The sequence below is a fragment of the Sceloporus occidentalis genome, unplaced genomic scaffold, assembly GCF_023333645.1.
Source record: "Sceloporus occidentalis isolate IW3139 unplaced genomic scaffold, rSceOcc1.0.p SCAF_4, whole genome shotgun sequence".
Taxonomy (NCBI): domain Eukaryota; kingdom Metazoa; phylum Chordata; class Lepidosauria; order Squamata; family Phrynosomatidae; genus Sceloporus; species Sceloporus occidentalis.
Window position 1 is genome coordinate 163,377,959 of NW_028316984.1, and position 288,358 is coordinate 163,666,316.

Below are 288,358 nucleotides of genomic sequence, written 5' to 3' on the forward strand. Positions count from 1 at the left end.
AAATTTATTGTTGAGAGATCTTCCATTTTTCTGTTCTAAATTGTGGAGACATTTCCCCTAAGAGTTAATCAATACTGTTAGAATAGCATATCTAGTGCTGTATATTACACACACACACACACACACACACACAGAGAGAGAGAGAGAGAGAGAGAGAGAGAGAGAGAGAGAGAAAACAAACTAGGGACTCCAGAGAAAACTAGTTTGCTTTTTACCCTGAAATATAATGGTCCAAATGCTGCAATAACAACATAACATTCTCACTACATCCTTTTTTCCTTCAACAGTTCACATACAGTACAAAGGGTTTGGATGTGAACTTTCTTATTTGGGGTAGATTTTTCATTTTTATCAGCTTGCCACAAGGTAAAGAGAATTATAGCATATCTTGTGCTGATGTGTAATACAACATGCAGAAAACCTCTGCATGGGCTTTCATTCTTTCTTATTCAAAGAAATACAAGAACCAACATAATGAGGTCTGTGACATTTAATTAATTTGTCTCATTTTGAGAAAGGATGTAGTTCAAAATAAAACTGCCTTTTACACTTCGCATCATTTCTCTCATTTAGTTATTTAATACAATAAGTAATAAAAATGCGAGGGTAGCCATTTTGACCAAAACACAAATTTTAAAATCCATGTGGTGGTAATACATTTTGGCTGGCCTAATAAGTGACACAATATGAGCTTTGGTACCATAGGAACATTCTTCCCTGTGACCTTCAAAAGTGATATGAGAGTCATGTCCCATCCTATCAAACTAGTGGTAGCATGCAAATAGATTTGTCCACATCAGCATCTCTCTATTTGCTCATCTCCTTTATGCAATTTTTAGCTGTTCTGGGTTCTCTGATTCCTGTTACCACTGCAGTGTAGGTGCCATTTAGAAAAGTAATCTCCTTGGCTTTTCCCCCCCTCCAATTCTGGCATTTCCGATTTGATTTATAAGTGGAGAGGAGAAGCTCTTACCTATACATTCTGTCTGTTAAGAGCCAACATAACTCTACAGTTCAGAAATTGATAAATGGATTGCAAACAAAAGAAACACACAGCACTCAGAATTAGAGTGCCAATAAGCCTGAGCTTTCTACCCTTCTTTCCAAGAGTTAGAGAGAATAGGCAAGAAATTATCCTAACACATTCACTCAAAACTGCATTAATTCCATCATATTTGAGAGCTTGGTGCATTTAATGGAAGAAACTTGTCCATATTTTTTTATGAAGCCAGAAAAGAATTGTATGTCCAATGACACTTCAAATGGTACTGTTGTCAGTTTCAAAGACATCAACATGATCCAGTCTGTGACATGCATGCATCTATGAGCATGTACAGAGGAGAAATTTTGTATGATATGAATTTCAGTGCTGTTTCTCTTTTAACCTTTGTAAACTGCCTTGAGTCCCAGACTGGGGGAATGGCAGGATATAAATAAATACAAAGATGGTTATGATGACTGTATATGAATAAATTCTCTACAAGCTGATCTAATATGCAACTGTTGTATATCATTATGCTATGTGTACAAACCACCTCCAGTTGGTATCTGCTGTGCAGGAAATATGTGCCAGCCAATTTATGTATGCCAAAACAATACAAGAAGATGGAGAAAAAGATTACTAAACTGGTAAACTGTTGTACCTTGTATCCTTTTCTGTCTCTGTGGACAACATTTCCATTCAACCAGTCCAGCAAGCCCACAGTCTTGGTTTTATCTTTGATTCTTCTCTGTCGTGTATCCCTCAGATCCAGATCACAGCCAAGGCTTGTAGATTCCTTTTGTACAATATTGCCAAAATCCGACCATTTCTCTCCGCCTCTACTGCCAAGATCCTGGTCCATGCCCTAGTGGTCTCACGACTTCATTACTGTAACGTCCTCCTGGCTGGGCTTCCTCTTTCTCACCTCCGTCCTTTAATTTCTGTCCAGCATTCAGCTGCATGCATTATCACTACTGCCCAGCGCTCTGACCATATCTCTCCTATCTTGGCATCCCTTCACTGGATCCTCCTCCCTTTCCATATTCAGTATAAGCCCCTGCTGTCGACATTTAAAGCCCTCCATGGACTGGCCCCTCCTTACTTATCAGACCTTATTTCTCCTCATCTTCCCATCAGGGCCCTCCGTTCTGGTAGTCAAGGTCTGCTGTCTCAGCCCAGGATTTCCTCTGCCCCATCCCGGATTCGCCCCTTTTCACTTGCTGCCCCTCACTCCTGGAACCTTCTTCCCCCACAAGCAAAAGCCATCACTTCTTTAACTAGCTTCAAAATGGAGTTGAAAACCATCCTGTTCAGAGAAGCCTTCCCAGGCATTGCATAATTGTCACTTACTATTTGATGTTCTTTTGGTGCCTGTTTATCGAACCATTTCCTGTATTGCTATGTACTGTATATGTATTATCCTACTTGAGAGTATGTATTTTCCCTGGAAGAAGATTAACCATCCATTATGAAGCCAAGCCCTCCCTCCAGTCCATCTGCCTTGGTCCAGGCCTCAGAGGTAGAGAGGAACTGCTGGACCTCTTACCCTTTCCCTCCACCACTCCCTTCTCCTTTTGTGTCATGTCTTTTTAGATTGTAAGCCCGAGGGCAGGGAACTGTCTAATTAAAAAGATTGTTTGTACAGCGCTGTGTAAATCTACAGCACTTCATAAATAAAGGTTAATAATAATAATAATAATAATAATAATAATAATATGACTCATTGGAAAAGACAATACCGTTGGCCCTCAGTATCCATGAACAGCAAGCCCACTTTGTCCCCAATGGCTCCGTGTGCATGGGGCTAAGCCATTAGGGACAACTCTTGTTGTCCCCAGTGGCTGAGTGTGCACATGGCTTACTTGAAGTCGTGTAGTCCCTAATGGCGGCACCATTGTCCTTAATGGCACTGTGGCCACATGCACACCACTGGGGACAATGGAAGTTGAACATGCACTGATTTTGGTATCTGCGGCGAGGGGGTCCAGAACAGATCTCCTGCGGATACCAAGGGCCGACTGTAATACTTGGTAAAGCAGCAGGAAATGAGGAAGACTGAACTACAGGTGGATTGTTTCAATCAAAGAAGCCACGGCCCTGAGTCTGCAAGAACTGAGAGGGACAGTTGAGGACCCTGTAGTCTCTCATTCTTACAATTGCCAGAAGTCAAATTGACTTGATAGCAGATAGTGTTCACAGGGAGAAAACTTGATATTTTAAGTAGCAGCCCCACATGAGTATAACTTCTAATTCCAATCACAGTGAAACTGGTGGCAACAATTCGACAGTGGAACACACTCCCTCAGAGTGTGGTGGTGTCTCCTTCCTTAGAGGTCTTTAAATAGAAGCTGGATGGTCATCTGTTGGGGATGCTTTGATTGAGAGTTCCTGCATGGCAGGGAGTTGGGCTGGATAGCCCTTGTGATCTCTTCCAACTCTGTGATTCTATTATTCTAATACCTTTCTTATAGCTCCTTCATCTATTAAATATAGTGACCTTTTCCAAAACAACTTCTCGGTTCACACTGAGTTTTTTTTTTTTTAAACCACACAATCAATACATCAAGCAAGCAAGCAAGCAAGCAGCAACAGCAGCTTAGGACCAGGATTCAATCCACTGGCAGAATTACTTTACTGTTGGGAGAGAAAGCTGCAGTGCAGCTCAGAAACTGGCAGGACACTTTTATCTTCTGACAGCAAGAGCTTTTCTGCCTTCCCCTTACTGCCACTAACCTCTTTTTTTTTTTAAAGGGTTACTTATTCTGTCATCAGTGTCCCTTACACTAGCATAGATCACCAGCAACATTTTAGCTACCAAGTCCTCTGCTTTTCCCACTATGGGCAACCTGACTTAGGGCTTATGATCAATCAGTGCATGCCCTGACCCTGTTTTATAAGACCTCCACAGCATGGTTATACAAGTACTCCATTGGACAAGATGTTACAGGGAATGTTTATGTAATGAAAGGATATCTTTCTTTAAAATAAGCTGCAAGGTTGCACATCTGAAAAATGAGACACCACTAGACATGACTTGTACAGAAGTAGGTAGTAAACACAGCAACTGACAGTTATGGATATGTACTTGTGCCCTTGTGTTTATTTACAGAGCAAAAGAGTGCTCCTCCAGCCAATAACTTTTTGAAGGTTATAAAACAGCACTGGTGGGGGCAGTGAGAGATTTGTGTTGCTAGTTATCATTCACACTTCAAGTATCGCTGGGGAATGAGGTGTAAGAAATACACTTACTCTTACTTTGAACTACAGACATCCCCACCGGCTATTATCTTTAATTTATGAATATAGCTCACAAAAAAAGGAAAAACCAAGATTTATAGATTAATGTTCACAGTGATAATGGGCTATGGACCCTTATGGTATTTCCTGCAGCTCTTAACTTTTTGGTGATCTTAAATGGGAGAGTGAACCCAAAGGTAGTCTAATGCTCTTGGAGTGAAAAGCGAAAAGAACAAACACCAAGACTATATGTCTGAAACTATAATTAGCCATGATAGCAAATTTAACATCTAGACCAAATGAGAGAGTAGGGGAGGAATTAAAGATAGAAAGTTGTTCTCTTCAAGATTCTTCCTGACCTAATTATGCCTTCTCCTCCGATCTTGATGGCCAAAATAAATGGACTGTGGTTTGATACAATTAAGGCACAGGTGGGTGACTTTGACAGATCCAAGGCCAATTTTCTATCCCTAGAGCACTCCAGGCCACACAGATGGGGGGTGGGGGGTGGACAAAAGTGTTTGTAAGTCCACTTCTGGTTTTGAAAAATTATTAATAAAGTATGTGTATTATTTAAGGAGATTATTATTTAGTAAAGTCTTGGGAGGAAACCCAGTTTTTCACCGAACTGCCCTTGTTCGTTTATTATATTTATTCCCAACCTTTCCACTAAAACATAGCCACCTTGAGTGCTAACAACTGCATTAAAAGAGCTAAAAACAAATTAGAAACAGATGAAACAGTAGAACAATTAAAATGACAATAGTCACAGCAATTAATTATCCACCTTGAATCCTATTTTGGCAGCAAGGCAGAATACACATCAAATAAATAATAAATAATCACAGTAATCAATAAAACAGTTCAGAAAGAACAGTTTGTTCGATCAACACTCAAAGTGTTGGCTCTTGGATCAGTGCAAGTCCACCAGCCATCAGCTCTCAGCCCACTAAGAATATCCAGAAAAGAAACAGTTCTAGATGATAAGCTACATGATATGGTACAAGTTTGTCACCTATTAGAAAAAATACTGCTAGTCATTCATATCAAATAGCCTGAGAATCATTGCCTTTGATAGCCAAGGTCAGGGTTTCCCAACCTTTTTGACTTGCAGAGCCCTTTTAAGAATCAGATTCTATGGTGGAGCCCCTAAGAGGCCTACCCTATCTCTTACAAGTTAATGGAGTTTGGGGGGGGGGGGGGGTATTAGGCTAGGGTTAGGGTTAGGTGGAAGTGCACACGCTTCTTGGAGTATAGATTGGGAACCACTGGCCAAGGTGATTAGGGCTTTAAAAAACTAAAACAAACACCTAGAATTAGCCCTGGAAAGCAGTTGGCAATCTAAGGTTCTCAGGCTTAATCCCATTTCCAAAAAACCCAGTACAAAGAAAAGTTCAAGTATAGGCAGCTAAATTAAAACACAATATGTCAGTCACAGTGCCCCAGAATGAGGTAAAGGGAAATTTTGGAATATTTGCCATATCTGAATGTGGCTTTATATAAATCCAAGTACATCTGATGGGCATTTCTGGATAATATAGAGCCCAACGGGCAATTCCATTCCTCTAAATTGTAAAGTGGTGAAACCTCTTCTACAATAATCACCTTCCCATAATTATTATTTGAACATTCCTTGAGAACATCTGTGGATGGCTTGCATCCAAGGTGTATTTTTAATGAGAATTTTGGGGGAAAGGAATGAATATGAACATATGAAGAGCTATGTTGGATCAAACTCCAACCTAGCTAGTAGGGTTGCTATGGATATCTGGCCATTATGTGAAAATAACATTGACCTAAATAGGGTTGTTGGGTCCTCTGGTTATGCAGAATGTTCACCCATTGATTGCTTCTACACAGCAATCAAATGTGAAAGAGCCCTATCCAATATTTCACTTGGCAAACCCTATCTGGTTTAACATTCTGTTCACACAGTGGCCACACAGATACCCATAGGAAGTAAGCCCCCAGAACTGTTTTTAAGGTGGGTAACTGGCTGACTGGCCATTATGAATATTACATACAGTACTTATTATGTATATTTACAGAGCAATAAAAACACATAATACAGTCAATACTAATACCAACTAAGTTAACAATGTGATTAGTTTGATGATAATGACAATATAATAAATGAAATATTTCACAATTATAAAACATAAAATTAATATATAAAGGAAAGGGGAAAACATATAATACCCTTTGAACTGAATGCAAAAATGGCGATAAACTAAGGACCTTATCGCACACATTTTGATAACCAGTCTCGGCACGTGAAGGAGACACTCGGGGACACATGTTGCTGAGGGACAATGGGTTTTTCCTGCACACCAAAGTGTCCTCAGGCCGGCCCCATTCCATCGGCCCACGCTGGGCCGGCCCCAATCAGTACTGAGGCGTGTCCTTTTGGTCTGACGGAAAGCTTCATGGAGGGAGAGATGCAGGCCCAGCTTCATCAGGCCTGGCCTAGATTAAGAAGCAGAGCCCTCCCTCCAGTCCATCTGCTTGGTCCAGGCCTCAGAGGGAGAAAAGAACTGCTGGACCTGATCCCCTTCCCCACCACCATTCCCTTCTCCTTTTGTGTCATGTCATTTTTAGATTGTAAGCCTGAGGGCAGGGAACCATCTAATTAAAAATAATAATAATTGTAAGCTACTCTGATAGCCTTTAGGCAGGGACGTAGCCAGGATTTTGGGAAAGGGGGTGGGTGGGTTCCAGACTAAGTGCCACCATTATAATGGGGCTTGGGCGCAGCAGCACGGCAGCACATACCATTCGTTGTATCTAACGGAAGGGAGGGGTCCGGATCCCACGGACCCCCCCCCTTGGCTACGTCCCTGCTTTAGGGCTGAAGGGCAGGGTATAAATACAATAAATAAATAAACAAACAAACAATCTTCACATTCTGGGGTGTATGTTCTCTGAAATGGGTTGGATTTTGGCCAGTGCCAAACTGCTACTGTGATCTTGATTTTTCCAAATAGTCAAGAATCTGAAACTTAGTACTCCTTCAGCAATCTCAGATTTCCTCTTTGAGATTGTCTAGGCTACAGATTTTCATGTAACATGTAGCAACTACCCTTATACCACCCTATCTGATAACTCAGAGGCCAAGTTGATGGCCCTAACATCCATGAACATCCTTTTAGAGCTTTGGCAGCCATAACTATATTTTGAGGCAGTTCATTCTGTTTTACTGTTAGCTGTGTGGAATAGTACTTCCTTTCATCTGTCCTGAACTCCTACCATTCCACTGTAGTAGATGAGCCTGGGTTCTAGTATTACAAGAGCACAAGGAGTGCATCCTCTTTCTTCTCATCCCTCTTTGCTAAGCAGTAGCAACAACATAAAAAGGAAGAGGTTATAGCTGCTAAGGTGAGGAGATTGCTAGAGACAGGCTCCCATTTTTTCTAAGAAATGAATGAAACAGAAAGGAAAATTACAAAATGAAGTAGAAAACTATTCCTGCATCATAGTAGGGGTAGATGTATCTGAGCATAGTCAATATCTGAGCATGTGTCCTAATTCCCTACACCGTCTTACCCATCTCCCTCCATTCCACCTTCCAATGTTCTGACCTCTGAGAAAGAGCAGCTAGAATCTACTGGTCTTAATCCTCTCCCCCACTGTCATCCCGTTTTCCTTGTGTGTCCTGTCTTTTTTAGATTGAAAATCTGAGGTCAGGGAACTGTCAAATTAATTTGTAAGCTGCTTTAGGAGACTTTTAAGGGGTATATATTCTCCAAAATAATAAACAAATAAAACTAATTACTTTCTATACTTGATCTTAGCCAAAAGGTTGAGAAGCACTAAAACTAATTACTTTCTCTTTTTTTGTAAAATAAGGGTTTGGGAGAGGATTAGAAAATGGTGGTGGTGAGAGGACTGGTAGAGGCAAGGAAGGATAAATCACAAAAGCTAGTCTCACTTTTCCAATTAATTATGACTGAAATATCCTCAAATATGAAGGTGCTTAGAAGCACATGTACCTACAAATCCCCTTTATGTGTTCAGAGTCACTTACTTGCAAGTAAGTTTGTCTATGATAGACTCCAGACAGACTTCTTATTTCTAAGAAGGCTCAGTCACAATTATAGTCTTATTTCTCAGTGCTTGATAATGTTATTTGTTTCTGATTGATAATGCCTAAGGAGGCTCAACTACATTGGAGTATTGACAGTCTAATTTTATTAGATCATTTGCAGGTGTTTTGGGGGGCATGAGCTTGTCCCCTAGATTAGTGGTTTTAAGGCAGTATTTCAGGTAGCAGTAGGATTCACTGGAAGCTTTTTCAACTCAACAACAACAACAAAAAGAAATATTGGCAGACAAGTTTGTCTGAAGCAGAGCTTTACTATAGCTACCAGTCTTTCCTAACAATATACAATAACTGAGGGACATAGAATGTGTTTCAGGATGTATTTTTCCATTTGGTTGAAGCAACCAGGTGGCTAGTGGTCCAGATGACATCAACATGCCAGAATGTACACCACAACCTTCAATGATACCCAAGGGTTCCACAGTAGACAAGTCAATGTGGAAAGGGTGTCTTGAAAGTACAAAAATAGGAAATGACTTCCTTAGATGAATTCCTCAAAGTCTCAGATAGGACCAAGAGCAAATAATGAGGTACATGTCTGTGGCTCATCTTTGTTCCTGAAAATGAATTTGTTAGGCCCTAATTTGTCTTCTCTGCATAACACCCAAGGCAAAGGAGATGTTGTTAACATAGAACTGTGAGCACAGATGCCGCAGAGGTTTGCAACATTAGTACAGCTTTTTGGGGAAGAAACTGAATTAATGTCATACAGTAATATTCTAACACATGGATGCTTAGCTCACTGCAAGCTTAAGCATTAACAGCCAAAACAAGCATACAAGTCTTGTCAATGCTATAGCCCAGCACAGGATGACAGCACTTTGTAGTATTCATGACCTCTCCAGACTCACCTAAAACTGTTTGTTTTGTCTGAAACTTGAATTTTCCAAAAGGAAACTGGCTCTTTACAGCCTTTACTACATCATACTGCTTGCCAGTTCTGGAGATCATATTGAGCAAAGTGTCCCAAGAGCTGTTTCCTCTGTATAAGAATCATAATGATTCATTGTACTCACAAAATATGTGAGCAGGAATGTGTTACCCAGGTTGTAGTTAGTTGGGTACAATGCCCTCAGCTGCTTCTGAGTCACTGAGCCCCACTTTAACAACAAAAAATCAAATTTACTCTTACCTGTCCTTCCACTCCTTCACCCCATTCTTTTCATCAATATTGATTTTAGGATGCACTTTCCCATTTTGTTCGTACAACTCTGCAGAGTGTGAGTTTAGTGACGTGGTATTGTTATTAATATTAATAATAATAAATATATTGTTTGCTTTTCAACCAACACAAATTCTCCTTTAGTTGGAATCAAATGAACTGATGCATTGTGGACCATTTACTATTTATTTGCATAAACAATTTTAACAAGAATGATTCAGATATATATTAAAAAATTGACAATTTTGTACAAGCATTTAAAGAAATGTGATATAATTTTATACATTTTAAATCAAGTTCTCTGAGCTGTTTACTAGGTTAAAAAATTAACTAAAACAGAATTTAATTAATTTTAGGGACTAAAATTGAAAATAGTCTCTGAAGAGGTGTACTGGGGTTCTCTTCACAGATACTACAGAAACAAGAGAAGGGAAATAATTAGCATTAAAAATTGTCACACCCACCCTTTGTTTTTGTTTTTTTGCGTGTGTTTTTTTTAAAACAGGAATAACTGTTTTAGTCTGTGCAAAAGCAGTGGAGTGTTTCAAGTAAACAATGCCAAAAAGAAGAAGAAGAAGAAGAAGAAGAAGAAGAAGAAGAAGAAGAAGAAGAAGAAGAAGAGAAGGAGCAAAAACATCCAGGCAAGCAGTTTCTATCTGCACCTAAATCCAGGGCTGCTGCTGGCTTTGCTGGGTAGGGGGAGAGGCCCCTTTCAAGCATGTTTGTGCCGTTTCTCCTAATGGGGTGTTGTGTAACTGTGCGGGAAGTGACTGCATCAAGGACCCCAGCTGAGAACAGAGACTTTAAGCCTGCAGCCCAGAGAGAACTTGGAAAAAATACCCGCATCTGTAATATTGAATTAGGCTTATGGCTCCAAGGCTGACAGCTGACCCTGGCTGCTAGCAATGCTGAGGTCCAGCCTGTGCCAAAACAGTGCCAGGGCAAATTACCCTGACTCACTGGAAAGGCAAGAACCATCCAGGGAGAATGAGGAGGAATGAACACGTACAGCTTAGGTCCTCAGAGAAAGCAAAATGACAAGTAGCCTTAGGACAATCAGCATACCTTTTGCAGGCTGTGTCCTGTCAAAGAGTTGGCCTTCTCCAGTGCTCAGGAGGGTCTAATCACCTTCCTTCTGCAATAAGAGGGGGGAAATCTATCAGAATGCAAGAGGACAAGAGAACAGGTAGCAAAGTGAAGGAAATGCCATCATAAGGTTCACAATAGCCCAAGCTGTTGTGGGGAACTTTTTGGCCCTCCAGATGTATTAGACCTCAACTCCCAGAAACTCAAGATGGCTTAGGGGCTGAACAGAAGGGCCAGGATAGCAAGGACTGAGCCTATGCTATTCTGTCTCCAGTACTCACCCGGGTTGGTCCCCAGGTTGGTGCAGGAACAGGCAGGTGTTGACATGCCATCTCCGTGCCAACCTGTGCGCACTCCTTACCTTGCTGCACTGTCACTCCTACTGAGAAGCTTTCCATCTGTGCATCTGATATTGATGTTTATTTATTTATTGGATTTATATCCCAGCTTTCTTTCAAAATGGGATTCAGGCAGTTTACAATAATTTAAAAAAGAAGAAACTAACATATTAATTACAAAAGTTAAAAAGTATTAATATTAAAACATTAGTTAAAAATAGAGCATAATTAAAACAATTTTAAAAAGTAAAAGAAAATAATGCATTAAAAACAGAACATGAATGACATTCACACACTACATAAGTAATATTCAAATACAAAAAGCCTGCCTAAATAATGTCTTCAGCTGCCAGTGAAAACAGAGCAGGGAGAGGGCTTTCACAATCTGGGAGCAGCCATGGAGATGGCTCTCTCCTGAGACCTCACCAACCATGCATGCGAATGTGGTGGGACTGAGAGAAAGCCCTCCCCTACCAAACTTAACACTCAGCCTGGCTTGTATAAGGAGAAATGGCTAATCCATAATGTCTGGTGGGATGAGAAACATACCCACACCCATACTCATAGAGTAAGCATGCTGTAGTGATTTGAATGTTGGACTATGACTTTGGGGATCAGGGTTTGAATTTCTGTTCCACCAAGGAAACCAAGTGGGCAACCTTGGGCAAATCCTACTCTCTAAGCCTTAGAGGAAGGTAAAGGCAACGGCAAACCCCCTATGAAAAATCTTGTCAAGAAAAGCCTGTGATACCTTAGGGTCACCATAAAAGAAATGACTTGAATGCACACACCAACAACAGCCAAGTTTTCTCAAAAATAGCCTAAGCAAATTCCCTAATTTTTTTTATCCGTGTTTATATTCATATACTGTATTTTAAATGGAAAAACTAAGCACATCCTTTCTGATAATTATTTTTTGCTTTTGCCCAACTGAATGATGCAGAAGCTTTTACATCTTGCCATTGGTCAAGCTGGCTGGAAGTGACGGGGTTATAGTTGATTACACCTGGTTGTGGAGGGCTGTTCCACATAGTTCTTGTGACCTTTTTAACACATAGCTGATCCAAGTAGATTTCGCCATAGTTTTGTGTCTCTGAAACAAAAACTAAATAAACAAACAAATAAAATATTTCTGAAACAATCAAATGTCAAATAATGGTACTGTATTTTAATATAAGGATAGCAATACTGGTAATAGATTAGTATGTAGAGAGATCTTGTAGCATCTTTGAGACTAACTAAAAGAAAGAGGTTGGCAGCATGAGCTTTCCTAGACTAAAGTCTACTTCCTCCGATGCATTTGGGGAAACAGACTTTAGTCTATTAAAACTAATGCTGCCAACTTCTTTTTTTTAGTTAGTCTCAAAGGTGCTACAAGATCTCTCTACATACTGATTCTATGGACTAACAAGGCTATATCTTTGAATTCTACCACTGATAATAGATTAATAAAGTAACGTTAATTTTACTTGTAAGGCAAGTAAAATGCCAGCAGAATAAACTGTGAAGACATTGAGAACTGTTCGTTAGTTACTGTTCATTTACTGGTTTTATAATTGTTCTGCATTTTGTACTTGATCTTAACCAAAAGGCCAAGAAGCTATAGTTCTTCTGAATTTTGATAGTGGGAAAGTCAAAAGAAAACTATAATGTTTTGTAGGAAGCTCTGGTAAGTAAGGGGTGCTGATGCGAGCCATTTGTACGAAAAGCAAATGTACAAAGGAAAGCAAACATGATGTAAGTACTCTTACATCAGTAATGTATTTACTGTAATCAGGAAAAGAGTTCACCATTCAGTTGTGGGTAGCTTGTTACTATCTGTCGTTGGTGCCAACAATTTATTTAATTAGGTGTTAGCATTGTGCTCCATTAACAGCATTTGATCTCCCATCAACATGGCTAAAAGTAGAAAATACTTGTGAAATAATTCTTAAAGATGTGTGTTTGGAAATTCCAGGCCATGGTTTGACTTCATTATAGGGATACACAGTGCTTATGTTAGAAACATAATACAAGCAAACAGTTTGGCCTCAGGCCAAATTGGTAGTCTCAACGAGAGTAGACAGGTTGAACCTCATTGAATAGGAACTTGGTAAATCAGCATTCAGGCAAATTCCATTGATTCCGTGGGTCTACTCCTGTTGGAGCTAGCAGCTGGATATTAGACCTTAGTTGAACAGGCAATTCCGACCTCTCTCGCCACTACACAGAAGGGTGACAGAGATCAGCACTAGCACTATTTTAGAGCTAATAAATAAAAATGTGTTGCTTTTCTCATCCAGAAAGGCCCAGAGAAATACTGTAACATCCCAGCTGACCAGACCTAAAATCAGGAAAGTTCAATGTAACGAAATAACTAATCAACTTGAGTTGCATCTGTCTTGTCCTCCCATATGGTTCTATACAATTTGGCCCTTAAAGGCCTTTGTTTGATATGGAGATATTTTTGGAAGATGCTTACCCTTCTCAGTCAGAAATTACAAATCCCAGAATTACATAGCATTGAGCCATGGAAGTTAAAGCGATGTCAAACTGCTTTATTTCTGCAGTGTGGCAGCAGCCTCAGCTGTCCCACTCTAAAAAGAAGGGTATATCAATTATGTAAGTTGGGGATCTGATAATTCAGACATTCCAAACACAACCATATAGTTTCATCACGCACCACCTTAAAAACATTAATCTTCCCTTATTCCAGGAACTAAGCAGGGCTGAGCCTGATTAATACCTGATTTGGAAACCACCAGGGAATGCTTAAGGATCACCAGCTAGGAAAAATCCTGTCTGAAACCCTGGAGAGTTGTTGACAAAACAGAAATGGATCAGGACTCTAAGGCAGCCTTCCATGTTCCTTTCCTGAACTCCTCTACCTCATACTTTTAGGACTATAACTTACATCATTCCCAGCCAGCAGCAATACCAGAGAGGGCTTTGGTTCTAGAAACAGCATTTTTCTCTGTCACATTGTAAGCTTATTTTGAAACAAAGAGGAGTTTGTAATACAGTTCACAATATAGCAGAAGAGGACAACTGTTCAAAAGGAGAGGAGGGCATTTTAAAAGGTTCTAGTGGGAAAGTATAAGGACCATGCTTGAGTATAAACAGTTCTCTGGATCCCATCCATAAAATAGTTCTGGTGGGCAAAGGAGAAAAGATTTGTTCCAGCTGGCCCAAGTAATTTGTAACAGATACATTGCCCAAGATGGTGAGAAAAAACTTAAGAGGCATTGGAGGATTTGTTGTTTCACTGGCAAGCTGCTTTTTATGATGAAGTTTGAGGTATATGTTTAATTGATCTGTTACTTTCCACAGAACTGGATCTTTACTGGGATTATCTTTAACCTTATATTGAATTGCAGAGCATACAGCACTTACTTTTAATTTATTTATATTCTTTGCTAGTTATACTTACCGCAGTATAACAAGACCTCATTTTATTTTTTGAAAGACATGAAACTAGTTATCTTTGGGGCAACTGAGAACCTTCTATTTTCAGAAAGATGTCATTAATTGTTGATAAGCAAGTCATCTTAATGGAACAGAGTTGCAAAATATACTTAGTCAAACAAATGCAATTTTAGGCATAGTTCAGACACTGTATGTTTAGCATTACAGGAATGTGTCCATACAAACTTCAGGCTCAAACATTTCCCCATGCCCCCAGTGCAATCATAAAAGCAGTAGTTTTGAGCTAGAGTAGCAACATACATACATATACATACACTGAAAGCCTAAAATATTATGCTGGACACCCAATACCACATCTTTTCACTGTGGCTTAAACCAGAATAGCTACTGCTCATTTACAAACTGCAGCAAGCTTTGCTTGAATCCGTACATGACCATAAATGTTAACTGAAATCAGAGGAGAAATAAACTTTTGCTCTTATTTCTTCTAGATTCAATAGGGAAAATGGCTTCTTATAGTGTGCTTACTACCCTGCCCCAGCTATCTTAAGCACACACTTCATCTCTGGAGGGTTAACTATAACTGATTATTACAAGTAAAGGACTGATCTGAAGCTGTTCTTGGTTACTCCACAGTAAAAGCAGGATTATCTTTTCTATATGCCCATGAGTAGACTGGTATCTACAGTATTACCAGGTTTCCCCCTAAACTGCAACATCATGAAGCAGACAAATTGTAAGTATAGCCTCCCCTCTAGTGGCCAAGAACCACCAACAAGCTTTTTCATTTAAATGCAAGCCCACTATCTAGCATTTTTGTGACTACTCACAAAGTAGGAGAAAGAGGGGGAAATGCTGACTGCAAATCATCTTATGGGTTGACACCATAAACTATCTGTGTATATGTTCTGGGTGGATAAAGCACTACTATATGAACTGATCCTCCCTTTCTTACAATACTCCACAGCCTTTTCATTCTCTGACCAGGGAAACCAATGTACAAATTTATACCTATAGTTTTGTGTCATCTATATGCTAGATGCTTTGGAAGAATTTTGGAAATGTCCCATGCATCCGGGTTATTGGTCCAAAAATGCTATTTGAGTGTATTCATGGATCCTTTGAAGAGAAGGATTTTATATATTCACACTTCAAATACCTAAAATGAGCACGAAAAAGCTCAAACACAGTATTAAAAACAAAGAACATTAGGCAACCCAGAGTTAATAACGGATTTAAGAGAATAGTGAAGAGCAGCATGGACAGACTTCAGGGACAGAGCAGGCAAGCCTGAGAGTCCCACCCAAGGGAACAGCCGCTGCTAAACCTCGTAGGAGGCGTGTGGTTGTAGTGGGGAACTCCATGCTGAGGGGCACAGAAGCAGTGATTTGTAGGCCTGACAAGATGTCTCGAGAGGTGTGTTGTCTCCCTGGGGCAAAGATCCGTGATGTGACAGAGAAGCTGACAAGACTGGTCAAGCCTACTGACCAATACCCCCTTCCTTTTGGTCCACGTGGGAACCAATGATACTGCAAGACACAGCCTGCAGAACATCAAAAAGGATTACGAGGCACTTGATAGGAAGCTGAAAGGAATGGATGCACAAGTTGTCATCTCGTCTCTTCTGCCAGTTGAAGGGCACGGTCCAGGAAGGGAGAGGAAAACAGCAGATGTGAACAACTGGCTTCGCAGATGGTGCCACTGAGAACGATTTGGATTCTTCGATCATGGGCTGCGGTTCCATGAGGAAGGACTTCTTGCAACAGCCAGGTTGCATCTCACACCAGTTGGAAGAAATGTTTTTGCCAACCGTCTCAAGAACTTGATCAGGAGGGCTTTAAACTGAGTTCCGTGGGGAAGGGAGACAATATTAAGGAAGGCAAAAGAGCTGGAGAAAATAGTCAAACTGGCATAGAGGAAACAAGAAAAAAAGTACAAGGACCCACCAGTAACAGGCAAAAAAACTTACACAAGCAGCAAGTAAAATGGACCCATGGTCTGTGATGTCTCTACACTAATGCACAGAGCATGGGAAATAAGCAAGATGAACTCGAACTCCTAGTACAACAAAGCAAATATGATAGAATAGGCATCACTGAAACCTGGTGGTATGAGTCTCATGATTGGAATGTGGAAATAGAGGGGAATAACCTTTTTAAGAGAAATAGGCCAAACAGGAAAGGAGGAGGAATAGCACTATATGTCAGAGATATTTACACCAGTGAAGAGATCCAGGACATCAATCATGGAAGCCAGATGGAGAGCATCTGGATGAAAATTAAAGGGGAGGGAAACAACAAGGATGTTGTTGTGAGAGTCTACTACAGACCCCCAAATCAGATGGAGGAATTGGATGATGCCTTTCTAGAACAGATGACCACACACTCAGAATAGAGAGATGTAGTAGTGATAATATTTGCTGGAAGTCAAACTCAGCAAAATCCTCAAGGTCTAGCAAATTCCTCACTTGCCTGGAAGACAATTTCATGGTCCAAAAGGTGGAAGAGGCAACAAGGGGGTCAGCTATTTTAGATCTGATTCTAACCAACAAGGATGACTTGGTTAATGGGGTGCAAGTGGTAGGATCATTAGGTGGAAGTGACCATGTTCTCCTGGAGTTTGTTATACAATGGAAAGAAGCCAGGCATAGTCAGACATGCATTGTAGACGTTAGGAGAGCGGATTTCAGTAAACTTCTCTAAGGCGGGTTACAGACCGCCTCTTTGAGGCGGGCTGCACCCGCCCCTTTCCCCGCCGGATCAGGGCCTCAGCTGCCAGAACGGCAGCCGGTGAGGCCCCGATCCGCTGCTTTTCAGGCTGCGGGGAAGCAGCAAAACGCCGCTTCCCCGCAGCCTGAAAAGGGGTGTCCTTGGGGCTTCAAGCCCCAAGGACACCCCGCGGCGGCGGGGAGGGGGAGAAAGGGGCCGCTTGGCCCCTTTCTCCCTTGCTTCGCTGGGCGCAGCCGTCTGAAGGCTGCGCCCAGCGAAGCAAAGCGGCGCCGCGGACCAGGAAGGAGCTCCGAAATGGAGCTCCTTCCTGGTCCGCGGAAAGGGCACCCTAGGCGCCCTGCCGTGGATTGAGGACGTCACGTCCACGCCGCCCCATGTAGAGGCGGCGCGGCCGTGATGTCCTCATGACGGCGGCCGTATGGAACAGCTGCCGTCATTTTTTACGCGCAGAGCGCATATTACAATGGCGGTCTGTAACCCGCCTAAGTATTGAGAGTGATCCCGTGGTCAGAAATACTAAAAGATAAGGGGGTTCAGGACAGATGGGAATTTCTCAAAAGGGAGATACTGAAGGCACAATTTCAAACAGTTCCAGTGAGAAAGAAAAACGGGAGGTGTCTCAAGAAACCAGGATGGATGACTAAGGAACTTTCAATTGAGCTGACTTTTAAACGGAATATGTATAAGAAATGGAAAAAGGGGGAAATCACCAAAGAGGAATTCAAAGAAATAGCAAGCACATGTAGGGATAAAGTCAGAAAAGCTAAAGCGCAAAATGAACTCAGGCTTGCTAGAGAGGTTAAAAACAATAAAAAGGGCTTTTTTGGATATGTCCGCAGCAAAAGGAAGAAGGAAATGGTAGGGCCACTGCGTGCAGAAGATAGCAAAATGCTAACAGAAGAAAGAGAAAAGGCAGAATTACTCAACACCTTCTTTGCATCAGTCTTCTCAGAAAAGGAAAAGGGTGCTCAATCTGAGGATAATGGAGCTGAGGACAGATTAGGGGAATTTCAGTACAGAATAACTAAAGAGATAGTAGAGGAATACCTTGTTAATCTAAATGAATTTAAGTCTCCAGGACCAGATGAACTACATCCAAGGGTATTAAAAGAACTGGCAAATGTAATATCCAAGCCATTGGCAATAATATTTGAAAACTCCTGGAAAACAGGAGAAATCCCAGCAGACTGGAGGAGGGCAAACGTTGTCCCCATCTTCAAAAAGGGGAAAAAAGAGGATCCCAACAATTATCATCCAGTTAGTCTGACATCAATACCAGGAAAGATTCTAGAGCAGATCATTAAACAGAGGGTCTGTGAACACCTAGAAGGCAATGCCATAATCACAAAAAGTCAACATGAGTTTCAAAGAAACAAGTCATGCCAGACAAATCTAATCTCTTTCTTTGATAAAATTACGAATTTGGTAGATGAGGGGAATGCTGTGGATGTAGTGTATCTTGATTTCAGTAAGGCCTTTGACAAAGTTTCCCATGACATTCTTGCAAACAAGCTTGTAAAAGGTGGGCTAGACAAGGTAACTGTTACATGGATTTGTAACCAGCTGACTGGCCAAACCCAAAGGGTGCTCAACAATGGCTCCTTTTCATCCTGGAGAGAAGTGACCAGTGGGGTCCCACAGGGCTCTGTCCTGGGCCAAGTGCTATTCAACATCTTTATCAATGACCTGGATGACAGGATTGGGAGCATACTTATCAAATTTGCAGATGACACCAAATTAGGAGGAATAGCTAATACTTCAGAGGACAGGATCAACATTCAAAATGACTTGAATAGACTAGAAAGCTGGGCCAAAGATAACAAAATGAAATTCAACACAGAGAAATGTAAGGTACTGCACTTAGGGCAGAAAAATAAAATGCACAGATATAGGATAGGGGACACCTGGCTGAATGAAACTACATGTGAAAGGGATCTTGGAGTCCAAGTAGATCACAAGTTGAACATGAGTGAACAGTGCGACGCAGCAGCTAAAAAGGCCAATGCAATTTTAGGCTGCATCAATAAAAGTATAGTGTCTAGATCAAGAGAAGTAATAGTGCCACTGTATTCTGCTTTGGTCAGGCCCCACCTCAAATATTGTGTCCAGTTCTGGGCACCACAATTTAAAAAGGACATTGAGAAACTGGAGCGTGTCCAAAGGAGGGCGACTAAAATGGTGAAAGGTCTGGAAACCATGCCCTATGAGGAACGACTCAGGGAGCTGGGGATGTTTAGCCTGGAGAAGAGAAGGTTAAGAGGTGATATGATAGCCCTGTTTAAATATTTGAAAGGAAGTCATATTGAGGAGGGAGCAAGCTTGTTTTCTGCTGCTCCAGAGAACAGGACCCAGAACAATGGATGCAAGCTGAAGGAAAAGAGATTCCACCTCAGCATTAGGAAGAACTGATAGTAAGCGCTGTTCGACAGTGGAACACACTCCCTTGGAGTGTAGTGGAGTCTCCTTCCCTGGAGGTCTTCAAACAGAGGCTGGATGGCCATCTGTCAGGGATGCTTTGATTTGGATTTCCTGCATGGCAGGGGGTTGGACTGGATGGCCTTTGCGTTCTCTTCCAACTCTATGATTCTATGATCATGAGTATGGGCCTGAGGTGGCTGTTACTATACTAAGCAGTCTCTTAAGCTGTTTACAATGTGTAAGCTTACTGCCCCCCAACAAGCTGGGTACTGATTTTAGTGACATCAGAAGGATGCCAGGCTGAGTTGACCTTTGAGCCCCTGGCTGGTATCTAACTCACAACCTTGTGACTGTGAGCAGCTGTAGTACCAACATTTAACCACTGCACCACCAGGGCTCCTTTAAAGAACTAGGCAGCCCAGAAAATTACCAAGATCATCACAATTATTTCTGTAAAGAGACCCTTCTAATTTGGAACCTAATGAAGATACTTCTGTAAGTAAGTGTGGTTCAGACTGTAGAGCATGAATGGTGACTTTAACCCAGAATTTTGGCTTTGAATGAACTTAAACCCAGAATTTCTGTCAAAGGTCTCTGTCAAACTACATACTTACAGCTTTTTGATACTAGTTTAACTGTCATGGCTGTATTATATGGAATCCAGGAATTTGCAGTTTGGTGAGACACTAGACTGCTCTGCTAGAGAATTCAAAATACAAATCTACAAATCCCATGATCCTGTAGAATGCAGTCATGGCACTTAAAGTGGTCCCAGGGTGCTGTAATAATATCTTGTAAAGGACACCACAGAAAACTTGAAATATCAAAATGTGGTAGTATTCCAAGTGTTTAATAATCTCTGTATGGGAAATAACATACACACAACATACTGTAAATTTTATTTATTATACAAACTATTTACAGAGTCATCTAGTAGAGGCTTACATAATTCTTGCTGAATCCTGTCTAGATCTGGCTAGCTAGAAATAGGCTCTAGCCAAGCTAAAATAATGGATCTTGGTTTCTAAAGCATGCAAGGTAGTTCTCAGATGCAGGCCAAGTTCTGTGGTATCCAGAGCAGCTCCAGATGACAAAGATGTACATGGAACTACACCATGGGCTTAACCTCTGTCTTTGAAACTGATGCATTTAGTATTAGATGGAACAAGTAGGGGCCAATTAATGGGAGAAATCTCTTCATAACATACACACACACACTATAGATGGCTAGAACACAGTCTATACCATGGCCCACACTTGGGAATCAGGGTGACATACAACATTAGGAATGAACAGTAAGTGAAAGTTAGGAAAATAATTGAGATTATAAAGCACTGGGAAGAATGGACCCAGCTACCAATGGGGGTGAAAAGGAGCATACACACAAGTGTATGAATAGCTAAGAACTAGCAGCACCCACCACTGCTTTGACTGTGCTTGTGTAAAAAGAAAATCCTTGGCATCTGCAGAGAGGCAAGAAGTGCCAAATACATATTATTAGGAGAGTGGTTTCAAGCAGAGGATGTCTGCTGAATGTCCAGCCACTCATTTCTCAATATAAAAACAGCTAAGCTTTAGAGAAGAAAGGAGAGGATTCCTGAGGAAGATGTAGCAAAACCAACCTTGAGCCATGGCTGGAAAAAACCTTCAGTAGGCCAGGGAACAAGACAAGGACTGGATCAGCACCAAGCAGCAACCCCCAACAATTCCCTGGCTGAGCTGCGCAGTATAATCTCCTTTTGGTCCCTGCAGAGAGCAGTGGGTAGTGACAAAAGGCATTCAGGAGCCTGAATCACACTGCTTGTAGAAGCCATCCTTAGTGCAATAAGATGGCACATATAAGCTTTTTTTTAAAAAGAGAGTAACTGCTTGAGGAGAAACAAAATATTTGCTATGAAGGTAAATACAGTGGTGGTCTCTAAAAATGCCCCAAATGGAAGGGATCCCTGAATTGTTCCAATACTCAGAGTTTAAATATTTTTGGCAAAACAATGGCTTTAAGTTCTGTACAAATGTGATATGTATTCAGGTAAAGGAAATGTCAAGTTAAAGTGTTCTATTCATGCAGGTTTGCAAACTGTCTTATTTTCTAATTGCAAGTGATTCAGCTTAAGTTGGAAAAGCACAGAACTATCATTAAAAAGTGTAAGACATAACCAGTTGTCTTCTCAATAAATCTATAACCTCAAGCTATAGCCAAATGATTGAACTGGAAGAGTTTGTACAATCTTGAATTGAAATTTTTGAAGGTTTGTTTTTACGAGCTATTCAACTAAGATTCTAATTGAGGGCAGGAGAGTGGAACACCATTAATCCAGACAGTCATAATGTAGGCTCCTCTCACTCTTTCACCAACAACTTCTATCTCTTGATCAGGAGAAACACATTTTAGATGCTGACAAAATAGTCAGTTCACCATCCAAACAGATTTTGGCTTTGATGATGAAATGATTACCAGCTGGAATCCCTGAATTCCCATTCCTTTATTGCAAAAGAAACAGGAGAGGTGAAAAGGATGGAATCAAGAGATGTTCATCTATTTATTATACACGGCAGCTCATACTGTTGCTTTCTTAATATGAAAAGTAAACAGAGCACTGTACTGCTCTGGGGACCCATTTCTTCATGGGAAAGTATAAACAGCTCTAATTTAATCCCCTCATGTCATGGAATGCTCAGGACACAGAATGCAAGATAACTGGAAATAAGGAGGGCACAAGTACCAAAAATCTTATTTAACATTTCTCTGCCTCAAACTACAGAAATAATACTGCTGCTGCCATATGGTAGAGGTAGATACCAGACCCTGTGGAATGGGAGAGAGACCAAGGTATTGGGCTGTACTCAATATTCACCACCTCCTTGTATTAGTATACAAACATACACTTGATGCACACAATATCAGTTGCCTTTTGGCCTACCACCTCTGCTTTCAAGTATCCAAAAAAGTCAGTACTAGGGTATTCATGAAACTTTAATGTGTATATCCATCCTCTCTGAGGATGAGTACTGTCAGAAACAGCTATTTGGAGAAGAAACTCCTCTTCCAGTTCAGTGGCATAGGCCAGTGGAAGCCACTGCCACTACAGAAATACATCCTGTTGCCAGCTCCTAGTGGAGGTAGAATGATGCCACTGGTGGGGTTAGCACTTGTGCTCCGGAAATGAAATGCTACCTGCCTGCCTGCCTTTCCCAGCAAGAGCAACTAGTGGGCAGCACCCAAGGCAAGGTAGCTGGGAGAAGTAAAAAGCCCTAAAGGACAAGGTACCAAAAGGAAGTGGGGTGGGATGGGGAGAATAATATACTCCTGCAAAATTCAAGAGCATTATTTATGTGAAAACCTGGGCCAAGGCATGGAAAGGTATTAAGGCTTCCCAAAATAGGGGAATTTAGAGCTCCATACTGGTCTACTCATCCCCAAAACAACCAGAATACTATAAATTACAGATCTTCTCCTGTATCAAAATATTAACATTTGCTTATGAGCTTCCTTCATTCAGAAAACCAGGCATATTATGCCCTATGAAATGCAAGTACCATATCACTCCAAAAGATAAACCCCATTTCATGTACCATACTATGAAGGGAAAGGGGCAAGAGGTGCTCCTAATAATAGGCTTCAGACACAGGGAGGCATCTATGTGACACTGCAGTTTGACATTTCTGTTTGCATGGCGTTTCTTCTCCATCCTCTTTTGCTCCCAGAGTTGCATGGGACTGGAGCAGGGACATCCAGATGGACCTTACCCTGAAGAGATCAGAAAGCTAAATGGACTCCTCCTGGGGGAGTCAGAGCATACCAAATCCCTCACAGCCCTCACTGATGGCCAACTGCAGCATCTTGTGCACCTCTTCATAAGAATCATACGTTGGGAGGCACAGCTGGTTAAAACTGAAAGAAAGAACAAACTAAGATATAATATGAAACATTGATACATAATGCTTTCAATATTTTCTAGACAAGAGAAAAAATATCTGCCTCACTGGTGACACTTATGGGCCAAGATTTTACATCTAAATAAAATAAATAGTCCTGTGTAGTATAACAATTCCACATGCAGAACTCAGTTATGTCTTCTCTGACAACAGTCTCAAAACTCATTGTGCCATTGTGATAGCCACTACTTCATTGTTGGTGGAAAGCTGGGGGCATCTGGCTATTCTCCCACAGCCAAATGCAATCAAGGAGATTTTCCACCAGGATCCACTGCATCCTCCAGAGGTCTCAGTAGATTATGTCAGCCTGTGTTTGGCTATGGAAACACAGCCAGACTGCTCTTCAAACCCCTCCATCATCCACCGGCAACAGAATGGCCACTGGTGGCAGCTATCACAGGGAATCATGAGGGAATTGTTGCTTTGCAGGGGAGGGAAAGGAATACCAACCTCCTCAATGATCAAAATAATTGCAAGAATAAGGTGAAATTATGCCTGCATATCTAACTAACAGGATATCAGCCATGAAGTTTGATCATCACATGTTTTCCTAGAGGAGCTAAATGGCCTTTAAAATTGCCTTCAAAAAGAAATTGACAATTCAATTTCACTAAAACAGATGAAAAAGCTGTGCACTCCTCCAGATGTTGCTGAACTGCAACTATGAGGAGCCTTAGGTATAGCTAAGTGGTGAGGAAAACGAGGAAGAACCCCATGTAAATGATACCATAATTTTCCCTCATGCACGACCAAGTAAGTGCAAAACCAACTGCTTGCTCCATTACAAGCTCATGCCAGATGACCAAGATGCTCCTGCAAGAGCACCCAACAAGTACTCACCAAGTATGGGCTGTTGGCAGTGTACTGTGCGTTGGAGCTGCAATGATCTGGAAAGATGGACAGAGTGCAGCAAATCCTCCAGGAGGCAGCTGAGAAGAGCCAGTGGTGAACTGCAACAGCCTTGCCAGCTCCTCCTGTGTGAAACTGGAGACCACTGTCCAAAACCACCGCATTACCTGCACAATGGAGTAACAAGTCAGGGAACTAAGGAAAATGGAAAATGATAGAGAGAAATACAGCTAAAAAGTTCTCACAAAACAAGCTGTACAGAGATGTCAATTTTGAGGTCAGACCAAAGAACGGATTAATCATGTCATTCACATCTCCTGAAGTGAACTGTTACCTCTCTCCAAGTCCACTTCCTAAAATGTTGCCTAATCCTAAAAATCTCGTAAGATTTCTTTTTCTATGTTTTTAACAACAGCAACAACAAAATGTTAAGTAATAAAACTACAGATTTGGTTTGTTATTAAAGTAACATACATCTGGCCCAAATAATATTTTTAAGAAAAGACAAAGTGCACATGTACAAAGAACATTCCTGGTGTTGTAAAAACCACAGCAATAAAAATTATCATGAGATTTACAGAATGTTCACTGATACAGATTTGATGTGAAAGTTTACTACCCAAGCTTTGTATTTCCGTTACACCACTCCTTTCCCAACCTGCACTGTTTAAAAAGACAGCCAATCTATTATTGAAGAGGAGGAAAGTCATACTATGTACCTTTTCTCGGAAGTGCCAAGAACCACCCACTACTACAGCATGTGCTTTGAAATCACAGACACTGATATCTCCAGTACCACACATCAGCAGCTGAAAAAAAGGAAAATATTTCACTAAAAAAGAGTTTTAAGCTGTTTTCCCCAGTTACTTAATATAGTCTGCTCTAGAACTTTAAATGCTCAAAATTTAACACTAAGGACATCACTCCTTCTAACATGCTCAGATGCTGAATTGAAAAAGGATTCCAGCCAATACAGAACAAACACTTGGGGGGACGGGGTATGAGTATGCTCAGAAAAACAACATTTGCAGAGAATCTTTCCAAGGAGACACACATTTTAATGATTAAATTTTGCTGTAGGTCTCATTTATATCTATATACACCTTGACAAAAGGTGCAAAGAAAGATAACACTCCCCTATTGTAGAGATAATACTAAGGAAAGGGAGAAACAGTATTTATTTCAGACTAAAGTGACTGGAGGCAGATTTTTTGTTCTTCAGAACAACATGGTCATTTCAAAATGTACGGCACTTCTACTGATTATCCCATATGCTGAATTTGGTGACAGAAGTCCAAGTACACCTACCAGAGTCCCAACTGGATATACAAAATACAGCAACTAACCATCATTTTTGGATAAAACACTACAGAACTATTCAGTTTTTCAGCCAAAATGCTTCTTAGAAGGCACAGATGTGCATATGTATCTTGGACCCAGATACTTCCCAAACGAACAGGATGTTCTACATTGGCTTTGAAGGTCCTCCTTAGAATTTGGTATATATAAACATTTTTTTAAAAAATATAGATCACTGGCTAGGATGGGTAGTAACCTAAAATGTTGTATCTCTAAGGTGGCATATACCCTAGGGTTGTAGTTTCTCCCTCACCACTTGATTTTAAGCATCATAAGCATGATGTATTATAGGCTCAAGAGTTTCCAACCGGGTTCCCTGGAAATGACAAAAGGACAGTTGGTGTTACACTGTGCCATTATCTGTATAGCACAGAAAGGAGACAGAGGCAATGGACAAGTAATCTGGTGCAGCAGTGCTGTTTAGGATGTGATTTCACAGTTAATGGGAGTTAGGAAACAGTCTATGTGTCCGTTGGTCCAGAACTGCTACAGTTTCTTCTTTATTAAGAAGGAGGAAGGGAAAAGCAGATGCATTGTGAAGGCATCCTAAATTGTTCAGTAGGCATGTCTTCTGAGCCCAGGTGAGCCATTATTACTTGTTGTTGTGAGCAGAACAGTTTCCCCTAGTTTAATTGGGTGGCCTCATGAAAGCTGGTTTGGCTAAGTAAGCACTCATGAATGGGGGCTCCCAACATCTCTCACTTCAGTATTTCACATCCAACTGCAAAATTACAGCAGTTTAAAGCAGTTCACATCAAACTAGGATGTGATGGAGCCACAATTTATTTTGTATCAATATGCCAGGGGCTTGCATCATACTTGTACCCAATGGCTACTGTTGCTTCTTGACAGCTAATGGCTCAAGGACCAGCACTGGTCCATGAGCTACATGCTCAGTAACATTGGCCTAAAGGACAACAGTACATAATCTCACCTCAAGTTCATTTTCATCAAAAATAGCTAGGAGGTTTTCAGGAACTAGCTCATTGAGACCTGGAAGAAGAGGAGGAAGAAGAAAGATTCACATGGACCATGGAAGGACATTAATAAAGCATCTCGCAATAATTCCGGGTTTGTTTGTTCAATTAAGTTAGTCATTTTGAAAATCTTCAAACAAAACAAAAGCACAAAGCACCACATTCATCCGATTACCTTTTAAAAAGTGATCCACTTCCTCTCTAACCTGATTGGCTAGCCTGTACTGTGCAAGCAGATTCAGGTAGAAAATTTTATTCTCATTTGTGACTGGCACTTGAGCACCACCAGTTACTAGTTCAACCACCTAAAAACAAAACATAACAAAATTTTCATGTGCCGGTGAAAAGTTACATCTATTTCATCAATCTACACAGGAAGAAATCCTTTACATGAGAGATGGACAATGTGTGGCTTTCCAAGAGTATGTGTACATGTTTTCATGTGCAGGTTCAAACTGCCCATCAACTTATGGTGCTGCCATAAATTTTATAGCGTTTTCTTAGGCAAGGAATACTTCAAAATGGTTTTGCCAGTTTCTGGGCTCTAACTACAGTGATTCCACGCCATTGGCTAGAGCTGTTAGCCGTACAGCTGCCTTGAGTCCCAAGCCATAAGAAAGGTTGGATATTAAAATAAATAAATATTAGGAAGACCCCAAGCTGCCCACACCAACTTAATACCTTTTACTTTACTTTCTAGTGACACACTACTTTTTTCCTCATTGGGAACAAAAGAAACTGACGTTGTAATATCTCAACTAATGTCTTACCTTCTCCAATTGTCCCGATTTGCTGTACTTTTCCTCAGCAAAAACCAACTCCATCTCGCTCACATCATTATTTAGGATGAAACAAACTTTAGATTTATAGAACTCTGGGTCATCCGTCTCAAAATACTGTGGGGGGAAACCATGAAAGAGACGAAGGAAAGAAAATAAATTTAGTATGTACTGTGAAACCAGATTTGAGTCTACCAAATATTCTGAAGCATAATTCATTGCTCAAAGAAACATTACCTTATAATGCATCCGCAGTCCTATGATCTGAGCCAAGAAAGATCTGGTGAAACGAGCTCTCACCAGCTGTTTGTAAGCTCCTCCCAAAGATGATTCATAGAGACACTTTCCAACCAAGCGCCCTGCAAATTCATACACTTTCAGCCGCAGATATGAAGGCCTGTTGGGATTGGGGTGCACCTACAAACAAGGGAGCCCACAATTAGCATAGTAATGCCCACAATAATCAAAGCAAGTCCAACTAAGAGATATTCTATTCATTTTTTCTTGTATATTGTGGACAAAGGATTTTGCCTATCATTTCTGGTCTGATTGTAAATGCAGATATCTTTCTGACTAAAGCTGTATCCACACTACAAAAATAATCCAGACTGACACCACTTTGACTGGCATGGCTCAGTGCTATAGAATTCTGGGAACTATAGTTTGCTGTGGCGCCAGAGTTCTCTGACAGAGAAGGCTAAATGTCTCACAAAACTACAATGCCCAGAATTCCACAGCATTGAGCTTTCGCAGTTAAAGTGATATCAAACTGGATTATTTCTGCAACGTGGATGCACCCTGAAGGAATCATCTTCTGCTCTGAACCCATTAGCAATAGTATAGAATTAAATCACATGAAGACATCTCTGTGACATCAATTTGACATGAAATAATAAACCCTCAGCCAATATGTGGCTGGTGTCCATCACAAAGGGACCCTTATATGTGTGAAGGACAAAGTCTTTCAATGTGTGAAGGGCAAAGTCCCTCTAGACTATGCTATTCTGACACAAAAAAGAGTGTATTGTCTATCTTGGAAACCTCCAGGAGCTGCAATTCACCTTTTAAATTGCTTGCAAGTCTTCCCTCACTGTTTAACCTCAAAATACTTGTTTTTCAAACTAAAAGTAGACTTTGTGCAGTTGTTTGTGGTCTGGCATTTTTGGCAGTCCATATAACCCAGAGGGGTTTGGGGGTAGAAATGTGGCTCCCAGACCTACTGGTGTAGGATTTCCTCCATAGATACAGGAACCATCTATAGAAAGAGCAACCCCCTCCCCCCTGAGAAAACCCTACATGCAAAGAATACCTGCCACTCCAATTGTTGATCTCCATCAGCCATGATGACATGATACTCTTTTGTTTCCTTCTCTATACATTAGGTAATCATGGATATCTAATAGGACTTAGTTAAAGCAGTCAACAAACAACTTATACTGTCCTCCTTTAACACCAGTATTTCTTTTTATTTTCACCATCATTTCTTAGTATAAGTTCACACTAGCTACCGCCTTCATTCACATACTCATAACCCTGCCAAACAGAATAAACTTGAAAAAGCTGAGAAAGGGACATGAATATTTGATCATAAGCCTCTAAACTGAAGACATGAATAGATACACTGTCTCTCATTTTCACCAATTACTGGAGAAAGATACCCACCAAAGCTTGGTTGTTGTCACTGAAGCGGGTAAAAAGTTGATTGGTAGTATCAAACAGAACTTTACAGATCAATTCAAACCACTCTCTGCGAGGACCTCCCCAATCCAAGGCTGAAAGACAGAACAAATCCAAGACCAATCAGATCTTGCAAAAACAAACAAGAAAATAAGTATGGTATCTATATACTGTAGACATGTAATCTGACCTTTACATTTAAGAAGAAATAGACCTGTTTTCTATATTTTCTATACTTAGACAATACAAAAAAAGAATGTCAAGCAATTTAACTGTATTCAATGAGACCTGGATAACTGCCTTAGCTTTGCTACATCCTCAATTTATTATTTTAACCTGTGATGAGATATTTGCATAAATGAGGTGGGTTAATATACTGGAGAATAAATTTACCATAGCTTGCAAAATACTATGTAAGTTTTATTAAGTTTTGGTCATTAACAGTACAGAATAAAGCCAAACAGACCTCTTACTTGTCTCTGTTATGCACAAACACAGTAAAAAGGTAACTTACCTTCTTCATCCTGGAAAATCACTTCAAAGTTTTTGCTCCAGTCAGAAACAGAAAAGTTGCGTGTTGCTTTCAGGGACTAGGTATATAAAGAAAATGCAGTGTAAATTTATTTTTGCAGCCAAGAGACTAAGAATTTATTTTGTATGAACAGGTAACAAGTCTCTGATATGAATTACTTTGGTTTTTCTGCGTAAGTAGCTAACGAGGGAATCAAACAATGGGACTTTCTTGCTGACTTCTGTGAGTAATCAAACAGGCCTCCTATAACACAGATCAACTTCCCCTTAGTCATCTTAGAAAGGACTAATACAGTGGAACCTCGCTTTCTGCAGGGGATCCGTTCTGGACCCCCCTGCGTAAGGCGAATTCCACCTATGCTCGAGCCTCATTATAGTGAATGGGGCTCATGCATGTGGTGGCCACGTGCGCCATAGAGTGTATTACAGTGCAGCTTCCGCGTAAACTGGAAGCCGCGTTTAATACAAGCTACTTGCTTGATCTACATTTTCATGACCCTATGTATATGCAAATACATGACTTTAATACATACAAATAAGAACCACCCTGGCCCCTTCTCTCCTTTGCCCATGTGTAGTCCTTTGTCTGGTTTTGCAGCCAGTTTAAGTTTTACCACCTTCTGCAAAACAAGCAACAGACTTATGGCACTTCATCTTAATGAAAGCCATTTTAAATGTTACCCTGCTTTTAAATAAAGGGCACTGGAAGCACAAACTTTCTTGTGAAGAAAGCAAAAAAAGGAAAACTTTTCTGCATATCGTGTATGTGGCCCCTAGTGAATCCAGGGGAGGGCAATGTGGCCCCCTGAAATTACTCATCCCTGGTCTGCACAATCCCCTAAATTAGTGCTTTCCAATCTACATGATATGAGCGATTCCCCACTCCCCATTTGACATGAAGTGGTACCACATTTGTGCCCACTGGTTACCATTAATTGCTTTCCTTCCTGGAAACTCATTGGGGACCATGACCAGCTCACCACTCTGAGTTGTACTGCTCTTAAAAAGGCATACACTATCCAGTTCTGTAAAAGAAATACTCACTGATTCCAAAAGGTTGTGACGGCTGACTTTCAAAGTAACTTTGGAGTGAGGTCTCTTCATGTGCACCTGACGCAATTCCCTATGGAAGAAGTTGACTTTGTCTTGAAAAGTCTCTGAGCCTCCTAAAACCAACAAGTCCATGGTCATCTCTCATTTCTGAAACAACTCAAGCATCAATGGTATCCTCAACTTTTTTATTTTTATTTATTTATTTGTTTTTTGCAATGGGTATCAAAAATGCTAGATACCAAGACACCAGAGACAAGCCATCACACAGGTTCAAGAACAGCATCCAAAGGAGGCAACTAAAATGGTGAAGGGTCTGGAAACCATGCCCTATGAGGAATGCCTTAGGGAGCTGGGGATGTTTAGCCTGGAAAAAAAGAAGGTTAAGAGGTGATATGATAGCCCTGTTTAAATATTTGATGGGGTGTCACATTGAGGAGAGAGCAAGCTTGTTTTCTGCTGCTCCAGAGAACAGGACCAGGAACAATGGATCTAAGCTGCAGGAAAAGAGATTCCACCTCAACATTAGGAGGAACTTCCTGACAGTAAGGGCTGTTCGACAGTGGAACAAACTCCCTCGGAGTGTAGTGGAGTCTCCTTCCTTAGAAGTCTTCAAACAGAGGCTGGATGGCCATCTGTCTGGGATGCTTTGATTTAGATTTCCTGCATGGTAGGGGGTTGGACTGGATGGCCCTTGTGGTCTCTTCCAACTCTACGATTCTATGATTCTATGATCTGGATCATGGTAATTCAACAAAAAAAAATTCAGATGTATTATAATCTCAAAAGGATTAATAATCTCAGTATAAAAGACATAAGGAATCAAAGGAGGATAAATCATAATTTTAAAAAATACCTAAATATACTACTATTTCTGATGGCATGTGTGCACAAATAAAAATTTCACCAACTATCACTTCCTTGCTGTTGTTATTGTTGTTTTCTGTCTTCAAGTTGACTCCAAATTGATAACAGCTCTATCATAAAGTTTTATTGGCAAGATTTATTCAGAGGAGGTTTGCCACTGACTTCCTCTAAGGCTGACAGATTGTAACTTGCCTAAAGTCACCCAGTGTGTTGTGGACCCTGGTGTCCTACTCCAACACTCAAGCTACTATATCACAATGACTTCCTTGTATCTTGTTTCCCTGTGCCTACTATTTTTCTCTTTTCTCTGTATCTCTCCACCTAGTCTGACACCCCCACTCCATTTCACACTCAATCTTTAAAAGCATTATTTACCTTCTCCACTGTAGCAGCACAGAACAGATTTTTTAAAAAAAGATTGGAGATGAATAAGTCCCCCCTTCCCACATTCATCAACCTTCCCTTTCTAACTGCGTAAACTTCTTCGAAGAAATATCAGAAAAAAATCACTAAAATAAAACTTATCAGAATCTGGGGAAAGGTGTGTGATTGCTTACAAATAAAGGTGACTCTTATTCTATATTTTTAGGCAAAGGCTGCTTTAGGCAGCATAGAAAACCCAGGAATCATGCAACCTTTGATGAAAATGCTTGCAGACCATACCACAGAAGTTATAACATGATCAGCAGTTATATGTATTATTGTATGCAAGTTAGGTTACATTAGGCCACAGGCAGTTGATTGCAACAGGTCCTAAAGCCTAATTTATGACCCTGGGACCTTCCCAGCGGGGGGAGGGGGGAGGGTAAGGTGTCCACACAGATTGTCAAAAAATAAAACAAAAAAACAGAAAGTGGCAGAGGACCACTTCTAGGTCTTAACAAGAAAATTTTTTAAATGTCAAACAGTGCAGGGAGACTTTGCAACCTATTTAAAAGATGAATTGGTAGTCCTCTATATTTCCAAGGGACACAATTCACCCTCTACTATGGCCAAAAAGGTGTGATCCAGGCAGTGTGGAGGCATCAAGGGCCACAATACAGTCGCACTTTGCCCAACCCTACATCAGACACTGAGCAACAGAACTTCATGCCCCTGACTCTTTTTTACCTATATTTTTATGCAGAGAGCGTATGAAAGTGGCCGCCAATATGTTCCTCTCCTTGCAGCTGAGCTCCACAGGAGGCTGGATCCCATCATCCACCACCAGTGTCAGCAACTTGTGCACAGGGTCAGGCCCATGGTAAGAAAACTAGCAGCAAAGAGATGAAGGAAAGGGTTGAGGGAAACCATCATTCACCAGAAAGCTCAGCAGATGTAGTGAGACCATCCTCTGCATACATTCTCTTGCCCCCTCCACCTGCTCAGACTCAGTTTGCAGGAAAGGTACTGTCAAACATTCAGCTGAAGCAATGCTTTCATAAAATTCCTCTTCCCACAGAATATGCCTCAGTACTTCTCTTGTTAGGGGGTGGACAGGAATTTTACAAGAGGAAAGAAGCAGAGTAATCAGAACAGAGTGCAACATAAAGAGATGATCACAACAGACTCCCAAGCAAGACTGAAATTCTAAAATGGTGATGAAGAAATATTCTTTCAAGTATTTGTGATTTAGGCTGGCAAATGGAATAAACCTCTTCAAGTTTTTTCAGAACAACCAACACAAAAACAAATCATACTCCCCACAACCCAGTTTCCTCAACTCACCTTGGTGCCAGGGCATACTCTAAAAGTAAAGAGACGCCAAGGAATGATCTTCAAGTAGAACTCCTTTACTGAGAATTGCTTAAAAGAAAACAGAAGGCATAAATAACCATGTCTTCATGAACACAGTAATCTGAAAGAACCTGAAAACAAATGAGTCCATTCTTTTGGATCAACATAACAAAAGTAATATAAATTATACAGGTTGAGTATCCCTTATCCAGAATTCCAAAATCTAAAATATTCAAAACATTCAAAAATTCCAAACTTTTTGAGTTACATACTTCTACTGTATTTGCAAATCTTGAGAGAAGTGAGGATCTGTGAAATGGTGAGAGGAGTGGATTCATGCCAAGGACTACACTTGGATTCCCACCATTTCACATATCTTGACTCTCTCCAGCCTCATTACTTCTCATTATGTATATGCAAATACAGATATTTCAAAATCCAAAAAAATTCAAAAAGCAAAACACTTCTGGTTCCAAGCATTTTGGGTAAGGGACATGCAACCTGTACAATTTAACCACAGTTTAGATTACTGGTTAATATAGAAATGAACCAAGGAAGGACAATATTTTCTTGAAGTATTTCATGGTCCTTCATGGCACAGTACACACTCATCCACAACAGTGATAAAGGCTAACAGACAGAATGAAATAACTTCTGAAAGTTATTGATAACACCAGTCATACATAATAGCAAGAACAGGAATACCACAAAAATGGTTCTAATAACATTTGTAGGACAAAATCAGAAGCTGTTGTTACCTTGGGTGAAACGTAACAATACACTTTTTTTGGTTTCTTCACTTTCTCAGGAGTCTGGCTGTCAGAAGGAGAGTCTTCATCCTCATCTTCAGTAGCAGTGGAAGGTCGGCGTTGTGAGGAACCCAAATGCAAAGGAGGAAGATGCCACTGAGTGTTGGCATAGCTACTAGCATTGTAAAGGTAGGCCTCAAAGTAGATACTGACCCCTGAGGTGGAAACGTTTCGCTCTACAATGTTCTTCTCATTCTCTGTAAAATACAAGATAAACAGACATAAAGTCTTACACTGCCAAAACTTTATTGCACTGTTCTAGGTAAAACAGTAAGCCACTCTCCATTCAGGGTTTAGAATCTGTTTCTCAACTACCTTCTGTATGGATTGTTTCTTCAGGATTTATTATTGTTCCCTCAACAAAAACTCATAATATGTCAAAAGCAACAGTTCTCATTGCCCACACACTTTAATTCTTCAGGTGTTTTCTAAAGTAATTGTGTAAAGATATTAGAATGACAACTATCCAGATGCTACAACAAAATACCTTGAGTGTGGCTCTTCCATGAACCTGAGGAAAAATACAGTCGTCCCTTCTTATACACGGATTCCAGCATCCACAGTTTGAAAATGTTCAAAAAAAGTATAAATTTCAAACCTTGATTTTTCATTTTTTATAAGGGACACCATTTTTCTATGTCATTATATTTACTGGGACTTGAACATCCATGGATTTTGTTATCCACGGGGGATCTTGGAACCAAACCCCAGTGTATAACAATGGTCCACTGTACAATACACTGGCAGAAAATAGTAATATGTAGGCAGTAGATCTGAATATTCTTTATAATGTCATAAGATGGCAAGAGCTGCTTAAGCAACCGCCAACAACAACAACAACAATAATAATACTTTATTTCTATACCGCTTTTCCGAAACGATCAAAGCGGTTCACAGATCTGTAAAAATTATACATCATAAAAGTACACATCATAAAATAAAATAAGAGCTCTCTTTGGCTGGGAAGATGGTGTTGATAAAAGCTACTTTCGAGGAATTTATTTTAACTTTATAGATTTAGCATATTATACAGAATACTTCATCTACCTGTTGTTGATGTTGTGTGCCTTCAAGTTGTTTCCAACTTATGGTGACCCTAAGACCTATCATGGGGTTTTCTTGGCAAGCTTCTTCAGAAAGCATTTGCCACTGCCATCCTCTGAAGCTGAGAGAGTGTAATTTCTAAAATAAACATGCTCTGCTTGTATTAAAGGTCTTTTAAGCATTAACAGCCAACATTTATTGTTGTTGTTGATGTTAACATTTATTTATAGAGCACTGTAAAGTTTGCACAGTACATAATAAGAATCAAATAAAATAAGGGGTGGAAACGAATAAAAACCTGCCAAGCAGCGTACAATCTAAAACAACAACATTACATTATTAAATTATCTCTTAAAATTATACTAACATTTGGTAGTATAGCGTGACCCATAATGGGTTGAGGAGGGGCAAACTAGTTTGTGGACCTATGGGTTTGCTCAACCCTAGTGTAGACTAGTCATGCCAATGACAACTTTCATACCATTTCCCATAAAAATATTATTATAGCAGTTATCCTTTATTTACCAACAGTGTTAAGAGAGATGTAATCCATAAAACAAAGCAACTTTAAAAGAAAAAGCCATGTAATTCTGAAAAATCAGTATGCAAAGGTATCTTATAGCAACTTTGAGACTAACCGAAAGAAAAAAGCTGGTAGCATGAGCTTTCGTACACTTGAGCCTACTTCCTCAGGTGCAACTTTCTGAGAGCCTTTAGGGCTGAAGGGCGAGGTATAAATATCGTAAATAAATAAATAAATAATATAAATAAACTTTAAGTGTCTCCAGCTGGTAACAGAATTGTGCAGAAGAAATGAAATAGAAGTAAAGATACTGTATTTTAAACTTACCACTTAGAACAATTATATCAAACTCTCCATTGCTAATAGGCTGGTTTTGGTAGGAGATGCAGGCATGGAAACATCCTCTACAGAGTAAGGTGAGTCTCAGGAAAACTTGACAAGTTTGTTGATTGGACAACACAGACTTTTCAAACAAAACATCAGAAGGCTCTTCTTCTTGGGGACCAAGCTGGACAAAAAGAACCTGTGTTAGAATATACTGATGTGCTCTGGTCACATAAGAGATGAGACACAGAAGGATATATGTCACTTACCTCATGGATTGAGAGGCTATAATTGTGCTCATCTACCAGTGATAATGAGTTACTAGTAGGATTATCATATTCATCTCTGGGAACTATCTGCAGAGTGTGTGGCTGCCCACATGTCAGCACCAGAGTGGAGAAATGGCAAACAATTTTGGTTTTGGAGGGAACTACCATACCTGAAGGAAATAAAAAAATTTTTTGAATTTCATGCAATCTTACAAGGAACATATATAACTAGAGATATAAGATGTCATGGAAGTGAGATGGATTCTGAACTATCAAACCCTTGAGGGGAAAGTAGAAATCAACATTTTGAGACCGTGTGCTTGAGACCGTGTGCTCGTTGCTGAAGGGGCGGAGCTTCTGTGAGTCACATCTGTGAGTCACAAGGGGGCGGAGCTAGCAGACTAGCTTTATATACCACCTTCCAGAGCCTTCCAGAACAGTCCGGCCAGAGAGAGAAGGAGAGGAGCTGCTTGGCAGCCATTTTGAGACCGTGTGCTTGAGACCGTGTGCTCGTTGCTGAAGGGGCGGAGCTTCTGTGAGTCACATCTGTGAGTCACAAGGGGGCGGAGCTAGCAGACTAGCTTTATATACCACCTTCCAGAGCCTTCCAGAACAGTCCGGCCAGAGAGAGGAGAAGGAGAGGAGCTGCTTGGCAGCCATTTTGAGACCGTGTGCTTGAGACCGTGTGCTCATTTTCTTTAACTCAACAACTCTGCTCAAGTGGCATCAGGTTAGAATCAGATATTGAAATGGAACCTTCCCTTTAAGTGTAAGATAGCAGCCAGTACTTACCTTTAAAGAAGTATTCCCAGTAGATTACTGTTATATTTACTACTAAAGACTTTGCAGTATGGACAACGAGGGATCTGCCGCAGTCACCTGCAACTCTTGTGGGATGTTTCTCTTCTTGCCTACAGAAGTGGAGAACTTCACATGCACCAAGTGCAAGTTGGTAGCACTCTTGGAGGAGAAAGTGCAGCAGCTGGAGTCCAGAGTAGCTACACTTCAGCATATTAGGGAACAAGAGGATTTCCTGGACACAATAGAACTAACCATCTTGGATGAGTACCACGCAGAGGAAGATGCTAGGGTGGAAGAGGTCACTTGCCAAACAGAGGAGGCAGACAGCTGGAGGAATGTCACAAAGAGAAGTAAGCCAAGAAGGAATTGTTCGGGGAGCTTGCAGCTAGAGAATCGATTCGAAGCTCTTTCCCTTATCAAGGAGGATGAAGAAGAGCAGCATGGACAGACTTCAGGGACAGAGCAGGGGAGCCTAAGAGTCCCACCCGAGGGAACAGTCGCTGCTAAGCCTCGGAGGAGGCGTGTGGTCGTAGTGGGGGACTCCTTGCTGAGGGGTACAGAAGCAGTGATTTGTAGGCCTGACAAGATGTCTCGAGAGGTGTGTTGTCTTCCAGGTGCAAAGATCCGTGATGTGACAGAGAGGCTGACAAGACTGGTCAAGCCTACTGACCAATACCCCTTCCTTTTGGTCCACGTGGGAACTAATGATACGACAAGACACAGCATTCAGAACATCAAAAGGGATTATGAGGCGCTTGGTAGGAAGCTGAAAGGAATGGATGTACAGGTTGTCATCTCGTCTCTTCTGCCAGTTGAAGGGCATGGTCCAGGAAGGGAGAGGAAAATAGCAGATGTGAACAACTGGCTTCGCAGATGGTGCCGCCGAGAAGGATTTGGATTATTCGATCATGGGCTGCGGTTCCACGAGGAGGGACTTCTTGCAACAGCCAGGTTGCATCTCACACCAGTTGGAAGAAATGTTTTTGCCAACAGTCTCAAGAACTTGATCAGGAGAGCTTTAAACTGAGTTCCGAGGGGAAAGGAGACAATATTAAGGAAGGCGAAAGGGATGGCGAAAATAGTCAAACTGACATAGAGGAAACAAGGCAAACAGTGCAAGGACCCAACAGTGGGAGGCAAAAAAACTTGCACAGGCAGCAAGTAAAAGGGAACCATGGTCTGCGATGTCTCTACACTAATGCACAGAGCATGGGAAATAAGCAAGATGAACTCGAACTCCTAGTACAACAAAGCAAATATGATATAATAGGCATCACTGAAACCTTGTGGGATGAGTCTCATGATTGGAATGTGGAAATAGAGGGGAATAACCTTTTTAAGAGAAATAGGCCAAACAGGAAAGGAGGAGGAATAGCACTATATGTCAGAGATATTTACACCAGTGAAGAGATCCTGGACATCAATCATGGAAGCCAGGTGGAGAGCATCTGGATAAGAATCAAAGGGGAGGGAAACAACAAGGGTGTTACGGTGGGAATCTACTACAGACCCCCAAGTCAGACTGAGGAATTGGATGATATCTTTCTAGAACAGATGACCACACAGTCAGAAAAGAGAGATGTAGTAGTGATGGGCGACTTCAACTATCCTGATATTTGCTGGAAGTCAAACTCAGCAAAATCCTCAAGGTCTAGCAAATTCCTCACTTGCCTGGAAGACAATTTCATGGTCCAAAAGGTGGAAGAGGCAACAAGGGGGTCAGCTATTTTAGATCTGATCCTAACCAACAAGGATGACTTGGTTAATGGGGTGCAAGTGGTGGGATCCTTAGGTGGAAGTGACCATGTTCTCCTGGAGTTTGTAATACAGTGGAAAGGAGAAGCCAGGCAGAGTCAGACACGCATCCTAGACTTTAGGAGAGCGGATTTCAGTAAACTTAGAGAAGTATTAAGGGCGATTCCATGGTCAGAAATACTAAAAGATAAAGGAGTTCAGGACGGATGGGACTTTCTCAAAAGGGAGATACTGAAGGCACAATTTCAAACAGTTCCAGTGAGAAAGAAAAACGGGAGGTGTGTCAAGAAACCAGGATGGATGACTAAGGAACTTTCAACCGAGCTAAATTTGAAACGGAACATGTATAAGAAATGGAAAAAGGGGGAAATCACGAAAAAGGAATTCAAAGAAATAGCAGGCATGTGTAGGGGTAAAGTCAGAAAAGCTAAAGCGCAGAATGAACTCAGGCTTGCTACAGAGGTTAAGAACAATAAAAAGGGCTTTTTTGGATATGTCCGCAGCAAGAGGAAGAAGAAGGAAACGGTAGGGCCACTGCGTGGAGAAGATGGCAAAATGCTAACAGGAGATAGAGAAAAGGCAGAATTACTCAACACCTTCTTTGCCTCAGTCTTCTCAGAAAAGGCAAAGGGTGCTCAACCTGAGGATAATGGAGCAGAGGACAGAATAGGGGAATTTCAGTACAGAATAACTAAAGAGATAGTAGCGGAACACCTTGTTAATCTAAATGAATTTAAGTCTCCGGGACCAGATGAACTCCATCCAAGGGTATTAAAAGAACTGGCAAAAGTAATATCGGAGCCATTGGCAATCATATTTCAAAACTCCTGGAGAACAGGAGAGATCCCAGCAGACTGGTGAAGGGCAAACGTTGTCCCCATCTTCAAAAAGGGGAAAAAAGAGGATCCCAACAATTATCGTCCAGTTAGTCTGACATCAGTTCTAGGAAAGATTCTGGAGCAGATCATTAAACAGAGAGTCTGTGAACATCTAGAAGGCAATGCCATAATCACAAAAAGTCAACATGGGTTTCAGAGAAACAAGTCATGCCAGACAAATCTAATCTCTTTCTTTGATAAAATTACCAGCTTGGTAGATGAAGGGAATGCTGTGGATATAGTATATCTTGATTTCAGTAAGGCCTTTGACAAGGTTTCCCATGACATTCTTGCAAACAAGCTTGTAAAATGTGGGCTAGACAAAGGAACTGTTAAATGGATCTGTAATTGGTTGACCGGCCGAACCCAAAGGGTGCTCAACAATGGCTCCTTTTCATCCTGGAGAGAAGTGACCAGTGGGGTCCCACAGGGCTCTGTCCTGGGCCCAGTGCTATTCAACATCTTTATCAATGACCTGGATGACAGAATTGGGAGCATACTTATCAAATTTGCAGATGACACCAAATTAGGGGGAATAGCTAATACCCCAGAGGACAGGATCAAGATTCAAAATGACCTGAATAGACTAGAAAGCTGGGCCAAAGCTAACAAAATGAAATTCAACACAGAGAAATGTAAGGTATTGCACTTAGGGCGGAAAAATAAAATGCACAGATATAGGATGGGTGACACCTGGCTGAATGAAACTACGTGTGAAAGGGATCTAGGAGTCCAAGTAGACCACAAGTTGAACATGAGTGAACAGTGTGATGCGGCAGCTAAAAAGGCCAATGCTATTTTAGGCTGCATCAATAGAAGTATAGTGTCTAGATCAAGAGAAGTAATAGTGCCACTGTATTCTGCTTTGGTCAGGCCCCACCTAGAATATTGTGTCCAGTTCTGGGCGCCACAATTCAGAAAGGACATTGAGAAACTGGAGCATGTCCAAAGGAGGGCGACAAAAATGGTGAAGGGTCTGGAAACCATGCCCTATGAGGAACGACTTAGGGAGCTGGGGATGTTTAGCCTAAAGAAAAGAAGGTTAAGAGGTGATATGATAGCCCTGTTTAAATATTTGAAAGGATGTCATATTGAGGAGGGAGCAAGCTTGTTTTCTGCTGCTCCAGAGAACAGGACCCGGAACAATGGATGCAAGCTACAGGAAAAGAGATTCCACCTGAACATTAGGAGGAGCTTCCTGACAGTAAGGGCTGTTCGACAGTGGAATGCACTTCCTCGGAAGGTGATAGAGTCTCCTTCCTTGGAGGTCTTTAAACAGAGGCTGGATGGCCATCTGTCAGGGATGCTTTGATTTGGATTTCCTGCATGGCAGGGGGTTGGACTGGATGGCCCTAGTGGTCTCTTCCAACTCTACGATTCTATGATTCTATGAACACTATTGGACAATGAAATGTGTGCCACAGACAGTTCAGAACTGTAAAGCAGATCACATAGCAAGGGCGGCTAAGAACTTATGGCCATTACATAGACATCCAAAGATGTTGCAATTTTAAGTATTGCTATAGTGCACCAAAGGGTAATTAATAAGTGGACTGCATCATTAAATATGCCAAGAATTCTTGGTTTGGATCTATTCTTTGATCCAAAAAACAAATCCTTGAAGAGATAATTTTAGTGGTAGATGATACTCCCAAGCAAGCTCTCCCACTCGATGAATTCTCCTCCATGGTTTACCCAGGAATTAAGAGCAATGAAATAGATAAGCTTCCAGATGAAACAAAGGTGATGAAAAATTAAAATGCATTCAGCTGAGTGCCCTTTAAGAGCTTCCATTATGCTGATAATGGTAGATAAGAAAGGATTGTTTCTCTATCATTACTATATCTACTTAGTATCAAATAAGTAGAAAAATCAATCCAGTTAACCTTTTTTAAAAAAATTCTTCAATATCTTTCCAACTTGGTCAGGAAGGAATATTAATAATCCTTGGGACCCCAACATGACTTATTTGCTAAGCACTTTTTAGGTGAAATTGCTGATATCGAAAATTATCTGAAACTAATTTTGCTCACAGCATAATGGATAGGTCCAGAGAATAGACTATTCAGATTTCTCTGGATAAACCAAAGATATGGAGAAGGTGCTAGGACAGTGTAGCCAACCACCTGTTTATTCAAGTTCTTGTCAATCTTTACTTTAACATCTTAGGAGAAGCCTAATGAGTTGGGTCCAGAATATGACTAAGGTTTCGATGTCAGGTGATTCTAAACAATTAAAGGAAGTGGTTGTGCGACCACTCTTACAGGAGACCTTTTGCATCTCAAGGACTGCATCAACTATTGGTCAAGGTATTCAAGCATGAGGTTTCTGCACAACTCTGGACCAGTTTCAATTATGCTTCAGGCCAGGGTTTGACACTTAAAAAGCCATAATCACCCTTTAGAAAGTTTATTATTGTTTTAAATTCTAAATTAAAAAAAATCAAAGAGTTTATAATCTAGAGCAGAATATCAATTTTAATAAATTAATAAATAAAATAATAACTTGATGCTTTTTCTCAAACTTTGGACATCAAATGCAACCCAGAATACTCACACTAATACTGGTGATAAATAAATATTAAGTGATAAAGGTAGTAATAATGTATTGTATTTGTTTTCCCATCCATAGCTTGCCCTGTAGTTGCTTAAACTAGGACTTACCTGGCTGAAAGACTTTATAATAAGGACTGTATGCCACATTCAATCCTCCAAGCTTTACACTGATCTCATAGCGTCCAGCCTTACGTACAGTGAATGCTACCTTCACCACATTGGAACTGGGCTCCTGAAGTACTTCTTGGGTCACAGGAATATCCATTGCTAGCTCAACATGACAGATGTGAACTCGCAGTCCCACAGGACGATGAGCAGGGAAGGGCTGACCATTCTTATAGAACAGCTGCATAATCAAGAAGCTCAGGTGAATAATGAGCTACAGAGATGTCAGATAAGTTGCTTCAAGCTTTCTATTAATGATGCAGGTAGAGCAAAACAGTACATACAGTTTGCCCTTTCTTTATGCAGGGGATCCATTCCAGACTCCCACGCGTAAAACAAATACCGCCTATGCTCAAGCCCCATTTAAATGAATGGGGCTTGTGCATGCGGCGGTGCTTGCCTCATTCATCCCTATGGGACACGCTGCCCCTTCTCCCAGCGCGGTTTTCAGCGTATGCTGAAAGCAGCATAAAGCGTGCCTGCATATGACGCGGGCGCAATGTATTTCATATCATGCTCAACTATGACAATATGGAATTATCTCTGAGCTTCAGCACACTTGGCAGAAATGTTTAGACCATTAAAAAAGATCACATCCAACCATGCTTAAAGATAGATAACTTCCAGATTTATAAACAATGAAATCAATTGACTCAATAAAATAAATCATGCCTCTGAACTGATAAGACAGGAAACATTAACAGGATCTTTTGGAGGTCTCTCATTCATAGGGTCACAGTAAGTCAAAACTGACTACTTGGAACATAACAACAAAAATGAAGTGACAGAACAAAGCTCAGAAAGAAAAAGAATAAAACCATGCCATGAGATCATTAAATCATTTAAATCAGTGGTCCCGAAACTGTGCCCTTTTGGACTTCAGCTCCCAGAAGCCTCAGCCATGTTGGACAATAGTCTGGGATTCTGGGAGCTGTCCAAAATCCCTTTAAGTCCAAAATCCCTTAAAGAGTACAGTCTGGGGACCACTGATCTAACTCTAGAAGCCAGAACCCCACATGAAACTCATTGCAGAATTTTTTTTATAGGAGATACCCCCTATTATTGTCCAGGTCTACAGTGATGCTGTCCACCAACACAGAAACTTTTCAGCCCAAAAACAAAATTGAAACAAAGTTTCAAAAGGAATACTCTCATACTCGTTAAAAAAAGAGTTGTGCCCTGTACTGCTATGAGGTAAAACCTCGATCTCATATAAGAACTGTTATGGAAAAAGAAAAGCTCCCTTACATGCACTCGGAAGGCCATGCTGTGGCCCACCTCACAGGGGTCTTTCCAATCCCAGAACACTTTGCAAGAGCGGGGGTCCAAGTAGTTGCCTCGCACGTAGTCATAAATGGTCCGCTCTCCTCTGCGCTCCCGGTCCTCATGTTGGAGGAAGCTGACTACACGTGCGGCAAGCTCAAAGAGGAACTTAATGGTGAAAAAAAAAGCTACCACAGATACTGTGATCCCACCTGTAGCAAACAGAAAATAGAGACCACTTACTCATTCCATGAAAATGCTCAGCGTCTATCACCATGAAGGATTTGGAACTTCAGGCAGAATTATGTTGGATGAAAACAGAAATGAAAAATCCCAGGAAGAAAGAAAATCACCACACAGAGCCATTGGGAGGCATCGGGCAGCACAACTTAGGGTAGGATAAAAGGTAACAAATTATCCCTAATTTAGTCCACCATGACATGGAAGCACCATTTGGATTTTCTGCCTCTGACACTAAAATGTTTTCAGCAGTAGCTGAACCCACAGCAAGAGGAAAAGAAGGGAGCTGTAGCAGGTCTGAGGTCAAGATTATGCCAAGAGAAAATATGCAAGTTAATGCACTCAGTATTAGCACAACAACCTCTGAGATTCACTGAATTAAAAAGTAGACAATAAGGGTCTTTAAGGAGCCTCCTAGAACATTTTCTTTGCTTACCAATAACGTAAAACATTAGGTCCCTTCAATAAGACACACAGCCGAGGCTCACAGCTGCATCTGAAATGAAAAAAACAGACCCCAGTTCAATATCCTTTCTCATGGCAATCTCCTGATCAAACACCTGATTCCTACAAAACACAGCAGACATGCTCTAATTCATCCTCCCTCATATCTCTATCCTGCGCTTCAAGAAAAGAAAAATAAATGTATAATAGTTTCACAGCATGGAATTGTGAAGCCAAATCTGGTTAGTACCAAGATATTCTAAAATCCAAAACACATTGCAGAAATAACCCGCTTTAACTGCCTTGGCTCAGCGCTAGGGAATTTTGAGAATTGTCATTTATTGCGGCACCAGAGCTCCCTGACAGAAAAGGCTAAATGTCTCACAAAACTACAGTTCCCAGAATTCCTTAGCATTAAGACAAGGAAGTTAAAGCAGTCCCAAATTGGATTATTTCAGCAGTGCATTTTGGACCTAGGTGTTGCTTTGAGTGCCAGAAAACTGAGTATTAGCAATATTCACCGCAAACGTTGCAGTATGATTAACAGCAGCAAGCATAAAAAATACAAAAACCCAACATACACATATCATTTTGGCATTCAGTAACGTTCATATAATTTATTCATATCCTAATTCAAATTTTTGCTGTCAAATGCATTATTTGTTTTTGCGGCTTTTGGAAAGCTTAGATTTCCACTGACAAATTGTATTTTAGTCTAAGATTTACAAATTTGTTAAATCTGTTTAATATATTGGCACAGCAAATTTCTTACATACCCCTCTTCCTTATATAGAAAAAGAAAAGGAGCTATGCTTCCTTTTCAAGATCCAACATTGTGTAGGCTCGCTTGCTTCAAAGATCACGCTGTCTTTAGAGGGCTATGTACCAAAATTTATGGGGACAAGACACTGATGCCTTGTTATTAGAAGAACAGTGTTCAGACTGAATTAATGAAGCGTCAGCCAAATATGGCAATATATTTTACAATCGTGGTAGAACACAATTCGGAACACAGTTGGAAATCTATGCATTTCCTAGCTCTCAAAAATTTGAAAAACAAATTATCTAGAAGGAGCAGCAAATTCTATTATGCATCAAATCTGCATTTGGACCTTTCCCTGTCATGACTGGCAATATCCTATCAAGCTGCAATTTACAGTCAGCACTAGTATGCTTGCTGTTATATTCTACATGTGCTTCATTTATATTGCATTTTTATTAACTTTGATGGTTAAGATTTTTTTATTTGGTATATTATAGTTATATTCACTTTTTTTTATGTGATATGACTAATTCCCTTCCACCCAAAGAGTAGTAAATGCTTCTTATTCCTGCAGCCAAGTGAAAAACATACCTTTATACATGTTTCCATGCCACAAAAGATAATAAGGAAGTGGCCATTCCTCAGCTGTTTTGTTCACCATGCAGAAAACAGGGAAGTGTCAGCAAGAACAGATGACTTCCAAATCAACATTGAGACAAATAATCCTGGAACTCACAATACAGGTGAACATGCACAGCTACAAGTTGACTATTCCAAGAAGTGGCACTCTGCATTGTCACTTTACAACATGTAATCTCCCAAAAACTTGCTAGGTGATTTCCTGAAATGAAAATCAGTAGTCACAATCAAATCATCAATATTGTTATGTATTTAAAAATTTCAACAAAGAAAGCAGAATGGCTTGTGGGCTTGATACTTCAGGAGGTACCTTTTGCTATATAAACATGGAAGAGCACTGAGATTCACTGGAAAGTTTTGCCTATGTGCCCTTCCACTGAAAGCAACACATTACATGGAGACAAAAGAGAGGGCCTTCTCTGCAGTGTTGCCTTCTCCCTGGAGGTCTGATTAGGCCAGTGACAGTACTAATTTCAGCTCCAGGTTAAACTATGCCTCTTCAGCAAAGTTTTTGAGTCCAGTGACCATGGCTTGGCTCTGAGGTCCTGAGTTCTGGATTTTTGTCCATTGTGTTATCCTGCTGTATACACACACACACACACACACACACACACACGCACAAAATTGTTTGAGCTACTTTACTGCCTATATCTGACCCTTAGGTCTTTAGCTACTGGATACGTTATAACCATTTTAATTAATATATCAACAAACAAGAAATTCTGTATCATTTAATTTTTGAACTCACTCAGCCAAAGACTCACATTAGTGAGCAGCTGAGCAACACCACAAAGCAACATCATAAGCCGAGTTACATCACTTTTCTCTTGTTTAGATGTGCTGGACTTCTTTTCTGAGGCTTAGGGTCCCTTTGCACATTAAAATTTACCTACCGTATATACTCAACTATATGTTGAAAAATTTATACACAAAAATTGACCCTAGGTTGATTGATATACAGTAATACTGCTGAGATAGGTCCTGAAAAGAAGCACCTCCTCAATGTCCCACCTTGGAAGTGATTTCTCAAAGAGCTCCCGCAGGTAACGTAAGTGTGTGAAAGAGACAACTCCCTTCTCAATCCGATGTTAAAACCTTCCCTCCTCATCCCTTTCTGGATCTCCCTGGACCCCATTCCCTCCCCCATTTTCTTTCCCTTCCCAACTGGATGTTAAAAATTTCTCCCTCCCTAGATCTCTCCTGCCCACCAAACCCCATTGTCCTTCCCTTTTCAATCTGATGATAAAACCTACTTTCCTCCTCCTTCTCCTTCCTCTCTGACCACTAAACCCCACGCCCCTCCAGTTACTCCCCTTTTCAATCCCATGTTAAAACTTTCTCCTCCAGCATCAGGGAAATGGTGTTAGGTGGTCGGGAGAGGACCAGAGAAAGAGGGAACGAAGTAGCGTTTTCCCCTTTACATCCTTTATTATAAGCCCCTACGTTTTACCCTCAACTTATCTACAGATCACATCAAAATCTATAATTTTGGCCCTAAAATCTGCCGACTTATACATGAGGTCAACTTGAAAATGAGTATATACAGTATATAAATGCCATTATTGAAAACAGTGTTCTCCATGTTTCACAAGTTTACAGGTGCTTCTTTCAATGTAACTACAAATGGTAGGGAATTGCAGTTAGCAATAAGCTTCTGACACGTGAAGTTTGTATACCTTGCAGGATAAACATTATTCCTACATTGACACAATGGGCCTGTACAGACAGGCCAAAATAAAGCTGCTTCAGGTCACTTTGGAGGTATGCTGTTTAAATGATACATGCGTCCTAAGAAGCCAGAAGTTGTGCCAAAGCTGTGGTCCAGTCCTTAGGACTGGTGTTTAGCTTTGGCGTGGCTTCTGGCCTCTTAGGATGCATGCATCATTTAAACAGCATACTTCCAAAATGACCCAAAGCAGCTTTATTTTGGCCTGTCTGTATGGGCCCAATATAACCATATATTGAGATATAACCATATCTCAGTTAACAAAGCTGAAAGAGAGGCGACTTTTTACAAAGTTTTTTTATGCCTACCTGCCCCTTTTTCCTCTATCAAGTAAAAAAAGTGGGTTTTTTTATTTAGCATTTTATTTATTTAGATGGGGAGGGAAGGATGAAGAAACACAGACAATTGATGCTGGGTTGCAGCAGCATGTCTGTAGTAAACTATGGCACGTTACAGACTGCCGAAAAGCGGCGGCCTGCACCCGCCCCTGTATCGGGGCCTCAGCGGCCAGAGCGGGGGGAAGCAGCAAAAGGCTTCAAGCCCCAAGGACACCCCGCGGCGGCAGGGAGTCCCTTGTGTCGCTGGGCGCAGCCATCTAAAGGCTGCGCCCAGCGACACAAGACCAGGAAGGAGCTCCGTTTTGGAGCTCCTTCCTGCTCCGACGAAAGGGCACACTAAGCACTCGTTTGGAGGCGGCGCGTTTGTGACGCCATCATGTCGGCCCCCATGTAGATGGAGCGCCGCCATCTTGTACGTCCTCAGGACATATTAGGCTTGGGGGTGTCAAGAAGTGACGCCCCTTTTTAAACCTAGGACGTCCGTTTGTAATGCGCCAATGTTGGGAAAGCATCAGTGTGGAAAAAATGGCATTCTTCTCTAACCAATCCTATAGTTGTTGTTTGTGTCTACCAAAAACAAGCAAGGCAAACAGCAGCTGCCTCCAAGTTCCAAGTATGTGTGAAAAGTACAAAATAAGGGGAGAGCAGATAAACCTGGCCTTCCAGCTCCTGCCCACATATTACAAAAGCAGCCATCTACAAATCTGGGCACCAACATGGAAATCATAAAAAAAAATGGGGGCTGGTGAAAGAAAAATTAATCCCTGGATGCATTTTGGATGAATCCTCCAAGTAGTCTCTAGAAGGTTCAAAATGTTTTGTTCATTTATGCAAGGCTTAAATGAACTGGTCGCTTCATTTGACACATCCATATTGTTAGTTTTGAATAAAGTTTGTTGAAACATGTTAAATTGCTCTTATTTTTTGTAGCGTAAGAACCTGTCCCTATTCTTTCCATGCTATTTCCGTCTCTGGTAACAATTTTAACTATTAAACAACTAATGCCCAAGAATACATCCAGCAATAGCAGAATCTAGCACATCTAGTAGCAGAATTGCTTTGTATTAAGTTGCTTGGGTTGTCAAATGTTTGAGGTTTTTGGCAGCCCAAACATCTATAGGTAATAGCCTGAGAGACAAATGAAGGTGCGAGCATTTCAGCCATGGAGTCTCATAGTATCTGCCAGATTAGAACTCAAGGAATGAAAGACAGCTGGTATTCAAAATTAGACAAAATAATGTAGGCAAGCAAAAAAATAAAGTATTTTAAAGACTAGCCTTTGATTCTTCCTCCTTATTCCATGAGTTTGACTTCTTTTTTTAACAGACACCTGAGATTTTGAGAAATGGCAATATGATAAACCCTGAATAAATAAAATAGAGTCAAGACAGATGCTAGCAAGCTGACAGAATAACAAATGTCCAGGTAAGAGTGCACTGGACATCCAATTTGTTAGATGATTGGTGAGTATATGCTTCAACTACTCATCTGCTGATCTCACAAGCCCACATTCAAAGATGCGCACATCTTTCCACACAATGTCCAGTCTATACATAACTGCGCTGTGCTGTTTTGCACATCTTCCCCTCCTCCTCTCACACACACTATTGCCAGACAGCACAGGAGAGAACCCAACTTTTTACTGGTGCAGGGCACAGGGGGGAAAGACCTGTGTCAGAGATGCCCTCAGAGATGTCATTGAAACCATCCCACAAAATCCACAATAATCATGAGCATACTGAGGGTGAGAAGTCACATTCTCTGAATACATTGATCTGAACAATGGACAAAGTGGTATCTTTCCAACAGAGTCATTACCTCATGAGAAGACAGTTCTAGATTCTGTGTAACAAGTGAGCAACAACTGAGTACTGTAATACATACCAGAAACAAAAACAGTATTTCTATGGAAAAAAGCCCATTGACAGAACAGCCCATACTGTGTATTTGAAAAGCAAAAATTCTTGTCTATGACCAAGCTATTCAAAACAATAAGATAATGCATCTAAGCACAAGTATTATATAGCAATATTCTAGTGTAAAAATAAAACAATAAAGGGCATTGACATTCAGGAAAGGGAAACCCTAAACTAGGCAGTATTCAGAAATGTCTGGAGCATTTAGAAAGCCAAAGTTTCTTGTGAAATCCCTGAGGTGCACTCAATTATTCCCTAAAAAGAGATATAAAGGGGAAAAAGTGAAGGGCCAGGAATGAAATATGAAGGAGAACTAACAAATAATTTCCATAATTTTCCAGGGCAAAGAACCTATTATTCTTCCCTCTTCTAGTAGAAAGGAGATTTTTTCCAAATCCCTTTATTGTACTTCAACAAAAACTCAGTCTTCAAGTGCTTCTTCATTCTGCTCATACCAAAGAAAATCCCACCTGCCCAAGCTTGCCTATCTTTCCAGTTTTCTGTTGACAAGAAATTAGCTTAACTTTCCAAGCATTCTGTCATAAAAAATATATATCTTCCTAAGTATATAGAACTGTTTATTAGGCAAGCAGGCATGTCAGCAAACCAGCTCCAGCTCTCAAACTAAAGTTTCAGCACTAAACAAAATGAAGGTGCCACATCAACTCTACGATTGTATGATTCTATATCCAATAATGCTCTAGTGGTGAAGGATTTATTTATTTATTTATTTATTTATTTATTTATTAACATATTTCTATCATGCCCTCTATCAAAAGATCTCTGGTCAGGCCCCTTTCAACCCTATGATTGTATGACTCTATACAATTTAAAACATATTAAAATAAAATAGTTTAATAAGAATTTAAATAATTTATTGCAATTGTATTGTATCTATAAGAGTGGTTAAAAAACCTGGAGTGAAAGAAAGCAGGCAGATGGATACTGTCACATCCTTTCAAAGAGCCAGTTCAATCCTCATCACTGCTGGTGCCACCAATCTGACTAGGCTAGAAATGTCTCTACGCTAGAGAAAGTATGTCTTCTAGAGATCCCTTCCTGAGAGAGGGTCATGAAGCTTGCTTCACCCAATACAGATCACATGACGTCTGCTTCAAATTCTGCTTGATTGCTGCAGGGATTAACCAGGCAGGCTGAACTGGGTGATGTTGGACTGGATGGCCCTTGTGGTCTCTTCCAACTCTACGATTCTATGATTCTATGTGAGCAGTTAGTCTGAAGTGGGAATGGATGGAGAGAGGTGAGTAGTGTAAAGTCCATGCATCCTCATTTAATCTATACTATGTAATTCTCTACCCCAGCTGTCTCAATTGGTATTGAGATTCTGGAGAAAATCTGGTTTCAATATTGGAGGTATAAATTGCCCCCTCTCATTTTCTTTAAAAATGCCTATGGGGTCTCCTATCAACTAATAGATGAAATGCTCAATTTTGTACTCCTCAAAGTACTATTGCCAATTAATAGCAATACTGACAATTCATGTCAATGACTCTATATCTTTCAAATAGTTTAACTGATAAAGTAAAAGTAAGTCAAAACAAATTTCCCGTGCAAAGAGATGGAGTTGTCTCTATGAAGGTCACCTTATGCATTTATGAAAACAAGGCCTTTAGTCAATAGACACACTCTGCCACAGAACAGTCTTCACTTTTTATGTTCACATTTCTTTTAAAATGAACATTACTTAAGACTACATCCAGGGGTAGCTGTGTTGGCCATTTAGTAAATCCACTTTGGAACAATGGACGTTAAATTTCTTGGACTTTGAAAATCTCCCAGTTGCCATATGGCCAGAAGGAGGAGTCAGCCTGCAAGATATCCCCCTCCATACCATCTTAGCTAATAAGAGAAACAGCAAAATTTGGGCCTATGACTAACATCAACTTTTTTTCTCCTGTTTGGTTTGTAAGAAGAAGTCAGTGAAAACTTGCAACATGTACATTGTGTATTTTGGTTGGCCAATAAAAGCATCAGTGTTTGGTGGATATTTGATCAGATTATTTAAGACTATTCAGTGATAGGGAATTATGACTGATCTCAGAACAGACTTTGTTCGATATAAAAAAAAATCTAAATACAGTCTCAGATTTCTCCCTCCAATTAGGCAAGAAAAGTAACTGCCTGAGAGAATACTGGCATTCCAGCATGCCCTTCCATTAACATCCTCCATCTGTAATGAAATAACATGCTTCCTGCATAAATTTTGTCTTAAAACCTGACAACATCTTTCCTACTCTTTGGATTCAGCAATTCTGTTAGTGCTAGTAGGTATGTTACTTCAGAATTTTCTTTGCCTGAAAGCTGCCCTTACTCTGTTAGTAAATTTATCTCTGAGTCATTCGCTTTATATGAAGTGACAGGAAAAGCAGAAAGAAGAAAGCAAAAGAAATGACACATGCAGACCATACTCCTTTGCACTACATAACAAATATATTTAATGGACCAGAAGAAGCTGGTCTTCATAGTCAGCTAGTTTCCAGCATACAGTAACATGCTAGAGAGCTAATTTGTATCAAATCACTTCCAACAACTTGGTAATAAATAGAGGAACTGATAAATTATTCGGAAGATTCCTATTCAGATGTCTCTTCCTTAAAACATTTTAACTATGTTAAACATATTTTAAACGTGTTTACTTTTATCATGATGATTTTTAGATGTTGTTGTGTGTCTTCGAGTCATTTCCAGCTAAGGCAAACCTATCATGGGTTTTCTTGGCAAGATTTGTTCAGAGGAGGTTTGCCATTGCTTTCTCCATGTATTTTGTTTTAATGGCTGTTGAGAGAAAAGCAGGATACCAAACAAATAAATAAAATGTAGGCTATTACCAGATTCCCTGTAACTGTTTTCCACCCTAATAGCAAGACAAATGAATGATAATGTTTTTTTGTAACTAGATGAATCTGAAAGACTTACTCGAAACCAGACTCAAGGATATTCATGTGCAGCTGAAGACCATCCTTTAGAAAGGTTAAGTACTCTTGTATTAGGGTACACACTATTAAAAGTGGATACAAGGAGAGTACTGTATTCTGGTACTAATGATTTTAGAGGTAACTTTTTATGGAATTATACAGCATTTAGATCTGTTAATATTTTGTCCATAAAACTCTGTACCCTTCCATGTAATACTGAGAATAATATCATTTTGGCTGCTATGAAAATAAGGTAACACTCTTTCTTTTACACTTACCAGTACTTGAATACATCCACATTCAGGAAAATGTGTCCTTTGTGTTAGTAGTTTTCTGCATCACCAGTGGTTTGCATGGACAAGTGAAGCCCACCATGCTAAATGCGGCTCTCAGAGCTACTCTAACAAGATTTCTTATAATCTGTTTGCATGAACTCTGCATCTATTAAAACAGATTCAATACCCCGCAGTGGTACACACACCTTTCATCCATCAGAGCATAGAAACCTTTTATTCCCTTCATTCTTTGGATGTCCAATAGCAGTCTCCCCAAGGCTTTAAACTAAAACTACTCACAATAGCCTGACAAGCAAAATGTTTGCTATACAATGAGTGTGTTGCTGGGTTGATGCCATACTCAAAAACCAGGAGATAAAGGAAGGAGCCGGGTGCCACAGGGTTAAGTCTAATGGCCAATGTTATTCACCATCTTTACAAATAACATGAAACAATAGGTACAGAACATGCTCATCAAACACAAACATGGCACAGAACTGGGAAGGCTAGCCATTGCATTAAAAGACAGGAACAGGAACTAATATGACCTTGAGATAATGAAAAATGGGGCTAAAATTAACAAGAAAAACTCAAAGATAAATACAACATTCTGCACTTAGTAGGGAAAAGCAAAGGCCTTCAATTGAATTTCTTTCTAAAGAACCATATATAGGAGTACAAAATACAAAGTACAAAATAACAAAGTTTAGATCTCTGTACAACATTCTGATGTCACACCGCCATGCTATTTATCATGTCCCTTCAATTAAAAACCACAAGCTTCCTCAACTCTATCAAAAATTCTAAAAAGTTGTAACTGTACATGAAAAGTTTAACAATTAACTAAACTCACTGATTGTGCCATAATAGTCATAATCAAGCTAAAGACTATAAAAATAGTCATGGGTGGAACAGCCAACCCATTTCTTCCTGTACTCAGTTTCCAGAACATATCTTCTGTTAGAAACAGAATTTCTTTTAACCTTAAGCCCTCTTTCTTAAAGAACAACTCTTTAAGAAATCCCTACGTTAGAATTTGCCTCACTTTATTGCCTGTCACTAGCAGTTTTGCCCAGTAAAAAATCTTCCCACATAGAAGTCAGAAATGTACTTTATTACGTATGTTAAGATACACACATACTTGATTGGATGTGCAGTAAATTTACTGCTGATTGTGATTTTCTGCTGTACTTTCTACACATGAACTGGCATGCATTCATCAATTCAGTGTAATGCACAATGCTATATCTGTGCAGTTTCTGCACAAGGGAAGGAGATCTATAGCAGAAACATCTTTTAAGAAGCAGCTCACAGAAAAATAAGATTAGAACAAGCATCTCCAAGCCAACTTGAAACACATTATCTAAACAGAATATACTACCACAACAACCACTCCCTCTAACACAATAGGTAGATACACTGTAAGTACACATCAATTTGTATTAAGAGGATTTAAAAGGTTTTCCTGAGTACTTGAGAAAATTAACCAGTTTAAACACACAAGAATTAATAACTTCTTCATTACAAGGCAATGGAGAGCCAGCAGGGCGTAGTGGTTTGAGTGTTGGGGACTGGGAGATCAGGGTTTGAATCCCCCACTCAGCAATGCAAACTACTGTGTGACCTTGGGCAGGTCACACTCTCTCAGCTTTAGAGGAAGGCATGGGCAAACCCCCTTTGAACACATTCTGCCAAAAAAAAAGTTGTGATAGGTTCACCTTTGGGTCAACCTAACTCAGGAATGATGAGAATGCACACAACAACAACAACATGGCAATCCAAGTATATTAGCTTCAGAGGCCATAGGCAGCCACACAAAATACAGACAGCAGATATTATGAGAACAACTAGGCAACAACCAATCTGTAGAACTTTGAAAATAGGGCTACAACCTTATGATGGTCTTGCCTGTAGAAGTACTGTATTATACAACACAGTATTATGATATAACACAGAAAGAAATGGGATTCAAAATTATTTTAAATGAGCCACTAAACTGGAAGTAATCCAATGGTTTATCTACTTCCATATTTTGTTTGTAAAGATTTTCTTAAGAGACCTCTTATCATAAAAACAAGGTCAGTGTAGGGCAGAATTTCACAGCCTAACACATTAAATGACATTTCATATAACAGCTGAGAATATCCTATTGTGAGTTTAAAACTTCTGCAATTCTGTTTAATAGGAACAGAGGGGAACCCCACTTCCAGTAACAAGTCTATTCCTGTCACTGCTTTTAGTTCCTGGGCAAGTCAAAATGTCAAAATCAAATCATGACTGGCTTTACCTACAGGACAACTCTTACAGCACTGCAACCAAAACACAAACCACTGCTGTGAAAATCATAGGGAACCAAAAGACAGTTGAAAGAAAAAAATCCCAAATACCTGTTCTTCTAAAACAACAGCACAAGGAGAACGATACCTCACTGCAGCTGAATATGCGGGCAATAATGTAGAAATCGTTACAGGGCAGAAAGAAAGCTTTCAAAGTCAAGAGGGATCCCAGAGTGACACAACAGCTAACCCACCGTGAAAGAAGAAACTGCCAGAAAAGTGTCCCCTGTCATTCTTTGATTTCTTCAACTAATAAGAAACACTAATTTTCAAGACAAGTTTAAAATGGGAGGCTTTGGTGAAGAAAGCCAGAATGAGAAACTGAGCATGAATGTGAGTTTGCTTCTCCTGCAAAGTGAAGGTAGAATTCAAGGACATGGCTGCATTAGTGTGGAAAATCAGTCTGCAAAGGGATCTTGCAGCACCTTTGAGACCAATTAAAAGAAAGAAGTTGGCAGCATGAGCTTTTCTAGACTTGAGCCTACTTCCTAAGATGTGTCAGACAGACCATAGATCTGTCTCTGTACTCTCCACTTCAGACACATATCTGAGTAAACTCAAGTCTAGGAAAGCTCATGCTACCAACCTCTTTCTTTCAGGGGTCATTCAGACGTTGTTGCTTTTTAGCAGAATGATGCCACTAATCTCACTCACACATTCCATGTTTGTTATTCACACTATGGAACCACATTGCTGGGAGTCTGGTTCCTCACACATGCCAGTACTTGAATAACCATGCATTTGACAATGTGAATGTATTTGAAACACATTCAAGGCATGCAGAGTTTAATCCCAGGTCTATTCGCATCAGTTATCCACACTGGTGACGAAGTGAATCTTTTTTAAAAACTCACAGAGGGCAAAAAACAGTACTGATTATCCCAGGTTAAGTAGGGAGGTTTTGGCACACATCCCTCCCAAACTTAATTGGGCCCATTCAGAAGGCATGTGAATGACAGCGATTCAACCTGGATTCATCCTGGATTATTTTCACCATCTGAATAACCCCAGTTAGTCTGCAGACTAACAGTGCACTTTACAGACCGCCCAAAAAGGGCGGTCTGCCGGTGCCTCTGCTTCTGCCACCGGGAAGCCTCAGCCTCTAAACAGTGAGGCTTCCCGCCGGCTGAAAAAGAAGCAGAAATGACTCCATAAACCGCCAATGGCGCACTCATGGTGTCATTTGCGCCGCATGACGTGCGGACGCTAAACATCCGTGACGTCAAGATGGCGGCACCCATGTGTATAGGGCGTTGCCATCTTGTACGTGCTCAGCATGTACTGGGGTTGGGACATGCAGAAAGGACGCCCCTTTCTAACCCTAGTACGTGCTGAGCATGTACTTTCCGCCCGTGTGGAAAGGGCCTGAGATCCCTTTGCAGACACATGAAGATAAAGAGTGCAAGAGGCAGATGCCAAACACAGCAAACGCTTCTCCTCTGCTGGGATGGAGGAATAAATAAATACTGCAAGGGAAGGGAGGAAAGGAAGAAAGAGAGGAAACTCATATAACCAAAATTCAGAAGGGTCAATAATCTGAAAATTTGACCATATGTAAATGCTCCTTCCCTGAGACAGTGTGGTGAGTTGGTTTGAGCACTGGACTGAGGTCCAATACACACTGCAGAATAATCCGGTTTAATTGCCCTGGCTCAGTGCTGAGGAATCTTGGGAATTGCAGTTGATTGTGGCACCAGAGCTTTCTGACAGAGAAGGGCTAAATGTCTCACAAAACTCTAGCTCCTTGAATCCCCTAGCATTGAGCCAGGGCTGCTAAAGCAGTCTCAAACCGGATTATTCCTGCAGTGTGTTTTGGATCTAAGACTCTGGAGACCATGGTTTGAATCCCAGCTTGGCCACAGGAACCCAGTGTGGGTGACTCCAGCCAAGGCATACTCTCAGCCTCAGAGGAAAGCAAGGAGAACCTCCCTCTGAAGAAACTTGCCGAGGGTCCTCCTGTAAGTGGGAAACAAAATGGCTCCCTCTTTGTAGTCCTTCAAGACTTACCTGTTCAGACAGGCTTTTAAAACGAATACTTGTAAAGGAATTTAAAGTGTTTCATACAGTTTTATCTTTTAAACAACATATATTATTCTTTTAATAGCTATCTATTTTAACATTGTAATAGTTTACTTTCTTTTTAATGCACCTCTTTTCTATGTTTCTAATTGTATTGTTGTTGTTTTTAATACTGTGAAGCCACTCTGAGTCCCAGTTCTGAGAAAAAAAGCAGGATACAAATACATATACATATTATTATTATTTGCATCCTGCTCTTTCCCCAGAACTGGGACTCAGAGTGGCTTCACTATATATATATATATATATATATATATATATATGAAGCAATACAATTAAAACCATAGAAAAAGAGTGGGATACAAATAAATATAATAAGAATAAGAATGTATTACATTATTATATGTATATGTATTTGCATCCTGCTCTTTCCCAGAACTGGGACTCAGAGCGGCTTCACAATGTTAAAAAAAAAAGGAATGCGACTAAAAACACAGAAAAGAGGGGCCTTGAAGGACGCCACAAACAAACAAACAAACAAACGCCCCCCCCCCAAAAAAAACCCTATGCCCAACAAACTGCATCTCCCAGAATTCCACAGCCTGGAGCCAGAAAAGAGTTACAAAGCGGTGCCAAACCAGGTTCTTTCTCCAGTGTGGATGCAGCCTTCCCTCCCTCCCTCCCTCTCACACACCGGGCTTTAAATCCTCGGCGGACCCCGAGCCTGTCCTGCTCCTCGTCCCCTTCTCCTGAGGGGCAGGGAAGGCTTTCTAAGCCAAGGGAGACGCCCCCTTCCCTTCCCTCTTCGCCCTCTCTCTGCCCGCAAAGGTCCCAGGGAAAGCGACGCCGGAGGAGGAGGAGGAGAGGGAGGGATTGCGGGGAGGAAGAACACTGACCCTCGGCCGCTCTGCTTCGGTCCTGCTCTGTCAGAGCTGGCTCCTGCTAGCACTATCCCTCCCTCCCTCCCCTTTGGCCAAACTCCGGAAGTGACGCACAAAGCGGCCGCCGCGCAGAGAAACTGCGCCGGAAGTGGAGCTGCGGAGCGTGCGGCGACTCTAGCCAGGGCTTCGGAGATGGTGAGTGGCTTCCCCCTGCCTCCCAGCTGGGCCCCCTGCAGCCCTGAGCCTCCAGTAGGACTTCACTTCCCAGGAGCCTGAGTTGCCTTGGCCAGCAGTAGGGCATTCTGGGAGCTGGAGTCCGGAACATCTAGATAGGCCAAAGTTTGGGAATCCTTGCCCTACAGGAATCCACCGAACGGGGGTGATACCTTTATTGGCCAACCAAAATGCACAATATACTTGTTGCAAGCTTTCGAAGCTCCACTGGCTTCTCCATCAGTCAAGGAGTTACACACCAAACAGGAGAGAAATTGGAGATGTTAACTAAGATGTCTGCATTGTTGTTTCTGTCCTTAGTTAAGATGGCATGCTTTGATTGAGAGTTCCTGCATGGCAGAATGGGGTTGGTTGGACTGCATGGCCCTTGTGGCCTCTTCCAACTCTGAGTCTAGTCAGCCTCAACTAGATGTGGATGAGGCATCTCCAAGACCCCTGCCCTGCACTGCTCTGGTTAGGTTTTGTAAATCCAGGCCTCCGTCCTTCCTAATTGCGTTGAGCCATCTGACCTGTGCTTTCCACTCCTTCTACTGCCTTCTCCATTCCCTAGCATCACTGTCTTGTCCAATGAGTCCTTCCTTCTCATGCTGTGGTCAAAGTACGACAGCCGCAGTTGAATCATCTTGGCTTCCAGGGCCAGTTCAGGCTTGACCTGGTCAAGGACCCATTTGTGTTTCTGGCTGTCCACAGCATCCTTAGCGCTTTTCCCCAGCACCACATCTCAGATGAGTTCATTTTCTTCCAGTTTGCTTTCTTTACTGTCCAGCTCTGACATCCGTACGTGGCGATGGGGGATACAGTGGCTTGGAAGATTCTGACTTTAGTGCTCAGTGGTATATCTTTGTATTTTAGGATCTTTCCTAATTCTTTCATGGCCGCCGTTCCCATTCCTAGTCTTCTTATTTCTTGACTACAGTCCCCATTCTGGCCAGCGTTTGATCCTATGTACTGGAATTCATTAAACTGTTTCGGTTTCCTCATGGCCTGGGTTGAATGTGTGTAGGGCCCCTGTGGTCATTGTCTTTGTTTTCTGTATGTTCAGCATTAAGCCTGGCCTTGCACCTTTCTCTTTGAACTTCCTTAGTAACTGTTTCAAGTCCATGATGTTTTCTGCTAGTACAGTAGTATAGTGCCCTTCACATATCTTAGACTGTCTCGTCTTTACTCCTTTTTTCAGATCTAAGCCTGCTCTCCGTATGATATTTTCTCCATAGAAATTGAGCAAATAGCATGATAGAATGCAGCCTTTCCTGACCATTTTGCCAGTTGGGAATCCTTATGTTTCTCTGTAGTTTGTTCTAGCTGTAGCCTCTTGTCCTAAATACTGATTTCTCATTAGAACTATCAAATGTGGTGGCACTCCCATTTCTCTGAGAGCATTCCATAACTTAGTGATCTATACAGCCGAATGCTTTTCTATAGTTCATATAACTCATGTTTATGTCCCCTAGGTCCAAAATGTAGACAAAGTCATTAGCTTTGAGATGTCCTTTGTGTTTTGTTGCCTCTCCACCTATCCAGAGGCGTCAGGAGAGGGGTTCAGAAGTTCACACCAGGTGACACCCTAAGGGGGGTGTCATTACCGCCTTGCCCCCAAACACCTGCCTTTTGGCAGACACAGACTGTGTCGTTCCCCTGCATCCCTTTAAATCATTAAAGAGATGGTGTGAGTGGGGCAAGGCTCAGTGGGAGGAGAAAGGAGAGGCCCCAGGTTTTTTAAAATGAAAAGTAAAATACATAATAGAGTGCTTTACATTACCATAACTGACCATACAGAGCTGACATTATTGGACATTTTCTGGGTCAAATCCAATTCCTGTGTTTTGCCCTCATTTTTTTAGAATTTGATGTTGATTCAGATAGCTGTTCAGAACAAACTAGACATTTTCAGAGATAACAATACCTAATGAAAAGAAAAGAAAAATAGCCTTGTGACACCTTTAAGATTAACAGATTTATTTTAGTGTGTTATTTGCCAGTTATAATCTACTTCCTCAGATGCATGGGAAACAATACAGTATTCAGGCCTAAGGAATATGTACAATATGTGGGTGTGCGAGATACAGAAAATAACATTTGTATTACTAACAGTAGTCATAAACTTTTAGGTATATGGTACCCATATACTGTATCATGTATCATATACTGGAAATAAATAAGGCAGTTAACTCCCAATGAGCCTTTTAACCATTACTAAAGGTTGTTAGGCAGTTTATTGATATTGGCCCAAAACACGCAGGCTAGATAAAGTGCCTTCTGGTCACTTTGGGGCATGGCATTCAAACAACGCACACCCCCAAACCATCTGGAAGTTGTTCTGAAGCCGCCTAAGGCAGCCCAAAGCCATCCCTCTCCTGGTGACGGTCTATTCACAGCAGTCCCAGAAGAATCAGGGCCAGAGTGGCCTCTGGCCACTCCTTTTGCCCCACCTGCTTCATCCCATTGATACTAAAATAAGTCTTATTTTAGAGACTTGCCACGCTGCAGAAATAAGCAGTTTGACACCACTTTAACTGCCATGGCTATGTCCTGTGGGATTCTGGGATTTATAGTTTGGTGAGGCTTTCCAGCCTGGTCTGTCAAGAGCTCGGGTGCCTTAGGTGTTAGAAAGAACTAGAGAAGATGTTATATATGTCTTCACAACAATTATTTATTATTAACATGTTAGGGGAAACAGAAGAAAGCAAGGAAATATGCTACCATGAAGCGCATGATCAGCCTCCGTGACCAACGAATGTGAGTACTATTTAATAATGGCAGTGGTGAAGTATTTGTGTTGAACTCTAAGAGGTTTGTGTAATTAATAAATCTGAAATGTTTACAGTGCAGTCCTATGCACAGTAATGATGTCTGTTGGTCGATGCATTATTAAAATCTATTGATGTATAGTATTTTGATTAAAAACTTGTCTTGCCTCATTTGGTGTATGTTTTTTAAAAAGGTAAATATTTACAAAAAGAACAAAGTTCATTTTAAAGAACCATTCCAGTTCCTTTAAAGAAGGGATACCTTTTGCACATTGATGCCTGCTGTAGCATATTCCCTTTAGGACTACAATGTTCTCATTTACACTCACACATCAGATTCAATCAATCTGATACAATAGAGCAGTTCTGTGCACATCTTCTCAGAAGTTCACTTGAGCTTTCTGTCTGGTAAAGTTTGTATAGAATTGCAGTGCTAATTTTTTTCTTTAACTGATAGATGTAGTAATGAATGTTTGTAAACTGGCCAATAGTTCCCACTTAACTGAGGGAAGTTAGAATTATTATAAAGACAGAAGGGAGGAGAGCTCAACATGGAACTACTTACTTATTCATTGGCCTGTTACAGACTGTCAAAATAAAGCTGCTTCGGGTCTCTTTGGAGGTATGCTGTTTAAATGATGCATGGGTCCTAAGAGTCTGGAGGTTGCGCCAAAGCCACACTCCATTCCTAAGCACTGGAGTGCAGCTTTGGTGCAGCTTCCGGATTCTTAGGATGCATGCATCATTTAAACAGCATACCTCCAAAGAGACCCGAAGCAGCTTTATTTTGGCAGTCTGTAACAGGCCATTTGTGCTTAACATGCTACACATTAAACAAAAGTTTGGTGGCAAAACTCTTTATCTTACATTCAGAATTAAGTCATACAACAGGAGCCATTTTAATCTCCCTCCCCCCAAACCCTAGTGTTCGCCAGTAGCTGTAGTGAGCAAGATATCTTTTTGATTGTATTATGAAAAGAAATGAGATTTCTAGACAGCAAATAGAAGGCAGATTTTCTTCAGGTATTGTATTGGGTGAAAAATTGAAGAAATATTTTTATCTTTGTTGAATTGTTTGTGTCTTTAATTCGTACAGGGTTTATGAAAATGGCTATATAAAATTCTATAGCTGTTACTGTGTGTCAGAATAGAAGAGATCAGGTTACTCTTGTATTGCTGACGGCAGAAGTCTTGCAGTTTCATATATGTGTCCAATCCATTTCCAGGCACATTTCAAACTGCTGTCTATGAACTGTGCAGCTTGGGCCAGACTGTCCAAAAGACTGTTCTCTCCATGAGCCTTCCTTTTCCTTGAGATTTTTAGGGGAAGACTTTCACTTCCTTCCACCATCCTTACAGGTTCATTTGATTAGGACATAGCAGTAGCTGCTCTTAAACTGCAGCACTCCTTTCCACTGGAGGCTAGGCTGTCCTCTTTTCTGCTCTGTTCCACTTGCTGGCAAAGACCTTTTTGTTTAGAGAGGTTTTTGGACACTGACTGCCATGTTGTTGTAGAAGAATATTTCTAATAGTTAGTAGTTAGCCTAAAATTTGAGTGATAACTGCATTCTCCCTCCCCACCACCCACTTTTTGTTGTCTTAAATGCTTTTAAATTATTAAATTATTATTGTAATCATTTTAATTCAGTACCTAGCTTTAATGTGACAACTTACATATCCTTTTATATAAGGAGTTCAGGCTATTTTTTCCCATTGAATTTGTATCATGAGACTAAGTGGTAGAAAAGTTGCCAGATTTGGAGAGATGGCTTTCCAGTCTAGCTGGAATCAACAGAGACTGGTGGAGTTTGTGAAGTTGGAATATTCTATTCTAATCCTTTTTAGACCTTTTTAGAAAACATTAACCTACTGTTTGGAGAAGTGTCATAAACATTTGAACTATGCTTTCTTTCATTTTTATCATCTGATCCTATACTGAAGCATTTTCTCAACTTTGGCGGGGTACAGACGGGCAGGGGAAGACGTCTTGGAGGTGTCTTCCCCTGAATATGGAGCCTCCAGACCGCCCGCCCCGGGGGCGTGGCTCAGGTGTATGGGACTTCCACATGGGGGGCAGTGAAGACGCCTCACCTGGGCCGTTTCTGACCCGCAGTTTCCATACCGCCGCCTCGGAGGATGCTGCAAAGAGAGAGGCAGCTTCTGCACAGGCGGCCAAAAACGGGGCTTTTTTTTTTCTTTTGCCGGCTGGCGGATGCGCAGCTGCGCAGCTGCGGCGCTCAGCACCGGCGGCAGAAAGCCTATGTGCACATTTAAAGTGCCCAGGCCCCTTTAAACTTTTTCCCTCGCCCTGCCCAAGAACAATGGTGGTCTCCTGCCAGCTGGTGATCAGCTGGTGTTGGCATCCTTGTTCGCTTGCACGTTGGTAGTGTCACCAGCATCATGGATGCCTCCTCTCCTTTGGTCCCCAAGCTCTTGCTGAATCTGCAGTGCACAGCCACAGCTGTCGCCGCTGCCACCACTGTCCCCCGCCATCCCCCATCACCTCCCTTGTACATATGTAAATATTTAAAGTTTTAGGGTTTTTTTATTGTTAGGTGAAAATGGCACAGGAATGTGTGTAGGGCTTCACTTTAAATTCCAAACTTTCCCCAATTCTAGCAGCGCATGCGTACATGTTGCTCTAGGGTTAGGGTTAGGGTTACGAGCATTAAAGTAGAGTGCAGCTGTGCTGCAGCTTCCACATCTGCATGGCATCTGACGCTCTAATTAGAGCCTCGGTGCAAACTGTGCATGTTCCAGGACCCCGACTCATTATGCGACGCAGTAGACACGGAGCTTTTAAATGGGCAACTTAAATTAGCGGCGTAACAATTCTGGCGTACCAGTGCAGTAGCTTATAGACGGAGATGCGCAGCTGCGCAGTATATAGAAAAGAAGCGGGGAAAAGCAGCACCTTTTTAATGCCGCTTCTTCCCGCTTGGGGTGTGCGGGCGGCGTGTTCATGGTGGCATTCAGGTAAGGGCCGTCTGAAGGCTATACCTTCATGACGTCATGAACACACCCCTTTTTGCCCGTCTGTATCCCGCCAATGATGTAAAGATCCTAACTTACTTGTAGTGATTTACTGAAATGACAAGAGATGACACATGCAAATGTTTTTGCATTTCTTGTCATTTCTAGCAAAGAGGCCGACCGAGCAAAACCCAAAGAGAAAAAGAAGGAGGATCCCAGTGCAATCAAAGAGAGAGAGGTGTAAGTATTAAATTATTTATTGGCTTCTTGTCATAGGAATAGTGTGCAAATGACCAAGTATGAACACAAATCTCTGTGTTTGCAATCTGGGGAGTAGTGGCATGAAGATGATGAAAGGGCTGAAGTATTTTTGATGGATTGCTTAACTCCACTGTTACCTTCCTTACTTCACAGAACTGTGTGTTTGGAATGTTATCTAGTCCAGTGCCTCTTAAGCCATTTGATGTGAAGAACAAGCAGGATTTTTCTTGTAATGTGCTGTGGGCCATATTTGTGCCCATTGACTACAAATATTCCATGCTTTCCTGGAAATGTGCCAGAACATTAAGATTTCCATGGGAAGGCTTTCTTTTGGTACCAACACCATTACAGGCTCACTTGGTGAGGACATGAGAGAAAGCCTTCTCAGTGGCTGTTCCCACTCTCTGGAATTCCTTCCACGGGAAACTAAGTTGTCCTCCTCCCCACTTTTCTTTCATCGGCAGTCAAAGACATTTCTGTTCAGCAGGTTTTTAATTACAGTAGGCCCTCCATATCCACAAATTCAAGCATCCACTGCTTGAAAATATTTTAAATATATATATATAAATTTCAAACAGCAAAGCTTGATTTTGCTATTTTATATCAGGGCCATCATTTTACTAGGTTTTTGTATTTAATGGAACTTGAGTACCCACGGATTTTGGTATCAGCTGCTGGAAGTAAACCCCATCCCAGTGGATGCCAAGGGCTCACTGTAGTAAATAAGAAACGTTTTTATTGAGATGAATGTTTATTTCTTTAATCTTTTGTATGGCTTTTAAATTATTTTATATTGTATAATATGGGGATTTTTAATTGTATTTAAAATGTTATTAAAGTATTTTAACTTATTCTCTTTGGAAGCCACCTTAGGACTCATTCCAGGAGAAAGGTGGCATATTAAATAAATAAATAAATAAATACAGTTGGGAGAGGCAAACACATCTTGTAAATCACTTACTGATCAAGCAGGTGTTGGGATTCATTGTTTTCCAAGCAGCAGGTTTGTTACAGATTAGTGATGAGGAAGTACAAAAAGACACCTTTGTGTTTATTTTAAGGGCTGATACTTCCTCCTTATTTTCTTCTGTGCCTTCACGTTGTTTCGGACTTATGGTGACCCTAAGGTGAACCTGTCATGAGATTTTCTTGGCAAAATCTATGCAGAAGGTGTTTCCCTTTGCCTTTCTCTCAGGCAGAAAGTGTATGACTTGCCCAGGGCCACCCAATGGGTTTCCATGGCCAAGTGGGAATGTGAACCATGGTCTCCCAGAGTCTTAGTCCAACACAAAAAACTATACCACCCTGGCTATTTTGCTTCTTAATAACACATTTTAAAGATTCAGAACTAAATCTTGATTGGATGTACCCTAATATTTTAAATTCCAACTATCTTGCTATTCACATTGCTCACATTTTTCAACAGATTTTCTGAAAATTTTCTGGGGAAAATATTTACAGTATTCTTTGAACAATTAAAATTAACTAGAATTTATATACCAAGAAAAAAGCTCTATGCGCAATGTGTAGACAGTGTGTTTCATTTCATTGTTTTAATGTTACTTTTTCCTGGTGTGTTTGTTTTACAGCCCTAAATATCCCTCCTGTTTGTTTTTCCAATACAACACACAACTAGGGCCTCCTTACTATATCCTCGTTGATACCAACTTCATTAACTTTTCCATTAAAGCCAAACTGGATTTGGTGCAGTCAATGATGGATTGCCTTTATGCCAAGTGTAAGTATCTACATCTTTTGCAATTTCTTCTAGAGAGTAGCATTATGATAAGAGACAGGGACTGCATTAACACTGCAGGGTTAATCTGATTTGATACCTCTTTAATTGCAGCTGAAGCAGTGTCCAACTGGATTATTTCTGCACTGTGGATGGACTCTATGAGAAGCTCCAGTTACAAAATAATATTGCTGAGGCTGTTATAACAATGAGGCACTAGGCTGTAGGTTGTTGGGTTTTTAAAGTCTACTACTAAGTGCTTTACAATTAAGTGGGCAAATGTATCTGTGTTTATTTATAAAGCAAGCTTTTTCTTTTTTAAAAAGCTAGTCAGCTACAAATATATTACCAGCTTATTGCTAATTTTATTTAAAATCTGGTTATAATGTTGAGAGTAAAGATGTCTGTTAACAAACTTGGTCAGCTGATAAGTTATGTTCAAAGAGAACTTTATTCATAACATATTTTCTTTCTTATGTGAAGAAAACTAATTAGATCTATAGATAAACTAATCAACTAAAGAGTGTGCTTTTCAATTTTGATAATTTTCTATGAGCTTTCATGGAAACTGTCTTAAAAGGATTAATAGAGTAACTGCATATTCAGACGTTTGAAACGTAAGTATTTTTAGAATGCACCACTTGTAAGAGTTTATTGCTATGCTGGTTTGTAATGTTATGGTGATACTCTTTTCCAACAGGTATTCCCTGTATCACTGATTGTGTTATGGCTGAAATTGAGAAACTAGGGCAGAAATATCGTGTCGCCCTAAGGTAAGGGCATGTTCATTTTGTCCTGGGGTCACCATTATAATGCCCATGGACACCTCTGTTGGTGCCTACACATCTTCCTGTCCCCCATGATTCCACAGACACCCCCAGCAAAGATTTTTGTAACAAGCTGACACTGGCCTCTAACACCATCTTTATTTAAGAATGTTTATGGGCTCCAGATAAGTCCCAGAAGCATTAGTGGTAAATAAAAATAGTGGTTAACTAGTCTATGAAAGCCAGTGTGGTGTAGATGCTTCACCTCTGGAAACCAGGGTTCAGTTTCCAGCTCGGCCCTGAAACCCACTGGGTGACCTTGGGCAAGTCACACACTCTCAGCCTCAGGGGAAGACAATGGCAAAGCACATCTGAACAAATCTTGCCAAAAAAGAAAAAAAACACATGATAGGGTCGCCTTAGGATCACCATAAATCAGAAACGCCTTGAAGGCACATGCACACAAACTAGTCCATACTTTATTTTGAAGTTAAGGTACCATACAGAAAAAGGATAGCAGGGTGTGTTGTAGCACTCAGTCTTTGGGGTAGGGTAGGTAAGGAGCATGTGTGGTGTGTTTGTATTTTGCTTTGTTGTTGTTGTTTTGTTTTTTCTTTTCTATATGGTAATGTTATCTATTCCTCTTTTAATTGTTATTATCTTAGAATGTACGCCTTGGGCAGGCTTTTATTTACTCCTAATTTTACCGACTTTGTACAGCGCTGTGTATAATTACAGCGCTATAGAAATAAAGTTTAATAATAATAATAATAATAATTTTTTGCAGTGTTTTGTTACTTGATAGCTTGGGATGATGGGGGGTATTAGCTACTCTGGCATGTTGTGTATTTTGCCTAGTTAGTTTTATATTGTTGGAGGGTTTTGCCAGATGTTTGTTACCATCTGTGAAATAGAGCAGAAATGTTTGGTTCAAAAGAATGCTTTGTTTTATAGAGCTGAGACCCTGACCTCTGCCTTCCATTTAAGCAAGCTCTTGGGCAAGTGAGGTTCTGCCACACTGCAGAAGTAAAGCAGTTTGATGCTGCTTTAACTGTCATGGCTGCATCCTATGGAATCCTGGGATATGTAGTTTGTTGGGGAACCAGACTTCTCAGAAGGAAGGCTAAATATTTTGCAAAGCTACAAATTCCAGAATTCCATAGCATTGAGCCATGGCAGTTAAAGTGGTATCAAACTACATTAACTCTGCAATGCAAATGCAGTGCTTCTCCCCTTTCCCATTTTGCCTCATGGAAGATGGTAATTTTGTGACTGGCTATATTCAGTGTGGCAACCCTTTTACAAATGGGCAAGCTTCTCAATGACAGCCATTTTGTTAGAGGTCCCCAGTCAAAAACAGCTGAGATCCAGGCCTGTAGCATAAATATGTAGAACTGGGGCTCACCCTTGATTCAAGATCCAGTTTCTTTACTCAGTTTGAATAGCTGGCTAGCACCTAACTTTCATTTTAATTATTCCACAGGATAGCAAAAGACCCACGATTTGAACGCTTGCCATGCACTCACAAAGGAACATATGCAGATGACTGTTTGGTACAGAGGGTCACTCAGGTATCTCATGTTGTAGAAATTTTTGCACCTTACTATTGACATACAAATGTATCTGGAGCTACACAATTTTACTGTCAGTGACTTAAAAGAACCTGATATTCAGTAAAGGATCTTCCTTATTGTTAAGAGCCCTGCTGGTGCAGTGGTTAAATGCCTATACTGCAGCCACTCACACAAAACCATAAGGTTGTGAGTTCAAGACCAGCAAAAGGGCTCAAGCTCGACTCAGGCTTGCATCCTTCCGAGGTCGCTAAAATGAGTACCCAGATTGTTGGGGGCAAATTAGCTTACAGTTGTAAACCGCTTAGACACTGCTTAGGTGGTATGAACCGGTGTATAAAAGAAGCTTGTTTGTTTTGTTTGTTTAATACTGCAAAATTAAGAAAAAACATCTGATTCTGTTTCCTTACCTCTCTTATTTCCTGAATAAAGTATTTGTCCAAATTCCTGGTTTTTTGGAAATAGATATTCTCTGACACTCCCTGCTTCAAATGAATTAAAGCACCTGGGGTTTTTTTCACAATATAAGATTGCTCCCTTTTTTATGCAGCATAAATGCTACATAGTGGCTACCGTAGACAGAGACCTGAAACGGAGAATACGGAAAATACCAGGAGTCCCTATAATGTATATATCTAATCATAGGTAAGTGAAATCCCAAGTGGGAACCTGTTACTGATAACAAAATTAATTTACATTCTGTTTTCGTAATAGTTTGTTTTGAATCTTTGGAAGGAGATTTGCATATTTGCAGATGATTTCACTTGTCTGAAAGTGCCAGCGTGGTATAATGGCTTGAATGTTGGACTACGACTCTTGAGATCAGGATTCAATTTCTTGCTGAGCCACAGAAACCCACTGAGGGACCTTGGGCAAGTCACACACTCAGCCCCAGAAAACCCTATGATAGGTTCGCTTAGGGTCACCAAAAGTCAAAAATGACTTGAATGCACACATGAAGAACAACAAAGGAAATGCTCAGTACTGTAGTAATAAAAGCCGTTTTATTACTGCTGCTGAATTTGCAGTAGTTCCATTTAGAAACATGATGCTGGAATAAAACATCAACACAAATTCTACTTACTGATGGCTACATAAAATTAAAACAGAATCCTAAACACTTCTACTTAGATGTAAGTTCCAGCAGGGTTCTTTGGAGTTTATTCACAAATAAATGTGGATAGGATTGCAGCAAGCAGTCTTATACAGTGGACAATGTGATACAATGGACAATGAGACATTTATTGTATGCCTCTTGTATTTTATGGATGTTTTATTGTTAGCCACTTCGATCTTTTTGGAGACATGGATACGAATAAATATTATTATTATTATTATTATTATTATTATTATTATTATTATTATTATGTAGGAGACAAATGCAATCCAGTAAACTTGCTTTTTTGTATTCAAGCCTCATGACAGAACATACCCAAAATAAATGTTGTGGGATATAGTGAAATAGATTCTCTAGCTTCAAACAGCTGCCTGCATGTCTGTTTTTGTAATTAGAATTAACAAATGGGTAATTCAGTAGTAATGTAACGTATGTGAAAGTTATAGGTAAATATATTTAGCAAGTATGTATCTATTGTTTCATTCCCTATCTCCAACTAAAATGAACCTGAAAATATATATCCTACATTTGTCTATTCAGAAGTAATACCTGATGAGTGCAATGGAGCTTACTCTCAGGTAAATGCAGTATAGAATTGTAACCTAAATTCATGTAGGTGATTTGCTCACAATCATCTTGCACCTCTCATTTCTCTCTGTTATCACTGATGAAGCTGAGATGTGTAAGTTCCTTGAGGCAAATAACCTTCTGTATACATTACTCTTAAAATAATTGTTTACAGATGACACTATATAATGTACGGTATAACTTTCAGCAGTGTGTAGCCCTTACCACTTGCTGTATTCCCATTTAGGTGCCAAAATTTCACTTCCCTAGCTATGCAGTTCACGGATTGTTTTAGCACATGTGCTATTATATTCAGGGTTTAAAGGGATATATAATGCTAACAAATACCATACTTCCCTTACAGTGTGATTGCAGTGCACCATAGTGCAAAAACAATAAAACACTTCACAAAAGATTTCTCTTATTTTAGGTATAATATTGAGCGGATGCCTGATGACTATGGAGCTCCCCGATTTTAACCAGCTTCTGGAAAGGAAACAAGATATGCCTGCTATGTGCAGCTCCCCCCCCACCACACAATGAATCTGTTGTAAGATTCCATTGTTTCTAATTGGCTTCCTGTGGTGCTTGAAACTGGTTTGCTTTCTTAAATGTATTTCCCAGAAAAAACATGCAGTCTTTTTTTCTTGATTTATGGTCCAGAATAAATATTCTTCAATAAACACAAATATTCTTCAATAAACACAAGACTTCTTTCTTATTTTTCTCTGTTTACATGCATTCAAATTAAGCATGCACATGTTACTCCTGTGTGAGGTATTGGGATTAATTTTAAAATGTGCTTACTTTCTGGCCATTATAGAAATGTATAAAGGCTGGAAACTGAAATCTGTTACCAAAATATTTTTGGTTGCCATCAGATTGCAATTTGTTCCATTCAAACCCTTCTTAATCAGCAATCTGAAAAAATCAACTTAGCAGCACTGGGGGGAACTATCTGCTCTGGAAAATAACAGAGAATCTGGGTTTAAATTCAGTTTGAGTTGGATCACAGCTAAATATTTTAGTCCTATTATCAGTGGAACAAGTTGTACACTAAAACAGGGGTAAGGAATCAGTAGTGTTCCAGATATAGATAGATTTTGATTTCCATTACCTTTGACCATCTGGCTGAATCCAACACTGATTGGAGGACTACAGATTCCCCATTTCTATATTAGAACATAACTAACCCAATTTGGATCAAGCCTAATTCCCCCCCCTCCCCTTGATTATGTTTTGTTAGCTGCCCTCAAGTTAACTTCGACTTATGATGACCCTATGAATGAGAGTCCTTCAACTCACCCTATTATCAACAGCTCTGGTCTGGTCTTGCATATTCAGGTCAATGGGTCTTGGGCCTAAGCAGATAGGCAGGATAGCATAGGCCATGCATGCCCTTCCTATCTTGCCCCAGATTCTGACCTGAGTCAGGCCCCAGGCCGGTGTGCTGATAGATGAGTGTTTATACACCCACCCACAGCTGTCCATGGACCCGTTGCCGCCACATGCCCTATACCTGCCTTCACCATTATGTCTTCTCAGAAGACTGCTGTCTTGTCTCATTAAGGGCAGAAAAGACACAATACATGTGTCCTGACAGCCCCATGTGACAGTAGCTAAAGGGCATGCAGGGCCACCTGTTATGGCAGAGTTTCAAGCAATTTGCCCTGGGCCATGGCCTCTTTGAGCTGGGATCACTCTGGAACTGCAGGCTAATGGCCTGCATTGTCTGTACAGAATGATGTGAGGCCGGGCAATGACATGAGTCTTTTCCAGCGATGAAGGTGGAAACATCCTATATCATGGGTTGATTCCATCACGTTGCTCCAAATAGGCAGGAAAAACAGACTTGAAGGAGTCATCACCAGAGGGAACAACCCTCACCATCCCTGTCTTTTTCCTGCCTCAGCTCCCGAGTAGGCTGTGTTTTTCCTTTTCTCCTCCTTCCTTGACTTTGTCTTAAAGACTTTAATATTTCTTCTAATATTTCTTCTATTCTTATGATTATATTTATGATCTGTTCTCTCCTGCCTTGGCAACTACCTACAAAAACAACTATGTTTTCTTTAGTCTTTGCTGAAGCTAAGCCAGGCATGGAGGGACAGTTCAGAAGCTGCTATGCGACAACAGCCCAACTCCAGCATTAAAAAAGACAGCCCAGCCATGTCTAGCTGAAAAGGCTGAAAGGCCAGAGAGCCCAGGCGTGGCCGGAGAAGGGAGATCCCTCTGTCCTTGACCAGATGCACTCTGCTGCAAAATCCAACCCCACCAAGGGGGTTGGGCAGTGAGATAGAGAACCTAAAAGAAATTTGGCGTGGTGGAGAAGGGAGTTCCCACTGTCCTTAACCAAATGGCGCCACACTGCAGACACCAGCCCTAGATGGGGTTTGGGCGGTGAGATGGAGAACCGAACAGGACCTTGGCATGGCTGGAAGAGGGAAAACCATCTGTCCTTGGCCAGATTGTGCCCCACTGCAGACATCAAACCTGGCAAGAGGTTTGGGCAGTGAGAGAGAGGAGGCAGATTTGGAGAGGTGAGTAGTGAGTCCTAATCTTATGTTTGTGGGTTAAGCTTTACCCCAGAAGTTTGTTTCTGCCTTGCATTGCAAGTTTTGAAGGAGACTTCAGCGCATTACAGAGCGCCCAAAATGGGTGCTCTGCCGCCGCCGCCAGTTGCTGCGTCTGGGAACCGCAGCAGTAAAACCACGCGGTTCCCGGATGCAACGAAAAGAAGCCGCAAAAAGTGGCTTCTTTTTGTGCCCCGGAAGTGGCGCTGCAAGTGGCCAATGGCGCACTTGCGATGTCACTTCTGTTGTGGCACTTCTGTTGTGCGACGTCAAGATGGCAGCGCCCGTGTAGAGCAGGCGCCACCATTTTGTAACTCCCCAGGACATACTAGGGTTAGGGACGTGCTTTACGCACGCCCTTTCCTAACCCTAGTACGTCCTGGGGACATACTTTACGCCCGTGCAGAATGGGCCTTCAGTAGAAACCAGAGTATTCTACCTCAGAAGTGCAAGTGGAGAGTTTTCCACCAAAACCAACTGCCGCCTCCTCCTCCTCTCCTTCCTCCATGATCCACTCAGACTGAAGGGATCAGAGAGAGTTATCAGAAGGATTTTCCAGGTGCAGGGAGTCTTCTCCTTCTGCCCCATCATCCACTAGTTGGATGTTTCAGTCACCCCTTTGGGGGAATTTGTCTAAACAATTTATTTATTGTGCTTGCCTTTTTTAAAAGAAGGAGCAAAGCTGGAACTGAAGGTGTGGCAGCCATTTTGATTAAGCAAAGCAAAAGAGGGAAGGCCTGCTGCTTCTGCTAACCAATGTGCCTCTAATAAAACAAAAGAAAGTAGTAACTAGTTCATTCCTCAGAAGAGGAATGTAATCTGAAAAAGAAAGAGAAAAAGAAAGGGAAAAAAGTAAAGAAAGATGAGGACCTTTCAGTAGCATCTTCATCTGTTAGACTTTTGGGGTCTGATGCTCTTTTATTATTATTGTATAAGACAATTAATATATTGGAGTTTAATGGCACCTCCAATCAATAGAAGCTGGAGGATCCTGGTCTTCCTCAAGGGAAGTATTCACCTCTCTTCCCCCCCCCCCCACCCCACAAGCCTGGGCCTTCAGAATCAAATACTCAATTTCATGCAGATTTTATGAAGGTCATGGGAATCAACAGATCCCAATTGTGGTTGACAGAGTTTATACTCAATCAGACTTCTCTGCTATTTCCATTTTTTCTATAGCTATACACGTGTGGGCTAGAGCTCTTTTTAAAAAAAAACCCAACCAAATAAAAACACTTAAGGGCAAAATAAAGTTTTGCCAGAGCATTAACAAATGGTTGAAGGTAGTCACTAGTTTAAACGTGATTCGATGGAATCCAAGAACAGAACTGGTTCAGTTCCAGTTCAAAGGCAGATTTGACTAAAGAAGTGACACATAGATGCCCATTCCAAACAAAATCTGACATTTCCACCTATTACTGGGAGCAAATTGTTTGGAGGAAAGTCTCTTGGCTGAGACTAAGGATAAGAAGAAGGCCTTACCATCTTTTATTGAAAAAATAAAAAATAAAAAGAGAGCAAGAGAGAGGGAAAGGAAAGAAGCCTTCAGGAAAGAGTCTTCAAGACCATTAGGGGGGAAAGGTCTTTCCTACAATACATTCCTCAAATGAATAATGAAAACTGGGCCCTGACTTTCCTGTATTGTCTAAATATGACAATGGGGAGTCTTTGGGGAGGAAGATGCCTCTGATGCAGGGACTTCATCTTCTGACAGGCTTCTTCTGACTGAGCATTTTGTAGTGTTACTACACATTGCAGTTAAGATCTTGAAATAATATTCTTGAGGCCACCCCTCCACTCCAGTGAGTCTAGAAGAGACGATCTTGATTTGCCACAAGGCAAAGGTGACTTTTCTTATACCAGGCCTTCAATACTAAAGGCATTATTCAGAGATGACTTCATGAAGGTGTCAGGGAAGAGCGGGTTAAACCTGCCACAGTACACCTAAATTCTATATGTTAATAAGTTTTATCATTTACCTTGACAGGTAATGGCAAAACTACAAATCTAATAGATGGATGGTTCAGTATAAGCTCTAGTTTTCTCCCATTTATACTCAAGATGGAAAAGACACACGTTCCCTCTTTCACACATACACACACACATACATGTATACACACACACACACACACACACACACTGATGAAAGAGCAGATGTGGTGCTTAAAAGGGCATAAACAGCATCCTCCTTGGCAATTAGGGCTGCTTCAACTATATCAATATTCTCAAAGGCCAACTTTGTGTGGACTAAAGATCTTATCTATGAGGTCCCTCATAAACAGGTGAGCATTAAATTATGTCAGACAATCTATAAGTGACTCAAAGTAGCTGCTTTCTCAGTTGATGCCAGCCTGGATGTAATACAGTTCAGCAATAGGCCACAGGCAGCCTCTATATTAGTCAGGAGTCAGATTTTAAATAAAAACAAACAAGTAAACAAACCCACTGGCATGTGGATGCCTGTTCTAAACAAAAATTGATAATTTGATTGGTAACAAACTTTCTGAGGAGTCACTGGATCCAGTATTGGTAGAGATGTATGATAAGGTGAAAGCATTAGCTTTTTTCACATGAAAAAGGAAAAGAGGTCTTTTCATCAGGGATAGTCCTCCTTTCATCCCTATAGATACAATTATGGTACTTGTTGTACATGAGGCAATAGATTTGGCAGACAGTGGTCTGAGCTTAGTTACCAACCTCAGCATTAATCCGAAGCATGGCTTCACCAGAACCAACAAAATGTCAGTGGCAGTACCTATCTTGCCAAACAATGACAGAAATAGCCTCAGTCCTGACTGATTGGAGGTAAAAGGTGGGAGGAAGACTGCAGTCTTTCTTTCATCTTTGGGAAGAAATTCAACAGACGTATGGGTCTGAAAGAAGGTGCTCTGATATACTCTGTATATCATTCTCATGATTTTTTCATTGCCTCCCCAAGGTACAGGAAGGCAAAGAATCATTGGCTGATGCTAGAAGCCACAGAAAGTCTGATCGATATTGGGACCATAAAAACTATACTATCTTTGGAAAGAACAAAAGATGCTTATTTCAATATTCTTTAATTCTACATTTAAAACAAACAAACAAAAACAAATTGTAGAGTGTGGTGCTAGAGTTGAAATGGGTCAATTGGTTTGTGAAATAACAACAACAACAATAATAATATAATACAGGTTCAGACTTGAGACTCTCCAGACAATTTTGGACTCCAAGATTTTCATGTGTCTTGTTTGTAGTATACTTCTGCATCCCAATCCACCCACTTCATCACAAGTATCTACACATTCCTTACCAGGGGAAACGTTTTCCATACAAGGCCCTACCATTCAGTCTGTTGTTTTCTTCAATGGCACTCACTTCAGTGATAGGGACACATAACTTCCTGATGTCCTGATCAGTTCTGATTCTCTTCCATAGGGTATAATATATGTCAAATTGTGCTTTCCTGCCTATCCAGACATGGTTCTTTGCTAACTCATGGGAAGAACAACCTAGTTCGATTTCAGAACCTACAACACCTTGGAGTGGTTGTAGACACGTTGCTGAGGAGAGTCTACCTACCAAACAAAGGGCAAGATCCATGAAGAACACCCTCAAGCAGGTAGGTTGTTCCCAGTTATCAGACCTACTATTACTAGCTGACCTACAGTGCCTGATTTGCTTCAGTTAATAGTTTAGCATGAACATGATTTCATGTCAGGAGCCTGCAGTAGTTCCTCTTGCTATATCCTAAACAGATGGCACAGATGATTCACCCGCTCTGACAGGTAGCAAAATAAGTTCAAACCCCTTTGAATGGTGGTTGTTGCCACCAATCAAGAAGGGTTGTCTGATTTGGGCCCTGCTGGAGTTCCAAATAATGGTGGGTGCCAGCTTAGGAGGATGGGGAGCAGTTTGTGACTCCCTGTAAGCAAAAAGAAAAAGAAAAAAGTGATAGCAACAAAATCTACCCTCAGTATGAACTGGCTTGAGCTACAAGATAGTGTTTGTATTTGGACCTTTCACTCACAATAATGAACAGCTCAATTCTGTTTCAAATTGACAAGTTAACATAAAGGTGCATGTGAACCAAAGGACTGACCCAATCCAGGTCACTGATGACAAAAGCAACATTTCTAATACCTTGGTTCAAGACATTATTTCAGTATCTTTTTGTCACAATCAAAAGAAGGAGTTGGTAAAATTGTGGTATACCTTGGATGCATTTTAACATGCTACAAGAAGATTGGGATATCTCTGCTGGAAGCAGTTGTTGATCACTCCATTTACAGTGCAGCTACTTCCTCTGCACTAGCAACAATCACACCCATCTTAGATAAATGTAGGAAATGTGGCCTTCATCTTCCACATTTACATGCCACCACTGTTGGGTTGCCTTGAGTCAAAAGAGGTTTCCTTTAGAAGCCATATATCTTGTGGTTCTCACATAGGTGATATGCCTCAGTTCACCCACCCATTGGTCAGTGAGCTTTGGTAAGTCCCATGATATATGATGTTTCCACCTACATTGCTGGAAAAAGGAACATTGGTTCTTACCTGTGAGATGTTCATTTTCAGCGATGTAGATGGAAATATCCTCCCCACCCAGAACTGATGAGGCTGTTTCCCTTGACTCTGCAAGGCTAGTAGTCAGTTACTTTTAGCTTGAGTTCATGGTAGTTTCTATTTATTATACGTATATTTGCATTGAATGCTCTCTGAGTTTGCTTTGTATCCTCAGCTGTAATATTGACTGGGGGATGGCGGGGATTGCTCCCTCTGGTGGCGACTCCTTCAAGTCTATTTTTCCTGTCTATTTGGAGCAATGAGATGGAATCAACCCATGATATAGGATACTTCCCCCTACATTACTGAAAATGAACATCTCACAGGTAAGAACCAATTTCCTATTTGATAGACCTGAGGCGTAATCTGTACTCAAGATGAGGGTACTGTCAAGACAGAATATGGAGAAACGGAATAATTTCCAACTGGAAAAGGGATCAGACCAGGCTGTATTCTGTCACACTACCAATTTAATTTGTATACTGAGAACATTATACAAAAGGCAGGATTGCACTCACGGGAGAGAGGCATGAAAACTGGAGGAAGAAATATTGACAATTTAAAATATGCAGATGACACCATAATACCAGCAGAAAATAGTGATGTGGTAAGATTACTGAAGAAGGTCAAGGCAGGAAGTGTGAAGGCATGTTTACTACTGAATATCAAAATAAAAATTAAGACCACAGACAATCTACATAATTTCAAAATAGACATGAGATCAAAATAACTTAAGATTTTCCATTTGTTATTGTTGTTAGCTGCCTTTGAGGTGACCTCAACTCATGGCGACCTTATGAATGAGAGGTCTCCAACCGCCTATCATCCACTGCTCTTCTCAGGTCCTGTAGGCTCAGGCCTGTGGTCTCCCTGACTGAGTCTATCACCTGGCATGCGGCCTTCCTCTCTTTCTACTCCTATGTTTCCTAGCATTATTGTTTTTTTTCCAATGAGTTGTGCCTTCTCATTATGTGGCCAAAATATAACAGCCTCAGTTTAGTCATCTTGGCTTCTAGGGAGAGTTCAGTCTTCATTTAGTTAGGACCCATTTATTTGTCTTTTTAGCAGACCCTAGAACACTTTTCCAGGACCACATCTCAAATGAGTTTTCTTCCTGTCCACTTTCTTCAGCGCTCAGCTTTCACAACCATGTGTAGAAATATTGGAAATATGTTGGCATGGACAATTCTAATTTTAGTATTTAATGATATATCTTTACACTTCAGGATTTTGTTTAGTTCCTTCATAGCTGCCCTTCCAAGTCCTAGTCTTCTTCTGATCTTTTGACAGCAGTCTCTACTGTGATGGGTCATTGATGATGATGATTGATGTAAATTGTGATGGACAGTGAAGAAAGAGGACAAGAAGTAAATCAATTCATTTGAGATATGGTTGTGGTTGAGTGCTGAGGATACCAAGGGCAGCTAAAAAAGGCTAACAAATGGGTCCTGGAACAGATAAAGTCCAAACTCTCACTAGAAGCAATGATCAGTCGACTGAGGTTGTCCTATTTTGGCCATATCATGAGAAGAAAGGACTCACTAGAAAAGACAATAATGCTTGGAAAAGTGGAGGGCAACAGGGAAAAAAGGAAGACCATATTCCAGATGGATAGATTCCATCAGAGAAGCCACAGCCATGAATCTGTAAGAGCTGAGCAGGGCAGTTGAGGAGAAGGTGACTTGGAGGTCTCTCATTCTTCAGATCGCCATGGGTCAAAGTCAGGGTGACCAGGGTCCAAAAGACACTGCAGAATAATAATAATAATAATAATAATAATAATAATATGTTTTATTTATAGACCGCTATTCCGCAATGATCATAGCAGTGTACAGTAAAAATCGTAATGCGATACAAAATACAAGGTGACAAAGGAGGGAGAAGTCTCGTCCTTCAGGCAGTCCCTGATGTTGCTGGGTCTGCCTGATGACTCCCTCTGAGGCCGAGATGACAGTTGAGGAGGGAGGGGCCTCTTCCTTCAGGCAGTCCCTGATGTTGCTGGGTCTGCCTGATCGCTCCCTCTGAGGCCGAGATGACAGTTGAGGAGGGAGGGGCCTCTTCCTTCAGGCAGTCCCTGATGTTGCTGGGTCTGCCTGATGGCTCCCTCTGAGGCCGAGATGACAGTTGGGGAGGGAGGGGCCTCTTCCTTCAGGCAGTCCCTGATGTTGCTGGGTCTGCCTGATCGCTCCCTCTGAGGCCGAGATGACAGTTGAGGAGGGAGGGGCCTCTTCCTTCAGGCAGTCCCTGATGTTGCTGGGTCTGCCTGATGGCTCCCTCTGAGGCCAAGATGACAGTTGAGGAGGGAGGGGCCTCTTCCTTCAGGCAGTCCCTGATGTTGCTGGGTCTGCCTGATGGCTCCCTCTGAGGCCAAGATGACAGTTGAGGAGGGAGAAGTCTCGTCCTTCAGGCAGTCCCTGATGTTGCTGGGTCTGCTTGATCGCTCCCTCTGAGGCCGAGATGACAGTTGGGGAGGGAGGGGCCTCTTCCTTCAGGCAGTCCCTGATGTTGCTGGGTCTGCCTGATCGCTCCCTCTGAGGCCGAGATGACAGTTGAGGAGGGAGGGGCCTCTTCCTTCAGGCAGTCCCTGATGTTGCTGGGTCTGCCTGATGGCTCCCTCTGAGGCCGAGATGACAGTTGGGGAGGGAGGGGCCTCTTCCTTCAGGCAGTCCCTGATGTTGCTGGTCTGCCTGATGGCTCCCTCTGAGGCCAAGATGACAGTTGAGGAGGGAGAAGTCTCGTCCTTCAGGCAGTCCCTGATGTTGCTGGGTCTGCTTAATCGCTCCCTCTGAGGCCGAGATGACAGTTGGGGAGGGAGGGGCCTCTTCCTTCAGGCAGTCCCTGATGTTGCTGGGTCTGCCTGATGACTCCCTCTGAGGCCGAGATGACAGTTAAGGAGGGAGAAGTCTCGTCCTTCAGGCAGTCCCTGATGTTGCTGGGTCTGCCTGATGGCTCCCTCTGAGGCCGAGATGACAGTTGGGGAGGGAGGGGCCTCTTCCTTCAGGCAGTCCCTGATGTTGCTGGGTCTGCCTGATCGCTCCCTCTGAGGCCGAGATGACAGTTGAGGAGGGAGGGGCCTCTTCCTTCAGGCAGTCCCTGATGTTGCTGGGTCTGCCTGATGGCTCCCTCTGAGGCCGAGATGACAGTTGAGGAGGGAGGGGCCTCTTCCTTCAGGCAGTCCCTGATGTTGCTGGGTCTGCCTGATCGCTCCCTCTGAGGCCGAGATGACAGTTGAGGAGGGAGGGGCCTCTTCCTTCAGGCAGTCCCTGATGTTGCTGGGTCTGCCTGATGGCTCCCTCTGAGGCCGAGATGACAGTTGGGGAGGGAGGGGCCTCTTCCTTCAGGCAGTCCCTGATGTTGCTGGGTCTGCCTGATCGCTCCCTCTGAGGCCGAGATGACAGTTGAGGAGGGAGGGGCCTCTTCCTTCAGGCAGTCCCTGATGTTGCTGGGTCTGCCTGATGGCTCCCTCTGAGGCCAAGATGACAGTTGAGGAGGGAGGGGCCTCTTCCTTCAGGCAGTCCCTGATGTTGCTGGGTCTGCCTGATGGCTCCCTCTGAGGCCAAGATGACAGTTGAGGAGGGAGAAGTCTCGTCCTTCAGGCAGTCCCTGATGTTGCTGGGTCTGCTTGATCGCTCCCTCTGAGGCCGAGATGACAGTTGGGGAGGGAGGGGCCTCTTCCTTCAGGCAGTCCCTGATGTTGCTGGGTCTGCCTGATCGCTCCCTCTGAGGCCGAGATGACAGTTGAGGAGGGAGGGGCCTCTTCCTTCAGGCAGTCCCTGATGTTGCTGGGTCTGCCTGATGGCTCCCTCTGAGGCCGAGATGACAGTTGGGGAGGGAGGGGCCTCTTCCTTCAGGCAGTCCCTGATGTTGCTGGTCTGCCTGATGGCTCCCTCTGAGGCCAAGATGACAGTTGAGGAGGGAGAAGTCTCGTCCTTCAGGCAGTCCCTGATGTTGCTGGGTCTGCTTAATCGCTCCCTCTGAGGCCGAGATGACAGTTGGGGAGGGAGGGGCCTCTTCCTTCAGGCAGTCCCTGATGTTGCTGGGTCTGCCTGATGACTCCCTCTGAGGCCGAGATGACAGTTAAGGAGGGAGAAGTCTCGTCCTTCAGGCAGTCCCTGATGTTGCTGGGTCTGCCTGATGGCTCCCTCTGAGGCCGAGATGACAGTTGGGGAGGGAGGGGCCTCTTCCTTCAGGCAGTCCCTGATGTTGCTGGGTCTGCCTGATCGCTCCCTCTGAGGCCGAGATGACAGTTGAGGAGGGAGGGGCCTCTTCCTTCAGGCAGTCCCTGATGTTGCTGGGTCTGCCTGATGGCTCCCTCTGAGGCCGAGATGACAGTTGGGGAGGGAGGGACCTCTTCCTTCAGGCAGTCCCTGATGTTGCTGGTCTGCCTGATGGCTCCCTCTGAGGCCAAGATGACAGTTGAGAAGGGAGAAGTCTCGTCCTTCAGGCAGTCCCTGATGTTGCTGGGTCTGCTTGATCGCTCCCTCTGAGGCCGAGATGACAGTTGGGGAGGGAGGGGCCTCTTCCTTCAGGCAGTCCCTGATGTTGCTGGGTCTGCCTGATGACTCCCTCTGAGGCCGAGATGACAGTTGAGGAGGGAGGGGCCTCTTCCTTCAGGCAGTCCCTGATGTTGCTGGGTCTGCCTGATCGCTCCCTCTGAGGCCGAGATGACAGTTGAGGAGGGAGGGGCCTCTTCCTTCAGGCAGTCCCTGATGTTGCTGGGTCTGCCTGATGGCTCCCTCTGAGGCCGAGATGACAGTTGGGGAGGGAGGGGCCTCTTCCTTCAGGCAGTCCCTGATGTTGCTGGGTCTGCCTGATCGCTCCCTCTGAGGCCGAGATGACAGTTGAGGAGGGAGGGGCCTCTTCCTTCAGGCAGTCCCTGATGTTGCTGGGTCTGCCTGATGGCTCCCTCTGAGGCCAAGATGACAGTTGAGGAGGGAGGGGCCTCTTCCTTCAGGCAGTCCCTGATGTTGCTGGGTCTGCCTGATGGCTCCCTCTGAGGCCAAGATGACAGTTGAGGAGGGAGAAGTCTCGTCCTTCAGGCAGTCCCTGATGTTGCTGGGTCTGCTTGATCGCTCCCTCTGAGGCCGAGATGACAGTTGGGGAGGGAGGGGCCTCTTCCTTCAGGCAGTCCCTGATGTTGCTGGGTCTGCCTGATCGCTCCCTCTGAGGCCGAGATGACAGTTGAGGAGGGAGGGGCCTCTTCCTTCAGGCAGTCCCTGATGTTGCTGGGTCTGCCTGATGGCTCCCTCTGAGGCCGAGATGACAGTTGGGGAGGGAGGGGCCTCTTCCTTCAGGCAGTCCCTGATGTTGCTGGTCTGCCTGATGGCTCCCTCTGAGGCCAAGATGACAGTTGAGGAGGGAGAAGTCTCGTCCTTCAGGCAGTCCCTGATGTTGCTGGGTCTGCTTAATCGCTCCCTCTGAGGCCGAGATGACAGTTGGGGAGGGAGGGGCCTCTTCCTTCAGGCAGTCCCTGATGTTGCTGGGTCTGCCTGATGACTCCCTCTGAGGCCGAGATGACAGTTAAGGAGGGAGAAGTCTCGTCCTTCAGGCAGTCCCTGATGTTGCTGGGTCTGCCTGATGGCTCCCTCTGAGGCCGAGATGACAGTTGGGGAGGGAGGGGCCTCTTCCTTCAGGCAGTCCCTGATGTTGCTGGGTCTGCCTGATCGCTCCCTCTGAGGCCGAGATGACAGTTGAGGAGGGAGGGGCCTCTTCCTTCAGGCAGTCCCTGATGTTGCTGGGTCTGCCTGATGGCTCCCTCTGAGGCCGAGATGACAGTTGGGGAGGGAGGGGCCTCTTCCTTCAGGCAGTCCCTGATGTTGCTGGTCTGCCTGATGGCTCCCTCTGAGGCCAAGATGACAGTTGAGGAGGGAGAAGTCTCGTCCTTCAGGCAGTCCCTGATGTTGCTGGGTCTGCTTGATCGCTCCCTCTGAGGCCGAGATGACAGTTGGGGAGGGAGGGGCCTCTTCCTTCAGGCAGTCCCTGATGTTGCTGGGTCTGCCTGATGACTCCCTCTGAGGCCGAGATGACAGTTAAGGAGGGAGAAGTCTCGTCCTTCAGGCAGTCCCTGATGTTGCTGGGTCTGCCTGATGGCTCCCTCTGAGGCCGAGATGACAGTTGAGGAGGGGCCTCTTCCTTCAGGCAATCCCTGATGTTGCTGGGTCTGCCTGATGACTCCCTCTGAGGCCGAGATGACAGTTGAGGAGGGAGAAGTCTCGTCCTTCAGGCAGTCCCTGATGTTGCTGGGTCTGCCTGATCGCTCCCTCTGAGGCCGAGATGACAGTTGAGGAGGGAGAAGTCTCGTCCTTCAGGCAATCCCTGATGTTGCTGGGTCTGCCTGATGGCTCCCTCTGAGGCCGAGATGACAGTTGAGGAGGGAGGGGCCTCTTCCTTCAGGCAGTCCAAGATGTTGCTGGGTCTGCCTGATGACTCCCTCTGAGGCCGAGATGACAGTTAAGGAGGGAGAAGTCTCGTCCTTCAGGCAGTCCCTGATGTTGCTGGGTCTGCCTGATTGCTCCCTCTGAGGCCGAGATGACAGTTGGGGAGGGAGGGGCCTCTTCCTTCAGGCAGTCCAAGATGTTGCTGGGTCTGCCTGATGACTCCCTCTGAGGCCGAGATGACAGTTAAGGAGGGAGAAGTCTCGTCCTTCAGGCAGTCCCTGATGTTGCTGGGTCTGCCTGATCGCTCCCTCTGAGGCCGAGATGACAGTTGAGGAGGGAGAAGTCTCGTCCTTCAGGCAATCCCTGATGTTGCTGGGTCTGCCTGATGGCTCCCTCTGAGGCCGAGATGACAGTTGAGGAGGGAGGGGCCTCTTCCTTCAGGCAGTCCAAGATGTTGCTGGGTCTGCCTGATGACTCCCTCTGAGGCCGAGATGACAGTTAAGGAGGGAGAAGTCTCGTCCTTCAGGCAGTCCCTGATGTTGCTGGGTCTGCCTGATCGCTCCCTCTGAGGCCGAGATGACAGTTGAGGAGGGAGAAGTCTCGTCCTTCAGGCAATCCCTGATGTTGCTGGGTCTGCCTGATGGCTCCCTCTGAGGCCGAGATGACAGTTGAGGAGGGAGGGGCCTCTTCCTTCAGGCAGTCCAAGATGTTGCTGGGTCTGCCTGATGACTCCCTCTGAGGCCGAGATGACAGTTAAGGAGGGAGAAGTCTCGTCCTTCAGGCAGTCCCTGATGTTGCTGGGTCTGCCTGATTGCTCCCTCTGAGGCCGAGATGACAAAGCACACCACAGAAATAATCCAGTTTGAGACTGCTTTAACTGCCTTGGTTCAGTGCTAGGGAACCCTGGGAACTGTGGCTTATTATGGCGGCAGAGCTCTTTGACAGAGAAGGCTGAATGCTTCAGTAAGCTACAGTTCCTAGAATTCCTTAGCATTGAGCCAGGGCAGTTACAACAGTCTCAAAACTGGATTATTTCTGTGGTGTGCTTTGGACCCAGGTATCCTAAATACAGAGGGAGGGCCAAGGCACCAGGAGAAAAAAAATGCAGGACGCCCAAGGGAAAAAATGTAAGGCTTGACCAAATACACTTGTCTCTCCATATTCGCTAGGGTCAGGGGCACAAGACCCCCATGAATATGGAAAAATGCAAATAAGAAAACCCCCATGTTTTTACCTGAGAGGACACCTCTCTAGGGATCTCTAGGTCCTCCAGCGCAACCCTCTGGTCAACGTCCGACAGACACTGACCATAAAACCGCACTGGATGAGCTACAAATGCCTAGTACAGTATTCTCTCTGGGAATCTCTAGGTCCTTTTAGCGCAGCTTTTAGTTAAAGTCGACCATAGAGTTGCATGGAGGAGGGTCTAGATATTCCTAGAGAGGACATATTACTCAAATCTGTGAATAATCAAATCTGCAAAAGTCAAAGCTGCAAATATGGAGAGAAGATGTACATAAATAAAATACATAAATACACACATAAATACAATTGCATAATCCCTTTATCCACCAACTAAGAACGGCCATTCACCACCACCCACAGAATCAAGGAAGAGCTATCCATCTGTCAATCCCTTCTGCATCCGGGGGAGGTTTCCCGTGTTGAGTCAAGTTAAGCCTTAGGAACTTCCTGACAGCAAGGGCTGTTTGACAGTGGGACACACTCCCTGGGAGAGTAGTGGAGTCTCCCTCCTTGGAGGTCTTTAAGCAGAGGCTGGATGGCCATCTGTCAGGGATGCTTTGATTGCGATTTCCTGCATGGCAGAATGGGGTTGGACTGGATGGCCCTTGCGGTCTCTTCCAACTCTATGATCCCCTCCTTAAATGTAAATCCGTGCTTCTGGTTCATGCTCAAAGTGGATGGAAGGTGTTGAAATTCCTCCTGGGGCAGAGAGAGGGTTGGAAGCCTAGAGCGCATGCTGCCAAAGGAGAACGACAATAGCAAGCACCTTTCTATAGCGCTTATCAGGGCACATAAGCACTCTCTAAGCAGTTTGCAAAGTGTAAGCTCATTGCCCCAACCATCTGGCTCCTCATTTTGCAACCCTGAGTCGAGCTTGAGCCCTTTTGCTGGCATTGAACTGGCAGCCTTATGCTTTGTGACTGAGCGGCTGCAGTACAGGCATTTAACCATCGAGCCACCGCCGGCGCCCTTCTTTCCTGCCTCTCTCTCTCTCTCTCTCTCTCTCTCGTGTTGGAGGAGCAAAACCGGAAGCCGCTCTAGCCCTGATCAAGCCTCTGTCTATGGCGCTTCCGGGTCTCGGGCCTCGGTGCGCAGGCGCAGTGGCTCTAGTCACGCACCGCCGTTGCAGCCTAAGGAAGTCGGCGTCTCCCCTCAAGCCTGCGCCGCCTCCGCCGCCGCCTCCATGTTCCCGACGTGGGGCCTCTATGGGGCGGCCCCGGGGCCCTACCCGCCTCACCCGCCCGCCATGATGCCGCCTCCCGCCATGGCCGGGCCTCCCCCTCCGGCCGTGCTGCCGGGCGCCATGGCAGTGGCAGCGCCGCCGCCGCCGCCGCCGCCTCTGGGCAGCTACTCCTCAAGCTCCTCTTCGGGGGCTGCGTCCGGCGCGGGGGGCTTCCTGAGCCTCCAGGAGCAGCACCTGGTCCAGCTCCAGCAGCTCCAGCAGATGCACCAGAAGCAGCTGCAGTCGGTGCTGCCTCCGCCGAGCCTGCCGCCGCCTCCTCCGCCCTCGGCATGGACGCAGCAGCCGCCGCCCCCGGCCCCTCAGCCGCCTCCGGTGCGGAGCTACCAGAAGCAGTTCAAGCACAGGGAGCCTCTCCCGCCCTCCTCGCGGGAAGGCGGTTTCCGCCACGCGCCCGAGGAGCCCTCCGCGCCGCTGCCGCCGCCGCCGCTGCCTCCTCCGCAGCCTCCGGAGGAGTGGGAGCCCCGCCTCCCGCCAGGCAGCCCCCGCATGGACATGGACATGGACCTCTCCTCCTCCCCTCCGCCGCCCGAGACCGAGCCCAGCGGCGCCCCCAGCAGGACCCCGCCGCCCCCAGCCCCCTCCTCCGCCTCCTTCCAGTTGCCTCAAGCGGCTCCTTCCCAGGCTTACCTGCCTCCCCCGCAGCCTTCCCAGGGGACCCAGCCCCCTCCCGAAGCGAAGGAGGCAAAGCAGGGCCCAGAGCCCAGCGTCAGAGGGGAGCAGCACCAAAGCACCCCGGGAATGAGTCACCAGGTAAGCAGGACCGAGGTTGCCCTGGTTCCCCAGACTTTGCCCCTCCGGATGTCATACAGACCAGAGGTCCTGTCCCCAAACTGTGCCCTTGTAAGAAGTTATTCATTCATTCATTTGTGGGACTTCAGCTCCCAGGATGCCAGGCTAGAGAGGCTTCTGGGAGCCAGAGTCCAAAAGAGTTACCGAAAGAAAGAAGTCGGGCAGCATGAGCTCTCTTAGATGCATTTGAGGAATATAGGATGCAAAGAGATCTTATGTAGCCCCTCTGAGGCTCACTGAGAGAAAGGAATTAGCAGCAGGAGCTCCCCTAAATTTAAAGCTACTTCCTTGGGTGCATTTGAGGAATATAGTAGACAGAGAGATCTTACATAGCCCCTTTGAGACTCACTGAAAAAAAGAAGTCAGGCAGCATCAGCTTTCCTAGACTTCAGCCTCACTTCCTCAGGTGCATTTGGAAGGAAACAAATTTAAGTCCAGGAAAGCTCATGATGTCGACTTCTTTCTCTCAGTGAGTCTCAAAGGTGGTACAAGATCTCTCTGTGGTTCCCAAACTCTGCCCTTGTAAGAGATTTTAGACTTCAGCTCCCAGAAGCCTCGTTGGCCGATAGTCTGGGATTCTGGGAGATGAAGTCCAAAATTCCCTTAAAAGCCACACTTTGGGGACCATTGCTGTACATGCATTTATAAGAAGTTGACTGAAGTCTAGGAAAGCTCATGCTGCCCACTTCTTTCTCTCAGCGAATCTCAAAGGTGCAACACAAGATCCCTTTGGATACTGATTCTACAGACTAACAGGGCTATATCTTTGATTTATAAGTAAATTAGTACAAAATCATTGCTAAGAATTCTGTAAGAGTGTGGTATGGGGGGAAGTCGATGGAGGAAGTGAGCCCACCGCCTTCACCCCTAACGCCAATGAACATGGAATAGCCACTGTCAAGATTACCACACAGTACCCTCTTATGGCACTGCTATACCACCGATAATATATGTATGAAATTGTGAGTTGTGAAACTTATGCACTGTAACTCTGATTTTAGCTGTTGTGCTCCCACCTTAATCCACAAGGAGAAGCAGGAAATATAAATAAAGATATTATTATTATTATTTACTGCTCTGGCTGCCTCCTGTTGCATTCTGGGATTTGCAGTTTAGGGAGGGGCATTTATAATTCTCAGCAAGAAAGCTCTTGGGTTCACTGAACTACAAATCCCAGAATGCACAGTTTGGGGACCTCTTTTAGACTTTTCAGCTCCCAGAATTCCTCCTAACTGTTGGCCGAGTCAGCTAGGGCTTCTGGAAGTTGAAGTCTAAAACACCTGGAGAACCAAACTCTGGGAGTCGCTGATCTAAAGGGAAGGTGTGGAAGAGACCGCAAGGGCCATCCAGGCCAACCCCATTCCACCATGCAGAAACTTGCCATCATAGAATCAAAGAGACCTCAAGGGCCATCCAGTCCTAACCTCCTGCAGGAATGCACAATCAAAGCATCCCCAACACATGGCCATCCAGCCTCTGCTTAAAGACCTCCAAGGAAGGAGACTCCTCCAAACTCCAAGGGAGTGTGTTCCACTGTCAAACAGCTCTTACTGTCAGGAAGTTCTTCCTAATGTTTAGGTGGAATTTCTTTTTCTGTAATTTGAATCCATTACTCCATGTCTTATTCTCTGGTGCAGCAGAAAACAAGTTTGCTCCATCCTCAATGTGACACCCCTTCAAATACTTAAACAGGGCTATCAAATCACCCCTTAACCTTCTCTTCTCCAGGCTAAACATGCCCAGCTCCCTAAGTCTCTCCTCATAAGCCATGGTTTCCAGACCCTTCACCATTTTGGTTGCCCTTCTCTAGACACGCTCCAGCTTCTCAACATCTATTTTGAATTGTGGTGCCCAGAACTGGACACAGGATTACAGGTCGGGCCTGACCAAAGCAGAATAGAGTGGCACTATTATTTCCCTCGATCAAGATTAGACACGGTACTTCTATTGGTGTAGCTTAAAAAGTCAATGCAAGTCTGTGCTGCATCTATAGAAGTATATTGTCTAGAACAAAGATATAGCCATGTTAGTCTGTAGAATCAGTATGTAGAGAGATCTTGTAGCACCCTTGAGTCTCAAAGGTGCTACAAGATCTCTCTACGTGTAGTATCTAGATCAGTGATGGTGAACCTTTTAGGGACTAAATGCCCAAACTAAAAGGCATTCCAGCACTGGGTGTTACCTGGCAGGGGCAGGACTTCCGAGGGAAGGGACGTCCAGGACAGGACTTCTGCCCTCCAGGAGCAGAACGTCTTCCCACCACCTTCCTGGGCCTTCAGCTGCCTCTCCAGAGACAGCTGAAGGCCCAGGGGGCCGAGGTGGAAAGAAGAAGAATGGGCACGTGCCTGTTCCTCCTCTTCCCCACCCTCCATGTGCCATGAAATATGGCTTCACGTGCTACCACGGGTCTAGATCAAAGAAAGAAATACAGTGGACCCTTTTTACCCCCTGGGGTTTAGATCCAGGAACCCCCATGAATAACAAAATCTGTGTATGCTCAAGTCCCGGTAAATACAGTGGCATAGCAAAATGGTGTCGCTTATATAAAATGGAAAAATCAAGGTTTGATACTTGAAATTTATACTTTTTAAACAATATTTTCAAGCAGTGGATGCTTGAATCCATGTATAAAATATCCGTGGATAAGGAGGGCCAACTTTAGTACCACTCTGCTTTGGTCAGACCTCGAGATTTTATTTATTTGTTTGGTGAGCCACTTTTCCTCCCATTTATCATGTGAGCGGCCCTTGGAGCATTATCCTTTTCTTAAAAGAAAGCAGTTATGTGTAAAAAAATAAAGTGAAATCTACAGGCTGCCAGTGGTTCCCAAACTCTGTTTCTGTAGATTTTTTGTACTTCAGCTCCCAGAATCCCTGACCATTGGCCAAAGTGGCTGAGGCTTCTGGGAACTGAAGTCCAAAACACCTCGAGGACCAGAATCTGGGAACCACTGGGCTAGGCCCTATAGAGCATTAGCCTGCATACATAAGTGCATATATGCATATGTTTTTGCATGAGTTATACTTCTCTTTCCAGAAAAAGTTGCTTTAATTTTAAAATATGGTAAGACATGAATGTCCTTCTTTAAGGTAGTTCTGATATATTTGGGATGAAGGGAGGGCGTTTCCTGACAGACTTGTGTAATAGCATCTTTTCCTCCCAGATCTAAAGCATAATAATATGCAAGTACGATCAGCTAGTGGAGCTTATTTCCAGATAAGTGTTGTTAGGCGTACAGTTTAAAAGCGGAGTCTCTGAGTATCGTTAACAAGGGAAAGCATCAGTTGTAAAGTTCTGATTTAACAGCATCTGTAATACTTGACATATACATAGTTGTAACCACAGTGAGCTTAGAAGGACTCTGAGAGCACTGAGTCTCTGTATTTTAGTATGCAACAAGGGGTCAGAGAAGAGTTCATTTGAGCAGTTGTGTGCGTATGAGCACTTTTCCCATATGAGCAAACAGCTGTTACATTAATCAGAGACTCCCTTCAAGTAGCAGTGGTATGGAGGAGCTGAGCATTTTGCAGCTTAGAGCCAGTATCTTCTTGATAAGCTTCTACTATGCATCCGTCCAGTTTGGGATTGAGTATCTTCTTCCATTATGTGGCCAAAGTATGTCAGCGTCAGTTTCGTGATCTTGGCTTCTAAGGAGATTTCAGGCTTCATCTGGTCAAGGACCCATTTGTTTGCCTTTCTGGCTATCCATTGTATCCTCAGCACTCTTCTCCAGCACCACATCTCAAATGAGTTGATTTTCTTTTTATCCGTTTTCTTCACTGTTCAGCTCTCGCATCTGTACAAGATGATGTGGAATGACTTTAGTGCTCAGTTGTGTATCTTTACTTTTTAGGATTTTGTCTAGTTCTTTCATCACTGCTCTTCCCATTCCTAGTCGTCTTCTTATTTCTTGACTTCAGTCTCCATTCTGAACAATATTTGATTCAAGGTATGGGAAATCTTTAATGATTTTGATTTGCTCATTGTCTAGGACTCTAGGTTGAATTTATGTAGCTCCTCTTTGATCATTATTTTTGTCTACTTTATGTTCAAGCCTGCCTTTACACTTTCCTCCTTGATTGTCCATAGTAATTGTTCCAAGTCCATGATGTTTTCTGCTAGTAGTATGGTGTCATCTGCATAACTTAGACTATTGATGTTCCTGTTTCTTATCTTCACGTCTCCTCTTTCTGATTCTAAACCAGCTCTTTGTATGATATTTTCTACATACAGGTTGAACAGCTAGGGTGATGATATGTACCCTTGCCTGACCCCATGCCAATTAGGAACCATTCTGTTTTTCCATGTTCTGTTCTGACAGTATCCTCTTGTCTGAGTACAGATTCCTCATTAGGACTATCAGATGTGTTGGCACTCCCATGTCTTTAGGGGCATTCCATAACCTTTCATGATCTTTGCAGCCAAAGGCTTTGCTATAGACTATAAACCACATGCTGATTTTCTCTTGGAATGCCCTGGTGCGTTCCATTAACCAATATATGTTTGCTATGTGGCCCGTTGTGCCTCTGCCTTTTCTGAACCCTGCTTGCACCTCTGGGATTTCTCTCCCTGTATATGATTGGAGTCAGTGTTGCAGAATTTTAAGCATAATTTTGCTTGCATGGGAAATGCTATAATTCTCTAACTGCCGCATTGTTTTGTGTCTCTTTTTTGTGTATTGGGATGAATATTGAATGTTTCCAGTCTGTTGGCCACTGTTTTATTTTCCATATTTGTTGGCAGGCTTTAGAAATTGATACTTTCTGTGCGGGTTGTCTCAGTTCAATAGGAATATCATTTGCTCCTTGTGACTGATTCGTCCCAATTTCTCTCATTGCAGCTGCCACAGAAATTTCTAGAATTTGAGGTTCATCCTTGTATACTTCATTCCTTTTTTTATTATTATTAAATTTTTTATTATTTGTTAAAATATAGCATTTTTAATAATTTCCAAAGCTTCCATCTTCTCTTTCTTGTCCTTGAATACTCAAATTTCATTCAATGTTTTCGGAAAGAAAGAGTAAAAAGAATAATATTAATATTACATTCAGAAAAATGAAACTTAAATAACTATAGCAGTAGAAATTGGTTTCATCCTCCCCCAGGTTCCCCAGGCTTAATTGGAGTTTTATTCTTGGTACATTATTCTGTTTACATTTTCATATATATATATATATATATATATATATATATACACACACACACACACACACACACACCTACCTGCTAACTTTCGTTTCATTCACAGTTATCTTCATATTGGCGGGTTACAGACGGGCAGGGGAAGACGTCTTGAAGGTGTCTTCCCCTGAATACGGAGCTTCCAGACCGCCCGCCCCGGGGGCGTGGCTAAGGTGTATGGGGCTTCCACACTGGGGGTAGTGAAGACGCCTCACCTGGGGCCGTTTCTTACCCGCAGCTTCCATACCGCCGCATCGCAGGACACTGCAAAGAGAGAGGCAGCTTCCGCACGGGTGGCCAAAAACGCGGCTTTTTTTTTCTTTTGCCGGCTGGCGGATGCGCAGCTGCGCAGCTGCGGCACTCAGCACCAGCGGCAGAAAGCATATGTGCACATTTAAAGCGCCCAGACCCCTTTAAACTTTTTCCCCTGCCCTACCCAAGAACAAAGGTGGCCTCCTGCCAGCTGGTGATCAGCTGGTCTTGGCATCCTTGTCTGCTTGCACGTTGCCAGTGTCACCAGCATCATGGATGCCTCCTCTCCTTTGGTCCCCGCGCTCTTTCTGAATCTGCAGTGCACAGCCACAGCTGTTGCTGCTGCCACCGCTGCCACCGCTGTCCCCCTGCCATCCCCCATCACCTCCCTTGTACATATGTAAATATTTAAAGTTTTAGGGTTTTTTTATTGTTAGGTGAAAATGGCACAGGAATGTGTGTAGGGCTTCACTTTAAATTCCAAACTTTCCCCAATTCTAGCAGCGCATGCGTACATGTTGCTCTAGGGTTAGGGTTACGAGCATTAAAATAGAGTGCAGCTGTGCTGCAGCTTCCACATCTGCATGGCATCTGATGCTCTAATTAGAGTCTCGGTGCAAACCGCATGTTTCAGGACCCCGACTCATTATGCGATGCAGCTGACTCGGAGCCTTTAAATGGGCAACTTAAATTAGCGGCGTAAGAATTCTGGCGTACCGGTGCAGCAGCTTACAGACGGAGATGCGCAGCTGCGCAGTATACAGAAAAGAAGCGGAAAAAAGTGGCACCTTTTTAATGCCGCTTCTTCCCGCTTGGGGCGTGCAGGCGGTGTGTTCATGGCGGCATTCAGGTAAGGGCCGTCTAAAGGCTATACCTTCATGACGTCATGAACACACCCCTTTTTGCCCGTCTGTAACCCGCCATTGATGTTACTAACCATAATACATATTATTATATTTTCCCCTTCTTATAGTTAATTCCAAATTTTGGTAATTCTTTACCATTTTCTTTGAAATTGTTGCTCTGATTTGCCATTAATCATCATTGTTAGTTTATCCATTATCATTAGGTCATTTACTTTTAGTATCCAATCCTCAAACATTTGAGAGTTTCCTCCTTTCCAGTACCTTTCAACTTTAAAACGGGCTACGCTGATCATGTTTAATATAGTGCCTAACTGGTCTTGATTTATTTTCCTTTCTAATTCTTCCATTATATTTAACAAAAATAATTTAGGGGTTCTCTCAAAGTTTGTTTGTATTTTGGTGTGTACTGCTTTCCAAAACTCAGTTATCACATATGAAAGTAATTGGCATCGTTTTCCCCGCACCTCCAACATTTACTTCCGTTGATACCATCTTCCATCCTTGCCAGTTTTGCAAGTGTTAGATGTCACTTGTAGAGTAATTTATAATAGTTTTCTATCAAGTGAGCACTTTTAGAAAACTTTAAGTTTTTCCCCACACTTTCTCCCATGAGTTAAGGGGTATTTGTTCCCCTATATCCCTCATCCACTTTATCATGCAGACCTTTACCATTTCTTCATTTAACTCAATGTCTAATAGGATTTTGTAAATTCTTGAAACCATATGTTTTTCACCCCTAGACAGAGTCTTATGTATATCCTTCTATTCAATTTCAATTCCTGTCTGTTTAATATCTTTTTAAAATCTCTCTTTCAATTGGAAGAATGTTAACCATTGTATTCCTAAATCTTCCTTCTGAACTGTTTCCAGAGTTTTAAATTCAATTCCTTCTTTCATTTTAGGCAACAGATCTTTATATGTAATCCATTTTTCTTTTTCCCCTTGGGTTTTATAAAAGGCTTCCTGAGGGGAGGTCCAGCTTGGGATTTTCAAATAAAATGAATTCTTATATTTATGCCATATCTTTAATAAGGATTTCCTAATCGGATGTTTGTTAAAATTTTTCAAGTTCACCTCTTCTTTATAACATAAAAAAGCATGCCATCCTTTATCTAAATTTATGCCTTCCAAGGCAAGCAGTTTCTCATTTTTCAGATTAATCCATTCCTTTAACCATATAAAGGTGCATGCATTAAGATAGATTTGTAAATTTGGTAAGCCTAGACCTCCTTGCCTTTTGCTATCCTGCATGACAAATGTTTTAATTCTGGATTTTTTGCCTTGCCAAATGAATTCTCTAATGTCTTTTGTCCATTTCTTAAAAAGCTTGTCAGATGTAATAATAGGTATAGATTGGAAGAAAAAAAAATAATCTTGGGAAGTACGTACATTTGAATCACGGCTACCCTGCCCAATAATGAGAGTTGTAATGTCTTCCATTTTCTCAAATCCTCCTGTATATTACTCCACACTTTGATATAATCATTTCCTCACAGTTCGGAATTTTGATTTGTGATGGTGATCCCCAGATATTTGTTTTTTTATATTTTTAAATCAGAATTTTCTAGCAGAGATTTCTCATCTGCTTTTGAGAGATTCTTTGTCATTATACCACTTTTTGTTTTTTGATCTTAAATCCTGCCATCTCACCAGCTTCATCTAATGTTAGCCATAATTTTTTAATACTATTTGATGGATTTTCTAAGAAAATTACAATGTCATCAGTGAATGCCTTTAGTTTAAAGTGATCTGTTTATCGTTTCTAATTTTCTGTTTGTTGTTTCTAATTTTCCTTAACAGAATTTCTATCATCAAAAGGGGAGAGAGGGGACATCCCTGTCGAGTTCCTTTATTTATTTTACAACCTTGTGATCTTTCCCCATTAATAACTTTTTGGGCTGATTGTTTATTATATATGGCATTGACCCATTTTTGAAAGTTTGTTCCTATATCACTCTGTTTTAGTACCTCTTTAAGAAAGAACCGGTTTGCAGTATTGAGTGCTTTCTCTAGATCCAAAAATATTATTTCCATTTTTTTCTTTTTATGATGTTCAAAAAACTATTATATTTACCACCGTTCTTATGTTATTTTTAATTTGGCGTCTCAGTAAAAACCCAGCTTGATCTTCATGTATCCAATACAACAACACTTTTTTAACCTGTCTGCCAAGATTGAAGCATAAATTTTATAATCCAAGTTTAGAAGCAAGATTGGCCTATAATTCTCCATCAGTTCAGGCTCTCTTTATTCTTTGGGGATTAACACAATTGTTGCATTACACCAAGTTTCTGTGAACTTACCATTTTTAATTTCTTTTATCGTGTTGTAAATAGGTACTAATAATTCCTCTGCAAAGGTCTTAATAGTATTTTGCAATTAACACATCTGGCCCTGGAGCCTTATTGTCTTTCAAATTCCTTGTTACTCTATGTATTTCTTCCCCAATTATTGGAGCATTTAGCTCTTTTCTTTGTTTTTCTGTGAATTGTGGAATTTTTTCTTTTCTAATAAATTCTTGGATCTTAGACTTCTTTCTGTTAAATTCTCATTGGAGAATAATATTGAATAATAATCTGTAATAATTTGTTTAATTTTGTCTTGCTGTGTGTATTCTTTCCCTTTAACCTTTAATTTTATTATCATTTTCCTTTCTCTTTCTTTTTTTTAATTTGTATGCTAACCATTTCCTGTTTTGTTAGCATGTTCAAAGTGGTGTTGTCTTAAGTATTTTATTTTGTTGGCTATTTGTTGATTAATTTTCTGACTCAATTGATTCTTTATTATATGAGGAGCTTGCCTGGCTTTTTTATCTTGAGGGTTTTCTTTAAGCTTTTGTTCTTTCTTTTTCAGTGAGTCCATTAGTTCTTTTTCTTTTTGTTTCTCACATCTCTTTTTTCTGGCCTCTTGTTGGATGAAAAGCCCTCTTATAACTGCTTTACTAGCATACCAAATAATATGGGTTGGCATTTCACTGGTTTTGTTCTTTTGAAAATAAAATTTTAGTTCTTGCTTTTTTCTTTTGACAAATTCTTCATCTTGCAATAGGTAATCTTTTAATTTCCATGTCCATTCCCTTTTTAAAGTTTTAAAGACCATGCATAATGGTCTGAAAGTGTCTGGGGGGATATCTCAGTTTTTGCGATATTTTTACACAGTTGTTTAGATATACAAATTATATCACTTCTGGACCAACTACTAAATCTGTCAGAGTAAAACATATAATCTCTGCAAGTGCTATGTAAAGAGTGAAAGATCTTATTCTGGACATAAACCAAAATAAAAAATCTGAGATTGAAGGGAAAGAGATAAAAAAATTAAAGCAACTCCAACACAAGTGTTAAGGAAAAGGAGGGACTACACAATACTAACATAATACTTAAGACGCAATAATATAAGATACAAATGGGGAAAAAACAGAAGGCGTCTCCTTTGCATTTAAAAAAGAGAGAGTTGTCATCAACTCAGAAGAAAAGATGAAAGATGCTTTAACAACAAAAAGGATCAAAAATCTGAAAAGACAGGAGATGGGAAAAGGGGGAAAGGAGAATAGGACAACGAAGATGGAGACAAGAACTGGAAGAGTGTGGAGAACAGGGAATTCAGAGGAAAAGAAAGTTAGTTCAGGGGATTCAGAGAAATCAACATCAGAAGAAGAGAGTGAAACTGAGTCAGAGCCAGAGACAGAACAAAAGAAGGATGAGGAACATAATGAAAATAGAGAAGGAAAAAGCAATGGGAAGAAAGCAGAGCAGGCAGGAAACAAAAAGGGGGAAAGAAAAATAAGGAAATATAGAAGAACCAGATACTGTACTAATATAATTTGTGATAAAAAAAATAAACATTAATGACTACTAAACTATTGTCAGGGAACATCAATGGGGTAAATTCCAAATTTAAAAGGAGTAAAATATTTCATCTTCTCGAAAAACAAAAAGCAGACTATGGCCCATTACACGCGGGCTCTTGAGGCGCCCCCATCACTTGATAGGGGTTGGCCGGGGACCTAGCATCCACACCAGCTTCACCTCTATCACGTGACGGGGGCGTAATAATGGCGGCGCCCTATCCACACAGGCGCCGTCATTATTATATGTCAGATGCATAGCGTCCGCATGTCACGCGGCACTTATGACGTTGCGAGTGCGCGATTGACGCCTTGCAGCGTCATAACCGCGCCGCGGGAAGAAGCACCATTTTGGGGCTTCTTATTTGCTCCACGCGGGAGTCGCGTGGTTTGGCTGCTGCGGCTCCCTTGCGGAGCAACCAGCAGCGCCGGCAGACCACCGCTTTTAGGCGGTCTGTAATGGGCCTTTATTTGTCTCCAAGAAACTCATATTAAAGAGAAAGACAAAACTATTTTGGAAAATAATAGGTTAGGGGAGCTGTTCACGGCATATAATGGAAAACAGAGAAAGAAAGGCGTAGCAATTTATGTCAAGTCAAAAGGCCAAGCTAAAGAAATCTTTAAAGACAAAGTCGGTCAATATATTGCTATAGAAATAATGCATCGGGGGGGGGGGGGGGATACTATTAATAAATATTTATGCCCCACAAGAGAATAAAGCTCTAAGAGAAGTTGGATTATGAAAACATCATAATAGCGGGAGATTGGAATGGGGTCTGGGAACCTGATATAGATAAATCCAATTCCAAATCTAAAAAGAAAAGAAAAACAAGGGAAATTACCTGATTCAGCATTTAAACTAATAAAAACCCTAAACTTAATTGATATTTGGAGAAAAATATACTTCTTCATTCCATGTGTCATTCATTTTTCCATCTCTTTTATACAGCTATTCTGTGTATTACAACCAGTGTCTTTTTATTTCTTTTCAGTCTTGCAGCATGGCCATCTCCTTATCATAGAGCATCCCAGCCTTTGGTTTGAAGCTCCCTTATTTTTGATCGCTGAAAGTGTCTTCTTGTATTCTTCCTTGATTATGGGCCATAATTCTTCTGGCTCCTGGTCAATTATGTTGAACAGTGCAAATCTGTTTCTTATGTAAATTTTGTTCAGATATTGTTCAGATCATATTTTGGTATGATGGCTTTTTTTTTTTTTTTTGCTTTCTTCAACATTACTCTATTTTTTAAAAAAAATTGTTATAAATAATTTGTGGTCTGTACCACAGTCTGCACCTGGTCTAGTTTTGTCTGCAAAAAAATAGCTTCTCCATCTTCTGCTTCTAATTATACAGTATTTGTTGCTGTTTTTAGCTGTCTTCGAGTCAATCTCAGCTCATGGTAACCCTGTGAATGAGATGTCTCCCTTATAATATAATTTATTTATATTCTGCCTTTTCCCAAGGGAATCAAGGTGGATTATAACAAAAATATAACAATAAAATATCATAAGAATAAAAATTCACAATTATAAACAATCACATATCCCAACCCTCCCCCCATATGTTCAACAAGGCAATGCTTGTATGAAGCAGCACTATACATATTATAGGAATAGAATATATTATCTTCCACCTCCCTGCTCCAGTCCTGTAGGCTCAGACCTGTGGTCACCCTAATTGAGTCTATCCACCTGGCATGAGGTCTTACTCTTTTTCTACTGCTCTCTGCTCTTTTTCTACTGTTCTCTGTCTTTTCTAATGAGTTGTGCTTTCTCACGATGTGGCCAAAGTATGACAGTGTTAGTCATCTTGGCTTCCAGGGAGAATTTAGGCTTGATTTGTTCTAGGACCCAAATTGTTTGTCTTTTTGGCCATCCATAGTATCCCCAGCACTCTTCTCTAGAACCACATCTTGAATGAATTAATTCGAGGTCTCACAATAATAAAATACCGTGTAGCTATGTGAGTCAAAGGCCTGTTACAGACAGCCAAAATAAAGCTGCTTCGAGTCACAGTGGAGGTATGGTATTTCAATGATACATGCGTCCTAAGAGTCCATAAGCCGCACCAAAGCCACACTCCAGGCTGGAGCGTGGCTTTGGTGCGACTTCTGGACTCAGGACGCATGCATCATTGAAACACCATACCTCCACTGTGACTCGAAGCAGCTTTATTTTGGCTGTCTGTAACAGGCCAAAGTGATTCATTCCTGTCTATTTTAGCTCGCTCACCCCTAGTATTGCTATGTTTATGTGCCCCATTTCCTATTTTTTACTGTATGTAGCTTCCCCTGGCTCATGCTCCTTACATTCCACATTCCTATAATATGTGTAGTGCTGCTTCATACAAGCATTGCCTTGTGGAACATAAAATCATAGAATCATAGAGTTCGAAGAGACCACAAGGGCCATCCAGTCCTGCCGTGCAGGAACTCTCAATCAAAGCATACCTGACAGATGGCCATCCAGCCTCTGTTTAAAGACTTCAAAGTAGGGAGACTCCACCACACTCCAAGGGAGTGTGTTCCACTGTCAAACAGCTGTTACTGTCAGGACGTTCCTCCTATTGTTGAGGTGGAATCTCTTTTCCTGTAGCATGGATCCATTATTCCGGGTCCTGTTCTCTGGAGCAGCAGAAAGCAAGCTTGCTCCCTCCTCAATATAACATCCCTTCAAATATTTAAACAGGTCTATCATATCACCTCTTAACCTTCTCTTATCCAGGCTAAACATATCTGCTGCTGGGCTCTCCACCCTTCAGTTTCTCTGTGCCATTGATTAGCTGTCTGTTGTGATCTTCCAGTATTGCTCCTTTCTATCTCTGTTTGTGTACTAGTCCTTCCTTTTTTTATTGTTTCATCTGTGTTAGTTAACAATTCTAGCAAAGTTTATATTTTTGCCTTCTGTTGACACCTTGGCCAAATAATTTCTGAGGGTAATTTTCTATTGGTTGTTGATAAACTAATTCTAAGTTACAGTCTGTGCTGTAGAACCTTGAAGCATTATGGTTGTGGAGTTTAAAAATTAAAGCTGGAGGAAGGAGGATCAAGAGTGCTGAAATGACATTACTGGGTAGTATAGTAATCAGACCAGATCATTTGTTGGGCCCCCACATTCATCTGTCTGTGGTGGATCATATCTCACAAGTGATGAGGAAATACCATCATTGACTGTATTTTATGTATTTGGCGGGGTACAGACGGCAGAAGAGGGGCAGTCCACAACCGCCCCTTTTCTTGCCAGGTTGAAGGCAGGGCAACCTCACCGGCAGCACCTACAGCTCCAACCCAGCACTTTTACAAAACGCTGTTTCCCTTTGGCACAGAAAGCGGTGTCCATGGGGCTTCATGCCCCATGGGCACCCCGACAGGCACAGCCAGAGGAGAAAGGGGCCACTCGGCCCCTTTCTCCCTGGCTTCGTTCCTGCGGCAATCTAGTTGCCACAGGAACGAGGTGCCCTCCCAGAAGGAGCTCCGTTTCAGAGCTCCTTCTCGCACTGCAAATAGGGCATCCTAAGTGCCCTCCAGCGGCACGGTGATGTCAGGCACGCACCGGTCCATTTGGACATGGCACGCGAATGATGGCATCATCGCGTGCTGCATATGGACAGCGCCATGCCAAGATGGTGCCCTCCATACGTAGTAGGGCTGGGGAGCGTGCTTCCATGCTGTCTGTACTGGGCCTTAGCTACTTCTAAAGATATTTTAAAATGACACACAATTGTGGGGTTATTGTTTGGAATACCTTTTACTTGGAATACTCTTTTAATTTAAAAGACAAATTCTAGAGGATAAAATAAAGCCACAGATATTTGGCCCTACAGTTGGTACTATACTGTGAGCACTGTGCTGTGAGCACTGTGCTGCTCTTGCTACTAAAAATCATTGTACTTTATACTTATAATAGATGTCAATTAACAATGGATGTTGATGTATTTATTTATTTTATATCTCACCTTTCTCTCAGTATGGGGCTCAAAGCAGATTACTGTGTAACTTAAAGCAAAATAGCTAAGTAAGTAGATCTTTGTCGATAGCAAAAAGAGAGCAGGGAAGAGGCCAACTGAGCCTTCCTTGGGGGACAGAGACAGGTGGGATGAAGAGAAAGCCCACCATAGAATATTATAAGACTGAGGCAGGCTTATATGGGGAGATTCAAGGTTTCAGCTAGTGTGGACCTAACGATGCCCATGTTTGACAATGACTGTTGTAGACCAGTGATTCTCAATCCTTGATTGTGTAGATGTTTTGTTCTTAAATTTCCAGTAATGTTAACCATTGGTGAATCTGGCTGGGGCTTCTTGGATCTGAAGTTGAAAACATCTGGAGGACCAAGGTTTGAGAACCTCCATTATACAATAAAAAGGGTCAGGCATCTGTTTTTTAAAAAAAAAGTTAAGGTCTTTTTCAAATTTAAGGTACCGTATGTATTTTGCCATATGAGTGTTTTAAACTATGGAGGAATTTTTTAATATATATATATTTTCATCTAGTAGCCAGAGAAAAAGTTTGGCAGGATGTTGTGTTGTGTGTCATTTTCTGACTGAAAGTCTAAATGTGAACCCAAATCCTGATTTATAGTACATCATAGTAGGGTGGACATAAAACTTTGAGCATCTCTAAAAACCACAACTTAAGCTGTTTGTCAGTCCTGAGTCTCTGTGTGTTCTTCTTAGGTAAAGAGAAGCATGTTCCTAAAATGTCGCTCCTCTTCCAATAAAAATAGGTATTTGGAGAGTGATAGAAGCATAATGTATTGGAATGTAGGACACTGACAGAGGCAATAATGTATTTATCCCTGACAGACTCTCTAACTAGAATCCTGTTGATTACATACTAAGTTCACTTATACGAGAGGATGCACTTTTTAGGAATTTGCACCAGAGTCGTATCCTGATTATGGCTGCATAAGGAGAGCTCTGCCAGCATAACCCATTGCCCAAGTACTTGTGGCTTACAAGGTACTATGCAAGCATGTCTTCAATGTACTTTGACAAGGGCCTGTCTACCATTGTACAATGTAAGTGGGAATAAGTGTAATGCAGGTTTATATGATCAGTTGTACAGAGGTGTGACACAGTATGCTGGCAGCATAGTACACTCAGAGCTCAGATACCTTGGCATAGCTTTGTTCTGCACTGTTCCTCTGTTGAATCTTGGGCACTTCACGATCACCTATTTACTTACATTGACAATTATGATGAACTAGAAAACACTGAATAAGATTTCTGAAACCACATGAAATAGCCATTGAGGGTGACACCTTGTCTGTTTTGCTATAATTAGTTTTATGGGAATAGTTCTGACAAAGTTTCTTCAGTCTGCTACTTCAATTTGTTTTATTAACTAAATCCAGATTGTACATATGATTTGTACTAAAATATTTAAAATGAGGTTTTACTTAAATATCTTGTCTTCTGGATATACAGTTGCCCTTCTGTTTTTACGGACTTGGAATCCGTCCCTCGCCCATTTGCAAGCAGCAAATGGAGGGGGACTAAATGAGGAGCATGCTCATTATGTGCGCCCATGGGTTCCCCCGAGTGTGCACCATCATTCAAGCCAATGGCCCTTGAATATTAGTGATTTTTCAATTTCGCAGGGAGGTCTGAAAAGGATCCCTCACAAAAATGGAGGGGTGACTGTACAAGCACAAATATGAATATAGTTTTGTATGCAAGTTCATGTATTTGTTCTCTGATTCCTTGGTGTCATATTTTACAGGAAGCAATACGCCATGTAATGCTGGAGCCAATAGAAGGAAACCACATGCAAAAGAGGTCCCCATTCCCTTAGTTTTCCCCACAAAGTTTCAATTAAGGGGGCCTTAGCAACAATGTGCAATGAGACATGATGTGACAAGACACAAGGGATGCAGGAGACTCTAATAGGAAGACAGAGATGAGGAACCCACTTGTATCTGTTTTCCCTGATTGTGCTAACAACATTGGATGCAATTTATAGGTTCCCAGTACTGTGCTCCATTCATATTAACGTGTGGTGGGGATTTTCAGAAATAATTGATGAGTGACTGAGAACTTCCTTTTAAATATCCCACACAATCTTTTAATTTTTTTGCCCTCCAGTAAGGCCTAAAGGCTGAAGGAAGCCTGGCCTGCAGGGGAAAATAAACAGTATAGGAGCAGAGGATAATCTGCAAATGCAGTAAGTGTTAAACTCCTCCTTTATCCTGTTCATCCTCCCCTGCAAATATTCCTACCTCTTGTTTATGGTACCCAGAAGATATGTATACAGGAAACCTATATGCTAGTACAATGTGTAGTTATGACTTGAGTAGCTGGCAGATAATCCAGATAATCATATACATTTTATACTGTACATCCTTTGTTCATAATTCCTTGAAGTTTCTTCTAATTCTTCTGCTTTTTGTCACACATTTCTTTATATTCTGTCCTCTGTTTTCAGCAATGAAAATAAGCTTTCTGTACTCTGTTGTTGGGACTTTTGTCATATGCATTTGACATTAGTAGTTTGATTGTTGAATTATTCTTCCAGCTGTCAGTTGTTAATCTCTGTCAGTCTGTCTGGAGGATTAGTTATAAATCAAGAGCTGTAGTTTGCTTATACAGATTTAGTTGGAACTAAATTCTTTTTAAACTCACTAGACGTTAATTCTGCATAGACTAGGGCATAATTGCATTGTTAATGATTTAGTAGTCATATTCTCTAACAACAATGTTCTGCTGCTACCTTTTTTATCCAAGGTGATGCTGCATGCACACAACAGGGAACAGTATGCTGTATTCTCCAGACCTGTGGGCTGCAAAAATTATTGCTATTGATCTTAGGTTTTACACTGAAAATAGTAGAGTGGACCCTTGTTATACGCTGGGGTTTGGTTCCAAGATCCCCCATGGATAACAAAATCTATGGATGTCCCAGTACATATAATGACATAGCAAGATGGTGTCCCTTATAAAAAATGGAAAATCAGGGTTTGATATTTGGAAATTTTTTGAATATTTTCAAACCGTGGATACTTGAGTCCGTGTATAAAAAACCAGTGTTTAAGAAGGGCCGACTGTACTGGACTTGTTAGCTGTTCATTCTTTTGATTATGTTAGGATTTTTATTTATTTTAAGAAGCATGTGTTCCATTATCCCAAAAAACTAATAAACAGTAAGATAGTAAATAGACAGTAAATAGCCTAAAGCCTATTTTGGGAGAAAAGAAGGATATAAATCCATTAAATTTGAAAGTTTATGAATATTAATCAAAGAGATAGTAGAAACATCAGCCAATAAACACAGATAAAATATCAAATTAATCACATACATTTAAGACATTTACAGCACTTTTAAAATGTTTAGTTAATACTTGAAAGATATAGTGCATAGATCTTTCTTTAATTTCTGTTCTTTTTCACCCTTTAGATTATTTGTCTACAACTAGATTGACCAGGGAAAGGAAATAAGAATCCAACCCTTTGTACTGGCCTGTTTTCACTAGTATGTTGATGATGAAAGACCTGCTTTAAGACTATCTGTACAAAGGGAGTGGGACTAAAAGAAGCCTTTTAGCATTGAAGTGAATGCAAAAGCATGGCCAACCCATCACAAGTGAATGTTGGGTTGTTCTGAGAGCAGTAGTTCCAAGTAGTTCCAGCCTAAAGCCTATTTTGGGAGAAAGGAAGGATATAAATCCATTAAATTAAATTAAAAAGTAACTTTTCTAAGCTCTGTGTCAGACCATTGGCTTAACAGCTAGGTTCAGCCACATGAGGTTATTAACACTCAAATAAGAGATATCACACTGAACATTTTCTGTACATTCAAAATATTGCCTCAAGACTTTTCAAAACAAAGGCTTTCTTTGCTTACTATATACGTGATGACTTATCTGGAAAATATAAGCTATTTTATTACTTCATTTAAGTCTGGACTTTTAACTACTGTATATACTCATGTATATGTTTAGGAATTATCAAAAAATTGTCCCAAAAAACCTGGGTCAACTTACCCATAGGTACTGAACTCTTAGAAAAAAGAGGACCATCCCGGTTGAAAGGCAAGAGCATAGTTTTTTCTGGAAGCACTGACCCCTCCTCTACTCTTTCATCCATCCAGCCTTTATTGTGAGCATAAACAGTTATGCCTATTGGAATTTTGCAAGAGGTTTTTTTTTTTTTGGGGGGGGGGGGGCATTTTTTTCTTTACTTCATCCTTTAGATCCTGTGTTTAATGCCCCTGTCTTTTTTACCCTTGACATATCCATGGGTCATATCAATATTCATACTTTTGGTCCCCAAACTGCCCTCAAGCTATACATTGTGTCAACTTATAGCTGATTATATACAGTAAATGTAGCACTCAAAGCAACTAACAATAAAATTATAATAAAATTATAATAAAACATTATTTAAAATTTTAAAACTCATCAATTGAAATCATATCCAGTAAAATATTTCTAATAAGAGTGTTAAACACAATAAAGAAAAGCATCAGTAAGAAAAAGTAACAGCATTCTATGGTAGCTGGCATTTACAAATAATAAGAGCATTTATAAAAGGATATTAAAAGCTATGCATACTGACATACTGGCAGTTTGGGTCCCATATACTGTAGTAGAAGAGTGGGGTTAAATACATAAACATGGAAAAACACAGTCTTTGGATTTCCTAGACCCAAGGGCTTCTTGGGTTATAATTAGCACTTCAGTTTGTGCTTGGAAGAGGACTAATATTCAGGGATGTCATTGTTAGGTATTCCATATAACCAGCTTTAATCAGTATGGTCTGCAGCATTCTGGAACAGATGAATTTGCCAAAGATACACACAGAATATGTGAGAATAATCTAAACTTTTTTCAAATGTATATACAGTACCTCATTTTTTGCCACAGTAACATTGAAAGCAATGCATAAACATCATTTTTAAAAAGTCAAAATCACTATAAGTCACAACACTAAAATACTTCCTAAAAAAGCTTTATGCTGCCTTTTATTAAAAATGTAGTCGGTTCTAATAAAACAAACTAACATAAAACAAGCATAAAGAGTAAGGAAGCAAGGGTAGTGAAAAAATCACAAATTAAAATCCACATAACCCGAAAAACCCCACAAAAAACTGGATGCCGGCCATGAAAGCCTTCGACTTTACATTGGAAATCTCTACAGGGAGAAATTGTTCCAAGACACATGCAAATCACTCCTGCCTTTCCAGATCACACAGTATATATAGCCAAGTCCTTTCCAGGCAAACATTCTCTGAAGATGCCAGCCACAGATGCTGGCGAAACGTCAGAAAGAAACTCTGCTAGAACATGACCACATAACCCGAAAAACCCACAAAAAACTATAAAATCCAGTTGTGCAATTAAATCTTAATTAGACTTATGATCTGTATTTTCACTGGCTCTGTTGAAGTTTACTGTGGTAGGAAAAGTTGTCACAAGGGGGCTTGTCTGAGGTTTTTTTTTTTTAAGATAAATACAAATGCCCTTTAAAAACTAGGTTTCTTCTGTGTTTGTCAATGCCTGATGTTGGGGTATGATTCTAGGATATGATCTTTTCATTTAAAACTAGAAACTGTTATCCTTCTCATCTTTTCTGTTGTAGGAACAGCAGCACTATTGGTATCAACAGCATCTGCTTACTCTGCAGCAGAGGGCAAAAGCACATGCACTGGGACAACAGCTGCCATCAGTTTTGGGAGCTGTAAATGATGCCCCTGAGCAAAGGCAAGAAGAAAGGGAAATTCCCATTTCTGATGAACCTTCTGAACCTGCTTTGCCTTATGAACCTATATTACCACATCCCAAAAATGATGATCCTCCTTTGTCATCTGTTGAGGCAAAGGTATGCTGTGCACAGAGCTGTCACTATGTGTTATGTTTGTAGATTTTTGTTTCCTCTTCCTTGTTTTCAAATATATACTATAAATGGAGCTAGCTGTAAAATCTCTTGGCTGCTGGCATGGTTACTTTAGAATACAAGGATGGGGGGGATGAAAACCCTTTGCCAATTAGTTCAAATTTACAGTGCCTTAATGCCTGTTTGATGCGTTAATTTTAGGTTTCTGACATTCTCGTGCAGGTGTTCTTTTCATTTGTTGTGTACAGTGTACATGTCTGCCTTGACTCTTTGGTGTAGGGGAGGAGATAATTAGGAATAAGCCATGACTCTTCTTCTTAGGCAGGTTACACACCGCCAAAAAATACGTATTCCATACGTATTAGGGTTAGGAAGGGGCAGTGCTTCGGCACCCCCCTAACCCTAGTACGTATGGAATACGTACAATATGGCAGCGCCCCTTCCACATGGGGGCTACCATATTGACGTAACGGACGCTCTGCGTCCGCACGTGGTGCACCGGAAGTAACGCCGCGAGTGCACCCTTTGGCACTTGGGGCGCCTCTTCTGGGGCCCGAGAAGGAGCGCGATTTCCGCGCTCCTTCTCTGCAGCGTCTGGGAGTTGCGCCGTTTAAAGGCTGCATCTCCCGGACGCTGCAAACGGCGGCGGAGCCAGACCGCCGCTTTTCGGTGGTCTATAACCCGCCATTGTGTTTAGACATGGTGTTTGAGCTTCAGGTTCAGGATTTGTAGCTGTCAGGTATATGAAGTCATTTCAGTGTATGGAGAGGCTGTGTACATTGAGGTATGTATATCTGTAAAATAGAAAGTCTCAGTTTTGGTATCACTTTGCAGAGCTTGCCTTCAGTAATAGCTTCGCCTCTTGAGGCTGCCACAGACCAAACATAACATTGAGTTACACAAATCCAGATAGCATAGCCAAGAGTAGCTTTGTTGACCATAAAGCAAAGTATAATAACATCCAAAATCCAAAAACAGTGACACCTTTAGTGTGGTCAGGCAAAATGCACAAAATATATGATGCAAGCTTTTGAAACTCTACTGACTTCTTCATCAAGCAGAGGTGTTAAAAATCAAACCTGGATCTCAAAGGAGATTTCTTTTTGTGTTGCTAATGGAATTTAAAATGTATTTCCTGGACTTTACAACTCTTTATCTCCCAGAACCCACATGGCCAAAAAGGAAGAATGGCCTCTTCCTACTTGGCTATCCCTCTATTCCATCTTAACCGAGAACAACTATAACAACATCTTGACAAAATGTAGGCCTGTTACTCCAACACTGTCATTTCCCCCTTTCTCCTATTTGATTTTTAGCACTTTGCCTGATAAAGAAAGTAGTAAAACTTTGAAAGCTTGCATCATGTATTTTGCGCATTTTGTTTGGCCCAATAAATGTTTTTTTAGAATTTGGATTTTATAGTACTTTACTCTGTTACAAAGTATAGTTTTTGTGTGTTTTTTTAATTCATTTAGGTATTAGGAATAAATCACATTATTGTAGGTGATCTTATAATGCTGTAAAAAGAGAAATATTTCTATATTAAGATCAAAAATCAAGACTATAAAGCTTACCTTGGTGGATCAGAACATGACAGTTCAGTGGGATAAGTCTTAACATTTTGTTTCCAGTATTGACCATCCAGATTTGTCAGGTACCCAAAAGTATTTCTAATATATATGTATTTATTGCATTTATATCCTGTCTTTCTCCCAAAATGGGATTCAAGGCGGCTTCAGTACTATTGTCTAATAGTACTAGTAGACAATCTGTATCACAGTCACACATACACGTAATTCATACCCAGAGATACTTGCATTTACCTCCTAATTCAGGATTTCTCAAACAAGGTTCCTTGGAGTTTCATGAGAGTTCTGTAAGAGATCAAGATTGGGGGAGAATCAGATTTGAGCTGTATACAGTCATCCCTCCATATTTGCGGCTTTGATATTTGCGGATTTGATTATTCACGAATTTCATTAATATGTTCTCTCTAGGACTGTCTAAGTCCTCTAGTGCAACTCTGTGGTCAACTTTAACTAAAAAGTTGCACTGAAAGACCATTTGTAGCAACTCCAGTGCCATTCTATGGTCAGTGTATGTTGGACATTGACCACAGAGTTGCACTGGAGGACCTAGAGATTCCTAGAGAGGTTTCCTCTCAGGTAAAAACTGTTTTTGTTTTTCCATATTTTTTCCATATTCATGGGGGTCTTGTTCCCTAGCGAATATGGAGGGACAACTGTATATAGTTATGTTTATACAGGGGTTCCCTGAGGCCTGAAAAATGTTTCAAGGGTTCTTTCAGGGTAAAAAGTTTGAGAAAGACTGTCCAGGTGATTGTATTTAATTGTCAAGTCTGTTGTTGATTTGTTTGTCTAATTCATTTTAATAAGTTAACAAAATCCTCTTGACCTTTGCAATGAAAGAAAGCAGGAGTAAGTGCAGGTCCAACCTGCCAGCCAAGTCCCAGTTTAGGCAGGGTTCCAAATGTGAAAGTTGCTTTTTGTTGCTATTTCTCCCTCACTGCCACATGCTCTTAAATCCTCGTCCCCACCAAAGTCCTACAGCCCGCTGATTCCTCATGTCTTTCTTGTACACCAGTACTTCGCCTGAAGGCATCCCTTTTCCCTCACTGGTTCCCTGGACTTTCCCACCACCTTTGGGGATGGGGGCATACTGCCCATTTTGGGAATCATTGCTCTACATAGTGGCACTAGCTTTCTAACATGCCAGCTGTATTTATGTTCTTGACCCAATGTATTATTGTTTGTAGGAACACCCCATAAAATTGTCAGCAGGATTTGTTGTGTAACCTACAGTGTTATAAGCAAAGCCAGTTGTTAGATGGAGAAATTCTTGACCTTATCACTGAATTAGCCAGCTACCAAATAACGTGTTCCTACAGTGATGGATTTGTTCTTACTTTATGAATCCTGGCTAGTTTGGGAGCTGTAAATCTGAAGTCTGGATTTGGATAAAATATTAAATAAACTGTTTCTAGTTTGTTTATCCACTCAAGTTAGTGAGATGAGCAAAGTGGTAATGAATGGCCTGTGTCAGTCAGTTCATAGCAAGTATATGATAAGCCACATTTCATCAGCACCTTTACTTATCTTTACATGTACTTTAGGCCTGTATATGCATTTGTCTAATTTACTATATTAATAAAAGTGGCTATTTAGTTAGCCTAAATAATTCAAGTTCTGTTTATTGTACAGAGTTATGGTATGGTACATTACATAATTTTCGTACTTTCAAACAGCCTTGTTCTACAGTAGATTTATTTTATTTTGTTAGTTTGATTGTGTTGATTTACAACCTAGTATCTCAGCTGTATTGGCATTCAAAATTTAGTATGCCCAGAATTCTCTGAACTGAGTCTGTGATCTTTGTTGGGTATAGTCAGGGACTAGAGCAAATGTAACACAATTGGATAACCTATTTTTTACTAAGCTAAAAATAATCTATTATTAAAAAATATTATTATTAAATTATTAATAATATTAAAATAACCCATTGTTTACCAAGCTAAATAATAACTGTCGGGCCTGTGTACTTTTCCCAGTTTTCACTTAGCATTTCTAGCATGGTTAGTGCTGCCAGGACTATTTGAATCTCCCCCTGCATTTTCTTTCATGTTGGTTCAGGCCATAGAATATTTTAGTGTAAGAAAGTTCATTGTATTAGTTGTGGGAGGAGCTGTAGGATCCCCTGCATTTTCCCAGGTTTGGTTTGCCTTTTCCCAGCATGCTCTGCTTTTGCTAGAGGCTTTTAGTTTGAGGCAGTCTTTGCTGTGAGCAGGCAGAGAGCTGTCTTTTGGTGGCAAACAGGCCCAGACAGCCGGAAAGGGCATTTCTTACACGTTTGCCAATTTAGTTACCAAGAACAAGTTAGCCAAATCAGTTACGAGAAATTAGTTACCTACTTCAAGACAAAGAATTCAGGAGCTGAAAGACCCTGCACCAGCTCCATTGAGAGAGGAGATCAAACCAAGATCAGACCCAGAAAGATGACAACCTGAAGATTGCTGAAAGTCTGTAAAGTATCTTCTATTTCAAGTTATTTAGACCTGGGGAGGAGAAAACTCTTTATTTTTGTTCTTTAAATTAAACTTCCCCCTTTTTGAACTTTACACTCAGCGTCAGAGCCTTTTTGGGTAAAAGAGTTTGATTTCACCAGGGTACCGGCGTTGCACACCCAAACCTGCCACCACCTTTAGTTGGGTGTGTCTTCACAGTTAATGTAAACCATAGTTTCCCATTACACCTTCTTTGGGAAACTGTGGTTTAAATTAAGCATAAGGGCCTACATCCAATTTCTATGTCAATTAGAGAAGACTCATTAAATCAATGGACACTTGGTAGGTCAGCGTGTATCTTTATTCCATTGGTTCAGTGGTCTATTCTAGCTGGAATTTAAAATTGAATTTAGGCAAAAAGAAGCACGGGGGACTCAGTGTGAAAAGATAATAAAAGGAAAGCAGGTGGGCAGTACTCAGTTTGCTGAACTGATATTTCAATAACATGAAATTGTTAATTCTAAGTTACGTTGTGCTTCTAGATTTTACAGAAGTTGACATCCAAATAATGACATGAATTTCATGGCACAGGGTTGAATTGTGTCTTAAAATGTGATTACACAGGGGAATTTTAACTGGTTCACATTTGAATTTTCCATTCCTATTTTGGTTGTTTTATTTATTTATTTATTTATTTATTTATTTATTTATTTAAGTTATAGCCTGCCTTTGATAAGGACTCAAGGTGCCCCTGTTTTCCCTGGGTGTTCAAATTTTGTCACAATATCTTTAAGTGAAAAGAGAACTGAAATCCAAAGTTCTCTTTCTATCCCTGTTTAGACAACGTCCTGTAAAACATTTCACAGTTTTCCATCAGCTCTTGTTCAACAATTTGTGGAACAATGTAAGAATGTCCTCCAATAATACATTTCTAGTTATTATTTATGGTCTGTCTGCTTTCCTGCCCCACCCCATAGTCCTCTGCACTAGCCAAAAATCTGTTCCTAACTGTCAAGAGCAGGTTTTTAGGGCATGTGAAGGGAAAGGCTATACGGGAGGAAAATTGCCCCCTCTTGGTTACACTGACAGCAAAAGGAGGCCATTCAACAAAAACAAAAAGAGTAGTAATCTTGGAAAATAGCAATTGTTTTGTTGGAGATTTCCATTAAAGGAGAATTTTCTATTTGAAAAACTAAGGTTTTGTTCTGCTTTGTACTTTGAAACATGCTGTTTCATTATATTGCATCTGAACTATTCAATATATGTGAAGTCGAAGGCTTTCATGGCCGGCATCCATAGTTTTTTGTGGGTTTTTTGGGCTATGTGGCCCTGTTCTAGAAGAGTTTATTCCTGATGTTGCGCTGGCATCTTCAGAGAATACTCGCATAGAAGAGAGTTGGGTATACTGTGACCCTAGGTAGGGAGGAGTGATTTCCATGTTAATGTGTGTATTGTGCAAAGAGACATGTGAGACACTGCAGACTGGGTCAGCCAGAAAAATCAGCAGTAGCAGAACATGTTATAAACCATCCTGGGCATAAAATGCTGTTTGGAAACACTGAAATTCTGGTCTATGCCAACAACTATTATGTCAGAATGCACAGGAAAGCCATTGAAATCCACAGATAGTTGGGCAACTTCAACAGGAAAGAAGAAACCCTTAAAGTGAACAAAATTTGCCTACCAGTTCTGAAAAACAGCAAAATCAGGACTGAGCAAATGCAAATGGAAAATCACCCAGGTTAAGGGGTTTTCCCAGCAGATAATGATCACTAATTAAGCAGACACTAATCCTCTTTGCATATCCTCCCACCGTGAGGCCTTGCCATCAACACAGTACAATACACAGATTAACATGGAAATCACTCCTCCCTACCCAGGATCGCACTATACACACACACACACACACACACACACACACACACACCTCTTCCATGCCAGCATTCTCTGAAGATGCCAGCCACAGATGCAGGCGAAACATCAGGAATAAACTCTTCTAGAACATGGCCACATAGCCCGAAAAACCCACAAAAAACTATTCGATATATGTGTAAAACTCACGTGTGAAACACACAGCAGTATTTCCAGTAATCAGGATTATATAACTGATGCATCTTACAGTGCTGAAAAACTTTATTTTGTTTGATATATACTAGTGCCCTCAGCTAAACATTGAACCACCAGAGGATCCTGAGGAACGTTTGAGATTACAGCAGTTGCAAGCAGCAGCAACACAATGGCAGCAGCATCCACAACAGCGAGTGGGTTTCCAGTATCAGAGAATAATGCAAAAGCATGCACAGTTGCAACAAATTCTGCAGCGCTACCAGCAGATCATACAGCAGCCACCACACTTGCCAGTAAGTCATTAAAGAAATAGTATTTGATTCATACTTCCTTCTTTTTAAATAAAATTTGTATTTTACTTTAATGATGGGCATAGCTGTTAATTCTTTTTGATGGTCTCATTTGTCTGCATATATGGGAGTTGGTATCACACAGCCTTCCCCCTCAGGTCAATTTTGAAACTTCTAGATCTCCCCCTTCCACCCTTGGATTTTGTTTTGTGCAAAAATTGGGAGAAGCTTACTTCCATAGCTCCAGGGTATGATTCTATTCTAAAATACGGTGCCTCTCTGCTGATATTAGTTTCTTTTTCTTGTCTTCAGAAGTTACATTCCAGTTTTTAATGCAAAAGTGTTGATGTAAGAGCAGCCTCTGCATGACAGAAAACTAAAAATGTTTGTTGACTAACATGCTCATATGCATTAAGATGTGCAGAAAGAATTCTCATTAATTTCAATAGGTGTGGTCAAAATATATGTTTAGTATCAGAATATGGCTCATTTAAAATGAGTGGGAATAGATATGTTGCAAATATAATTTTAAAAAGGAATATGACATTTCAGGGCTCCAGTGCATGGCTGTGCATTCATTGTACAGTAACAATTTTACTGAAGCTGTATAGAGTGAACTTTTTCATTTATAAATCTGGGTTTTGTACACTGATATATGAGAAAAGGCTGCATTTATATAACATAGGATTACTATACAACAATTTCTAAATCTAATTGCTAGCTAGAGTAGACCCTCTGGATCACTTGCTGAATGAAGACAGCAAATATGTAAATCCCATTGAATGAGCAGATCAGCTCTAGTTGGGAGGGACTGTCAGTCAAATTTAGACCATGGTGAATATAGGTTGTGGCTTTAGAAGGAGTTAATTTAAAATGTGTTCATTATTGCTTTCTGTTTCTGGCAGACTTTGTCAGTGGAGATACAATTACAGCATTATGAGACTCAAAATAAACAATTCCAACCACTTTACAAAGAATGGGAACGTGAATTTCAGCAGTGGCAGGATCAGCTTCAGACTTACCCTCACAAAGACCAGCTTCATGAATGTGAGAAACAGTGGATGATGTGGCAGGGGCAGATGAAAGCTACTCATGCTCACCTTCAAGAAAAAGTGAAGTCACTTCGGAATATGAACAGTCAATATGCTGGTGGTGGGACTCTGCCACTTCCGTTTTCTCCATATTCTCAAACAATGCAGAGTAATATGCCCATGGTGTCATCTACTTTGTCCTCAACTGCACGCCCACTGTCATCTACTGGATTTTCGTCAGACCCACATACGTCTGATATACCTGTTCCAAAAGATTCTGGCCCTCAGTGCACTCAGTCCACTGAAACAAGGCCAACCATATTTCCTGCATCTGGTTCTTTCAAACCTAAAGTTACAGATCCACTTCCTCCTCCTCATCCCACAGACATAATGAGGCCAGCTCTGCTTCCTACTCCTACCTCTTCTTATGCATACAAAGCAGCTGAATTACCTGCCAGTTCCCATAACATGGAGGTAACTAGGCCAGTTCTCTTTCCTACTTCTAGTTCTTACATGACTAATACTAATGAGCCACTTCCCACATCCCAGACAACAGAAGTGGCCAGGCCAGGTCTGCTTCCTACCCCTACCTCTACTTCTTTTACATTTAAAGCAACTGAGACCCCTGTCAGCTCCCAGACCATGGAGTCGACCAGACCAGCTCTGCTTCCTACCCCTACATATACTTATAAAAATACTGATTCGTCTGTCACTTCACAGACCACTGAGACAAACAGACCAGCTCTGCTTCCTACCCCTACATCTATTTCATTTTCATTTAAAATTTCTGATTCAGTTGCCAACTCCCAGGCTACTGAAACAGCCAGACCAGCTCTTCTCCCTACTCCTTCCTCTGGTGCTGGTTTGTCTTATCGCTCAAATGTAACATCATCTGCTAGCTCTTCAGACCAAGGGAGTTCTTATGTTCCTCTTGGCAAACATACAGTGCCATTAGGTTCATCTGACCCAACTTCTGTTGAAGTGAAGCCCCATTCTGTAGCATCATCATCTGCATCTGTTACTAGTACTACTACTACTACTACTACCACCACCACAACCACCACCACCTATCAGAACAGACAAGTGAGAACAGCTGGGTTTTCTGATTCTCCAAGAGGATCATACTATGAAGGCCCAAGGGGCCCAAGGTAAGTTTTCTTTATCTCTCTTTTTTTATTAGTAATACTGGATTGTGTAACGTGCCACAGTCATCCCACAGCCACTGCGCAATTACAAGTTTCATCTTGTGGTTTACCATGCTTTAAATCTGTACACCTTAAACGTTCTTCCAGAACAATTCAGAAACTAGAGCCATCCATATCTGTTCATTACTTGGTGATTCCTGTGCGAATGCTTGAAGAGAAATTTGTAGATCACAAGTCAGAGTCAGAATTGTCCAATCCATTCATTGTGTTGAAGATTCATTGGACAGTTCTGACTGATTTGTGACCCACACATTTCTCTTTAGGCATTCAAGGGAGTCATCAAGTAAGGAACAGATACCAATGGCTCTGACAGTTTCTGAACTGTTCTGAAAGAACTTTTCAAGTGTACAGATTTGGGTCACCACCAAATAACTGTGAAGTGATTACATTGAAGGGCAGTTTGGAGAGAGAAGCAGTGGGCAGAGTATGTCTGCATTCACATTCCAACAGCTTCCTTAAACAAGCCACTTCACACAGCTGATTTACTGACATGATACGGCATGACATGATTTGGAGGGTAGTTAAGCTCACATTACTAGCCACTTCCTGCAGCAGTTCAGTGGAGATTGGTTCCCATCCTCAGGTCTGCTGCCAAATATGTAGTTATGGGTTAAGAACTTATACAAAAGTATTTCTTGGTTTTGTTCCTGTTCCTGTGTACAGTAAAGTTAACTTGACAACTGTTAAAAGTATCTAGCTAAAAACAGGAAATACTCTACCAAATCAAAATCCTGGAAAAACTTGTCTGAATAAAATTATTTTCACTTCCATCTAAAAGCAGCAAAGGTGTCCTGCAAATGTTTGTGTTTGCATGGAAAGAGATAAGAAGAAATTAAACTTTGTTATATTTTTAAGTTAAGACTTGATGATTTGTAGCATTGAAATTATCTTTCCATCTTTTCCTTTTATCGTTTCTCACAATTTTGAGCATACTGTATATGACATCTTAAAAATTGTTAGTCCCAATAAGCTAGTTTGATCCTTCTTTCAGCTTTCCATTGATATCTGAATCCAGCACCTAAATAAAGTATTAATTGTTGATTGCAGATTGAGGATGTATTCTGAGTGGCTTATTACCCCGCCTTGGCTATGGAATATGGCATTTTGACAAAGTGTGTTGATTTGGTTTCTGTCTCAAGCTTCTTAGTCCCAAAGATTTACATTTCTGGAGCAGATGAAATTCCAGTAAAATTTGGGGTGCTGCACCACAACATTTCATGTTTCTATTTTGTTTTTATAGGATGTACTTCATATAGATGCTAGGGTTTTTTGTTTTTTATTTTGATAAAACTTTATATCCTGCCTTTTCAATGTCTATTATGTACTTTTTATGTACTACCTGTGTACTTATATACTATACTACTACTTAGTACTATGTACTACTGAGGGAGGCAAACAACAATTAAAATCAATAATAACATACAATTAACATTCAGAAAAAGAAGATATTACATATAGATATATATTAAAGCAAATGCAAAAAGCAAATAAAACAAGAATTGGGTTTAAAAAAGTCATCTTTTAAAAAGGTCAGGTATTTCCCATATAGCAAACAAGATTTTTCGCATATATCAAGATTGTAAATATGAGTACAAACTGAGCCTGCAGAGCAAATAGTTCCACAGTTTGTTGTTGTCACAGGGAATGCCTTTTTCTTGTGTCTGTCAACTGTGTCTCCAGCATAGTTGAGATATAGATGAAGACCTCTCTATCAGATCTTAGAGCTTGAACAAATAGAAGTGGGAGGAGATGATCCCTAAAAGGATCTGGGATCTAAACTATTTAAGGGTTTAAAGATCATCATCAACATTTTGAATTGACCTGAAAACAAACAGATAAATACTCCAGCCTTTGCAGGACAAATGCTCTCACCCTACAGATCCATGTACATGTTAGTGTGGGGCACAAGGCTGAATTCTGAGGAATGGCCTTATATTTATATTATTTATATCCTTCTTTTCTCCTGATATGGAACCCAAAGTAGATTACAAAATTGAAAAGAAAGTTCAGCTAAAATTTTGTTTTACATAATTTAAAAAATAAATAAACAAATAATTATTCTATTTTAAATGCATATGGATAAAAGCAGGTTAAACACATATAAATTATAACTAAAAAGAAAAAGGTTACCACTTCCAAAACACAGGTATACCACATCAATGGCCTTTGCTTGCCAATGAAAAGAGAGCAGAGAGGGGGCCAACTGGACCTTCTGTAGAGGAGAATTCCACATCCTGGGATCTGCCACCAAAGAGGTTTTCTCCCAGCACCATCTCAGACTGGTTCATACTCATGGCCAAAAGAGTGAACAAACATGACTTTTTGTAAAACCAACTCTAACTGACTGGAGCCATTATAAGATGGTATGTCTCAAGTCCATCCTTTTCAGGTGATCGAGAAAGATCTCCTGGTTACTAATATTTAGAAATCAGTATCACTGACTTCTTGAAAGATCAGCATAACCAAAAGAACATAACTACCCCTGCCTTTGGTATTGTTCAGTTATCCGCGTGTTCAAAGCTGTCTCAATTCCCAAGCCAGACATGAAGCCAGATTAAACCAATTTCATCCAAACCAACAGGCTACCCTCACGTCATTTTCTCTTCGCTAAACTGACTAGTTGGACATTGGTTGGAATAGTGAAGTGCAGCTTAATAAAAGTTTTACAGTATCTACCTTAAGGCTGATAACATCTAAACAATGGCGGGTTACATACCACTGAGAAGCAGCGGTCTGGCTCCGCCTCCGCTTGCAGCGTCCGGGAACCTCAGCCTTTAAACTGCGCGGCTCCCGGACGCTCCGAGGAAGGATCGCGGAAATCGCGCTCCTTCCTGGGCCCCGGAAAAGACGCCGTGAGGCGCTAGTCACGCACTCGTGGCGTCACTTCCAGGGCGTGACGTGCGGACGCAGAGCGTCCGTTACGTCAAGATGGCAGCGGCCGTGTGGAACGGCCACCGCCATTTGTTACGGACTCAGTCCGTGCTAGGGTTAGGGGCCTAACAATTGAGGAAAAGCATAGAGAGCCTTTTTGAATATTGGAAGAACACTTTCTAACACACACACACCCCTATACTTGCCTCCCAATGTTACACGGCAGGGAGGGACAGGAAAGCCAGGAAAGGATCCTGGAAGCTACAACCATTCGCTGCTGCTTGCACCACCACTTATGCACACATCCATTGAAACAGCTGCGACTTGCCCTCTGTGGAAGCTCAAACTGTGGATGGAAAACCCACAGTTGGCACTGGCATGCTGTACTATTTGCTATTACTTAGATTTCTAGAGTTTCATGTGTCGCTCTTTGAAAAAGGGAAGTGTGTGTGGAATCAATCCTTATTCTGGTTGCATTCTGTATTGTATCATCACATCTATTTTTTCTAGTTAATTTTGACGATCGTTACTACTCCATGAGGCTTCAATTTGATACGCGACAAAAGGGATGGGCATTGTTCAATAGAGATGTCTGATCATATCCTGTTTGTTATGGAAAATTTCTCTATTTAAACATATAGGTTTGATGGACCACGAGGAAGAGGCTTTGAGAGATTTGAATCTCCAAGACAGAGAGGGCCTCATTTTCAGGGCCAACGTTTAGAAGGTCCACGGACAAGGCTTCAAAATCAACATATGGATGGATCTTCAGGCAAACAGGGGACTATCCCTCGGGGACCAGCAGCAGCATTTTATACTCCCTCGGGTGCACCACAAATGCAGACTTCTCAAGCAAGTGGACCACGGTGGAGAGGACCTAGACCTCCTCTGGGGCAACAGAATCATCAAGGAGAAAATAAAGAATCTATTACTGAAATGGGAAGTGGTCAGTCAGCAGCACATAAATCTAAATTTACGCCAGATACAAAAATCCCTGGCCCAGGTCAACCTGATAAGGACTTGTCTACAGCGCAACAAAATTTATCCAGAAAAGAGGGTGAAGTAATGTCAGAAGGGAAGAAGCAGAGTGCAGCTGAGTCTGAATTGCAATCAGAAGAATCAGAAACATCTTCTCATACTTCAGCTGCCCTGCATCAGCCACCAGTTTCCACACTTCCTCCAAAACCAGGAGGGAAGAAAACATTATTACCGTCACCACTAATAGGAAATAAAGAATTGAATTCTATGGAAGATAAACTGGCCTCAGAAAATAATCAGAACGAACAGTCCAAATTGGAGAACAGGGGGAGAGGGCAAATTAAACCAGGAGATAATCAGGCAAAAGGACCAGTTGGCAGAGGCAGGGGCCAGGGTAGAATGGAAGATACTAGAGGTAGGGGACGAGGCCGAAGGGAAGATGTCAGAGGAAGAGGAATGCCAAATAGAGGTAGAGGGCAGACTAGAGATGTATCAGGCAGAGATGTAAGCAGTGGACTAGGAAACCATGACAAACTGTCAGAGGGCAATTGGGAATCTGGGATGGGAGGACAGTCGGGCAACCAGGAAAGGGCATTGGGTAGGAGATCAAGCAGCCAGGAGAGAGGGTTACCACCTCGGATCAGCAACAGAGAGAGGGGCCGTGCAGGTAGTCGAGAAAGAGGCATAGTTAGGCCCCCCAGCAGCCAGGACAGAGCACTGGATCGACAGGTTGGGAGCAGGGAGAGGGGCCCAGTTCGTCGAGCTAATAGCCGGGAAAGAGACCTAGGCAGGAGACCTGGTAGCCGAGAGAGAGACCTGGGAAGGATGCCTAGTAGCCGGGAGAGGGATCTGCACAGGCATGATGAAGATAATATTGAAAATTTACCTCAATATTGTGAAGAACCAACTAGGCCTCCATGGACATATGGGGATGTTGGTATGGAAGAGGGACATCCGTTTGAATACAGAGATGGTCCTCCCCTAGAGCGCAGGCGATTGGATGAGTGGGATAGAGACAGATACTGGCATGAGCGTGACCAGCAGTATCATGATGATCCCTTTGATCCATATGAGAGAGATGACTTGTTACCACACCACCATCCATTGCCTCCACTTTCACCTCTGCCCCCTCTGCCTCCCTTACCTCCCTTGTCTGCTGATCTTGAGAGACGAGATCCATTTTGGGATGATTGGGAAAGGCCTGTGGGTAGAGACAGGGAGATAGACAGAGATCTGGACTGGATCAGAAGACCCTTGGATGTGTATGATCGTGAGTTAGAAAGGGACTGGGAAAGAGATTATGTAAGACCATTGGACAGAGGCACTTTGAGTCATGATCTGGACATACCTCCTCTCCCACCACTTCCTCCCCTTCCTCCTTTAGACAGATATCATGAGGATCGATGGCTGGATGAAAGAGAGAGAGATTTCTGTGACAGAGATCCTAGAGACAGGGGAGAACTTAGAATTCGAGAGTATCCAGAAAGACATGATATGTGGAGAGAACAGTCTGACTTCCCACCTGACAGAGGTGACTGGGAGAGGGAAAGGTTTCCAGATAGGTGGTACCAGAATGAAAGGGAAAGATACCCACCTTTAGAGGATCACATGGAACCACCACCACTGCCACCTCGGTCTGAACTGTTGGGAGAAGAGCCAAATGTAGCAGCTGAGCAGTCATTAGGAGGAGTAATGATCCTTAGCCAAAGGCAGCATGAAATAATCTTGAAGGCAGCCCAAGAGCTAAAAATGCTACGGTGAGTTGATGCTATGCTTGTTTAATTTGTTGGTTTTATGTGTCTTCAAGTGGACTTGACTTATGGCAACCCCATCACAGGGTTTTCTTAGCAAGATTTTTTCAGGGGAGGTTTAGCATTGCCTTCATCTAAGAGTGGGAGTGTAATTTACCCAAAGTCACCCAGTTGGTTTCTAAGGCTGACTGAGGATTCAAGCCATGATCTCCTTGAATCCGAGTCCAGCATTCAACAAACTACTACATCAAATTGGTTCTCACTGTTTCATTTACTTTAGAAATTTCTTCCTTTCCATATCCTTGTATGTGCACATCAAAGTGGCAGATAGCTGTACATAATTATGGCTTCTAAAATGCAAGTGCCAAGTTAGGTTTGTAAGGCTGATACTCCTATCAGTCATTGAGATAACTGTGCTTTAAATGTTAACTTTTATCAAATTAACACATTACAATATTTTGAAAGTGTCAGAGATTCTCCCATAGTGCCAAGAAAATGTGGGCAGAACATACCCATGTTAGAAAAATTGGAATAACATAGCTGATGGATATAATTCTTATCTTGAACCTGGGGAACAAAGTGGATTATGAATGGGTGATGAAGTCAAAGAAATCCTGCTAATGCACACCTGGATATTTTTATTAAAAAAATCCAAAGAGAGATTTGAGAAACAAAAAGATTTGTAAAACAGAAATGGGGGCTCATTAGCTTCTAAAACAAAACCATTTGCATGAAGGGTCATTTGCTACTGTACTTCCTGATCCTGTCAAAACTAAGCTGGGAGGGTTCAGAGAAAAGTAGTTGTCATGGCTAGCAGCTACCAATACCTCAAATGGATAATTAGCTCCCATTTGTGAATTAGCACACTAGATCAAGGACTCAAACTTAAAATCAGATTTCTCCACAGGGAGGACAGACTAAAGTCTCTTTTTGTGTGTATTCAGTTTTAAATTACTGTATATACTCAATTATAAGTTGACCTCATGTATACATTGAGGGAAGGTTTGGGGGCCAAAATTATGGATTTTGCCATGACCCGTAGATAAATCGAGGATAAAACTTGGAAGCACCTTCAATGTATGTATGTGTGCACAAGGCAAGAGGGACTCTAATTGAGGCTTTTTGCTTCAGCATTTTAGCCTTCATTTCAGCTTTTACCCCCCAGAAAGCGAAGATGCAGGCAGGAGATAATCACCCAGGACTCTTACTGCTTGGCTCAAGAAAGAGAAAAACTGCTCTCCCCACTGCATGGGGAAATCTGAAAGAGCTGCTATCACATTACCATACTGACCAATAAATAAATCGACCTGAGATTTTGGGGTCAATTTTTGGGCATACATTTTTCGACTTATAGACAGCTATATATGGTGTTGCAGAAAGCTACCTGCTGGGGTTTTTTTCCATGTAGTTCTATGGATGCATCAGATATTAGGTTCTTAGTCTGGTGTGATTCTTATAACCATGGGACAACTTAGGATACTTGCTTGCATACAAAAGTTTGCTTCCTAGAAAGACTTCTGTCCAAAGTACTGGAGAGCAACTGCCAGTCAGTGTAGATAGTAGTGAATTAGATAGAGCTTTGGCTAGACATTGCATAATACAGCTTCCTATGTGATTATAAAGAGGTTTATCACATGTCAGGTCCTTTGGACATGGGCTCCAAGTTCTCAGCCTTCCATCCTTTCATAGGTCATTTGGTTTTAATGAATACCCAGCTTGTTGGGGATAATTGTCTAACACATTATAAACCACTTAGAGAGTGCTTAGTTCACTACAAGCAGTATAGAAATGTAAAGTGCTATTGCTATTACTATTGCTTTGGTAAATTGTGATGAATTTTTTTACCTACTTAAGAAAGTAATGTGAAGCCATCATTTTGATGTGTATGATAAATTTGCCCTAAAGGTTTTGTAATCAAGAATTTGTAATCAAGAATCAGGATGTTTTTCTGAAATGACCTCTACAAATATCATAAACTTGATTAGAAAGAAATACCACTTGGCAGCTAAATGGTTTCTGCAACTTGATTATTGCCAGGTTTCGGTTCTGAGTAAAGTGCTACATTTGGTTGATAGTATTTATTCTTAAAAATATTACCCTTCTCCTTTTGACAAATGATAAAATGGCTGACAATACAAACTAACAAAATCCAAGCAGAACAAAATTAAAAAAAAAATACAGACAGAAACCGAAAGACTGCTGATACAAGCTCAGTCTAAAAAGTCTTACAAAGTAGCCAGGTTTTAGTCTGCTTCCAAATATTCCAGCCAAGTCTTCTTGAAAAAGGTGTAGTACTCATGTCATAATTTGAAATGTATACTCATTGCTCATTCTTGAAAACATTTTAAGAAAATAATATACTTTTTCATTCTACAGAGAACAGAAAGAACATATGCACCACCTGACAGAATATGTTCCTGAGCCCCAAATACCTGAGTTGCCACTACAGGAAATGCCTAGATCACAGAATACAGCTAGTAGGAAGGATAATTTCCAGGTAAATTAAGCACTGCCACGGACACAACTGGGCAAGTGTAACTTTGATATGATACATATGGTTTTTGGTATATATTTTTAAAATTGGGTTTTACTGCCAAGAAAAGTCCAAATGATCACAAAAATATTATTGTATAAGTGTCTTCCTATCAAATAATTTAAAAAAAATATCAGAATTGAAATAAATAATGATAAATACCTAGCTTAGCAAGCAAATTGTTTTGATTTTTTTCATTTGTTTTAAAGATTTCATTCTGGGGAAACTGCTAGGAAAGAATTTTGTTACCTCGTCCCAGCAGATTCACTTAAATTCACTTCCAACATTAGTTTTTCAGTAGAGACAGAAACATAGGCCCATCTTGTGTAAGGACAAGGCACATAAGCAGGAGGTATCTGATTAAGTGCCAATTCTTCACCACCAATCCTTACCTCAGTGGTCCAAAATACAGCAGAAATAATCCAGTTTAAAACTGCTTTAACAGCCCTGCTTTAATGCTAAGCAATTCTGGGTACTGTAGTTTTGTGAGACATTTAGCCTTCTCTGTCAGAGAGCTCTGGTGCCACAATAAACTACAATTCCCAGGATTCCTTAGCACTGAGCCATGGCAGTTAAAGTAGCCTCAAACTCGATTGGTTTCTACTGTGTGTTATGGACCAGTGATGTATTAAATGCTATTCGATTGCATCTCCCAGCCTTCATAAGCAGAGTTTCAAGGGGTTTCAGAAGGAACAAGTGTGAAAACCCTGCTCTAGATCCATAACAATCAGAGCCTAGCATTACTAATAGTAATATTTAATTTTTTAAAAAATCATATCTATTGAGTTTTATAACATTATCTAAAAAAAATACAACAAGGCAGAATAAGGTCAAAAAATAAAATAAAAAATAAATGTCATAACAACTAAAGCATGGTTCCATTTCGATATAATCATATAATATATTTATCAAATTGAAGTACTGCATCTCAGGTTTTGCTAATACCACGGTTTTCCAACCTTTTCCCATTTAGTCTCAAATTCTTGGTTTGTTTTCCCTGTGGGTGGTATTGTTAGCATCTCGTTGACTCTTAGTTTCCACTCTTCTATAGAGGGCATTAGTGTTGACTTCCAGTATCTGGCATAGACCATGTGTGCAGCTGTAATCATATATAGGATTACACTTATTTGATTATGAGTAATATTTAATTTGAAAGCAAGAAATATACTTTATTTTTATAATTTGTAGTCTCCCTTTCATTCAGAAAGGAAGTCTAAGATGCTTAAAAACAGCCCAAATAACAGTAATCCAGATCACAAAAATAAAATGTAATGGCATGAAGAATACTATAAAGTAGTAGACTCAGTAGTTATTCCATACATTTTTACCCAAAGAGAATTGATTCTATCTTTCTGTAAGATTACATGGCAGGTCCTTTGTCAGGTGCCTCTTGCTAAGCAACTACAAGCTGCCTAATGATAGCACCATTATAGAAAAAAAATATTTGATCTTCATAAGTGTCATGTTGCCCCAAAAGAACCTCAGATAAAGGGTTTCTTAAGAAGACATCAGTAACCAAGGGAGAGTGTGAGAAATTTCCTCCATAAGATACCCAGGCTCCAAGAGGTAAGGGCTTAAAAGATTATTGCAATAAACTTTAATAGATCTAGGAAACTATCCATAACCATTACAATTACTATACTGAGAGGAGGACCACTTCACTTAATACTGACCAATTTCTGAACTATATTGAATGATAATTCCATATAGTACAATAAGGGCAGGGAAACGTCTCTTAGGCCAAGGGCCAAAATCATTTTCAGATAAGTTTTTGGGGAGGTCACATTCCACAGATGGACAGGGTAAGAGCAAAAGGATGGGACTGAAAGTACTGGTCTGTTTTGACTCTTAATGCCAGTATGTCAGCTTTAGGGGAGGCATTTTAATCTTTCTGAATCATAAAAAACCTGAACAAAAGTCAAGAAATCACCAAATTTTGGCATCATGGGGAAGGGCATATGTCCATCTAGGGAATGCAGGGAGAGAGATTAAAATAGTAGGAGGGACCAGATTTGGCTCAGGGTCTGAGGTTCACTCTAGTTTTGACAGTGTATTAGAGTAACTAATCTATGAATTCATCATGGCATGAATAGTGGCTATTTAGATCCTTATAACAGAGGTGTCCAGTGACTCTGAAAACAAGGTTCTTCTGGATCAATTTGAGTTTGTAAATACCGAGGACGTGGACAAGCTCCTTGGTAGCATGAAAAGGATGACATGTTCTCTTGATCCTTGCCCTTCCTGGCTGACCGTTCAGGGAGGAGATGCTATAAAAATGTCTTTACATCGTATAGTTGATGCATCTCTCCGGGAGGGGATATTTCCATCAGCCTTGAAACAGGCAATAGTGAAACCACTTTTAAAGAAACCCTCCCTTGATCCCCTGCAGATGTTTAATTATAGACCAGTCTCTTTACTACCATTCTTGGGCAAGGTGATTGAAAGGACAGTAGCCTTTCAGCTCCAAGCTGTCTTGGATGAAACCAATTATCTAGACCCATTTCAAACTGGCTTTAGAGCGGGATACGGAGTTGAGACTGCCATGGTCGCCTTAGTCGATGATCTTTGTCTGGGCATCGACAGGGGAAGTGTGACCCTGCTGGTGCTCTTGGACATCTCAGTGGCCTTTGATACCATTGACCATGGTATCCTTCCGGAACGCCTGAGAGAGTTGGGTGTTGGGGGCACTGTGCTTCAGTGATTCCTGTCCTACCTCTCGGGTAGATTCCAGATGGTGAGGCTGGGGGACAGCTGCTCTCATAAAAGAGAGTTGACATCTGGTGTCCCCCAAGGCGCCATTCTGTTCCCCATGCTATTTAACATTTACATGAAGCCGCTGGGACAGATCATCCGGAAACATGGAGCGCGGTGTTATCAGTATGCTGATGACACCCAGATCTATCTCTCCATGTCTCCGACTGGTACAGTGACTAAGGATGGCGTCTCTCCTTTGGATGCCTGCCTGGAGTCAGTAATGGGATGGATGAGGCAAAACAAACTCAAGCTGAATCTGGAGAAAACAGAGGTACTCGTGATAGGTACCCCAGGCCCAGGCAGGGAAATTTGTCATCCAGTCCTGGACGGGGTCACACTTCCCCTAAAGGACAAAGTCCGCAGTTTGGGAGTACTCCTGGATTCATCGCTGCAGTTATCATCTCAAGTGGATGCGATGGCCAGGAGTGCTTGGTACCAGCTTCGGCTGATACACCAACTGCGTCCCTGTCTGGACTGAAAGGACCTTGAAACTGTAGTACATGCACTGGTAACTTCTCATTTGGACTTCTGTAATGCGCTCTACATGGGGCTACCTTTGTACTAGGTTCGGAAGCTTCAGCTAGTTCAAAATGCTGCAGCCAGACTGGTCACTGGAACTTCCAGGTCAGACCATATAACACCGGTACTAAGATCTCTACACTGGCTGCTTATTAGCTTCCAGGCTCAATACAAAGTGTTGGTTATTACCTATAAAGCCCTATATGGCTTGGACCCAAGTTACTTGAGGGAACTCCTCTCCCCATATAGTCTGCCCCGAACTCTCAGAACATCAGGAAAAAATGTATTAGTACACCCTAAGGTGAGACTAACAGCAACCCACCAGAGAGCATTTTCATCAGCAGCACCAATGTACTGGAATAAACTTTCAGAAGAGCTTTGTACGACTCCCACATTGGACGCCTTCAAAAAAGCTTTAAAGACCCACCTCTTCCGATTAGCATTTCCTTCGGACTCCTCATAGAGATTGACTACCCTGATACAAATGGTTAACTACAATTGATAGATTCCTTGCTTGTCTTATTGCTTGTTTTATTGATGTTTCGATTTTTATTGGTTTTTATTGATAGGTACATTGAGAGGTTGTTTTTATGATGTGTAAATTTTAAATGATTTTGTGAACCGCTTTGATCGCCTCGGAAGAGCGGTATATAACTAAAAAAAGCATATTATTATCTAAAGACCTCAGACCTGGAAATACAGTTAGCTAAACGAATTATGGTTAGTTTAAAATAAAATAGCTACATAGAGCATGATTTAAAATAGAGTTGTTTTTACACTTAATTTAATGCTGACTCTATTTTGTTGTTCCAGACAACAAACAGCAGTTAACAAAACTAAGAAACATCTAAACTCTCTTCTCTGAGTGGGAGAAAGAAGGATGGTCATTTAAGCCTGACACTTGCTTTGTCTACTTCCTCCTTAATACAAGTTGTGCTAAGTCATGGTTTAGCTTGACATGCTTACACATCCATGATCTGTTAGCATTGTTTATATGACATTTCTTTTGTTTACACATTTCCTTTTCTCTAGGCCCCTTCTGAAATGCAGTCTGAGGTCCCAGTAGAGGAGTCGCCTATTCAGCCTACTCCAGCTGTAATTATAAAGCCACCAATCATGTTTCAAAAGCCTGCTCCAAGCCAGCTACCAACAACCAAGTCAGCTGCTCCAGTGGCAAAGACTTCTACCCCAGCTATTCTAGCTGCAAATGCTCCTCAGGCAGCATCAAAGGTTCCTGCTCCACCAACACAGCCAAATGCTCCAATTCCCATTTCATCTGCAGCACCCACACATGTTGCAGCTCCTGTCGTAAAGTCATCACCTGGCATGAACCAAGAGCATTGGGATGAAGATTCTTTCCAGGGACTTTGGGACAGCAGTGAAGATAAAGGTTTTAAATCAGAGTATAACTCACCTACATCAGATCCCTCATTGTCTTCATCAGTAGTCCCAGCATCCATTGCTCCAGGCATAGCACATTTTTCCAAGCCACCACCAATTATTCATCAGACAGTTGATTATGGACATGGACACAGTCATGGACAAGGTGAAATGTGTTAAATGTTGTTAATGCTAGTTAACCCACTAATAATTCCTGCAGCATGAAAGAAGCTGTTGTCTTCAGAGTAGAACAGCAGATTTCATTATCTGCATTCTAAATGCGAAGTTTGTGCTGATGAAGGGAAATTAATGTTATGTATGATGCCCTTCTCCCATAAATCTTAGGCTGTATCTGCTCTGCAAAAATAATGCAGTTTGGCACCACATTAACTTTCATGGCTCAGTGTTATGGAATTCTGGGATTTGTAGTTTGGTGGGGCACCAGAGATCTCTGACAGAGAAGGCTGAATACCTTACAAAACTACAAATCCCAGAATTCCACAGCATTGAGCCATGGTAGTTAAAGTGGTGTCAAACTGCTTTATTTCTATAGAGCAGACAATACCCAGGTCATCTATTGAAGCGAGAAGAGTTCTTGTTTATACTTGTAGAGTAGGAGTGAGATGCTCCACATTGAAATCGCCTCCAAATTAACCAGCAGTTGCACTACTGAATTCAGTTGAGGGAAATGAGCTGGTGTTTCCCTATAAAGCATGCTAATCTGCTCTGCTGATAAACAAGGCACACATTGTCTGCATGTCTTGTTCAAAAGGAAGAGGCCTGCTTCCACACCCTCATTGTCTTACCATCAGAATTAAGCAGCACAGTACTGGCGAAGATGGGAAACTGCTAGTGCCTTTAAAACAAAGGACAAAGGCAATATGCACCTTGTTTCTAGCATTCCCTACTCTGTTGTAAATGATGTACCAGGTCCTGGTGGCTTCAGCATATCCTAAACATCTTGTAAATAATAAGTTGACTATTCTTCACACGCACACCTTATTTTAAAGGGACCCCCCCCCTTTTTTTTTTTTAATGTCAGTATCAGTGGCTGGGGCGAGTGGACAAGATGTTGGCCACCAGTGCCATAGAACATGTGGCTAACTTTAGACTCAATACTGGTAAACAACTGAATAAGCAGTTGGCAGTTTATCAACTGGTAGACTCAGTTGGCAGACTCAGCCTTCCATCCTTTCGTAGGTCAATAAAATGAATACCAAGCTTGTTGGGGGCAATTGGCTAACACACTGCAAATCACTTAGAGAGTGCTTAGCACTATAAAGTAGTATAGAAATTCTATTGCTATTGCTATACTATGGTGGAATCTGAAGCTGCTGTTTTACTGTAAGAGGATGATTAAGGGAATCCACCATGCATTGATTCACATGTAATGGTTTGTATATCATTTGTGCAATTAAACACTTCTATAACTCCAGCACTAATGTGGAGTACTTTTCTTGTTAAGAAAGGTTAAAGAATTACAAGTATTGTAATTTAGAGTACAAGTATTGCAATTTAGAGAAAAGATGCTGTAGAGGTTTATAAAATTAAGAATATCTTGGAGCAAGATGCTTCTTGGCTTGATTGATGCAAGATAGTGGTTAATGCTTTGCAAATCATTGCTTCCTCAACATTATTTTTTGATGCTTTTGTTGAAATTTATGGTTGTTTTGACAGCTTTCCACTGCATCACAATGACTTCCTATTTGTCTACCCACTCTGTTAACTCAAAGAAGTTGGGTTTGGGGCTCCTGGTCAAAACCGGAGCTTTATGCTCTGTGTAACTGCTCAGGAAGCCTTACTGGTGTTTTCTGCTTTGCTTTTGTAAACAGAAAAAAATATTGAAAGATGAATGAGTTGCAGTGTTGCTAAGGGATTTTTTTTCCCTACAGTATTTCCTCAAGAGCTTTAGCTGAATAATATCTGTTTTTTTAATTGAATTAAGTATTTGTGAGTAAGGCAAAACACAAAATCTTTATGCTGAGTTCCATTTGCGATTACTACAATTTATACATCCTCTGAAACCATTGCCTTTATTAAATATAGGATAAATGCATTGAGAGGAAGAGCTTGGAAGAACGTGTTTACTTACACTGTTGCCAATTTATATTTAACAGACATTAGTACAAGTAAAGGTGGGCAGATTCCTTATGGGGAACGAATAACTCTGCGTCCAGAACCACTTCATGAGAGGCAATCCTTTTCAAAAGGTGGGTGTATCTTGAATGTTTCTATGAAGAAGACAAGCATCACTTTGATATTTAGTAGCAATCTCTTGTTTTATAGCAAGGAGATTTAAATGATTCCCTAATGCTTTGAATTTATAAAAATATGTTCATTTGGGGGTGTCTTAGAGATATACCTGCAATGGTTGAATTAAAGGAGTCTGCTGCATTAGAGAGCAGGAGGAACTCTCATTTTCTGAATATCCCTGCATATTTTTAAAAGTCCTACAAATGTGAAACCTGATGCGACAAAGGGAGTTTAACATAGTTTTCTCTGTTATTAGATAGTTTTCCTGAAGAGAATGTTTAATATGTGGAAGCTTCTTCGCTCTTTTTCTCTGTTAGCTACAGAACAGTTCTTGACTTCCTTTTTTCAGAACATCCAAGCCAGCGGGATCGATATATGAAGGAAAGAGAAAATTACTTTGATCGGCAAAATAATACCACTTCTGAACACAGAGATTTCAGGAGAGAGCGAGATCCATATAGGGACCGTATTTCTGGTGACCATGAACGGGAAAGATTTGACAAAGAACGCTATCCACGAGAACGAGAAGACAGGTACATGATGTGGGATTAATAGGATAAGTAATTGTGTCTGTCCATAAATTGTCCTGGTTGAACATTTTTCTTTAAAAAAATTAATTTTGTTAAATTTTACATTTTTATTGTGTGCCTTCAAGTCATTTTTGACTTACAGTAACTCTAAGGAAAATCTATCATGGGAGTTTCTTGGCAAGATTTGTTCAGAGGACAATTTGCCTTTGCCTCCCTTTCAGGCTGACAGACTGTGACTTGTGCAAGGTCACCAATTAGGGTTCCATGGCTGAGTGTGGATTCGAACCCTGGTCTTCAGAATCATAGTTCAGGGCTCAAACGACTACACTGTGCTTGCTACCATTTACATGTTGGATCATACAAAATCAAATATAGTAACATAGGCTTACATGAAAATGAACTGACTTAATATAAAGAATGGGTTAAATAAATAAACAGTAAAAAAAGCCCTCCAAATCTCAATAATGTTCAGTTCACAGCAGTTCAGAAATGTTGGCTTGATAATCAGCCATTACTTCTAGTATCAGTTAAGGCTTGGCTTTCCTTCATCTTGTCTTGTAAAGGAAATTAAACTACTCTTCCACAAAGGAATCATGTTGAAGGGATGACAAATGAGTAGTTTGTGGGATTTGTAACCTCTTCTCTTCAAAATATGACATTATTTCTTTATCATAACATTATTTTGAAATAATGCTTCCCAGTGTTGCTTGTTCCTTTTTAGGGGACCTGTTTAGCAATGGCAAGTTGGTGGATTGAATTGTGTTTGTGCTGTTTTTTCTATTAAAGTTGTATTCTAAATTCAGAGGTTTTATTCAATGATTAAATTATTGATACTGTAATAAGCTCCCTTGAACACCTAGGAGATAAGGCAGGAATTAAATAGTATGTTTTATTTTTCAATAATTTCCTTTTGCCCTACCTTGATTTACCCCAGGGGTAGGCAACCTATAGCTTCCAGCTGTAGAAATCAGTAACGAACCCTACCACTAAATTAAACAGAAATATATTGGACTGCTGTAACAATGCATGCCAAATCATAGTTTGTGGGTTTTTGGGTTTGTTTGTTTGTTTGCTTGCTTGTTTGTTTTGGATTATATAGCAAACTGTTTTACAGTGGTAGAGTGGCTGCATGCTGCTTATTCTTGGAAACATGTTTGATCATATACAGTCTGCCCTCTGTATCCACTGACTTGTTATCTGCAGATTTGAGCATTGATGGATGGCAAGCCTGTGGAGGGGGGGGGGGTGGAGGAGGAGGAGGCAGGAAGAGGTGAAGGAGGAAGGAAAAGGAAGGTGAGCAACAGCAGCGGGGAGTAAGGAGGAGGAGAAAGAAGGAGGCAGGAGAAGGAAGAAGAGGAAGAAAAGGAGGAGAAAGGAGGGAGAGCTGTGGCTGCAGCAACAGGAGGGGGAAGAGGAGAAGAAAAGGAGAAGGCAGGGAAGAGGAGGAAGAAAAGGTAGCCCCCTGCTGCGATGAGAGCAACAAGGCTGGTTGTTTTTTTTTGGGGGGGGGGGGGGGGCAAAGGCACCATTGAGTACTATGGGACTTGAGCATACACGGATTTTGGTATCTACATGGAGATTCAGAACGAACCCCCACGCAGATACCGAGGGCTCACTGTATTTATAAAAACAGAGATAGGATGTGCCTCGGGATTCCAAGAGCCAACTAACATTTTCCTATTGAGTGTTTTCTTTAGGGTGTGCATATTAGAGAATATTAGTTACATCCAGTAGTAGCATATCAGTTGGCTAGGAATTAGACGATCCAAGAGTCTTTTATATGTCTTTGCAGAATATATGTAATGTCATAGGAATTCATGTTGTACATGTTAACAAAGTACTATCTCCATTGGCAGGCCATCTCCTTCAAGAATTCAGTCTTACCGTGACAAAGATCATTCAAACTCAAGGAGAGGAGGATTTGAAAGGCAGCCATATGAGAGGAAACCTGATCGTCCACCCTATGATCATGGACCTTCCATATTTGGAGGTATAATTCTTGAACCTGAAGACATGATAGATGGGTTAGAATGAAGATTTAGTCTTCAGCTTGATTAATCCATCATGATTCACTGGAAAAGATTATAGTGCTTGCTGAAGTTTATGGCAGTAGAAAAAGAGGAAGACCATGTTACAAATGATTAAAAGAAGCCATGGCCCTAAGCTTGTGATACCTGATTAGAGCTGTTGATGACTGGGGCTCATGGAGTTCTTTCATTCATAGGGTTGTTATAGGTCAAAGCCAGTTTGAAACCAGGAACAGATGGGCCATAAGAAGCAGCTTCCAACCACTTTAGAAGCATGGCATTCAAACAACATATCCCCCATGCTATTTAACATTTACATGAAGCCGCTGGGAGAGATCATCCGGAGACACGGGGCGCAGTGTTATCAGTATGCTGATGACACCCAAATATGTTTCTCTGTGTCTCCGACTGATGCAGTGACTAGAGATGGCATCTCTCCTCTAAATGCCTGCTTGGAGTCGGTAATGGGCTGGATGAGGGAAAACAGACTCAGCCTGAATCCAGAGAAAACGGAAGTGCTCGTGATAGGTTCCCATGGCCCGGGGAAGGAGGTTTGTCCACCTGTCCTGAACGGGGTCATGCTCCCCTTGAAGGACTCAGTTCGCAGTCTGGGGGTGTTTCTGGATTCGTCGCTCCACCTTACATCTCAGGTGGATGCGACGGTCAGGAGCACCTGTTACCAGCTTCAGCTGATATGCCAGCTGCGACCCTACTTGAGCCGGGGGGACCTTCAAACAGTGGTACATGCTCTGGTAACCTCTCGATTAGATTTCTGCAATGCACTCTACATGGGGCAACCCTTGTGCCAAACCCGGAAGCTTCAATTGGTACAGAATATGGCAGCAAGGCTGGTCACTGGATGCTCCAAGACCTGCCATATAACACCCATTTTGCAAGATCTACATTGGCTACCTATTTGCTTCCAGGCGCAATACAAGGTGTTGGTTTTAACCTATAAAGCCCTAAATGGCTTGGGCCCAGGGTACTTGGAGGACCACCTCTCCCCATATAGTCCGCCCCGCACTCTCAGATCAACCGGGCAGCATTTTTTGAGTGTTCCTAAGACAAGATATGTCTCGTCCGTGCAAAGGGCATTTTCTACCTCAGCCCCTCAGCCGCTCTGTCTCCTCTGTAGATCTATTCAGGAAAAATCTCAAGACCTTCCTTTTGCGACAAGCTTTCCCTCATGTGTCCTAATTCCATCTTGTTCTCCCCCCAATACACAACTGTTTCTATCCAGCTAATTTTGTTGTCTTGTAAATACTAATGTTTTTAACGATGTGCTGTATAGTATGGTTTTTTGGGGGGGATGGGGATATTTGTTGTTGGGGATATGTATTATGTTTTTTATTGTATTAATGTTGTTAACCGCTATGATCTAATGTTGGAATAGCGGTATACAAATTATTATTATTATACGCCTCCAACATGGACCAAAGCCACTGTAATACCACATTCCAGTCCTTTTGACTGGAGAAAAAATGAGCCAGGATAATCTGGCTCCTGGCAGCACAAGTTGGGGTCAGCAGCCGCAGCCTGCTTTGAGAGTGGGCCTTGCAGTTGGCAAGGTCCCAAACTGGTTCTGGCCAGAGCATACTCAAGATGTTACTTCTCTGTCCATCTGCTCTGACCTTAAATAACAATTTCAAGGCTTAGAGACAAGGCTTCAGACCTGTTCCAGTTAAATGGAGGAATGTGTGCTAATTATGCAGAAATAACACTCATGCACTCACCATTTTAACTGTCATGGCTCAGTGCTATGAAATTGTAGTTTTTTGAGACATTTAGCCTTTTCTGTCAAAAAGCTGTGGTGCTACAACAAACTACATTTCCCAAAACTCTATAGTATGGAACAATGGCAGTTGTGTCAAACTGGATTATTTCTGCTGTGCAGAAGCCAGGGTATAACCTAGTTTGCTCTGGAGTAAATGTTAAATGACCTTCCTAAGGGTCATGTAGATATGGCCTGCTGTCGCAGTCCCAAATAGACTGCCAGCAGGAGTGGCTTTCTGCCACTCCTTTTGTAGTTTGGTTTGGGCCACCTTAGGTGGCCTCAGCATGACTTCTGAGCAGTTGTATTGTTTGAACACCATGCCCCCAAAGCACCCAGAAGGCACTTTATTTGGTCCATCTGTTTAAGGACCTGGACTATTAAAAAAATTAATATAAAATTGTGGCTGAAAGGGAAATTTGTTTGTATCATACTATGCCATCATCTGCTGGCTTATTTTTGTTCCTTTGAAACATTATTCTAAAATGGATAAATAGAATTTCTCTAGTCAGAAAACTTAAACTTCCAGAGCAACATATTAGAAAGGGAGGAGAAAAGGAACCATCTGGAAAATTATGATCTTGTCTGTTATTCAATCTAATTTCCTTTTTCCTCTCTTGTGTAAACTTCATGTTAAGGTGACCGGAGAAATTACCCTGATGATAGAATGCCCATGCCTACTCCTTCAATACCTCGACAGCCACCACCCGCCCCTCGTGTAGAGAGAAAACCAGAATCTAAAAATGTGGATGATATACTGAAACCACCTGGCCGGGAAAGTAGACCAGAGAGAGTAAGTATTGGGAATCTGGCTTTCTAAACTTAAGCAACAAAATGACCAAGATGTTAACACTTTACTGACATATATCACCTAATTTCCTGAAAATAAATTCCCATGCCTTGCAGTCTTTGACAAACCTGTGAAAAAGTACATTAGAATTCAGCAAAGGTACTCAATAACTACAGATGCATTTCTTCTCTCCAGGTATAGAGAGTCTGCAGTCAGACTAATCCTCTATCCTCATTTGCCTCTTAGTTAAGGTGCTGTAATTATGAAAGTTACCCTCACATAAGGATCTCATGGGTTAAGTGACAAGCAAGGGGAATTGCCATGCAGTTGATCCTCCTCCTCCTCCTCCTCCTCCTAAGTTGCCAATGTGGTGTTTATTGAATTCTGTGGTTGTGAAATTTAATGTTGCCACAGAATTCTCTCAGCAGATGTCAAAAATTGCATGTCAAAAATTAAGAAGTTGGGTCTTAGATCCTTTGTCTTTTAAGTTGGCGTCTGTGATGGGGGGGAGCTTAAAAGAAGAGCAGCTTATAACTGTTATCTTCCCTCTTGTGTCAGTGTCTCTGTTGTTCCCATAGTACTTTTATTCCCAAAGATGTTCCTCTTCTGTGTGCTCTAATATTCCTACTTTCTCCAGTTTATGTCTGAATTACCTGTCTTTTGAAATTCTTCCTTAAAAGATAAAGTTTTGCAAGAAGTTCCAACCTACACATTGCAGAACATTATATGCATGTCTGGTAAAGGGCCTTCTTCTGTGGCTCTCCAGTGGGAGCAACATATTGTGTGAGGATGTGGGAGAAGGCCTTCTTAACTATGGCACACTGGTTATGGAATTCCCTTCTCATGGGAGACCTGTTTGGCACCAGCCTTGGTTTCATTCCAGCACCAAGGTGAAACTTAGCTTTTTAATTAAAACCTTTTCAACTTAATGATCTCCTTCAAATCCACATACATACATGCTTTTAGACTGTTTTAACTTCTAAATTATTCACTTGTTAAATATGATTTTAGAATGCTTTTGTTTTGAATTTTAATAAGTTGATTTTACTGTAAGCCACCCAGATAACTTATGCTGTAGAGTGGGGTATAAATATATAATAAATAATACATATAAATAAATAAATATTCAAATATCCCATGATTTATGTAAATAGTATTAGCATACCTGAGTTACTGATATCCCACTCCCTGTTTGTGGACTTTGGATTAATGCAGGAAGATTAGAGACATCAGTTTGAAATCTGGTTCACGGTTAGCTGAGATCTGGCAGCATGGAGATATAGTGTAAAGTTCTACCAGCTGGAATGACATTACACATTCTTCCTCAAACCCCCATCACCAAATAAAAAAACCTTTGGCCTATTGCAACACACACACACACACACACACTTTTACTGGCTGGTAGAGAGTAGGTAGGTGAGAAGGAAGTGTCTAGCTATGTTCCTGTATTTCAGAGGTGAGCAGCTGTGGGAGGCTAGGAGACATTATACCCCTGGGAGACCTTGTGGGTCAGCATCTCCACCACACACACCTATAAAAAAACTCAAAAGCAAAATAAATTGCCCACAAATATCCCCCAGTGTCTTCTAGGCCCTGGGGGGGGGGACATTTCACCATATTTGAGGGGGACATGCACACCTTCAAGTCACCTGTCAACTGCATGAATTTCATAGGATTTTCTTAGGCAAGGTATACTCAGACTGATTTTGCCAGTTCCTTCATCTGAAATATAGCCTACAGCACCCGACATTCATTGATGGCCTCCCATATAAGTACTAGCAGGGTTGATCCTGCTTAGCTCCCAAGATCAGCAGGGATCTGGTGTCTTTAGGGTCTGTTGGTATTTTAATCTCTTGGCATTTTAGGATGTCTGGATTTTGGTGGATAACTATTTTGTATATTGCATACTCATTATTCAAATAAGTAGGTGTCCAGTCTTTCACTTATGTGGTCTTTGTTTTAGATTGTCATTATCATGCGAGGATTGCCAGGCAGTGGAAAGACTCATGTTGCAAAGCTCATCAGGGTGAGTAGCTAACAAGCAACTTTCTTTATGTCATTAATCTTTCACTGAAGATTAGAACTTAATTATATCTTATTCTCAGCCCTCTGTGTGTGTAATTTCCTTTCTTTTTCTTTTTTCTTCTTCGTTTTGTCAGTTCAGAGTACAAACTGACATATTTTGAGTATTCTTTTCCCATTTTTTAAAGCATAGCAACTGGATTTATTGAAAAGTTGAAAACAACATTTTCTCTTACGAACTGGAACAGGTTCTAACTAGAGCTTTGAATGTCACAAGATGAAACACTTGCATGTGAAACTGGTTTTCTTTTCTGTTTTCTTTCCAGGATAAGGAAGTAGAATGTGGAGGAGCGGCACCCCGAGTGCTTAGCTTGGATGACTACTTTATTACTGAAGTAGAAAAAGAAGAAAGAGACCCTGATACAAAGAAAAGAATAAAAAAGAAGGTACTTTTTATGTACATTCCATTCATCAGTTAAGTTAATGGACTTCTCAGTAAGATACTACATGTACTGCAGTAGTATTCATGATTACCAAAACAGCCTTGGGGCAATCCTAAAATATTCTGAGCCCCAAACGTGTATGACATACACTTTATTTAGTTTTGTGGACTAGACGGAATTGTGACAGTCTGGGGGGAATTGTCAAGAGTATGATTCTCATGAAATGCTTATTACCTGTTAAGTTGGATGGCATTTTCCAGCCTTTACAGTGGTGAGGGAACCATTTGCTCCACCCTCTGTGTCAAATGGGAGCAGTAATCAAAAATCTCTAGAGTCTGAACTGTGACCTCCTTGAAAACCCATTTGCTTCTGATGGTGGTAATGGTGGCAAAAGCAGCTTACTTTTATGACACAGTCACATCCATGGAGTACCATTCAGAAAGTTCTTACAAGTCATAAGGACTCTTTGCCATAGGAAAATAGATATGTGGATTACTCTCTAAAATGTGAATTACATACCTCTAAGTAGATCACATAGCTAAGTGTTCTGTGTGTATCCTTGCTTATCTTGACTGATAATTTCTAAGCAACAGCGGAAACCTGCTTGGGCTTTGGAGGTGGTAAATGTTTTACTAAGGTCCAAAACGTACTGCAGAAATAATCCAGTTTGAGACCACTTTAACTACCCTGGCTCAGTGCTAGGGAATTCTGGGAACTGTAATTTATTGTGGCACCAGAGCTCTCTAACAGAGAAGGCTAAATGTCTCACAAAACTACAGTTCCCAGAATTCCCTAACATTGAGCCAGGGCAGTTAAAACAGTCCCAAACTGGATTATTTGTGCAGTGGGTTTTGGGCCAATGACAGTGATTCTCAAACCTGCCTTGAAAGAGTGAGTTTTGAGACCTCTGTTGAAGAAGTTCTAATATTTTGAACAACTGTTCGCTAGCATTGAATTTCCTTTTTTTTAAAAAAAAATCAATGTTGGAGTGGGCCTGGCTGACCTAGCTAATAATGATTTAGATTTGAGGAACTCCTGTGATACTTGTATTTTTGTGGGGAATTTAATTTTAGGGAATTTGAGACATGTATATTTTGATTGAATGCTTAAATTTTAAGTCTATGGACTGTAATGAATTATGACTGACTAACTGATTTCCTTTAACCCAGTTGTTCTCAAATGGTGGGATGGGACCCCTGGGGTGTGCGCCAGAGTTGATAGGGACAGGGGGTGAAATTTGCAGGCCCTGGTCTGTCCTCGTCCTCTTTTTCCTGAACTCTTTTATGTGTAAAATTTATACATGCATTGAGTGAAATATTGAATTTACTTAAATACAACTGTTCTAATTTCAACAATGTTATTTCCTTTAAAAATATTAAAATATAAATATAGATAAATAGCATCATAGAATCAGAGTTGGAAGAGACCACAATGGCCATCCAGTCCAACCCATGCAGGAACTCTCAATCAAGGCATACCTGACAGATGGCCATCCAGCCTCTGTTTAAAGACTTCCAAGGAGGAAGACTCCACCACTCTCCGATGGAGTATGTTCTACTGTCGAACAGCCCTTACTGTCAGGAAGTTCATCCTAATGTTGAAGTGGAATCTCTTTTCCTGTAGCTTGCGTCCATTGTTCTGGGTCCTGTTCTCTGGAGCAGCAGAAAACAAGCTTGCTCCCTCCTCAGTATGACATCCCTTCAATTATTTAAACAGGGCTATCATATCCCCTCTTAAAGTTCGTCAGACTAAACATCCCCAGCTCCCTGAGTTGTTCCTCATAGGGCATGGTTTCAAGATCCTTCACCATTTTAGTTGCCCTCCTTTGGACACGCTCGTTTCTCAACGTCCTTTTTGAATTGTGGTGACCAGAACTGGACACAGTCTTCCAGGTGGGGCCTGACCAAGGCAGAATAGAGTGGCACTATTATTTCCCTTGATCTGGTCACTATTTTTAGCTGCCGAATCAAACTGTTAACCCATGTTCAACTTGTGGTCTACTTGGACTCCTAGATCCCTTACGCATGTAGTCTCGTTCAGCCAGATGTCCCCCATCCTATATCTGTGCATTTCGTTTTTCCGCCCTAAGTGTAGTACCTTGCATTTCTCCGTATTGAATTTCATTTTGTTAGCTTTGACCCAGCTTTCTAGGTTATTTAGGTCATTTTGAATTTTGATCCTGTCCACTGGGGTATTAGCTACTCATCCTGATTTGGTGTCATCTGCAAAGTTGATAAGTATACCCCCAATTTTGTCATCCAAGTCATTATTATTGATAAAGATGTTGAATAGCACTGGGCCCAGGACAGAACCCTGTCAAACCCCACTGGTCACTTCTCTCCAGGATGAAAAGGAGCCATTGCTGAGCACCCTTTGGCTTCAGCTGGTCAACCAGTTACAAATCCATGCAACAGTTAATTTGTCTAGCCCACCAGCTTGTTTTCAAGAATATCATGGGGAACCTTGTCAAAGGCCTTACTGAAATCAAGATATGCTATATCCACGGCATTCCTTTTATCTACCAAGCTGCTAATTTTACATTAAAAAAAAAGAGATCAGATTTGTCTGTCATGACTTGTTTCTCTGAAACCCATGTTGACTTTTTGTGATTATGGAATTGCCTTCTAGTTGTTCACAGACTCTCTGTTTAATGATCTGCTCTAGAATCTTTCCTGGCATTGATGTCAGGCTAACTGGACGATAATTGTTGGGTTCCTCTTTTTTCCCTTTTTGAAGATGGAGACAATGTTTGCCCTCCTCCAGTCTGTTGGGATTTCTCCTGTTCTCCAGGAGTTCTCAAATGTGCAAACGAAAATATGCATACCAAATACAATATATGCATACTATAAATAGTGTAATATACAGTGGCCCCTCCTTATATGCGGATTTGCCATGCGTGGACTTGAGCATCCGCAGATGGCAAACCCATTGGGGACAAAACTCCCTATCCTCCCCTCCTCTTTCCCTCCCTCCCTTCTTCCTTCCTTCCTTCCTTCCTTCCTTCCTTCCTTCCTTCCTTCCCTGCCTCCCTCCCTTGTTCCTTCCCTCCCTGCTTACATCCTCCTTGCCGCCTTCACCGTGGGAAAGGCCGGGTGGTGGTGTTGGAGGCCAAGAAGTCTCCAGGTCGCCACCTGGCCCTTGCGTGGCGGTTCAAGCAGTGGTGAGGAAGACGAGGCTTGGCCTCCAGCACTGCCACCTGGCCTTCTCGCCGCCTTAGGTTCCTCGCCGCCACCACTGCGGAAGGGCCTCTTAGCCTCCAACACCACCACCTAGCCTTTACTGTAGTGGTGGCGGTGGCAAGGAGGCCGAGACAGGGAGGGAAGGAATGAGGGAGGGAGGGATGGAAGGAAGGAAGAAGGGAGGGAAAGAGGAGGGGAGGAGAGGAACTTATGTCCCCAATGGCAGCACGCATGGACGTGCACCATCATTGGGGACAATGAGACTTGAGCATACGCAGATTTGGGTATGCAAAGGGAGGGGGTCCGGAACGGATCCCCTGCATATACCAAGGGCCTACTGTACCTAAATATAATATATGTTTATTCATATACTATATTGAGTCAGGGGGACAACATCCATGTGTAGATGTAAAGGGCAGTCCTAAGGGTAAAAAGTTTAAATATTGCTGCTTTAACCCATTAATTATATTTTATACCTAATGTTTGGATTGAAATGGTCAGTCTATGTAGAAGAGTGACAGGATAATGAATCACTGTTGATTTCTCCATGACCACCTAGGCGCTTTCAGTACCATTAACCATGGCAATCTTCTGGATTGTTTATCCAAAATGGAAATCAAGATCATATTTTAGTGTGTTTCCATGCCCATCCAGTGATCATATTCCAAGATGTAGTGCTACAGGCTTGCTGTTTTGCTCATCACCACCTGTGTCATGGATTTCTACTCTTTTCTGCCTTTCCCCCTTCTGCTTCATTGAGAGTGTTCATCCAGAGTAGGGTATGATTAACATGCAGTTGATACCCAACTCACACTCCCTTTTCATTTAATCACCATTAATTCTGTGATTTAGGTGAACAGTATATGTAATATTTTCAGTGCACACAAGCTCTTCTAGAAGGAATATTAGGTCATTTCACCAATCTATCCTTTTTTCTGGAGCAGATGTTGGAGTATGAATATGAAGCTGATATGGAAGAGGTCTATCGTGCTAGCTTGTTCAAAACCTTCAAAAAGACTTTGGATGATGGATTCTTTCCTTTTATTATTCTTGATGCCATCAATGACAGAGTACGCCACTTTGAGCAGTTCTGGAGTGCTGCAAAAACGAAAGGATTTGAGGTACACATTCTTGGATAATCCCTCTAATTAGCATTTATAAAACAGACTTTGAGTGGCTTCGAACTATGAATGTCAATGCCAGACAATAAGTAGTCAAAACAAAACTACACTTAAATGTCTATAGGATAGAAGGCTGACAATGCCTGTGAATACCAATATTTGCGGATGCAAACCTCAAGGTATTATTGAGACCTTAGTGGAAGAGCATACGCTTTACATACAAAAGTTTCTAGGTTGAGTTTGTGTTATTGTCAGATCTGGCTGCAAAATATTTCCATTTGAAACTTTGGCAGCTACTCCAGTCAGTACAGACAGCATTAAACTGGAATAGCCATTAATGTAAGGCAAATTTCCATGTTTCTTTCACTAGCCTGAGTTGGGTTCAAGGTATCCCTCCTAGGGTATTGTACACTCTGAGGTAGCAGAGAAGGAAGGCAAAAAGAAAGCAGAAAGCAAAATGCAAGTTTAATGAATCTCAAGAGCAAGGCCTGAATTAGATAGTTGCCCAGGCAGACTTCTATGTCTTACCTGGCAGCATATCTAGCCAAGCCATGGGAGCTAGAACTATCAGGTTTCTAGGGGCACAGCCATCATTAGGTTTTTGGCCAGCTGACAAAAATCATTTCAGTTCTGGCAATATTTACCTTGCTGTAGTGAAGTTTTTCCTTAATGTGGTTTATGTCATGTACTGAAGAATGCTTTGATTGTCAATTTGTGTTTACAGTGTTTTTTCTTTGTACAGTGTGCCCTTGGTATCCACTGGGGTTAGGTTCCAGGACCCTGCATGGATATCAGAATCGGTAGATGCTCAAATCTCATTAAATACAATGGCATAGTAAAATGACCTCCCTAATATAAAATGGCAAAATCAAGGTTTGCTTTTTGGAATTTATGTAATTTTTAATATTTTCAAGCCATGGACACTTGAATCCATGGATAAAGAATCTGTGGATACAGAGGGTTGACTGTAGTATGATTGTATTGCTGTGGTTATGATGGTTGACCAGTTAACACTTTAAAAACATCACTAATAAAGAGGCATGAAGATTCAGGAAATAATGAATAGACATGAGCCTTAAGGCCACTAGATTTCTAGTTTGGAGAGTCCAAACGGATCCTAACAGTTCACACATATTATTTCAGCCTAGTCTATTCCTTTGTACAGTACACCCAACTTACACTGGAAAACACTTTTTATGGATTGTGGACCATGTTGGTTTTGATCAAAACTCTCTTTTCTTCCTGCATTCTAGGTTTACTTGGCTGAAATAACTGCTGACAACCAGACCTGTTGCAAGAGAAATGTCCATGGACGCAAGCTCAAGGAAATTAATAAGGTAATTATATAAAGATGCAAAGGCACAGAAATCTGAATTTTTTTTCCTGAGGGCGTCTGGGGGCGGGTGGGCATATCTGTCTCTTATGAAAGGATTTGTGCAAGGTCATAATCTTTTAATATTTATTTTGCTAGCCAAAGTATCATGTAAGCTTATTTCTTTTGCTTACCTTTTTATCATTCAGCCTGTTCTGATTTGAAAGTCTACTGCAGGGTGGTAATTGAGCTGATAGCAGCATTTAGTGGATAAACACTTATAAATTTTAGAATAGAACACTTTTGCACAAACACATGTGCACATGTACATATGTCAAAATTCTAATCTGTTTGTATTTAGGAAAAAGTTAAATTCCTAACCAAAGATAATACAGTGGGCCCTTCCCTTACGCGGGGGATCCATTCCAGATCTCCCCCCCCCCCCCGCATATGGCGAATTCCGTGTATGAAAACAATGGGGCACATGCTTGTGGCAGCACGCCATACACTTTATTGTTGTGCAGCTTCAGCATAAGCTTGAAGCCATGTATAGTGCACTAGTGTACTGCGTGGGTGCACTGTAAGTTTCTTCTGAAAAAATTGTATGTTGTAGATCCTTAAGTCCCATTTTCATTTTGCAGATGGCTGACCATTGGGAGGTAGCACCTCGTCATATGATACGTTTAGATATTCGTTCTTTACTACAGGATGCTGCTATTGAAGAGGTGAGATTTGCAAGAATCTTAATTTATGCATATAAATACAAGTGACAGGGGGAAATGTGAACTGTGCTTATTAAAGTAGAAACGAATGTTTATGGGGTGCAGTGTCATCAATATGCAGATGACACTCAACTCTACTACTCCTTCCCACCTCAATCCAAGGAGGCTGTCCTGATCCTAAACCAGTGTCTGTCTTCAGTAATGGACTGGATGAGAGCAAACGAAACTTAATCCAAACAAGACAGAGGTGCTTCTTGTCAGTCGGAAGGCAGATCAGGGAATAGGGCTCCAGCCTGTGTTAGATGGGGTCACACTCCCCCGAAGGCACAGGTTCGCAGTTTGGGGGTATTCTTGGAGTCAGCTTTGAACCTGTAAGCCCAGGTCTCTGCTGTGACCAGGAGTGCTTTTGCACATTTAAAACTTGTACACCAGCTGCACCCATTCCTTGAGAAGCCAGATTTGGCCATGGTGGTACATGCCTTGGTTACATCCCGTTTGGACTACTGTAATGGACTCTACATGGGGCTGCCTTTGAAAAGTGTTTGGAAATTTCAGCTGGTTTAAAGAGCTGCTGCCAGGCTATTAACGGGGCAGATTACAGAGACTATACAACGTCCCTGTTGAAACAGCTTCATTGGCTGCCAGTTTGTTTCCGGGTACAATTCAAGGTGCTGGTTATTACCTACAAAACCCTACATGGCTCAGGTCCACACTATTTGGCAGACCGTTTCTCCTGGTATGAACCAGCCTGGACTCTAAAATCCTCTGGAGAAGCCCTTCTCTCCATCCCAACACCATCACAAACATGGTTAGTGGGGACACGAGAGAGGGCATTCTCAGTGGCTGCCCCTAGACTCTGGAACTCCCTGCCCAGGGAGATCAGAACGGCTCCCTCCTTGATGGCCTTCCGCCGACAGGTGAAGACCTACCTGTTCACGCAGGCATATAGGGAATTGCTATACTATTTGATGTTCTTTTGGTGCCTGTTTATCAAACCATTTCCTGTATTGCTATGTACTGTATATGCATTATCCTACTTGAGAGTATGTATTTTCCCTGGAAAATGATTAACCATCCATTATGAAGCCAAGCCCTCCCTCCAGTCCATCTGCCTTGGTCCAGGCCTCGGAGGTAGAGAGGAACTGCTGGACCTCTTACCCTTTCCCTCCACCACTCCCTTCTCCTTCTGTGTCATGTCTTTTTAGATTGTAAGCCCGAGGGCAGGGATCCGTCTAACTAAAAAGACTGCATGTACAGCGCTGTGTAAATTTACAGCGCTTCATAAATAAAGGTTAATAATAATAATAATAATTACAGGCTGGGATGTTGGACTAGTTTAATCATTCTTTTTAATGTACGTCATTTATTTATTTATTTATTTTAATGTTTTTAATTGTACTTTTTGTTTGTTTGTTTTTTAATGCTGTGAAGCTGCTCTGAGTCCCAGTCCTGGGAAAAGAGCAGGATACAAATAAATAAATAAATAATGTGGAGTTTAAGTGCAGATTGAACAAGACATTGTTTAGTGAAGTTATAATCTGGAAAGTGTTAAAATTCTGGGGAAATTGCTAACTTTTAAGGCAGTCACATTATTCTTATGAGAGAATTCATAGCAATTTGCAGTAGTTTGACAGTGGGCCTGAACAAACAGGCCAAAATAAAGCTGTTTCAGGTCACTTTGAATGTATGCTGTTTAAATGACACACGCATCTTAAGAGGCCAGAAGCTATGCCAAAGCTGCGCTCCAGTCCTTAGGATTGGAGCATGACCTTGTCACGGCTTCCGGCCTCTTAGGACGCATGCATAATTTAAACAGCATCCCTTCAAAGTGACCCGAAGTAGCTTTATTTTGGCCTGTCTGATCAGGCCCTAAGATAACAGTAAAAGGAGCAGTAAGAAATTAGTGAAGATCCTCACTATGTGAAAGAGAATACCTCAAGAGTTAATAAGCTTCGTTCTATGACAATGTGAGCTGCTACCTTTGAATCGTAAAGAGGTTTACAAAGACACATACTGTGTAGATAAGAAAATACATATTATACAAGGAATGTTTCTGAAGACATTCATGTGCTCGTGTATTTTAAACCTGTCTACTTATATAAATAAGGCATCATTATGGGCATTCTCTATAGTGTGTGTTCATTTCAGGCTGTTTTTAAACCAAAAAAGTTAGTAGCAACATATCACTTGGTATGTGAATGTATGTAGAAAAGAGAAGCAAGCTGAAACATTTTCCTCTCATTCTTAGTTAAGAAATAAAAGAAAGCCTAGAATACAGATCTTATACTGTATCACAATCTTTGAGTGAATCTCAGAAAATGTGTGTTTGTTGTTTGAATGCATTGTCACTGCTGCAGTGTCTTTCACAGGTACATTTTATAAGTAGATATACTTATATATGCCTAAGTATAAACCTTCATCTTGTCTTAAATCCATTTTTATTTTGTATTGTCTTAGGTGGAGATGGAAGATTTTGATGCCAACATTGAAGATCAGAAAGATGAAGAAAAAAAAGATGCTGAAGAAGAAGAGAGTGAATTGGTAGGGAAATTCATCAACCTGTCCCAGCAACAAATGTATTTTACTACTGTGACTAACAGGGATTCTGTCTTTAGTAAAATACAACTGTTTGCCTCCAACCACTCCCTTTACTCTACCTGTTCCTGCCATTTTACCCAGTTGAAGAGAATGCAGTATATAAATTACTGTTTAAGAATTTCTTAGCCATTTTTGACAACTGTCAGTACTGAACTTATTCATAGTTGAATCTGGTTAAAGTTTTTCCTAACATTTTCTGTTAGCAGGAATTATAATCCAGAGAGGGCTAGCAGTATGTCTTGAAAATGCTAAAAGTTTGTAGTTTGATCCCTTGGAAGAGATCAGATTTAAATGTTTTCAGTGTAAAATAGAGATTTTCCTTGAAATATCTAATGTAAAAAGGGGTAGTCATATTTTTCTTTTCATTTTGCAGGTTCCATAAGAGCTCTTTAATTGTTTTGTCTAACTGTTACGAATATAGTCATCCCTCCACATGTGCAGGTTAAGCATTTGCGGATTTGATTATTTGTGGATCACTGTATTTGCCCCGTCACTGAAAAATTATGTTCTCTATAGACATCTATAGGTTCTCCAGCATAATTCTATGCTCACCTTCTGGTGAAAGTTGACCATAGAGTCACACTGGAGGACCTACAGGTGTCTAGAAAAGTGTTCTCTTAGGGAAATTAATAATAATAATAATAATAATAATAATAATAATAATGGGCCTATGTTCATGGTTTTTCTACTGCAAGGGGAGCTACACCCCTAATGCCCATGAAAGTTGAAGGCCGACTATATTTCTCATAGCACAGTCCTGTGCCTCTTTACTCAGAAATAAGCACCACTTTTCCCAGTGGGGTTTATATATAGAGATATGCACATAGGATTGCAATCTTTGAAGATCTTGGGACTTCATTTTTACTTAGTTGATAAAAAACACTCAATAAAAGGCTAATTCATTCTCCAGTTCGTTAAAGAGATTTACAAAGATTTACAATCCTCAGTAGAAGATTCTAGTTTCCTGCCTTCTCCAGCACAGAGCAAAATCAACTTCACTGTAATCACAAATGTTCTAGCAGAGGACAGTAATCTTCCTCCAGAAACGTAAAAAGTAGAGTAGGTTTGACATGCAGTCCACCTCGTTCTTAAATGACTGTACTGATCTTGGCACCATCATACTTCATTTGATACCTTGATGGAGAAGAGCAGAGCAGTTCATCTCTGGCTTTCCATCTGGCATGAAGACTGCTTTGAGAGGGGTAGATATTTTACGAAGAAGCAAGGTCTCTTCTGCTCTATTGAAAAAGATGTAATACTTCATAGGCCCATCATGGCATGGTCCCAGGGCCTAGGAATCAGTGATCTCCAGTTTGAGATCAGCTAGAATCCAAATGGTTAAAGCATTTATAAAGATGTCTTGGCAATGTTCCTGTAATTGCAATCAAAGTGGATGGTTCCTTGAGATTCTTCCAAGATGGCAGATGCACAAGGTCCATCTAGGACTATGCTCTCCTGCAAACTAGTTCAAAAGCTGTAAGCTTTGTTTGAAGACTGTGGAACCACTGATGCTTTTCCCAGGAGAGTTCATTTTTATCTAAGGTGATTGCTTCTGAAAATGGGAATGAAATGCTTCGAGCAATGAGGAAATAAATCCACACTAGGCTGGTCACAGAAGTAAAGCTTCCCTACATAGAGCTGGATAAAATTTTCTGCCTGCACTATAATTAGTCAATGTGATGATCTTCAGAAACGGGGGGCAATAGAACGTAGGGTTCATACCCAGTTCAACTGCAACCTCATTCCTAAATGAATTGTTAAACAGATCCTAGTGGAGTAGAGAAGAACACAGGTGTTTCTTTTCCTTATGTTAAATGCATGGACTATCTTTTATCCTCAAGAAGGCTAGAGGACTCAAAGTTTCATGGTAAAAACTTGCCAGCTTGGCAAATTGTTTTTGCCCAATCAAGACAAGAACAAAACCAAGAAGAAATCAGATAACCATCCCATGGGTAAATCTCTGGCAGGTGAGAGGTAGGTCGTGGCTACAGCTCTTCTACCATTATGGAAATCTACAGTCACCAATGATACTGTCCTTCAAGACAGAACAGCTGGCTTGTGCTCTGGAGCTTGTCACTATGCCGTGGTATTTGTTCTGTGTCTCTGCACAAGATCAAGCAAAAAAACACCTGAAAGTTCTGGATTTTATTTCGTGTTTCCTGCACATAGGATCCATCTGGGAAGCTCCACCATTCTGAAGGCATGATTCCCATGTGTGCACACACACCTACCCGAAAACACCTTCTGCACATCAAGTTCTTGAAACAGTAATTAAAAAGGATTCTGTACTGAGGTGGTGGAAGTGGGCAGACTGACTGCTGGTTTACCCAAGGTTACTGATGTTCGCGTATAGTTGAAACATCAACTAGTTGATCAAAGGGAATGGTTCTGTATCAGAAAGAAGTGTAGTCAGATTGCCTCCTCGGACTCTCTTAAACATTTCTAGCTTCTTGTGTGAGGTGTCAGAATTAAGGAGATCATGGTGGTTTCACTTTGGCTACAGAGGCAATAATTTCACTGATCTGATGTTTGAAATCAGGAAATATGTTGTTCTGGCCAACTGAAGTGGAATACATTTACTCAAAAGAAAGGAAAGCCCAGATATATGCTGCCAACTACATATCAGTGAAGTGGCCTCTTTGGATAGAGTTATGAATTCCTGCCCTTTTGGTCTTTAAGCTTCGAGAGCAATCCAGAACGCATAAAAAGTGAAAACTCACAACATTATATTTCCATATAAATATAATCAAGTTGTGTCACAGACACACTCACACATACTGTATACAAACATATATATTTACAGTTCCTAATATTTTTCCAGTAAATTAGGATAAAGGCCTTTTTAAAAGCTTGCTAGTGATGTGCTTCTAGCTGGTAAGTCATCACTCATTTGTCAGATTTTTTTGTTATTGTTGTTTTTGGAAAGAATATAGAGGCTACAAGCAAAACTGGTTATCACCATTTTGAATAATTGTATTGTGAAGCAATTGTACACACAGCAAATGCACAATTATCACATTTGTAGATTATCTATTTGTGAAGTTGCTGTTCTTTAGGGTACATTGTGAATTGTATGAGAACACATGAATTATGTGAGGAATTAGGGACTGCATACACAGTGAAGCACTGTGCATACGCTAGGATTTATTGATTTTGTTTGCAGTACTTAACATCATTATATGCTGCTGTGTTCCTCTTTATTCTCATTATTGAGGCTTTGTACCAAAATGAATTATTGGATAAGCCTTCCATCAACTGGGAACTTTAATGTTGAAGATACATGTACATGGTAAATTTTTCAATAATATACTGTAAACCTGTGCACCAAAGAAAAGGAGTGTCTGATACAGAACACTCTGTATTTTTCTTTGAAGGGCATCACATTTTTCAAATCTGTTCTTATATAACCCCTGGAGTTCCTTATTTATAAGTGCGCAGATCCACTCTCATCAAGTGGATTGAGAAACACAGTGATCATTTAAAAGTCTAGGGATGGTTGCCTCCCTGAGAAGAGTGGTATATTCTATAGCATTTCACACTGATTCCCTTCTCCATGTCTGGCAGAAATAGATGGGCTGGAAGACAGTAGTTGTTAAAAATCCAAACAAATTAGTGAGCACTATTAAAGAAATACTTTGATTTATTGTGTACCATTCACATATATGTAACTGTCAGAGTCTTGGTGTAGTTTTTCTGGGAGCTGGCTGCTAACCCATTGAAGGACAAAGCAAGAACAAGCCTGGAAGTGTTAATGACTTCTGAAACATCTTCAAAGTATCACATGGATGGACACACATTAAAGACTCAGTATCGATACATATGACTTTGGTAAAGTTGGGCCACCGTACCTGAGGGTCTTGCCCCAGCAATGTCCATTAAACCAATCATACTGAAAGGAAAGATTGCATAACATATCTTCTAGTCTGCGTAGGTTTTAGTTAGACGTTGTGTAATGTAGTGGGTCTGTTATGAGAGCCAGTTCGTGGTATTACTTCTACATGTTAATAGTTTTGGAACTTGATTCTGTTACTGAAGCCACGTTGCCAATTTACGGATAATTTGTTCTAAGTCACAACTGCAGTGGTTTCTCATCTCTTTAAGAAGATGATTTTTGCTTTATAAACTTGCTTTCTTTCTTTCTTTCTTTCTTTCTTTCTTTCTTTCTTTCTCTTATTTCTTTCCTTCTTTCTTTCTTTTTGCACCATAACTAATCCCTAGTTCTAGGTATTAAAGCAAGATGGAGGGTACCTGCAGGGCAGTAACTTGAGCCTTTCTATGCATCTTTGTAATGTATAGAATCATAGAATTGGCAGAGACCACAAGAGCCATCCAGTTCAACCCACTGCCATGCAGGAATACACAATCAAGTATCACAAAGTGATACTGAAGTAGCAACAGATTGCTTTGGAGAAGGTTCCTGCAAATAGTCTCTAGCAACTAAAAGGATATGATTTCATTCCTGAATAGATGGTCCTTTTCCGGACTGCAACTGTTGTTGCTATGCATCCTTTTGTTGACTGCTCTGTACTGTTGGAACTCAGAAAGGAAACTGATTTTGCCATTGAGGTTCTTTTCTGTTCAGCATGTAGAAGACTGGTTGGTCAGACTCAGCCTTGCAACTGCCAAGGCTTCTAAGTATTACTACTTTGTTCTTATCTATTCTTTTCCTTTGTTCTGGTTTTCATATTGTTTCATTTTCATTCTGTTTTTGCCAGTTTTTATTTCAACTCTTCAGAAGTTTTATCGTATCTTTTTATAAACTGAAACTTTTCCCCCAGTGTGCCAGTATCTAGTTCCTTCAAACTGGACAGGAATTTTCATCTAGAACAGTATTCAGGCCATGCTCTTGGAAAGGACAGCTATCCTATTTCTGATTTCTGCTTAACTGGCTGCACAGAGACTTTTGCACATTGTAAAACTGTGTTAGTGAATTGGTTTCTTCTCCAAAATTAAGATTGTATCACAGAAATATAATAATAATAATAATAATAATAATAATAATAATAATAATAAATTATTTATTTATATTTCCCGCCTCTCTCTGCTGATCGAGGTGGGATTACAACCGAATAAAATACATATAAAATACAATACAATGCAGCAGTAATAATAACTTCAATAAAACTAATTCTATTCTAATATGACAGTTTTAACAATAGGATTAGGCAATAATCATAGTCAAAGGAATGGAGTATTAAGATGGATGGATGTCCTATATAGGATCAGATGGATAGACCTGCTGGAAGAGATCCATCTTGACTGCCTTCTTAAAAGCATCCAAAGTGGTAATAAGATGGATCTCCTCCGGTAGGCTATTCCACAGTTTTGGAGTGACGGCAGAGAATGTTCTTTGAGAAGTCATTACCAGTCTGGTCATTTGTAATTCAAATAAGTTCTAGGGGAAGTGTGACCCTGTCCAGGACAAGTTGACAAATTTCCTTCCCCGGACCTGGGGTTCCTATCGTCAGTACCTCTGTTTTCTCTGGATTCAGCCAGAGTTTGTTTTCCCTCATCCAGCCCAAGACAGGCAGCTTGGGCCCAGCTTACCTGAGGAAACGCCTCCTCCCATACAGTCCTTCCCACACTCTCAGGTCCTCTGGGAAGAATCTACTGCAATTAGAGAGAACTAAGCTGAAGGCGACTTCCCAGAGGACATTCTCTGTTGCCGCTCCAAAAATCTGGAATGACCTGCCGGATGAGATCTGCCATCTAGCATCTTTGGAGCCCTTTAAGAAGGCAATAAAAACAAATCTCTTCTGGAAGGCCTTCCTAAACTGATTTCAGAATTTCCCCTCCATTTGTTTAGCGGTATCCACCAGACTTTGATCTCGTTTTATTTTATTAACCATTTTATTGGGAACTGTTCTTAATGGTATTTTAGGGTGGGAGGGAGATTGATAGTCATGTTTGATTTTATTGTTTTTGTTTGTTGTTACCCACCTCGATCCAATACAGGGAGAGGAGGGATACAAATTATTATTATTATTATTATTATTATTATTATTATTATTATTCAGAGGAAATATGCCATCCTTAGTCACTGCAACAGTCGGAGACATAGAGAACCATATTTGGGTGTCATCCACATACTGATAACACCGCACCCCATGTCTCCGGATGATCTCACCCAGCAGCTTCATGTAAATGTTAAACAGTATGGGAGCCAGAATGGTGCCCTGGGGATTCTACTGGATCATACCAAAGCCTTGTCTTGTCCAGTATCCTGTTTCCCATAGTAGCCAGACAGATTCCATTGCAAGCTCAAAGGCAAGATTTGAGAGTAATAGGGCCTTTCCTGTTTTAACTTCCTTTCAATTTTGTATGCACACTTCCTCTGATCTTGGAGGAAATACATATCCATCATGACAGTCATAGACTATTATATCTTTTTGAATTGGTGCTATCAGTACACATGCAAATGAAATTTAGAAAAAAAAATTAAAATAGTATGACCCTTTATTAGTTGGAATGCCTAATTTATTTTTCCTCTTCAAAATATCTATCCATTTGATAGATTTTGTTCCTTATGAATTAAAAACTGATTATTTTTATGAGGAAAATATAATGAAAAATCCAAATCTTCTCAGAAAAAGTTGAATGTTATTTGGAAAAGACTACAACAGAAGTATGTGTGCATAAGAATTCTATCCAAAGACCTTTCATTACTTGTTCAGTGAACCTATTCTGCTAACTGCTGCCCATGGAGTGACTTTAACAACTCGTTTTTCTTTCTGAAAGCTGTATGAACAGAAGAGAGGTGAACTAAAGTCATCAATTGCAATATGTACTATCTTCAGTGCTGCAGCTGTTTTCAGTTTGATCTTAACCAAAGAGCAGTCTGAGGAGATACAAGAGGAGATAAAAGAACTGACTGAAAGATAGCCCAAGTATAAATGTACAGTGAAACTGACAACCCAGTGATATGTCACAACTGGAGAATATCCCAATAGTAGGAGGTTGAATATAAATTCTCCTGTTGATATTTGTTAACGTAATAGCAATTTCTTCTTTGTGGTCTTTGTGACACACATGTGTGGGTTATTCTGCACCTGGCAGAGAATTTCAGAACTTTCTAGAGCTGAGCAACTTCTTTTGGTGGGAACCTGCTCCCATCTCTACTCAGGGTACATGCCCCCATGCATCTCCATTTTGTCCAGTGTTTCAGTTGGATCTTATACTTCTAGAGCATTTCTAAAGAGCAAATACCCACTTCATTTGTCTTGTTCTCTTTCTGTTCTTCTTTCTGCCTCCCTTTGCATTTTAATGATGGCTCTTTGGGACATTTCTAGGCCTGTGATCTAAAAAACGTTCTTCTAAAGATAATTTTGGCTGCATGTTTGTATGTGCGTGTCTGTGCTTCTGTGTGTGAATCCTATCATCATACAAACATTTTTGTTGCCTGTTGTACCATGAGAAATCCAACATCATTGACACAAAGGTAGCAGATACACTTGGCTGTGTAATCCAGAGTCCATTATTGAATTTATTTATTCAATAATCCTAGTGTCTGAAATACTGTGAAACATTGGCATACCATAAAACCCTGCCAGTATACCTACTCTGGAGCTTAGAAAAACTGAAGGTCCACTGCATCAAGAGCAGGAGTAGAATTGGGCTCCCTTCCTCGACATCTACCTTCTCCTTTCTCCCGACAACATGCAGGCTGCCTGCTCTGAGGCCTCCTGCAGCTGCAGTTACCATGGCTGTTTCACCCCCATTTTCAGTGATCACTGAAGAAAAAGAACAAAGGTAGCCTGAACTGCTTGCAGACTACATTAAGAAGAAAGGGGCAGTGGCAACAGCAGTAACTGAGCATGATTGGTGGTAGCAGGAGGGAGAATAGAGCTCCTATGCTTACATAAGGATGTATTGAATGCCTTCTAATATAACATTCCAAAATATTATTTTGATAATGGAACTGCGGTTATTCAAGAATAATGCCCAAATGAGATCCTAGCCATTGAAATTAGAATGATGATGGGTTGGAAGCTGAAGGAGTGAAAAAGGCATTTGGATGGAGCTATTAGGAAATAAAGTATTAAAAGTTCCTCCTTTGCTGTTTTCAACTTCCAGCATCCGCTTTTTATTTTTAAAAACTTACTTTATGTAAGTTGGTCTTGGATATTTACGGTAAATGAAAACATTCCCATGAAAGCAAAGGACATAAATCCTAATATACTCTCCAGAACTATTAATTTTATTTGTATGTGCAAAGTACCCAATTGAGTATAAAATATAAGTTACTAATTTTAAATGTTTGGTTTCTGCTTCATCATACAGACTAATTAAAGCAGATGACATCATGAACAATAAAACATCAAAACACATAAAGAAAATGTGAAAGTTTTCATAAGTTCAGTAACCAAAGGCAGCATAATCATATCAGTGTAAACATGAAAATCAACTATGATTAGCAGAAGGGGGAATAATCCATAAATGATAAAACAAGGAAAAAGAATCAACTGTCACCTCAAATAAGATCCCAGTTTTTGGCCAACATCTGCAGGCAGTCTTTAAGCAATGGGAAACAGCAACTTGAATTGAAGTGGGCACCTGACTGGTGACCAGTGCAGATGGTGATGCACACACATATTCCTTTCAAACCACCACTTTACTGTATTCCTTTCAAACCACCACTTTGTTCAAATCATCTCTTTTACAAAGCTGAAATTGTGTTACAACATGTTCAGGAGAAGGAGGAGCAAGAACTTAATCTCATTTTCTAGCACAGAATTTATTGGTGGAATTTCATAGTTTTTAAAACAACGTTACTTGTGGATTCTAGGCTTCTTCATATATCTTGTGTTGGTTCAGTGCCAAACTTGGCTGAGCATACACATAATACTTGTCATCAATAATTATAGCTGCTTTAATCGCTTGGAACATGTGAGACTAGGTTAAACTTAAACAATCGCTGATAATATGTTCTTCATGCATATTAAGTTTTTTCTTGATGCTTTTAACCCAAGAAGACTGAACATGATTTACAGATATCCAAGCTATAGAAGAAGATGGCTATTTCATAATAATTAAATATGTATTTGTGGATTATACTGTATACATTTACTGAAGACAAACGAGTAACAATGGTACTCCTGCCCTAGTGCTTCAGAAACCCCTTTTCCACTACACCATATGCTCACTTCAGAAAGTTGAGCATTCTGATGCACAAGGATGCACATCTGTCTCTGAATCTTGACAGATTAACAGAATGTCATCTTAAACTACTTCAAGATGTATGGGATGCCTATGTGTATCATTATTGCTAGAAACCAATTGAAGAGCTCTGTAGTATTGAGGTTTCAATATTATTGAGCATTATCTTCTTGCACTCAGTGCAAAGTAATTATGGCATTTTGCAGTACTTTACAATTTCATATCTTGTCTCTCAGTTCAGAGTTCAGATTAAGTTTGCCCCAAGGAAATGTTTGCAGTATAATGCTGTTGCAAGTTAAAATGTGTGCTTTGTCTTCTATATCTTTCTCTAATCCTTCGAGCTTCTCTCTGTATATGATTTAGGGTTACATTCCGAAAAGCAAATGGGAGATGGATACCTCTGAAGCAAAACTAGGTGGGTATTTCTTTTCTTTTCTTTTTTTAATCTCTTGAAAAGATTTGCACAGCTACAATATACTTCACTGAAGGCTTGCCTATGATAAAACAAAATGAATAAAATTGAGCTTTTCTGAAAATATATTACCCAATGATATCTGTAATATGCAGCTTGGCTTGTGTAGTTGCAAGGCACCAATAATCAGATCATTAAACTTGTATAAGATTTTGTACGGCTTGCGTAATGCCTTTATCAACAGGAAGAATTTATAATATCTTCAGTGTGGTGTAGTGATTTGAGCGTTGGACTACAACTCTAGTGAACAGGCTTCATGTCTCTGCTTAGCCATGGAAACCCACTGGGTGACTTTGGTCAGATCCCACTCTGTCAGCCTCAAACCCCCTTTGAACAAATCTTGCCAAGAAAACACCATGATTAAGTCGCTTTAGAGTCACTATAAGTTGAAAACAACTTCAAGATACACAGGAACAACAACAAAATGTTTCTCACAGAATTTCCAAAGACAACAGGAACCAATATGGTTAGTCTGTGTGCATTGTTTAGCATTATATCTTGCCTTGGCATAGTTGGGAGTCAGCAAGTAACCTCCAGTATTTCAAAGCATTGCTATATGAAAAGCTTTTGTGACATCACTGACTGTCAGCTCATTCTCTAATTGTATTGCAGTCTGGTGCTTCTAAGAGAGAAAGGATAAAAAGCCCCAAGTTCCTCTCATTTCTTTTTTTAAAAAATTGGTTGCCTTTCTTTATACCATGCGGTTTTCTTATAAAACCATTTTTTGATTGAACGGTTTATATATATGCTTCTTGATTTTGAACTACAGTCGTCCTCCCAATTCATGGGAGATCTGTTCTGGAACTACCATCACCCGCAAATCAGAAAAAATGCAAATACTCAAGTCCCGATTGATTATAATGGCCAAGCGCACCATGCGCCATTTTGTCCCTCCAGGCTTGCTGTCCCAAAGGATTAAGGAAGAAGTGTATTTATGACCAGTCAAATCAGTGAAAGAAAGGGATTCATTGTAAATTATTGTCATGTCTTAAAAATAGACTACAGTGCGCCCGCGTTATATCTGGGCGCAACATACTCAAAGCCTCGCACTGCCCCGGAAGAAGTAATGGGGCATGCAGACACGCTGTGCCACAGACACAAGCCCCATTGCTTCTAATGGGGCTTGAGCACAGACAGATTTCCCCTTACATAGGGAGATATGGAATGGATTCTCCATGTAAGGGGAGGGCCCACTGTATACTGGAAAAAAAGATTACTATTTGCTCCTTTTTGCTGAAAAATGTCAACTGCAAGAATCAAGAACATATATTGTATATATAATGCTGAACAATAGTGTATCAAAGAAACTCCATTACACTTCAGTTTCTATATTGCAAACTGGATTAAATAATTGGTACATGCATCCCAACATCATCCTTGGAAGCTTTGTTATGTAAGATATTATGATGGGACTCCATTCCCTGGCACTATTGGCATAAAAAAGCTATTTGACAGTTCTGGTGTTGGTATGGTCTGTTGGTAAGCTGTTGAAATTTGAAAAGAGCATAATGGCTTAACAGCTGAGGTGTTTCCAGCCAAAAAAAAAAAGTTGTGCTGGAGAGTTAAGTGGAAGTTGTTGGGGAGGGGAGTGCTAAAGAAGGTAAGTAGATCTACAGAATTTTGATTTTCCTGTGGCTTGAGTCAAGTGCTTTTGTCACAATTGTGTGATACAATATAGTACAGTATCTTGATGAATTTAACAAGTAGAAGTGCACATATTTTACCACATATAAAGAACTCTTGTGAACCCGACACAACAGATATTAAGTTTTCCCTTTTTCGCACACAGATTTTATGTACATAAATATATAATCTGAAAAACATTACAAGCTCACTCAGGTTTTTTTTTCCAGGAAGTTGTCATAATAATAATAATAATAATAATAATAATAATAATAATATTTTAGTATACCACTTTTCCATAGATCAAAGTGGTTTACAGACCATATAAAAACCATTAAAAACATCTCATAAAAATAGATAAAATCCACTAATACAAATTATACAAAATCTGAACACAATCATTCAACAGGGTAAGGCAGAGAATCGATGGGGACAGGAATACACAGCTTCATTTTACAGGGGAGAAAGCTTGACAGAAGAGGAAGGTTTTGAGCCTCTTCTCAAATGTTACCAGGGAGGTCACAAGACGGAGCTCCTCGGGGAGACCATTCCAAATTTGTGGGGCCACCACTGAATAGGCCATCCAGGATGTAGAAACATGTTTGGAAGATGGAATTGTTGCTGCTGAATGTGTTTGTCTCAGTATCTAAGTAGTTCCATGTGCTTTCATCCTTATATAGTAATTAGACATTCAGGAGCTTGACATTGTTGATAGTAATCCTTGACATGTACCAAAAAGGAAGATCAACACAATTTGAGCTGCACAGAATACACTCAAATATTCATAAATATTGAAAAATTGGTAAGGCTGCTCTTTATCATGTCATAGGGATGAAATGCCAGAGAATTAGGTATGAGTCCAAGGATTCTTGTAATTCACTGGTAGAGAGCAGTTCTCTTATAGTGGTGACCAGACTACTGGATGTACGTTTTATGTAATGTGGTTGTGTAAGTTCGTGAATCTTTGGTTGGTAGTTTCACACATTTGCTGTAGCAGCAAGCTTTTTTTTTCATGGGATTGTTACAAATAAACCAATAATCTGAGAAGAGTGGTACAAGTAAATTGAATGTTAGTTCTGGTAATGAATTACTGAATTCAGGCCCTGAATTTATGTCTTTAAAAATATTTGTGTCTGTTGTGAATTGTGGTGGCTTGTACCATAAATTCATCAGTAAAAAACTGGAACATAGTTTTAAATTCAACAGTAAAAAAAAAAAATCACAATTAAACAGCTGAAAGGGGGAATTATTTTAATGAGCTCCTCGAATGATTTTAAATTGCATTGAAACGTGAATCAGCAAATGTGTCCAAAGCAATATCTGCAACTGACACCTAAAAACTGTCAAAGCAGAATACTGTGGAAATGAACAGGAAAAGGAAGTTTCAAAAGCCACAAACAAGAAACACATGTCTTTCATTGCTACGCCACCACCTTGTTAAGGTAATGGACTGACCAGAGTATCTGAAAACCTTAATAGCTGGAAAAGTTTATGTAGATATCAGCAATATTTCAGTTACTTTGAATCCAAGACAATTATAAGGCTATATAAGCTAAATAACAGTGGCTTGCAATGTGTCCAAAAGCAAATTGGTAGATGGCAAAGCTGTTAAAATACTGGTGAGATACATTCATTGCTATCTGTTCCAGTTTGCAATGAGCAACTCTAGCATGATTTCATCTTCAAAAATGGTTGCAGTTGATATACTGAGTTCTGTTACAGTTATGAAGATAAGCATAACATCCATTTCTAATGCCAGATCTAACAGCACGCACAAACTGTGGGTTTGGTTCTTTGTTACACTGGTGGACATCATAATCCCTGCAGAATTTTCCACTGCATTGCAGCAGAACCAAACCACTTTTCTTTGCTTGTTTCTTAGCTGATCATACAACCATACAGTATGCAAAGGGTTCTTGTAGCACCTTTAAGACTAACTGAAAGAAAGAAGTTGGTAGCATGAGATTTTGTAAACTTGAGCATACTTCCTTAGCAGGCTGAAGTGTATAAAAACTCATGCTACCAACTACTCTCTTTCAGTTAATCTCAAAGGTGCTACAAAGATGCCTCTGCATATTTATTTTCCAGACTAACATGCCTATGTCTTTGAATAGAATCATACAGTTGGAAAAGACCACAAGGGCCATCCAGTCCAGAGTAATGATACTCCCAGAAGTTCTCTTAACCTCATAAATAAACTCATGTATCACCTTCAGCCATTTTAAAGATTAAATCATGCTAGAATTGTTCATGATCTGTACAGTGTGCTGAGTAGCCTATTGTGATTCAGTCTGCCTTTGTAGAGTGCTTGGAAACTTGCATTAGTTCAGAATGTATCATTGAGCTGGTACTGGTACTGATAGTAAGGAATGTTTCTTATCAAAATTTATTAACTTCACCATGAGACAGCTGTGTGCCTTGCTGCCAGTAAAAACAGTGCTTCAAGAGTAACATTCAATTTTAACTCATAACTGTTAACTTTTACAATGTTTTAATTGTTTTTTAAATTTTATATTTATACATTTTAATGTTGTACAGCTTTTAAATTGTATTGTTTTAAATCTGCTGTTCACTGCCTTGAGTCCCCTATATTGGGAGAAAGGTGGGATATAAGATGGTGATGGTGATGATGATGATGATGATGATGATGATGATGATGATGATGATGATGATATTCATCAGAAGAAAGGCACACAGGGTGTAGATCTTCCTATACAAGGCTAAAGCACTTCGGGGAATTTTAGGGGGGATGCACCTTTATCCAAAACAAGTTTGTTTTGTTTTGTTTTTTTAAGTGGCACATGAGCCAACAGAATGTCAGCTCTGTTTTGCAATGTATAATTGACAGCTAGATGTTAGCAAACAACAGTGGGAGAGGGCTCCTGCCTATGTTCTGCTTATAGGCCTCCCAAAAGCATCTGGTTGACCACTGTGAGAAGCACAGTGTGAACTAAATGAACCTTTGATCTGATAAAGCAAAGCTCTTTTTATGTGTTCGTGTTCTGATGAACTTCAATTTATTGATCCTCACCCAGCCCGTTGTGAGTTCACACACCTGTTCACTGTGTCTACAGTACTCACTGAAATAGATAATAATAATAATAATAGGTTTTATTTATATACCGCCCAATCACTGGGAATCCGAGCGGTTTACAATAGAGGGGATAACAGACAGTTCCCTGCCCACAGGCTTACAATCTAAAAGACACGACACAAAAGGAGAAGGGAATGGTGAGGGGGGGAGGGAATCAGGTCCAGCATTCTTCTCTCCCTCTGAGGCCTGGACCAAGGCAGATGGACCGGAGGGAGGGCTCTGCTTCTTCAGGCTAGCCCCTGATGGTACTGGGCCAGCCTTCTCAGGATTATCAAAAGTATACTTGAAACATTTTATGCTTCAAAAAAAAGTTATATATACAGGAAGCTAACTGGACTTTCTTAGTTCTTAAAGCACATACTTTAAAAACATACATAAAGCCAGAAGTTAGCAAATAAAAAAAAATTGTTAGATAGAAGTGTTGTATTTGACAAATTTGACTTCAGCTCTGTGTGTGTGTGTGTGTGTGTGTGGAGAGAGAGAAAGAGAAAGAGAAAGATGGAGGTGGGGGGAGAACAGCAATCTAAAGTAAATATTGGGTTGCATCCTGGCTTAGTCATTCTTGGGGAAGACCTAATTAGATGACAGAAATTTGAAGTTCTTACGGGTGTCTTGTCCCATCAGTTTCAATCAGTCTGCTTTAGACATAGCTCAGTCTGGATCAAGCCCATTTCCAAATGGAAATAATCAACATCTTTGAGGGAAAGTGCATTCTTTCTGTATGGAGCATGGGATGTCTTCATTATAAAAAAAAAATGGAAAGGAAAGAGACAGCTTTGTGTCATAAGCCTACTGGTGCTAGTTTTCTTTGTCTCTCCAAATGACATCTCTTAACAGTTTCATGTAGCTAACAATTGCCATATGGGTCAAGAATAAACTTTTGAAACCATGCAGCATATATGTAATAAAGTAGAGCAGCAGTCTCCCATAGGGACTCCAGCTTCCATCTGAAATATACAGTCCCAGACCCTATCCTGGTTAATATTATCAAAAGCACTTGAAACATGTGGGAAGAATCATCACTGAGCCACTCTTCCATCTCCTGGTGAAAGTCTTTTAACAGGATGATCTAGATGGAAAATCACTTACATAGTATAACAATATTGCTCACCTTCCAAAGTATCCAGAAACCAAAGTATATGAGGATGTTGTGATCTCACTTAGCAATCCAGATAGTTGCTATATGAGGGCTTTCTGATAAACATCTATAAAATACCACAATTAGGTTTCTTTTTCATGCACATATCTCCTATGTTGAGTACTTTTCTGTAAATGTCGCCCATGGTGTTCTGTATTGGTGTGTGCTCCTGAGAATGTGTCCATGCAGTCTTGTTTAGGTATTTGCTTGCAAGGGAAATAATATTACAGCTAAAATATAACAGATGCTGAATGTTCATGGGTACTTCTCACAACTTTTGTAGCAATCCCTTTCAAGTACTAATTTCAATTTGATTTTAACACCAAATCAATTTTAATTGAAGCAAATTGATTCTAGTACTGTATACATCTGAACTTTGTCTCTGCTCTGTTATTTTATGTTTATATGAAATAGTTGTTTCTTACATCTTAAGCTGCTCTTTAGGGTTTTTTTTACAGTTGCTTAGGTAAGTATTCATTAAATTTCCTGTTTTAGGATGTTCACATTACATTTTTAGAAGAAAGAGCAGTGAAGAAATGAAACTTGGAGACCAAAATAATAAGAATAAATTATTATGAAATAGCTTAATGAATTAACAAAAAATCTCTTTCTCATGCTTATTCTGTCATTTTCTGAGAATGTGCATCATTCCTATACTGCTACTGTCCTGCTTAGATGTACCTGTTAATGCTTTCAGAGCAATTTAATGCCTGAATCAATAATCAAGCTGTTTTGTGTGTACTGGGATTTTTCTGCCTTTCCTTCCCATTGCAGCCTCTTGCCCAAAAGCTGCTCTTGGAGAATGTTGTGTACTGGAGCATGATCTGATGCAGCAGAAGAAAAGGAAAATAGCAAAATATATACACATATGCAAGCACACACAAACATTCACCTCATGAGAGAATATTTCCACTTGTACATAGGACTGCTTGGGTCATGGTTTCTAAGATTTCTAGTGTAGGTGTCTTTATATCTTAGATCACTTACTGTATGATTAGAAGTCTTATGAATGTTTGTGTATTTTCCCCCTTAACATGGCTTTTACACATGGACTGCACTATTCATTGTGTAAGCTGGTTTGTGAAAATTAACTTTTTAGAAATATTCCTAAGGTTTCAGAACTTTTTTTTTTTTTTACAACAGACGGAATCCGTCTGTGAAAGTGGTAACACTTTTCACTTAGACATAGCTAACAAGCATTTGCTTTTAAAATATATCTACAGTTGATAACTAGAATTAAATTACCACAAGCAAAATACATTACTCTTGGTGAATTTATTAGTAAATGATGTCATTTGTTGAACATTGCCATTTTTCCAGACCTTGAGGTTATTTCCAGAATAGAGTAGTAGGTCTATATTATTGAGATGAGAATAGTTTTATACATAAAATTTATATTCTGGTATAGCACGAATTTCTGTTACGTATTAATATATATATATAACTGTGTGTGTTCTATTTGCTGTGTTAAGAAATTCACATTTATGACTTGGCTGTTCTGTTCTAGAACAAATGTTAGGGGGTTTCCTACGTTTTAACAGCATTTTCTAGTAGCTATTTGGACAATCTAGAACCTTAAAATAAGTTACAATACATTAAAACAAGGGTTTATTTGTAAAAATCATTTAAATGTTCAGTCTGGCATGTTACATTGTGGATCTGTAAAAATAGAAATCATGCATATAGAAAATTTTGTTGAATTATAACATGAATTTCACTTATACCTACCTGCTGGTATCATCTGTTAGAAACTGCTTCCTACTAATAATATTTTTGAGAAATTGTTCTGGAGAGACAAGTGACCATAGCAACAACAACAAAATGCTGCAGCCCCGATTTTGAACTTCATATCATGTTTTGGTTTGCTCAGATACGGAAAATGGTAAACTGCTGGTGGATTTAATCCAATTGTATATGATACTATGCACCATGGTCAGATTTCTTACAGAAGCAGTTGAAACATGGGCTTGTGATCATTCTAAAATATGTGTAGATGTCTGCTGGTAGCCCTTCATCACAGCACTGGTGTAACATGTTGCTTTTAACCATTCAACTACTGGTATATAGAGCTGTCATTTCCAGAATATTTTCAGACATCACTTTGGTATATGGATTGCTGATTATTCAAGATGTGAACTTTTCCTCCTCTTTGTGTCTATATCTTCATACTTTGAAGGCCTAAGCAAGGATGCTTCAGAAAGGTGGAAATGAGTTTTCACATTTTTCTGAATGTATTCCACTCATGAAAATACCAAGACTGATCAAATTCTACTGCTATAAGACCAACTTGCCCTTTTGAGAATCTCCCAATATATTTGTTCGTGCTGGACACTGTGCAAAATGTTCTTCTTTAACTCTAAGGCTGTATGTTTGTTCTCAGACAAATTGGATGGATTACGAACTGGTGCTAAGAGGAAGCGTGATTGGGAGGCAATTGCCAGCAGAATGGAAGATTATCTCCAGCTTCCAGATGATTATGATACCCGTGCTTCAGAACCTGGAAAAAAGAGGGTAATAAATGCCACTATGAATATAATGTTTTAGGAACTTGTCTACAAGACTTCACAAAACTAAAGCTGGTTCAATTCCTTTATGGAAGCTCCTTATATTCAAATATTTAGATTCAGTTCCCTTCGTGAGGGGGTTGTGTTCAAAGACATAACTGTATTTGTCAATATTACTATAAAAGGGGATTTGGCAGTACCTTTGAGACTAACAGAGAAAGAAAATTGTAGGAAAAACTTTCATAAACTCTGTTCATCAGATATATCTAGACTGGGTCTACAAAAGCTTATGCTACAAATTCTTTATCTCAGTCTCAAAGGTGCTACAAGATTGTATGCACAATTGAAGCTATTTGTTTTGTTAGGTTCCATTGCTCTTACTGACAGAACTTCACAAATTCAGCATCACTAGTGATATATGGGTGGTTGAGAGGACTAAAAGGAGAATATAACAAAGCCTAGCAGTATGCATGTAAAGCTAAAGGCAAGAAGTATTGTTTAGCAAGAAGACAAGGAGAAATCAATACATAATTAGAGAAATGAAAACATAAAAATATTTTGTAGATTTACAGTTTCAGTTGAGGGCAAACATTAGAAATGTTTTGTGATGCTCCCATATATTCCCAGGAGAATAATCTGCCCTTTTTAGGGCTGTAACAAATATTTATGAGGTTTAATTTGTACATCAAAAATTGATGCTTGGGAGAATATATGAAAACCCAGCCTTTCATTCTTCTCTGCACAATGCTTTTAAATCTACAGCCGTGTTCTGATCTGCTGCAGCAGAAAGTGGTAGAGGGAAAGTTAGTGCCAATATACTTTATTTCCTAGGCTAACATGCTTTCCTTCTGGCACTGTGTGGGCAGTTCCACTGTTGCATTTCAGCACAGAGAGACAATATTCAGATGCAATTCACTCACACTGCCTTATGAATATATAGCCCCATCCTGCCCAGTCTAATCAGCTAAACAAGGGGTGAACAATGTAAAGTCGAAGGCTTTCATGGCCGGCATCCATAGTTTTTTGTGGGTTTTTCTGGCTATGTGGCCATGTTCTAGCAGAGTTTATTTCTGCTAGAACATGGCCACATAGCCCGAAAAACCCACAAAAAACTAAGGGGTGAAAAAGTGCAGCCTTTTGAATTTCATCTCCCAGCAATGGTAAACAGCATAACCAATGGTGAAGAATGGTGGGAAATGAGATTCAACTGACAACATTACCCTGAACGAAACACAACTGCATGCAAAGGAGCAATGATCCTGTCACTACAGCAAGATAATCAGAGTTACATTTTTCTCCCAAAACTTCCCAGAGACCAGTTTACATCCTTTCACAAAGGAGTAAATCCTCCTCCTTTTAGCAGTGTTAGTTCCATTACATCTTCCACTTTTTTTTCTTTATTAACATTTTATTACAAGTTTCTTTAAAAACACAGGACATTACAACTTTACCACACATTACATTACACATATAACAAACTTTCTTGATCTTTCAAATCAAGCATTCTTTCTCACACACTAAAATTGACTTCCTAATGTTTGTAATTTCGCAGGTATCTTTTGTTCTACTTCAATTAATTATATTCCTCATTTACTTCATTTACCTCATTATGCAGCAGTTTCAACTTCGGACCTTTCTTTCATTGTTTCACAAGTATTTTCTTATCTGTCTAGTTAAACAGTTTTTTAAATTAAAGAAAAGAAACAATCTGTCCATATTTGGTTTTCCTTAAATTTTACTTGTCCTTAGTCTTACTATATTTTATATTTTGACATTTTTCCAGTAATTCCAGTGTGTATTCCAATATGTGTTATATTTTTAAGTAAAAATAAAAATAATCATCTTATTTCATTTAGATTGACAAAGAAGCTATAACATAAAACTAGTTCTAGTCAAAAAAGCATTTCTTAAATATACCACTTATTTTCCCTTTGTTCTTTAAACTAAATCATATTTTATATTCCATTCATCTTTGATATAACATAAAACATTATTCCAGTCCTTTATAATTTTGCTTGTATTTTGTTTGCGTAAAGTTCTGGTCAGTTTATCTGATTCAACTGTGTCAAGTAGTTTCTTCATCCATTCTTCTGTTCCACATCTTCACTTTTGAACCTTGAGAGTAGTAAAGATAGGTGGAAACTTGGTTGAGGAAATAGGACAGAGTAGCACAGTGTTTTATCCCTTATTGCTTTAGTGCTTCTTTCTCATTTTCATTATCATCTCATGTTATGTATGTTTTACAGTTAAATAATATAAATAGTACAAAATAGACTTTAGTAAACCACACTAAGTTTTAGACTTTTCTGTATTTTTTTCCTGTTCAGTATTGATATCAGGCCTAAGCAAAAACATTACCTGAGTTTGTGAATCATCTGTCAGTAAGAACTGAGTATACTAGACTTGATAGACACTGTCCTGTTTTATTGCATTAATATATAGGAGTTGATTATGTGCAGTCTTTTTGTACCACTGAAGAGCTTCATAATCAAAATAGAAAGTAACAAAAACCTAAATGAATGGGTGAGACATGATCATGTCACTTAGAAAAGAAGCAACAATCAGATAAGTGATGCACTTCTGGACTTGGTACTTCATGGTTCACAGGATAGGCTATAGGAATTCCATACTCATGAGTTCCAGATGTGCTTGTAACTTCCACATCCTACTGCAGGGACTTGTTTTTATAACAGACAATAAAGAATTTGGCATTACAGTAGCTAACAGTGGAATATAAACATTTTTAGGTTCTTCCTGAAAAGGGGAGTATTCAGTAATTTTTCATAAGGACTTACCAATTCATTCATGCAGAAGAGTGAGACACAAAAGTTCTCTTTGATGTTTGTCTTATCTTTCTTTATGAGCAAAAACATTGCTTGGCTGGAAAGAATGATGTCTGCAAAAAATTTGCAGACTGCACAAATTGAGTCAAACTTAAGATTTGCCCACCTCACTCAGTATGTAAAGGGTGTTCAACAAATAAGGTTGCTGTCCCATTTCAAAATCAATTCAAATCTTTGTATGGTACCTGTGGGTAAAGAAATGTCTTGTTTCTTTTTCTTGAAATGAGTGTCATCTCAACTCTGTGTTTTTTTTATATATAGGTGAGGTGGGCAGACCTTGAGGAGAAAAAAGATGCAGACAGAAAGAGGGCTATTGGCTTTGTTGTTGGACAAACTGATTGGGAGAAAATCACAGATGAAAGTGGTCATTTTGCTGAAAGAGCACTCAATCGTACTAAATACATCTGATGCAATTGTCAGATGGAACTTTCTTCATTTAAGGTAAGAGCTATGCCTCTCATGTCTGTGTGTGTTTTTGAGAATAAGCTAAAAAATGTACCCACCTCTAGAACTCTCCTCTACATAATGATTTGGACTTGAGTTCATAGATAAGACTTGTCAATTGTGCATGTCTATTTGATGTCTCTAATCTGCTTGGGGTGTGATGGTTAGAAGAAATGGAATACCAAAAATAAAAAAAAATAGGAATGAGATATATTTCAAGGAACATTTGACTACTTTGCAACTGTCAGGGTATTTCACTCAGGCTCAAAAATTGACTTTTTCTCTATAAACATTGTCTTTTCTTTGCAGACCATTTGCTTTGGTGAGAACTGAACACAGGGTGGCATGGAAAAAGTCATTCTCCATCTTGAGAGTTGTGTGATTCTTTTTTTAAAAAACTTTTATTTTATTGTGTACCTCCATATTCTGATATAATCCAGGATTCCCAAACTATATGGAGTCTTCTAGCATCTAAATGTGAAAGAAGGTTTTTGTGTTAAAATTTGTAGTTTTAGCTTTTATGCTTGCAGTAGAATGGAATGGTAAGGCCATGAACATTTTCCTCACTGTATTATCACAGAATGTCAGCATTACTATTGCATTGTTGCTTTGTGATTGTTGTTATTTTATACTGTACAAACTTTGTAGTTTATTGTACTAGAAAACAGAACAATAAACTTTCACTAAGAATTTAGTGAATGATGTAGTTGGTCATGTTTTATGTGAGCTCTTTCTTTGTATGGGGGAGCAGCTATCATTTTTTAAAAAGGGCTCTATCTTTTTGCAGAACGTTAGAAGATCCATACTGGGGAATACGAATGAATGAGCCCTAGTGGTAGTTGTTAGAGAGTTCTGTCTCCTTATAAACATTATCTTCAAAGCATTTTTATTCTGCACACACAAAAACATGCACCAGAAAGCGTTAGTTCATGCACAGAAAAAAGACAGCTCAGTTCCAAGAAGAGGCCTTTGTTTGACACTGGAGAGAAAATAAGTGGTCTCCAGGAGAGATGGTTGAGTGACTTTCAGTACATTGCTGTCTCTGTCTCATAACATGCATGGCTTCACATATTTGCTAATGAATAAATTGATTTTTTCCCCTCTTTTAGAATTCCAATTCAGCAATTTGCTGTGAAGTATATGGCTGGAAAAGGTGCCAGATTGAGAGTCTGAATGAGGCTATTTCTGTTAATTAAATCTTTGAAATTGTTATTCTTAGTTTTATTTTTAAAAGGGAATGGGGACCTAAAAGCTGCATCAGAACCTCTGTTCTGTCAGTCAGGTTAATAATTACCTTGCAAACAATTCCTATTCATGAGCACATTAGTACTGATGAAGGCATGTTTCTATATTGAAGAAGGACCATAGTTCGGTATTTAATGAATGGTTTGCTATTGTAATGCATTTGTTTACTTGACATTTTCCAGTCTGATTAATTATGTATAATTTGAAAGTTGTTCCCAGAATGAATAATAGAATATCTGAATGTTATAAAGCTACAAAAGCATATTCGTATGTATTCTTTCCCATTATATCATGCTGTGACTTTTTATTACTTGTAAGTCATTTTTGGACCCGCATTTTATAGTAATTGCAAGAAGACATAGGAAATTGGAAGCTTTTGAGACCTTATAGAGGTCACACTGGTGCTCTTATTGTTGTTAAATGAAAGCCAGCAATTCATGAGAAGATAAAAGGACCATACATCGTTGGCCCTCTCCAGACGGGCCCTTTGCGTGCACACGCCTCGCAACCCAGCACGTCATGCACGCACCGCCGTTACACAGCACCTTACACATGGAGCGCGTAGCTGTTACATCACAGCCATGCAGCTTTCATACGGAGCTGCGCAGCTGCGACATATATGCACCGTCTTTGGTGCTTTGCGGTGCAGCAAAAAGGAGCCGCTTTTTTGAGCTCCTTTTCTGCTGCACAGCTGCACCACACAATTTGTATGCTGTGGCGCAGCAGAGAGAGGCGCGAGGAGGCGCCTCTTCTGGGCGGTCTGTACCCCACCAAAGTTAGACCCATACATCTCAAAGTTAGACTAATAACAGGAATTTTTAACGAAGATGCTCAGAAGAATCTCTCCTTTGAGAAATCTTTTTTCTGGGGGAGAGAACAGTCATTTTTACATACATGTCTCTTGCATCCTTTTTTAACTGCCTGAAGTACTCCTTTGTCCGTAGTTGTGTCTTCCCATAAATGACTGAAGAGAAGCAGTCTCCCACCCCACTGGTAAATCCCTCAAGTCAGTATTATTGCCTACCACTCCTGCTGGAGTGACCTGTTCCAACTGTTGCATGATTCGAACATTAAAACTTCCAATGATTTCTCCAAATCTGGCACATCCATTATTTAAAAAATGGCACTCCTTAGATGTTAGGAGGGATCTAAAGATTTATATTGAAATAACAAGAGCAATTAAACATACAGAGGCATTCTTCATTTTGTTTCATCCAAGGGCAATGGGATTCAAGACATCTAAATCATTTATTAGGTTGGTTGGATGGATGGTTGAAAGGTTGCATTCATTTGTGTTATGATTATGCGCACATTCCAAGACTAAACAGTTGTGGGCGCATTCTACAAGATCGATGACAACTACAACAGTATTCAGAGTAACATCTTCCTTGGAAGACATAAGCAAAGCATCAAGATTTGAAGAACCATCAACATTTATTAAGCACTAAAGTGTACAAATTTAAGTCAGGACAGCCAGCCTTTGGATCAACTGTTTTACAAGTAGTACTTAAAGAATCAAGCAGCCACTCCCACGTTTAAAGGATTCGGTGTGAGTATATCCCAATGGTTGTAGTTGATGTGTTTAACATCTTTCCAATGTTAAAACCTTTTCTCCCCATCAAACAGCCCATTTTAATCCACTTTCCTTCCCAATCCAATGTTAAAACCTCTCTCCATCAAACACCCAATTTAACTCCTCTTCCTTCCCTTCTCAATCTGATGTTACAAGGCTTCTCTTCCCACCAGACACCCCATTTAACTCCACTTCCTTCCCTTTTCGATCCGATGTTAAAGCCTTCTCTTCCAACACAAGGGAAATGGTATTAGGTGGTCAAGAGAGGTCTAGAGAAGGAGAGAAGGAAGTAGTGTCTTCCCCTTTACATCCTTTGCTACATGCCCATAAGTTTTACTCTCAACTTATCCATGGGTCATATAAAAATCCATGATTTTGGCCCAAAAACCTTCCCTCAACATATTCATGAGGTCGACTTGTACACGAGTATATATGGTATAAGTTAACATTCCATGGTTCCAGCAAAATTCTTTGGTGGTAAATTGCTGAATAAGCCATTCTCGTTTTTCTCATGCTAAGATCCAGAATTCCTCCATTTGTCACTTGATAGAATTTCTTAATAGGGGGTTAAGACATTAGTCTTCATCTGTGCTCATATCTTTATTTGATAGAAGTTTGTTGACTTAATGTACCATTGGAACTTGAACACTTTCTCTAGATGTGGACAATAGATTAAGAGATATGGGTTATGGATCTCACTTTTTCTTCCCTTTTCTTTGCTATTTTTCATTGGTTTGGGAACTTTAATTTTGTAATCAAGGGGAAGCTATGGGATAGGGTGGATATGATGAAGTGTTGACTATACCGTCTACATTTATAAAATTCAAAAACAATTAAGAAATTAAAATAACAAGATTGTTTTCAAACATTTTACTATGACTAATAAATCTGGCAAACTGACAAGTAGTCCTATGCCTTTAAGATTCTTCATCCATTCATCAGATTATACCTTTGAAAGGTGAGAAAAGATTACAGGGTGTCTTAATATGCAGGTGTGGGTGGCCCCTCAGCTCCAGGGGCTGCTTAGTGAGACAGATTTTCAAGATCCATTTCAGTCTGTTTTCAGGCTTGGCTATAGATGGTTTTGGTCCCCTTAGTGAATAATTTATGCTGTGGAGTGAACAGGGGGAGTGTGCCCCCTTCTGATGGACCTTTCGCATATAAACCTTTCAGTGGGTTTATATGCGATTGATCATGGTATTCTTTTAGGCCACCTCATTGTGATTGTTTTTAGGGCACTGTTTTACAGTGCCTCCATTCTTTTCTGAATGGAAGAGCCCCCAAAAATGCTGCTGGCAGATTCTGCTTCCACTCATTTTCCTCTGGAGTCTCGTTTTCTCCCCTGTGCTATTTAACATATACATAGTTGAACCAACAGGAGAGCTTGTCCAGAGTTTGGGGATCAGGTGTCATCAGTATGTTGGACAAGTAGTTGTGTGTCCTCTACTGCGCATATAAGTGATGTGGGATGTGGCAGCAGCATCTGCCATATGATAGCTGGCCATATGATAAAGTGGGATGGTTTTGGCTCCCTTTCTGTAAGATGATAGTTGCACTATTGCGAGTTTCATTTCTGGACATGCTTAAAACAGTATAGTTAAAAGACTTTTGGGGGGTTTGTTGGCAATTCTGGAACTTAGGACTTATTGTTGAAATTTGGTATGACCCATGCACAGAAACATAAATATGGAATCACTCATTACCTGATACTGGGATTAATAGCTGCCAATTTCCATTTCATTTTGTGAGTTTCTCAGTGAGATCTTATGGATACTGTCAAAGACAGCATACTGGATTAAATAGTCCTTGGGTCTACAACAAAACAATTTGTATATTAAAGCATGTGAAATGCTACATCCTCAATAGGCCTAGCTTCCAAACATGAAGATGATTTGTTCCTCAACATTCATTCACCTCATTTTCTGTTATGTTTCCACACATTTATATTGATCCTGACCACTGTTAGTCCCTTATCAAATACATCTGTATTTTTATTACTGTAACCCACCCGGATTCCTTATGATTGGGCGGGCTATAAATAAATTAGTAGTAGTAGTAGTAGTAGTAGTAGTAGTAGTAATATCCCAGTTAACTGACGCCCTTCTTTTATTGCTCTTTTTGAAATGAAGAATGGCATGTATAAAAATCAACACACACAGTAGGATGGCCATAGGTGGAAATTTGACATTGATAGGTACAGTAATAAACTTTGCTGATGTTATAATTTCTTCACCAGTCAAGTGCTGCTCTGGTGACAACATCAAAAATCACAGGGTTCGGCTGCTTAGCACTTGCTCATATCTTTGCCATGTCAACTATGCTACAGGTTGGTGGAGCAGGAAAAAGATAATGCAGAACAGACTGTTTAAATTACTGTTCCTGCCCAGCTTTAACAGACTGGAGTAAAGAAGCTGTTGCTGCAACTGTTCAGCTGCTGAACAGCAATTTGTGGTAGAGATACCATGAGTCAACCATGAGTGGATAACATATCATAGAGCATGAATGCACCTAAGCATTACTTTGTTATGGGTGGAATAACGTTTCTCTGACAATAGTCTGGTGACAATGCTAGTACTTCCTGATTTATACAGCTTAAAAGAACAGTCTCAGTCCTATTTCTTGATGTGTTTGTATCAGCAGAATGCTATGTGGGGATCTCTTCCTACCCCACGACTGTCAACACTTACAATAACCATTTTCTGATTATCTAAGCTGTTGTCACCTTCTCTGAAGACTTGGTTTCAATGGTTGCTGTTACCTCTTGTAAAAATAACTTTTGTGTCGATTCCTTTCCCACTAATAGTCCTCAAAAAAGTAGCAACTACAGTTGTACATCCACAGACACCACTGTGCCTGTCTTTGTCAATAATTTAATCTCAGCATAGTGACCCGATAGGGTGTATATAAACAATATTATTTAATAGAAGAAGATAATGAAACTTTTCAATTACTTGATCAAACACATGTGGTTGCTATAAAATATTTTAACTCAGACCATACAGTTACTTATATGTATATATCTATTCTAATTAGCCTTCAAATACCCCTAACAGATTCCTCTCTACTCAGTTCAGCTTACCCCTGACTGTTCAGGAGGCTGTCACTGCTCTTAATTCTGCCTTGTATCTCTAACTGACCCTAATTCATATCAGTCACTAGTTGGTTTCAATGTTCCATACTCTCACCTCTTCCAAAGAGACCACTGGTCTATTTTCATATAATACAATACATTGTCATACATAACAACATTACCTTACTACCTATGATGTAAGTATTGCAACTTTTTCTATAATATGCAAAATAATGGAAATGAACACTTTCTTTTCTATTATACACAAATCCAGAACTTCACAGACACATACACAAATATGTGTATAGATATGTAAGGTAAGTGTACAGTATAGATTTTGATTCCAGACATAGTGAATATATAGAACTTAAGATGTGGATGTTTTTTGTGATTACTTTTTGAATCAGAAGTCTCACAACAACTGTAATCAGCTTATGCAACTGATAAAGTGCATCATAATTACTTCAACCTAAATTGAAAAAAGAGTAAGACAACATAGGATGTGGGGCAAGTGTTCCGTTTGTGCAAGGCTGTTTGTACTGAGTAGCTTTAAAGCAGGAAGGAATGCTGTGCTCAGGCAATCTATATTCTGTACCTCAGAATTCAACTGTTTAAATAAATGTGCACAATGAGTCCCCCCCCCCCCCGGCCATCATTCTGCTTTTTGCCAGTCATGGGGATGGGAAGGGACCCAGTACCCTAATTGCTGGAATAATATTCAGCCACCTATGACATTTCAATCAGATGAAACATCGTAAAAGAAAGCGCTGAGATTCCTAGTTGATTTATGTATCTACCGTCGTGCATTCCTGTGCAATTGTGCCATTCACATACCTTGCACATATAATGCAGTCCACTTACTGAGACAGCCATGACAGAAACTATCCTTTAATGTACTTGCTTTGAGAACCACAATTCCTGAGGCCAGATTATATGAGAGTAAATGGCCTTGTTTGGACAGAAAACTAAACTGCTTTAATGTGATTGAGCCATTCTTGGTTTCTTTGCCTTGCAGTGGAATTGTGAGAAAGCATTCTTTTCCCTTTTTTGAGTAAGTGAAGCTGAACATGGACTTTTTAAAATTATAGTTGGAACTAAGCCAGCTTTAAAACATTGTTTGTGTGGGTTCAAGCATAAAAACAACCTGTGGTTAACTGAAAATGGAAGCAAAAACTTGTAATCTTATAACTGCACTAGAGGAGAAGATGGGGGAGTGGGCATAATGTAAGTTTTATGCCTGACCCAAAACAATGTAGTTGTGTGGAGGTTGCTGTTAAATAAATAATGTATATGTATCATGAGAGCTGGCATGGTCTTTTGGACTAGGACTCCAGGAGACCAAGGTTCAAATTCCTGCTCAGCCATGGAAACACATTGGGTGGTCTTGGGCAAGTCACACTCATCCAACTTCAGAGGCAGAATCGCCACAAGGCAGAAACAACTCAAACACATGCAACAACAAAATGTATTGTGTACATGGACCTCTTGTGATTTCTGGATTAGAGATGCTTTTCTGCATTTTTAAAAACATAGGTCTGAAGCAGACAACAATCCTTTAGATTGAATCAAGAATAAGATGAAAAAGAACCATTGCTCCAAAGTTCCTAGCTTTAATGGAGAACTTAAATTAACTCTGATTTAAGCACTGTTATGAAAGGTCGATTGTATTTATTTTCCCTTACTAGTTCATTTCTCTGGTCTCTGTGGAAGGTAAATCTCCTTTATCCAATTGAACAAATATCCAGAACCAAAGTATATTAAATGCAGTTCAAAAATAGCAGCACTTACAAAATATTTTGCATGAGAACCATAGAGAACAAATGTTTCCATTTCTTCTGTCATTCCTTTTGCAATTGCACATTATAATTTGAACTCATCCATTTTCCAGAATCTTATTTTCAGATTGATGAGCATGCATTTATGTCACCCTAAAATACAGGGATGTACATAGTTTGATCATTGATTAATTAATTAAACATTATTTCAAGCAGTTCTTCACCACCACCACCACCACACACACACACACTTCAACAGTGTTATCACAATGTCAGGTAAGGCTTGCATATGTAAAACAGCCCTCACAGAGCAAACATCAGACAGAATATCCATACACTTCACAGTGGAGTGCGTTCTCACATTTACTTTAGTGCTGTCATTATACCTACACTGTGATTAAGTTCAAACATTGAATGACAATTCTGTGCCCAAGTCTTTTCTCCTGCCATATGTGCCTCTATCTCCATACTTTGGTGTTTTATACTTTATTTTCTTGCATTTTGATCTTGCACCTTCTCTGTGTGTTCAATGCATTCACACTAAAATAGAAATGTTAGCTTTTAATAATGAACAAAGTGGAATATCAGCAGTATCACTCTTCCAACAGAACAGCACTTAATAGCCCTGTTGGAGACCCTGATTTTCCTGAGGAAATCTTCACAGGTGTTAATGTAGCATTCAACTAAAATAAATTCATATATTCCCCTGATCTCTTCACTCAGTGGCAGAATTCAGAGATACAAGATATCCTAAATATGACATAACTCTCTTGCAAAATCTGTGGATGGCAGCTATATACTACATACTTAAGCTATATACTTGAATATACTTAAATTGATTATATCTACGTGCTTTGATATATTTGCTTGAAAAGCTGTGTTTCACTTACACAACTATTGCTCATTATCCAACAACAAGGTTTAACTAGCATCAGTTATTCTTCCAGTTTCATTCAGTGTTGTGTTATAAGCAAGAAGTGAATGCACCATTCCTAACAAAATCCACCACAATCCATTGGAATGTGGACATTGACAGGAGCTGAAAGATGCTACCCGTTTGTTAAGATAAATTACATTACAAATTCCATCCTCAAGATGTTGTCCTTTATTAAATTTGTGTTCCACCCCTAATGTTGGTTCTTTAAAAAGAAGCCTTTGAAGGGCCATATTTATGTACTTGTTAAAATTATGTATGCTGCTTTTCATTTTCACAAAACATTCCAAGCTGTTTCACAAAATAAAACCATTACATAGTACAATAAAACTGATCAATAAAAATAATGAAATAGTTCATTCACACTACCACATATATCTGGCAATACTGACAAACCTGCAGACACCTGTGCAAAAATCTCTTGTCAGTGGAAACACACCACAATGGTAAGTTCATTCCTTGCCGCAGGTACTACAACAGTAGCTCATTCATGGGCATAGCTGCTTTGGATGTAACAAGAAATAAAGTTGAGTATTGTCATAAAATCATAAGAGTTGGAAGAGACCACAAGGGCCATCTAATCCAACCCCCTGCCATGCAGGAACACACAGTTAAAGCACTCTTGATAGATCCAACCTCTGCTTAAAAACATCACCTGTCAAACGGCTCTCACCATCAGGAAGTTCTTCCTAAAGTTTAGGTGGAATCTCGGTGTACTGAGAACACCAATCCACCACTCGTCTGTGAAATAAATATGAGCAAACCATGGTATAGTATGGTGAGCAAGGTGTGACCATCTTACTACCATGAACATATTCATCTGATTTGGAAACTTAAGTAGGACTATGCTTGCTTAGTACACAGGTAGGAATACACTACTAAGGATATCCTAGTAGGATTGGAGATTAAAAGTCCCTCTGAAACCATAGACAGTCATTATGGATCAGTATTTGCATACTGGCCTAGATGGACCAAAGGTTTGACTTCAGTATAAAAATAGCTTCCTATATTCCCGAGACTGCCTATAAAGCCTTGGGTGACTTATACAAAAGAAGGCAGTCTCTCAATTAATCTAGTAGTTTTTAGTTTTGTAAATTAGCAATAATATCTTGAACTTGGCTCAGCAACTAATTGACATACCAATGAAGAATTTTTAGTACAGGAATCATATGTATTCAGTAGGGAGTGCTACTGAAAAGTCTCCATGTCACATTCTGTGCCAGCTGTTGCTTCTGAATGAATCCTAAGGGCAGCCCCAACAAAGAGCATTACAGTAGGCCAATCTTGAAGTTATCAATATATGGATAAGTTCAGATTGCCTAGGCAGTCTAGTGGTTTGAGTGGTGGATGGTTATTCTGGGACTAGGGTTTGAATCCCCACTTGGTCCTGAAAACTCACTGGGTGACTTGGGTAAGTCGCATTCTCTCAGCTTCAAAGAAAGGCAAGGGCAAAACTCATCTGAACAAATCTTGGAAAGAAAACCCTGTACTCACCATATGTCAGAAATGGCTTGAATGCACATAACAACAACAAGGCATGTCCAAGAATGATCATAGCTACTGTACCAGTTCATAAAAGGTATTTGTTACCCTATAGAGGCTGCTTAAGCCTCCAGTGGCAGATATGTATCCCTTGAACCTCCAAACTAAACACCTGTACATGCAGGGGTTACACAACCCCATCCAGAGCAGGTAAGTTACCCACTTTCTGGGCCCAAGAGGCAGTAACCAAGAGACCTTCTGTCTTTTCAAAATTCCATTTTGGCTTACTGGCCTTCCTCCAGTTCAGGTCATTCACAGACACACCTGACTTTGATGTTTCAGAAGTAGAATTATATGTTATTGCAGTACTGATAGCACCTAGCCTCAATTGGCTTTCATACACTTGCTAAATAGCATTGGAGACACAACTCTATGCGCCACCATGGTCAAGAGGCCGAGGCACAGTCCCCCAATACTTTTCTATGGAACTGAATCCTCAAGTATAAATTCATCTGAGGAAGTAGGCTCAAGTCTACAAAAGCTCATGCTACCAACTTCTTTCTTTCAGTTAGTCTCAAATATGCTACAAGATCTCTTTCCATACTTAGGTACAAACAGTACCTTATATGACATCCTGCCAGATGTTTCATGTGGATATTGCCAATAAATATAGCTGAGAGCTCAAGAGGAAACAACATGGTTCCATTCTCTCATCTTCCGATAATTATCATCCATTAGGGTGACCAATGCCAATTTTTCCCCTCAGCCTAGCCTAGACTGAGACTAGAATGGCCCCAGATACTCTGTATCCTTTAAGATGTTGCTTAGCAAATGTGTATCCAAGCCATCTTTGCTTGGACTGTACTAGGAAGTGCTGAAGAAATTTAATTTTAACTCTAACAAATATCTTTCCGCATGGTCATCATGTGTGGTGTAGTGGTTTCAGTGTTGGATTAGGATGCTGGGAGACCAGGGTTCAGATCCCCACTTAGCCATGGAAACCTACTGGGTGACCTTTAGCAAGTCATACTCAGCGGCAGAGGGAAAAGAAAGCCCCTCTGAACAAATTCTACCAAGAAAGCCCAGTGATAGGGTTGCCATAAGTCAGAAGTGGCTTGAAGGCACACAACAAGAAGAAAATATGCTGGCTGCAAAGAACAACAAAAATGGAGAAGTCCGAAATGTAAATTTTTTCTCGTTTTAAATTAATGCAAATTAATACAAACAAGAAGTAATGTATAAATAACCATTGCATTTTGCTACTTGTATATTGTGAGGTTTTTTGAGTGCCATGGCATCACGGTGACAATCAAGACCAAATATTTACCTACCTCCCTACTTGTTTTTGGTTAAGTGCTATAGCTGTAGTAGAGACGGTGCTTTGCATGTTGAAGGCCATAGAGTTTGTTCTCATCTCTACTTAAAAGATTATGCCCTGGGTAGCTGCTGCTGGTCAGTGCAACAGTAATGGGTTAGATTAATAGTTTGACCATTGTGTTCCCTAATACTAACTGTATGTTTTTGTATGGGAGTTCTGTTTATTTCATTAAGTGTACACACACACAAACACCCTCCAAATAATATTGTAGAATACAATAGCAACCCTATTTTATCCTCAGAATCACCCTGCCAGGGAAATTTAGAGCTGAGTATCAGACAGGGGCAGTAAGAGAGAGACTGCCCTGAAGTCATCAAATTAGCTTTATAACTAAACAAGCATGAGAATGTGGTCTGGTTCTAGTGCTCAATCCACTGCGTTACACCATCTCTGGAAGGCAGCACTGTAGTTTTCAATATTCAGAGGGTGATAAAACTGAAAGGCGGGGTATAAATACCATAAATAAATAAATAAATAAAAATTTGTTATTTAGTTAACTGTACTGCAACTGCTTGGAAGCCACTTACCACAGTAGTGCATTATAAGGTAAGTTATTTCCTCTCCCAACGCATTTATCATGTAAATGTCTCCTTTTTGTGCCTATTAAGTATTATTGTAGTACTCCATCCATTTTGCAAGATTATGGAACATTTTAATGAATGCAGATTTAGTCTCTTTCTTGCCTTTTATACTCTAGATTGTTAAACTGTTGTAGTTAATGCACATGAAGTATGTTAAACTGTTGTAATTGATGCAACATGAAGTATGACAATGCAGTACCCTGGCCTTCTTGACTGGTGGCAGGTCACCAAAAACATACTCCAGTACTGTATGAATCAAAATGGCCATGGTCACATAATCACATTTTCAGGATGCTGTTCTCTGTTCTAAATGGCTTCAGCCTGAGATACTCAAGAGGCTTCCAACTCCAATACCTCTTTTATTCTCCAGCAGGTGGCAGGTAGAACATTATAATCTGAGCATTTCCTCAGAGCTAAACAGCTCCTTAGTACTAGGTCTTGCTGTGTAGGGAGTAAAATGGCAATCTAACTAGAGTTTAATGGTATAATTTATAGAAAAAGACATGTAGAAATCTATTACCTACATGAATGTCTGGGGATGAGTGCTCCATAACAGAAGTACCTAGCCTTTGAGGGGTTTGTCATTGATTTGTTTTTCTTAAAGATGCCAAATTTATATTTGTATCCAAGAGGAGAAAAAGTATAACAGGTTTTATATCAATATTTGATTTAAAATGTGTAAATTTTAACTGTTATAAATAATGATACTCCATATTGCCTATGTGGTTTGTATTGATCCAAAAGCAAATGTCTCTGTATTATAATGCCTAGAGTCTATCTTAGGGCCACCCAAATAACTTTGCTTGGGCTCTTCGGTTCATAATTTATATGAGCACAGACTGACATTTACAGTGGCCTATAACAATGAACAAAGTGGTATGGGTTCAAGATGTTTAAACTCTCAGGATCTCTCATTGTGAGTAGCCTTTATGTCCATTCTGTGACCCCTAAAGATACCATGCTTCTGCAGAAGGTGCTGCCAACTGTTTATGTGAAGTCCACATACAGTTTATTGTAGTTTTATAAAACAGCAACTGTTAATTGCTCATATGCAGGTAAGTATACCATTCCTGAATGCTCTTAAGACTGATGAACAGCTTGCCAGACAATAATGAATGTACAAGGTTTTGAATATGGAACTGTTTTTACTATTATTATAAGGTTAGAGCAGGCCTGGAGAGGGACCATAACCTAATGGTAAAGCTAGTATGAATGCTAAGCATGCAGATGGGCCCAGATTCCAGCCTGGAATCTCCTACTCGGATTGAGATGGGGTCTTTCAAGAGCCATTGCTAATCTGCATTTCAGGAGCAGGCAAAGTGTGCCCCTCTGAGATGTTTTGTAACTACAGCTCCATCAGTATCTGGAAGACTGCATCTTTCCACCCCTGCCTTGTATGCAAAGTTAGATGGACCAGAGGCTACTGTTATATGGAAAAACAGAATGGTTCCCAATTGGCACATGGATCAGGCAAGACTGCATTTTATCATTTTACCTGTTCAAAATGTATGCAGAGAATAGCATAGGAAAAGCAGATTTAGAAGGACTGAAGATAGGAGAAAGGAACATCAACAATCTACTAGTAGAAAACATCATAGACTTGGAGGAGTTGCTACTGGAGATAAAAGAGGAAAGTGCAAAGACAAGCTAACTGCTGAACATACAGAAAACAAAAATAATTACCCTGGAGGATCAACATAAATTCAACCTAGATAATGAGGAAATCAAAACAGTCAAAAGGTTCCATACCTTGGATCAAACATTGATCAGAACAGAAATGGCAGTATAGAAATAACAAGAAAACTAAGAATGGAAAGGACCACTTTGAAAGAACTAGATAAGATCCTAAAATATAAAGACATACAACTGAACACTAAAGTCAGAATCATCCAAACCATTGTATTCCCCATCACCATGTATGAATGTGAGAGCTGGACAGTGAAAAAAGCGGATAGGAGGAAATCAACTCATTCAAGATGTGGTGTGGGAGAAGAGGGCTAAGGATATCGTGGACAGCCAAAAAGACTAACAAATGGATCCTAGAACATAGCAAGCCAGAACTTTTCCTGAAAGCCAAGATGATGAAACTGAGGCTGTTGTACTTTGACCACATTGTGAGAAGGCACGATTCATTAGAAAATATAATAATGCTTGGGAAGGTAGAAAAAGGGGCAGGCCACATGCCAGATGGATGGACTCTATTAGGGGAGGCCATGAGCCTGAAATTTCAGGACCTGCACAGGGCAGTGAAGGACAGGGGTCTGAAGATGCCTCATCCACAGGGTTGCTATGAGTTGTGATCGACTCGAGAGCAATTAACAAAAGTTAGAGCACTGGTTCAACACAATGTATAACCATTTCCAGTGTGTTCCTATGCTCTTGAAGTCTGTTCCACCAGGGGGTATTAACAAAAATTGCATTAATTGTTTTGTAACAGGTCTGTTTCCACATGAATGTACCAATAAAATTTCAACACTGCCTAAAAATGTAGGCCGTTTCATTGAAGCATGCTGTATTTTTACCTTTGTTTTTGTTTTAATTGCCTTTTTCTTTTTCATGAATGTTTTAATATGATTTATTTAATTGCTTTTTAAATTGTGAATTATTCATTATTTTAACAGTATTAGGCTTTAATTTATACTTTGAGCTGCCTTGGACCACATACTGGCTAAGAGGTGGAATAATAATTATTAATGGTGCTGTTTTGCTAAATGGCCGATCATGAAGAAAGCAGTACAGGCCATGCTACCCATCTGTTTGTAAGGTTTTGATGACTCATTTGAATTGATATGTGGCCAGCAAGATGATGATGACTGTATGAAATGATATTAAGGGCTATACATTTCTTTATGATCAGGCACACAAACATTGGTAATAAGAGCAACACCCCAAATAGGTACCATTTACATAGTGTGGCTGCTAAATGGAGAATGATGGAAGAGAATGGTATATACTGTGCCATAGACATTGCCTTGAGAGCCAGTATGTTGGAGTGTTGGACTAGGACTCTAGGTTTAAATTTTACTGAGAAGTATTAAAACATACATGGTAGGATCTTGCCCATAGCAAATGGAGGAGTAAGAGACTAGGGGAAAGGAAAATCTTCCAGATTTCTCTCATGAGGAGAGATTCCTCTTGTGGTCCAAGAAGATGCACTTACTGGAGAAAAACAGTTCCAGCTCATTCTGCTCAAACCCATCACAATCTGTGAGAATCTGGCATATTCTTTCATGAGATAGGAATTGTTGTAATGTATAAGCATGTTCAAATGGGTATTATAGTGTTTTAGATATGTACAAGAATTATATAAATGTTACAGTATATTGGGATATGATATGAGGCACAGTACGAGTGTAAATAACTGGTGGCAGTTCAAAGGGGAGGCTTGTTGCCTGGCTCAGGAATGTGCACATGTCTGGGAGAGGAATTGCCATAGTCTGCTTGTGGGAAATAGACATTAGAGATGGGGCCTGGATAGTATTGGGGGCTGGGTGAAAGAGGCTAATATGGTAAAGAAGGTTGGTATGTTTTAATTAATAAACAAATTAAAATGAAGCCCATAAAGATTGAGGGATGAGACGTTGTTAATGTCGTGCCAATGCATGTGGATGATGGCACTTCTGTCTGCAGATGTCTTCCTGCTAACACTTAGGGTTTTTCTGAAATAAAGTTTTACTATTTGCAATACGGAAGACTTGTTTACTGAACTCCTGGGAGAAAAAGCAGTTCTTGACAGAATCATAGTTATAAGGGCCAAATGGCCATCTAATCCAGCCACTTGCCATACAGAAATACACAATTAAAGCACTCCCGAGAGATGCCCATCCAACAAGTCCACCACTCTCTGAGGCAATCTATTCCACAACTCAAGTTTTTAATGTCATGAAGTTCTTCCTAATGTTTAGAAGGCATCTCTTTCCTTGGAAGTTGTATCGATTTAAGTTCTGCTCTCTGGAGAAGCAGAAAACAAAAACTAGCTTAATGTTCCACACAGCATCCTTTCAGATATTTCAAGATTGCCCCTCTCAGTCTTCTTGTCTCCAAGCCAGACTTAGTCACCTCCCTCAGTAGTTCCTGGTTTCTTTTAATCACTTCATCGCTAAATTGCAAACAAAAGCTGATCCTTCAAAACCATGTTGGAGCAGTGAAATTATTTAAGGTATATTTATCAGGCTGTTATGCTTTCCCAAGGCTGGTCCCACAGATGATAGCCTTAGCAGCCTGCCATTCTCACCATGCCCTATGGTTCCCCGCTCTAACTCTCTTTGGATTTAGGTCCTAGGCCACCAGGTGACTTCAGGAGCCCTGGTGGCACAGTGGTTAAATTGCTGTACTGCAGCCACTCACTTTGCAAGTTCAATACCAGCGAAAGGGCTCAAGCTCCACTCAGGCTTGCATCCTTCCGAGGAGGTCTCTAAAAATGAGTACCCAGCTTGCTGGGGGCAATTAGCTTACAATCGTAAACTGCTTATACAGTGCTAGTTCAGTATGAAGCGGTATATATATATGGTTTGAGCGGGGCTCCTATTGGAGTAGCGTGGGGCAGGGGGAGATATAGTGGTAGGAGAGTGGAGTTATATCAGAAAGGAAGGCAAGATCGATGCGTAATATCTATCTCTCCTTCCATCCACTCTCCTAACCAAAGAGATCTGAGGGTCAGTCCAACTGTACCACAAACCCTGTCTCTGCTCCTGTGCAATGCCAGGTCTGTAAGGAATAAGTCCCACATTATTCACGATCTTATAGAGGATAAGAGCTGCGACCTGGCTTGCATTACTGAGACCTGGCTTGGGCCTGAGAGTGAAGCAGTGTGGGCACAGGCCCTTCCAGCCAGGTACTCAGTCAAGGACCAGACCAGGTTAGGAGGGCGGGGGGGGGGGGGGTTGCCTTGATCCATAAGAACACCCTTTCCTTGACCAGGAACCATGTCTGACAAACTGACTATATCGAATGTATTTACCTAACCCTGAAGGCCAGGGACAGTTTAGGGATTCTGTTGGTCTACCGGCCACCCCGTGCGCTAACAGACTCCCTGGCCGAGCTGACACAGCTGGTCTCAGAGCTGGTGCTGGAGTCCCCTAGGCTTCTTGTCCTGGGGGACCTCAACATCCCCTTCGAGACCAGCCAAAGTCCATCTGGTGCGGCTCGGGAGTTCATGGCTACCATGACCGCCATGGGCCTGTCCCAATTGGTCTCAGGGCCTACGCATGCTGCTGGTAATACACTTAATGTTCTGTTTTGTACAGACACGGAGACTCTGTGGGCGGAGATTATCAATGTCTCTGCCCTGTCATGGACAGACCATTTCCTGGTTAAGGCTAGATTCAAGGCATCTACCCAAATCCCTCCCGGGGGTGGTGGACCTATTAGGATGGTCCACCCTCAAAGGCTGATGGAACCCAAAAGGTTCCAAGAAGCCCTAGAGGGGTATATGGTTGGAACTGATGGCGATTCTGTTGATGCCCTGTCTAATACCTGGGATACAGATCTCTCCAGGGCTATATATAGTATCGCTCCCAAGCGTCCTTTCCGGCCTGCTTCCAAAAAGCAACCCTGGTATACGGAAGACCTCAGGGAAAGGAAGCGGGCTGTGCAACTAGAGCGCAACTGGCGGAGACACCAGCACTTAGCCGACAAGGCACTCCTAGAGTCTCAATTGAAGGCCTACGGAGTGGCAATAAGTGCAGTAAAGCATTCGTTCTATGCTGCACGTATTGCGTCCGCGGAGTCGCGTCCGGCAGAGCTGTTCAGGGTAGTGAGGGAGCTTACCCAACTGCCTCCCTCCTTGAACCCTATTTTGGAAACGAGTTCAACAACTTCTTCGCGGATAAAATCTCTCGGATAAGGGCTGATCTCGACGACAGTATTTCTTCAGAATCCAGAGTAGAGGTCTCCAGAGCTTCCGTGGACTGTTGTACTGGATCATTTTGAGTCTGTGAGTACTGAGGAAGTGGACAAGATCTTTCTAAGTGTTAGGAAGACGGCATGCTCTCTCGATCCCTGTCCTTCATGGCTGACAGCTTAGGGGGGAATGGCTGTAACTTTCATGTTACGCCGTATAATCAATTCATCTTTTGGGGAAGGGCGGTTTCCATCTAGTCTAAAATTGGCCGTTGTAAACCTTTGCTAAAAAAAGCCCTCCCTAGACCCCCTGATTTGGAATAATTATCGGCCTGTCTCGCTGCTGCCTTTTTTAGGGAAGGTGATCAAGGGGGCAGTTGCCTTCCAGCTTCAAGCGATCTTGGATGAAACGGATTTTCTAGACCCATTTCAAACCGGCTTCCGGGCGTCCTATGGAGTTGAGACTGACATGGTCGCCTTAGTCGATTATCTCCGTCTGGGCATGGACAGGGGTAGCGTGTCCCTGTTAGTGCTTTTGGACATCTCGGCGGCTTTCGATACCATAGACCATGGTATCCTTCTGGAATGCCTGAGGGAGTTGGGTATCGGAGGCACTGCGCTCCAGTGGTTCCAGTCCTACCTCTCGGGCAGATTCCAGATGGTGCAGCTGGGGGACGTTTGCTCCGATAAGAGGGTGCTTACATCTGATGTCCCTCAACGAGCTATTCTGTCCCCCATGCTATTTAACATTTAAACCCTCCCTTCAGCCACCATCTGGGAGAGAGAGGCAGGTGAGCTCCAACTGCCTTCCTCGAAGAGGACCAGCCCTCCCTTCAGCCACCATCTGGAAGGGGAGAGAGAGGCAGATGAGCTCCAACTGCCTTCCTCGAAGAGGACCAGCCCTCCCTTCAGCCACCATCTGGAAGGGGAGAGAGAGGCAGGTGAGCTCCAACTGCCTTCCTCGAAGAGGACCAGCCCTCCCTTCAGCCACCATCTGGGAGAGAGAGGCAGGTGAGCTCCAACTGCCTTCCTCGAAGAGGACCAGCCCTCCCTTCAGCCACCATCTGGGAGAGAGAGGCAGGTGAGCTCCAACTGCCTTCCTCGAAGAGGACCAGCCCTCCCTTCAGCCACCATCTGGAAGGGGAGAGAGGCAGGCGAGCTCCACCAGGCCTGCCTGGAAGAAGCAGAGCCCTCCCTCCAGTCCATCTGCCTTGGTCCAGGCCTCAGAGGGAGAGAAGAATGCTGGACCTGATCCCCTCCCCCCTCACCATTCCCTTCTCCTTTTGTGTCGTGTCTTTTAGATTGTAAGCCTGCGGGCAGGGAACTGTCTGGTTAAAAATAATAATAAATGTAAGCCGCCCTGATAGCCATTAGGGCTGAAGGGCGGGATATAAATACCTAAATAAATAAAATAAAATAAACATTTACATGAAACCGCTGGGAGAGATCATCCGGAGACACGGGGCGCGGTGTTATCAGTACGCTGATGACACCCAAATATGTTTCTCTGTGTCTCCGACTGATGCAGTGACTAGGGATGGCATCTCTCCTCTAAATGCCTACTTGGAGTCAGTAATGGGCTGGATGAGGGAAAACAGACTCAGTCTGAATCCAGAGAAAACGGAAGTACTCGTAATAGGTTCTACTGGCCCGGGAAAGGAAATTTGTCCACCTGTCCTGAATGGGGTCACGCTCCCCTTGAAGGACTCAGTTCGCAGTCTGGGGGTGCTTCTGGACTCGTCGCTCCACCTGACGTCTCAGGTGGATGCGACGGTCAGGAGCACCTGTTACCAGCTTCGGCTGATACGCCAGCTGTGACCCTACCTGGGCCGGAGGGACCTTGAAACGGTTGGACATGCTCTGGTAACCTCTCGGTTGGATTTCTGTAATGCGCTCTACATGGGGCAACCCTTGTACCAAACCCGGAAGCTTCAATTAGAACAGAACATGGCAGCTAGGTTGGTCACTGGATGTTCCAGGACTAGCCACATAACACCGATTCTGCAAGATCTTCATTGGCTGCCTGTCCGCTTCCGGGCACAATACAAGGTGTTGGTTATCACCTATAAAGCCCTAAATGGCTTGGGCCCAGGGTACTTGGAGGACCGCCTCTCCCCATAAAGTCCGCCCCACACTCTCAGATTGGTCGGGAAGCAATTCTTAAGGGTTCCCAAGATGAGATACACCTCGTCTTCCCAAAGGGCATTTTCTGTTTCCGCCCCGCAGACCTGGAACTCCCTTCCTGACGAGCTCCGCTCTGTCACCTCCCTTGACCTGTTAGGAAGAAACTTAAGACCTATCTCTTCCAACAATCATTCCCCCATGTGCCTTGACATTTGTTATTCTCCCCCGTTATACAGTTGCTTATCCAGCTAGTTTGTTTCTTTGGTTTTTACTCTTGTGAATTTTACTGTGCTTTATTACTGGGATGTTTTTATGATGTTTTTATATTGTATGTTTTTATACTGTATATTGTTTACATTTATGCTGTACCCCGCTTTGATCATTTTTTTGGAAAAGTGGGCTATAAATAAACAGTATTATTATTATTCTTATAAATGAAGTTGTTTGTTTAGACCACTGTATGATGCAGGATAAAGACTTCCCATCTCCTGCTATGGCTGCAGATGACAGGTGACCAAAAACACAGTAGTACTAATGGCAGGGCTGACCATTATTGTTATTTGGAGAGAAATATAAAAACCTGGTACTACATAAGAGAAGGGATGAACAACTTGTGGCCCTCCAAATGTTGCTGGTCTGTAGCTCCCATGGTCCTTCTACATTGGCTATGCTGACTATCAATGATAGCTGCACTCCACCGTCATCTGGAAGATCACAAAATGTCTGCCTCTGAGTTAACACATAAGTTTTATGTAAAACTTCTAAACCTGCAGCACTTACAAAGACTGAAACCAAGGCAGTCCAACTTTTGCATTCTACCACAGCCTTCTGCAATCTGGTGCACCAGGGACGTAGCTAAGGGGGGGGGGGGTTCTTGGGGTCCGGACCCCCCCCTTCCATTAGAAAAATGAATGGTGTGTGCTGCTGCGCCGCCGCACTCAAACCCCATTATAATGGTGGCACTTAGTCTGGACCTCCCCCTTCCTAAAATCCTGGCTACGTCCCTGGGTGCACTCTGGAGGTGTTGAACTACTTGGGAACTGTACTCCAATGCATCTGGAGATCATTAGGTTGTGAAAGGTTCAGAGCTGGGTTGTGGGCAGAAAAGTGAAGGGAGCCAGAGCTAAGTAATAAGCCAGTAGTCAGAACCAGAACACAAACTATGGGTAGAACCAAAGACCAGCGAAGGACAGAGGAATGCATCAAAGTTCGAGAGAGTCCTCTTGTTCAAGCAAGATGCTGGTGAAAGATGAAACACTGCTGATGTGGGGCAAAGCTGAACACTTACATAGTCATTTGTTTCTTTTTATTTTCTGGACACTTCTGCACTCACTCCTGCCCACTGTCCACCAGTAAATGGTTGCATTTGGGAGGGATGCAGCAGTTGAAAAGTGGGTGGATTGTGAGCATGGAGACATTTCTGTAGTCTCTCTTGTCAGAACTTTATGACACTTTTTCCTGCCCCAAGATTGCAAGGCCATGGGTTCCTGACCTATGATCAAGAATTAATTAAGAAGTTCCACCAGGACTTCAGGACCCATCAATCCCACCAACATCCTGACATCAGTATACACAACGGTACAGAATGGAAATTTTTGTTATTGTTAACCTCCCTCAAATCAACCCCAACTCATGGCAACTCTCTGGATGAGATCTCTCCAAGGCTCCCTGTCCTCCACTGCCCTCTAGCGCCCCCTGGATACTGTTCAACATCAGGTCTTCGCAGACCCACCTAAATAATGGTGAAGCTTTATGAGATCTGAAATACAACTTCAGAATCACGGGTTGCCTACAGCCTAGTCTAAGACAGATCTATCCAAACGTTAATTAGGAATTTCTGGAACTATTTGTTACTGTGTGCCTTCAAGTAATTTCTGATTTACCATGGTCCTGAACCTATCACAGGGCTTTCTTAGCAAGATTTGTTTTGGGGGGAGGTTGCTTTTGACTGGCTCTGAGGCTGTGAGTGTGTGACTTACCCAGGTCTTAGACTAGGCTGTAGACCAGAGGGTTTCCATGGCCAAGCTCTGAGTGGACCCTGGTCTCCAGAGTATAATCCAACACTCACACTAATACCCCACTCAAACCACTGCACCACTTGCTTGAACTATGAGAGCCACCCAACACCAGGCAAGTATCACGTCCTGACCTGTGAATTCACAGATGACCATTCGAAGGAATACCGTTACAGGTAAGCAATGTGTCCTTTTCAGAAACGCGTGCTTTCTCTTTTCTTTCCTTTCCATTTAACCAGACTGAGCCACGGCAACAGTTGGCCGGGTACAGCTAGTATTTTAATGTATGTCATATACTGTATTTTATTTGATATTGTAAGCCGCCTCAATCTTCCTCCTGTTTGCATGATGAAGAAGCCAGTGTGACTTCGAAAGCTTGCAACATGTAATTGTGCGTTTTGGTTGGCCCAATTAAGGTATCATTGTTGGGATGTTATTGGACTGTCTAGATTATAATAATAATAAAATTATTACTATTATTTATTTGCCGCCTCTCCTGCAGGATCAAGGCAGCTTACGATATCAAATAAAATACAGTATGCAACATATCTGAAAATACATTCTATTACTTCCCTCCCCCTCCCAACTATACTATTATAAAATATCATAAACCCTAAAACAATTAAAAATAGTCAACTATCAAGCCAGTGAGAGACGAAGGGGTGGGCAATTTGGATAATCTCTGTGGTGCATTCTACACGCGCAAAAAGTATGTCCTCGGCACGTACTAGGGTTAGGAAGGAGCGTCCTTTCCGGACACCCCAACCCTAGTATGTGCCGAGCTCATACAAAATGGCAGCGCCCATTCTACATGGGCACCGCCATTGTGACGTAGCAGACGCTTAGCGTCTGCACGTCACAGCGCGGAAATAATGCCACAAGTGCGCCATTGGCGCCTTGTGACGTCATTTCCACTCCGCAAAAAGGACCCGCTTTTTGCGGATTCTTTTTGCTGCACCGGGGAACCGCGTGGTTTGTCCAGTGCGGTTCCCTGGTGCAGCAAATACGGGCGCCGGCACAGCACCCTTTTTGGGTACTCTGTAAAGCGCCTATGCTATATAGCACTGCTATTCCACTTTAACTGGTTCCTGTTGCATTCTGGGATTTGCAGTTTAAGGGAAGAGGAGGCATTTAGAATTCTCAGCCAGAGAGCACTTAGGCCTCAATGAACTACAAGTCCCAGAATGCAACAGAAGGCAGCCAGAACAGTCATAGTAGAGCAGCAGAACTGGAGCAGAAAGGTTTTCCATACCACCCCCCACAATACCAATGCCTAATTTTCCAACCAGAAAGCCAGGGGTAAACACACACGCAGAACCCCCTCCTACCACAAATTCTGCAGCCGAGTTTCAAAACTCACAGAGATCAGCCTTCCCAGAGTGCAATAGGAAAGCCTCACCCTGAGAGAGCCTCCAATTTGATCAAGGTATCTCCTTTGCCAGGTAAGTATCAGCAACAGGCTGCCAAGCCCCAGACTCCACCTGCGCCCACTACACTCTAAGCCATGGTGGGCAACGACTACATCCCACTATTCCTTCCTTGCCCCTCTGGAGAAAAGACCCCCAACCTCCCATAACCGTGGAATGAGGGTTACCTTCCCCCGGCGACCTCAAGTTCCTGGGGAGCCCCTTTTCTATCCTCCCACAATGCTCTGCAGCAACTCATCTGCATATAAGGGCTGTCCCACCTTCTCATTGGCTGCTTCTCACTTCCTCCCCCCACTCTCTCTCTCTCTCTCTCTCTCTCTCTCTCTCTCTCTCTCTCTCACTCAGAGGGAGGCTGACCTAAGATGGTGCTCATTATACTCTCAGACTCAGGCAGTGGTGCGCTTTAAGGGATTGTGGACCTCAGCTCCCAGAATCCCTCGCTATTCACCAACATGGCTGAGGCTTCTGGGAGAAAGTCCCACAATTTCTTAAAGGGTACAGTTTGGAGACTACTGAGCAGCCTGGTCATACTCCACAGTTTCTCCACAGACTACAGTGGTCCCCAAACTAGGCCCAACCTAGAGTCAAGGGAAAATCACTTGCCTTTCCTGTAGCCAACTTAAACTAGATTAGCACAAGATCCTATGTTGCTGATAGGGTTTCCAGCTTGGATACAAGGCAGGGATCCTGTAACTTTCATCCTTAACAGATAAAATTTCATTAAGCAGAATAAGGGCATCTGTCCTCTTCTTCGTCTTGCTCTCCACCTGGGAGGAAAGAACCATGCTGTGAGGGGATGGCTGCGGCTGAAAGTCCAGACTCGGAGGGTGAGAGAGGACAACCACATTTTCATCCTGCTATGGTACTTCATACTGCTCCATGAACTTCTTGTTAAGGTTTAAAGTTACAAGACCCTCATCCCATATTCATGCTAGAAAACCTAACTGCCGAATATAGCTCCTGGGCCTTTCTTTTGCTATGCGCCTGAGTCTCGCTCGCCCTGCCTCACCTCCTTGCTGCCTTGCGCGTTCGCCACACGTGCTCCAAGACCAGGGACCAGTGGAGGCGCAATTGGACAGCCTCAAGAAGAGGCAGAGCTTCAGCCTCTGCTCCTCCATTGAGCATGGAGTGTGCGCACTGAACACGCAAGGCAGCGAACTGAGGCCCCACAACAAAACCGAGGAGGAGAAGGAAGCATTGCCGCGCTCCAGCCGTTGGAGGGCAGTTAGGAATAGGAAGGTTTGTTCAGAGGAGGTTTGCCAGGGCTTTCTGCTTTGGAGGCTGAGAGAGTGTGACTTGCTTGTGCTTGAGGTCACTCAGTAGGCAAGGAAATGAACCCTGGTCTCCAGAGTCCTAGTCCACCACACAAAGCTACATCCCAAACTTCTATGCGGGGAGAATGTCAAAACGCCACCCTCCATTTTGAGCATGCCTAAGAAGCAGGCAGTTTTTTAATTGCTTGTATCTCCACATTACCAGGATTTGTCCTACATTTGTACCGGTTTGAAGGCACACAGTCAGCTTATGAGTGCTTTTCCTAGAGAGCAATGCCCTCAAAGAACTTGCTACTTGAACATGATATTTTCCTTGCCAAGTAAGCATGAACCTGACTTTGCCAAGCTCCAGACCCCACCTGCGCCCACTACACTCTAAGCCACGGTGGGCAACGACTACATCCCGCTACTCCTTCCTTGCCCCTCTGGAGAAAAGACCCCAACCTCCCATAACCGTGGAATGAGGGTTACCTTCCACCGGCGACATCAAGTTCCTGGGGAGCCCCTTTTCTATCCTCCCACAATGCCCTGCGGCGACTCATCTGCATATAAGGGCTGTCCCGCCTTCTCATTGGCTGCTTCTCACTTCCTGTTCTCTCTCTCTCTCTCTCTCTCTCTCTCTCTCTGTCAGAGGGAGGCTGACCTAAAATGGCGGTCATTTTTTTCTCTCAGACTCAGGCAGTGGTGCACTTTAAGGGATTGTGGACTTCAGCGCCCAGAATCCCAGGCTATTGGCCAACATGGCTGAGGCTTCTGGGAAATGAAGTCCCATAATTTCTTTAAATGGCACAGTTTGGGGACCACTGAGCAGCCTGTTCTCTCTCACCCTCACTGATCTCCAAGAAAACACACTCCACAGTTTCTCCACAGACTACAGTGGTCCCCAAACTAGGCCCTTTCAGAGATTTGGACTTCAGCTCCCAGAAGCCTCAGCCAGCTGGCCAAAAGTGTGGGATTCTGGGAGCTGAAGTCCAAAATCCCTTAAAGAGCAGTTTGGGGACCACTGCTCCAGAACATAATCTTTCAGTCTCTTCTGCCTCCTTAGCTGGAGCATATATTTGGGTGATGGGTATAGAAAGCCAGTGTGGTGTACTGGTTTCACTGATTGACTAGGACACTGTGGATCAGCGTGCCACAATCCTGGCACGACCATTGAAACCCACTTGGCCTTGGGCAAGGCACACTCTCTCAGCCTCAGGGGAAGGCAAAGGCAAACCTGCTCTGCACAAATCTTGTTGAGAACCACCCCTCATAGGTCCACTCTAGGGTCACTATAATCCAGAAACACTTGAAAGCACAACAAGAAGATAGATTTCCCCTTCTTTTTATGCTGCTGCTGGCAAAAAGCTGGGTTGGGGATATCTGTGGCATGTGGTGGCCGTGACCCTAACCAGGCGTTCAAAGGAGTGGGGGGGGCATCTGTTTTGGCCCCCTCTTGAAGCCTTGGTTGATCTCTGGGATGGGGAAGTGACCACGGCAGTCCCATCTCACAGAGTGACACTAAACCCTGGTTTTCTAAGGAGCTGGCAGCAATGAAATGAGTAGTACAGAGACTAGAGCAACAGTGGCAGAAAACTCAGTGTGGGTCTAGCCAAAAACAGGCTAAAATCTATTTGAAGACCCTTGGTGGAGCAATCAGCAAAAAAAGTCTTTTTTGTCTAACGTAACTGCATTGTCACAGAACTGTTCAGTGGAGCTGCCTTTGAGTGGTTAGGGATCTATTACAAATTATCTGACCCAAATAAGAATTTAAAGCACTCAACTGGACACTAGGAAGAATTTGTCCACCACTCACAGATAAAATTATTCTCAGATTTGCTCAGAGTTGGACACCAGAGTTGATACAGGTCTGGTGGATGGAATCTTGACCCCTGTATTTCCAGCGTTGATGGATATTTTTCAGTTTGTGCAGCCCAAGGATGTGGACAGGATCCTTAGAAAGGTTAATTAGAGCCTTGCTATGTATATTAGAGCCTTGCTCTTCCTAGCGTATTGGTAGGATCCCAATGCCTGAAGAAGACTGTCAAATGGCCTCTTTTGAAAAAAAAACTGACCTGGAACCCACTGCACTGGATGATTACAGGCCAGTCTCCAACAACCCATTTTTGGGGAAGGTATTGCAACATGTGGTGGCTTCTCAACTCCAAAAGTTCCTTGATGAGACATGTTATCCATTTCAGTTAATTTTCAGGCCTGAGGCAATTTTGGTCACCCTGTTTGATGACCTACTCCAGGAACTGGACAGGGTATGTGTGTCCCTGCTGGTTCTTCTGCACCTCTGGATGACTTTCAGTACCACTGATCATGGTTTCTTTTGAGGTGTCTCACTGGGTAGGGGCTTGGAGGTAATGTTCTATAGTGGCTTTGTACTTTCCTGGAGGGGCATTCTCAAGGGGTGGTGCTGGGGGATTCCTGTTTGCTTCCTTGGCCAGAACCTCAGGGTTCAGTCTTGTCCCCTATGTTAACATCTACATGAAATGACTGGGAGAGGTTGTCTCAGGTTTTGAGGTCAGATGTCACCAGTATGCTGACGATTCCCAGCTGTATTACACCTTTTCATCTACTTCCAAGGAAGCTGATCCTGTGCTAAACCAGTGCCTGACAGCTGTTACAGACTGGATGAGGTGAATAAATTGAAGCTTAGTCCAGACAAGACAGATGTGCTCCTGGTGAATCAAAAGACATCTCTTGGAATTGGGATTCAGCCTGTGTTAGACGGGGATACACTTCTCTGCAGGCTTGCAATTTGGGAGTACCCCAGGATTCGTCTATCTTTCAGTAGTGGTCCATCTTTCAGCAGTGACCAGGAGTACATTGAGTACATCTAGAAATCTCGAGGTCCACCAGGGCAACTCATTGGTCAACATCAGCCAGAACGTGACCATAGAATCACAATGGAGGACCTAAAAATGCCTAGAGAAGTGTCTGCTCCAGGAATCTCTAGGTTCTCCAGTATCATCTGTATGGTCCCCTTCCAGCAGAATCACACTGTAAAAGTTAACACTGCAGTTATGGAGGGTCAGCTGCACACAGAGTGAACTGGCTAAACTTTACTAACTGCCTGGGTAGACCCATAACCAAAAAGTAGCAATCTGTAACTATAAGATTAAGAAGAAAGGTCAAGTAAACTGTTTTGCATTTCTTTTTATTTCTCCCTAACTTCACTACAATTCAGATTATCTCATGTCTTTGTCTAGTAAACCTTGCTTATGACATGATAAAGTGCACATACGGGGTTGGATCCAGAACCTTCTCCACTGAGAGGAACATCCACTCAGCAGAGTTCACCCTGCCAGTGACAGAAAATGAGGGAAAATAAACATTACAGATATATATATATATATATATATATATATTTCTAGAAAATTCCCTTAGACCTCCAGTGGGTGAGGCTATGAAGAATTGAAAAGTGACGGGGTGTGTGTGAATCAACAAAGATTACAATTTGCATTTGGCTAACAAAATCCCTTGTCTAGATCATATACCCCCCTCCCAACATTTCACAGATGAAAACTGGTACACATGTAGCCAACCACATCAGAGTGTGGTCATTATGGCAAAACTAAGGAAGAACACACAAGTTTGGAGAGTATACTGGGAAGGACAGGATTCCCACCTTCTCCTCCCTGCAGAGTTAATTGAGTACAAATTACTTTTGCTATTTGTTCTCTGTTTGTAGTACTTGAAGTAAACTGAGGACAGGAGGAGAAATAAACGGAGACATTTTAAAAGCAGGTGAAAAGAAGAATGTCAGAGGATTAGTCGGAACTGTCCCTGCCAAGTTGGGACAGTTGCAGTGTATGAAATTAGAAACTGTATTCAGTGTCCTTCCCTCTGCTTGAGACAGATTCTGGATCTAACCCACTGTGCATACAATTTGAGGACCAAATACCCTGAAGGCACCAGATCTTGTATGATCTTAGAAGTTAAGTGGTTTCAGCTCTGGTTATTACTTGGATGGGAGTGTGCCAATGAATACCAGGTGCTGTAGGCGATATTTCAGAGGAAGGAATTGTCACAGCCATCTTACCTAAGAAAACTATGAAGTTTAAGGGGATTGCCATAAGTTTGCAGGTGACGTGAAGGCGCACACTGGCACATACACACACACACACATACACACACACACTATGCAATTTAAGAAGCCTGAACTAAGGTAAATTAGCTACTTCTAAATCTTGAGACCAAAATAGAACACCAAACCATTTTTCCTTGTAATGGATAGACTTAGATGTTTCAGTGGGCTCAGAGGGCACTGACAGCAAGTCTTGGAAAAGTGGAGGAAGTGTGCTCAAAGATTCTCCCTCAGACATGGCAACACACCCAAAGTCCTGTCTGGTTGTAAACTTATAAAAAAGCATTTAAGAAGAAGCTACATTCAAATTAAAAGCATTCCAAAATTACTTAAGGGTTGCAGCCTTGCATATGTTTAACCACAACTAAGTTCCACAACATACCCTATACATAGGAATAGCCATGCATATGTACAATGAGGCAGCAGGTCACTCACATTTTTTCTGGAATTGCACATTCAACACTTTGGAACTGAAATTGTTTACAGATCCTTATTTACAGCTTCACTGTTTTGTTTCTGAAGCTTACACAAAGCAAAAGTAGAGCTGGGCTTCAAAAGCTTATTTTTTCACGTGTAGGACCCAGGAAACTGACCCTCTTTTACAATGACATTAATTTTCCATGGATATGTGATTATGCCTAGTGTGCTCCAGAGTGATTCCAATTAAAAACATTGGGTGAAATTCAGCATTGCATTACACATGCCAAAATTCCACTGAAATGAGTCAAACAGACAGTGCTAGGAAATATTTGTTCAATTGAGTGAAACTTATTCTCAAGAAAATATGCAGCTTTATGCCTAATGGTATACTTAATTCCACTGCTCTCTCTGAGACTTGGCCATACCAGACTTTTGCTAGAACAAGAAACTGCAAGGCCACAGTTTAGCTTAGCTCAACAGGTCCAGCTATATAAATGAATGAAGGAGAATTTGGACTGTTTGATAACAGCAATATAGTGGCCACTGAGAGGCAGCAGAGAGAAAATATGAGGTCCCTGCCATTGCCCAGAAACGTCATAGTGGATTTTACTCCATAAAGTATTAGGAATATGGATGGCACTAGGTTCTTTCTCTGAATTCAAGTTTCCCCGTATTACACTGGATCGTGGTCAGGAAATAGGTATGCAGCAGATGCTTCACCTTGATTCTGACCATTCTTGTCTCACAGGACTGCACTATGTCACAGTTGCATGCCAGGCACTGTGATAATAGCACATTAACCTTAGATTAATTCCTTGGGGCAACTGGAAGATTTAAATGCATTTGGGATCTCACTATCCAGTTTAGAAATTATTTTGTAAATTGGTTTTTTCCAGGAAGGGTCTGAGTCCTTTCCTTCCCTGACTGCATTAAAGAACTCCTGAAGGGTCAGACTGGCAACATCCAGGAAAGCATGAGGAACCTGCCAAGAAAGAGAATAAGGAAGTTAGGGGTATGACTATACCATTGCTCCACTTGGCATCTGCATGTAGGGGTGGATCTTCACAGGACAAAAACAGGATACTGAAGCACCCGAGAGTCTATCTATACCCCAGAGAGTACTGTCTGCCTTACAGGGTGTAGGTTCTGAACAAGCAGAACATTAAATTTGCTCTTCTAACTAAGAATAGAACTACTTACTGTTTACCTTAAGCAACCTGCTCTTTTGGTTGGTCTAAGTTGTTAAAATGTTTTAAGACAGACACTGGATGGTTCCTCCCACAATACATTTGAAAGTACTAATGCTTATATGACAGGATTATACCAGCACAAGCCACTAACAAAATTCCAGCCAATTAACCTATTCAATTGGGGCTTAAAGTTTGGCAACAACATACATAAAGGTTTGAAATGTGGTTTAAGATGCTGCTGTGGAACAATCCCCTCCATCATTCACATACACTTGGAGTATGTCATATCACCATATTACAGACACAAACGTGTTACTCTGGTGCGAATAGACTCTGATGCCTTTTCTTTCCACAGTGTTCTTTTTAATTCTAGTGTCCTGAAATAACAAGGCACACTTTATGTCACAGAGAGCTGTTCTAAAATAGAGGCCATATTCTCAGAATAAGGCACATCCCCTAAAATGAGAAACACTTGCTAAGGGTAGGCTCACCTCAAAATCATTCCCTTTGTTGTAGTGCACGTTGAGGATCCGGAAGAGTTCTGAATCTCTGGTCACAATGAGGTTATTGGGATCAGTGACACCTTCCAAGAGGGCTTGCCTGGCAAACCTTTCCATCTGAATGTAATAAAATTCACGGAAGTTGCTAAACCACTTGATAAGCTGAGAAGTGATACAGCGGGAGAACTGTGGAAACAGCATGTAATGAAGTGTTATAGGGTACATTCTCCCCCAATTTCACTGTCTGAGAAGGAAAATTGGAACAATGTGAACTCTGAAGCCAGAGCTGGGGATGTTTAGCCTGGAGAAAAGAAGGTTAAGAGGTGATATGATAGCCCTGTTTAAATATTTGAAAGGATGTCATGTTGAAGAGGGAGCAAGCTTGTTTTCTGCTGCCCCAGAGAACAGGACCCGGAACAATGGATGCAAGCTACAGGAAAAGAGATTCCACCTCAACATTAGGAGGAACTTCCTGACAGTAAGGGCTGTTCGACAGTGGAATGCACTCCCTCGGAGTGTAGTGGAGTCTCCTTCCTTGGAGGTCTTTAAACAGAGGCTGGATGGCCATCTGTCAGGGATGCTTTGATTTGGATTTCCTGGATGGCAGGGGGTTGGACTGGATGGCCCTAGTGGTCTCTTCCAACTCTATGATTCTATGATTCTATGAAATGAATCCTAATGTTAGGACTCCACCAGATTTCACAGTACCAGCTGAGTGCGCACAGCTTTATTCCTCCTCTCACCTTCGTCTCATAGGAAGGCGAGGGAGGAGTCAATTGGATGAGCTGCAGCCTTGATAATGTGGCCCCAGTCATTCTCATGGTTCTTGGGTAAGTCACACTCTCTCAGCTTCAGAGCATGGCAATGGCAAACCCCCTCTGAAGAAACTTGCACCAACCCCCCCCCAAAAAAAAAAACATGATTGGGTCACCTCAGGGTCACCATAAGTCAGAAAAAATTTGAAGGCACACAACATCAACAGCAACAAACCTCTGATGAGGTGAATTCCAATCCCCAAAACATCATGCCACAATAAATTTGTTTTTAAATTAAAAGTTTAAGGTGTCAAAACACAGGAAAAGGTGGCTGCAGACTGTCACCAGGGGTCACTAACATTCCATCAACTGTCCCTTAAGATTTCTGGTGTTAACGTCCTTCATGCAAGAAGTGCGGGGTTTTTGAGTCCTAATTTGAATCTTTGCAACTAAAGCCCACATCTGATTAAATGCAGATAGCTATGGCTTCAGCATCAGCCAGCTTTTTTCCTCTTCCCCCACCCAACTTTGTTTTCCCAAGCTAGCCTAATAGAGTTCTGCAGAACTGGAATTCTTGGACACTCGTATGACCTTTTGGCTGGCCTACGTAAAGGCCTTGCTCTAATAACAATAGTGGGTGGTGTCTGATGGCCAGCATGTTTGTGTATGTTTGATTCAACCCAAACAAGAGAGTATTAATCCTTGTTAGTGCTGATTATTATGTTTATTTTGATTATTTATGTCCCACTTTTCTCCATCAGAGATGGAATCAAGGTATCACACACACACACATTAATTTAACACATCTGATCTAAATAATAGACTAGGCTGGACACTAACATGATAAGCACAAGTAGTACAGTGTAAACCTGTTTTCTTTACTACACACTGACATGCACACATGCTGATATGATTCTATGAAGCAGAAAAATTTTACCTGGACATCTAGGAAGTAGGCTTTCAGCAGAGATGATGTAGGGTACCGAGAGAAGAAGAACATCAACTTAGCCTTTTTCAAATGGCCAGGTGTCAAAGCTTCCTGAATGTAATCTAGAGTCAAGGGAAAATCACTTGCCTTTCCTGTAGCCAACTTAAACTAGATTAGCACAAGATCCTATGTTGCTGATAGGGTTTCCAGCTTGGATACAAGGCAGGGATCCTGTAACTTTCATCCTTAACAGATAAAATTTCATTAAGCAGAATAAGGGCATCTGTCCTCTTCTTCGTCTTGCTCTCCACCTGGGAGGAAAGAACCATGCTGTGAGGGGATGGCTGCGGCTGAAAGTCCAGACTCGGAGGGTGAGAGAGGACAACCACATTTTCATCCTGCTATGGTACTTCATACTGCTCCATGAACTTCTTGTTAAGGTTTAAAGTTACAAGACCCTCATCCCATATTCATGCTAGAAAACCTAACTGCCGAATATAGCTCCTGGGCCTTTCTTTTGCTATGCAAGGTTGTCATAGGGGCAGGACTTTGGGGGCCAACATCTAGGGACCCATGGGGCAAAAGCTGTCTAGTAATCCTCTCCAGGAATAACACTATTCATTAGTACCATTTGTTCTTCTTCCCTTTAAAATCATTATTGTTCTATAAAGAAATTGCACAGAATGCTACATCTGAGTAGTTTTGGCTCTTTCCATCACAGCTTTGCAAAAATGGAAGAAGCTGCACTTTGCAGAATTTACCATTCTGTGTAGCTCTTAAAGGTGCAGTTTTCTGTCAAGGTCACAACATGACAGTCTTTGGTATGGAGAAGCATCTTGTTCCCCTTCATTCAGTATGTCACTGTCTTAACTGTCTTAAATCAGAGTGACATGTAATGATACAATAATAACAACAACAACAACAACAACAACAACAACAATAATAATAATAATAATAATAAATTTTATATATATATCCCGTTTCCCCCTTCGGATCGATTTATTTAAATACCTTTGCAAAGAACAGTCTTCCTAACTCTACTGTTACACAGTTCTTTGGGATAAACATTCCTACATGTCTTATCCAGAACTCATGAAGAAATGTACACTTTATTCAGAAGATAAATTGGCACAGTATAGGTTGTGTCTGTCTATCTTCAATTGTCAGCATATAGCAACCCCATGAATTTCATGGTATTTTTCTTAGGCAACAAATACTCAGCTGTGGTTTTACCACAGTTCCTTCCTCTGAAATATACCCTACAGCACTTGGTATTTGTTGGTGGACTCCCATCTAAGTACTAACCAGGGCGGACCCTGCTAAGCTTCCTAGATCAGGTGGGATTTGGTACCTTTAGGGTATTTAGGTCCTGTACAGCATAGGTTGCTTGCTTATTAACTGCAATGAGGAGAATCAGTAAGGGCCCTTGACACTACACAATTATAACACTATGATTCCATTGTAACTGCTATAGCACTAGCCTATGGAATCCTGGGATTTGCAGTTTGGTGAATTCTCTGGTTGAGAATTCGAAATATTCCTAAATTGAAAATTCCAGAATTCCATAGGATGTTGCCATGGCAGCTGATGTGGAATCATAGCAGTATGCATGTGTAGTGTAAAAGAGACTTCAGATACTAGAAACCAAAAGTCCAGACACATAGTCATTGTAATTTAAAATAGAATTAAGCATCACCTTCCAAAGCAAGTAATGAAAGTGGTAGTGGTTACTTGTGTGAGATAAAAGGTGACTGGGATAAGATCATCTGGCTCAGGGAAGGGGAGAGCTTGGAAATGTTATTGTTTTGGGACTGTAACTCACAATGGCTGTGTTGACTGCGGGATTCTGAGAGTTATAGTCCCACTAGCTTTCTCAAACTCTGGGAAGAGTACTTAACCTTTTCCCACCTACTCCTTCCCTACTGCAATGCCATCACTCTCATTTCCCTTCCACGTTGCCCCTTATAGTTGTGGAACAGCAGAAAGAGGCAAGACATCTCTACCTACTCATTCCACCCCTGCCCAACACTTCCCCATTATAAATTGGTTTTTTTCAAAGCAGCATTGGGGGTTTTTTTAATTGTTGTCAAAATGACCACTGAGGTTTTGCTACACATTTATAGTCAATGTTTAATTCAGAATCTCTAGCTAATGGTGAGATTAGTATTTTATCTTGCCTGTTAACATGACAGAGGCCCACTGCTGAACCACAGTTTGCACCATTCTTTACCATTGGCCAGGTTGGGAAGGACCAATGTTGGAGGCCAAAATATTTGGAAAGCCAAATTTTCCCTACACTCGCTGTATGAGAAGTCAGCACAGAATAACCATACATGGTTGAGGATCTAAATCCGGAATGGACCATTTCTGCCTCTCTGGGTGTTGTTGGACTATAGCCACCATCATTCCTCATCACTGGCTACATTGACTAGGACCAGGAATTGCTTCAGTTCAAAAATCCTGGAGAGCCACAAGTTTTTCACCCCTACTCTAAATGCTGAATATATAGGAGGGCCTCTAAAGGAGGGTGACCTAGGGCAAATCACATCCTCTCAGCTTTAGAGGAAGGCAGTGGCAAATCCCCTCTGGAGAAATTTGCCAAGAAACCGCCATGATAGGTTCACCTTAGAGTAGCCATAAGTCAGAAATGACTTGAAGGCACACAACAACAACTACTACTATTACTACTAAAGGATATATGTTTTGAAGGGAAGTACACGCCATCCATCAGAGCACACATTTCAGCCAACCCTGCCTTTGGAGCTGAAAGAGAGGCCAGTGTTTCTGTTTCCAGAGATTTACAAGATGTTGGATATTGTTGCTGTCTCATGACAGATGACTTCAGTTTGATTTGTTGTTGTGGCTCTTGGAAAGAGGCCATTGTTGGAGTTGGACTGCCCCAACGGCCATCTGAACCACACACTAGCATTTGACTAAGAAAGCCATTTTCTTGGACTTCAGAGGAGGCCATGGTTAAGGGGTAATTCCCATGTAGCACTTGGCAGGATTTTCTTTCAGGTTTTGAGTACATGGAAGAAGTAGGAAAGACAGGAGATTTCCCTCTGATTGTGGATGCTGAACCTTCATTAGAAGAGATATTTGAAAGCCATTTCCACGATAGATTTTCTCTAGGACCTATACATTCTCTTCCAGTAGAAGATACTCTCTCTGGGGAGCCAGTGGACAACTGGGACTGGAGGCTTGGTGATTTAGACAAAACCTTTTTCAAAACAGAGTCCACAGCCTGTGTCACCCCCTGGATTAACTCCTGTTTTAATATATCTGAAAGTGTTCTTTCTTCTGAAGTTGGAATATGTGAATCCATTTTCCCTGACAATTCAGGGCCTCTCATCACAGGGATATTTCTTTGGAAATTATCTCTTTGTTGGTCATTTATAACAGCACAATTACTGTTGTCAAGACTTTGTCCAAATGTTTCCTTCAGTGTGTCCATTTTTCTCCTCATGTTCTCTTGACTCAGACTCGAAATATGGAGATCACAAGGCTGGAAGAACCTTTCTTGAAGTTGCTTCAGCTGATGTTGCAAAACGTGGAGTTGTTTTTTCAGCTGGTAGTATTCTTCTGACTGGATGCTGTTTCCACCTGGTCCTCCGAAAGAGGTCTGCCTTGGCTGCTGAAGAGGTTTCTGCTTTCTCTTATTATCTCGGTAGCCCTTCTTTGCTTCATCAGCATGGCACTGTTCTTTCCCTAAAGTACAAGGCCCTCTTGGGTTTGGCATGATGTTCATTCCCTGTATAATATTTTCAACCCTAGCTCTCTTAGCTTGTAAGTGATCATGATGGAACTGACTAGAGTCACTCAAGACATAAGTAGGTAATGGTGCCAAGGATGAGGTTTCCCTAGAAGAGGCACCATCCCTGCCGCTTTGCAACAGCAGTTCAGTTTTCTGTGAAGAGGGAAGACGACATTTTGGATCCAACTCACAGTTAGCTTCTGGATGCCTAAGGAGGTATGATATTATGGCTGCATAGTAAGAAGCAGAAAAAAATAAATTGTCTCTTTCAACACAAAGCTCTCCTTTCTGTTCATCTATATATCCAGAACTGGGGTTATAATTATATAGGTTGGAGAGAGTGTTTTCATTCATGTCTTTTTCGCCTTTGAGATTATGAATTGGCATCCAACATAACAGTAGGATTTATTTAGGTAATAAGATTGGGATTTGGCCACAATCCATGATTTTGAGACCAGAAATGCAGGGGTGTTTTATACTTCTGATAGGTAAGAAATCTAGAGCAGCAAAGAAAAAAAGTTTTAAAATAATTAGCCAAATTATTAGCCTTCACTTTTCAAGAAAACAACTCTTTCTGTTCAAATATAACCATTTATCTAGGGGGGGGGGGGGAGAGGAAACTCTGGTATCCAGAAGTCACAAAAATATAGCATTGGAAAGGTGACATTTTACAATTGACTTCAAGGTTTTACATTATAATTTCAAACAATTATAATCCACTCTTCAGAAAGGAGAAATTTAGAACATACCAATCTGACACCCTTAATGCTGGATTTGATGGTGGTTGTAACCTCCAGAGAATTACACATTGGGAAAAGCTGCTTCTATTGGTCTTACAGATCAATAAGTCAAAATTGTTCCTGCCTGCCCCCAGGCTTAATTAATATCTAATGGGACATGACAGCTAAGGAAAACAATAAAACTTTAACACCAGACAAATATATATGTGTATGTATGTATGGGGGGAGGGGGAGAGAAACAGTGGCTGCTTTTTATGGAATCCTGCATTTTTCGAGTCTTGTGAAGTGTTCGAGTGCTCTGTCAAATAATAAATGCCCCTCCATAAACTGCAAATCCTAGGATTTGATTGGATAGAAACATGGCAATTCAAGTAAAATCATAGTGGCTTAGCCATATTGTGGAAGCAACACACTTCTTAATCTATATAGTTTTTATAAAGAGTTATAGTGCAGTTTGACATTTTTGGTTTTGTTAGTGTAGCCAGCTGGGAAAGAAGTAAATTCAAAGAATAGCAAGGACAAAAAAGAATTAGTATTCTCCTCATTAGTCAATCCAGTACATTCTATTGAGAAAGGAGTCTGAAAAGAACAGGTTCTACTACTTCACATAATTGACTGTGCTCTCCTCACAAAAGCCTTTAATATGCTATTGCCCTGCACAGTTCATAAAATTTAAAAAGTGGTCCAAATATTGTTGTTTTACATTTGTTACCTCCCTGTTTTCAAAATTTTCATTTTTCAATTTTTATTTTCTTACCACAGAAAATCCACTACGGAAGGAAGGAGAACAAGCGTGCAATGCCTTTTGATTGGTAGAGCTAGAAGCCTTTTTAGAATCAACCAATGGCTTGCTGAAATGTTCTTAAAAAAAAAAAAAGAATTGCCTAAGATTTAATCAAAACCCATCCTTTTCTCAAATCTCAGCATCCTATCCTTTTTTCAGCATGCATAGTGGGCAGTAGATTCCTTCCCTTTCTTCTTCCTAGGAGTTTATCAGACAAGGGGAATTGGAAGTATAATCCAATGGCAATCTGAACGCAATCTGGGATTTAACGTTATTGCGTGATAACCCACTACACACAAATTCGGGCAATGGGAAGTCAGTCCGAATGCAATCATGTGGTTTCACGTTATTGCGTGATAGACTGCCACACGCAAATTCAGGCAATGGCATGCTATTTCCAGGCAATGGGGAGCCAGTTCGAATTTAAGAGAAATTCCTCCCATTTGATAAACTCCCTAATATTATTTTGCCTGCTTTTTCACAGAGCGAGTTCTGCTGCAACAAACAAAAGTAGTCACTTCACGTGGTAGATTCTGAGCACCATCAATAGTGTCAGAGCAAAAGACTAGCTCCTAGGAGTTTATCAAATGGGAAGAATTTCTCTTAAATTCAAATGAAAAGAAAGTGGGGCCAAAACGCATTCACTTAAAGTCACTAGTTTCGCGCAGTTACGTGAATACGCATTGCATTCGAACTGGCTCCTTATTGCCTGGAAATAGCATGCCATTGTCTGAATTTGCATGTGGCAGTCTATCACGCAATAATGTGAAACCACATGATTGCATTCGGACTGACTTCCCATTGCCTGAATTTGTGTGTAGTGGGTTATCACACAATGACATTAAACCCCATGATTGCATTCAGATTGCCATCGGATTATACTTCCAATTCCCCTTGTCTGATAAGCTCCCTAGTAGAAGCAGAGTAGAAGACTAGTGAAATTACTTTGTGGAAGTTCCATTAAAATGAATGGGACTTGATACAAGAGCACAGCAGAACTCTTTGTGGTTTCCACTCATCAATCAATCAATCAGCCAATCATATTCTAGTGTTATCTATTCATATGGTGTTTTATAAATACAGTTAAAGTTCCCTGTCTCAAGGGGTTTTACATAGTGCTTCAATACAGAGGACTCCAAGTGCTACCAATTGAAAGGATAGTGGGGGAAAGCTGGGTTTTGGACTATAGTACTACTACCAGGATGTCCCAGACAGCACGGTCATATGGTCCAAAAGCACACTCTTCAAAGCTGAATTTACAAATAAAAGGTGAGAACAACTATGTCTCCCATCAAATTCTGTTAGTGTGGCCGGGTGATCCTAGGAGATAAGCATCATCTGGAAGCACTTGCAAGAAATTAGACACAACAAAGGAATGGAAGGGGAAGAAGACATGAAAAGACAGGCAATTAATAAATGTCAATTTCAATTACACATACCTTAGCTTTATTATAATAAGATAGGCAGCTAGCATAAACTTCCATTTATAATATGTTTCACATTTTTTAGTAAAACCATAGTGGGTGGGGTTGCTGCTTTGGAGCTTCTACCTCTGGCACTAAAATTGAAGGGCAGCCATTCAATATATTTCTGTCTTTAATCCTTACCTCCCCTAATTAAAATTCCCCATTTTCTTCAAACTTTAGTCTAAAGATTTGTCCACATCACTCACACCATCATTTTCTCAAAATTGTCCTCTTTCCAAAACTGAAAGTCTTAGAAAATTTTGAAATGTTGTTTTAGAGCATATTGTGTCTCTGCTAACAGTGACAGACTAATGTGAGTATGATGATAATAGGCTAGAACGGCAATGGCAGAAGGGATATTAAATTTATATTGCTAAGTCCATTGTCTTTTGCACAACTTCTACAAGCAACTTTCCAAGAAGTATATATCCAGAGCGGTGGCCATGCAACAAAATAGAAAAATCCAAAAAACACATTGTGGTGATACTTTTATTTGGCCAGTCAAAAAGCTGAAAATACATAACACAAGGTTTTAAAGTTCACAGCCTTATTTATCAGGTATCTTCTCCATAAAAGATAGCCCAGAAAAAGATATCCACAGAATATGTGTACATGAATCATGCAGTCCCCAAATCCTCCTGAGCCATACATCAAATTGGTAGTCCCTAACTCTCTTAACCATCTTTTTTACCCTAAGCAGCCTTAGACCCTTTATTAGGACAAAGGAAGGATAATAAATAAGACACTATCAAAATTATTGGAAGTACTTTTATGTAATTCCACATTGTAATTAGAAAGAATTTAAAAAGAGAATGTACAATATTAGAAAACACAACAAGCAAATAGGTATCTTCTACAAATTTGCTAGTTAATCATCAATAAATAGTTCCTTTCAGCACAAAATCTCCCTGCAGATGAATTATTCAGTACTGACCGTAAGGATTCTTCTTTGCTTGTGTTCAAGGAGAGAGAACACTCACCTTGGGTGCCATGGGTACGCAAGCAAAGTGGTGCTACCATGTACTTTCAAAGCATGTGGAGTCTTCTGTTGAATTAGGAAAGAGGCCCTGGATCAGTGTTGCTGTCATTCAAGACCCCTTTAATGCCCGCACTACTGCCTCAGAGTCAGAGGGGGATGTGTGGGTGGCCAAAAGCAGCCAACCAGCTTGAGGAAGACCATGAATATGCAGACAGAGAGATGCAGAGGTCAAGTTCCCTTTAAATAAATTCCCCTTGGATAGTTCCAGAGCACAGGAAGTCTGAAACATCCAATACGTCTGATATTTGAGTGAGGAAAGGAGGTATTTTATGTTTGTTTATTTAACTCTTGTCTAACTCCTGTTTAATTTTGCAGCTTTGAGAACAATATAAAAACTTTGCTGAGGAAGATATGGGATGAGTTTACACATCAAGAACTATCCATTCCCTTCTCAAACCACTTCTAAGTCTCCTTTGTGTCTAGTCTCACTGAAGTCAAGTACGTAGAGAGATTTTGCAGCATGTTTGAGACTAACATATTTCCAAGGAAGGTTGAAAGAGGAGGAAGATAGTCTCAAAGGTACTGTACAAGATCTCTCCACGTACTGATTCTACAGACTAACATGGCTAACCTTTGAGGTCAAGCACAGTACGTTCAAGTGCCTTCTGAATGTAATGTGGGCGATGAAATTTCATATCAGGATTGCATTGGCGGGAAACAGATCAAACAAATCAGGAGATTCTGTAGCATGGAGCCAGGGCAGTTAAAGTGGTGTCCAACTGCTTTAATTCTGCAGTGTGGTAGCAGCCTGTGAGCGCATTAAATGATGACATTTAATGCCAGTGTGGTGTAGTGGTTTGAGCATTGGACTCTATGACTCTGGACACCAAGAGTCCATCCACACTGCAGAAATAACCCACTTTGACTGCCATGGCTCAAGGGTGTGGGATGAGCTCTGGTGCTACAACAAACTACCACTCCCAGAATTCCATACCCCTAAACCAGTGGTCCTCAAACTGTGCTCTTTAAGGGATTTTGGACTTCAGCTCCCAGAATCCCAGACTATTGGCCATCATGGCTGAGGTTTCTGGGAGCTGAAGTCCAAAATCTCTTAAAGGGCACAGTTTGAGTACCACTGCCCTAAACTATGGCAGTTGAAGCGGTGTCAAACTGGGTTATTATTTCTGCAGTATGGATGCAGTCCAGGATTCAGGTCCCAGCTTGGCCATGGCAAACTCCCCTCTGAATAACCCTTGCCAAGAAACCCCCATGACAGGTTCTCCTTCAGGTCGCCAGGAGTCATAAATGACTTGAAGGCACGCACAGGGTGAACCAGCTGTCCTCCTTTTCCAGGACAGGTCCTTCATGTCATCCTTCTGTCCAGGAGGACTCCCAAATGCCCTCCATTTTGAGCATGACTAAGAAGCATGAATTTCTATGAGGGTTTTTAGCTTTTATTGGGTCATGTCCTCCATTTATTTTTTTCTTGAAGGCCTTCCATTTTGCGGTGCCTCCTCGTCCTCCTTTGTGCTTAGGACGCCTGGGTCCAAAACACACTGCAGAAACAATCCAGTTTGAGGCCGCGAGAACTGCCCTGGCTCAGTGCTGTTAGGGAATCTTGGGAATTGTAGTTTATTGTGGCACTAGAGTTCTCTGACAGAGAAGGCTGTGTCTCACAAAACTACAGTTCCCAAAATTATGGTGCCATAAGGAACTACAACTCCCAGAATTCCCTGTCACTAATCCAGGGCAGTTAAAGCGCTCTCAAAGTGGATTATTTCTGCAGTGTGTTTTGGATTGTGGTTTCGTGAGACACTTAGTCTTCTCTGTCAGAGAGAGAGCGAGCGCTCTGGTGCCATAAGGAACTACAACTCCCAGAATTCCCTGTCACTAATCCAGGGCAGTTAAAGCGCTCTCAAAGTGGATTATTTCTGCAGTGTGTTTCAGACAGCAACAGCCTCTCAACCATCCAGACTTGGTGCGGCCCACTTGGCCCGCCCCCCTTGAGCCCCAGTTGGTCTCTCCCAGCCCACTTCCGGCCTGCGCCGGGCCTGCTTCCGGTGCGCGCCTGGGGCTGCTCAACCTTCCTCCTCCTTCGCGATGCAGCTGCTGCTCTCTGTGGCTCGGGCTCGCTGCCTCCACCGGGTGCTGGGCCGGTCCCTCTGCGGCATTCGGCAGGTACTTCCCGGGGGAAAGGAGGGCAAGGGAGGCAGGCGGAGGGCGAGCGGGCCAGGAAGGGCGAGGGACGGGCTCCAAGGGCAACGGGGAGACAAGGCACGGCAGGGACACCCCCCGTTCCTTAGAGCCCCCGGGGAAGGAGGAAGGGCCCCCGCCTCCAGGTTGTGCTCCTGGCTGGGAAAGCGGGGGAGGCGGCTCTTCCTTCCCGAGGGGACGGCGCACCCTCTTCCAGGGCGAGGCCCCTCTTGGGGCGGAGGAGGAGGAGGAGGAGGAGAGCTCGCCCGCCTTCAAGGCCTTCCCGACTTATATGGCAGCCCTAAGGCGAACCTATCATTGGGAAGGGGTCTTGCCTTCCTCTGGGGCTGAGAGAGTGTGACTTGCCCAAGGTCAGCCGGTGGGTTTCCATGGCCCAGCTGGGAATTGGACCCCAGGCTCCAGAGGCATAGTCCAGCACTCGGAGCACTACACCAGGCTGGCTGACTTATGGCCACCCGAAGGCCACCCGGTCATGATTTAGGCCTCCAAGGAGATCATGATTTTTAGACCTCCAAGGAGGGAGACTCTACCACACCCCACAGCCCCTACTGTCAGGGAGTTCCTCCTCATGTCGAGGTGGAATCTCTTTTCCTGGAGCTTGCTTCCATTGCTCTGTATCCTATTCTCTGGAGCAGCAGAAAACAAGCTTGCTCCCTCCTCAATATGACATCCCTTCAAGTATTTGAACAGGGCTATCATATCACCTCTTAACCTTCTCTTCTCCAGGCTAAACATCCCCAGCTCCCTAAGGCGTTCCTCATAGGGCAAGGTTTCCAGACCCTTTGCCAATTTATGTGCTCTCCTTTGGACACGCTCCAGTTTCTCAATGTCCTTTTTGAATTGTGGTGCCCAGAACTGGACACAGTATGGCATTCAGAGGAGGTTATTCAGAAGAGGTTTGCCCTTGCCTTCCCCTGAGGCTGAGAGAGTGTGATTAGGCTTCACTTTCTCCCACATTGTTGAGACAATGCAAAATGCCTTCTCAGCACAGCCACTTGGTGCCCTCTAGATGTTGTTGAGGTTCAGGTTCCATCAGTCCTAATAAGCTCAGGCAATGGTGAAGCTTTATGGGGTCTTGTTGCTGTTGTGTGCCTTCAGTTCCTTCCCGACTTATGATGACCCTAAGGCGAATATATCATTGTGGGCTTTTCTTGGCAAGATTTGTTCAGAGGGGGTTTGCCATTGCTTTCCCCTGAGGCTGAGAATGTGACTTGCACAAAGTCCCCCAGTGGGTTTCATGGCCAGCCAAGCTGGGAATTGAACCCCAGTCTCCAGAGTCATAGTCCAACACTCGGTGAATTCATAATACAGTGTAGACTTGAACCAGAAGATCTCAAGTCCCAGCCTCACACTCTAACCATTCTAGCACAGCGGCTCTTTGTATTTCTAGTGGCTCAGTAAAGTTTCTTTCATCCCAGCAGATACTTTCCATTCGCAGCATTCTCATTAATTGTAATCAATGTGTTTGTTATTGTGTGCCTTCAAGTTGTTTCTGACCTATGGCAACCCACAGATGAACATATCAAGGGGTTTTCTTAGCAAAGTTTGTTCAGAGGGGGCTTACTTTGCCTTCCTCTGAGACTGAGAGAGTGTGACATGCCCAAAGTCACTCAGTGGGTTTCCATGGCTGAGCAGAGATTCAAACCCTGGTCTCCAGAGATGTATAGTCCAATGCTCAAACCACTACACCACACTGTCTCTCAGTTAACATGTACCCACCAGGTTTTTCCCTTCTTCTTTCATAACTTTTTATTGGAATTCGAGAAATGAAGCAATTTGCTGTGATTTTTCTATTGTGGGAGGTGATATGGAAAAAGTAAAACACTTGTTGGTATGTTGTCAGACCACTCTCAGCTTCATGAACAATGACTGAATAGTTCTGGCATAAGGTATTTTGGGTTTGAAACACTGTTAACTAAGAAGTTGTTGGAAGAACTTGAACAAAAGTTGGGTGGAGATCAGGGGGAAAGTTGTGCTTACAGTATGTTGAATAACAAATATGAAGGCATTTGCAAAGCCAAGTGTGTGGTTTTGGAGATTAGATGAGAGAATATAATATTGACAGTTTGAGAATATTGGTGCAAAAATGAAAAGCAGAATGTAGATTAACTTCAGAGGTGTGGACTGGATGAGGAAAGGTGGCTAAGAATGTATCTGCATTCTGCAGATAGAAGAAACAGTTGAAAGGAAGTGGATGAGCATAGTTTTTTGCCACCTTTGACCTGTGTTCTAAGTGGAGACCTCTTGTTCCACTGTGATAACTAACCAGTGCTTAGGCTTTGGACTGTTAAAACCTTAAAACTTATTTCCCCTTGAATTAATGACGTCCAACATGCAGGTAAGGACAGGAATGAAAGGAAGTAATGGGTACATGCAGGTGTGTGTAGTCTTGGACTACATATACAGAATCATGTGTGTAATAGAAGCATATTGTGGTGAATAGTGATAAGTTGGTTTTAGTAATGATCTGTAGTATGTAGAGGATTCCTATTGTTTTTTCTTTCAAACATGTTTTTGGAATAAGTGGTCTTAAATGATGATTTTATTTGGTGCTTTTCTAGAGAGTACAGTTCTGAGGATATCCAAGGACTTGGGCATCATGGAATGTAATTTAGAGCATGCCTTTTTTTAAAAGTTATTTTTCTGAATATGTGAGTCTGTTACTCCATGAATGCAAGATTTGTATCTTCTACAAATGTGAACATCTGTTTCTTGACAGCATCTCCCCTGCTTTCAATTTTTCAAAATGGTCACATAAGGGGCACCTCAGTAGATCTCATTTTTGTTTCTTAGGCCCTGTACACACAGGCCCTTCAGCACATCCTGGCGACGTGCTAGGGTTGCCTCAGGGCACCGTTTCCAGATGCCCCACAACCCTAGGACATCACCAGGACGTCACAGCTGTGCAGCACCATATACACAGCGCGCACAGCTGTGACGTCACTGCTGCGCACCTTCCAGACAGGCGCGCGTGGCAGTGATGTGTTCGCACCACCGCAGGCAGTTTGTGGCGGTGCTAAAAGCCACTTTTTAGCAGTCCTTTTGTTTCCACGTAGCTGCGCTGTGCAGTTTGGTTGCTGCAGCATGGTTACATGGAAAAGAGGCAGCCACTGGCCACCTCTTTCTAACGGTCTGTACCCCGCCTTAGAAATTTGTAAAACATAACTGAGGGACCATGTAACATGAAGCTTCAGTTCTATCAAAGAGTTCTTTTGGGTATACTCAGAAGCACAGAGTAGTACTGCATTATTTAATTATTTGTATTGTGCTCTGCTTTATTTTAACTGCTGTGTACTGTATATATTCTAAAATGTCTGCGCTGGACATATCTAAAGCTAGCAATCCAAGCTGTGCAATCATTCTTGATTGTTTATTCTGTATATAGAATACTGTGTATATAGAAAATAGTAGAAGGTACAGTCATTAGTTGAAAGTGCCCTTGATCATAATGGGAGTTCCTACCAGAACATTATATAAGGTACTGTACCTTTTGATAGCAAAATATGGTAATCAAATTTTCAAAATTATTGAGGACTAACCATGGATTTGAACCCACCTTTTCCACTGCATTGCATTTATAATCATTTAAATGTTTGTACAAAAGTGGTATGTAATTGTTAGTTGACTGAAATAAAAGTGTCAAAATTAACTAACTTAGAACTTCTTTCTCTGACAGGATAGGTTACTCACATGCTATTACTGAGCCACTTTGACCTATTGAGTCCAAATATATTTTGTCTAGTTCAAAATATGAAATATCACAAGTCTGCCTAGAATGTTTGTCTAATGTAAAATGTGAAATATCATGAGATGAATCTTCCTTGAGTTATACCTGAACACTCTTTGCAGTGGTGATTGTATCATCTTTCTCTTTGGCAGGGGAACTGTCCACAAGGGAAGCATTCACTCTCTGGTGAGTCTTATATTGGAGTTAATAGCTTGTGGTTCTCACAGTCATTTTAATAAGAAAAACCTGACCAAAACATGGCTAAACCGTACAATAAAAATTCGTTCTCATTTTTTCCTGAAAGCCACGATACTCACTAAGAATTAATTTGTTGAGCAAATTGCTTAGAGACATCTAAAAGTTGTTGTTTATAGGGTAATGAGCCCACTTAGCCATCAGATATGTTTGCAGACTGGCATAGTTAAAGGAGATTACACAGGGAAAGCATAATACAGAGAAAGCCTAACCACCAGTTTTTGACTCTCTTTTCTTGCTTGGGACAAGTATAAGATTTATAATCAGCTGTTTCCTTAGTTTAGACCTGATGAATCTGAAGAGTTTGAAGCTTAATCCAGATATGACAGAAGAGCTCTTGGTCAGACAAAAAGCAGATCATGGAACAGGGATCCAATCAACCTTGGAGTATACTTTGCTGAAAACTCTGGATTACAGTTTAGTTAAAGCTCTGAACTCAGCCCTCAGCAAGATGCTCCATTTTTAGCTGTGGCTGGGTGTGAATTTGCACAGTTAAAACTAACCCACTATTTGGAACTATTCCTGAAGGTGTCTGATCTGGCTGTACAGATACATGCCTTTGTGATATCCCATTTAGTTTATTGTAATGCACTCTGTGGGTAGCTTTGGAAAGTATTTAGAAACTTCAGCAGATCCAAGATGTCGTAACCAGACTGCTGACCAAAAAAAGAAAGAAAGAAAAGAAATTAATTATTATTACAACTCCAATAGTTACCAACACATTTCTTGGAACAGTGCAAAGTGCTGGTTGTGACCTATAGAGTCCTGTATGGCTTGGGTGCAAGCTGTTTTAAAGACGGTTGTTGTTGTTGTTGTTATGAACTGCCGTCAAATTGACTTTGACTTGACGGCCCCATGAATGAGAGACCTTAACATCACCTTAACCTCAACAGCTCTTTCAGACTCAGGGCTGTCTATCCCTCTGTAACATCGTCTTCCTCTTTTCCTACTGCCTTCTACCTTACCAAGCAATATTGTCTAGTGAGTCATGTCTTCTCATGTGGCCAAAATACAACAGTCTCAATTTAATCATCTTGCTTCTAGGGAGAGTTCAGGCTTGATTTGCTCTGGGACCCATTTATTTGTCTTTTTAGCAGATCATGGTATCTATAGAACTCTTCTCCAGCACCCTATTTCAAGTGAGTTGATTTTCTTCTCTGTCCAGCCTTCACAACTATACATAGAAATGGAAAATACGATACTTGGACAATCTAACTTTAACATTTAATTATACAATCACCCCTCCAAGTCTGGACTTGAGATGCACGGACTTGAAAATCCACGGAGGGGCAACTGCCATTAACGCCAATGGGAGGCACACCCGTGACACGTGCCCTTCATGCATGTGCCCCATTCAAGCCTATGGGGCTTGAGTATGCGTGAGTTTTGGAACTTGCAGGGGCGTCCGGAATGGATCCCCCATGAGTTCCTAGAGCCAACTTTATATCATTACACTTCAGGATCTTGTCTAGTTCCTTCGTAGCTGCCCTTCCAAATTCTAGTCTTCTGTGTTTTTTTCTGCAGTCTCCATTAATGATTGAGCCAAGCTATGGGAAATGTTGAACTATTTCAATATCTTCATCATTTGCTTTAAAATAAGTAAATCATCTGTGATCATTTATTTTATTTTCTTAATTTTGAACTGTAAATCTGCCTTTGCACTTCCTTCCTTGACTTTCTTCAGTATTTGTTACAAGTGAAGTCAAAGGCTTTCATGGCCGGCATCCATGGTTTTTTGTGGGTTTTTTGGGCTATGTGGCCATGTTCTAGAAGAGTTTCTTCCTGATGCTGGCAAAACGTCAGGAAAAAACTCTTCTAGAACATGGCCACATAGCCCGAAAAACCCACAAAAAACCATTTGTTCCAAGTCTTTTCTATTTTCTAATAGTAGTATGCTATATCTGCGTATTAAATTATTGATGTTCTTCCCTCTAATTTTCATGCTTTATTCCTCCAAGTCTAATCCTGCTTTACATATGATATGTTCTGCATGCAAGTTAACAAGCAGGGTGATAGAATGCAATCTTGCCTAATCCCCTTGCCAGTGGAAACCATTCAATTTCTCTGTATTCTAACCTAACAATAGCATCTTGTCCTGAGTACAGGTTATGCATCAAAAGTTGTATCACACCCATTTAAGATAAATCTATAGTTTTTTCAAGATCATGACCAAAGGCTTTACTGTAATCTAAAGCATAGGCTGGTTTTCTTTCGAAATTATTTGGTGTGCTCTGTTATCCAACATATGTTTGCCATGTGATCCCTACTTTCTGTTCCTTTTCTTAACCAAACAGGGATATCTGGCATTTGTCATTTCATGTGTAGTAAAAGCCTTTGTTACAGAATTTTGAGCATCACTTTGCTTGCATGCGAAATTAATGCAATCCCTGTTGTCCCCTTTCTTGCAATGTATATTGAGTGTTTCCAGCCTGTGGGCCGTTGTTTTACTTTCCATATTTGTTGGCAGATTTTAGTTAGAACTAGAGTAGATTCTTTCTCTGTAGCATGAGGCAGCACTAGTGGTATGCCATCTGTTCCCGGTGATGTATTTTTCCCAAGTGTTGTGAATGCAGCTTCCACTTCTCTTTCTAAAATTGTAGGTTTGTCTTCATGTGGTTCTTCCTTGACTGAATTAGTCATCCTTTCATCTCGTTTATATAGTTCTTCCATATATTGTTTCCATCCTCTTTTTATTTATACTTGGTCAAATAATATATTTTCCTGCTAGTTGTAAAGCATCCTCGGCTTAAATTTCCTTTTGATTTTTTGGATCTTGCAGAAGTGGTCTCTTCCGTTTTTGTTTTCTCTGCATTGATTATTATAGTAGTTCTCCTTGTCTTTGTGTGCAAGTTGTTGTAGAAGTTGCACTTACAGTAAGTTTCTTACTTTTTTTTCTGTCACCTTTTACTTTTGCTTCTTATCTGTCCTCAACTGTTTGAAGAGTTTATCTGTCTTCCATTGAGGCTTCTCTTTCTAAGTTACAGATAGTATCTTTTTGCATTTCTGTCTGACATTGTCCCTGGCTTCAGTCCAGAGTTCTTCTCGCTCCTAGTCAGTTAGGCTTAATAGTGCAAATCTGTTTTTCACATTATCTTTAAATTCTACAGGGACGTTCTTCAAGTTGCATTTCAGCATGATGGTTGCTTTAATATTCATGGTCTGTGCCACAATCTGCTCCTGGTCTTGATTTTGTAAAGAGAATGGTGCTTCTTCATCTTCTGCTTCCAATTATGTAGTCTATTTGATTTCTATATTCAACATCAGGTGATGTCTATGTATATAGTCACTTCTTGGGTTGCTTGAAGAATGTCATTGCAGTGAACAAACTGGTGACCTCACAAAGTTCAGTCATTCTGCTTCATTTCTTGATCCTAGACTAAATTCCACTACAGTCTTTGCTTTTGCTTTGTTTCCTGCTTTTGCATTCCAGTTGCCTATGATTAACAAAAACTCCTGCTTTAGTGTGTGATCAATTTCTTCATGGACTCTGGCATAAAACCTTCCAGTTTCTTCTTCTTCTGCCCCTGAAGTTGGAGCATAAACCTGGGCTGTGGTTATATTGTAGAGCTTTCCCTGAATTCTTGTAGACATGGTTCAGCCAGGCATTGCATTATATCCCTTGACTGCTTTTACTACATCTCCTCACTGACACTCCATTTCTTCTTATGTTTTCATTTCTTGATTAAAATACTGTGCAATTATTTGATTCAAAATGTCCAGTTCCTGTCCACTTTAGTTCACTCACCCCAAGTATTGTAATGTTTATAATTTTCATTTCTTGTTTTACTGTGTCTAGCTTTCCCTGTTCATGCTTCTCATATTCCATGTTCCTGGAATAGGTGTTGTGCAGCTTTGGACTTTCCCTTCACCTCCGAGCATGTCAACAGCTGAATGTCCTTTTGTCTTGAATCCAGTTGCTTCATTAGCCACAACGCCTAAAGGCCATATCTCTCTATATGTGCCTGCCTGAGTTTTAAGAACTTTAAGGGAATGCTTTATCTTGGTTCCACCAGCCTTATGGGCATGTTTGGTGAGGACATGAGAAAAGGCCTTTTCACTTACTGCTCCCAGGTTATGGAACTCCTTTTCATAAGAAGGTATGTTTTCCTCTTTGCTTTCCTTCCTCAAGAGGCAGAGACAGAAATTTTTCTGTTTAGACAGGCTATTGTCCACTAACTGCCTGCTGTGGAAAGGTCTTTCATTTTGTGATGCTGACACCTTCTATTTTCTTGTTGGGTTTTCTGTTTTTATTCAGTGCTTTGCTTTCATATAATAGCAAATTTAATTGTTCTAATGTTCTGGCTGGTGCAGAGGAGCAGCCTAACAAGGAGTACTATGGGTTTTCCTTGTACTAGTAGCCCTCGGCTTCCTTGGTTCCTGCACTGTGAAAAACCCAGAAGAGAGAGAGAATGAGAACGAGAAAGAGCTAGCTTCCTAGAGTGAGAGGTATCCCTTTGCATATTGGGGTCCTGAATTATCAAAGCATTTATGTGTTTCAAACAAACAAACAAAAACAGTTCTTTGAATTGGATCTGGAAATATATTGACGTAGTCTGCTACTGTAGTCTGTCTGCTGCATTTGTCACTATCTGTATTTTCTCAATCTTCTTCCAAAGCAGTCCAATACATAGTATTTTGCAGTAATCTAATTAGTGCATGTTAGGTGCACATGGTACTGCATCTAACCTTGATGGTCTGATAAACTATTGATGTTATATTTATTCTTCATATTTTATAAGATTGTTGTATGTATTCTGATTTTAGTAGCCTGTAACCCCGCTTCAATCCATCAGGAGAGGTGTGGAAACACAAATAAATTTATTATTATTATTATTATTATTATTATTATTATTATCATTATCATTATTATTATTATTATTAACCTGTAATGCTTCTGTTCAAACAATGACTTCTGAAGTTGATTCCAAGAAGTGTACATACTGAAAACTGAATGGGTTACCATAGCCTATATTGGTTGTCATGGAGAATACCAAAAGGTGTCTAGAGTTTTGTTTGAGGGGATGGTTCTTAACATATAGGATAACCTTTTCTGGCTTAGCTTTTCTGTGTGTAAGTTATAACAGGATCACTGTCAGTTGAGTGAAAATAAGTAGGAATTGGATTACTGCACAATATTGATTTCCAATTCAGTTTTAATAAATGATAAAGTTCCTCTGCTTGAGATCTAATGCCTCCTATGATCCACAGAAAATTTAATTACTTTGGCTGCAATCCTGTGTTCATTTACCTGGCTGTATCTTCTACTGAACTTGATGAAATTTAACTTCAGAAGAGAGACATATATTGTTACACTGATCATCATAACTGTCAGAATGAGCATTTCCTATTGGTGCATACAGTGCGCCTGTGTCATATGTGGTCGCATTTTACGCGGCTTCCAGCATATGCTGGAAGCCGCACCAGAAGGAAGGGAGCTGCGCGCCAGAAGAAAACAATGGTGCATGCCACTGTCACACCGCCGCAGGCACGAGGCCCAATCATTTGAATGGGGCTTGAGCATCCACATTTTTCCCTTATGCGGGGGCGTCTGCAACAGATCCCCTGCGTAAGGGAAGGGACAACTGTACTTTCTATTTTTTATAATTGCTATGCTGTAGGTTCTTCTGCTACTTCGCCAAAATAGGGAAAGATCACAGAGAAGGGAAAATTGACTACTGTATATACTCGTCTATAAGTTGAAAAAAATTATACTACAAAATTGACTCAAAAAGCCTTGGTTGACTTATACACGAGTCAATAGGGTAATAAGATAGCAGGACAAAGGAGTGTTCGCTCCCCAAGCCTTTTCCCAGCTCAGTTGCCTTCAGAGGGGGCAGCCCTGGTGAGAAGACACAGGACAAGGGAGTGTTTGCTCCCCAAGCATCTTCCCAGCCCGATTGCTTCCAAAGGGGGCAGCCCTGTTGGGGAGATGCAGGACAAGGGAGCGTTCGCTCCCCAAGCCTCTTCTCAGCCCAGTTGCCTCCAGAGGGGGCAGCTGGGCTGAGAAGATGCAAGAGGAGCAAACGCTCCCTCCCCACCTCCTCCCAGCCCAGTTGTATGCAGAGGAGGCAGCCTGATTGGGAAGACGCAAGAAGAGTGAGCAGGACATCCTTTATATCCTTGGTTACATGCTCTTTAGTTTTAACCTCGAAATCTAGATTTTTGGCCCCGAAACCTACCCATGACTATTACTCGAAGTCAACTTATACATGAGTATATGCTCTGGATATTTCTCCCAAATGTAGATGAATAGGATGATTCTATGGATAATGAGGTTGTGGGAGGAGATCTTCAAAATAGTGAGAAATTTTTCAGGGTCAGTCTTGTAGTCAGTATTCTTAATTCCTGCTATCAGTCTTGTCTACCTTGTTGGTCAGCATTAGCATTCTAGCAGAGGTACTCATTTTACCTCTCACAAAAATACTTTAAAGATGGCTAAGGGTTAGGGAAACAATAAGAATTATAATTACTGCCTAAACCCAGTAGTTATCAGAAAGAATTATTCCAACTTTTTATTAGCACTTAAATCCTTTGTCTTTGTCCACATATTGTTGTACTAACCTAAAATAACCAGATTTATAGTTGAAGTTATTTCTGCTTTATAGGTGTCTTTCGATGCCCGGGGCTGGCTTATGCCAACAGCAGGAAGCATTTGTAAGTATACACCTTACAGAGGCAGGAAATGTAAACTACCATGTCATATTACAGTTGGGAATAGCTAGCACAGTACCAGGTCCTAATTATATTACAGTCTTAGAGAGGGGGTTATGTACATGGCTACTTTTTATTGGAACCTGAAGCCTGTTAGAAAGATTCTTCACTCTGTGTGTGTGTGTGTGTATATGTGTGTGTGTTTATATATATATATATATATATGGTTCTACTAAACCATTTCATATGCACAGTCCATTATCTGGAATGATGCAGTGCTATGGCTACCGTACTTTGACTGTTTTTGCCTTCTGTATCTGAATATACAGTGGGCCCTCGGTATTTGTGGGGGATCTGTTCCAGACACACACACCCCGGTGGATGCCAAAACCTGCGGATGCTCACCATTGGAAGTGGCTGTACCACAATTGAAGACAATGGCAATTTGGAGGAGCTACCTCCTCCTGCTCCTCTTACCCCTGCTGCCTCTTTCTCTTACCTTCTCCTCCACCTCTTCCCTATTACTGCTTCCTCCTCCTCCTCCTCCTCTCACCTCATGCTGCACTGCGCCTTCCTCTTCCTCCTCCCACCTCACCTTGGCATGCCTTCCTCCTCCTCCCGCTATTCCTTCTTTCTCCTCTTCCTCCTCCTCCTACCTCGTGCCATGCTCTTCCTTGTGCCATGCCTTCCTCCTCCTCCTGCTGTGTGGCAACTTTCTCTTCCTTTTCATCCTCTGACCCCCCCCCCCCCCCGGCTTGCCATTTGTGGATGCTCAAATATGCGAATGGCAAGTCCATGTACAGTAGGCCCTCCCTATACGCGGATTTGCCATGCACGGATTTGAGCGTACGCACATGGCAAATCCGGGGAAATTGTCCCCAATGGCGGTGTGCGTGCACGCGCACTACCATTGGTGACAAAAGTCCCCCTCCTCTTTCCCTCCCTCCCTCCCTCCCTCCTACCTATCTACCTACCCTCCCCCCTGCTTACCTGCTCCGTTGCCACGCTGCAGCCTCCCCCGCCGCCGCCACGGTTCAAGGGCCGGGCGCTGCTCGTGGAGGCCAAGAGGCCTCCAGGCTGCACCTGGCTCTTTCGCGGTGGTGGTGAGGAGAACGAAGCTTGGCCTCATCCTCCTTGCCGCTGCCATACAAGGGCCTCTGGGCCTCCAAGCTGCCCCGGCCCTTGAACCGTGGCGGCGGCGAGGAGGAAGAAGCTAGGCCTTGTCCTCCTCGCCGCCACCGCGGAAGAAGGGCTGGTGGTAGCCTGGAGGCCTCTGGGCCTCCAAGCTGCCCCCGGCCCTTGAACCGTGGCGGCGGCGAGGAGGACGAAGCTAGGCCTCGTCCTCCTCACCGCCGCCGCGGCGGAAGAAGGGCCGGGGGCAGCCTGGAGGCCTCTGGGCCTCCAAGCTGCCCCCGGCACTTAAACCACAGCAGTGGCGCGGCGAAGGAGCAGGTAAGTGGGAAGGGGGAGGGAGGGAGGGAGGGTAGGTATATAGGTGGGAGGGAGGGAAAGAGGAGGGGAGGAGAGGGACTTTTGTCCCCAATGGCAGCACACATGCGCCGCCATTGTGGACAAATTAGACTTGAGCATACGCGGATTTTGGTATACGCGGGAGGGTCCGGAACAGATCCCCCGCGTATACCAAGGGCCCACTGTATATTGTATAAGGAGGGCCCACTGTATAAGGGAAGTAAAGCTGATGATACAGGTTTTCTGTGGAACTCTGCTAATCCATACCGGTGTTGTTCTTAAATTGGGAATATTTGCGAATCCAGTTGAGGTGAGTATGGGCTAGGCTTTCTGTTTGCTCTATGACATAAAATCTGTAAAAGAGAGATCAGCAGCATTGGGCCTTCCAGGTATTGCTGGATTATAGCTTGCGCCAGTCATTGTCAACATACCAAGTGGTGAAGTATCATGAAAGGTACAGTCCAGCACCATCTGGAGGGCTGCATTGTTCCTATCGCTACTCTAAAAGGTGCTTTTCAGCTACTTGGGTACTATCCAGGCTCATTCCAGAAATATACTCTCTTTAATTATTGAATATCTTGAATTAGGCTCCTCCATGGACTGTGTGTGGGCTTATGTTAAACCATGTTCACCAGGAATTTTTAGGGAAAATTGAATTTGGTGAATTGTGCAGTATTTTATGATTTCTGTGAGAATTCCAGTATATTGAAAGTCAGGGTCAGATTTAACTTTTACTGTACATTTTGTGTATTTCTTAGGGCAAGTGAAACATTTGCATTACTTCAGTTGGAGATGGGCAGCTCTGAAAAGCTCTGGTGAGCAATTTCCATCCCTCAGGCACATCACAACTGTCACTAAGCTAGCAAATCTAAAACATTGAAAACTTTAACGATGAAAGTGATACAGTATTCACTGGCTGTTTTTGTTTGTTTTTTTAAATTGGGGTCGGCACCATCTTTCTCCCTCCAGGGGGGTGAAAGTAAGCCTTCAGGCAGAATTTTTTCATGATGAGTCATCTCTGTAGTAGTCTGCAAGTTACCAAAGTGCAGTTTGCCCATCCTTTACTTTGATATTTTCTATGGGATATGAATACATCTTATTCTTTTTCCCCTCTCCAGGGTAAATAGCACCCATGTCTTCTCTGTCCGTTATTTCAGAAGCACTGCTGTATGCCGTAAGTAACTCAGAGAACTGTAACTGGAGACATCTGATCTACATACAGATTTCCTGCTTGCTGAAGTACATGTAATCTTGCTCCTTAGCTCAAATCCAAATTGTCATCCTTATTTTAAGATCTTCAATACAGATACAAAGTAATGTTTTGTTATGTGTGTTTGAGTCGTTTCTGACTTAGGATGACTAAGGCAAACCATGGGATTTTCTTGGCAAGACATAATAATAGGAAAATGGATTTGGGCTTTTTATCACACTGCTGATTGTTATGTTCTACTCTTGACTGGGCTCTGGCGTGTTAAATCCTTTCTGATTCAATGGGCCATTGTGTACACTGGAGTTTGGTTCCATAAGCCCCCCACCCACCCATGGATACCAAAATCTGTGGGTCCACATTATATACAATGGGGTAGTAAAACGATGTCCCTTAGATAAAATGGTAAAATCAAGGGTTGCTTTTTGGATTTTATTGTAATAGTTTCAAGCTGTGGATGGTTGAATCCGTAGATGCTGAATCCATGGACATGGAACTGCATTTTCCCTGTATTTCAGTTCAGGCATTTTAATATAATATTAATAGAATATATACATAGGGATACAAACTAAAAGAAGTGTTCCTTGTTCTGAGGAACTTATGATTTATGTTTCAGTTGTGTGAAAGATAATAGCTGTATCCCTGTATCATGTTAAATCTGAGACATAGGCCCGTTACATTGGGCCGCTGCCGGTTGCAGCGCGGGGAAGCCGCTGCAGCCAAACCGCGCGACTCCCCTGCGCTGTAAAAAAGGAATGCGAAAATTGCGCTCCTTCCGACAACCCGGAAGAGACGTTGCAAGTGCCAAAGTGCGCACTCGCGACGTCTCTTCCGGGTTTGGACATCCGGATGCACAGCGTCCGTTACGTCAAGATGGCCGCGCCCATCTGTATAGGGCGCTGCCATCTTGGCGTACGGAATACGCGCGAGGGGCAAGGCGCATCCGGAAGCGCCGCCCCTCGCGTGTATTCACGGCGTGACGACGGCGCCTCTTAGGCCCGTCTATAACGCGCCATAGTTTATTGTGCTGTGAATAAGCTGGAAAGAGCTATAACCAACCATGAGCCATGAAAATTCTACCTAAAACTAAGAGGCGAAATTTAAAAGCAATAATAACAGCAACAATACTTTATTTATATCCCGCCTCTCCATCCATGACCTGTGTTGTATTTTCTGGATGGACAAACCTTGATTAGCACTGATAGTGCTTAATTTCAATCAGGCCAATTCCAACCCATAGTTACACAAGCTGACAAGTTTAAACTAAGCAGAGTTTACTGCACTGCTAGGTTTGGATGACATGGCAAGCTGTGTTGAAGCAAAAGCTTCCAAACTAGTGGCATGGGTCAAGGCTCATGGCAGTTCATTCCTCCTCATTGTTACACTATGATTTAGGATGAGGTATAAACACAGACAATGGAGGAAAGGGAGAGGCAAGGGTAACTAGATCACCATGTCCTAAAGCACCAGGCCTGAAAGCAGCACTTCATTTTGTGGATGTATTGCATAAAGAACTCTCTTTCTTTGTTTGTTCTGGATTCCTTGCCAGTTAGTTACATTGGGTGATCCTCAAATTCTAATTTTATGGGAATTATCTCAAGAAGAGGTGGGTTCCTTGAAGTTGAGGCTGGAAAAGAGGTGGCACCATGCAGATATTCCAGAAGTGAGTTCTGACCATTAAGAGCTACAGGGAAGCATGTGTCAAGTTATTTAAGGCTGTACTGGCTGTGATTATTTCCTTGACATATTTTTCCTGAAAATAGCATTTATTTGTAGAAGTCCAGAGTTTGAAATGGCAAAATATAATGCATTTTATTATATGCATAAGTTCATGTTTCTTTTATAGGGGAGGAAGTTGTTACAGTGAACACACCAGCTTTTGCAGAATCAGTCACAGAGGGAGATGTCAGGTGGGAGAAAGGTGAGAGGCTGTTTCTCCCCTTGTTCATTGTGTTGGATTTCTTTTTCTTCCCTTTTCCCATATATCCTTCTTTTGATCTGCTGTAGAACTGTACTGAAATTTTAATTGCGTAAAGGGGCCCTGGATACTCATGGATAAAGGTTGGCCAAACAATGTAGGTTAGAAAATCGATGATTTATAAAAGGAAACATCTGATAAGAGAGAGAGAAATGCCTGTCCTATGATTATGATTTTACAAGTATAGTATAATGGCTTAGTAAAATGGTGTCCCTTATATAAAATGGCAAAATTAAGGGTTGCTTTTTGGATTTTGGGTTAATAGTTTCAAGTTGTGAATGGTTGAATTTGTGGATAAGGAATCTGAAAATACAGGGCCAACTATACATCTTATGAAAATAAATGTAAAGAACTAAAACTTGCATTGAAACATTGCTGTTACTATAAAAAAGACAGTAGAGCATTCCTCCTTAGTTAACTGTTGTTCTTTTCATTGTTTAGCTGTGGGAGATACAGTTGCAGAAGATGAAGTGGTATGTGAGATTGAAACAGACAAGGTAAATATACTGTTTTTCTTTTTATCATTATCACCACCATCATTAAACACAATATAAACATCCCACTTTTATTTATATATGCAAACAGGGTTAGAAAAATTAAATGGACAATGATAAAACATAGGCAAGAAATAGCTACTTGCAAATTATGCCAAGTTGTTTAATATTCTGATGTCTGAATATGAAAAAATTATTTCAGTTATGCTTGGTAGGAGCTAGTATCTACTCCACAATTCCCAGAATGAAAGTGAACAGTCTTATGTACAGGGAAGAAGACAAGGTTAATTATTAAACCTTCAGAAACTTTTAAAGAAATGAACAATTCTTTTAAAGCAATCAGTATCCATTCATTCCTCTTTTATCTGCAGACATCTGTACAGGTTCCAGCTCCGGCAGCTGGTGTAATTGAAGCACTTCTGATCCCTGATGGAGGGAAAGTAGAAGGAGGTACACCTTTGTTTAAACTCAGGAAAACTGGAGGTAAGTCAGGACCATGTTACTAACTGATCATTTCACTTTTCCAGATTATCTGTTGAAGCTGTGTTGTTGTGTGCCTTCAAATCATTTCTGACTTACAGTGACCCTAAGGTCATGGGGTTTTCTTGGCAATCTTTGTTCAGAGGAAGTTTGCCATTGATTTCCCATAAGATAGAGAGCATGTAACATGTCCAAAGTCACCCAGTAGGTTTCATGGCTGAGTAGGGAATTGAATCCTGCTCATAGTTAGCAGTCCATCACTCAAACCACTATGCCACAGTGGCTCCGTGTTTAAAGCTACGAGTAATTTTAATTCAAGAAACTTTAAATTTTGCAGCTTAAAAAACCTACACTGATACACAGATTTTGTAATTCAATTTACAGTGGGTCCTCCTTATACTCGGATTTGCTGTGCGTGGATTTGAGCATCCGCAGATGGCAAGCCCATTTTGTCCCCAATGACGCGCGCCGCTATTGGGGACAAAAGTCCCTCTCCTCCCCTCCTCTTTCCCTCCCTCCTTCTTCCTTCCTTCCCTCCCTCCCTGCTTCTTCTCCTGCTCTTTGCCGCCACAGAACCTCCTCCTTGCCATCGCCGCTGCCATGGGAAAGGCCGGATGGTGGTGTTGAAGGCCAAGAGGCCTCCAGGCCGCCACCCGACCTTTCTGCGGTGGTAGCGGCAAGGAGGCCGAGGCTTGGCTTCCAGCACTGCCACCAGGCCTCCTCAGCGCCTTGGCCTCCTCACCACTGCCACTGCAGAAGGGCTGGGTGGAGGCCTCTTCGCCTCCAACACCACCACCTGGCCTTTCCCATAGCGGTGAGGAGGCTGGGTGGCAGTGCTGGAGGCCTTGAAGGCCTCTAGGCTGGCGCTGCTGCTCCGCCTCCTCATTGGTGCCCTGGAAGGGCCAGGTGGTATTGCTGGAGTCCAAGCCTCGGCCTCCTTGCCATCGCGGCCGCGGAAAGGCCAGATGGTGGCCTTAGCCTCCAACACCACCACCCAGCCTTTCCCACAGCAGCGGCGGTGAGGAGGAGGAGGAGGTAAGCAGGGAGGGAAGAAATGAGGGAGGGAGGCGAGGGATGCGTGCCGTCATTGGTGACAATGGGACTTGAGCATACGTGGATTTTGGTATGCACAGGGGGGTCCAGTAGGCCCTTGGTGTACACGGGGGATCCCGCATATACCAAGGGCCTACTGTACATCTGACTGAACTGTCTACTTCCAACACCAAACTGTCACATTACCATTTTGTAGTATTTTAGGGGCAGTATAGGAAAGCATTGTGGCTTCTTGAAAGGCGTAGAAAAAAAAAGCTGATTGTTTGAGGGAGCATGCAATGTGGTGGCATGCCACTCAGAAGCAGTTGCTGCTTTTGTGTCCATAGAAGCTACAGCAGACTGCCAAACTTTGGATTTTAAAGGAAGCATATGGATCTTAGTCTTCTCATGCTGGTTGCTAATGGCTGCTTTGTGACCAGATTTACTTCCAGAAATCAAGACTTTAAAAGCTGAGGCTTTAGCTGCAGTTTCTCTAAGGTTAAAGTTAGGTTGCTCCAGATTGGCCGAGTTTCAACACATCTTTCCAACAGTCAGCATGAGAAGCCGTGGATTTCAGTTGATGTATATTAGTTTTTATATAATCAATAGACAGTCTGATTCTCTTGGAATATGCTGTTTTTCTTATAATTAGAAAAAAACTGAATGTTGTATGAGAGTTTATCCATCAGCCAAAGATCCCACAGCCTTCTCCACCAGTTTTCGATTTTGAGATTGCCAGTCATCTAGCATAACACAGAGCACTTTTGAAGCATTTAGGTCCCAATGATGCTTTTCTACCAGGTGATAGGAGACTGTTAAATGATCTGGTTTCTGTCTGCAGTTGTAACCGGTTTTCATCTTTCTCTTGTTTAGCTGCACCTGCCAAGGCCAAACCAGCAGCAGCCCCTGCACCAGAGCCTGCAGCCCCTGTGGCACCTCCTCCTGCAGCACCGATTCCCACTGCAATGCCTCCAGTGCCCCCCGTGTCAACACTCCCTGTTGATGCTAAACCAGGTCAGACCAAAACAATCTCTGGACTTGAACAAATCCCCTTTATTGTAGAAGATCAGTCATAGAATCATAGAATTGGAAGTAAAAATTGCATAATTCTTTGTAGACAATAATAAAATCACTGTTTTCTTGCTGTGTTCTGTGCTTTGAGCATCAACACCAAAATGAGTGTTCCTTCTCTGTCCTAAGTGTCCTTGATGTTTGGCTGGTAACATTGTTCTCTCAGTCCCTTGACCTGTTTTTTCCCCCTCCACTTCCTTTCAGTGTCTGCAGTAAAGCCAACTCCCGCAGCTGCTCCTAGTGTGGAACCTGGTGTCAGCAAAGGTGCCAGATTGGAACAAAGGGTAAATTTCTCAGGTTTCACAGTCTGGTGAGGAATGGTATGAGTTACCCACCTCCCGAATGAGGTACTGGGTTAGTGAGGTTACTTGAGATTGAATTGTTCAATAATTCTCTTATGTGAAAGAGCTAACAAAATTCTGTTCAGAACCTAAAGTTCCTAAAAGAAGTGCCCACCCTTCCTTCGTAGCTAGGGATCTCTAAGCAGCTCCCCGTTTGAGTCTCCGTGTGCTCTCTCCTGTGTGTGTGTGTGTGTGTGTGTGTGTGTGTGTGTGTTATCCAGGGGTAGGCAACCTTTTTGAGCCGGGTGCCGGGTTGCTGTCCCTCAGACAACTGGGGGGCCGAAGCCAAAAAATAAATAATTAAATAATTTTTTTTAAAATTATATAAATAAATAAATTGGGACAAATGTAGGGCAAAATTTTCAAATGGAGGACACTTTTATAAAAATGGAGGACACACGAAAAAATTTGCTGATTTTTTTAAAAATGTTAATATAAATGTATGTTTCTGAGGCTTCTGTAGACAATTGCTCCCCTTGCCCCCCTCCTCCTGATAGGCTAAAGGCCCCGGTGGCAATCGGTGGCAGGACCAGGCTGGGGCCGGTCCCAAGGCCTTGCCGGGCCACATCCGGCCCGCGGGCCGCAGGTTGCCTACCCCTGGTGTTATCTCTCAGCTTGTGAAACAAGGGAGAGGGGGGGAGACTTTGCCTCCCTGTTTGAATCCCTGTGCACTCTCCCCCCCCCCCTCTCTCTCTGTCTTATCCCTCAGTCTTCTTTCATAGCCAGAGCTAACAAATAGCTGGTGAGACAAGGGAGAGAGAGTATGCCGAGGTTTGTACTCCATTTTGCAAGACATGAGCCTTGGAAATGCTGGTAGTGAAGAGAGAGAGAGTGTGTGTGTGTGCGCACAGAAGTTTGTTTCCCCATTTTCCATACCAAGACTGTGACCCTTGGGAGAAGTCCAGAGAGGGAGAAGGAGGGAGGGAAGCTTTGTTTCCCCCTTTAGATCTTTTGTAACACGCCCCAGTGTTTGACCCTCGACTTATCCACGCATCATATCACAATCCATGATTTTGGCCCCAAAACTGCCCTTGAATTACACATGAGGTCAACTTATACATAAGTATGTATGGTACTGTTCTGGATGCAAGTGATGATCAGTAGTGTAAATCCTTGTCTGTGTTAAAAAGCTGTCTGTTTTTATGTACTATTATGACTAACTGCTTTACAGTCCTTCCTGCTAGCTTTCTCATTGGAACCGTGTCTTAAACCCAAATTCTGACATGTGTTAGTTTGGGCTGAAATGGCTGTAGCTTCATTTAGGTTTAATATTTCTTTGTTGCTCACTCTAGCTGATTTCTGGGTTCATTGCTCAAAAGAAGTGTCAGTCTAATTATATTACTTGGTGTACCAATCTGTTACAGCATATTGATCAGGAAGAAAGAGAAGGAAGGAAAACTCTGTGACTTGCATTATTCCAGATGGGAGATAATGGAGAAATTATTGCTTTCATTTCCTCTTCAGGTGAAGATGAATCGGATGCGTCAGCGCATTGCTCAGCGCCTCAAAGAGGCTCAGAATACATGTGCCATGCTGACAACGTTCAATGAAATTGATATGAGGTAAGATGAAAATATTCAATAAGCCCACATCATTCCCTTTTGCATTCCATAGGAATTTTTTACTTAGTGATTTTCTCATTGTTGCTCACCTCTTCAGAGTTTTTTAGTGGTGTCCTAGGCTAATGGTTTTCACCAGCTTATTGAGAGCGTATTTTGCACAGTACGGATAGATGCTGGGGTGGAGTCTTGAGAAGCAAGCATCTCCAACTCAAAAAAGTATAAAATTTGCCTTCCACCATCATTTATTGTATACTAATCTATAAGTCTAAAAAATTATGCCCAAAAAATTGACCCCAAAATCCCAGGTTGACTTATTTATGGGTCACTATGGTAATGTGATAGCAGCTCTTTCAGATTTCCACATGTGGCAGGGAGAGGGGTTTATTTCTCTCTGGAGCCAAGCAGAAAGAATCCTGGGTGATTGATTGATATTGCTGTTTGCTTTAGAGTCCATCTCTCACCCACACATCTGGCTGGAACGAAAGATGAAACAATGAAGCAAAAAGCCTCAATGAGAATCTCTTGCCATATGCACACATACACACACTGAAGGAGGCTCCAAGTTTTAATTTTGGCCCCAAAACTTGACCTTGACTTATACATGAGGTCGACTTATAGTTGAGTATATACATTAAATTGTTCCTGTGTTCCTACTCTATTTAGCTAGTTCATGTCTCAGACTGAAATTCTTTTCAAATAAGGATTCAGTAATGCAGCTTACCAAAAGTTTTTCTGGGGCTCCACTTGGCCTTTGCATCTTACTTGGGTGTGGGAGACCAACAGTGTTCAAACCAAGTGCTTGTGTGGCCTGAGCACTAATGGATTTGTGAAGGGGGAAGCTTCTATTTCAGTGCATTAAGGGTAATGGTACCCAAATCAAATTGCCCCATGAAATGCTATCCTGCTCCTTAAGACAAAACATGTAAATATTTGTGCTTGAAATAATAAGGTTGGCAAAACAATCATGATTTGAGAGGAAGTGCTGCAATTTATCTCTGCTTAGAGGCTAATGGAGGTGTCACTTTACTCTGGCCCTGGGCTCTTGTTGCAGCCAGTAATCTGTTTTGGATTGATTGTCTTCAGTCTGAATGTCGTGTAGTCAACTTGCAAGGACCTGGCCAGGACCTTTTGCCTTCCCACTGGGGGTCAAAGTCTGGTGTGAAGCTTGCTTATGATGGCTTCTTCCTCTCAAACTACTTCATTCTAGCAGACTGTGTATCTTGGGAGGTAGTAATGTCTTTGGGCAGTAATCCTAACTCTAAACAAGATTAAGCAAAGGAAAACAAACACTCTAAACCCAAAGGGACACTTTCACTTTCTAAAAACTGCCTTGTAAAGCCATATTGTCTGAGAGGTAGAAGATGAATGTTACAACTTCAATGTTTGCCCAGAACTGTCAAGCCAAAGTTCAATTTATGCAGCAGGATTTGGTTCCACTAAGTGAAGGGTGGAAATGGCTGTTTACTGTCCTATAATTAAAAAATATTTTTCAAAGACTCATTGTGTTGGGGATCCTCCAAGGGATGTAGCTCCTAATTCATGTTCTCTGTTTGTTTTTTAAAGTGTGACAAAAAGAAACTACCCTGTCTCCCCCCAAAAAAGATATACCCATAAAATAAGCCATAGCAGAATTTCTAAGCATTTGTGCAATATAAGCCATAACCCGAAAATAAGACATAGTGATAGGCGTGGCTATGCAGTGTACTGGTGTGGAGCGGTAAAGAAAACTGCTACCATGTTTCCCTGAAAATAAGACATCCCTAAAAATAAACAATAGTGTGTCTTCTTGAAGAAATATAAATATAAGACAGTGTCTTATTTTTGGGGAAACACGATAGTCAGTTTAATTTTTAGATTTCTTTAAGTAAGAGCATAGGAGATTAGACAAAGGAAACAAAAATTTCCTTCTTATTTATAATTTATCCTAAAGCTTCCTTCTTCTGTTTCAAGACATTGGTCTTTTCTACACAGTATAATATACTCTGGCTTGGTGGTAGTTTCAAAGCTCTTGGGCACAGAGGTTTGCTGTCAGAGATTTTTTACTGGGTATTCCGGTGATTCAACCTGGGACCACCTCAAGAAAAACCTGCCTTCTGCCACTGAACTGTGGCCTCTTCCTGAGATAATCTGTAGGAATTTGGAATCTGCTCATGGCTCGTAGTTTACTTTCACACAGGAGAGGGCACTGAGTAATCATGGGCATTTTAGACCAACAAAATTTTGTTTTGATGGCAGTTCTATGGTTGTAGCCAAACTGGCTGCTGAGGAATTATATTCAAATATACTCATTAGTGCCAAGTTGAGGCGTGCTGTGCTAACAAAAGTTCCTACCACCTTATCTCTTTTGTGTCAATTTAGTCTGGAAACAGTAGAAAACAGAAAAATAAATATTTCATTGTGGCCTTTGTGGCTGTTAATTTCAGTCTTGTCTAGCAAAATAGGATTTTAAGAAGTCTGGAGGAAATACTGGGGATTTTTATATCTCTTAGTGCATCTGTTAATGCAGAAAACAGTGCAGTCAGCCTGAATTTTCAATTTTCACTGTTGCTGAATGATTTTGCCTTGTTTCATAGGGTTAGTACCAGCTGTAGCATGAAAAAATTGCAAGCCATATTTGAGATGTAATTTGATCCACAAAACAAATATAGGTCAGGCAGGATGTATTGCAGATTTGGGACCTGTGTAGACAGAGAAAACAAGTTTTCTAACCTTGGTAATGTTTATAATCTCACAGGTAATGTGTTCTTATGCTGTCATTTTTAGTAACATCCAAGAAATGAGAGCCCGGCACAGGGACAGTTTCCTAAAGAAGCACAACATGAAACTGGGCTTTATGTCTGCCTTTGTGAAAGCTTCAGCCTTTGCCTTACAAGAACAACCCGTTGTCAATGCAGGTGAGAACACTGGGCCTGTATTTGTGAGATAAAGATGGCCCAGGAGTTTGCAAGAGGAAGTCTGTATGGGTGTTGGGATTTCTTAGGACTTTGCCCAATTGTGAAATTGCACTAACAGTTGGGATTTTCAGAGTTAATATACTATCATTTTTTTAACCATATACAGTACTGTTTTATTGCATTTGCTGAAGTTCCTCACCCCTGACATGAAATCTAAACTGTAGCCTAAGAGCATCTTAATCCATTCTGTCATCATTATGATTCCTTAGGTTTGCAAAAATATCAGCTTGGTTTCCAAACCAGGCACTTTTTGTCTATGCTACCAACTTCCTCTCCTTGGTCTTCTAGGTTGAACAGAGGGCTTTGGGGAGAGAAATTATTTCCCCCTCTTGCACTATGTTTTAGAGAATTTGGAAAAACCGCAAGGATTTTTTCTTCCAGGCTCCCATGAACATGGCTTGTGAATAACAGGCACTCCAGCAATGTGAATCAAATTTGATGTGTAACTAATTAGTCAGTAATGGAGATGGGATAACCTGGAGGAATACAGTGTGATATTTTATATTTACCATATAATGCTGCCTTACAAAGGCAGCATTTACATAACTTTTAACAAGATATTTTCATGGTATTTCTTCCTTTCTTCAAACTCTTGTACAAATGAATAAAATTATACTCAGTCTCCCAGGACCTGTAGGAGGCATTGAAGACTTAAAAGAAGGATACTTAGGCCCCATACAGACAGGCCAAAATAAAGCTGCTTCGGGTCACTTTGAAGGTATGCTGTTTAAATGTTGCATGCGTCCTAAGAATCTGGAAGCTGTGCTAAACCCATGATCCAGTCCTAAGGACAGGAGCACAGCTTTGGTGCAGCTTCCGGACTCTTTGGATGCATGCATCATTTAAATGGCATACCTCCATAGTGACCCAAAGCAGCTTTATTTTGGCAGTCTGTATGGGGCCTTGGATACAGATCTGGCTAAAGCAAAAGGACTAGCAGATTCCCCCCCCCCCCCTTACCTCGTCTAAATGTCTCTGTAAATGTAAGAAGACCGTGTCCCTCCAAGCCCTCTAGCAAAGATCTAAATTAAAAATGGAATCTTTTCTCACTTTTGTGATGTGAGTTGGAAGCAGTAGTAACTGCAGTCCTTTTTTGTTTGTTTGACGGTTTCTTTGCCTGTCACCACCTAGTGGATGGTAAAAACATTTGGTAGGTCCAGTATTAAAAAAGCAGAGATGTAGATAGGGTTCCTTTCTTACTTTGGGCCATATTCAGTAGCACCTTGCCTCCTTTTCTGACATTATATAACAGCTTGTTTTTCTTTTTCAATCTAGTGATTGATGATACAACCAAAGAGATTGTATACAGGGAATATGTAGATATCAGTGTTGCAGTGGCCACTCCTAGGGTATGTATTTTGGGACCATCTTTTGTCTTGCTCTACCTTTCCTTTTTGATGTCAAGGGACATGATACACATAGAAGCCCTGTAGGCTCCCTTTTCTGAAATAATACAATCCGTTTACATTTAGTTCATTGGTTGTCCTAATTACCTGTTGCACTCATTGCAGGAATATATTATTAGCAAAGCCAAAATTTTAGTTCTCCCCATCTGCGATTGTTTTGGGGTCACCGTTTTGCCTAAAAGTGGCTTGTACCACCACCACCACCACCCACTGCACTGGTGGCTGCTGTAATGTTATATGATGTTATGGATGTCATGTCTGACCTAGTAATCTCTGTTCCCTATAGGGTCTTGTGGTTCCTGTCATCAGAAATGTAGAAACAATGAATTTTGCTGATATTGAGCGAGTAATCAATGAACTAGGAGAGAAGGTAATGGGGAGATGATCATAAGGCCATCCCAAGTGGGTGAAAATGAAAAAGAGGGACAAAGGGGCTTCTTGTGGCAGTTGAAAAGAATAAACAGGGGGAATTTGCATTTAAGAGGGTGGAATGATAAAGATTCTGGTTCAGCAATTTGACCAAAAACAATGTTAAATCTGCACAGTCTCTAATTTCATACAACTCACCGTAAAAAAATTACTTTTGCAAGCTATAGCTCTAGAATCTTCCTGTGAGCAGGATAGACATTCTGGCTGGGAGGATCTAGTCTAGTGTTCTGGTTTGAATATTAATCTATAGGGTGCCTTCAGAAAATATATAAACATGGCACTAAAGCAATAGCCTTGACCTATCATGTTCCCATTGTTAATATTGTCATGTCAGACCCAAGATTGAATCCCACCCTCTGGACATCTGAGGTGCAGTGCCTTCAGACTTGGAGCTTCCATTGGCTGTCATTGTTAATAGCTATTGATAGAAAGTTTGCAACGATGGAAGCTTACCTTTTAAGAAGTAATCTAAACTAGTGCTCATCACCACGTCCAATTGCATTGCACAAAAAGTATTGTTGATAATGCTGATGATAGTAATCTATTAATAAAAATAGACTATTTCACATTTCATGATAGTAATCTATTCATAAAAATAGACTATTTCACATTTCTCAACATTTTAATGCTTGTCTTCTCAAGCAAGCATCAATAGTAGTGGGGAGACGCATACTCCTCCTCCCATGTTTTCTTGGACATAGGCATTTTATATAGTGGTCAAGTTAGAAGTGAGAATAAGTTTGTCCCAAGCATACCTGTGATCTTTTTCTGCACACATAAATGGTTTGTTGGACATAGCAGTGGCAAATTGTGATGGTGCTTACCTTCCTTGGAAATGCTGGTCTGTGCGTTCTGTATTGGAAAATGCGGATTCTGTTAAAGCCTTAAGCTGCCTGAACACAGCAGTTTACAATGCCCCCACATACATTGTCATATTGTAGCTTCTGAATTAGACATCTTCAGCCTAGAAGGTTTTGTTTCTATGTTCTGAAATTGTGATCACTAAAGAGTTCCAGTTAATGGCCTATATCAGTGTGCATTGGCACTAAAAACGTTTTCCCCCTCAAAAGCCTGGAGTGGGAAGGGAAGATTATCCCGCTCCTATTGGCTTCCACCATTTCTTTACCAGAAGTGCTGCATAGGATCCTGCCCACTCTTTTTGCCAGTCACTATTGATCTGCAGATAACATTGGAGAGAAGTATCTGAACTGTTCACATGCTTAAAAAGAGGGAGAGAATTTATCTTACTTGGAAAAGATAGGAAGCAGCTGGGTAAACGCCTGTTGTTCTGTCTTGTTTTCTTTTCTCTTTTTGGATTCCTTTACATTTTGCAACTTAAGTAAATCTGTGATGTTCCTGGCTTTTTGTCTCATTTTAGGCCCGCAAGAATGAGCTTGCCATTGAAGATATGGATGGTGGTACATTCACTATCAGTAATGGTGGTGTATTCGGGTCCCTGTTTGGAACGCCTATCATCAACCCTCCTCAGTCTGCTATCCTGGGCATGCATGGCATCTTTGACAGACCTGTTGCTGTTGGAGGCAAAGTATGTACCATGTGGAAGGTTCCAGTGTAGACAGATTAAACAACTTTTAAAATATTACTCAAGATACCTTTCCATTGCTTGCATGGCTGCTCAGCTGAGATGACTTTTAAATTACCTAAATCTCAGCTGTGATGACTTTAAAATTGATTGATTCAGTGGACAGATTCCTATCCATACAGAAAGTGTTCATGGCAAAGTATTTCTCATATGATCATAGTAACATTTCAAGGAGCTTTTAGTCTAGTGAAGTGGAAGAAATTAAGATAAGTTTAATACTTCCCAAGTATAGTAAAAAAGGTTCACTAACTGGAACTTTGGTGTATGGATATTCGGCAAGCAATTCAGCTTAAGGTGCATATGCTGGAGATGTATGAGAGGGAGTTGTGTGCAAAGAAATCCCAAATTGTTTGGAAGAAGTAGGGTTTAGTTCAGGGATATCTACATTTGGTTTTGGTGGAAAGTGGGGCCCTTTCTTGACCAGATATAACCACAAAGAAGGACAAGGCACCTTAAAATGTAGGACATAAAATAAAATCTAAAAACACTAATATAAATATAAATCCGTTTCAAATTGTGTATTTACAGCTATATTACATATGCTGTATTTTATTATATATTCAACTGTATTTTTGTGATGAACTTGTCTTTGGTAAAATGTCTTATTGCAATATACATATAAAATCTGAGGAAGACAAATACTTAAAATTGAACTTTACTAGCAACAAACCCTTGATTGAATCTACATTTAAATGATTCCTTTCATTTGTCCATTGTGCTAAAATTAAGGGGAAAAAACTCTTTCAACGTTTGCATTGTGTCCTCAAACAGCCCATTGCCCAAAAAGTTTGCTGCCTTTTCCCCTCAGAGAAACAAATGCACCCTGAGCTCTAGGGATGTCTTCTCTATTGCTACTTCTAGGAAAGATGTATTCGGTCTCCCTATGTGCAACGAGAATATGCTACCCAAGTAGATGCATTTCTCGAAGGGGAACAGCAAACATGGTGTTACTCAGTGGGCTTCTTAGTCATGCTCAAAATGGAAGACGTGTTGGAATTCCTCCTGGATAGAAGGTTGAAATGTAGGGCATGTCCTAGAAAAGGAGGACATCTGGTCACCCTGTTTCTTGGTTATGCTAGGGCCATTGGAATTTATGAAGTTTGTTTAAAAATTAACTTGCTTAGGCTTTGAAGAAAGGAGCTGAAGTAACTGCCCCCCCCCAAAAAAAATGATGAGTATAACTATGATATTTTTCCTCTTTAGGTTGAGGTGCGACCAATGATGTTTGTAGCCCTGACCTACGATCATCGTTTGATTGATGGTAGAGAGGCAGTGACTTTCCTGCGTAAGATCAAGGCCGTGGTGGAAGATCCTCGGGTGCTGTTACTTGACCTGTAAATTGGCAGCAGCATATCTCCCTCACTCTCCCCAGCCAGCAGAGGAAGGATCCAGCACCAACAGACAGAATAGAGGACTGTGAGGAATCAGCAGGGCTTCATTCCAGCAGCAGCCTCCTCATCATAGTGGCAGGAGGTGCTTTGAAGGGAACCCTCAGGGTACCGTGCTACTTACTTTTCCTGCCTCTTCCAAAGATAATTCATTTTCTTCCCTAAGGCAGACAGTTTTCATGAGTACAGATGTAACCTACCATTCCCCTCGACTTCTCACGCCAAATAGATCTAACATCACCTCTCTCCTAAAATATCATGGGAATAGAAGCTGTCTGCTGTTTAGCTGCATCTTCTTTCCCAAGCTGGTGTTGCACAGAATTTCAGCTTTAATTCACTATCAGCCATGCAGGCTATTAGAGAGAGGAAGGGTTGCTGGTGGGTCTCTGCTTCATCTGAAAGCTTTAGCTCTTGTAAGCGAAGCTGGCCTGGAAACCTGTAAAGTGACTCTATTGCAGTGCCTGGTCTTCTATACCTCCAGCAATGGAGAGGAGATCTTTAATCTAGCCACCTTGTGGTTGCTTGACCTTAGCAAAAGTGAGGCACTTCTAAGGGTTTCTGACTCCCTTGTCATTTTCTACACCCTGTGCTTGCCAAGAGGCAGTGTTAAGGACTGTTTTCACAGATTTTCCTCCAACCTAGTCCCTTCAAGAACAAGAAAATGGCAGTGACAAATCCAGATGTTCTTCTCTTTTGTTCTACCCTAATAGGGCCAAATTGGTGTCTGTCAGGGCCAGGTTAAACTGATTTTCAGAGATTAGGGGGAGTAAACAGCCCTCTACAGCTGTCCTGTATTCCATCTAATACTCAGATGATGACTTCATCAACTTCTTGTCTGCAGCAGTTTGATCTGATTATGGGGTAAAGTATGTTGGGACTGGACTTGTCACATGTGGCATGTATCTAAACCCAAGACTGCTGGTTCATGGGGATATATCCTTAGTACATTAGGCGCACATGTATTGTTGAGTGAGAGGGTTGCTAGTGCCTGCAGGGTTTATTACTCTTGTTGCCGCACAGAACTTGTAATTAAAGTATTTAATGGACAGATTTTAAACAAAATAAAACAAGGAAATTACATGTGTGCATGTGAATGAGACATGGATGTGTGTGTGTGTATGTGTGTGTTGGGGGAGTTGGATTTAAAAGAGGACAGTAATAAACTCCAAAATATGTTTCAACTAATAAGCATAAAGGAAAAAATATGAGCTGATTTTATTTTGGCCATTCTTAGTAGAGGAAATAAACTCTTGATACCTCAGTTCTAGATATTTGAACTTCCAGTGTGTCATATGAGCCACCTCATTCTAATTCAAGTGTAAAGTTAAGGTATTGATGCTATATCCAGGGGTAGCCTTGTTGGCCAAATAGCAAAGTACAATAACATCCAAAATCCACAAAACAGTGATAAATGTACTAAATACATGTTGCAAGCTATTGAAGATCAACTGATGACTTCATCAGGCAAAGGTATGAAAAATCATACGGGGAAAGAAAAAAATATGATAATGTTATGTTAGTCACAGGCGTACATTTTGAAATGACGACAACGTTCTCATTTAAGATGGTATGGAGGGCTATCCATGTAGTCGGGCCGCTGCTGGCCATGTGGGTTCTGGCAAGCAAAGTCATAATGTTCAGGAAATAAAATTTAAATTCCATTAGCAACACAAAGAGATACTTCCTTTGAGATCCAGCTTGCCTCTGTCCTTTGTGAATCTGTCCTGATCCTTTGAGCTTTTGGAAGTGGCTGTATCAGCAATAGATACTGAGTAATTTTGGTGATGGTTTATTTGCCCCCCCCCCCCCCCCCGGTTTATTAGAAAAAGATTGCCTAGCATCCTAGTCAGATGAGACAGATGTACTATCTCATAACTTTTGGGATTTATATTTACAGTTGTTTAATGAACAAATGTGACCCCCCCCAATCCCCCCTTCATAATCCAGTGCCCCAAATGAGGGGCTTCCAAGGTGCTGCAGATCAGGACATTGGGAATAAGAATTGCAGTGCTCTCTTGGGCCTGTTACAGACAGCCAAAATAAAGCTGCTTCGAGTCACAGAGGAGGTATGGTGTTTCAATGATGCATGCGTCCCAAGAGTCCAGAAGTCGCACCAAATCCACGCTCCAGCCCTAAGGACTGGAGCGTGGATTTGGTGCGACTTCTGGACTCTTAGGACGCATGCATCATTGAAACAGCATACCTCCACCGTGACTCGAAGCAGCTTTATTTTGGCTGTCTGTAACAGGCCTTGGTCACAGGTGTGTTGAGAGAAGCAGTTGCATCAGTCTGTCCAGCTGCCTGACTCACCCTCTGCCTGGGTGTGCACTGCAGTTGTCATTCTCTTCATCAGCAGAGCATCAAAAACCTTTTGTTTGAGGCGCTACCTGATTCAAGATGTAGGCTTTGGGCGGAACATCAGTAGAAGTTGTTCCCATAACAGTGCTCCATTGTCATAGCCATATCTGACAATGCAGGATCTCAGCCATCGTTTTTTGTTTAGAGATTTTGCTTTTATTTTACACCCTGTGTTTTTACTATTACATAGAAAAATCATTGTGTTGGTACGATCGCATGGTATGAAGGTGGATGACACACAGTATTGGCCCTTCTGAGCATCTTTTCCCCAAATTTGCAGCTCTCCACTAGCCTAAGGGGTTTCTCTTGCAAAGAAGTACCTATATTTATGGAGGTGGGGAGCACTAATGTAGAAGTGCTTTTCTATCCCCTCCACTTTTTAGGTGGTGTCCAGGCCTTTATGTTGGAGCCAGACTATCTTTCAGATGCCTATGCAGCATAGTAATAAGGGTAATACATAGTATAGAAATGAGGCAACTGCCGCTTGGTGGGTGTGCTATCTTGCTATCTACTGTCATTTCCAGCCTTCTGGGAGGCAATTCTAAAAAGGCATCCTCTATAAAGCCTCATGTTGCAAAAACAAACCAGAAAGCCTTGGTTCTTGTACAATCTAAATATTAAATAAATAAATAAAATTAATATTAATCTTGAATTACGGCCTGAAATGATACAATGGAGTTGGCGTGTATAAATGATATTATACAAGGCAAGGAATGTGTGGCTCTCTAGGTGATGTTAAATTCCTGTTTCCACCATTCCTTATCATTGTCAGAGGTTGACTGACAGTGGGTGATAAAACTTTTTTTTTTTATTGTTCAACAGCTGGAGGACTGTTCCTGATCCTGGTCTGCCATTTCTGATTATTAATTTTTATACACCCTCATTCCTTGCAAAAGTTATGATTTTCTCTTCTGTTAGTGATGTTCTTATAGTTATCGCCTCTGCATGAAACTGGGAATTGGCCAATGGCTTCACCAATTTTCATGTCTACTGTCTGTAGCAGGCATTAATCTCAACTTTTTACCTTGGTAGAAAACCATACATCATCACGTGCTGGTGTTGGACTGCAACTCCAATAGCTTTAGACAGCATAGCTGGTGCAGAAGGATCATGGGAATTACAGTATACCAAATATGGAGGCCATATATTCCCCATCCCAGTTTAACAGCCATAGTTCTTAAATAATTTGTATGAGTTGTTCTGTTTTCTGGAGCATGCAGAGGAGCAATCAGCAATTATTAGGTTACATCCCCATGTACCAGCTTCCAAGGCAGGTCGCATGTTTTTGAGTTATCTCTGCTGACTCCTCCTGCCTCTTGTAGGTTAGTTGTATTTTTCTTGCAAGAGAGGTATATGTATACACTAGCAGTTTCTTTGCAGTTCTGATATCACTAAAGAGGAAAACTCTGTTGCTGTTTTTAAAAAATTAAATTGTTTTTTCATGTAGCTTAGGAGCTGGGTTAAACTGAAAATAGGTCTTGCAACAGCATCAAAATTCAACCAACATAGCAAAGAAATGAAACTTATCTCTTTGAGCAACATACAACAGGGAAATATTTAACTGAGACAGGACATGATATATTGCTGTTCAGTTTATACTCGCAGTTTGTAAAAGATACCGAGTTAGAGAAAGGAAGGGTAGTAAATGCTTGTAGTAAGACTGTTGTTCCACTGCTGGAATGCAGTCAGGGTCCATACATGGGATCCTTATATGGCTGTGATAGTCAGCAATGTCTTCAAAGAGTCACACAAGTGTTTGGTTGTGCTGTGAGTCTTTTATTGATTTCAATACATTCACAGGCAAGAAAATGGAAGATCCACAGAAAGGGATCATAAGTGCTTAGGTTCACTTTCCCTGTAATAGTCAACTTTCTGGAGCAGAAGCCAGCTTCAGAAGGCATGCATGCAAGCTGTGAAATGTATAGCTACCAAAAAATGGCACCTAGTGGTTGTTTAGCGGAAATGCACCCGTAAACTGGGATGGGTCAAGCTGGAATAGCAGCAAGATGCTTTGAGATTAAAAATAATGCAGAAGTACAAGTAAGAAGTGGAATGGCAGATACACCTACAGGGCAAGAAAAGACTAGAGGAATCATTTGAAAGGGTTAAGGAATGAAAGACAAGCAAATAGAACCTGGCATGGTGAGAGAGCTATCTTTCGGGGTTGTGTGTGTGAGGGAGAATCTGGTAAGGAAGGGCAACATCCAACTTTCCTCAAGGAGCACCAGACTGTGGTAGGAGGAGGTGGAATCTAATATTTGGTGTTGCACATACCATGCTTCACACAACCTCTACTAGGACTAAGATAAAGGTATCTGCAGGGGCATAAATATTCTTATTAAGCCTAACAACCCCTGTAGCTGATAGTGACATACAGGTAGGCAGTAAAATAGAAACAGCAGAAGGCTGAAAATAAACCCTGATCCAGCTTTGGATTTCCTTGAACAACAGCACTGCTAGTACTGCCCAGGACACTTTTTACAGGGAGAGGTGCTTCTGGAAGGCTATGGGGTCATCACAGGTGTGGGATGTAGCCCAACACACAAAACTGTGAGGTATTGTATTCTTCAGCTTAATTTTTCTCACACATCCACATCCCTCAAATGTCCTTTATTCATTTCTTAGTATGCAACAAGCTTGTTCCACTGGATGGTGCTGAAGAATGAATGTGACTTGATCCTGCTCACTCCATCTTCTCCAGAGCCCAAACGTTGCTTGGGGTCATACTTAAGCAGCTGCAAAGAAAAAAATGGAGAGTCATTCAGGCTTCTAATACACAGCAAGTAGCCTGTGTTTCTTACTGCCTCTTTGGTACCCTTCTGCCAGCAGGGCAGCAGCCTCACCTCTGAGAGCAGCGAGGAAGCAGACTTGCTAAGTTTTTCTGGAAGACAGAGCTGGGTGTGAGGATGAATTCCTGAGGGATGATACTGGGATAAAGACTGTAAGAGAGAAAATGGGCCATTTAGGGGGGAAAGTTTGCTCTGTGGCAAAGAAATTGCTCATGCCGAGGATAGTAGACTGAGAGCAACTCAAGTTTGCAATGCTAGCTACATCTCTACTAGTGTACAAAATGGGCTTGGCCAATACATAAATAGTGCAGGTAGTTGTCACCTAGTTAGCAGCACGCATATAATACTTCATACATCAAGGAGATTTTGTACCTTTTCTGGTTTCCTTGTACTAGATTGTTCTTCATGATGTAACACAAGCTTCACACTACTCACCGTTCCACTCAGTAACTCATAGAGAAGTGCTCCAAAACTCCACCAATCGCAGGCTTCTGTCAGCTCCGATATTCCACCCACTTCTGTGGAGAAAAGGAACAAGTGCTACAAAGCAGTTGTTAAAAAAACCATTACACCAGGAGCCTAATCCAATTGTACTGCTGTAATAGCAGGTTACAGCTGATGCAATGGTTCAAATGGTTAAGACACTGACTCTTGTTTTCAAGATTGGCAGGTTGGCAGTTCAAGGTCCAGATGCTACATGATGGGGTGAGCTCCTGTCACTAGTCCCAGTTTCTCCCAACCTAGCAGTTTGAAAGCATGCAAATGCAAGTAGATAGGTATCACATCTCAGTGGGAAGGTAAAAGCGTTTGGTGCAGTCATGCTGGCCATATGACCACCAGAGCAGTCCTGAGACAATGCTGGTTCTTTGGCTTAGAAACAGAGATGAGCACCACCCCCTACAGTCAGTTATGACTAGACATTCATGTCAAGGGACTTACCTTTACCTAACAGCCTAGGCAAAGAATGCATTCATAGCAAGAGAGTCATTTTACAATGTGCCCACACCATATGCTGCTTTCAGCTTACACTGAAGCCACACGGCAATACAGTGAATGTGCCACTGCACCCGAGCCGCATTATACTGAATGGAGCTAGGGCATATGCACCTTTTGGTGTGTCCCGGAACAGATCCCCTGCATAAGACAAGGCTCCTCTGTATTTTATTTATATGCCACCTTTTGCTCAGAGTGGAATCCAAGGCAGCACACAGATAAAATTGGTTAAAAACTTAATAAAAATGTAAAAACAAAATCATCTCATTAAAATTACAAAAGTTAACAGGCATAACTAGAGCACACACACACACACACCATATAAAAGTCTCGACGACAATAATTACATATTAAAAGCCAGCTTGAACAAAATATTTTTGCCTGCTGGCGAAAGGCAAACCATGGAAGGGAGTTTCAGACAGTGGAAGCAGTAACCGAGAAAGCTGTCTCTTATGTCTACACCCAAGTGAGCCTGTGATGGTGGTGGGACCAAGAGAAAGCCTTCCTCTGAAGATCTCAGAATTCTTGCAGGTTAATATGGGAAGGCACAGTCTTTCAGATAGTCTGGACCTAAGATGTAAAGGACTTTATAGGCCATGGTCAGCACTTTGAATGTTGATGGGGATCCTCCAGAGCCAAAATCAGTTCTGGCCAAAGTTATACTTTATTCTCATTAACGTTTTCCTTTCAAGGTGGGGGTGAAGATTCTCGGAGCAGCAGTGGGGGAGGACAAGTGCTCCCATTGTTGCTAACCGCAGTTGCTAACCACAGAGAGCCATGGAAGAACAGATGATCTCTCACTTACCAGGTGCACAGTAAAAATCTTCTAGTGCCTGACTGCAATACTGTGGCTCTACCTCGCTCCACTGGCCAAAGTATGTAAGACGGATGTGACCTATAAACCCCCAGAACACCAAAAGAGGTTATGCAAAGCTATGTACAGCAATAATAGAGGCACTAGTCACATTTCAGCTGCCTTTTACCTCCCTAGTGGTTTTCAACTCATGTGCTACAAACAGTGCTATTGCCACAGAAAGAAAATGCTATCAAACAGGATGAATCTGACGGTTACAAAAGTATCTCCCCAAATACAGTGCTATAAAATTCAGAAAATTTCAAACTTCCCCCACACTACGTTTGGTGCCTGTTCTGTTAAATTATGATAAAGGAAGGAATAGGCCATAGGCCTTGTGAAAACCACTGGCCCTTTAACATTACAATTACAGCACCATGGTTTCACTTGAACTAGTACAGCAACAGCCTATGGAATCCTGGGATTGGCAGTTTATAGGGGTATTGGGGCTGCTCAGCCAAAGTTCTGGTGTCTCACCAAACTGAAAATCCCAGGATTCCATTGGCTGGTGCCACAGCAGTTACAGTGGAATTATACTGCTGCAATTATATAGTGTGAAAGGGCCCCAGGGAAATGTGAGAGACATGTTCCAACTGACTTTAGCACTATTAAAAGACTATTAATTTGACCAAATTAAAATTTGAGACATTTTTGTTTCTTTTGTGTAATGAAGCTCAAAAACAAACCTAATTCTATAACTCTCCTAAATGGTGGACTTAAGCTGTCCTCAACCCATTTATCAAGAGACTCTTACCAGCATCATCTAGCAGCAGGTTTCGTGGATTAAGGTCCTGGCATAGGACTCCTTGTTGATGGAGACCCTCCAGAGCCAAAATGAGTTCTGCTGCCCAAATTTGTACCTGATTCTCATTAACATCCCAGGCTATCAGGCCATGCTTTTGGAAAGTCTGATGTTCTGTTGGCCTGTATTGCTCTGATGGCATTTGACTTTTGTGCAGTTTGCTATCAGGAACAGTCTTTTCCTGTTGAATGTGCCCTTCTTCTCTCTTGTGTGATATCTCCCACTGACTCTCCTGACTGCAGTGGTTTTGCAGAGGAGTTCCAGGACACATGTGATTTTGCTGTGGAAGAGATGCTAGGTGATACCCAAGCTTACAGAGTCTGCGACACCGAGTTTCAGTCTTTGGCATACTGCACCCTCTTGCTGCTTTCCAGATAGGCTGGCTAAATCTCTCACCTGCTGGTACTGCAGGTACTGATGTTTCCTGATGAGGACTGGCTATGCTGCTGATACCACCGACTGTGATAAGGGATTCATTTGACTGGAATGTTAGGCCCTGGTTGGCTGAGTGACTACATTCCCAAGGTGCTATTTTGAAATTAGATTCTCTAGCAGCAGTCAAAGGGTACGCTGTGCTTAATTCCTTCCCCCCATGAATTTCCCGTGGCCCAGCAGGAGATCCAGTATGCCCCTTGTATTCAACTGCTGCTCTTGCATGGGTGTGGTTCGGTGACTTCTTCTGAGATGATGACTGGTCAGCACTTTTCAATAGGCAGTGATTTGAACAAGTAGGAATCTGGCCACCATTGTTCCCAGGGTGGACACTGCAGCTCTGCTGGGATCTAGAAGAAGCTTCTTGAGAATTTCCTATGAGCTGTTCCTCTTTGGTGTGCTCTGCAGCCAAGCTGAGTGTTGGACTCCTCAACGGACAAGAGCAGTCAGAGGTGCTGGAATCAAGGTGCTGGAAACGAGGATGCGAACGAAGATGGGACCAGAGGGTTCCTCCTGCAGGACATAAAGAAGGAGGGAAAACAAGAATGGCTATCTGGAATATTTCAACTGCAGGTCCCCTACTTTCTTGACAGCTATGTCTCTTCCCCAGCCATCATTGTTACTACAGTTTCTGCACAGGGCAATGGCAGACTGTGGTAATGAAACCGCGAAAGACAACAGAAAGAATGAAAATTGAACATGTTTGGTTTGGAGAAGAAAAGATGAGAGGTAATATGATAGTAATTGTTAAATATCCTAAGGGATGTTGTGTAGAAAATGTAATTGTTAAATATCCAAAGGGATGTTGTGTAGAAAATGAAGCAAGCTTGTTTTTGCTTGTCTTTGACTACAACACAGACCAAGACATGAACCAATGGATTTAAATTGAAAGAAAGGGGATTCCACCAAAACATTAGGAAGTACTTCCTGACAGTAAGGGCTCTTTGACAGTGGCATGGACTGCCTTGGAGGATGATGGTATCTCCTTCTTTTGAAATCTTTAAACCAGCAGAGTTGGAGGGATTTAGCTGCATATACAGTGGCTACTTGGCATCCAGGACCCTCCATGGATATCAAAATCAATGGATACTCAAGTCCCATTACAGTGGGCTCTTGCCTTCTGTGGGCTTGCCATCTGTGGATTTGAGCATCCGCTGACAGCAAGCCCCATTGTTTTCAATGGACATGCATGCACATGGTTGTGCTAGAGGCCACGCACACATCACACCACCATTGGAGACAATGGCACTTGAGATCACAAGTATTTTTTTTATCTGCGGGTGAGTTGGGGGTCTGGAATGGATCCCCCATTGATACAAAGGGCCAACAGTACAAAAGCGCAGTAAAATTAGATAAAATGGCAGAATCAAGGTTGCTTTTTTGGAATTTTATTGGTTGGTTGAATCCATAGATAAAGAAACTGTGGATACAGAGGACTGACTATATTGCATGGCAAGGGGATGGGGCTAGATGCCTTTAGGGTCTCTTCTGATCCTATGAGTCATTTGATTTGCTTTTCTGTTAAATTGAAAGAATTGAAAAGGCAGATATGCTTTCAAAATACTGCAGAAATAAATACAAAGCAAAATTACCCCCATATCCATAGCAGAATTAGTAAATGCATGCATCTTTCAGAAAAAAAGTAAGTGTAAACTATTGTACCAGTGCAGTTAGCCTACTAAGAAGTATTACAAAAATCAGTCTTCCCCAGCTTAATCCCATCCTATTGCATCTCACATCATCCACAGCCACTGGGGAGAGCTCCAAACTCTAAACTCATTGTGATCCCACAGGGCAACTACAACTGAAGCAATTCTCCAGACAGGAAGCATCAAAAGGAGGGATGGTGTGTGAATCTTCAGCCCTCTGATAATGCTGAATTACTACTCCCATCATGCCTTACCACTAATAGTGGCTGCTGCTATACTGCAGAAATAAAGCAGTTGAGGCCACGTTAACTTCCATTGCTCAGTACTATGGAATTCTGGGATTTGTACTTTGGTAGGGCACAAAAACAACTATGAATCAACTTGGCATGAGATAAAAGACTTAAAGAAATGGAATAATATGAATCTCTCTTGGCTGGGCACAATATCAACAATTAAAATGAATGTAACACTCAAATTAATGTTTCTCTTTCAAACGCTACCAATTATAACAAATGACAAACCTTTCAAAGAATAGGAAAAATAAATTAGTCAATTTATTTGGAACAATAAAAAACCGAGAGTTAAGTTGAAAATCTTGCAAGATAAAAAAGAAAAGGTGGATTGGCTATACCAAATTTCAAATTGTATTATCATGCATGTTGCTTAAAAGGAATTAAAGAATGGGTTCAAATCAAAAATGATAAATTACTGCAATTGGAAGGATTTGATAATGTCTTTGGTTGGCACGCATATTCAATATATGATAAAGTAAAACTAAATAAGGAATTCCAAATTCATTATATAAGGAAGTCCCTCTTAAGAATTTGGCAAAAATACAAACCATTCTTTGTGCAATAAATTTCAAAATGGACGTCAACAAATGAAGCTTTTTTCAGAAGAGAAAAAAATGGATAACATACGAGGAATTAATACAGTGCGCCCTCATTATGCACGGCTTTGAGAATACATGCTCAAGCTGCGGGGAGCGCGTGGGGCGGCACAACCCATCTGAATGAATGGGGTGTGCGTGTGCCTCTGCACTGCTGCACCGCCACACGCACGAGCCCCATTCATCTGAACGGGGCTGAAGCATAGGCGAAATTTGCCTTACGTGGGGGGGGTCCAGAACGGATACCCCGCATAAGGCGAGGCTCAACTGTACTGGCAAAAGGAACATTAAGAATAAAGACAATGGAAGAATTTATCAAAAACGGTTATAAATGTAACTGGTACTTATATAGGCAGATCTATGATTCAAAATGGATATGAAATTACAACAAACTGATAAGGCAGAAACGGAATTTAACAAAATAATGACCCAGGACATAGATCACTCAATTGCCAAAATATACAAGTTATTATTAAATGTAATGATGGAAGAAGAAACAATAAAACAATTTATGATTAAGTGGGCACAAGATATAAAAAGACCAATAATGTTAGAAAGCTGGGGGAAAATTGGAATAAGAGAATAAAGTATACACTAAGCTACGAAATTAAAGAAAACCATTATAAACTACAATATAGATGGTATTTGTCCCCAGAAAGACTATCAAAAATTCAAAAACAATAATGAAAGAATGTTGGCACTGCCCAGTAAAGATCGGGACCTTCTTCCATATGTGGTGGGAATGTGCAAGAGCACAAGCATTCTGGAGACAAACGAATGCGGAACTGGAAAACATCTTAGATATTTGGATCAAAATAGAACCAACCTTTTACTTCTTGAATATGATAGAAGACACTGATATAGAGAAAAAATATGGCAAAATAATATTTTATATGACAGTAGCAGCCAGAATGACCTTTGCAAAAAAGTGGGAAAGCAAAGAAAAACCTACAATAAAGGACTGGAGAATCAAATTATGAGGTGTGATGATATCGGATAAATTGACATTTTTGATAAGAAGTGGTAGCAATGATAAATTTATAAAAGAATGGGCCCCAATGAAAAATACCTTAACAAAGAAATGGTGTGACAGGAAAACCCGTTTTTGACAATTAAGAATATTAAACTGGGTTTAAGTTACGCATAATATATGGAGATAAAGGATTATTTGAATGTTGGGTTATTTAATGAAACAAACAGAGTGTGCACAATGAAATGAATTTATATGAGAAATACGGAAAAAATAAATAATTTATTATATAATAAAATGAAAAATGAAAAAAGAGAAGATAATTGGGCTGTACATTAGGCATTGATATAAATAAGAAATTACATAACGGAATGGGATGAAATCATAATAATAATTTTGTAGAAAACAATAATGGAAGGTCTTGATTAAAGAGGGGGAAAGGAGAATATTCAAGACACGGGACAGGAAGCTGTTTTATGTAATGTCTTATGTTCTATTTGAAAAGATTTTTGTAAATTAAGATTATTTTGTAGAGTAGAAACTTTATGTTTATTGTTTATATGTATGTATGTCTGTATGTTTTTTATACATCAAATAATAAAAATAAAATCAAAAAGAGACCCCTTTAACTTCCATTGCTCAATACTATTGAATTCTGGGATTTGTACTTTGGTATGGCACCAGAGCTCTCTGACAGAGAAAGCTAAATATCTCACAAAACTACAAATCTCAGAATTCTACAGCACTGAGCTATGGAAGTTAAAGTAGTCTCAAACTGCTTTATTTCTGCAGTGTGGATGTATCCTTGGCTGGCTAGAACTGAAGGGAACTGGAGATCAGTCACAGGCTTCCCAGGCCTGTTAAAAATTGTCTGGCAAGATAATCACCTGACTAATGCCTTCAAGTCAAGAAGAAACTGACTGATTTAGGAACAAAAATACAAATAATGATCTACAGTAGTCTGAGAGAAAAGATTTTTCATTAGTTTATAAATCAGTTATCCTTGTAGGTGGCAATGCTCTTAAGTTGCTGTTTTCTGATGGGTTTACTTCTAATATGGGAAGGAGCTTCTAGGAGCCCAAATCAGAACTGGGAGAAGTAAGGGTTGTTTTTTTAGACAACTCCCAGAACCCCTGGCTAGCCTGGCCACTAAGGTTTTGATTTAAAAGTTATAATTTTACACAGTTCTGCTGCCAGTACACTGTTGGCAGAAGGAATTGCTTGCACACTTTTTTTCACCCTTTTTTCTATTCCCATCAGGTTTTCCCCATCTGTAAGTGGCAGTGGGTTCAGACCAGGACTTGAATCCCCACTCAGCTGTAGAGATCCACTTTTTCTCAGCCTAAAAGGAAGGCAATGACAACAACCCTCCTCTGAATAAATCTTGCAGCGACAATCCTGTGATGGGGTCTCCATAAGTGAAAGTCAGTTTGAAGGCACATAATGACAATAACAAAAGGAGGGAAAGGAAGATTTTTTTGGGGGGGTGGGGGGGTGGGGGGTGGGTAGTCAATGAAGGCCTTGAACTACAGAATCCCATCCCCTCTGACCCAGACAAAGGAGGAAAAACTATGCCAGCCATGAAGGTGTTACAGTGATTCTCTCTCCCGTTAGAGATGTCAAAGGAAGGAAAAATGTTAAATGGAAAACTGAATTATTTTTTCTGGATCCCTACCCCCTGCTCTGGTTATTGTGAGATAGCAAAGCTTAGCAAGCACCAACTTCTCTGCCATGATTTTTTCCTACCTCCAAGAATTGCTGGATAAGTTGATTCTTTCATCTTAATTTGAAGCATTTGCCTCTGGATACTCCCCTTAAAATCATAGCATGTTACTTGCATCACAGACATGTGTATGTGTTTACATCTTCCTTTCTTTTCCCTTGCACACTCCTGTAACCAGTCTTAATCCAACAGTGGTGCCATACTGTGTTTTCCACAGTCTTTCCAAATCCAATGTACATGGGAGTGGGCAGGACTCCCGCCAATCTGCTCAGCTTTTCAGCTTCCGAATGGAGTCTCTACGCAGGTGCAGTACCCAATTATGTGAGGCACAGAGACCACGAAGAAGAACAAAACAATACTAGGTAGCTCTGAACCTCACTAGCTTTACATAGTGGAGAGCCTCTATGGTGGCACCACTCACCTTTTACATGCTCCAAGCGAAGGAAGATGGAGTCCTCACTTACAGAGTAGCACACCAATTCAACCATGAAGGGGACTCCATGTGGAATGATTGTCTGTCTTCTACGGGTCTCCATGTGGGACTTGGGGAGGCTCTGAAAGCAACCACAGAGTTATTGATTGGCTGTCTGGACATACCTGGGCCAGAAAAAACTTGTGGATTGGTCCAGTGGGGCAACAGCTAGACTACCATTAACCAGACTGATGTGACCCTCTCATAACTGCAGGGACCACTCACCCACCCACTCACCCCACTGCCTCAACTCCCCCCCTCCTGCTTCCTCAACCTCCCTCTCTTGCTTATGCAGCTCCTCCTCCTTGATCTTTGCCTGCCCATCCACACTTCAGTGTCAGCCATGGGTAACTGTGCAGAGAATAGGAACCAATTTTGATCCTGTTTCCACACCTGCAGGCCACACTGGTGCATTTCCACCAGACTGGAAGTCACATGTTTCATTTTCAGGGTTTTTTCCCATAATGGGTGGGAAAGGAAAAGGCAACCCAACCCATCTGAGGCTGGTTGCCTTTTTTTTTTTTTGCCATTTGGGAGTAAAATAATGCGCAATTGTTTTTTAAATATGGGGAGGGGTGTGAAGTGTCGGGAAGGTGTACTTTCCCCATTCCTATTCTATATAAAGAAGTGCAGTCTGCATATCTTTACCCAAAGGCAGCAGATCTCAGTTGAGCACCTATTGCACACAGAACATACAATGCCCCCATAATCTTTCCAATCAGTTCTCTGGAGCAGTAAGATATTAAGAAATCTCTTGAAGGACCTTTCCACAGTCAGCAGGCTGGCTACAAATTAGTGCTTAGCACAAGTCTTATGCTAAAAGAAAAGTATGGTTCCTCCTTCTTTCCATAGCCTCCCTGGGTTTCTAAAAAGCTTATCCAATGGGTTGGAAATCTTCCAGAACAGTATGAGAGATTAACACAGGTGGCTTTGGGGGATGGGGAGATTGGTGAAGAGCATCTTTCCAACAGTGAGCAATCTTTGTTGGATCCCAATGGCTTCCATGGAATTTGTTATCACAAGATGTACAAATGGCACATCAGCTTGGATGGCTTTAAAAGAGGATTAGGTAAAGTATGGCAAAAGAGGCTATGAATGGCACTGTATGGCTCTCATTGCCACCTGCTGGAGTTCATGTGCAGCAGAATATGAGCTTCTCTGGGCTTCTCATACACATTTGATGTAAACTTTTAATCCAGCATTTGGTTCTGTGCTAGCACTGTAACTCACATTACCAATGGGAAGGAAGACAGAGGAAGGCACATACCTTCAATATAAAGGTTCCTCCTGTGGCTGGATCCTGCACAATTTGTACCTACAAGGAATGCAAAAGATCAGCACAGTAGAAAAATCTTATCTTTTGGGGCAACTGCTCCCAGAAAGCTGGGAGAATGTGTGGAAATTGCCATACCAAAAAAAACCCTTCATATAAAAGATTGTCTGCTCCCAACATGCCAGAACCCTGATATAATCTTGTTGAAGGCCCTATTCCTGCAAAATTATTTCCCTCTCCCCCACATCATGTCTTGAAGCTTTTAAAATAAACAAAACAAAACACCTCCTCCTGGCATCAAGAAGAAATGTTCTGCTGCCTAGCATAAACTGGATTTTCATTCTGACCACAATGTGGGTCTGCACATGTCTTGCATTCCCCATCAGAATTAACACAACCAACCTTGTATGCCTGTGATTATTCCTGGAAAAACAAGATCCATATCTGCATGCATGCAAAGCTATCTAATAAACTAGTTAAGGAAATTTCTAGTTTAACATGACCCTAACATGTGACATTAGAAATGTAAGGACACGTGAGCAGGCCTTTTGGGTGGTAGCACCCTGACTGGAATATTTACTGTACATCTGCATGCCTGGTTATAATTTTTAGGAACCAGGTAAACACATTTTATTCACCAAGTTGAGATCAGGATCCTAAAATGGGTACTATGGTGGATTTAACTTTGGAACTACCATTGTAGCCTTACTATTTCCACACCTGCAATTTACATGTTTACATATGAAAGCAAGCCACTATTCATGTCACTGGGAGTTTTTTACAGTGCAAATTGCAGATGTGAGGAGTGAACTGAGGAAGCCAGAGTGGAACTCCTGCAGGAGGCACAGGGTACAAAGCCTCTTACCCTTACCAGATTTGGTTCTTGATCAGGATTGGGTTTCTGAGAATAACTAAAAAGCACAGATGCAGCTGAATGTTCCATATTCAAAGTATAGTTCGGGCCTAACATTTCAACAGAAACATTAAGTTATGGCGAGGCTGTAGCCTAGAAAGCATATGCCAATATAAATAGTATAATTTTTGAGGTTCACCACAATTCATCATTGCGGTTGCTACATTCTTTCTGTTGCTTTAAACAAGATATCTCAGGTGCAAACAATTAAGTTACCTTATCAATTATTCCGACAACTTTACAGCGTCTTAGGTTCTCAATAGGTGTGCTAAGTGTCCTGATTGGACGGAAGCGAAGGCTGCTGTAACCCTGTCAATCAATAAGAATTGAGAAACATCCTTATTTGAGAAACTACAGAAAATGGTGTGCCATAGAGTGAGAGAGACAATGACAACATTCAAGAAGCCAATGGACCTTTGTTTTTATGTGCCTTCAAGTCATTTCCCTAAGGAAACTTATTACAGAGTTTTCTTGGTGAGATTTGTTCAGAAGAGAGGCTGAGAATGTGTGACTTGCCCAAAATCACCAAGTGGGTTTCCATGGCTGAGCAGGGATTCGAATCCTGGTCTCCAGAGTCATAATCCAGCACTTAGCCCACTACACCTTGCTGGCTCTCCCAATCCACACACTCATTAACATTTGCAGTTTACAGACTTTGTGAAAAGTTTCAGCACTTGCAATTCAGACCCATTTACAGATTACTCATAACCATGAGTGTGAAACTCCAGTGTGGATGTTAACTACTGTAAGGTGCCCAAACTTGAAATCTGAAATACTGTTGGACTGCAACTCTCAGAACCCACGAATATTGCCCATACTGGGTAGGACTTCTGGGAGATGAGGTCCAACAACATTTGGGAAATCAAGTTTAGGAGCACACGTCCCCCATATGCAGTTATTCAGACTGCTCACAGAAAAAGTATGGCAGTCACATGAGCATACGTGCAAGTGCCCTATCCAATATCCTCATTTCCCCAAATTTTGTCATGCCCTTCCTGTGTTGGAAGGGAAGTTCTGAAGGCAGCTTCTGCTGTCTTGAATCTGAGAAGAAGTTGCGTTCAATTTGAATTTGGCAGGTATTGAGCGCATGTCTCGGTCGTCCTTGAATTGCCTTTGAATCAGACTACAATTCACAAGCTCCTTTTCTGGCTGCAATTTTTTCCTCCCTTCCTCCCTCCTTCCCTCCTTATCTCCCTCTGAGGAGGCTGAGAAAGTGTGACTTGCATCAGGTCACCCAGTGGCATTCAATCCCTGCCTTCTAGAGTCATAGTCCAATGCTCAAATCAAGTACAAGGTTGCTTTGGACTGGTTTTGAATTGGTGAATTGCCTAAATAATGTGAAATAAGGGGTAATGAATGAAGAAATAACATGAATTAAATAACGTGAAATAAGGGGTAATGAATGCACAAATAACGTGAATTGCCTAGATAATGTGAAATAAAGGGTAACGAATGAATAAATAACGTGAAGCAAGGCAAAACCACAGGAACTGGAGACAACCCCCGTGGGAAGTGTAAAAAGGTCACAATCCGATTCTGCCCTCACTGCGCATGTGCAGGGATGCTAATTTGAATTCTACACTATGAAGGGTACGTACTCATATGATAATTTCTTTTGCATTCACACTACTTTGGCTTTGGGATGGGCTCTGTGTTCTTCTATGGTGTGACAGCCATCCATATACTTGTGTTCATTTCCGAATTGGCCCTACTTTCTTTTCTTTTGAAACTGAGAGACATTCGTCTCGTGTGATGATGTCCTATGTGACCTTGGGCCAGTCATTCTCTCTCAGCCTGGTTTACCAGATTGTTGGACCAAGGTGAGAAGGAAGAAAACCAACTTCATTGTTTTGAATTCATAGGAGGAAAGGCAGGATATAAAAGTAAGGAACAAATATGGAAGCAACCAGAGCAAAAGACAGTACCCAGGGAAGACAATGGTTTGTTTGTTTCATATTGATGTATTACACTGAAACAACCATTGCCCGCTTAGGATGGAAATCCTGTTTGACAACAACCTTCTTGCTTCTGAGCTTTCATTTGACACTGAAAGTGCACTGATAAGACTGCTCAGCTTCCATAGCAGCAACGTATCTATTTTTTGGCCCAAGTAGTTTCCAGACTTGTACAGCAGACCTGTACATCACAATACACAATTATAGTGTATTCCACAGGATGGAAACATGGCAGTTAAAGAAGAATCTGTAACTGTAACCGTGCTCTAACTGTGCAGTGTGAAAGTGCCTCTGGATGCTCAGCCCTCTCTGCTTCAATAAATATCTTCCTGATCTCCATGTCCTGCCTCTTCTCCCCACTCCAAGATGAACTGACCTAAAAATAATTCTGGAATCCTGTCAACGCACTATGCCAGTGCAATGGTCCATTACATGAACATAGTGCACTTTTACCCAAATTGTGAAACAGCTGCAAAGACAGGGAGGCAGCAGCAAACATGGGAGAAATAAGCAGCTTGCAGCCAGCAGCCTTCTTCTCCCAATGATGACCATAGGAAACCTGCCTTCCTTCTTTCTCAGCTGCTATTCCCACAGTCTTTTTACTCCTGCCATCATGCTACCACCCATGCCAGCTAGGAATTCAACAGGATGCTAGCCTAATTCCCTCCCCCACAAAAAAACCAGTTAAAATTGCAGCAATGCCCTATGCTATAAAATAACCTGGCTCTGAGCTAATCAGTTTTTTTACTCAAAACTGGGAAAAGGCTTAAAATACACTTCTCAGCAAACATAGAGATAGCAGAGAACGTCCCTTTGCAATATTCAAGTCAGTTCTCATTTCTCATTTCCCCATTTATGCAAAACCTCAGAACAGAACTCAGTTAGTAAATAGACAGGGACCTGAAGGTCTAAATCCAGTGGTTAGTTCCAATTATAGAAGACCTACAGAAACAATGCAACCCACATAAATTTTGATTTAACAAATTCCCTTTAATTTTGTGAGTAGCCATTGAATTTAGAACACTGTAATAAATGGATGGGGAGTAAGGAGCATATATACATGGTGACCCCTACCTTTATATTATAAAGCAATGTGGCTCCCTCAGGCAACAGATTTGAGCATCACAGAATCAGAGCTGGAAGAGACCTTAAGGGCCATAGCAATAGCAGCAGCTTCATTTATATACCGCTTCATACCACCTAAACAGTATCTAAGTGGTTTACAATTGTAAGCTAATTGTCCCCAACTAGCTTGGTACTCATTTTAGCGACCTCATAAGGATGCAAGCCTGAGTCGAATCTGAGCCCTGGCTGGTATTGAACTCACCAATTTATGGTTTGTGCGTAAGCCACCAGGGCTCTTGCCATGCAAGAATACACAATCAAAGCACAATACATGGCCAACCTGTTTAAAAACCTCCAAAGAAGACTCCATAAAGGTGTGGGAATTGTCATTTACTTTGTTATTTTTACTATAAGCAATGGAGAGAGATGTTTCTGAAATGTTCTGCCTTAAAGACCAAAATAACTTCAATGTGATGGGTGGGAGGGGAAGATCCTATGCTGCTCTGCCTCAGCAAAATGTCTTGGGCCACCCCCACCTCAGGGATGATGGGAGTTGTAGCTCTTCACCTCTGGCTCGAACTCACCACCTTGTTACGCACCGGCGCTGACCAGTTTTGGCCAGTGGTTAAAGCTTTGCTCTAAAGCAGCAGAGTTACAGAGAATAGGCTGAAGACCCTGACAAACTCTCCAAGCCTTCTCACTCTTGCTTCCACAGAAGTCTTCCCACTTCTTCAGGATCCAGCTGGCTCTTGTATCTTCACCCAAGACACCAGACAACTCAGTAGTCTTATATAAAAGATCTACTTTATTCTACTATATACAACTCCTCACTACTACCCACTGCTACTACCCACAAAATACATTAGGAATCATAGCCATTATTATAGTCCTTGGATCATACCACCCACTCTTGTCAGTATCCACCCAGTGGGCGTGTACATCCATTCTCATTGGTTCTCTTGTTTCTACCCAGAATTAATGATTTCATCATCTCAGCCTTGACCACTTAACAACTCTCAGGTGTGCTCAATTATCCACTTTACATTTTTGTCCTTGGCATTCAGGACTTGTTAATTCCATTACCTTCTACACCTGTGTGGCTCTTGATTTGCTTCTGCTGAGTCATCCTGACTCTCACATACATGTTTTATTTCAATCGCTGTATATCCCATGTTGCTTTTTCTTTAACAGGAGGGGAAGATCCTATGCTGCTCTGCCTCAGCAAAATGTCTTGGGCCACCCCTACCTAAGGTGTTTATGCATTGTACTGAAATAAGCTCACTTTCCAAGTTTTGTACAAATAAGGAACTGGAAACTGGCAAACAAATTTATTTTTGGCTTGCTTCTGCTGTTGGTTGAGGACTTTGGGAAGCATGAAAAACATCACTATAAACCCCCACCTTTCCTCTACCACTCTTAATACTCACAGATACATACTACTTTGTTGGTAGAATTCAGAGCCATTAGTCTGGAACATCAGCATGCAAAGGGATCTTTTTAGCACCTTTGAGATAACTGTGTGAAAGACTTGGTCACAGACTTTCATAGCCTTGGTCTACTTCCTCAATTGCATGGATGCAACACTTCACTCCATGCATTTGAGGAAAGAGGCCAAGTATACAAAGCTTATGTAAAACCTCTAATAACTGTCAAGCACGGAACACGATTAGCTGTCCCTGTTCCTCCTAAATTAGAGATGGGCAAGTTGTGGCCTTCTAGATATCACCACTGGATAGGTCTTATGGGAACTACAATCCTGCAATATCTGATGGGTCAAAACTAGTCCATCCTTATCCTTAAATACCACAACATCTGTATCTGGATAGGGTAAGAGCCTGGACAACTAACTTTATGAAGTCCAATTTCCAAAATGTGAAATGGACATTGTGGCTGAGGGAATCTGGGAGTTATAGTCCAAAAAGTAACTTTTCCAAGTTCTGGGCAGAGTCAGGCAAATAGCAGTCTTACCCATTGTACCTGCATGTATCACTGTATCATGTTTTGACCTTTTGCCACATTCCAAAAGCATCAATATCAGGTCTCCACCTGAATGCCTGTACTAGCCAGGAAGCCTTTTTGCTAAGTCCCCAGTTCCTCACCGTTTCATCAGAATTTCCATTTCCCAGAGTCCGTTGCAGATGACAGTTGAAGATCTCTTCAGCACGCTTCAAGTACTGAGTGATCTTTCTCTTCACAGCTTCACGGCGCTCTTTGTTAGTATCAACTGTATAAGAGAGTCATGTGCATTAATCATTCTTCATCCTCATATTAAATACATGAAATCATCACATATCCTTAGCTCTTTCAAACATCATTCTTGTACTGTAGCCAAAAATATGAATTATCCACAATTAATGACATTAAAATTAAGCTAGACAATTCTAATTCTGTGCCACAATAAGATTAATAAAACTGGCCCCTACATATTATTAACATTTACATAATTTAACTTATTCTGCATACATTTTAGACAATTGCTCCTATTTTGCACATTTTTCTGGTGTTGTCTAATTTCAAGAATTTTGTCCAGTTAGTCAGCAGAATGAGATACAAGAATGAAGTTGCAGAGTCCTGAATTAGTAGAATCGTCTGTCACCAGTTCAGACTGCATGTTGAGGATTTCATTTTCCAAAAGCCTGTTATGTTCAAAAACAAAATCTCCCTCCATGTTGAAAAGTAACAAAACAGAAAACAAGAAAGGGCATGGCATGCTACTTTGTTTGCGTTCTCTAACATACAGGGAGATTGTCTTTCTTTTGTTCTTTTAAATATGAGGGAAACTTCAAACATGACATCTCCCATGTACAGCGGGCCCTCCCCTTACGTGGGGGATCCGTTCTGGATACCCCTGCGTAAGGGGAAATCTGCATATGCTCGCGCCCCATTAAAAACAAGGGGCGCATGCGCGAGGCTTTAATTGCAGTGCGGTTTCCACATAAGGTGGAAGTCGCATAAAGTGCACCTGCATATGGCACAGGTGCACTGTACTGTCCAAATTGGTATGACCCATCTACTGTTACATGTGTCACTGCCTTCGTATGCATGTGTACATTCCACTACAGGAGTATAGCCAGAGACTTCTCCACTGCACCGTCCATTACCTTGCCATGTCAAGACAGCCCCTCCAAGAGACAGGTGAGTTCTGCCTCAGGGGAGATGGGGCATAGTTCTGCTTCAGCAAAATTTTACGCTTCATCTCCCCTTCCACAGATGACCACATGCTAACTCACTTACGAGTGGCTGCTTGAAGGATCACCTTGTAGTTTTCCAAACTAATCTTGTAATTCCTGCTGATGAAAACACACAGGTAGTGTGGAGCTTGGATGCCTTTTGGGTGACTATTTTTGTTATTATGTGCCTTCAAGTCAACTCCAGCTTATGACAATCCTATTGTTGGGGTTCCTTGTCAAGATTCATTTGGAGGACATTTGCCATTGCCTTCCTCATGGTCACTCATGGACTGATCAAAGATTCAAGTCCAGGTTTCCTGCAGTTGAAGTCCAACACTCAAAACCACTACATCATGCTGGCTCTCACTCAATGCTGGTTCTGGCATTTTGAAAGTGTAACTGTTTTTGCAATCCTTCCCTGTGTAGTCCAGTGTATTTTACTTTTGTGACTGTTTTAACTGCATGCTTTTTGAACATTTTATACTGCTTTAGAATTTTTATATGCAGGCATTTTATAAATAATCTCTCTATTAATGATGAAACCCCAGTTTTCTCAGTTGTTTCTAATGGGGAGCTCTTACTTCTATTCTGACAGAGAAACATAGCCTTTGTGAAGTCAAAAGCTTTCATGGCTGGCATCCATGGTTTTTTGTGGGTTTTTCGGGCTATGTGGCCATGTTCTAGAAAATTTTCTTCCTGATGTTTCGCCAGCATCTGTGGCTGGCATCTTCAGAGAATGCTTTGCCTAGGAAAAAGTTGGGTGTATATATACTGTGTGAGCCTGGGAATGCAGGAGTGATTTGCATGTGTATTGTTCTGTGCTGATGGCCGGCCTCAAGCTGGGAGGCTAATGCAAAAGAGAATTAATGTCTGCTAATTGGTGATCATTATCAGGGGCTTTCCCAGCAAATAATGATCACCAATTAGTAGACATTAATCCTCTTTTGCATTAGCCTCCCAGCTTGAGGCTGGCCATCAGCACAGAACAATACACATGCAAATCACTCCTGCATTCCCAGGCTCACACAGTATATATATATACCCACTTTTTTCCAGGCAAGCATTCTCTGAAGATGCCAGCCACAGATGCTGGCGAAACATCAGGAAGAAAATTTTCTAGAACATGGCCACATAGCCCAAAAAATCCACAAAAAAACAACATAGCCTTTGTTACTGTTATGTGCCTTCAAGTCTTATGTCACTCCATCACGGGCTTTTCTTGACAAGATTTATTCAGAGGAGGTTTGTTACTGCCTTTCTTTGAGACTGATTTGTGTGACTTATCCAAGGTCACTCAGTGGGTTTCCATAGCTGATGAAGTGATTCAAACCCAAATCTTTCAGACTCCTAGTTCAAAACCCAAAACACAACATTATGATGGATCTTACATTGCAAGATAGCTAACTTGTGTGCTTACTTGTGATGAATTTTAAAAATTAACTTGGACCACAAATATTGACAAAACAAAGGATCTTGAGGCACTTTTAAAGAGGAGGTAACACTCCCCCCACATACTGTACATTATATTAAAAGACTATTCCCATGCATGTTTCACATCTCATACCTCCACTCTCCTACCATACCTTGGATCCCATTGAGCAACACATCCACACCATTCTTGTAGTGATTGAAAGCTTCTTCATAGTCCTCACTGACATCCCGCTCCAAAGCCAGACGGATCTGCTTAGCAGCATCCACCAGGTAGTCACGTTTCCCAATTCCATGAACATCACCTCCTGGTGCCACACGGCTTCGGATCTGCTCAAGATAGACTCGGGCTTGGGAGAAGGCTCGGGTACAGGACTCTGAATCCATGTCCAATCAGGGGTTCAAGAGACTCTCTGGTTAAAACCTGGCCATTCTCAAGAAATCCCTCGCAGCCTATTACCTGCAGAATTTAAAACAAATAAAGAATTAAAGACAGACCAAAGGAGGGTAGGCCCAATAGGCTGGAGAAAGAGCAAAGCATTCTACAGAACAAAGATGAAAAGAACCTGGAAAGAGAGTTTGTGATACAGAGTGGGATTACTGTTGTTTTCAAAACAGACCAGAGACGAAAAGGCAAATAGCAGGATTATTACTGTTTTCAAAACAGCAATAAGGAACAGTCAAAATTCATGACATGCAAGGCTGATAATCAGGAAGTAGCTCTTAACAAGTTTGTGTGCTACGTAAATACCAAATTTATTTATTTTTATTTAAAGCATTGATTTCTGTTAACTTACCCATGTGTTTCTTTTTAAAATTAACAAACTGCTGACATTCACAAATTACATGATGCACATATTTCTGTCTTTATGAAGGGCTTAGTTCAAAAATACAGGATTTTTATTATATTTTTCATTTATGTTCATTTTCTTTATATATATATATATATATATATATATATATATATTTTAAAGAAGCACAAGTTTTCAGGATTTCAATTAAGGGACACTAGGCAACCTTAGGTGAGACAGAAATATGTTAATTAATAAATAAACCAACCACAGAAAGGCCTTGAAGTCAAGACAAAGTCTGTACAAGAGGCTCATTAACCAGTGGGATATATCTTAATCACATGAGAGTTAGTTCAAACATTAAATGAATCACATTTCAATATGACAAAAACTATAGTACTGAAGAAACAATATTCTTTTAAAATGAGGGATGGGGAAACTGTGGCCCCTGCAAATGTTGCTGGGCTGCAAATCCCATCATCCCTGCTCACTGATCATGTTAGCCAGGATTGATGGGAAATGGAGCTCAACATCTGGAGAGCCACAGATCTCCCCTCACCCTTTACATTCTCCTAAGAAGGAGTCCCCCTGTATAAAAGGAAATGGATAATACCTCTTCTAGGGTGATATTGAGTATAGCAGTGCTATCATGTCTGCCCATTAGGGTAGAGGCCCAGTATCATATTCTGCAGAATGAGGACGAGGGCCCTCAAACAAAACTAGACTGGCTTAACTATGTTTTAAAGTTTGTGAAGCCATGCACTACCACCTAAAGCAATGATGGTGAACCTTTTAGAGGCCGAGTGCCCAAACTGCAACCCAAAACCCACTTATTTATTGCAAAGTGCCGTGTCCCTTTGGCTTTCTAGTAATAAACTCTGGCAAACTCTGTGCTGGGGCAACGGCACATGTGCCCACAGAGAGGGCTCTGAGAGCCACTTCTGGCACACGTGCCATAGGTTCACCATCACTGACCTAAAGGAAGGATGGGAAAAGTGTGGCCTGCCAACTGTTGCTCGTCTGCATAACTCAGTATTACTTATCACTGCCTATGCTAACAAAATCTGGATGTCTGCATGTTGCCCATCCCTGATTTAAATCATTCTAGCTGCCCTCAACCCTATAAAACCATTAACATCAGAGACAAAAATTTGCAAATTCAACCTTCCCAACCCAGTGCCATCTAGCTGTTTGGGACAACTCCCATCTGCTACAACCAGAATGACCAATATCTGGGGTAATATCCCTTGCACAATTCAATGTGATTGCTATAGCCTATAAATATCCCTGGCACAATTCAAAGTGATTGCTATAGCCTAGAAAGTCTTGTAGGGCCAGATTATCTGACAGACATATCTCACCATATGAACCTGCCTAGACACATGTGAAAGGGATCTAGGAGTCCTAGTAGACCACAAGTTGAACATGAGTCAACAGTGTGATGCAGCAGCTAAAAAAGCCAATGGGATTCTAGGCTGAATCAATAGAGGTATAGTGTCTAGATCAAGGGAAGTAAGTACTACTCTATCTGCTTCGGGCCTCACTTGGAATATCGTGTCCAGTTATGGGCACCACAATTCAAAAAAGATGTCAAAAAGCTGGAGTGCAGAGGAGGGAAAGAAAATGATAAAAAGTCTGGAAATCATACTTTATGAGGAGAGTCGGGAGCTGGGCATGTTTAGCCTGGAAAAAAGAAGATTAAGAGGTGGCATGATAGGCCTATTTAAATATTTGAAGGAGTGTCACATTGAGGATGGGGCCATCTTTTTCTCTGCTGCTCTAGAGACTAGGACCCAGAGCAATGAATGCAAACTACAAGAAAAGAGATCCCACCTCAGCATTAGGAAGAACAACCAGACAGTAAGAGCTGTTTGACAGTGGAAGACACTCCCTTGGAGCGTGGTGGAGTCTCCTTCTTTGGAGGCTTTTAAACAGCAGCTGGATGGCCATCTGTTGGGGATGCTTTGATTATGAATTGCTGCATGACAGGGGACTGGACTGGATAGCCCTGAGGTCCCACCAGCTCTATGATTCTATGATGATCTTCATGAGAGGCCCTGCTTTCAGTCCCATCACCTTCATTTGGTGAGCAATACAAGACATGGCCTTCTCTGTGGCTACCCCTAATTTCTTCCACTCCTTCCCTGCTGAAACTAGAATGGCTCCCCATTTCTTGTCCATCTGATGTCACAAGAAGACTCTTTTATTCCAACAGGTTTTTAGAACTAAAGACCTTTTAAAAAAAAGATTTTTAAGATAGTGTTATATTATTTTTAAACTGCCTGTCCTTAACTGCTTTTTTAACCATATTTACATTCATGCTTTAAATTGTTTTGATATTAACTGCATCCATGCTGCAGAAATAATCTAGTCTGACGCCAGAACTGGTGCCTCAACAAATGGCACTTTCCAGAATTCCATAGCATTGATCCATGGCAGTTGAAGTGTTGTCAGGCTGGATTATTTCGGTAGTGTGGATGCAACCATTGTTAATAGTCTTCTGTTTTAATGTTAAATTATTTTATGTTTTTAACTACAATGAGCCCTTGGTATCTACTTTGGTTTAGCTCCCTGTGGATACCAAAATCCATGCATACGCAAGTCCCATTATATACAACGACATAATAAAATGGTCTCCCTTACATAAAATGGTAAAACCAAAGTTTGTGTTTTGGAATGTATATATTTTAAAAATATTTTCCAGCTGCCGATGATTGAATCCATGGATACAGAATCTGTGGATACAGAGAGCCAACTGTGTATTGTAATAATTTAAATTTTTATGGCTCGCATTCATGGAGGAAAAGGCAGGTTATAAGTGAAACAAAACAACAATAACCGATGTAGTCCAAGATACCTGGAGAGTATCAGATAAAGAGAGAGCAATGTGGCATAATGGTTTGAGCATTGGACTACATTTCTATTATTATTATTATTATTATTATTATTAACTTTTATTTATAAAGCGCTGTAAATTTACACAGCGCTGTACATACAATCTTTTTAATTGGACAGTTCCCTGCCCTCAAGCTTACAATCTAAAAAGACACGACACAAAAGGAGAAGGGAGTGGTGGTGGGGAAGGAGATGATGGCCAACAGTTCTTCTCTACCTCCGAGGCCTGGATCAGGGGAGATGGACTAGAGGGAGGGCTTGGCTTCTTAATGGATGGTTAATCTTCTTCCAGGGAGGCCTGTTGGAGCTAGCCTGCCTCTCTAGTAGGATAATACATATAAAATACATAGCAATACAGGAAATGATTCAATAAAACAGGCAACAAAAGAACATCAAATAGCAAGAAATCAGGATTTGATTCCTTACTCAGCTATGGAAATCCACTGGACGACCTTAGGCAAGTCACACACTCTCAGCCCAAGAAAACCCTATGATAGGTTCACCTTAAGGTCACTGTAAGTTAGAAGAGACTTGAGGCACAAAATAACAACAACCACCAGATCATGAAAGTCAGCACTAACTGTATTCTTGACCAATCACCTGTGGTTGAAAATATTTGCACTATAAATAATTACCTGTTTTATTCTAAAACAAAAATGAAACAAAGTATTCCTAAATATATCAAATCGGATGTTTTCTAGCCACCTAATCAGCCAAATCAGCTGCAGGCTCTGCTTTGCAGAGATTATGACAGTGTAGTTTCAAAATACAAGGTGGCATGGATGAACCATCTCAGCAGGAAATATATCCAGGGGTAGCCGTGTTTTGGCCATATAACAAGGTACAATAACATCCAAATCTCACAAAACAAAACCTTTATGAATTCACAAAATACATGTCCTTTCAAAGCTCCATTGGCTTCATCAGGCAAAGGTGTTCAAAAATCATTGTTGTTGTGTGCCTTCAAGTTGTTTCCAATTTATGGCACCCCTAAGGGATTTTCTTGGCAAGTTTCTCCGGGGGTTTGCCATTGCCATCCCCTGAGGCTGAGAGAGTGTGACGTGCCCAGGGTCATCCAGTAGGCTTCATGGCCAAGCAAGGATTCAAATCCTGCTCTCCATTGTCACAGTTTAACTCTTAAATCACTACAACATACTGGCTCTCACATTAAAAATCATATGGAGGAGGATGACAGTGTTAGTCACAGTCTACATTTTGTCAAGAGGGCATGGAGGGATATCTATGAAGGCAGGCCACTCCTTCTGGCATGTATTTTGTGCATTTTTCCTGGCCCTATAAAGATATTACTGTTTTGTGGATTTTGGATGGCATTGTAACATCTGAGTGGGAGAGATTCAAGAAGGCCCACGTTAGGGCCATTTGTGGAAGGAGAAATGAAACGTCAAGTGTCTATTTTGGGCTCTTGCTGTAACTGCGACTGGTGAGAAAACAGGAAACTCAACTACAGCTGCTCTGAGACTGCGCAGGACTTTGCCAGGAACTGTCAAGCGTAGAATCATAAGGCAGGAAGAAACCCCAAGGGCCATCCAGTCCAACCCCCTGCCATCTAGGAACTCACAATCAAAGCACCCCAAGAGATGGTCATCCAGCCTCTGTTTAAAGACCTCCAAAGAAGGAGACTCCACCACCCTCCAAGGCAGTGTGTTCTACTCACAGACAACTCTCAATGTCAGGATGTTCCTCCTAATGTTTAGGTGGAATCTCTTTCTCTGCAGTTTGCATCCATTGCTCCAGGTACTATTCTCTGGAGCAGCAGAAAACACACTTCCTCCATCCTCCACACAAAACCCCTTCAAATATTTAAACAGGGCTAAAGCTTGTGCTACAGTGGCAAAGCACCAGACAAGAGGGGGCTGGTGAAGCAGTGTGACATATCCTACATTTCAGCCTTCTGTCCAGGATGAATCCCCAAATGTCCTCCCTTTTGAGCATGACCAAGAAGCATAGCTTTATCTTTCTATGAGTGTTCTTAGATTTTATTAGAGAGCCAGCCAGTGGCACAGAGGCTTGAGCATTGGATTAAGACTCTGGAGACCAGGGTTCAAATCCCAGCTCAGCCATGGAAACCCACTGGGTGACCTTGAGCAAGTCACACTCTGTCAGCTTCAGAGGAAGGCAATAGCAAAACTCCTCTGAACAAATCTTGCCAAGAAAAACCCAGGATAAGTTCAACACTTTAGGGTGGCCATAAGTCAGAAACAACTTGAAGGCACACAATAAAAACAATGCTTTTATGTGGTCATGTCTTACAATTTTCTGTAATGTCCTACATTTTTGGTGCCTTGTCCTCCTCTGCGGTAAGGACATTTGGTCACCGCAGGGGGACTTTCAGGCCACCAATTCTCTGGTGGATCAAGGAGATTGATGATTTGCTGGAGGATCTCTCTAGCAATGACAGACAGGCAGAATTTGACAAGCGAAGGCCAGCATCCTGTTAGTCCCCACTGCCATCTGTTGCTGGATGGTGGTGGGTCAATGCATAGGTAAAACCCCACGGATTCAATGGGTTTGGTCTCATTGGAATTAACAAGAAGATTCAGGCCAAGATCAAGACCAAACCCATTTGGAGATGAAAGCTCAGCTGCCTTTGCTCCCCAGATCCAAAAAGGGGAACACTCGATCCAGGAAACTCTCTGGTTGCATTCATACTGCAAAGATAATCCAGTTTGACACCACTTTAACTGCAGAAACAATCTGGTTTGACATAGCTCTAACTGCCACTGGCTCCATGCTTATGAAATTCTGGGAAGTGGAGTTTGTAGTGGCACCACAGCCACATACAACATGATGGCTTTGATGCCCCAACAAACTCCAATTCCCAGAATTCCACAACCATGGCAGTTAAAGCAGTGTCAAACCTGATTATTTTTCCACCCTAAAAGAAGAGGACCAGCCAGATTAAGATCCAAAACACACTGCAGAAATGATCCAATTTGAGACTTCAACTGCCCTGGCTCAGTGCAAGGGAATCCTGGGAACTGTAGTTTACTGTGGCACCAGAACTCTCCCTGACAGAGAAGGCTAAATGTTGTATCACAAAACTACAGCTCCCAGGATTCCTTAGCACTGAGCCAGGGCAGTTAAAATGGTCTCAAATTGGATTATTTCTGCAGGACCTAAATGTGCCAAAGTGGTTCAAGCAATAGACTAGTAGGACTCTGGTAGACCCGGGTTTGAATTCTGGCCCAGCTATGGGAACCCACTGGGTGACTTGGGCAAGTCACACTCTCTCAGCCTCAGAGGATAGTCATGACAAAAAAGCTTTCTGAACAAACCTGACCAAGAAAGCCCTAGGATAGGATTGGGTCGCCACAAATCAGAAATGACCTGAAGGCACACAACACCACAAAACACACCACAACACAACACAACACATACCGCCTGCCTGCCATGGAAGCCCCCAAGCGATGCAAGGAGAGGCAACTGTGCTCTTTAAGGGATTTTGTTTTATCTTTTTAAAATGTTTTAAAATGTATTTTATTCTTTTCATAACCATCTGTTTTAACATTGTAATAATTTAAATTCCTTATGAACACATCTCTTTTCTGTATTGTTTAACTGTAGTGTTCTTTTAATATTCTGAACCCGTTCTGAGTCTCAGTTCTGGGAAAAGAGTGGGATACTACTACTACTACTACTAATATATAATAATAGTAGTAATATATAATATTAATATATAATAATAATTATAGTAATATATAATAATAGTAATTATATATATAAAATTAATTTATAATAATAGTGATGTGTAACAATATATAATAACATTATTATTATCATTATTATTATATCCTGATTGGCTGCGGATGCAGGATGCTACTACTAGTACTAAAATATAATAATATATAATAATAATGTATAATTATTATTATTAATAGTAATATACAATAAAAGTAATTATATATATATAATGTTAATGTATAATAATAGTTATAATATATTAACATATAATAATATAGATATGTAACAATATATAATAAAATACTATATAATACTACTACATAATATTAATATAATAATAATATACAATAATAGTAATTACATATAGTCAATATATAATAACAGTGATATGTAAAAATATATAATAATATAATATAATAATATATAATAGTACTATATAATGCTAGCAATTTTATATATATATATATAATAAAGATATGTAAGAATATATAATAATATAATGAAATAATAATATATAATTGTAATAATATATAATATGAATATATATAATAATAGTAGTACTATATAAAACTAGTAATTATATATATATTAATATATAGATATAGATAGATATGTAACAATATATAATAATAGTAATATAATACTAGTGATGTTATAAATATATAATATTAATATGTAATTATATAGATATGTAACAATATAATAACAATATTATTATATTTATAAGATTATATATTATATAATATTATATTATAATTATAATGTTAAATAATAATAATAATAATAATATATTAAATAATAACATTAATAATAATAATAATAATAATAATAATAATAATAATAATAATAATATGGACTACAGCTCCCAGAATCCCAGACTATTGGCCAAGACGGCTGAGGCTTCTGGGAGCTGAAGTGCAAAGTCTCTTAGAGGACCCAATTTGGGGACCACTGAGATGGACCAGCCCCCCTCCCAGCCAAGGCATCCCCATCGGGAAGGTTCAGGTCCAGGGAAGATGGGCATCATCCTGCCAGTCAGCGCAAGGGCGGGGGCGGGAGGAAAGGCCCAGGGCCACCTTTGGGGGAGAAAGGGGACCCTAGCCAGGGGGGAGTACCTAAAGGACAAGGACGCCGCCGCCGCCGCCGCCGCGCCTGGGAGCCTCGCAGAGGGAGGAAGGAGGACCGGAGGCACCCATCGCTGCCTCAAGGAATCCAGCAGGGACAGCAACCTGCCAGGTCGGCTGTGATTGGTCGGGAAACACCGTTCTCTGATTCCTGATTGGTTGCGGATGCGCTCATCACCCCCGCCGGTGAGAATAAAGCACCAATCGCTAGGGGACTAGTGAGGAGATTACCGCACTGCACTCTAATAGGGCCGCCATTCCACTCTAACGGCTCCTGCCTCCTGGTGCATCCTGGGAGTTGTAGTATTCAACTATATAGCCCTTAGTCTATAGAATCAGTATGTAGGGAGAAGATCTCAGACCCACTGAAAGAAAGGCATTGGCAGCATGAGCTTTTGTAGACTTAAATCTACTTCCTCAGATGCATTTGGGGAATATAGTTATGTGCAGAGAGAGCTTATGTAGCCCCTTTCATTTAGACTCGCTGAGAGAAAGAAGACGGCAGCATGAATTGTTGTCCAGTGTTTATTTTAACTTTGTTGTTTGCTATATTTTATCCTATTTTATTTTTAATTGATTGTTATGTACAGCTCTGTGAAAAATTTACAGCACTTTATATATAAAGCTTAATAATAATAATAATAACAACAACAACATGAGCCTTCCTAGGCTAAAATCTACTTCCTCAGATGTATGTGGATACAGAGGAAGTAGCCACGATCGTGGGAAGGACTTATCAGACAACGTCGAGCAGATCCTGTCATTAACCCATCTGAAAAGCGCAATTGACATTGATTGCACAATTTAAAGACTTACAAATGATGCTGCGGAGATCCAGCCATTAACCCATCATTAAAGCCCCATTGGCCAGCATTTTGCAATAACAAAATGACCACCAACAGCAGGCCTTAATGAAGTCAAGGGGGACAGGCAGGTGGCCCAGCTGCCATTCAGATTTGGAAACAGAACTGAAACTGCCTTGGGGTGTGTTTCCCGCAGAATAAATACACAGTTTTACATCAAGGTAGCTAGCTCCATTGTGTTGTCTCTCCACTCTTGCCCCTACATCCCTACAGTCAGCCCTCTATGTCCTCACATTCTTTCTCCATAGATTCCAACTTCCAGGGCTTGAAAATGTTCAGAAAATGTAAAGTTCAAAAAGCAAGACTTGATTTTGCCATTTTAAAAAAAGGGACACCGTTTTACTACGCCATTGTTTTTAATGAGAGATGAGAATCCATGAGTTTTGGTTTCCAAAGCGGGACCTGGGACCAAACCCCAGCAGATACCAATTTCTGAAAGTAAGTGCCAGTACTTGAGCCTTCAGGAAAGGGTTTTTCCCACCTCATCATTAGGAAGAACTTTCTGACAGTAATTGCTGATCGACAGTTAATCTGCCATTAAGTAGATTAGCCACAGCCATGGTACCTTTATCCTGATGTGTGGGGCTGTGGTGAGAAAAAAGCACTCCTCCCATTTTGGGAGAAAGTGGGATATAAATCCAATAAATAAATAATAAAGCAAATAACATGTTCAAAAGCAATTTTTTTGTAGTTTCCCTCATCTCACTTTGACCTATGGCAAACCTATGAGTGAGTAGCCTCCAAGGCACCCCATAGAATCATAGAGTTGGAAGAGATCCCAAGGGCCATCTAGTCCAACCTCATTCTGCCATGCAGGAAATCCAAATCAAAGCATCCCCAACAGATGTCCATCCAGCCTCTGCTTAAAGACCTCCAAGGAAGGAGACTCCACTACACTCCGAGGGAGTTTGTTCCACTGTCAATCAGTCCTTACTGTCAGGAAGTTCTTCCTAATGTTGAGGAGGAATCTCTTTTCCTGGAGCTTGCATCCATTGTTCCAGGTCCTGTTCTCTGGAGCAGCAGAAAACAAGCTTGCTCCCTCCTCAATATGACATCCTTTCAAATATTTAAACAGGGCTATCATATCCCCTCTTAACCATCTCTTCTCCAGTCCAAACATCCCCAGCTTCCTAAGTCATTGCTCACAGGGCATGGTTTCCAGACCCTTCACCATTTTAGTCACCCTCCTCTGGACACGCTCAAGTTTCTCAATGTTCTTTTTGAATTGTGCTGCCAAGAACTGGACACAGTATTCCAGGTGAGGCCTGACCAAAGCAGAATAGAGTGGCACTATTACTTCCCTTGATCTATTCTAGACACTATACTTCTATTGATGCAGCCTATAATTGCATTGGCCTTTTTAGCTGCCGCATCACACTGTTGACTCATGTTCAACTTGTGGTCTACTTGGACTCCAAGATCCCTTTCACATGTAGTTTCATTCAGCCAGGTGTCCCCCATCCTATATCTGTGCATTTCATTTTTCTGCCCTAAGTGCTGTATTTTACTTTTCTCCTTGTTGAAATTCATTTTGTTAGCTTTGGCCCAGCTTTCTAATCTAACCAGCAGCGCTGCTCAAGTCCTATAAACTCAAGCTGCGACTTCTTTGACTGAGTCTATCCACTTGAAATGCAGTCTTCCTCTTTTCCTATGGCCTCCCACCTTACTAAGTATTATTATTATTATTATTATTATTATTTCTATAGTGCTGTAAATGTACACAGCACTGTACATACAGATAATCAATCAATAAAAATATCAATAAAAATAAGCATTATCGTCTTTCCTAATGAGCCATGTTGTTTCATTATATGGCCAAAGTATAATAGTCCCAGTTTCATCATTTCAGATGCCAGGGAGAGTTCAACCTTGATTTGCACTATTTGCATTCTCTTTTTAGAAGTCCATGGTATGCTCAGAACTCTCTTCCAGCAGCACACTAAAAATGAATTCTCTCCCTGTCAGCTTTCTTCACTGTCCAGCTTTCACAACCATACATAGAAATCAGTATTATAGCTTGCTTGGTCCTGATTTTGGGTGTTCATTCAATGATATCTCTTAGTACTTGAGGATCTTACCTCGTCCTTCACAGTTGTCCTTCCAAGTCCTAGTCTTCTGATTTTTTTACTACAGTCACCATTTTGATTTATGACTGAGCCAAGGTAAAGTCTTTGATTATGTCATTGTCTTCACCATCCATTTTAAAGTTATATATCATCTGTGTTCATTGTTTTTCTTTTCTTATTGTTCAACTGTAACCCTGCCTTTGCACTTTCTTCCTTGACATTCTTCAGTTGTTGTTCCATGTCTTTGCTATTTTCTCCAAGTAATACTGTGTCATCTACATATCTTACATGGTTGATGTTTCTTCCTCCACCTTTTCTACATCCTTCCTCCAGGTGTAATCCACCTTTTTGTATGACAAGATCTGCACTTATGTTAGACAGAATAATAAAATGCAGCCTTTTCTTAACCACTTATCAATTGGAATCCTAACACTGGCCTCTTGTTCTGAATATACCTGAAATACATGATGCTCTTCCTCCATGATTTAATGAGGCCACATTCCTACAACTATAAAAATAACTAGCAAGTTATACCACAGAAGGAGTGATTTTAGCCTTACTTAAGTTGCAGTCATCATTTAAGTTAATTTAGCCTTGATGCTTGCAATTTTTTAAAAAATAAATGACTAGTAGGACTTAACATCCAAGCACTGGAAACTGATACCTACCGTGTAAGAGTAAGAAATACTTATGTAAACCTCCTTGGTTGCCAACATCCTAAGCATAACATCCTCTACATTTCTATACAAATGGCCATGATACTTCCTTGGGCTTGGAAGTATCTGATGAGTAGATGTTTCCTGGCAAGTATTTTATGTCACATGCAACACAAATAATGTCCCGTCAAAGATCTGAGATACTCCATCTTACGATAGACACTGGAGGGAAGCAGATAGGAACTTTACATAAATAAGAATTATCAGATACTACCATCAATATACTTACCGTACCTGCTCAGCATTACCACACTGTGTCAGCATGCTAGCTGTCTTGTCCTATTTAATTTTTGTAAATCTCCTCACGTTTACGGAAGGCCTAATCTGCTTTACAGATGGGGAATCATGAGTACTAAACTAGCTCCTCAAAAGCACTTAGGAAGTGTGACAGATCAAATGATTTTGTTTCCCCAAACCTTTGACAGCCTAGCATAGTGGATCATCATTTTCCACTCTGTAGTAGGGTCATTTAGCAATTGGAAAATATCACAATGTGCATGATGAACTCATTTATTCCCAGAAGGCAGACTCGTTCTTTACTTTTTCAGAAGATGTCATAGGGTGAACTGACAAAAATATTTTCAAAATATGAAACTCAGATTTTATTTAGAATTTATTTGGAATGTTGCTGCATTGCACTGAACAGAAAAGCAAGGACCTGAGCTCCACTGCTACAAGACCAGAATAAATACCAAGTTGCAATCCATTGATTGTAATATAATAATAACAAAACCCATTCAAAGATCAGTTTAGTCTTGCATTCAGCAGTTGCTTATTATATTGCAGAGCAATATAATGTGGTGAGCATGCAAGGGGATACTCCATTACCTGTTCTAAGAACATCTTAAAGATATGAATGCTGGGGAGGCTGGGAACGGTGCATTTAATAATTTAACATCTACTGGTATTTTGTATTTTGCATAATTTTACCTAGACGATATTGAATATATGGTATTTTTATTCCAACTAGCAAGATATTCCATACAACAGTTGTGGTCTTTGAAAAATGCAACATAGGCCTAAATCCAAGATGATACTTGCAGTAGTGTTAGAATTTTTGTCAAATACCTTTCAGCATTCTGTGATATCCAAAAATCTACTCCAGGCTTCAGGGCTTATTAGCCAGGTTTTTAGGCCAAGCGCAAGGCTGCAGGAGAGAAGGGGTCTGGAGCAAAAGTACATAATCTCTTATTGGCCATTATCCTATATTTTAAAGCCTACTAGACATTAATTGTTTCTGGTGACTTGTTTCTTAAGATATGTAGAAGGATAAATAGCACCTGCTTTCCTAATGTTATTTCAATCACAAAGCAGTATCGCCGAGCTCACTGCTTAGCCATCATTTTTCCAAATTAAAAAACTCAGGATCTATGATACTTGGCATGCAAGCATGCCCTTGATTTAAATCTACTGCAAGTAGTTTATCGCACTTCTCTTTCTCATCCTTTCCTCCGGAGCTAGGCGCAGGATGAAAACATTTAAACACGGATATTATTTCACGTCTCTGTGCCCAGTCAGGCATCCTGTACCTAATCCATACCCGATCCGGACTTCTCCCGCACTTTGCAAAGAACGGGAACATCCTGTACTTTCAAAAAGTGCTGGAGAAGTCGTGATCGGGTACGGATCGAGTACAGGATGCCATGATCGGGTATGGGATGCCTCCTGCCTGAGCATGGAGGCATGCAATAAAATCTGTGTTTAAAAGTTTTCATCCTGTGCCTAGCTCGGGAGGAAAGGACAGAGCGATAAACTCCCAAGTTATACACATTTTTCTTATTCTCTGGCTTTTTTGTAGTAGGTCCTAATATTATGTTGGGCCTTTGGGCCTGCACTCTAAAAATATGTGACATCTTTCAATGATATCAGGATTTCTTCCTAGAAATTTAAATTTAATTTAAGAGTTCACATGCACATTCACATTGCTTTGCAATTATCCACACTTGAGTTTGGCTATTATTGTACAGCCCATCTAGTTATGCTTTGTTACCACTTCCAAGACTGCAAATTATCTTCACATCGTTGTACTTGTGCAATAAGATTAGTAAGTACTGCTTCACTGAGAGCCAATGTGGTGTAGTGGTTTGGCTGTTGGACTAGAATACTGGGAGACTACGATTCAAATCCCCACTTAGCCATGGAAACCCACTGGGTAACTCTGAGCAACTCACACTGTCTCAGCCTCAAGGGAAGGCAAAGACAAACCCCGCTCAACAAATCTTACCAAGAAAAGCCTATGATATGGTTGCCATAAGTCAGAAATAACTTGAGGACACACAATAACAACATTGGCAACCAAGGTATGATAAAGTGTCACTTTTTGGATGAGAACCAACTTGTTTGAGAGTAAGTGGCCAAAAGGACAGGGTTAGACCAGGACTCTCAACTTGGTTATATTGTAAAAGTCTATTCAAACCACTTCAGAGCCAACTTCATTGACAAAAATCTGCACAACTGTTGTAATGTAAAACAGAATTTAGAAAAAATTACTTTGTGGACTACACTGGTCAGAATCCTCGTTTTAGGGGCTATGCTAGCTGAGAAATTTTTGTAGTCCAAAACTTTAACTTTTCCAAGCTCTGTGTGCCAAGCAAAGATACTGTTGTAATTTTATTGGCAAAAATTACTCTGAACACTATTACAGGTGTGGTACATATCGCCCCTTTGGGTCGGCCTGCACCCACCCCTTTTAGCTCCGGGTTGGGGGTAGGGCAGCCTCACCGGCAGCCCTGCGGCCCCAATTTGGAGTTTTTCCAGACCATGCCCCTGGACACCCCGGGAGCCACAGCCATAGGAGAAAGTGACCGCTTGGCCCCTTTCTTCTTGGCGTAGTTCCCGCAGCTGTTTGGTGGCTGTGGGAATGAGGCACACGCCTAGAAGGAGCTCCGTTTCGGAGCTCCTTCTCTCACTGCAGCCAGGCCGCTGTAAGCAGCCTGGGGTGGCACAGAGATGTCACTCACATGCCGTGCCGTTTGGATGTGACGCGTGCGTGACATTATCACGATGGTGCCCGTGTAGATGGGAGGCCACTATGATTACGGCGCTGCCACATACTAGGGTTGCGGGGCGTGTGGATGCTCTGCCCCTGGGCAACCCTAGTAAGTGGCCAGGCCGGCACAAAGCGCTGGTCTGGGTCTCACCATAGAATAGAATTTGGGAGTATTCAAGACTCTTAATTTTGCATGGCTTACAGAACTGATTCTTCCAGTCAAATAATTACTTATGTAGAAATGCTACTTATGTACTAAGCACAAAAGAAGTTGAACACCACATTAACTGTCCTCCCTCTTCCCATCTCCATCTTTCCTGTGCTTGGGTGCTTCACGCTAGAACTTCCTTTGGAACAAGACTTGCTGCCTCTGAATGGAAAAGCTCTTTTCACAATTTCCAGGATGCTCCTTGACAAGAAACCTTAGCTTAGCCCATCCATTCATCAAAGCAAAAGGTCTTGATAGATGTGTTGAGGCTGATGAAGTATGGTTTCTTCTGAAATATGAGTCCTTCATCATCAGTGTTTTGAGTGCAGCAGGGTTTATGGAAAACAACAAGACTCAGCCAATAGTTGGTGAAGCTTGGCTCAAACCTGTCTTGTGTAGTTTTTACATCTCAGTTCCAAACAGGATGTTGTAGCATCCAGACAGTATAGCTTCAGTCCTGAGCTGGTTCTTCAAACTACATAATGTTGTTCCTGTCAGCCAGGACAACTACTCTTTCCTCATGCTTCCATTTTAATCCATGTTCTGCAGATATCAATGTGAAATATTGGTTCGAGTGTTGGACTATGGAGACCAGGGTTCCATTCCCTGCTGAGCCATGAAACTCACTGGGTGACCTTGGGCAAGTTACATGCTCTCAGCCTTAGGGGAAGGCAATGGCAAACTTCTTCTGAACAACTCTTGCCAAGAAAATCTCATAATAGGTTTGCCTTAGGGTCACTATGTCAGAAATGACTTGAAGGTACACAACAACATGGGGCACAGATCTAGACCAAGAGACAGCTTCCTGTCAAACTGCTGCAGTCACCTGGCTCCACAGCAACATCCTCTTATGTGTTTATAATAAGCATGTCCTTCATAATGGCATGATATATTTCTACTGCAATGTTGTCTCAGTTCTTCCCTTTTGTGGTCAGGAGTTGCAAGCAAGTAAGCTGCTGTGAGTCCCCTAGAATTCATCAGTCAAAAATGCAATTGGTTCATGTGTACAAAATTGTCAAGGACCGAGTAATAAATGCAGTTATCGTGGCCATGCCCCCTGCTGACAATGCAACCATCTTCATCAAACAGCACACCTAGAAAGAGAGCACAGAATAAATTCAGCACCAAAAAAGTTAAGCATCGTGGACATCTTTAACTATATTTTCTGTTCTGTATGAAATTTGTTCTTTACTCTGTAGAGGTGGAATAATAACAGTCAAGATAGGATTATCTTTCACGATGAGACAGGTTTCAAAATGATAATGGAAATACTTCCGTATTTGAAAGCTGTATGAATCTTATATAGACTGATTTATGTTTTTCAAACAGCAGACAGTTGGGGAAAATAAGTTTAAAAGTTATTAACAAAATGCTCTGGTTTAGCATTTTTTTCCATTTACTTCCAAGGGACGTTAGATAACCACCCTCCCTGTTTTCCACCAGCTGGCAAGTAAAAGCCTTCCTATTCAGCCAAGCCTTCAACAACTGTCTGCCTGTTACAGTAGAAGTAACAGGAATTATTTAAAATATTTAAAAGCCAGCACATCTATTTTCAAATAGTTTACCACTTATTTATTTTTCATGTGGAGTTTTTAAATGGTTTTAATAAGTGATTCTACAGTATAATTTATATTTGTTTCTTTTAATATACATAATATACTGTGTTTTTATTGGAACTTTTATAAAATTATGTTGGAAGCTGCTTTCTCTCCCAACCCTGCAAAAAAGGTAACATATATATCAAATAAACTCCTGCACTATATGTTGCACAGTTTAAGTCCAGACTATCTGAGAAACCCTATCTCCCACCACGAACCAGCTAGAGCCTCAGGAGAAGGCTTTCTCTCAGTCCCACCACCACCACAGGCTCACTTGGTGAGGACACAAGAGAGAGCCTTCTCGGTGGCTGTTCCCAGCCTCTGGAACTCCCTTCCATGGGGGGCTAGGCTGGCCCCCTCCCTGCTGGCCTTTTGCTGGCAAGCAAAAACATTTTTTTTAAAATTGGGGGCGTTGGGTTAAAGTATGTTTTTAACTTTTAAATTTTAACCTTCTACTGTTTTATTAATTGTTATTCTAATTTTTTTTAAACGTGTTGTTTTAACATGTTTTATATTGTGAGTCACCTTGGGTCCCTTTTTGGGAGAAAGGCAAGTTAGAAATAAATAAATAAATAAATAAATAAAATAAGTTCTTTATTCTGAAGTTAGTATTAAACAGCAAGTAATGGTGAAGCTAACAACAAGTAATGGTGAAGCTAACACCAAGACCACATCATGAAACACTGTACAAGTACAATCCCAAGGCCCTAAGAAACCAGTTAAACAATCCTGTGTACCCATTTTTGCTTTTATGTAGAAGGCCTCAAAATACTCAGTTTGGTTTTCTCAGGACTTTAGAACATGAGCTTTAGTCTCACTTTGGTCTTGCCACAATCACATTGTTAAAAGAAAAATAAACCCTAGTTTGAGAACTTTTAATAGTACAGTTGTCCCTCCCTTTTCATGGATTTGGAATCTGCAGTCTTGCTCTTTGCAGGAGGGACAAGCAGCCATTCCACGCAACATTATTTTCCATGGGACTTGAATATGTGCAAGTTACCATTTTCACAAGGGGGTCTGGAACAGATCCTTGCAATTTGGAGGGCCTACTGTATACATCTCTTCAATAGCGTGATGGGGCTTTTTGCACCACTGATGGTCCCCATGTGCTCTCTTTCTCATTCCTTCTTTATTCCCTACCACCACCAACAAAGAAGGCATGAATGCCTACTCACGAGGAAGCAGTCATTCCTTCTTTGGCAGGCTAAGGGGGCTAAAGGGGCATGGCAAAGGCAAAGGGAAGGGGAGAGATGCAGAGACCCTGGCCTATGCGACTGCCCAATTCAGGAACAGCGATGCTATGAAGTTATCACACTTGAGGAGAAATGCTACAGTCGCATATTTGGGACCTTATTGATGGATGTTTCCTATCAATGAAAAGGGAGGCTCTAAGCGCAAAGAAGCAACAAAACAGCTACAACCTTGTAATACAATAAGTATTACCAAAGGTGCTATTTTCTAGGTTTGAAGGCAACAGATTTGAAAGCTCATGTGATAAAGTCTTCAGAGAACTAGAATGCTTTTTTCCCTGATGGGTTTGCAATCTCTTCTGTGAAGGATTTATGCTGAATTAAGTCTCACAGAGTTCAAGGTGTGCCTTCATTTTTGTCTTTGAATGAACACACATGCCTCCAGACAAGGCTTTTATTGTGTCATTGCCCTGTCCCAAATATGGAATTTTACGGTTGGGGGCAAAGCTCCAGATAATTTAATCTACCATTTATAACCCATGTTTTTCTACCACTACATGTTTTGTTTTCCGTGCCAGATTTTAAAAAATTCATTACGGAAGGCATGGCAGAAAAGTTTCATAATTCCTTTTGTCTGGCAGCACTGGGATCCAAAGAAGCACTCTGCTTCACTGACAAACTATGAACATAACAAACCAGCTCCTGCTGTCACACACAGTATGCATTGTACAGTAGAGCATGCAGTTCCTCAAGACAGTTGCCCAGTTTATACATACAGAAAAGGTTTAAGGTTCCCATACTGTCACATTTCATTGTTCTAATTCTCCTAACCAGAAGTTGGAAAAGTTAACCTTTTCGGACTGCAACTCACAGAATCTCCCAGGCAGCACAACCCTGTCCTTTAAGTCTTAACTTGCCCTCCAGACAGCTTGCCGGGAGTTATAGCCTGGCTGATCTTAAAAGCTGGCCTGCATAAACAAAAGTAGCCACCAAATTCTAGTGCACTTATCCACTCCAGACAAAAGCACTCTCTGGGGGAGCATTTATTTACTTTTCCTTAAGGGCACTTAAAAAAAAAAGACAAGAGACTGATGGATACTAAAAGAATAACTTTTAATAAGTGGGAATTGCTAAACTGGAGAGGCAAAGCTGCTCTGTCAGCTATACCAACAACAAAAATACTGCATGTTTCTCATGTCAGGCACAATGGAAAACTTGCTCCATTTGTCTCAAATCCCTTTCCATTATCCTCCCTTTCCCGTAGATAAGGGCTCCAATCTGTACAAATAAACGGTTTTGCTATTTTTTTCTTTTGAAAGGTTAACATTTACTTTCTGGACAACGAAAGCAAACAAATCATTCAAGCCACTGGCATTTGTTTTCTCTCTCTCTCTCTCTCTCTTTTAATCTCAAAGCTTTAGGTGCTGTATAAAATGGAAATGTTTTGTGACTGAGCTTTAAAAAGATATATAGCAAGTAAAATGCATTTTAATGAGAGGTGTAACCCTTATTTGGAGAGTCTATACAATTTATCAAGTTGCCTCTGCTCTAATTAACTGCCAAGGCTAGCAACATGGAAAAAACTCGACTGTGGGGATATAGAATGGCTTGTTGCTGGAAAGGGCCCAGAAATGCATCCCACCATCATCAAGCACCTCTCATTGCTTCACTTGTCTGAAAATGGTGAGTTTGATCCTACAGAAATTCTGTTGAAATAAAACAGGATGAATTAACTGCAACTGATTTGCATGTTTCATTATCATTATTATCATCATTATTTCCAGCCTTTCTCCCAATATAGGGACTTGTTGATTTCAGTAGGAGCTAAACACAGTTGGATGCATCCAGGTTCTTCTGTGCTGGCAGTAGCATGGTCCATAGATGCGTGCTCAGCATACTCTGACCAGGATGTATTTTTCCTTTACACCCCCAGAGCCATCCCCCCACAATTCCAGAAGTCCTCCAGTATCCCAGAACAAATTATGCAGGTGTAGCTGGGGCCAGCAAGGAAAGAAGAAATGGATGAAATATGGCCTCTCCACCATGCCTTTGGCAGAAATGCTTTACCTTTTGCAAACAGAAAGACTCATTTTATTTGATACTTAATCCAAAGATGGGCAACTGCCTTGGAGACTTTGGAGGGCTCCTCCTCCTCCCACTGTACCTCTGCAAAAATAAATATTTCCCCTCTGCAAATGCCTCCATACCTCAGGGTATGGGGCCATTTTAGCCAATACTCCCCATGTTCCATCAGGGAAACTGCAAGCCTGTTTTACAACAGGAAGTAACTTGGAAGTCATTTCTGGTTCACTCCCTTGGGGGAAAAAGGGCTTGTCATGGATCTGATATGACCCAGAAGAGCCAAAACATGGTGAAATTGCTCCCATGCACCATTTAGAAGTAACCCCAGCCTACCCCCCCCCCCCAAAAAAAAATTTTTTTTAAATCTAGAGGGCACTGTGGGCCATATGAGGTCCATGGACCAATCTTTGCCCAGCCCTGCTTTACTTGAATTGGGTTTTTTCTTATCTAATATTATGCAAGATTTGTTACATAAAGCAAGAATTGCTCTCATGCGTCTAAAGCCTGTTTTGGGCATTGCTCTAAATTAAGTCTGCAACTGTGTGGATTAGTTTACTAGCCAGGAATGAAAATACAACCTCAAAAATAATTTTGATGGTTAACAGCAGCAACCTGAGCTATGTTTTTTCCAGTCTGAGTACCTGATGGCACCATCACGGAAATAAAGCCATAATTCAGAGCCATGGAGATGGAGATATGCATAAAACAGAAGCTCTATGGATGCTGTTAATATGTACAAAGTGATATCAGGTTTCCAGATAACCAATACTTATTTGTTTTCCTCCTCATTAGCTTCACATCAGCAAGCTGGAGCCAAAGCAGTCCCTATGGGAGAAAACATCTATCTCTACCCATGACTCACAGTATTTGTTCCTCCCCCTTTCCCCTGGTGTTGATACTCACATAGAGATCAATTTTTGATTCTCTGCTTTGCCCGCTTCCTCTTGTTGCGTCCCTTGGGTCTCCTCCTCCTTTTGGAGGAAAGAGGAGGGAAAAAAGAAGAGTGGGTAGGAGATGAGACACCACAGAGAGCCCCAACATCCAAAATCCTTGGTAATGCCACTTACCTCTCTGATTTCAGAGAATCTTGCCGTGGCCTAGGCAGAAGAAGAGTTACACAGTCACATTTGGAATATGGTGCCTGCAGCATTCATGGACAGTTATGCAATGATGCTATGAAAATAGCAAAAACGCAGCTCACTTTTGTTTAGACCACTGTGCTCAGGATCCTCGAGACAGATGGCTGAAAAAGCTTCAAAGCAGCAATGTTTCCGAACTCTGAGCAGAGAGGCACAGATGCAACCTCTGAAAGAGCATGACCAGTGGTTGCTGTCTCTGTGCATGAAGCTCTTGAACACTCTGCACTCAACCATGGATATTTGCTGTTGCTTCTACTTGGCTGGACACCACCTTACCCAGAAAGCTCTTCAGACTGTGTACATGCAACACAAAGGAGTTGGCAATGTCTCCAGAGAAGGCTGGGATACCAGAAATCCAAAGGGCAATGAAGGTGGGACTCCAGAGAGTCCTGTAAGTGTTAGATCCAGCATAGGGCATCTGAATCCCTGACAAAATGTCCCACAATGTGTGTGAGCACCATGTGACTTCAAGTCATTTCCAACTTATGGTGACCCTAAGGCCATATCATGGGGTTTTCTTGGCAAGTTTTGTACAGAGGAGGTTTGCTATTGCCTGCCCCTGAGGCTGAGAGAGTGTGACTTGCCCACAGCTACCTAGTGCGTTTCATGCCTGAGCAGAGAATTGAATCCTGGTCTCCAGAGTCACAATCTAACACTCAAAACACTACACCATACTATAATCCTGACCCTGCAAAGAACCAAAAGCCATTCATTCAGTATCACTGGTGGCTCCCATGTCAGTTGGGCAGTAAATCCACTATAGGTTTTGGCTAGCCTGAAAGAAGCTTTCCAAGTTATTGGGACTGTTTAACAAAAGGGTGCATAACACCTTGGAGAACTCCTTTAAAACCTGGAGTGGATTCACTATCACACTAGCATAGGAGACACCAGCTGCCACTACCATATATGCATGAATTCCATCTTTAGAAGGAATTTGGAGCATCTTTCTTTCTTACATTAGATGACCTTAGATACCAAGGCTTCCCCATCCTCCCAACATTTTCTGTGTTTGAACAAGGACGCCTCATGCAAGACCAAACCTTGAAAATGTTCCCAAGGAAAATATTTCCTGGGATTCCATGAGTTATAGTCCAAAAAAGTAAGTTTCCCAAGTTCTACACTAGACCAACCATGTCCTCTACATTGTCACCCAAACTCAGGCAAAATAAGTTACAGTCTCAAGACACTATGAATGAACTCTCCCAAAGTGGTAAAGTCTCCTAGTATAGCATTTCAAATATTTTATTTACCGTACTTTGAAGATAAATAGTAAGGAGGGGGAAAAAAGCAGTACAACAAGTGGTAAGTGACTTCCAGTGAGGATTAGGAAGCAGGCACCAGGTGGATACACATTTTGAAAAGAGAGGGCTCTTTTCTGCTGCTGAGGCAAACATGCATCCTCAGTTATAAATCATGTCATACACACCAGGGGCAGGATAAGTAGGGACAAAAACAACTAGGCGTGCTCAGCATCCTTGTGCCTCCTCCCAGACTACTACCAGAAATGATAACTGCCATTTTTTGGGATTCCAGAGGCTTAATTTATTTCTCCAGAGACCAGGGATTAGTTAATTGAAAGCATAATCACAGTGGAAAGGCAGTTCTGATCCTGCCTCAACTTGTGAGAGCAAAGTCGCTAGATGGAAATGAAGGAAATGTGTGTTTTTGTAAAGAGGCTGTAAGTTTAGCTTATGATACAGAATGCCAGCCCAGTTTTTCAGCCCTCATAACTGTTAACTGGGTGATCTTGGGCAAGTCATTCTCTCTCAGCCTTAGAGAAGGGCAAGGGCAAATTTATTTATTTATTTATTTGAGTACTTATACCCCAGCCTTCAGCACTAAAGGCTATCAGAGCGGCTTACAATTATTGTTTTTTAAAAACCCTCTGAACAAATTCTGCCAAGAAAATTCTCTTATAAATTCACCTTAGGGTTGCTGTAAGTCAGGGAGAACTTGAAGGCACACAACAACAACAAAATTAACATATATGCTTTCAATTATATGGGTGAAGTCTGCTGAAATCTTTGTGGTTGAGGATGGGACCTCAGTGTCCTGCATAGTTTTTGTTATTCCCTGCACCTAAGAAAATTAGGATGAATTATGCAAAATGCACTACCAAGAGACGTTGTGTGATGGTGATAGTGAGGAGGAGAAGGATCCAACTCAGAGGATATACAGAATGGTATGACTGGTTTTTAAAACACAGGTGGCTGCTCAAGCAGCTTAGGAGAGTCACCTCACTTTTAAGGAGTGGCAGACCAAAGAGATCTAATTACTCTGGTAGCCCAAGCTTTAATGGAGCCAACAAATCCTAATTATTTCTGACACATTGTATACACAGTGAGAAGGGTGCTTTGTGTTCCTGACCAATAACCAAATGACAGGACAACTGCTTCCTAATGAGTCAGCTTGAAAGTCAACATTCTAATCCATAGAAAAATTTAAATTAATCTCACTTCTGTTAATTTGGGTATGCCAAGTCCAAATTTTCAGGAACTCAATGAAAATGGTTTCACTTTATTTCAATGCAAGAGACAGAGAGGATCAGCAAGCCTTACTATGACAACAATAAAAAGGAAAGGTGGAGAAGTGGGAGAAAACAGATCTCACAGCACCTTTGAGGCTAATTGCTGTCATTCAATTTAAGCTTTTGTGGATTTCGGTCCACTTTTTCAGAAGATATGAAGAAATGGAGATCTTCAGAAGGTCTGAAGAAGTACAATGGACTATACAAAAGGTTATGCTGAAATATATTACAGTATGTTAGTCTAAAACTTTATGCCCAAAAATTGGCCCCAAAATCCTTGGTTGACTTATTTACAGGTCAGTATGGTAATGTGATAGCAGTTCTTTCAGATTTCCCAATGCAGTTTCTTTCTGTTCTGAGCCAAGCAGATAGAATCCTTGGTGATTGATTGATTGCTGTTGGTTTAAGAGTCCCTCTCTGCCCATGAGCTTTGCTGTCTCAGAGGTAAATGCTGAAACACTGAAGCTTTGTATTGATTGCTGCTTCTCTCTTGCTGCTCACATACAAACACTAAAAGAGCCTCCAAGTTTTACACTCAACCTATCCATGGGTCATGTCAAAATCCATAATTTTGGCCCAAAAACTTGCTCTCGACTTATACGTGAGGTTGACTTATAGTCAAGTATACATGGTAGTTAGTCTCTAGGGTGTTACTAGATTCCTTCCCCTTGTCCACTTTCCTTTTTATACCAAAATAGACTATCTGCTTGAAAACTGATAATGCTGGAGGACATCTATCCCAACTAGATGGAAGATATATTAATAGGATGCCTGAACCACCTGCATTTGACTTAGAGGGGCTAAACCTCTTTTACCATTTCTGCTGGCTCCCTTTGCAACTATAGTATTTTCAGAAGTCTGAAAGCAGAGCTTGGAAAAGCTAGTTTTTGGACTGTTAACTAAAAGAATTCCCCCAGCTATCAAGCCTGGGTAGTCATGTTAGGTGGGTGATTCCTGAAGCAACTGTAGCAATAGCAAGTACATATCTATACTGCTTACCAATGTATTAAGTGGTTTACAAAGTGTAAGCTAATTGTCCCCCCAAAAGCTGAGTACTCATTTTAGCAACCTAGGGATGGATGCCAGGCTGAGTCGACCTGGAGCCCCTGGATGGTATTAAACTCGCAGCCTTGTGAGTAAGTGGCTGCAGTTGTCTAAAAAAATCCATTTTCCAGACTAAAAGCAGGAGGAGTCAAAGGGAGGGGATTGTGAGTTTAATCATGGACCACACTACCTCTGCCCCACACCACATAATTTGACACTGTTAATATACCAGATAATCAGGTTTGCCGAAGGACATAGCAAAGACACATACCTGCAGACACATTTCCTGTGCTCCACAAAGGACAGCTCCACATAGGGGGTAGGCTTCTCTGAATGAATCTTCACAAGCTGAAAGGGTAAAATATCAGTAACTTTGGGAACATTTGCAGCACTCATCTCGTCCAGCCATATGGCTGAGCCCAAGGTATTTTGGGGCCTAAGGTAGAAAAATTAAGTTTCAACCCCTTCCCCTTCTTCCTCCTTTAACATGTGAAATTCCCATTCATTTCATGTAGTGATCACACAGAAAGTCTTCCCAGACAACTGTGCCTTATAGTTCAGATCTCTCTCATTTTCACCACAATTAATCAAGGTCCAGACAAGTTTATTAAAGATTATTAAAATCAGTGGTGGAAATCATGAGAACCATGAGCTGCATGCAGCCACCAGGCCCCTCCTGGATATCCCAAAAGCCCTGGTAAGGATATGTGTATGGAAATCAGACAAAACACGTAAATTGTCACTTTTGGAAATTTCAAGAAGTGATAATTCTCCTTTAAACTGAGGTGCAGAGCCTTGCTTTCGTGTGGCAGGTCCTTTCTTATTTCTTCAAAAGCAGAAGTAAAATTCCAGTCACTTCTG

At 41.3% G+C, this 288,358-nt stretch overlaps 8 protein-coding genes and 1 non-coding gene across 20 annotated transcripts in view; 3 read left to right on the forward strand and 6 right to left on the reverse strand.

Moving 5' to 3' along the window:
- Positions 1-19,324: 19,324 nt before the first annotated feature.
- AREL1 (apoptosis resistant E3 ubiquitin protein ligase 1) lies at positions 19,325-58,168 on the reverse strand. 3 transcript variants are annotated; one of them, XM_089522207.1, is made up of 23 exons: positions 58,112-58,147; positions 52,864-52,918; positions 52,307-52,445; positions 49,011-49,063; positions 45,622-45,871; positions 44,260-44,319; positions 43,569-43,795; positions 42,264-42,501; positions 36,167-36,336; positions 35,901-36,081; positions 33,956-34,203; positions 33,189-33,266; positions 32,592-32,733; positions 30,609-30,730; positions 29,548-29,623; positions 29,019-29,128; positions 27,594-27,773; positions 27,348-27,473; positions 26,753-26,882; positions 26,535-26,593; positions 24,961-25,050; positions 24,233-24,408; positions 19,325-23,348 (listed from the first exon to the last, which is right to left on the reverse strand). In XM_089522207.1, exons 6-23 carry the CDS (start codon positions 44,273-44,275, stop codon positions 23,246-23,248), a joined length of 2,472 nt encoding a protein of 823 aa, XP_089378333.1. In that variant the 5' UTR covers positions 44,276-44,319; positions 45,622-45,871; positions 49,011-49,063; positions 52,307-52,445; positions 52,864-52,918; positions 58,112-58,147; the 3' UTR covers positions 19,325-23,245. The 3 variants fall into 3 exon arrangements, with proteins under 3 accessions (XP_089378333.1, XP_089378332.1, XP_089378334.1); XM_089522206.1 differs by lacking the exons at positions 49,011-49,063; positions 52,307-52,445; positions 52,864-52,918 and having other exon boundaries at positions 58,112-58,168; XM_089522208.1 differs by lacking the exons at positions 49,011-49,063; positions 52,307-52,445; positions 52,864-52,918; positions 58,112-58,147 and adding an exon at positions 57,854-57,869.
- Positions 58,169-58,191: 23 nt separating this feature from the next.
- Positions 58,192-70,776, forward strand: FCF1 (FCF1 rRNA-processing protein). Its single transcript, XM_089522209.1, has 8 exons — positions 58,192-58,291; positions 60,999-61,066; positions 64,219-64,290; positions 65,901-66,049; positions 66,747-66,819; positions 68,297-68,384; positions 68,935-69,029; positions 70,499-70,776. The coding sequence occupies exons 1-8, from the start codon at positions 58,289-58,291 to the stop codon at positions 70,545-70,547; spliced, it is 597 nt and encodes a 198-aa protein (XP_089378335.1). The 5' UTR covers positions 58,192-58,288; the 3' UTR covers positions 70,548-70,776.
- Positions 70,777-76,203: 5,427 nt separating this feature from the next.
- On the forward strand, positions 76,204-168,951 carry YLPM1 (YLP motif containing 1). 6 transcript variants are annotated; one of them, XM_089522213.1, is made up of 21 exons: positions 76,204-76,239; positions 106,561-106,800; positions 112,993-113,196; positions 114,099-115,372; positions 118,942-121,035; positions 123,406-123,526; positions 127,868-128,381; positions 130,333-130,425; positions 130,818-131,001; positions 132,855-132,988; positions 135,435-135,589; positions 137,550-137,612; positions 137,935-138,054; positions 142,175-142,351; positions 143,605-143,688; positions 144,305-144,388; positions 146,843-146,926; positions 156,503-156,554; positions 164,847-164,977; positions 168,075-168,254; positions 168,567-168,951. In XM_089522213.1, exons 1-20 carry the CDS (start codon positions 76,219-76,221, stop codon positions 168,219-168,221), a joined length of 5,976 nt encoding a protein of 1,991 aa, XP_089378339.1. In that variant the 5' UTR covers positions 76,204-76,218; the 3' UTR covers positions 168,222-168,254; positions 168,567-168,951. The 6 variants fall into 6 exon arrangements, with proteins under 6 accessions (XP_089378339.1, XP_089378340.1, XP_089378337.1 ...); XM_089522214.1 differs by lacking the exon at positions 76,204-76,239 and adding an exon at positions 77,480-77,509; XM_089522210.1 differs by lacking the exon at positions 76,204-76,239 and adding an exon at positions 85,895-86,798.
- Positions 168,952-191,569: 22,618 nt separating this feature from the next.
- LOC149314954 (U1 spliceosomal RNA) lies at positions 191,570-191,725 on the reverse strand. The gene has a single exon (XR_016281191.1). It is a non-coding gene; the product is annotated as a U1 spliceosomal RNA (small nuclear RNA).
- Positions 191,726-197,601: 5,876 nt separating this feature from the next.
- LOC149314955 (prospero homeobox protein 2-like) lies at positions 197,602-200,955 on the reverse strand. The gene is made up of 3 exons (XM_089522218.1): positions 200,854-200,955; positions 199,153-199,347; positions 197,602-198,453 (listed from the first exon to the last, which is right to left on the reverse strand). The coding sequence occupies exons 1-3, from the start codon at positions 200,914-200,916 to the stop codon at positions 198,274-198,276; spliced, it is 438 nt and encodes a 145-aa protein (XP_089378344.1). The 5' UTR covers positions 200,917-200,955; the 3' UTR covers positions 197,602-198,273.
- A 2,530-nt stretch (positions 200,956-203,485) lies between these two features.
- LOC149314956 (prospero homeobox protein 2-like) lies at positions 203,486-208,846 on the reverse strand. Its single transcript, XM_089523162.1, has 3 exons — positions 208,569-208,846; positions 206,096-206,199; positions 203,486-205,095 (listed from the first exon to the last, which is right to left on the reverse strand). Exon 3 carries the CDS (start codon positions 204,983-204,985, stop codon positions 203,486-203,488), a length of 1,500 nt encoding a protein of 499 aa, XP_089379288.1. The 5' UTR covers positions 204,986-205,095; positions 206,096-206,199; positions 208,569-208,846.
- Positions 208,847-210,626: 1,780 nt separating this feature from the next.
- Positions 210,627-240,090, forward strand: DLST (dihydrolipoamide S-succinyltransferase). 2 transcript variants are annotated; one of them, XM_089522216.1, is made up of 16 exons: positions 210,627-210,745; positions 214,661-214,694; positions 221,369-221,417; positions 223,643-223,699; positions 224,003-224,058; positions 225,938-226,012; positions 226,511-226,566; positions 226,935-227,046; positions 228,949-229,089; positions 229,351-229,430; positions 230,952-231,049; positions 233,813-233,943; positions 235,279-235,352; positions 235,696-235,779; positions 237,217-237,384; positions 238,645-240,090. In XM_089522216.1, exons 1-16 carry the CDS (start codon positions 210,668-210,670, stop codon positions 238,777-238,779), a joined length of 1,428 nt encoding a protein of 475 aa, XP_089378342.1. In that variant the 5' UTR covers positions 210,627-210,667; the 3' UTR covers positions 238,780-240,090. The 2 variants fall into 2 exon arrangements, with proteins under 2 accessions (XP_089378342.1, XP_089378343.1); XM_089522217.1 differs by lacking the exon at positions 223,643-223,699 and having other exon boundaries at positions 210,644-210,745.
- Positions 240,091-242,832: 2,742 nt separating this feature from the next.
- RPS6KL1 (ribosomal protein S6 kinase like 1) lies at positions 242,833-271,170 on the reverse strand. Of its 4 annotated transcripts, XM_089522220.1 has the most exons (11): positions 271,067-271,170; positions 262,719-263,023; positions 260,065-260,189; positions 255,162-255,254; positions 254,027-254,074; positions 252,709-252,841; positions 246,577-247,569; positions 245,775-245,864; positions 244,412-244,494; positions 244,031-244,126; positions 242,890-243,922 (listed from the first exon to the last, which is right to left on the reverse strand). In XM_089522220.1, exons 2-11 carry the CDS (start codon positions 262,948-262,950, stop codon positions 243,809-243,811), a joined length of 2,007 nt encoding a protein of 668 aa, XP_089378346.1. In that variant the 5' UTR covers positions 262,951-263,023; positions 271,067-271,170; the 3' UTR covers positions 242,890-243,808. The 4 variants fall into 4 exon arrangements, with proteins under 4 accessions (XP_089378347.1, XP_089378348.1, XP_089378346.1 ...); XM_089522221.1 differs by lacking the exon at positions 255,162-255,254 and having other exon boundaries at positions 242,833-243,922; XM_089522222.1 differs by lacking the exon at positions 244,031-244,126 and having other exon boundaries at positions 242,833-243,922.
- Positions 271,171-277,664: 6,494 nt separating this feature from the next.
- The window catches only part of PGF (placental growth factor), a 19,340-nt gene continuing 8,646 nt past the window's right edge, over positions 277,665-288,358 (reverse strand). The window contains exons 4-7 of the mRNA XM_089523163.1: positions 287,769-287,845; positions 283,855-283,884; positions 283,691-283,758; positions 277,665-279,011 (exon numbers count right to left, since the gene is read on the reverse strand). Of these exons, the coding sequence (XP_089379289.1) occupies positions 283,698-283,758; positions 283,855-283,884; positions 287,769-287,845 (168 nt within the window). The 3' untranslated portion in view covers positions 277,665-279,011; positions 283,691-283,697. The remainder of the gene's footprint in view (positions 279,012-283,690; positions 283,759-283,854; positions 283,885-287,768; positions 287,846-288,358) is intronic.

Bases quoted from the DNA above. Each gene is read 5' to 3' on its own strand.
- AREL1 (XM_089522206.1), bottom strand. The intron at 36,337-42,263 runs GTAAGTCCTAGT...TATTTCCTTCAG, and splicing joins TTATAAAGTCTTTCAGCCAG to GTATGGTAGTTCCCTCCAAA. The intron at 23,349-24,232 runs GTGAGTACTTGT...TCTTTCTTTCAG, and splicing joins CTGCCAACAGCCCATACTTG to TTTTAACCAGCTGTGCCTCC.
- FCF1 (XM_089522209.1), top strand. The intron at 66,820-68,296 runs GTAAGGGCATGT...ATTATTCCACAG, and splicing joins AAATATCGTGTCGCCCTAAG to GATAGCAAAAGACCCACGAT. The intron at 68,385-68,934 runs GTATCTCATGTT...TTTTTTATGCAG, and splicing joins TGGTACAGAGGGTCACTCAG to CATAAATGCTACATAGTGGC.
- YLPM1 (XM_089522210.1), top strand. From the start codon at position 85,989: ATGTTCCCGACGTGGGGCCTCTATGGGGCGGCCCCGGGGCCCTACCCG. The intron at 130,426-130,817 runs GTGGGTGTATCT...TCCTTTTTTCAG, and splicing joins GAGGCAATCCTTTTCAAAAG to AACATCCAAGCCAGCGGGAT. The intron at 135,590-137,549 runs GTAAGTATTGGG...TCTTTGTTTTAG, and splicing joins GGGAAAGTAGACCAGAGAGA to ATTGTCATTATCATGCGAGG.
- LOC149314955 (XM_089522218.1), bottom strand. From the start codon at position 200,916: ATGTTCTTCTTCTCTCGGTACCCTACATCATCTCTGCTGAAAGCCTAC. The intron at 199,348-200,853 runs GTAAAATTTTTC...CTGTTTCCACAG, and splicing joins CCTACTTCCTAGATGTCCAG to TTCTCCCGCTGTATCACTTC. The intron at 198,454-199,152 runs GTGAGCCTACCC...CTTTCTTGGCAG, and splicing joins ACAAAGGGAATGATTTTGAG to GTTCCTCATGCTTTCCTGGA.
- LOC149314956 (XM_089523162.1), bottom strand. From the start codon at position 204,985: ATGCCAATTCATAATCTCAAAGGCGAAAAAGACATGAATGAAAACACT.
- DLST (XM_089522216.1), top strand. From the start codon at position 210,668: ATGCAGCTGCTGCTCTCTGTGGCTCGGGCTCGCTGCCTCCACCGGGTG. The intron at 224,059-225,937 runs GTAAGTAACTCA...TTTCTTTTATAG, and splicing joins CAGAAGCACTGCTGTATGCC to GGGAGGAAGTTGTTACAGTG. The intron at 231,050-233,812 runs GTAAGATGAAAA...TGTCATTTTTAG, and splicing joins TTCAATGAAATTGATATGAG to TAACATCCAAGAAATGAGAG.
- RPS6KL1 (XM_089522220.1), bottom strand. From the start codon at position 262,950: ATGGATTCAGAGTCCTGTACCCGAGCCTTCTCCCAAGCCCGAGTCTAT. The intron at 254,075-255,161 runs GTAACTTAATTG...CATTCCTTGTAG, and splicing joins TTGTCGGAATAATTGATAAG to GTACAAATTGTGCAGGATCC. The intron at 244,495-245,774 runs GTAAGTGAGAGA...TTTTCTCCACAG, and splicing joins AGATTTTTACTGTGCACCTG to AAGTGGGTGGAATATCGGAG.